At 37.7% G+C, this 288,358-nt stretch overlaps 1 protein-coding gene, 2 long non-coding RNA genes and 2 pseudogenes across 3 annotated transcripts; 2 read left to right on the plus strand and 3 right to left on the minus strand.

Annotated features, from left to right (window-relative positions):
* The first annotated feature begins 41,815 nt into the window (after positions 1 to 41,815).
* Positions 41,816 to 88,337, plus strand: LOC110568569 (uncharacterized). Its single transcript, XR_002478814.2, has 3 exons — positions 41,816 to 41,955; positions 83,257 to 83,385; positions 88,251 to 88,337. It is a non-coding gene; the product is annotated as an uncharacterized LOC110568569 (long non-coding RNA).
* A 1,544-nt stretch (positions 88,338 to 89,881) lies between these two features.
* On the plus strand, positions 89,882 to 165,505 carry LOC135275094 (uncharacterized). The gene is made up of 4 exons (XR_010342798.1): positions 89,882 to 89,960; positions 90,841 to 90,947; positions 146,888 to 147,021; positions 165,112 to 165,505. It is a non-coding gene; the product is annotated as an uncharacterized LOC135275094 (long non-coding RNA).
* LOC105723131 (tropomyosin beta chain-like) lies at positions 144,079 to 144,960 on the minus strand (annotated as a pseudogene).
* A 3,712-nt stretch (positions 165,506 to 169,217) lies between the features above and the next one.
* Positions 169,218 to 169,334, minus strand: LOC135275135 (5S ribosomal RNA; annotated as a pseudogene).
* Positions 169,335 to 223,938: 54,604 nt separating this feature from the next.
* Positions 223,939 to 224,369, minus strand: LOC105723158 (large ribosomal subunit protein eL28-like). Its single transcript, XM_064376363.1, has one exon. It carries the CDS (start codon positions 224,347 to 224,349, stop codon positions 223,939 to 223,941), a length of 411 nt encoding a protein of 136 aa, XP_064232433.1. The 5' UTR covers positions 224,350 to 224,369.
* Between the last annotated feature and the right edge of the window lie 63,989 nt (positions 224,370 to 288,358).

Genomic DNA, 288,358 nt, shown 5'->3' on the forward strand with positions numbered 1-288,358 from the left:
ACTGGCGAATCTAACAATTATGTGTCTTGGGGTTGCTCTACTTGAGGAATATCTTTGTGGTGTTCTCTGTATTACCTGGAGTTGAGTATTGTCCTGCCTTACTAGATTAGGAAAGTTTTCCTGAATAATATCCTGAAGAATATTTTCCAGTTTAGATTCATTCTCTTCATGACATTCAGGTACACCTACCAAATGTAAATTAGGTCTTTTCACATAGTCCCATATTTCTTGGAGACTTTGCTCATTCCTTTTTACTCTTTCTTCTCTAATCTTGTCTTCTCGTTTCATTTCATTAAGTTGGTCTTTGACCTCTGATATCCTTTCTTCTGCTTGATCAATTTGACTGTTAAAACCTCTGCATACTTCATGGAGTTCTCGTATTGTATTCTTCAGTTCCATTAATTCACTTATATTCCTCTCTAAATTGTCTATTCTCGTTAGGATTTCATCAAACCTTTTTTCAAGGTTCTTAGTTTCTTTGCATTGGGCTAGAACATGTTCTTTTAACTCACAGAAGTTTCTTATTATCCACCTTCTGAAGCCTAATTCTGTTATTGGAACCCACTCATTCTCTATCAGGCCTTGTTTCCTTGTTGATGAGGAACTGTGATCCCCTGTAGAGGGAGAGGCATTCTGATTTTGGGTAATCTCAGCCTTTTTATGCTGGTTTCTTCCCATCATTGTAAATTTATCCACCTGTCATCTTTGTAATTACCGACTTTCAAATTAGGTCTCTGAGTGGACGTCCAACTTGTTGATTCCCAGCACCAGAATCTGAGCAACCCACTGCGCCAGCTAAAACCGCGGCTTTAAGGTTCATGGTGCTTTTCTGCCTGGGAATCTCTGGTCTGGCTTCCCTCTTGAGTCCCTTTTTCAATCAGCTGAATGGGTGACTCTGCCTTCCTGGAGCCCCAAACATCGACCAAAAGGGGACCCAGTCCCATTTACTCTGCACTGAGAACTGCCGCACCTGGGTGCCGGCAAAACTGCTGAGCTGGCCACAAGAGTCGCGCTGGCAACCCATACGGCTCCTCCGCTGGGAATCTCCTGGTCCGTGAGCAAAAAAATTTGTCTGAAAGTGTGGCGTCCTCTCGTTCTCTGCGCTTTCACTGGGAGCTACAGTCCTGAGCTGCTAGTAATCGGCCATCTTGGATTTCTCACCAAGACTTGTTATTGTCTGTCTTTGTGATCTTTGCCATCTTCATGCATGTGAAGTGATAACTCATTAGGATTTCTTCCTATAAAATGAAGTTATACATTATTAGTAACTTTTCATGTGTTTGTTGACCATTTGTGTGTATTATTTGGAGAAATGTCTATTCAATTATTTTGCTCTTTTTAAAAATTTTTCATTTGAGATAGAGTCTCGCTCTGTTGCTCAGGCTGGAGTACAATGGCGTGATCTTGGCTTACTGCAACCTCCACCTTCCCAGTTCAAGTGATTCTTCTGCCTCAGCATCCCAAGTAGCTGGGAGGCACATGCCATCACACCCAGCTAATTTTTGTATTTTTAGTGGAGACTGGGTTTCACCATACTGGCTAGACTGGTCTCAAACTCCTGATCTTGTGATCCACCGGCCTCTGCCTCCCAAAGTGTTGGCATTATAGGCATGAGCCACCAAGCCCAGCTTCTTTCGCTCTTTTTTCTGCAACAGAGCTTTGCTTTGTTGCCCAGGCTGGAGTGCAGTGGTGCAATCATGGCTTACTTCAGTTTTGACCTCTCTGGTTCAAATGGTCCTCCCCGCTCAGCCTCCCAAGTAGTTAGGAATACAGGTATGTGCCACTGTGCCTGGCTAATTTTAAACTATTTTGTAGAGATGGAATCTTACCCTGTTACCATTGCTCATTTTTTAATTGAATTGTTTTCTTTATGTTGTTGAGTTGTAAGAGTTCTTTATATATTTTGGATACCAGATCCTTCACAGATATATGATTTAAAAATATATTCTCACATTCTGTAGGTTGTCTTTTCACTTTCTTGATAACATTCTTTGATGCTCAAAAGTTTTAAATTATAATGAAGCCTAATTTATCTGTTTATTTTCTTTTGTTGCTTGTGTTTTTGGTGTCACAGCTCAGAATCTATTGTCTAATCTAAGCATAAAGATTTATATCTGCTTTCTTGTGTTTTACAATTTTAACTTTTATATTTAGGACTTTGATACAGTTTGAGTTAATTTTTGCATGTGGATATACAGTTGTTTCAGTATTATTTGTTGAAAAGACAATTCTTTTCCCATTGAATTATCTTGGCATGCTTGTTGAAAATAAATAAATTTCTGAGCTCTAAATTCTATTCCATTGATATATATCCCTATCTTTATGATAGCACATAGAATCTTGCTTAGTGTAGCTTTTTTTCCCCTAGGATTAGCTTATCAATATCTGCAAAAAAAGGCAGCTGAGATTGTGATAGGAGTTGCATTGAATTCCATGCTTTACTTTTAGGAAAAACACGATTTCCATTTTGACCAGAAAGTCTATAATTTTCAAGATGTTAACTCTCTTGGTAATAGGCATTATTGTAAACTGTATTAAATAAGCTCAGATTAAAATAAATATTTTGTCTCTCTTTTGTAGAACATATAACATTGATAACTTTAAATTTATTTGGGTGCGATAAATATTTGTGTAATTTTGTGAAGACGGGAACTACGTCTAGTGCTGATTACTGTGTACCCAGGCTAAGCTTAGCAGCCTCTACATAGAGTATGCTCAAAGAATTTTCAAGAAATGGGCACATCTTCTCTAACAGGCCCGGGAACAGGAGCAGAAGCGTATGTGTTCTGACGCTGTCCAAGGTACTAGAATATATATTTTTAAAAAAACCAAACAACTTAGCTTGACCAGACACAAAAGTGCGCACGGTTTATGATTTCATTTACACGAACTGTTTGAAACTCTGGGGGTGAGAATATGGAGTGACTGTGATTGGCATGAGGTTTCTTTTTAGGTTGATAGAAATATTCTAAAATTAGATTGTGGTGATGATTGTTCTCTGTAATTGTACTATAATTCATTCAATGGTACACTTACAAACAAATTTTATGGTATGTAAATTTTAACACAATAAAGCTGCCTAAAAAAGAACTCCAGCTTGAAACTGAGGCCTTAACCAATTTTAATTGTTATTGAGGAAAACGATACAGACAAGGCAGGTCAAAGGGGGTGATACTTCACTGGCAAAAGAAAAAAAAATGTGGAAGTGGGATGATTGAAAGGAATAGTGGAGCTGTACAAAGCAGTTGGAACTAAAGCTCACAAAAAAAGGTGATGAGGGATCAAGGGCCAAGATTCCTGTAGGGAATAGGTCTATAAAAAGGCTTGGAATACAACGTAGAGAAAGGACACTAGGTTGAAGGGAGACTTGGGACTGGAAGCTTAACCCCTCCACCTAGTTCTTGACAGTGAAGAAATGAAGAAGGTCATGGTCTTGCTTTCCAGTGGTACTAGGGAGACCATATTTGAAATGTTCCAGGGCAGGCTGGTCACCCTGGTGTGAAAAGACTATAGCAACTGCCAGAGAAACGTGACAGTGCGAAAACCTTCATTAGGAGTCATCACTTCGCCATTCACCCTTGTCAGCCCAGCTGCTGGGATGGCTCAGAAGGAAATGAAATGATCTATAGTGGCCCCTGACAGGGTACAAAGGAAAAAGTAAATGTTCAACAAATGGCTGCAGGTCATGTTGGCCAGGCTCTCTGACTCCCAATCCTGCTTTTCAACTTTATGTTGGAAAGTGTGCATCCCTCAGAGTCTCTAAGTCTAAATCACTTGCACAGCCTGAGCAACATAGGAAGACCATGTCTTTACAAATAATTTAAAATTAGCCAGAAGTGGTGGCTCGCATCTGTGGTCCCAGCTACTAGGAGGGCTGAGATAGGAGGATTGCCTGAATGGGGGAGATGGAGACTGCAGTGAGCCGTGATTGTGCCACTGCACTCCAGCCTGTGCAACAGAGTGAGACCTTGCTTCAACGAATAAATAAATAAATAAAAGCAAAATAAATCACAAGTGAGGGGCTTCTGCTTTGCTACTTTTATTCACTTGAAGCTAAAATGGGCTTGGCCTTCAAATGTGGTTTTGTTTATTAAAATGTCAACTCTCCCAGCATTCTTTAACATGAGTGATTGCCAGGAACTACACTAAGATCTTGCCAAGCTTTCTCACACCCACTTAAAGAGTAAGGGACTGTTAGCCCCACTTTACAGATGAAGATCTAATCTCAAACATGGATTAACTTGCTGAGATCATGCTAGTGATAAGTGGCAGAGTTAGGGGCTTCAACTTGGGTGTGTCTGATGCGAAAGCCCCTTTTCTAGGACACTCTCCTATCTTCTCTTTCCAAATATCTGCCTATGCTGTGAATCCTTACACAGAAAAGCAGACCAGCAATTTTGCCTTCTGCCTACCAGTTGAGCAGTAGGGAGTGCCACTTGCTTTTGTGGCAAGGGCTGGCACAGTGCTGGGAGTTGGGGCTGGGCCTTGTCATAGCAGCCTGCAGCCCTCAGATGCTCTGGGTCCAGCTGGTCAGCACCAGCCAGTCAGACAGCATTTTCTAACACTGACTGCAGCTGTGTAGACCTGGCAGCCATGTCAGGCTCCCAAAATAAAAGCTTAAGGGTCTTTTATTTTGTTACCAACTGGCCTGGTTTTGATACTTACTGGGAACAACTACGCATTCAAGTGCTGGGTTATATGAGCTCAAGTTACCCACTGTGCTTTCAGATGACCACTTAAACAATCGCATGCATGAAATTTAAATCTAGCACTTGCACCCCAATTCAAACTGGAATGTTACGTTAAAAACCTATGGGCTTTGTTCAATCTTGGAGAGACTTTAATTCCCAAGAGAAAAAAAAAGTCGTATTGCACGTCAATCCTCCCTAGTGTGAGGGTAAGGATTAAGGATTATCATTTCCACTTTACAGTTAAGTTGGATCAGAGGGGGTTTCTATCTTGAGTGTGCCTGGCACCTTGTTTTACATCTGTGTATACTCTGCTTAAAATCATTGTATATTGGTTGACTCACCCTATAGTCAGGAAATGGGAAAAGGAAATAAAAGTAGGATTTATGTAGTTTTAGGTGTACCATTGTTCCAGTTTTCTCTGGTTCACCATCCTGGAAAACTTTTCCTTTCTTTCTTCCTTTTTTTTTTTTTTGAGACAGAATCTCACTCTGTCGCCAGGCTGGAGTGTAGTGGTGTGATCCCGGCTCACTACAACCTCCGCCTCCTGGGTTCAAGTGATTCTCCTGCCTTAGCCTCCCGAGTAGCTGGGACTACAAGTGGGCACCACCATGCCCACCTAATTTTTGTATTTTTAGTAGAGATGGGGTTTCACCATGTTAGCCACGATGGTCTTGATCTGTTGATCTTGTGATCTGCCTGCCTCGGCCTCCCAAAGTGCTGGGAATACAGCTGTGAGCCACTGCACCCAGTCAAAGTTTTCCTTTCTACTCTCTGTCCAAGTGTTGAATTCCTCCTATCCTGTGGGAGGATGACTACTCAGAAATGGCCTCTAGTTATCTCGGACTTGAATGGTGCAGAGGTACCAACTGATGGTGTGAAGCCTACAAATGAAATATGAGAAGCAACAGGTCTCCCCCCTCCAGTCTCCCGTGCAGCAATCCTGCAGGAAGGCAGTGAGATGGGAAGCCAGGTATGGGCCCTGTGACAGGGAAGTGACCAATGTCATCATTTGGTCAGAGTTGCACCTCCTTGCCATTCAGCTATTTTAATGACATTTTCCCCACTTGATTTCTTCTCCTTTCTGTAAGATAATTAAGTGTGGCAAAAAACCCAGAGACCTGAATCTGATTTGAGCAGAGGTCTTATTATAAGTGATATTTGTGTTCTGTATTCTTTTTGTTTTTATTTTGTGTTTAATTTATGTTTACAGTCAATACAATAAGTCATCTGTAATTTATCATTACAGTCAATGATATTTGTGTTCTTTAAAGTGAAAGTTTTTTTCATATATTGTAAATATTTTATATTTATGAAATCCACATTTTTTTAGTCCTAACCTTTCAAGCCTTTTTGGGAAAACAGCTGCACTATTGTTTTAGACCACATGAGGGCAATGGTGTCACGTGTAAAAGATGCCCGCCTACTGCTTTCTGAACAGATGGCACATTTGTTAGACTTCATTGGATGTATTTTTCCTTTATTGAAGCACAGGGGAATTTCGCATTTGCAGGTAGAATGGGGAAAGACAGTTAAAATTTTATACCGTATTTTTATCTCTTTGTTTATGCTGATAAAGGTAGCAAAGACAGTTGATTTATCCTCTTTTTTGCTGTTTTGAGGGATTGGTGTGCTAACAAGCTGAGGTGAGGTTCCCTTACCACAGTGACCCTGGCAGAAGATGCTCTGTGGATTTTGCATTTCATTGGAAATGTCACAAAGATAATACATAAACCCTCTTTACCCCCCGACCCCTCGATATGATTCTAATCCTGTTGTTTCTATTGGATAATCTTGGTGATTAATGTTTCTCCATGCCTATTAAGTAGGGAGACTACAGCCAGCTTTCTCTGAGAATAGAACTGTGTGACATGATCACAGAAACTCTGAAGTGTCCCTTTCATAGATGGGCTTAGTCCCGCTGGGTTCCTAATGTCCCCCAGTCTCTGGGTTCTGGAGATCTTCACTCAGAGATAACCAGCTGACTCTTCCTAAGGTAGAATAATGCAGAGGTTACACCCAAAGTTAGACACAACTAGCATCTTTTCTATGGGAATATTTGGTTTGTCGTGTTATATTGGCATTTCCATTTTTAAAAAATTAGTTTTCAACACTTAAATGCAAAGAATTCTCATTAAAGATCTAGGTTTCTTGCTTTTCTTGAAACATCGGACAGCATGGTATTTCTAGCCTGAACAGCTCCTGGTGATAATCGGCAGAGCCACCTTCTTTGTGGCTCTATCCAGTCACTGAACACACAGATTGTCCCTTTTGTCTCCCCGACACTAAGGGAGTTGCCCTTTGTAATCACGTTTGTACTGTTTTCATTACAATAAAAAGGAAAATGAGAATTTAATGCCCTTCTCAAAGGGAGAAAAAAAGGAGGGAGGTATAGTAGGAGAGCCACATGTCTCAAGAAAAAATGATCCTAAATGTGGACCTGCCTGCTGCAGCACTTAGAGGAATTGCCTGGCCTTGCTGGCATTCGATTTTCAGCACCTGGGAGAGCTCCGTCTTTAAAAGTGCGCCGGCCTGGGGTTGTCCTTGGCTAAACCCCAAGGACACTTGAGAGTCCGGTGATCTTTTATCCTGATGGTTAAATGGGAACAACCTCATTTGCCCTTATAACAGCCTGTGAGGTAGTCACTGCCCTATATGAGTACACTGCCTAGCACCATGCAGGGCACGCATCCAGAGGCCGACCACACCCTAACTTCTTACCTTTATTTTGGAAGCAGTGGGTTTTAAGGATGGTGCTCCTCGGAGCCTCCTAACCATCACTCTTTTGGCAAGTTGTAGATACATTGCCTACTGAGCTGGGACAAAGAAAGAGTTAAAGAAGGAGAGCGGTAGGGGAAAACCCTTTGGATCGTGGGCTCTGACCCAGACGCGTCTCCATGCCTGCTCTGCAGCCTCACGATGGCAGCTGAGCTGCGCGTAGCTGGAGGAGGCTGCAGGAACAGACAGGAAATCCATTCTTGTTCTGCAGATACGTCGGCAAAACGCCCAAAGCAAACAGCAGAGGAAGTTTGCTTTAGTGGAGACAAACTCACAACTTTGCTCTTTCAAAGCCTCTGTTTACAAGTCAAAGCCGAGGCTCAGTCGGGCTTTCTTCCCACACTCACCTCCAGAGGTGCCGCCTGCGGGCCTTTCGCTACCAAAGACCCGCAGTGCCGCGGCTGGTAGGGGAAAAGCCGGTGGCTGCGGCTCTGATGCAGAATCGCTTCTTTAGCCGCTGAGGAGCCAGGGCTGCTCACTGCAGGCCTCCTGAGGTTTAAATTTGGGAGATTAGAGAGATGGGGCGGGGGGAAAGTGGACGGGAAGCCCTTAGAGCTAGTGAGCCCTAGAGTTGAGCATCATGCACAGAGTGAGGTGACTCAAAAAGGAAATTGGCAGGTGCTGGCCTTGGGTGATTTCCCAGTGCCCAAAAGTGCTAAACCACGCTGCTCAAAGAATAGAAGTCACCAACATATCTTTGAGTGGTTCTGTCACCTGCACTGTGTCCAATGTTATACTTGAATTGGGTGTATCTGTTAGCTTAAAATAAAATAACTACTATAATAGCTAGTGTCTGGAATAAAATTACGTTACCCCAAGGTGAATTTTGGTGAATTTTTCAAAACACTAGCACAGATCTTATGTAACTTTATATTCCAATAAAATCTTTCCTGTGGGGGAAGTGAGTAAAGATGGTGCTTTCAGCTGATTAATGGGAGAACAGGCCCAGTGGTACCAGGCAGGGCCATGGAGATTGCGTGAGTGGCTGACTCTCTTGCACTGAGGAGCTGAAAGCAAAAATATCTCAGATAAGATAGAACACTGTGGTCAAAGCCAACGGTTCTGGGGGCAGCTGCATTTGCTTTTGAATCCTGGCTGTGATACTTTCTAGCTGGGGATCTTGGGCAAGTCACATACTCTCTTTAAAACTTAGTTTTCGCCGAGCTCGCGCCATTGCACTACAGCCTGGGCAACAAGAGCGAACCTCTGTCTAAAAAAATAAAATAAAATAAAATAAAATAAAATGTGAATAAAAAAACAAAAACAAAAACTTAGTTTTCCACTACTGGAAAGGGGATGGAGAGAGAGGTTAAGCACTTCCTCAAGGTTACACGGGGCAAATGACAATGCTGACATTCAAACAGAAATGTCTGATTTCAAAGCCTGTACTTTCCACTGCATACACTTCCATTGATTGAAAACCAGAGCCCACCTCCCCAACTCGTGCAGCCCACCCTCCTTAAGATTTAATCTCAATGCAGATCTCGAGCTCTTAGATCTAGGGCATTCCATCTTTGCTGCATGTATTACAATTGCTCAGTTCAGGAATCTCCCCTCTTTCTGTCTATTCAGGCTTTCCAATTCCTTTGTAATATGGCTCTATGTTTTTCCAACCGAATCTTCACCTCTTTTCAACCATAATTCCTGGTTAATCTTTGCTCCTTTTCATGCCTTTTTCTCAGGCCATCCACATCTTCTGCAATACCCTTCTTTTTTTCTGCCAAAGTTGGTGTGGTTCTCTGCTCCTGCATTTCTTTAAACTATTTGTTTCTAGAGTGTGCCCTGTGGAGTTCAGTGGTCAAATAAGCTTGGAAGAATGATTGTTTTTTTAAATGGAGTTTTATGCTAATGTGTATTATAAATTCCTCAAAAGATGTGATTGTATGCAGGATTTCTCAAACAATTTAAACCTAGGAATTTAAAACTCACTCTTCCTCCCTCCCTCCTCTATTCTTTCTTCCTCCCTTCCTCCTTCTCTTTCTTCCTCCTCCTATCCTTTTTTCTTTTACTTTAAAATATTTCATGGGGCTACAGTGTCATACTACACATTTTGGAGGCTACAGCTCTGACTATTATAGTTAAGGTTACTGAATTCCTAAGTAATGAACCCAAGGCCAGACTCAAGGACTAAATCTATTCCTAGGCAGGGTATGATGAGGACATCAATTAGCCCTGATGATACTCTGCTGAAAATTCATATTTTGCATCTAGAACTGTGCTCTTTCCCGCTTGCCTAGTAACCAAACTAGGATCATGGCCTGTCTTATAAGCCATTCCAGTAAGTACATTCCCGCTTTGGGCTCCTATACATTTTCCTAATTCCTCTGGCCTGATTTGTCATTTCAAGGTCTGGCTTCCTACCCAGACCCCAGACTGGACTCTGTATTGCTAGTTTCCCTTCATGACATGGCTTACATTGCCACCTGTGTCAATTTGCCTTTCCTGGTGGCCTGTCTCAGTATCCCAGTCTTCATTATTGGCACTACGTCTTTCCGATCCATCCTAACTCTTTGTCAAGTGTTTGGTATGTCTTAGTTGTTGAAGAGTTTAGGCTCTTGGGCCAAACAGTTCCAATTCTAGTTCCACCACCTGATAATTGTAAACTCTTGTGTAAGTTACTTAACTTTGGACCTCAACTTTCTCATCTGTTAACAGGGGTAACTTCCCTCATATGGTACTTACAAGGATTAAATGATGAAGTACATATGATTTGCTTCTAATATCATGTGGCACAGAACAAGAGAGTAATAACCATCTGTTGTTATATTACCCAAGTCTCAAAGGCTTCTTTGATCAATGTAGCCAACACTGGGCCCTCTGGTATCTAAATATTTTGTAGTTGGTATCTCATGCTTAGCACTCAATGCTGCATGTGACTTAGTTACAGTGCTCCAACATAGATTTGGACTTTTTTTTTTCAAAATTATGGATAATTTCATACATATTCATTAGTAAAGAGAATAGTAGCATGGATCCTCCTGCACTTGTCACTGAATTGAGATTTTTGTGATAGTTCTTTCTTACTTTGCTCTATTGTTAAATGTATTATTGGTTCATACACTTGTGACAGGGAATTGGCCCTCACTGAGCATGAGCTACCCACCTGTGTGTCTTCATATAAAGAAGTATCTGCTCAGCCTCTCTTGCAACATGGGACCACCACAAAGTCTCTGTTTTTTTTTCCTAAGGAAAGGGGAGATGGAAAGATAGCACCCTTCCATATGGCTCCTGGAGAATCCAACTCACTTTCCAAAACTTTATTCTCCTGTCTCCCCTTGTCAGTTCTTCAAGGCTTGAATTGTGTTCAATTCATTTTTATATCCCCAGCCCCTAACAGAGCTTGGTGCGAAATAATCTTTGAATGATTGTCTTTCCATTTTTGCTAAAGTTTTATTAGGACTGCTTTCTAGTATCAGATTTGAATCCCAGTTCTAGACCTAGAGGCTTAAGGCTGCAGACTAAAGAAGACAGATCTCAAAGCTAAATCTCTCTCTTCTTCTCTCCTTTTTTTGTACGGGGTGATTGACATCTGAGGACACAGAATATTGACTTCTTTTAAGATGTTGAAAAAAATAAAAACTATGTGCAGGAGGAAACATGATCCTACATTTATTTATGAGGCATCAGACAACGTCTCAGGAAACAGATGTTTTGCGCTGTAATTCCTCTTGATGGCACTAGAGCCTTAAATATCATTGTATTTAGGTCTTTCACATTCTAAATCCTATTATCTAGGTTAGCTCATCTGTATTCAAAAGATCAATGTTGCATTATTACAAAGATCCTTTCAAGTGTAAAAAGGATGGCACTTCATTACAGAAAGTAAAAGAAACTAATCAAACTTTCTTGGTGAAATCATTGACTTTTTTAAGTAAAGGGCAAATTTAAGAATTTGAAAGTCCGAGATGCGAGAGAACCCAGTGGTTTAGGCTCACTCTGGCATGTGTCTGGTTGTAGCATGTGGGTCTTGGATAACCCAAAGAAGAAAGAAGATTTCTTACAAAGAGTATCAATGCTCCCAGCTTCTCATTTCTTCTGTCACTGCTTGGTTGTATATCTTGGAAAAAAAAATGTGCTTCTGGTGGGAAGACTCAAAGAGACCATCCGTGCAGTGTGGTATACAGGCGATATTTGTATTGATCTGGTTAATAGAAATTGTTAAGAAACATTGGTAAACGTTATTTATTCAGTGTATTAACTATTCTTTCAATAGGCAGTTCTTGTTTCTTTTCATTGCAGGTGGCATTTTCTGGATTGTGTATTCACATACAGGATGTTTACTGGCTTTTGGGATTGGTGCCAGTGGAAGGGAGGGGAAGAAAAGAGGATGGGGTAGAGGGAGAAGTGGAGTATGGTGCATGCTGAAGGATATATATACACAAGGATAAGGAACTCTGAAGCTGGAAGCTGGAATGGCCTTTCAGAACTGTCTTCCCTGAGGAGCAGTGAGCCTGACTGTCATTGTGTTATAAGTGAACCACCTTGGGAAAGGAGTTTGACCTTAACAAGGCATTGCTCTTGGTTGGGGCAATCCCCAAAGGAAGATGGTAGCTAAGGACTATTTGCTGGCAGCACTCCTAGCAGCCTGGGTAAAATTCCTTTTATTTCTCAAAGAAGAATCCGGGAAGCACATCACAGTCTCTACTACTCTTAATATCGTTAAAGAAAATACTCTTTGACCACCTTCAATGTAATAGGACTGTGGTAGGTACTGGGGCTTATTATGGTGAATAACAAATAGTCCTTGCCTTCAAGGTATTTGTTATCAGCCTCTCTTGCTAAGATTTGTTGATTATTGTGATATTCCAGGCACAGTTCCAAAGAGTCTACTTGTATGAACTGTTTTAATCCACTAAGCCATATGAGATACTTAGAGCGCTTATCCTCATTTTATAGATGGAGAAACTGAGGCACATGGTGGAGAAGGTTTGGGAAGGCTCTTTTCAGAGTCCTGATCGCCTGCTTCTATATTACTTCCCAAATGTTGCCACTTCTGTTAGATCAAAACCATTCTTTGTATTCTGGTCGCTTGTATCTGAGTTAACTATAACGTTTGCTTATTGACATATATTTAGCATTGCTATAATGGTAAAGCTGCCCTGTCCAATAATAGTAGCCACTAGTCACATAAATCTATAGAGCACTGAAAATACAAACAGTCCAAACTGAGATGTGCTCTTAAGTGTAAAACACACACAGGATTTCAAAGATGTAAGGAATGTAAAACATCTCATGAATTTTTTTTACATTGATTGCATGTTGAAATAATATTTTGGATATACTGAGTTAAAAGTATATTTTAAAAATTAATTTTAACCTGTTTTTATGTTATCACTTGGAAATTTAAAATTACGTATGTGGCTTGCATTTTATTTCTATTGAACAACAGTGCTTGAATACCTGAGATTTTTCCAAATGGGATGTATTTTGCTCTTAAATGCAGAGAAAGTCCTTATTTACTTTGGTATTGGGATCAGGTTCTTTTGGTATGCTTCATTTAATTTGTATTTATTAATAAGGATTCTATCCATCGGATAGCCACTACTTGCTGGTTGTTTAGTGATTGCTGAAAACTAGTTAGAGGCAGGCTGAGTGAGATGAATTAAAGTTCTATTGTTGTAGGGGAAAAAGGTCATCAACTTGAGATTAATCAACAGATTTCAAATCACCAGGAAGGGATATTTTACCTTCAGCTTTACAGTTGCAGCATGTAAATTGCTGTTTAAAGGAGAGGCTGTAAAATCAATCCAGCCTTTCTCCTTTCAGAAATTAAAAGCAATTTATTTTTGTTTTTGGAAAATCCTGGAAAGCCGTGTACATCCAACTCCTTCTCCCTGACACCACCTGTGTTGCCTGTTTTTTAGGCCTTTGAATAGGGAGATGAGAAATTCGGTGGTTTTTGGGTCTTACAAGATTTGGAGGAAACCCCTGTGGTCCCTGTTGGGGAGCCCATCTGTCCCCACCTGATACATTTTACTTCAAATGACTCAGAAACTCCAAAGCTAAACTTGGCCAAAGTAGTACATGTCATGTGGACTCCACCCAAAGCCATATAAATCATCCCCGGATCACACCAAACTTGGCCTTCAAACTGGGCACAGATTTTCCAGTCTGGTCCTGGAGTTTGCCAGAAGGCAGGAGGACCACAGGGATGTGTGGGATGTATCTGGCTTTTATCCCAACTTCTGTGGTTAGTGAAGCTTGTCTGATCTGGGATTGGGTATAAACACAGCCATGTACTTGAAAGACACCAAACCACCTTGAAAGGTCATTTCATGCAAAGCCCTGCAGAAAACACCTCTATACATAGCTGTGTAAGCAACTACTCAAGATCAAGAGATCGTCTGTAAATATATATCTCTATATCTCTATATCTCTATATATCTATATATCTCAGGCATCCGAACTGATTGCCACCTTAGTACTTTTTAATATCAGTATTTTGATGATAAACCCAAGCTGAATGAACTTTCACTTCTTTTTGAATAGATACATAGAAGCTGCCTTATTAGATAAACTGACTCTTGAATACAACACTATTATGTTTTGTTTATCTGTTAAAGTTTTTTTTTGTTGTTGTTTTTAATGGAGAAGGACAATAATGATTAACTTTATCACATCTTGTTCTCCTTGGGTCAGTGCAATTTATTTTCCAGTTTTCATGGCAGCACACTTTGCTATATGGTATTTGTCTGATTTTGAAGTAACCTGTGGGAAGAAGACTGGGAAGGGTTGTTGGCATTTTTTTCTTCTCAAGCTGTCCCTGGACCTCTTCCCCCCTCCCTCTACCAAACAAACTGCCACTTCTACATGAGAGGAACATCACTCTCAATCTATCCTCCTTTCTGCTCTTCATAACACCACAAATTAGTAATTCATCTGAAAATCAAATAAAAGCATTTATGGAAACCAAAGAACAGAGCTTTCCAGGAGCTTCTTAAAATCAAAATCACTGCTTTGAGTAAGAAGCATTCTTCAGTCTGCCCGAGCAGCAAGGCAGCTGAGTAGGGGTTCAGGATTTATTGGCTGTGCCTTTGGGATGGTTACTTACCCTCTCTGTGTCTTCACCTGTGAAAAAGGAATAAGACCTTATGTCATAGGGCTCTTTGTGGCATTGACGAGAGAATACTGTGGAATGATGAGCACAGTTTTTGGACTGTAGTGACTTATCAAACGTGAGAAAGTAGGTGGCAGGGTGGTAGTGAAGGGTCATCTCTACCAGTCTTTTTTTTTTTACTGGGTTGAATGAATTTAATTGAATCTTAACTTTTAAAAATTGATGTATAATAGTTGTACATATTTTAGAGGTACATGTGATAATTTGATGCCTGATAACAATGTGCAATGATTTAATCAGGGTCTTTGAGATATCTAGCACCTCAAACATTTATCTTTACTTCCTTTAGTCTTATAGCTTTTCCACAGAGTTATTTGTTTAAGGCCAAGATCCGTGGTTCATGCCTGTAATCCCAGCACTTTCAGAGGCTGAGGCAGGTGGATCACCTGAGGTCAGGAGTTGAAGACCAGCCTGGCCAACATGGCAAAATCCTGCCTTTACTGAAAATACAAAAATTAACTGGGCATGGTAGCGGGTGCCTATAATCCCAGCTACTTGGGAGGCTGGGGCACGAGAATTGCTTGAACCTGGGGAGGTGGAGGTTGCAGTGAGCCAAGATGGCACCACTTCACTCCAGCCTGAGTGAAAGAGCGAAACTCCGTCTCAAAAAAAAAAAGTTCTTTGTTTAAGTACTCAAAGGAGTTCCTAATAGCATTTGTGCAATCTGCTTCCATGAACATCTTAAAAAGAGAGTCCACATATAATTTCGTAAGAAACAGATTTTGTTTGTGCAGAGTGGTAGTTGGAGTCAAGACCATGAATTTGATTTCCTCGAGTCAGTATTTTCTCCCAATAGAAATTGAGATGAGCTAGGCAGCTTTTAGCTCTTAGGCAGATGTTAACTGTCCATAAGTTAATTGCCACCTTTCAAACACATGGTAGGACCACAGCAACCTAGCCGCAGCTTCTAGTCTCCTATCACTTCATAGGCTCATTTTTAAAACCCAGCCTGACAAGACATCCCATGTGCCACTTGAAAATGACCAGAGGAAACTGTCCCTTATTTCATGAAGATGCTGTTTCCCATTTTGTATCACAGTGATTGTTGGGGCATTCTTGTTTACTAGGAATCTGACGTTGCTGACTTCACTGTTAACATCTGGTCTTGGTTCTAGATCTGTCCTTTGAAGAATGAAGCTGTTCTCTCTCCCACATGCCAGTGTTTCAAATATTTGAGGATGGTTATTATCCTTTTCTGAAGTTTTCCATTCTCCAGGCTCAATATATGTTGTTCCTTCAACCATTCCTATGTGGCAGGAGAACAGCCTGTGAAGCGGAAACCTCATGTTTCAGTTATCTACTGTTGTGTAACAAACCAAATGGCCAAAACCGCTTACTATATTAATGATTATTATGTATGGCATGATAGTATAGAAAATAGTCATGATGCTATTATGTCTCATGAATCTGCAGGTTGACTGAACTCACTGGGTGGTTCTTGCTTGGATCTCTAATGTGCTTATGTCCTGATTGTGAGTGGAACTGGCTGACTTGGGCTGGTTCTCCAAAATGGCTTTCATCACTCAGATGACTGGTGTCTGGTCTGGGGTGATTTGAATAGCTACAGCCTGTCCAGGCATGGTGGCTCACGGCTGTAATTTCAGCACTTTGGGAGGCTGAGGTGGATGGATCACCTGAGGTTAGGAGTTCAAGACCAGACTAACTAATATGGTGAAACCTCATCTCTACTAAAAATACACAAATTAGCCAGGTGTAATGGCATGTGCCTGCAGTTCCAGCTACTCAGGAGGCTGAGACAGGAGAATTGCTTGAACCCAGGAGCAGAGGTTGCAGTGAGCGATCACACCACCGCACTCCAGCCTGGGTGACAGAGCAAGACTCCATATGAAAAGAAAAAAAAAAAAAAAAAAAGGATAACTATAGCCTGAGACAGGCTGGGCATCTACCATTCCACAAGGGCTCTGCATGTGGCTAGCTTAGCTTTTTCACAGCACTCTGACCTCTGGATGGATCTCGGTACTCCAAGATTAAAATTGTGAAGGTCACCAGTACCTTAAAGTCTGGGCTCAGAAACTGTCACAGAGCCAGCTATAACCTATTGATCAGACTAGTCACAGAGCCCAGTCAGATGCAAAGGGAAGGGATATAGGTTGTTGGATATTTTTTTTAAAAAAATTTAAATAGGGCTTTGCTTTGTCACCCAGGCTGGAGTGCAGTGGAGTGAACGGAGCTCACTGTAGCTTCATGCTTGAGCTAAGTTATCCTTCTGCCTTACCCTCCCAAGTAGCTGCGATTATAGGTACAAGCCACCATGCCTGGTTAATTTTTTCTGTTTTCTTTCTTTCTTTCTTTTCTTTTTTTTTTTTTGTGTACACACAATCTCACTTTGCAGCATAGGTTGGTCTCGAACTCCTGGGCTAAGCGATCCTTCTGTCTTGGCCTCCGAAAGTCCTGGGATTATATAGGCATGAGCCAGCCTGCCAGGCCTGTTTTTTCTTTCTTTTTTTTTTCCCAATTAGCCTACATCACGCCTTGAGGATACAGGTTTGATGCTAGAAGCATCAGGACAATTTACGGCCATCTGCCTCTCCACTATGGGCTCTGCTGATGCTAATATCTAAAGTCACCTCTTAAAAACATGGCTAAAAGTGTCCAAAACAGGAAACAGGACATAACAGCCTACCAGGCTATTAGAGAGGCCAGGAGATTTCCTTTTTCTTCTGGTGGTTGTTACTGCAGTTTATAATCTCCTAATAGCTTTTCTAATAGCTGTCATCCACCGTGGGCCCCTCATAATCCACTGGACTCTTCACATCTTTATTTCATCAACTGTTATTAGGCTGCTGTTTCATAGTTGTAAAAATTCATTTTTGAATAGAATTTGATTTTTGTTAATAGAGTTTTCATCCTGTTGTTTTAAGCTGGTTATTGTTTTAATAGCAGTTACCTTTAGGATGTTTGAAAAGTGTATACGTAGCTCAGATGGAGTTTGTGGCTTTGTTTGCTCCTGTTGTTTCACTGCAGCAAGAATAAACTTCCAAAAACTCAAATCTGGTTGTTGACCTCTGCATCAAACCCTTCAGAGGTCCACGGTGACATGTCCTCAGCAAAAACTCTGACTTTTATGCATGAACTCTAGCCTCCTGATGTACTGCCATTTTCACTTTTTATTGTGGAGGGAGCACCAACATGATTCCTTTTATAATTTTCAAATCGTTGATGTAATGGAACACAATAAAAAATTAATCTTATATCTAGCAACCTTTCTAATTCTTTTTATTTGTTCTAGTAGTTTTTCCACAAAATAGTCTGGATTGTTTATGGGCAGAGTGCCATTGCCCATGAGTAATAAGTTATTTTGTTTCCTATCTAACAGTTTTGCATTTTATTTTTCATTGAGTTGTCTGCCCTTGAGTTCAATATTGAATAGAAGTAGTGGTTGAACAACCTTGGCTTGTTTCTAGTTTGAAAGGAAACACTTCTGACTTTTCATCATTAAGTATTCTGTTTGTTGTAGGTTTTTGTTTGAAGATACTATTTATCAGCTTAAAGCAGTATCTTTCTTTTTCCAAATTTGTTACTTTAGTTTTAATGCCTGAGCGGATATTGAATTTTAGAAGGTGTTTCTTTTTCTGAATTAATGGAAGATTATAATTCTTTTCTTTCTTTTAATTGATAATTGGTAAATTACAATAATACATTTATATAGTTAAATCCACTCTTTATTCCTTTTTATTCCTGAGTAGTATTCTATTTATAGATTTAACACAATTTGTTTATCCATTTATTTGTTCATGGACATTTGAGTTGTTTGCAGTTTTTGGCTATTAAAAACAAACTGTGGGAATATTTATGTCCACATCTTTCTATAGACATATATTTTCATTTTTTTGGGTGAATGCTGAGGAATAGAATGTCTGGATCATATTGCAGGTGCATGTTTAATGTGTTAAGAAAAACTGCCAAACTATTTTCTCAAGTAGTTGTACTATTTCATGTTTCTATCATAATATGTGAGAATTCCAGTTGCTCCACATCCTTGTCTTTAATTGGTATGATTATCTTGTAAATTTTAGCCATTCTTTTGTGTAATGATATCTCATTATACTAATTCACATTTTACTAATGACATGCTGTTTTCCATTTTTTCATGTGTTTATCAGCTATTTGCATATCTTCTTTTGTAAAATGTTTTTTCAAAGCTTCTGCTCATTTTAAACATTGGATTCTTTCTCTTCTTTTTTTTTCCCTTAAAATAATTTTCTTGAGACCATCCATCTTGCTCAGAAGGTTGTTTGTCTTCTTATTATCAAGTTGTAGCATTCTTCATATACATTCTGGCTACAGGCTGCAAGACCTTTGTCTGATTAATGTTTTTGGAAATTTTTAACTAGTCTGTGACTTGCTTTTTTGTTTTTAAAAATAGTGTCCTTGCCGGGCGCGGTGATTCTTGTAATCCCAGTATTTTGGGAGGCCGAAGTGGGCCAATCATGATGCCAAGAGATTGAGACACTTCTGGCCAACATGGTGAAACCCAGTCTCTATTAAAAAGACAAAAATCAGCTGGGTGTGATGGTGTGTGCCTGTATTCCTAACTACTTGGGAGGCTGAGGCAGGAGAATTGCTTGAACCCAGGATGCGGGGGTTACAGTGAGCTGAGATCTCGCCACTGCACTCCAGTGTGGGCAACAGAGCAAGACTGTCTAAAAAAAAAAAAAGTGTCCTTTAAAACCAAAATTGTTCAATTTTGAAGTTCAACTTATCTTTTTTTTTTTCTTTTATGCCTGTGTCTTCTGTGTCTTACCTATCTAAAAACTTTGATCTATTCCAAGATTGCTAAGATTTTCTCCTGTTTTCTTCTAGAAGTTTTATAATGTAGACCTATGATCCATTGTGTATGGTATGAGACAGCAGGTTAATGTTGTTGGATTTATTTTTTCAATTCTTTGTAAAAAATTATTTTATACCTATGCTCAGATGAATTGGTTTTTTTTCTTTCTCATACATTATTTCCTTCTTGGGTAAGGTTGTTGTAGCCTAATAAAATGAACTGGATAGCTTGCTGCCTTTTTCAATTCTCTGAAATAGTTTGCATGAGATTATTTATTCCATAACATTTAGAAAAATTGATCCTTTAAACAGCTTTGGCCTGGTGATTCTGTGTGTATATATAATAATTGATTTAATATTTTAGATGCTCTAATTCTGTTTATATTTTCTGTATCTTCTTGAGTCATTTTCAAGATGTAGTTTCACAGGAAATTGCTCATTTATATCTGTCTTAAAAATTATTAACATAAAGGCAATCTGGTTTAGATTTCTTTTTATTAATATGATTGCTACCAATTGAGAGCTATTGGAGAGTTGTGATCAAACCTGATTTTTCACTATAGTTTCTGGACAAACACCAAAACTGAGGCATCAGATAAATTGGTGAAACTGGAATTCAGTCCAACAGCACATCTGATTTGCTCTGCCTGAAAATCTGTGCAGTCACTTCTTACTGTCGCCTCTGCTATTCTATGACTGTAGTAAAGGCATCGTCATCTCTTGTCTGGATTTCTGCCACAGTCTCAGGGTTTCCCTGTTATCATTCTTGCTTACTCTTACCCACCAATTTTCATTTATTTTTCACAAAACTCTCAGAAAAATCATTTAAAAACTTCAAATAGATCATGTCACTCCCCTTGCTCAAAACTTTTTAATGGTTTTTCATTATACTTAGGATAAATTGCAAATGGAGTAGGAAGGTACAATTGACCAAAGGTGTCTTCTGAATCGCAAAGCTTTCTGTTGAGTATACAGAAACTAATTCTTCCAACATCCTCCATAGGTACCAAAGGTTCCTCCTCTGTACTGTAACTCCAGTCCACACCCCAATCCCTCCAGTATGTTGGCTGAGAGCTATAGAATTTTGGTGAAGATCTTTCTCCTCCTTGATAGAGATGTTTTCCTTCAATGGAATTAGTACCACGTGCCAGGACCTCTCAGGGCCTCAATGCTAGAGCCCTTCCTATCGTGGTTAATTCATTAGTTCAAAGTGATACCACAATGCCCTTGATCACATAACTACAAATATATCCAAGTGACTAGAGGACTATATTTTCATTTGGTAATCTCTTTTTCTTTTCTAGTTATTTGAAAGATTAAATTGGTTATTTCATAGGCATTTTTAGAGGGCCAGTTCTATAAGTATTTATGTCTATTCATAATTATTTATTTTGCCTGATTTCACAAAGGATTTGAGGCAATTTATAAGATTGCTTACTATAACATGAAAATATGCAAAAATATATCAAGACTATAGAAGAGGTAAATTATACTTGGAGATAAATGCGGTTAGCTCCAACACAATTACTCAGGTTGAAAGAACTTTTGGTTTCTGAGCTTCCTAGCAAGCATATTCAAAGAGGAAGCAATGTCAGTTAAATTATTTGCACAAATAAACAAACATAGCAGTTCCTTGGGAGAGGGAAATCTTTTGTTGGTACCTAGCATATCTTTTCTTAATTGAATGATTTCCCCTCCCCGTTATGAAGAGGGTAGGATGATACCAAAGCATCCTCAAGCAAAAGAAGGGCTTCCTGTTAGGGGTTTTCCCTGCTGGTGGCATTGCTTAATAACAGCAACTCAGTGAAATGACTTTGAGGTAACCCAGGCAAAATGTTGCTTTCTGATGGTCCAGCTTAGTTCCAGGATATAATTTAGAATGTCCAGCATAAACTTTGATTTACAGAAGGATGACATGATTCTTTATAGATAATGGTGAATTCCTAAACTCTATCATACACCTACTACCTTGAATAGCTGGGGATGAGGTCCATGAGCTGTGTTTTTTTTTTGTTTCTTTGTTTGTTTGTTTTTTTTCTGAGACAGAGTCTCAGTCTGTTGCCCAGGCTGGAGTGCAGTGGCATTATCTTGGCTCACTGCGACTTCCGTCACCTGGAATCAAGCAATTCTTCTGTCTTAGTTTCTCAAGTAGCTGGGACTACAGGCACGTACCACCACACCTGGCAAATTTTTGTATTTTTAATAGAGGTGAGGTTTCACCATATTGGTCAGGCTGGTCTCGAACTCCTGACCTCAGGTGATCTACCCGCCTCAGCCTCCCAAATCCCTCAGCTGAGATTATAGGTGTGAGCCACCACACCTAGCCATGAGCTGTGGTTTTTACATTTTCTTACTTTTAACATATTTCTTGAGGTATAATTTATATACCATTCAATAATCCATTGAAAGTGTACGTTTCAATGTTATTTTTGTTTTTTAGTAATTTGTATAGTTGTCCCATTTTCACTATAATCTAGGGAAAACTGCATTTTTGAAATTTTTATTTTAGGTTCAAGGATATATGTGCAGGTTTGTTATATAGATAAACTGCATGCCATGAGGGTTTGGTTCACAGATTATTTTGTCACCCAGGTAATAAGCATAGTAACCCGATAGGTAGTTTTTGATCCTTTCCCTCCTTCCACCCTCCTCTCTCAAGTAAGCCCTGGTATCTGTTTTTACCCTTTGTGTCCATGTGTTCTTGTGTCTAGCTACCACTTACAAGTGAGAACATGTGGTATTTGGTTTTCTGTTCCTGTATTAGTTCGCTTAGGATAATGCCGTCTAGCTCCATCTATGTTGCTGCAGTGGTCAAAGTATCATTCTTTTTTATGGTTGCATAGTATTCTATGGTGTATATGTCCCACCTTTACTTTATCCAATCTACCATTGATGGGCATTTAGGTTGAATCCATGTATTTGCTATTGTGAATAGTGCCACAATGAACGTGCGTGTGTATGTGTCTTTATGGTAAAACAATTTTTTAATTTTTTTTATTTTTTCTGGCCCTGATGTCTGTGGGGAGCAGAAAAATTTATATTCCTTTGGGCACATGCCCAATAATGAGATTGCTGGGTAGAATGATAATTCTGTTTTAAGTTTTTTTTGATGAATTGCCATACCGCTTTTGACGATGGCTAAACTAAATCCCACCCCATCAACAGTGTATAAGAATTCCCTTTCTTCTGCAACCTTGCCAGCATCTGTTGCTTTTTGACCTTTTAATAGCAGTCATTGTGACCATTGTGAGTAGTATCTTGTTGTGGTTTTGATTTGTATTTCTCAAATGATTAGTGATGTTGGACTTTTTTTTATATGAAAGCTGCATTTTTAACAGGGGACTTTCGATGGAGTGAGCTGGGCTTTCAAGTTGAGAAACCTGGCTTGAAGGGATCAGATGAATTACATGAACCTCATACATTTTGGTTTGAGCTTTAGCACTAGTAAGTGGGTCTTTGGGCAGTAGAAAGTTCACTCATTTTAGAAAACCTTGGCGATGATATATTTAACAGTGTTGCCTTCAGTATCCTCAGGTGATAGTAAGAGTCAATGGTGCATGAAAATTTACCTTGATTGAGGGACAGATTTGAACTCTTCTCTCTGGGTCACTGGCTAAGACTGAGTCCTTCAGCTAGTTCATGAGTCTTGGCAATTCTCCAGCAGCCATGTCGCAAAACAGGTTTCTTGTGTTTTACTTATAGGCACAATAGCTAGTTGTTTTAAAACTGAGGAATTATGCTCCCGACAAAGCTCTGATTATCATTACTGAAAATGGAGGACCTTATTTCAGTACCAAAAATAGATGTCTTTTATTTCTAGGCAGAAAATAGAAATTTTGGATGCATTTAAAAAGGGTGCATGTTAGGGAGAGGATGTGTGTGTAATAAAATGTTAAGGAATGTGCATCAGCAATACAAGGATTCAGGAAATATGAGGCATTAGAAATGGCAAGGTATACTTACACAGGGTCTTCTCCAGTATTTCTCAAAATATGTAAATCAGCATGTTCCTAGATATAAACTAAAGAATGGGTTTTGTGATTAAATAAGTCACAAACCCCTGAAAGGGTCATCCACCTTATATCTGCAGGATGTTTGAGGGCTATTGTATGTTATGAATCTCTACTGGGATCGTGGATTTTACAATGAAATTTACATTTTTCTGTAGAATATATTTGCAGGACCGTTGGTCTATTATTACTCTTCAGTCTCAATATACAATTTATCTTATTTTAATGGCATAATATTGAGAAAGTTATAACTCAGAAAGATAAGTAGTTGCAAATGGTGACAGTGTTTAGAAACATACTGTTTTTCTATGTTAAGATACTTATCAAACTCAGCAAAGAGGAACAGTGTGACATTTTTGTTTAAATTGTCTATTTTTTAATCACTGCTGGATAAGACCTATACGCTTTTAGTTTTATTTTGTTATTTTATTTTATTTTTGAGACAGGATTTTGCTCTGTTGTCCAGGCTGGAGTGCAGTGGCTCAACCTCTGCTCACTGTAATCTCTACCTCCCAGGCTTAAGCCTCAGCCTTCCAAGTAGCTAGGTCTATGGGTGTGCACCACCACACCAGCCTAACTTTTTGTAGAGATGGGGCTTCACCATGTTGTGCAGTCCAGTTGCAAACTCCTGAGTTCAAGCGATCCTCTTGTCTCAACCTTCCAAAGTGCTGGGATTATAGACGTGAGCCACCATGCCTGGCCTGGACCTATGTGCTTCTCAACCAGTGCTACCCAAAGTATGATCTGTGCACCAGCACTATTTGTATTGGTCTAGGTTAAGAAAAGAACAGAAATTGAGAATTAGTATTTAGAAACTTTTACAGTAATTTATTAGTGCTGATCAGAGGACTCTTCTTGTTCATCAGTATCTGGTCGGGTTGGGTGATGTCAATCCATATGGTGAGTTATATGTAGTTCAGCCACTTACCGTCATCACCTCCAAGAGAACAGAAGTTAGTTAATAAACAAACAAAAGCAGACTTTTTTCTTTTCTCTTTTTTTGTGTGTGACCACAGATCATTTGAGAAACATAACATTGAAGGACAATTAAGCTGTTGGTTATGTGTAATTATATAATCTTTTACTCTCCACATAAATATATATACACACACATATTTGCATATATATGTATGTATATATTTCCTTTAAATATATATGTATATACGTATATTTAAATAAATATATATAAATACATATGTGTGTATATATATATTTAAAGGAAAAGATCATGTTGTTGCTATGTCTATGACATTGCAACTCGTATACCTCTGAAAAGGTTTCTATACAACTCTTTGAAACTTGTTGATTTCCTAGAATCTTCCACCATACAAAACCTAGTTTTTGATTCCAGAGACAGACAGCTTCTTTTTTGCTGGGGATATTCTTATCCTAGATATCAGAGACACCATGAAGATTGGTCTACCTGCACTCAATTAGCTATTCATCTTCTCACCATGATTTAATATGGTCCATTGGCATCTTCTTGATTTATAAATTCTGTGAAAATAGAGCTCAAGCCCCTCGTTTCCATAGAAATTCTGGAGCAGCTATGACCTACAGATTTTAGATTTTAGTGCTTTTCTTTTTCTTTCTCTTTCTGGCTGACACTTTCAGAACTAGCACTGTAATGATTCCTAGTAAGAGCTCAGTACATGTTAAAAAAATTACTAAAATTATTCTCTGGTTCCTGTATGAGAAGAAAGACAATGCAAGCATTTTTATAAGGAGAATGGTGACACTGACTCCTTATCTGGTTATTTTAGAGGACCATCATAAATGATAATCACTTAGAAACTATTTGATGGCTCGGATATGATTATTAAAAATATTATACCTGAATGCTTTTGCATTTTGCCTTATGGGCTGATGCATTTTTTAATTTTAAGAAAACAAGAATCAAAACAGCATGGTACTGGTACCAAAACAGAGATGTAGACCAACGCTATCCCCATCAAGCTACCAATGACTTTCTTCACAGAACTGGAAAAAACCACCTTAAACTTCATATGGAACCAAAAGAGAGCCCACATAGCTAAGTCAATTCTAAGCAAAAAGAACAAAGTGGGAGGCATCACACTACCAGATATCAAACTATACTACAAGGCTACAGTAATCAAAACAGCATGGTACTGGTACCAAAACAGAGATATAGACCAATGGAACAGAACAGAGGACTCGGAGTCAACACAACATATCTACAACCATCTGATCTTTGACAAACCTGACAAAAACAAGCAATGGGGAAAGGATTCCCTGTTTAATAAATGGTGTTGGGAAAACTGGCTAGTCACATGCAGAAAGTAGAAACTGGACCCCTTCCTGACAACTTACACTGAAATTAACTCCAGATGGATTAAAGACTTAAACATGACCTAACACCATAAAAACCCTAGAAGAAAATCTAGGCAAAACCATTCAGGACATAGGCATAGGCAAGGACTTCGTGACCAAAACACCAAAAGCATTGGCAACAAAAGCTAAAATAGACAAATGGGACCTAATCAAACTCCACAGCTTCTGCACAGCAAAAGAAAGTCATTAGAGTGAATCAGCGACCAACAGAATGGGAAAAAGTTTTTGCAGTCTACCCATCTGACAAAGTGCTGATATCCAGAATCTACAAAGAACTAAAACAGATTTACAAGAAAAAAACAAACAAGCCCATTCAAAAATGGGTGAAGGATATGAACAGACACTTTACAAAAGAAGACATACATGAGGCCAACAAACATATGAAAAAATGCTCATCATCACTGGTCATTAGAGAAATGCAAATCAAAACTACATTGTGATACCATCTCATGCCAGTTAGAATGGCAATCATTAAAAAATCTAGAGACAACAGATGCTGGAGAGGATGTGGAGAAATAGGAACAGTTTTGCACTGTTGGTGACAGTGTAAATTAGTTCAACCATTGTGGAAGACAGTGTGGTGATTCCTCAAGGACCTAGAAATAGAAATTCCATTTGACCCAGCAATCCCATTACTGGGTATATATCCAAAGGATTATAAATCATTCTACTCTAAGGACACATGCACATGAATGTTCACTGTAGCACAGTTTACAACAGCAAAGACCTGGAACCAACCCAACTATGATAGACTGGACAGGGAAAATGTGGCACATATACACCATGGAATATTATGCAGCCATCAAAAACGATGAGTTCGTGTCCTTTGTAGGAACATGGATGAAACTGGAAACCATCATTCTCAGCAAACTGACACAAGAACAGAAAATCAAACACCACATGTTCTCACTCATAGGTGGGTGTCGAACAATGAGAACACATGGACACAGGGAGGGGAGCATCACACACTGGGGTCTGTCGGGGGGAAATAGGGGAGGGACAGTGGGGGGTGGAGAGTTGGGGAGAGATAGCATGAGGAAAAATGCCAGATATAGGTGATGGGGAGGAAGGCAGCAAATCACACTGCCACGTGTGTACCTATGCAACAATCTTGCATGTTCTTCACACGTACCCCCAAACCTAAAATGCAATAGAACAATAAAATAAAATAAAAAAGAAAAGAAAACAAGAACCTTTTACCTTCTTGATTTTCCTCTTTCTTTTACTCAGAAGCATCCTTTTTCCAACCATTTATGTGACTGATATCAAACCTTATGCCTTGTCTTCTAATTTTACTTTATTTCTTAATGATATAGTTTGATCTTTCCATGTACATACAACATAAGTCCATCTCATTCTTAGACGGCAATTGAGTTTTCTGTTGAATGGGTGTATAGTTATGGTTTCTGTCACCCTTGAGTTGGGGGACACTTAGGTTTACTGACTGACCTGATCATCACTATATAGACGAGTCAAGTTGTAGAATATTAATGTAGAAAAAATGTTTTGCATTCATGCAAATTGCCATGTGCTAAAAGGACTAAAGTAAACCCGTGTGGCCCTAGAGGAAAAAAAAAAGGCAGCATTTTCAAAGGCGTTTGAACAACAACACTAAAATAAATTAATTAACTTCCCTTTAAACAAATTCTTTTAAGTTTTCATGGCAATTTGTGCTTGTGAAAAATTCTTGGCGTGTCTTCTACAGGGAAGACACTCTCTGCAAACCCTAAAGATAGGAGGAAAAAGAGATAACTCCAAGTAGAAAGGGAAGGCTCTGTTAACACTGGACAGAGCAGAAAAATATTTCAGTTGCATGATTTTCTGCTAAAAGGCCCCTTGAAGCAATCTGAAACTCTGTAATGTTAATTTCACAGTAAATTTTTTCTTGTAGAATATTAAAGTATAGTCTGGATGTGAGACAGTGTCTAGTTGGTTTCCAGTCACATTGCAGGTGCTCAAATATTTGTGGAATGAATGTGGCTGTGGGATGAATGGACATGGCTGAGGACTCACGGTGAGTTCACCACTGCTTGGACCATCAGCTCCAAAGAATGATCAGCAGCATACTGAGTCTTCCTAAAGGGCTGAAAAGTCACCCAAAAATTCAAATAAATCTCAAGATCTGGAGATGGAAAACAGAAAAAGTTCTTTGACCAGGCTCCAATGTGTTACCAGCCTCACAGAAATTAGGGGAGGTTTCTGCTGTGGAAGAGTCTTTCTATGAAGCACATATGGACAGAACATAAGACTCTTACAAAGTTGAAGGATGATTATTAAAAACAAATGATACTCTTATAAATCATGTCAATCCTTTATAGAGATAATTTAAAAGATTGCTGTGTTATTTATTTATTGATATGAGGTCTTGCTGTATCACCCAGGCTAGAGTGCAATGGTGCGATCACGGCTCACTGCAGCCTCAATCCCCCCAGGCTTAAGCAATCCTTTCACCTTAGCCTCCCAAATAGCTGGAAACACAGGCAGGCACCACCACACCCAGCTAATTTTTAAATTTTTTATAGAGGTGGGATCTCACTATGTTGTCCAGGCTGGTCTTGAACTCCTAGGCTTAAGCAATCCTCCTACCTTGGCCTCCCAAAGTACTGCGATTACAGGTGTGAGCCACCATGCCCATCTGCCATATGTTTTTAATTGGAGATATTACTTTTAAAGAAATCTGTGGCCATAGAATAGGGCTTCAAATGTAGACATACACAGAGAAGAAAACCACAGACCTATAAACTCTAAAAAAATTTGACTCTACCTCTTTCAAACTGATGTGGAAAGCTATAATTTGGTGTTGTGTGACAGATGATGATTTCCCAGAAACTGAATTTATAGGCTTTGGAATAAAGTAATGTGATGCAATGGACCAAGCATTAGATGATCTAGGGTCTCATTCTTGTTTTTGTTCTTTAATGACTTTTGTCATTTTTCCCTAGTGGCTATTTAGACTTTAATGGTGTTCTCACCTGAGTTGAAAATTGGGAAGGCTGAATTTTTCTTTACTGGACTGGAAAAGAAGCACACAAAATGAAACAAAAACAACCCGCCCCCCGCCCCGCCGGCAACACCACCACCAGAAAACAATGATAACTGAACCAACATGGAGAATAAATCAAAGTAACTTATCAAGAAACTTATCCTGACTAGGCTTTATCATCAGAAAGTTTGGAATAAAAATACCAATCCTGCTTGTTTTGTAAGGTTGTTGTAAGGATGAAATGAAACAATGAATATAAAAACATTTTATAAACTGCTGTTATACAACTATAAAGTCTCATTACTTGCTGAGGATTACAATGTTCTCTAACTTCACCGTGTGGAGAAGAATCATTTGTGGTGCTTGCTAAGAATGCAGTGTGGAGAACTTCTATTTCCAGCAATCCATAGGCAACACAGCCAGAAAAGCTCCCCCACTATACAACTCCTAGAAATGCTGGATAAAGTAGAGCCAACATCGTTATAAATACGTAACTGAGCTTGTGATCAAGAAAGGAAAATTCCTAGGGTCAGAGACTGGAATGAGGAGCAGCCACTTGGAAGCATAATTGGGTGCTAAAACCACGCTATCCTGAGGGGCAATAACCTAGAGTCCTGCATCTCAGGATAGAGGAGGACAGAAAAGTCTGAGACTCACTCACAGTGCGGAATGGAAATTGTGACCTTCCACTCCCCACCGGGAGTGCTTTTTTTCCTCACGAAAAAGTCAAGCTAAAAGTAAAAATCTACCACTGGCAAGAGGAAGTGACAAAGAGATAACCTTCTTGGCCTGAGTTCCAAGTAGGGGTGGGAAAGCACTCTTCCCTCTGGATTATTCCATAGACTTGCCCTTCTGAGTCTTCACACCACTTGCGTGATCCACAAAAACCTAAACTCTGAAACTAACTCTCAGTTCTTGGGTTGGTGAAATTAAGGCAAGGACGGTAGAAACCAGAGCATTTTTCCTTGCAGGGATGCTGCCTCTCTGCCCAGGTGTCTCTGGGTTCCAGATATCAAGCCCAGTCTAATATTAGCTCCAGTTCCCAAAGCTGCAAGATCCAGCAGAAATATAAACTTTCAAGGACTTCAGCCATTGGATCTAAGATACAGACTGTTAGCATGTTTAAAATGTTTGGAAAGTGCAGATTCCTGGGTCCCACCTTAGTCTTAACAAATCAATAACTGGGGTAGGTGCAGGAATCTGCAATGAAAATAAGCATCCCAAAAAAGTAAGATGCAGAGAGCTCTCTCAGAAGACCCACTGGAGAATACAGCTTTGCAAATTTCCCAGCATGTATTCAATCATCTACTTGAAATACTAAAGTTATTCATAACTGGTTCCACCTCTCCATCAAGGGGTTAAACAGATACCAATTGGTGACAAATTTCCTTTTCTCCCTAGTGGCTATTTAGACTTTCATGGTTTTCTCACCTGAGTAGAAAATTGGGAAGCCTGAATTTTTCTCTACTAGACTGAAAAACAAGCACGCAAAACGAAACAAAACAACCCCCCGACACCACCACCAGAAAACAGTGATAACTGAACCAACATGGAGAATAAATTGAAGTGACATCCTTTCCCCGCCTTCTGCCATCTGCTTCTCTGGCCTCCCTAGTGCATTGCTGCTGAATCTGGCTAGACTGGAGCTTCCCCCTCGTCTTGTTATGACTTATGGAGGTTAAAATGGTGCATAATGGGCCATTGAGGCAGATGGTAGATTTCTTTACTGTTTATGTTCTTTCCATATTGAAAGCTTGTAGTTGCTCCAGATGCATTTTGCCCCTCAGAGGAGGGGTGCAGAAGGGATCGAGGAAGGGTTAGATGAAGGTCTCAAGAGAACAGCCACTAGGAAATTTTAGTCCCGGTTTTCCGTCTTCTCGTTATTTGTTGCCTTTTTATCTATTGAACTCAAGATGAGAGGGGTATGCTTTTGAAAGATCTATGCAGGGAAGAGTTGTTTTTCCTATCTTTGAGCTGTTCAGCCATCTGTCCCAATTTCTTCCTGGTTTCCTGTTATTTTCATTTTGCCTTTTATAAAGATTAACATGCGGTGCAACCACATATTCTATTAAGCTTGTCTCCTCTCTACTTTATCTCATTAACTGCTTGATCACTGTGAATAAAAATAATCTTCCATTAAGTCACAACTTCAAACGTCTCTGAGACTTTAGATCAAGCAAACCTTCAACAGCTTAAAAAAATTGCTTTAAATCCAAGAGGTTCACTTCAAAGGAAAACCTATGGGTGTTCTCAGCCCAACTGACAGGTAAATAGTCATTTGTAACTAAAGACATGCAAGTGAGAAAACAGGGCTTACTCTGGAGTTTGTAGTTTCTGTTAACTTCTTCTCTGGTTGGGGCGACTTAGAGCTGACGCTAGGGTGGAGTTGGCTTGATCACGCAATGCCCTACGCATGGAGTTGGGGCAGTATCACTAGGCGAATCTGCAGTTTCCTGTTCTAGTCACCGTTTACTTTTCTATTTACAAAGTTAATTTTAAAAAGAAAAAAAAATGGGGGGAGATGTGTAGAATATCACCCCAACCACAGATAGCCACTGTTAACATTTTGTTAATACCCCTTAGGTTCTTAAGTTTGTGTGTGTGTGTGTGTGTGTGTGTGTAAAACACATATTCATACATTTATAAAAGTAGCATACAGTTCATATGCTTCTGTAGTCATCTTTATACTTTCTTTGTCAACATATATGGGTGGTCAATAGCTTTTGTGTGTGTTGATCCCTTTACCTAGGCTGCCCTTCTTTTACTCTTAGGAGGTATTTTCTCATCTCCCTGACTTGTCTGTTTCCCATTGGAATCTCTCATTGCTTAGTGGATTTCTCCTTCTGGGCACTAGTAACAGTTGTTAACTTTTTATTTCTGTGATTTTTGATTGTTTTTCTCTGGAGACTATCCTGTGAGCTACATACTGAGGATAGGGACTAAGTATTCCCAAGGCCTAGCACGGTGCCTGACACACAGTAGGTTAAACTTTGGTTTGGATGACTGAATAAGTTTTCAGAGCTATAACTTATTCCTTCACATGCATAAAAGTTTGCTTGTCCAGCTATACTTTAACTTTGAGGTTGCTTATTGGCTGTTATAAATGGGATAATAAGAAACTTTATATGAAACAGTCTTGCCTACATCCTTAGTTATTTAGAAAAATTTCTAGGAGTTGAATTCATAGACTACAGGGTAGAAAACACTTTAATTCATATATATATATATATATATATATATATATATATATATATATATATAGTTAAGTTGTCTCCCACAAAGGTACTAATTATTAATAGTCTCCAATAGTAGATGAGAGTGCATGTTTCCCTGCATCATTGCCAAAATTGTCATACTTTAAAACTTTTTGGCTAATTCATATGTTTTTCTTTCTGCAAACTGGCTACTCCTCATTGTTATTTATTTATTTTTACCTGGACATCTATCTTTTTGTATTTATAACAAATATGCAAATTAAGATTTTTGGTCATGTAACATGTATTTCCAGTCTGTTCACTGACTTAAAATCTTTTTTATGTATTAATTGATATATGGATATATGAGTGTGTAATTGCACAGATGCAAAACCCTCCATCTCTTTCCTTTATTGTTTTTTGTCTTTTATATCTACACGGCTTTTTCCACAGTAAGATTAAAGAAATAATAGCTCAGAAAAAAATCTAAGAGTGAGTATATAGGTAGAAAAGTATATAGAGTATATAGGTATATAGGTAGAAAAGACTGGATTAATCTATAAATGATGCTGGTGAATTGGTTAATTTTACAGAGGGAAAAAAGTTATTCTCATCTAACACCTTACATCAAAATATGTTCCAGATGGGTTAAAAACAAATTTTAAAAAGTGTAAGAGAATGGAAAGAAAATATTGATGGATATAGTTTCACTTATCTTTCTTTACTGAATACTCAAATTTGAGAGTCTAAGAATTACTTTTTTTTTAACTTTTAGAGGCAAGGTCTTGCTTTGTCACCCAGGCTGGAGCGCAGTAGCACTTTCATAGCTTACTACAGTCTGGAACTCCTAGGTTCCAGCGCTTGGGATTATAGGCACAAGCTACTGTGTCTGGCAAGAACTACTTTAGATTGAAAAAAAATTCTTATTCTTAAAATTCTTGGTAGACCCAGGCGTGGTGGCTCACAGCTGTAATCCCAATACTTTAGGAGGCCAAGATGGACAGATTGCTTGGGCCCAGGAGTTTGAGACCAGCCTGGGCAACATGGTGAAACTCCATCTCTATTAAAAATACAAAAATTATCTGGGCCTGGAGGTGGGCACCTGTAATCCCAGCCACTTGGGAGGCTGAGGCAGGAGAATTGCTTGAGCCCAAGAGGTGGAGGTTGCAGTGTGCCAGGATCACTTCACTACATGCCAGCCTGGGCAACAGAGCAAGACTCTGTCTCAAAAAAAAAAAAAAAAGTTTTGTTAGAAATTTTGATCAGAAACTATCCAAGTATTTTCTTGTTGAGAGGAGATTTTAATTCCTTCTAAATTTTAACTCCCTCCCTAAATTCAGAGGAATTTCAAGTATCTGTTTCTGAACTCCATAATGTTGCTTCCCCTACTCTAATTAAGCCAGGGCAAATAAGTAGTATGGTGAAAGGAAACAGACACAACAAGACTTGGGAGTTGGAAGACATAGTGTCTAGTCCAGGCTTTATTTCATTACTCATCACATATTTTTAGTTAGGTCATCTTGGGAAGACTTTCTCTTACGTATTTTCCTTATCTGTAAAGTGGACTAACAAAAATTTCTGCACGGTCTACTTCACAGAATTGTTGGAAGACCAAATCGGATAGTTTAAATACCTTGTATTCATTACTGAAGAGTAGTGTGTTCATAAGAATAGCACTATCTTCTCTATATTGTGCTATTTATGTTCCTGTCTATCTCTCCTACAGAACCATTTTTTAAGAGCAGTTTTGCTCTCTTCTGTACTATAAAAATGCTTAGCATAAAGGCTTTGTTGAGTAGATTATATTTTGCAATGATTAAGAGCTTTGAGTCTGAAGTCCTAATGAGTTTTTTTGAACCCAGATCCTGTCATTTGTGGTTGTGTGACCTTGCGAAAATTGTTTAAGTTTCAGTTTTCCCATCTTTGAAAAGAGGAAATAATAGGATCTAACTGGGTAAGTCAGGAAGCTTGGGTCATGTGAATAATTCATATCAAGGTTGTGAAAATAGAAAAGATAATGCAGTAATGTATCTATATCTGTATCTACAATCTGTATAAAACACACTCTGCTGGAGTGCTTGATGAAAGTATGACCCAGGGACTCAAATTATGATCTTGTTCTCCCCTTTTGATTTGCTTTTCTCTTAGTCTCTATTTCGCAAACAGGATTTGTCCACTTAGTAAAGAAGATGATATTTCAGCCTTGCTTGACATATCAAGTTCTCTAACTCAGGATTTAAACAATCTACCAATTTAAAAAAATTGTGATGAACTAGTCTACTTGATTCTACTTGGTCATATTCTCACCCAGGATCACGCACATGGTCTGATGAATGGGGTACTTTTCTTATTTAGACCTGGTCTTCTTGCCTACTCTACTGTTCATGGCCATGGGGTACTAGAATTGGCGGTCCCACACTATCATATCATTAGAGAATGGGAGGAGAAGTCTTTCAATGGGATGTGGTGGTACTATAGGCTGTGTTAACAGATAAAAACAGCCAGTCTACTACTTTCCTTATAAGACTGTCATGAGAATTCAAGATAGACCTTTTTTGTATCCTGGTCTGGAATATAGCAAGTTCTTACAAATATGGTTATTTATTGGAAGGATGTTTATATCTAGGCATCTCTCAGAAAGTAGTCACTTTGTGAATTGTTTAAGCCTCTGAATGAGTTTATACTAAACATGTAAGAATGAGTTCTAGGAAGTCATACAGTAAGAGACAAAAGGCAAGGGAGCCATCCTTACTCTTCGTAGGAATTAGGCTAGAAAAGAGAACTGGAGGTTAGGAAAAAAAGTCTATTTTTTTCAACGTGGGATTCCTCATCATAAGTGCTCATTTTTGATGGCAGTCATGGGAGTATCTAGTCTTGGGTCTCTGCTGTCATTCCTGACCTCACTTCAGAGTCAGAAGGTCGGCCTGAAACAGGATTAAAGTGACAGAAGACACTGGTTCCTCTCTATGTTCTTTTCTCTCTGTTGGTCAGGCTGAGACCCATAGATTTTTGTCCTTTTGTCTCTCCAGGCTTGGATTTATCTTAGTTTTGACTTTTTCTTTTAGTGTGACTCAGATCATGTTAAGATGGAGCCCAACGTTGATACTTAATGAGAAATGGAATTTACTTCAGCCTCTTTGTATGTGGTACATTTTTTAGACTAAAACAAACAAATAAATAAGCAAAAAAAAAAAAAAAAGAAAGAAGAAAACCAGGTTGAACCTTTGACTTGGAACCATGGAAACACTCCTGTTTAAGCACCGTCAACTTCAAGTTGAGATTTCCAACTGGCATCCATCATCACAGCAAACAGGCAGACCTATTGAAATAAACCCAATTACATTTTTCTTAAAGACAGACATCAGGAGACATAACAAATCATGTGCAACAGGATATATTTTTGTGATAATTTTCCTTAATTATAAACAACATTTTGATATACTTGTCTCTAAAGCATCTATGAGAAAGAGTTCAAGTGAATAAATAGTTTCTGCATTTTATGATGTGATTTTAATTCCTTCACCTTGGCTGCTTAAGGATGACGGCTTAATCTGATATTACTGAAAATAAGAAATATGTATATTTCCATGATCACTGAAAGTTCAAATTGGATTGTAAACTCAGATAGAACTGACCTGAGGCTTATCAGAGCTGGAGCAAACGAAGTGCATGAGAACAGAGAAGATTTAATCAGAAAGAAAATTCTGCTTGAGAAACAGTCTTTGCCCCACCAACAGACACTTGAGTTTAGGAGGAAGGAGGACAGGAGATGAGAAACAGAAATAAGGACCATTTCAAATGTTATCTAAAAAATAGCACTCCCTCCACAACTTGTCTTTCTAGTTAGGTTCAATAAAAAGTAATCCTGAACATTCCTTGGACGTCTCCTGTTTATGTTCTTGAGGCAGGTGGACTAATGGAGACATCCCCCCACTGGATAATAGTGCCCAACAATAACATTGCATGCTTTATTTGCTATGCTTTTTGCAGCTGACTTGCTTTCCCCTGGCTCTGTAACTTAGCTTCTTTATTTATAGATGCAATTTTTATCTCCTCTTTTCCTAATTGGGATGTTTGGAGGACTGAGGGAACAGTTATGAAAACAACTCTATAGGGCAAATAACCAAGCCTGTGGTAGTGCAGTGCCATCCTGAACTTACAACCCATTTTGGAGTCGACGTGCTACTGGGGCCAAAGGACATGCCCATCACCCGGTTCTGATACTATTCAGGGCAGACAGATGTGGGTACAGAAGCTGTTGCTATTGGAGGATTTTTCTGCTCAAGCAGAATGATGCGCTGTAGCTAAAACTTTAATTTTAGCAAGAAAGATGATGGTTACTGCTCTAATGCCTCTGATTAAGGTCAGCAGCAACACTGCTTGGGAACAATTAAGATTGCTTTAAAAAATCTATTTTTTTTTCCTATCGTGAAAGTTGGGGGATACCAGAAGGAAATGTGTTACTCTGCACAGATTATATCAGGTATCTATTGCGGGGTGGCATACCATCCTAAAACATAGTGGCTGAAAACAACAACCACTTATTTACTCACAGTTCTGCAATTTGGGCAGGGCTCACCTGGGAGGCTCATCTCTGCTCCATGTGATGTTGGCTGGATGCACATATGTGTTTGTGGTCAGCTGGCTGGTTCTGGTAGCCTCAGAAATTGGGCTGTCAGCCAGGGTAGCTTGGTTTTCCTCCTCACGGTTCCCCAGCAGGATAGCCTGGGCTTCTTACATTGCAGCTCTCCAGCTATGTAAAACTCAGCCCCCTTGCCTTGACCATTTTGTGAACTTCCGGAAGATGTGTCACAAATGTTCTCAGATGTTAAAACTGTGCTGCTCTGCCTGCTGATGCAATTTCTGCCTGCCCCTGCCTGTCTCCCAGCATGGCAGAGTTGCCATTGCAGCTGTCTCTTGCTGCAACGGAGCATTGGACCCACGTGTTCCCAAAGTGGTGTGACTGTCTGGGGCAAGGTGGGAGCACTGCTACTCTCTCCCTCTCTCCTTTGGGCTGTGCTGTATTGGAGGGGACCCCGGGACTGCTTGTATCCTCATTTTGTTTATCTTTCTCTACCCTTCATTATTCTTCATCCGTTTCAGACCTGAGTCCAGCTGAGGCTTGGCTGGAATTGAATGGATTTGACAGAAGGCACCATACTGAACTTAGTCCAATGACATTTTATTCAATTGAGCCTGTCATGCCACATTCTCTCTGTTTTTAGGGTGGATTCTCCTAAGAATCCTGATTTGCTAGACAGGCCTAGATACAGTTGATCCTCATTTAGCTCTTCAGCCAGGACCCCTCTTTCACTCTCATCCCTTTCTTAAACTAGCATCATTATTGACCAAAGTTTCTCTCATTTCAGAAGTGAAGAAACTGAGTTAAGGAAATGGAAAATTGAACTTCTTGATTTAGGCAGTGGCTGCAGGTGAGTGAGATTCCAGGACTCTATTTAGTCCATCCCTCACTTGGCTAATCCTCCTTATCCTAAGGAATCAAAGATATCCTGTGGGGGTAGCAACGAGAGACTCCATATGGTGTTCTGCTCTTTCTCACCCTTTTTAATTTGGCTCATTGTTCAATCTTAATTTGCAATTGTCACAGCTGCGATTACATTTCTGATGTTCCACCAACTCCAAAAACCCTTAAATCTGAACCCTTGGTGGTTTTAATCTTATTTTTGTTGAGAAAGGTCATGTTGTCACAATGGATAAAGCTAGCGCTTCAGCAAGGGAAAACATTTTTTTGGGGGGAAGATATAATTCTAGTTTAGTATTAAGCCTTAGAATGGGCTGCAACTGTGGAACCTCAAGTGCAAGGGAGTTGACAACTCAGCCATAATCAAGCTAACTGAATTGGACAGAGCAATGTGAGACATAATTAGCAATTCCGTTCAGCGAGCTGTCTCCTGAAAAACTTAAAATACCTTCCCTGCCTCATGCATATTCAGTACCTCATTTGCTATTGTTTTTACCCAACAGGTTGAAATTCAAAAGGGAAAAATTTTGAGTTGTCTGTCTCACTTTCATCCTCTGCATTCTCCTCTCTTTTCAGCAACCCCCTCCCACAAGCCAGTCCCATTTCAATACAACAGGTCACCCCAGTGCCAACTGCATATTGACAGATACAAAATATTCTGAGCAGTGTTTTTTCTCTTGTTTGTACCTTTGTCAACCCCTCTACTCATTTAGATAAACAGAGCAGGTATGTTTGTCCTGGGGAATCATGGCCACTTGATTGTGTGAAGGCCCAGTGCTAGAGTCAGGAATCCTTTTCTTCATAGGATTGCTGGGTCATGAGTAGGTTTGTGATGAACTGGAGATTGATTGGTGATCCCAGGCTTTTCCTCCTGATCTCTGTTCACCTCGATGGGTTCGCTTTCACTCTTCCTGATGTTCCAGGCAAGTTGGGTGTTTGTCTGTAGATGTGCAGTGAAATCTCAGAGGCAATGAGAGGGGAGGAAGATAAAATCAAATACATTACCATGTGTTCATTGCATCCCCTGGTTAGCTGAGCCTAGCAGTTTCTACGTTAGAAGTCTGTCTGCTTGGTACCCAAAATGTGTCGGGTGTAAGCACTCTGGAAGGACTCTCCAGGAATTACTAGTTGTTTGGAGAGGCAGTGCAGTACAGTGAAAGGCAAGAGTGAGTTGGAACTGGTGTCAAATCCTAGTTTTGTGCTTATTAGCTGTGGGATAACTGTCTTAGACCACTTGAGTTGCTATAATAAATTACTACAGACTGGGTGGCTTAAACAAAAGAAATTTATTTCTCACAGTTCTAGAGGCTGGCAAGTTCCAGATCAAGGTGCAGGCAGATCTAGTGTCTCATGACGGCCCGCTTCCTGGTTTGCAGATGGTCATCTTTTCACTGTGTCCTCATGTGGCAGAGAGCAGAGAGAGGGAGCAAGCTTTGGTGTTTCTTCTTCTAAGGGCAATAATCCCATTCATGAAGTTTCTACCCTCATGACCTAATTATCTTCCAAAGTCTCCACCTCTTAATACTATCACATTGAAGGGTAAGTGTTCAACATAGGAATTTTAAGGAGACACAAACATTTAGTCTGTAATATTGACCAAATAAAACTTTACCTCCCCAATCTTCAGTGCTTCATTGGTAAAATGAAAATAATAACACTGCCATGTGTAGATATCACTGAGGCTTAAATAAGATAACATGTAGGAAAAACCTAGCAGAGTGGCTGGCACATCATTGGGGTTCTACCATCGTGTTCTTCCTTTTTAAAATTCCTCAGCTTCCTCATCTTAGTCTTCCTTTCCTTTTTGTTTCTTTTTAAAATTATATTTTACAATATTATTTTAGGAAATATAAAATATGGTGAAATTTCAATAGAATTATTCAGTACTTTCAATCTCTTTTCCTGCAAACTTCCTTTTCAAAAGACACATTTTAGCAATTAGTAAATGCTGATTTAAGTTGTATCATCTTTTCCCTTTGTGATTAATGTCTGCCAGAGGTGACTGACCAAAGGCATAAAGTTAAGTCAAATGAGAAATTAAATATTTTTTCTCATCTTAAATTCCTGGAAGCATCACCATATTTCCTCACTTCAAAATAGCCTCCCTCAGATTTTAGCTTTTCCATTTAGGGAGCATTAGAATAAGAAAAAAAAATATGTTAAAATTTTCAGTTTGCTGACTTAACTTGGAGGCCAAAGGTTTGATTTTTGCATGTTTTTAAAAAGTGGAAAGTAAGATGTTAAGACATATTAAGACTTGTAAATATTTTAGAGGAGGCATATACTCTAAATGAATTCCTGTATCAAATATGATGATAGTTGTGCTAAAGACTTTGAAGAGGAAATAAAAGAAGGAGAAGGTTCTCCAGTGTTACACATTAGAGGAGGAGAGTTGGGAACTTGATCCTTTTCAACGTTAAATTTGATATAGTAGGTTGATATCTGAATGAGTTCACAAGATAATAAATGAATGCAAGGACTGAATTAAGTAGAAGAATTCCACCCCCGACTCCCTCCTGAAAGCCAATAGATCTTATTATATGTATCATATCACTTGGCAGGTTATTTAGCACTTCATTGATTACCATCACATGCTGTGCTCTAATTGTTTCCCAAGTAAAAGCCTTGCTTCTTTCAAAATATTGTAAAATACTTGAAAGGAAAGGTTATATCACATACTTATTTTATGTGGCTTCCTACAGGTCCTAGCCTGTCCTACACATCAATTAAGCAAAAAAGAAATTCTTGCAAATTGGAGACAAAATGAGAAAAAAATGAATCTATGAAACTTCCTTCTATTTGCAATATCCATTCATTTTTATGAATGAGCCAAGACTGTGACCCTCTATGCTCACAAATAGAAAGGGATGTACAGGAGGTTAGAAGAGATAAAGGCCAGAAGAAAACCCTTTCAAATGAATATATTGAACTCCATCAATGGAAAGACGTGGAGTATGGGGTGATGATGGAGAGATAGGGAAAGATAGAAGAGGTGGTTGCTCAGCTTCCATGGAGAGAGTTAAGACCATAATCAAGTTCCAAACAGTTTTTGTTTCCTAAGGGTGGGGAACAGGATAGGGGATATTCTAGCAGTCATGACTCCCTTGACGGGACAACCTTAGTTAGGTCTTCTAGATACCCTCCTGTGTCTCTCATGCAGGAGCTTGACCAGCAATTTCTAGTGGAGAATTGGAGAAGCCAGTACTGTGATGAATGGGACAAAATAGCATCTGAATGTTTGAAGCTTAGGACTTGCACACCATTAGCAGTGAAAGACACCATCCTTTGCCTCCTTCAGCAAAAATTCCTAGAGTTTTGAAAGTAATTAATCTGGTGTTTTTACTTTAACCCCAGTAGAAGCCTAAATCCTGAAAAATCTCTGCAAAAAATCTATTTTGTTGACAGGTTATTGTGTAGGGTATAACCTCCCACAAAAATCTTGTCTAAATCCACCAGAATGGCCACAATGAATGATACTGTATCAAAGTCGTGGCTGTATTTGCTGCATTGCCTTCGATTTTTTTTGCTTCTTTCTCTCTCACACTTTTTTTTTTAAGCAGCGAGTCTATTGAGAAATCTTATTAAAAATCACAAACTGAACAGCATGCTTTTTTTTTTTTTTTTTTTTTTGGCAAGCCAGAAACAGATTTTAAATGACAAAAAAAACTCCTTTAATCTTTTTGTAACATCTTGACAGTTGTGCCAGAAGATGTCTGCTTCTGCCTTCAAAATATAATTGCTTTTGGTCTGAAATAATTCATTTCCCACTCTTTTTCCTCTTCTAGAAAACCTTGCCCTTTCAGCTGGATATTTTTCCTTAATTTTGTGGCTACTTTTTTTGGAGGGCAATGGGAAGGGTAAGGGAGCCAGGAGGCTAAGGAGACCAGAATAAATGTCATAACATACACATCTTGTGAAGGTATAATGTAGAATAAAGAGAGGATCCGTGAGCCAAGGAATGAAAAACGAACACATTTTATTATAAAAATGAAGTTAACCATCACAGTTTTTGAATATCTAGTGTCATCAAAGGTATTTGACCTTTTACCTTTTAACATCCATCAGAGCATGTTTCTATTTGTTCTGTTTTCAATAACTCAAGTGCTCAAGATAGTTGAAACCTGTTTTTAGAAGCTAGTATCTTAAAGATCTCAAATCTTGCATGTTTTCCAAAGAATTATTTTAAAAACATTGGAATAAAAGCATCATCAAATTTCCATAAAATCTGCATTTGTGGATTCTTTAGCACAGAACACTTCTGATCTATAGTATACTCTTTATGGGAACTAGAAATAGGTGATCTCAGCAACAGGGAGAACTCTGATTTGCTGTGAGAACCCACAACTGCCAAGTAGCATGGTACATCCTTCTAACCTCTAGGCTCAAGTCTTGAATCACGAAGAATAGAAAAAGAAAGATATGGCAGGAAAAAGAGGATGTGAAAGAGAGACAGGTTGATCATTGTGCAATGCATGATGTACAGATCATATGGGCTTCTTGTTGTGCAGTGTACATATTCTCCACCTATTTCTGTAATTTTCCCAAACCAGCTGTGTGAAGGTAAGTGTAGTGAACTTTTTTATGACTCAGTTTTATGCATGCTTCTGGTTTGTTTGCATCCATCATCATTAGAACCCAGAAGAGAACCATGACAATGCGCATTGTTGGTGGTGGTGGTCGGATAGGGGGTTGGAGGGGGATGATGGAAATTGCTGGATGTGAATACAGATTTGTCTGGTAGAACAACTTCTTTGCTTTTTTAATTGCTTGGGAAAATAGGAAACACATGAATAAAAGAGGAAAAAGGGAGTCTCAGGCCTCTGTTGCAGTACTTGCTGGAAACTGAATTAGGCACACTGTTTGTGATCTACTTTCCAACAAGTACTAAACAGAGGTTTGAGATTCCTGCTTTCCCTGGATGCTACTTAGTTATTGAGGCCCAGAATGGAAATGGTGCATTTCTAAGGTGCATTTGGAGAAGCAAGGTTTCTTCTTTTTCAGGGGAAGAGAGGATGAGAATTACCATGCATTGAGTACTTACTATGAGCCAGGCATCGTGCTTGAGGCTCCCCATAGCATGTGGCTGGGCCTCTGTCCCATTCCTCAGGAAGGCGCAGTCGGGAGAATCAATTATCTTAAGGGCAAATCCAGAGTTTATGTTAAATATTTTTATGATGTCTTAGGAGTTTCCCAATGGATGAGAACAAAAATTCAACCTTTGCTAGCTGGGTCTCAGACCGAGAAGTAAAACAATTTTTTTCCCCTTAGGTTTTCTTCCCTTAGGTCACATCCATGATAGGTACCTCAACCATTACTCATTGCCTGGGGGTAGACCTTTTGTTTCTGTCTCCTCGATTCAGGACCTGAGATGTCTTTTTCATTTCTCCTAAGTTGTTATTTAATGTTATCTGTCCTTGGAATATGGGGTCTGTTTAGTCTTCATAGTCCCATTTCCAGGACTCTTACTACACTATGTTATTTCTTTTTCTTTTATTTTAATTGAGACAAGGTCTTGCTCTGTTACCCATGCTCTAGTGCAGTGGTGCGATCTCGGCTCACTGCAGCCTCAACCTCCTGGGCTCAAGCCATCCTCCCAGTGTTATTTCTAATTCCATTCTTCCTTCTTAGGAGCATATCTCAGATCTATTCTAGCCTTCAAGGATTCAAACAGTTTTGTGAAAAACTAATGATCTTTTATTATTATCATTATTAAGAGGTCCGGTGTTCCTGGGGGATCAGTTACCTCTTAACATCAGAGAGGAAATCTTATTTTGTCCTTATAATAGCTTTGTGGCTAGGCACAGCGGCTCATGCATATAATCCCAGCACTTTGGAAGGCCAAGAGGGGAGGATTGCTTGAGGCCAGGATAACAGTGAGAGTCTGGGTAACATAGTGAGACATTGTACTACAAAAACAACATAGTGAGACCCTGTCTCTACAAAAATAAAAAATAGCTGGGCATACTGGGGCAGGCCTATAGTCCTAGCCACCCAGATGGCTGAGGTGGGAGGATCATTTGGGCCCAGAAGTTTGAGGTGGAAGTGAGCTTTGATAGTGCCACTGCATTCCATCCTGAATAACAGAGCAAGACACTGTCACACACACGCACAAAGAGCTTTGCAAGGTAGGTAATACCATCTTTATTTTTACAAATGAGGAAACTAAGATTTAGAGAGCTAGATAACTTGCTTATATCACATCATTATTAAATGGCAGAGCCAGAAGTTAAATGCTGATATGTTTAAGTCTGATAGCTATGTCTATGCTTCTGCTACACAAGATCTCTTAAAGACTAACATTTTATTGAATGCCTACTAATGGGTCCAGTACTATGCCAAGAATTCTGTGCTTAGAAATTCTAAAAGGGAGTTGGCATAAAAATTGAAGATGATTGACTTTCTAAAATACTGTGATGAGAGACATTCTGTGGTCCTATCATCTACGTAGACTCAAGGGGGAAGGATGTTAGGATTGATTACTAATGTCTGTCATGGGAATACAATAGGGTGGTTTTGCCAAAAAATAGTTAACTATGACTTACAGAGTTACACAATAACAGATGCAGAATGATATGGTATTTAAAAGCTAGATTTTGGATGTCTACAGACCTGATTCAAGTCCTGAATCCACAGTATACTTAACTGTGATGTCTTGAGGAAATTATTCAAGCTGAGTCTCTGTTATTTCATTCCATAAATGAGGATGATAATAGTATCTACTTCACAGTTATAGTGAAACTTAAATGAGACGATGCACTTAAAAGCACATAATACAATGCTTGGCATATTGGGTCTTTAGGAAATGTTACCTATTAGAAATAAAAGTAATGAGAATGGAAGTTTACCTTGATAGACCATTTACTATTTTTTATTTTTCTCTCTCTAATCTTAGAGTGGTTAACTCTCTAAGAATATCTAGTTGACATATTATTCACAGTGACATAAAAGAGTAATTATTTTCTCATTTGTTTCCCTGACAAGTTTCTCATCACTTCCTTAAGATTAGAAGTTCTAATTTGGCTAATTGATTCAGTTAATAATGAGCACCAAATTCTAAATAAAATATTGGTAAGAAGGGTTCTATGAAACCACTGATAAAGGTGTGATGCATTAAAAACATCAGAATGAATGTAATAATTTTAAGGGGCTGTGGTAGGATGCAGGAGTAGAGAAAATCCTAATGTCTGTGTTTTGAATAAAGGTGATATTTCTTTTGCAGACCACAATTTCTCTGTCTATGTGCAGTGTTGTGAGATAAGTGGAATATGAAGGGGATTGAGGAGGGGTTGAATCTGAGAAATGTAGCCACAAACCACTGTTTTTTGTCCCAGTTCCATTAGCACCATACAGTCAAGTGCTCTGGTACCGTGAGTGTACTTCGGCAGCTTGTAATTGCCCTGTGCTTCAGTCAAGAGATGGGTAATTGCTCCTATGGGCCGTGGATTTCCTGCTAGCAGCATCTGATTGAAACAAGCCATTTATTGTGGTTAAAAACCCCAGACTTGCTGCAGTGTTTACAGATAAACCTTCTGTGCGACAGTCATTTACTCTACCCAGCCATCCATATATTAAAAATATTACACACTACCCACCTCCTTTTTTTTTGAAGACAGATCAACTGTTCTTTTCAGTTTGATTAAATTTCAGTATGTAGTGTTGATGTGCCAACTCTTTTATCTTGTAGCTTATGCTTTAAGTAAAGTTGCATTTCTTTGGACTTAAGTTCTATTCTATTTTGGGGGCAGGTGTTAATAGCCACATTCCACACTACTGTAGTTCTAGTCAGTTACTTTTGCAAGGTTGCCTTTTCTTTTTTCTGTTCCCCCAGTAAGCCAAATACAGATATTATAATACTTATATGTCTGTTGATGCCCTCATGACTTGGAATGTAGCAAAGGTAAGCCATTTATTCCTAAGCAATTATGAGCCTTTAGGTTTCTGGTAAGATAAAAGAGAACAGTGTGTTTTCTGATTTTAATGACACCTGTAATTATAAAAGAGTAATTTTATGCAATGTATATAATCTATGATCCTCCATAATAACACAAGGTAGATGACACTCTGTCCATATTCAGTTTTTATCGAGGTTCCTATTCCTCCAGCCCTACATTTCCATTAAAATGAAGTTTCAGGGGCTGAATGAGCAGTTTGGCATCTACATATGATTCAAACCAAGCTGATCTTGTGATTTGATTTAATTTAATTTAATTTCTCTATTTTTGAATAGTAACATTAATAACCATCTTTCACTTGCTTCATTTATTCTTGTGTCAAGAACAAAGGAATGATTAGTGATAAACTGGTTAGGGATAGATGTTTAGGGATAAAGTGGGAATTCCCTGGACTTGGAAAATCAGAAACTTGGTCATTTCCTACCACATCCCCCTTTTAAACTTCCCTGCCAAACCTGTACACTTGGTTGGAGTTCATGAGTTATTTATGTTCTTTCTATAAGAACGAGTAGGGTTGTCTGGTAATCTTAACGTTTCCATGCAAGTTCTATAGGTTGATTGGTAGGAAAAATGGCTAATTCATTTTTTTAACTGGATAACTGTGAAGGATTTCTATCATGATGGTCAGACCTAGTCAAATAAACAAAAAAGATGAGGATAATCTTTAGTGTTTTCTTTAGCACTCTATGCTCTGTTTGCAGCCTTACCTTCCTTAAATATGTGGAGCTGGTCAGCTCATTTGTAATGCAGTGTCAAAGAATATATTAATTAGGATTCACAGGGCTCTATTCAAGCTTGGGTTCCTCAGACAATGATTACTAATTTACTCTCCATATTCTGAGGTTGAAATTAATGGTTTGAGCAAAAGCAATATACAGCAGTTGAATTAAAGCAAAAAACACTTGTCCATAGCACACAAATCAATAAATGTCATCCCCTGGTAGATGGACGATGAGCTGTGCATGTCTGGCTAATCGAGCATGGGCACAGGACAAGAAAATAAAAGCTCAACCCCTGTGGTGGTGCAGGTGTATGCAGCATTTTAGCAAATCCAAATTTCGCATAAAGATTTGTCAAGTAAGAATTAAATTTACAAAAGTAATTATTCATAAATTAACACTTTCTTATAGGCTCAGGTACTTGGCTTATATATTTACTTTACCTTGTGAGGTAGATATATTCTCACCTTACCTAACGATGAAGATGCAAAGGCATTCGAAGGTTAAATAACTTGATCTAGGTCATAGAGTTTGAAAGAGGAACAGCTGGGATTCTAACTCAGAGAAGCCTGACTTCCAAATCTATGTGCTTTTCACTGTTTCATTTGGTTCTTTGATTTTTCTTATGATTTCCCTGAATAGTAAATCTCCTTAGTGCAGTTAAATATGATCTGATTGATTGGTATTTGGTTTTTGCTTGACTTTTAAAGAACTCCTTCAATTATTGATTCATTCGGCTAATATTTATTTTCGCATCTCCCGTGTGTCAGACATTGGTAGCCACGGAGAATACAAAGATGAATGCGATGTGGTTTCCGTTCTTTAGAAGCTTTCAGAGAGCATCTTTTTATGCAAAAAATATTTATGATTGAGTATGAGAGCCATATTAGAAGTATGTCCAAGTTTCAGGAGTGGGACAAACTGTAAGAAAGCATTTTGAGGGAGGAAATTGTATTTGGCAAAGGAGTCTCACAAAAAAAAGGAGTTCTAACTGGGGTCTTAAAAGACAATGATGATGATAATAATGATAATGAAATAATAGCTACTAGTTTCTAAACACTTAGACTATTCCAAAAAGCTGATTAATGTCAGGATGGTCTCGATCTTTTGACCTTGTGATCCACCCGCCTCGGCCTCCCAAAGTGCTGGGATTAGGTGTTATTTCTTTTCACATTTCAGTGATGAGAAAACAGAAGTTCACGGAAGTTAAGTAACTAACTAGTAGATGATGGAACCAGAATACAAAGTCAAGTAGCTGGTTTCAAAAAGTCAGCCCCATTTCGTGGATCTGTTTTACTGAAGCAGTAGTGAGTAAGGGTTTGCCTAGAAGATTGTGGACTTGGGAAGAAGTGGCAATTGAGGACTGCAGACGGGTTTGATTGGCCAAGTGACCAGCATGTGCAAAGACAGGGAGAAGAGAAACAATGTGGTATAAATTGTGGACTTCTACGTTGCATCGTCTGGCTGAATTGTACCTTATATGTTGATTGTTAAGGAAGAAAGCCCTGAGGCTGTGTTCGGATCAAGGACTCATTTGGACATGAGAAGGAGTTTGGACTTGGTGTCACTGGAGGACTGTAAGCAGGGGAATGAAACGATCCCATTAGTTTTCATCAGTGAGGTGTGTGCAGGTAATTAGAAGACATTCTAGGTTTCAAGAATATAAGTTAAAGCCCTGAAAAATGTTATTAAGCAGCAATTTGATAACCTTAAATTTTAATCACCACAATTTTTTTCTAGTCAGAGGACTTCTAACATAGAGGTTGGGTAAGTCCTTAAAAGTGAAATCTGCAAATGTCATGCTCATTTATCTGGGTTGCATATAGAACTGAAAGAAACTTGATCACTCTTTTTTTTGTTGTTGTTGTTTTGAGACAGAGTCTTGCTCTGTCCCCCAGGCTGGAGTGTAGTGTTGTGATCTCGGCTTACTTCAACCTTCACCTCCCAGGTTCAAACGATTCTTTTGCCTCAGTCACCTGAGTAGCTGGGACCACAGGTGTGCACCACCACGCCCAGCTAATTTTTTGTATTTTTAGTAGAGACGAGGTTTTGTCATGTTGGCCAGGTTGGTCTGGAACTCCTGGCCTCAAGTGATCTGCCTGCCTCAGTCCCCCAAAGTACTGGGACCACAGGCATGAGCCATTGCACCCGGCCTTGATCACTCTTTATGTCACCTGAGAGAGAGATTCATTTTGGAACAGTGCTTTGGATCAAATTGCTTTCTCCCCAAGGAGGGTCTCATATGGAGGAATTGTGAATTACAGATTTAGGTCTTTCTCCCTGCCCCATCTCCCCCACCTCAGCAGAATGCATTCTAACATTTTATAGGGTATAATCCAAACCCCAGGCTTCCAACCCATAAAGTGGAACCCATCTTGGGGAAGGAGATCTGTGGTTGAAAGGGCCACTGGGTTACTGATCTTGATTGCTGTCTTTCTTAATATGGCAGCTATCAGACGGAATGCACCACCTCAAGATTTAAAGCCAGCAGCAGTCTTAATATCTCCTGTTGTTTTCCTCTTTAGATTGGCTCAAGTATTGCCTGGCACTGGCAGCTGTTTTCCCTGACTTTCTCTGCTGTTATGTGATGACCTTTTCTTTGTTTATTGTTGTATTTGAACTTTCTGGGAGTTTATATAATTGATGGGCTTGTGTACCACAGTATGTCTGGAAATCTACTAGTGAAATATTACAATGTCTGACCGCATGTTTTTCCCTTTTCTTCCATCCTGACCCTCACCTCTGATGTCAGATAGTCAACATTCCAACTAGTGAGCTGATATGGTAATAGAGAATCTTCCTTATCTTGTAAGCAAAAGTTTGGGTCTATCAGTCACCCAGGGTCAGCCTACATTAGAAATGTCAACTTTTTTATTTTTTTTGGAGACGGAGCCTTGCTCTGTCACCCAGGCTAGAGTGCAGTGGTGCAATCCTGGCTCACTTCAACCTCTGCCTCCCAGGTTCAAGCGATTCTCCTGCCTCAGCGTCCCATGTAACTGGGATTACAGGCGCCCGCCACCGCACCTAATTTTTGTATTTCTTAGTAGAAATGGGGTTTCACCATCTTGGCCAGGCTGGTCTCTCACTCCTGACCTCGTGATCCACGCACCTTGGCCTCCCAAAGTGCTGGGACTGCAGGCATGAGCCACCGCGCCCGGTCAGATATTTCAACTTTTTATTGACAGTTTCTTGAGCTTTGATATAATACCCAAGTTGTAGGTTTTGATATATTTCTGAACAGAGATCCATCTCTACTTACCTCACCTCAGCTTGATGGGGGTGTTGCAAAACACAAATCATGACATTGTTCATTACCTAAGAAAAATATGCAGTAAATGATTGTCAATATAGGTTTGCTAACTAATCATGTCATGTTTTTGTCTGATTTAACAAAGAGTTAGAAAAAGACACAGGAAGTAAAAAAAAGCAAGTTGCAAAACAGAATGTATAGGATCCCAGTTTTGAACTAAATTATATATGATACCAGTTTAAAACAATATGGAGGAAAAACATCAGAAAGTTAGTAGTGATACACTTTCGGCCGGGACTTTTTATGTCATTTATTTCTGTATTAGTCAGTGTGTGGTTTCTTATATTTAGAAAAGTTTTAAAACACAAACATTGTTTAAGCACTGGCATAACTCAAAAGTCTCTCGTGTAACAAGGTAGAACAATTAGCAAATACATAAAATATGTTATATGTTTCAACTAAAGAAGTTAGTTGTTCAGTTGACATGGTTAAGCCTTAAGTTTCCTAGTTGCCATTTTAAATTGAACTGTGCTTGGGTTTTGTGGGAATGATTGAGTTTCTGATATTTTGACAGTAAGGAATCAGGCTTGGTAAGTTATTACTTTCGTTTTTTTAGAGTCTGTGATCAAGGCAAGGTTTAAAAACACTTCTGCTAGCTTTGGCAATTGATATGCAAATAGATGTATTTGCATATAGCTCTCTCATGTTTGGTGCTAGCCATGGTCTTCAATATATATAAGTTGAAATATTTACATATCTTAGTACCTTCTCTGTCAGTCAGTCCTGACCAACATCCATTAGGAGCAAAGGGTATGCCAAACGTCACGATGGGTGTTCAGAATAAGAAATACATGATGCCTGTCCTCAGGAGGCTCATGGTTGCTTTGAAAAGGAATTCAGTGTAAATACTGAATTTCAACACATCGGCTTAGATGTGTTTTCATTTATAGAGGGAGATGGATTCTAAAATTGTTATGCTTCACCATCCCTTCTGATCGGTGTTCTAAAACAAGGCATCACTGCCAGGCGATGTGATTGAATATTTTCTCAGTGGGATATAGTTAATCATCAAACATCTAGTTTGGTGTTGATTTAGCAACAATTCTTCATGAGTGTTCACAGTTGGGATTTTCCTTAAGTTACTTAGGGTAGATTTGGAAACCTGCAGGTGAGAGCTGAAGTGTCTGGTTTGGCTCAAGGTCCTGATGCGAGGAGGAATTTTTAGAGTCTTTTCAGGATCCTGTAAAGTTTCTCCAGTGTCCCCTGCTCATGGAATAATGCTATAAAAGAGGTGCTTAGAAGAGAATAAAACTAACTACTAAGTAATGGAGTTGGCAACAGAATATTTAAATCCAGAGGGGATTCATCAAGATTGATCAGGCACTCAGATTGTCTGGGTTGGGTCTTTGTGATCAGGGAAAACCAGCAGGGGGTGGGGTGCAGGAAGACATGATACTCAGGATTCCCTCTTATTTCTGTTAGCAAATATGTCTGTTAGAAGATATTGTGTCTTGATATGCAAGATATCAAAACACAAAAATTCAAAAAACCCCAAAACAAATGCATTGAGAGAAATTTATGCCAGAAAACTTTCAAAGATAGAGAAAAAAATGCTATCCCTTTTATATCATTATTTGAGAGAAGGTATTCTGATTTTTGAATGAATTTAATATTTTTTCATAATATTTGTGTTTATATATGGATTTGATCTATCTACCTATGTTTGTACGTATGTGTCTATCCATCCATCCATCCATCCAGATTTGACCTACATACATACATGAATTCATTCCAGTCATTTTCCGAGCCTAATTTCCTCTTTTATAAAATGAGGACACTGATGCCTTCCTGGCATGTGACCGACACTAAGATCAGTTTGTAGAGCTAAATTTAAAGTGCTTGGCACAGTTCTTAGCAAAAAGTAAGGCATTCAACAAATGTTACACCCCTTCCTCACCTTTATGTTGGGATATGAAGATGAGTGAGACATAGTGTCTGCCTTTGAGGACCTTCTTTCTGGTTTATTAGGAAAGAAAACCAGGTTAATAAATAAATCCCATGAGACCTCCTATGCAACGTGTTTTGGGCCTGAGAAGGCAATGACTAAGGATCTCCCTGTTCTCACCCCACCAGAACTGTCCAAGTCAGCCACGTTATTTGCATAGGATGCAACTGAATGTCTACCCCAAAGCCTTGAGGTCACTGGCAACCTACAAGAAAATGTTGTAATGGTGAAAGTGCTTAATGTGTACATTGAGTAGAGAGTAACTTTTAGCAGAGAGCCTGGATTAGTTTGCTAGGGCTGCCATAACAAAGTACTGCAAATGGGGTGGCTTAAACAACAGAAGTTTCTTGCCTCGCAGTTCTGGAAGCTCAAACTCTGAGGTCAAGGTGTAGACGGGGTTGGTTTCTTCTGAGGGCCGTGAATCTGATCCACGCCACTTTCCTAGATTCTAGTGGTTTGCTGTAATCTTTTGTGTTTCTTGGCTTCTGCCGTATCACCGCCTTCATCTTCACATGCTGTTCTCTTGTGTGTATATCTGTGTCTGAATGTCCCCTTCTTATATGGACACTAGTCATTTCAGATTTAGGAGCCCACCATACTCCACTGTGACCTCATCTTAACTAAGTACATCTGGATTGACTCTCTTTCCAAATAAAGTCAAGTTCTATGCTACTGAAGCTTAGGACTTCTACATACGAATTTTTGGGAACATAATTCAACCCACGATAGCACCCTTTTTGATATAAAAAGTGTTTCTGTATGTTTTTAAGGTACAAGGAGGAACAATGAATTAGCATGTATCTCAAATGCCATTGGTATTGGAAAGGCAGATATTTTATCTGGATGAACACAACAGAAGAGAACAGATACTGGAAGAGAAAGAAAGGAGCTAGCCCTCTTTGGAAGGCTAATAGATGCTTTCTATTGTCTAAACACTATTAAGTTCTTTGTCCAAGTTATTTAATTAAAATAATTTAGTTCTCATTAAGACATACTTATAGGGACATTTCCACTTTGTAGATGTAGCAACTGAGGCTCACAGGCATGGAAATAACTACCCAGAGTTTGGAGCCACAAAGGGGTAGAGCTGAGATTTGAAAAGTAATTCAATGGGTGCCAGAAAACATGTTTTTCCCTTCTAACATGATGTCATTCCAAGAAAAAAAAAACTGTGATGTTAAATGAAATATTCTGGAAGTCAAAGACCTAGAACATTGTTCTATAAAGAGTGGCTCTTGTCAAGTGGAGTAGCCTTATCAGTCAAGGTATTAGTCATATTTTAAAACTTTATAATGGAAACAGATACCCCAATATTCTTTCATTCTTGCAAAGATCCTATTATAGGCAAACATAAAAACCATCAATCTAAACCTCAGTTCAAAAAATTTACAATTTTCTACATTTTCTTACCCCACTCATCAGCTTGTTCACCACTGTAGGAAAAACTGAATCCACAATTGGATCATAAGAAGAGCCTCTTCTGTTGGTTCATGTGGAAACTTTGGGCACTTAAAATCTGACTTTCTTCTGTTTAGCATTCAACATATTCCATCCTCCCCAGTGGCCCCCACCCCCCACCACCATTTCCCTTTCTTCTTCTCTATTCTTGTCCTACCACATCCGTGTCATGGAAATGGCTACTGAAATAAATTAGTTTAATTTGTGAAATCACATTATGGTTCTCTCTGCTCATGCCAGTTTGCCCAGATTAGCCCAAGCAGATGGCTCCGGAGTTTCATCACTGGTGAGAAAAGGGGCCTTTTCCAGAGATGAAATACAAGTGTGGGAGAAGTGCTGTGGATGCCAAAAAGCTGTGTGCTTGAGTTTTTGGGCTAGCAAAAGCAGAGCCTCACATCAGGTCGACTCTGCCTTCCGAAGAGAGGGCTCTTGGAGAGCTAGAAGCAGCTGGTTCTGGAGAAAAGATGGCTTGAAAAGAATCAGAGGCATTATGAGTCTTAAATTATTTAAGTTCCTCCTGTGGCAGCGAACTGTAATTGCTTCCTATTTCTGTAAATATTAGCAGCTGTGAGCCTTTCAAGTAAGAAGCTAAAACAGCACTCAGTGTATCATACTTAACTCCGGAATATTGTTAAATATCTGACCTTGGGCTGTCAAAGCGCACTCATTACCCACACTAGCCTTTCTGCTGCGGAGTTGTTGACACTCTGAACTGGTGCTTTATTTTCAGCCTTGTCTGTAATAGCCTCAATGGATGGAGAATCGGCAAAAGGAATCACAAGCCACCAAGTAGCAATGTCTTGATCCATTTCCTCAGAGGAGGTTGCTTTGGCGCCTGCTGCCTTTTAGTTGTTTTCACACCTGTGACTCCACCTACAGCTGTCATGACAGATCCTTCATCAAACAGCAAAAACTTGAAATCAGCTGCTACTCTCCCAAACTACTTCATATGCCAGCTCTTACCTCTTTATTCTCCGTTGATCTCTCTGCCTTATGTTCCATGCTATAGTCATACTAATATTTTTTTCAGCCTTTAGACCCATCATATTCTCCCTTGTCTCTTGCAGTTGGTACATGCTGAGCCCTCTATTTGGAACACCCCCTCTCATCCCATTGCACCTCTGTGCTAGCGTCTACTTATTTTTACTGATGACACCTGCTTTTATTAATAGACGCCTTCCCTGACCATCCACATCTTGACTAGTTATGTCTTATTTATTTCCCCATAAGAACACATATCATACTAGATTGTAAAAACTCATTTTGTGGTCTTTGTCTAGTGAGCTCCCTGAGGGTAAATGTCAGTCCTATTTGTGTTTTAGTGGTAGGGTCTGCATGGAGGCTGGCACATAGCAAGTACTTCATAAATATTTGTTACATTGAATTCTTACTTCTATGTCTAGCATTGTTGAGGCCCATTACCAGAGGGCTTATCTTAGTCTTGAGGAAGAGAGCTGCCAAGCAATCAGTGTATGTGGCAGAATCTCATAGATGTCTTGAAATAGCCAGTTCCTCTTATTCCTGAAGAGAGGGCTCTCAGAGAGCTAGAAGCAGTTGGTTTCTAGTTAATACATTTGTTTGGACTAGAATGTGCCCAGCTCAGTAGGTAAATCATGAATGGCCTAAGTCAATTATCAAAATCCCATTTTTTTTTTGCCATTGATTGGTTCAGCAGTGGGCATGTGACCAAGTTCTGGCCAATGAGACATAAAGGGAAGTATGTTGAAGATTCCAGGAAAGATACTGCGTTTTGTTAATAGAGTATTGTGAGAAGGAAGCCATTTCTATCCTTGCCCATTCCTTTCTACTTATGTGCTTCCATAGAAGATAAAAAGAGGTGCTATAAACAGTTAGCAACCATGAGGAAATAGACCCAAAATGAAAGCAGCACATGAGAATGGGCAAGTGGAAAGATAGAAGGTTCTTAGGTCCTTGATGTTGCCGATTCGCCATAACCAACCTTGGGACAATTTACTTCTGGATGTTTATAAAGCAAACGATAAATCAGCATCTAGTTTTAGTTAATTTTTGTTACCTACAGCTAAAATTATTGTAACTGATATAGACACCTGGAAAAGGAAGGTGGGTGCATGGATTTTGGGGCTCGTTTAAAAAAAAACTGAAGAGACTATGTGACATAATGAGAGAAGATAGCCTAGAAAATGTACTGGATTTGAGACTGAGACATCTTAGTTCTATCCACAACTGTCCTGAATCTTTTTTGTGTGATCTTGGACAAGCCGTTCTTCTGTCTTATTCTGTAGTCAGGCAATAATTTATTCAACAGGCAACAAAAAATGCATTTGATTGCCAACTGTGTGTTATGCACTATATTAAGTGTTTGTTTAGGAACACAAGGTTAAACTAGATAATGATCTCTAAGTTCCTTTATTTATAAAACTGATTCATCTTTTATTTTTATGTCTTTGAAAAGAGTTTTAGAAACTGTGAGTCCATAAAAATCCTGTACAACTTCCCCAGAAAATCTGCCTTGATTCCAAGCATGTTTACCATTGGCCTTTCATCCAAATTTTTTGCAGATCCTGTCTGATAGAACTTAAAAAAACCTCACAAACCCACCAGCATCTGTCTCTGGCAAGCATGCTCATGAGTCACATCTCCTCTGCAAAGAAAAGTCTCATGAAACTAACTGATTAAAAGGAGAACATAAAGAGGGAGTAGTCTGTTGAAATTATTTTAGGTTTAGCCTCCTAATTTCCATTCCACATGCACTTATTTATTCAGTCACCAGGTCTTGGCATTTGCAATATATTTAGGTGACCCTCCCCTGGCTCCCCTCCCTAGTTTTCTGGTAGGGAATAAAGGTTATGGTGTTGCCATTAGCAGCATTAGAGCCACAGCTGAATACACTCAGTGGTGATTTCTCACTGGTTCATCATCATCCCTCCTTGATTGGAACAGTGCTTTTGATTCGAACTCCCACAATGCTGCAAGTTGTTTATTGGTAGTAACCCCTGTTCTTGGTGGTGGTGGTGCTGCTGCTGCCACGCTGTTAGATGGGGAATCATTCTTGTTAGTTGGGGGCACTGGGCAAAGGCTGGGCTACAGATACTCGTCATTCCAAATGAGATAGAGGATGGTGAAGAGCTGACCAGTAGCAGCTGCGGGTTGTAAGTTTTAGGATATTGTCTTGGCTGCCAAGTGTAAGCAGTCTAAACTTACACAGTGGTTCATGGCGTGTGGACTCAACAACTTCTGTGTTGTTGCTCTTCTATTCTTAGCATTTGACTTCTTTCTCTGGGTCTATGATGGCTGCTTTAGTTCCCATCACTGAATCTGAAGTTCAACAAGTGGGAAGAAAGAAAGAATAATAGGATTGCATGTGTCTTGTTTTCTGGATGTGACCAGAAAGTTGCACAAGTAACTTCTGCTCACAGCCTTCATTGGCTAGCACCTGGTCATATAGCCACATTTAGCTTTAAGGAAGGTTAGAAAATGCTATCTTTAACTAGGCAGACATGCACACAGATACAACTTCTATTATAGTAGAAAAATTAAAATGAGGTAGAACACTAGGAATCTCAGGCACAGTTGTCCTCAAGGGATGGTAACAGGAGTAGCTACTTGGTGAGTTTCAGCATCTATGCAGCTGTGAATTCTCTCTCCCTTTTTTTTTTTTTTTTTGAGACAGGGCCTTATTCTGTCCTCTGTCGCCCAGACTGGAGTGTAGTGGTGTGATCTCGGCTCCCCACAACCTCCACCTACCAGGCTCAAGAGATTCTCCTGCCTCAGCCTCCTGAGTAGGACTGGAATTACAGGTGTTCACCACTACCACCTGGCTAATTTGTGTATTTTTAGTAGAGATAGGGTTTTTCCATGTTGGTCAGACTGGTCTCGAACTCCTGAACTCAAATGATCCACCTGCCTCAGCCTCTGAAAGTGCTGGGATTACAGGCACGAGCCAACACGCCTGGCCACAGCTCTGGATTCTTTATGAAATAATTTTCGCTTGAGCAACACTCATAGTTTCCCTCTTGTATTCTCTCATTTGTGTCTTGTTTCTTCTCCCAACTACTTTCCACTTTCTGGGAGTGGAAAAACCTGTTCTATAACAGGATCCTCTGGTACTGGGATTAGGTCAGTGGCACTTTTTGTGATTTAAATAATATTTTCACATTTGCTTCTATTTTTACAGACTGGAGAAGCAGATTGACACTTAAACATATACTTCAAAGTAGAGTTTTGCCCCATCCTTTCCCCCAGTGTGGTAGCAGAGCCCTTTGCCTCTAAAGGGGAGAGCAGAAACCCAATCCCAGCTGGGATGCATAAAAGAGAGACATTTAGAGAGGCAGCTTTTTTTGCCTGGTGAGGGTATGCTCTCTAGAGATGCATGTACCTTTTTAAGGAAAGCCAACCAAGCAGCTTTTGGTCTCTGTTTAAAAGTGTAAAAGACAGCAGCAGGTAACTTGCTCATTGCACATTCTCCAGACATTTCCAAGCTCTCCCAGTGCTAAGGAGAAATGACATATTATCTGTTTCTTGACAACTGATCTAGGAATATTCCTCCAAAGAACAATTCTTGATTTATACTTTATTTCATCCTTTTAAGAGATACACTACTAGGGAATTTAAAAGTTGTAATGTTTCATAGTTGAGGGATTTAGGTTCTATATGTCCATTATTTGGCTGTGAATTGGTGACATTTGCTCATTCCCCAATGAAACTCCAATATGTCCTTATAAAGCTCTATGAACAGAGAGATCTATGCTCTGGTTTCTACAGTGAATGAAGGGGAATTTTTAGCAGTCATCCTACAGTGTTCCATATATAACTAATAGTTTAGAAAGTTAACTGTTTACTGTGGTGACTTATGGTTGTTTAGAAAAAGGAGGCCATTGGTGGAACTTTATTTTCTTATTGCATGGTAAAATTCATAAGGCCTTTCCTAATAGAAACAAGAGGAGAATCAGGGCTAAGGTGGTGTTAGGTGGGAAATGAGCAGCGGAGAACACCTGGGCCCCATTCCCTTACGGTGCTCTCTTCTTTTTGGTCTTAAGCTGCTCGGGAAATGTGACTTTGGTCCCGTATGTCAGCGTCCTCTATTCTACAGATGCACCAGGCTCTTAATCTCTACATCCTTTGCTGTGTGGATAAAGCTTGGGTCCTATATTTCACATCTTCAGAGGCCAGTTCTTCAGTAGGCAAAAGGCTAACCCATCTAATCCGTTTACTTTAAGAAGATTGAATGATGGGAACACCAGGCATTTAGGTAGGTGAGTAGAGGAGATATTTTAGGGCAGATTTAGTTTTCTGTTTGTGTTTCTGTTTTTTACATTCCTTAGAAGCCCTTCCCTTCCTGATTTCAGTTCTATGGACTCTCAGGAAAAAAATAACTCAAAGATTAAATATTTTCTTATAAATGTGGAACCAAAAGAATGTTGAAGGGCAGATTCTTGAGGGTGAGAAAGAAAATTGGAAAATGAAAAGAAAGCAGCAAATTAAGTGGGTTGGAATAATCTGTGCTTTTTTTTGTATTTCTACTTTTTGTCTGGTTTTATAAGAATCTATATGTCTATTTCCTTCCTTCCTTCCTTCCCTCCTTTATTTTCTTCCTCCCTTCCTTCCCTCCCTCCCTCCCTTCCTTCCTTCCTTCCTTTTCTTCCTTTCTTTGTATCTAGAGGGAGGATTCTCCAAACATGGATAGTGTCAAAAACTTGCTTTACTTTTTAAGTCTTTACTTTAGCCATGCTTTATTATTTGAGTGAAGATATGGGCAGCCGGTGGAGGGAGAGATTTGATTGCTAAAATGGGGTTGATGCCAGCTGCACATTTGTTGATGCATTTTTTTCTTGTATGGTTAGTGATCTTTGTAGAATTAGAGCATTTTTGCAACAGAAATCTGAAGACCACCTTGTTCCACTGCTTTATTTTACATATGATGGAAACTTTGAGGTCCAGACAAAAGTGACTTGCATAAAGCCTTACAAATAAATTGCTGTTTTTTATTTTGGAAAGTAAACTGTTTATTGAAAAATTATGTACATTCAGAAAAGCGCAAAAAACTTTCCAAAGTGACTAGATCAGTGTAACTAGCTTCTAGACCAAGACCTGGAACATTACCAAGCACCCCAGAAATCTCCCTCATGTTCACCTGTCACCATCCAGCTCTCCAGTCCCAAAGGTAACCACTATTCTACTTAAAACACAGCATAATTTCTCCCTTTTTGGTGAAATTTATGCAAATGAAATCACATAGAATCTGCTCTTTTTTATGTGGCCTCTTTCACTTAATACAATGTTTATAAAATTAATCCATGTGCTTAATAGTCTGTCCATTTGCATCACAGTGTTTTATTCTCATGTGTGAATGTAACACTAGTTACTTTCCTGTTGGTTTGTTTTAATGACTGGAGATTCCTAGTGCTCATTTTTATGTTTATGCTAATTATCTCACTTCAGGACAGGAGTATTTTTTCTAAATCAAACTACAAGGCCATTGTTTGAGGTTGAATCCTTAAGTACAACAACCAGGAAACAAGAGTATATATCGCCACTGATTATCAGCTATAGCAACTCCTTTTTTCTTTGGTCCTACTTTCTCTGACTATCGAGAGACTAGTTGAACAAGAGTCAGATAACATTCCCCCTCTTCCTTTTTCTTCTTCATTATGGACTTTTGCTATGAAGAATGGATTTACAATTTGGGTTTTGAATGATTCCTGCTTAAGTGGTTCATCTGGAGCAGTGACTTTCCTTGTTCATTCTTTCCAGATCCTCTGGGAGAATCCAGATGGTTCTTACATTTTTAGTGAATGAACACTTGCCATCTTGCATAATCTAATTGTCTAAAACTGCCCACATGCTTACCATCTGAAGTGGTGCTGTCTGCCAAAGGTGTCAGGTTATCTTTCAGATGACTTTAAAAAGAAGGCATTTTAGCCCAAAATCATGGCATCAAAACGCATCTCTCCTGGGTGGCTAACATTGACAGTTTTTAAACCCCTTTATTAAAAATACAATTCGTCAGTCCGAAAAAGAGAATCTAATTATTTAACTGTCAGCAGTTTTCCCCATGGAAAATAAACTTTAAGTGTTTACATGCAACTTAGCTAGATTTTAACCAATTTACTTATTTAACCAAGTATTAACAAAAATCCATATCATACCTTGTAAGTTCTTCTAAACTCTTTTTATTTCCATCGATTTTGATTAACCAGGTAATTGGCAGTTGATGAATAGGCACAATTCTGATGAGCTGGTTTGGCTGAACCTTCCATGTGACAGAGCTCCGGGAAGAGGGAAGCCAGAGGTTTGCTGACACTCCAATCTATCTTCGATGAATGCAAGCTGGCTAATAAATATTTAATGGGCAGTTGTTTGCAGTTTAATAGAATTAGATAATTCTATTAGAATCCTGTTTGGAGACCTACAGGTGTCATATATCACAGTTGAAGACATGGTTAATAATTTAAGCTAAGTGACTAGTAATTAGAGAGACAGTCAGATTAAGCAGGAACTTTTGGTTTTAAGCCACTTGGGAATTGATGTGTGTGTGTGTGTGTGTGTGTGTGTGTGTGTGTGTGTGTGTGCGCGCGCGCGCGTGTGTGAAACAGTGTGTGTCTGTGAGAGCAAAAGAGAGCAAGACAGTGTGAGTGAGAGCAAGAGTGAGTGAGCGAGAAAGAGAAACTAGATAGGATTTTAGCCTACAAACCACTACCCGGATTAGCTAATGCAGCAAGTCTGGGCCAAGCCTTAAACGTGATAACAAAGCATGAGACCCCTGGGGTTTATTTAATATCTCATCCTTTCAGTTAATGAGATGGAAAATAGTTCACTGTTTATCTACAGTACATTGAGCAGATGTTGCCAATTCCATTTTATGGAATGTAATCTTGGTGGGATTTTCTTCTGCCCATTACCTTTTCCTGGCTTCGATCTCTCCCACACTCTTCTTGTTTTAGGGGTGCAGATACCCTCTTGGCCATGGACTAGAGGGAAAAAGTTCCAAGGAATGACTTAATGTCCTTTTCAAGTTCTAAATAGTCACTTCTAATAGGGTGAAGCTGGTTGGTCGACAAAGATTTGAAAACAGCTTAAAAAATGTGAAGACTGTTGACTCTCAGGACTCCTCTCAAATTACTGTTTATGTAACTCTTCCAGCCTGAAATTTTATCCCATTGGTTTCATTTGCGTCTTTTATATTTCAGTATTCTACAAATATATAATATTATAATTAGAGGATTGTGTCTAAGGAACCTAGTATGAGTCTCATTTTGGTAAACCATTTCAGTTATCCAGAACCATTAGGCAATTTGTATTTTTCTAAATTGTGATATCAGGAGAAAACGGCTAATGTACAAGTAATAAGATAGAGATATAGTTTAAGGAAAGAAATAAGCCAGTTTAGGAAATGGCCTCTGGATTTGATAGGACTTACCTTTGCCTATAGCAGAAAGCTGGAGTTATCATGGGCATAAATATATAAAGCCTTGTTTTTTTATCAGGCAAAAACGTCTAGGCATATGGGGACATGTGGTATTTGATATTAGATCAGTGGTGAAAGGATGACAGGGTCAACGTCTCTGTGATTCTCTTGACTTCTTTTCTTTATGTCTTACAACAGCTGCTGCTATTCCAACCATTATGTTTGCATTCCAGGAAGGAACTTGCAGAAAGAGACAATGTTTCCCAGAAATCCTCCAGAGACATTGCTTATTTCTCATTGACCCTTACTTGCAAGGGTCTCAGAAAACTCCATTTTTATCTATCTAGCCTCTATAAGAGAGGAAGGAAAGGGAAAGAAAACTGGAATAAGTGTTGTGTGAGCCAACCTACAATATTTGCCATATTCTTTAAGGAAAGTTTCTTATTTTGTAGTGAGTATTGACTTAAGTCTCTCTTACCAGAATGTAAGCCCTTTGTGATTTCTTTAGGCTCAGTATTCTAAATGGCAAATAGAATCTTGCACTGTGGCATATAGAAGTACTTGATAAATTATGCTACAGGCTTAAAGGAGGCCATAGAAAAGGGAAGAATTACTCAGAGAGGAGGAAGTCAGAGGCAAATGTTATATATAAACACACTGTACACATAAACACACACATATATTGACAATCAAATCATAAACAAACTTCAGCAATCAAATCTCTCCCTCCACACCCTGCCCTTATCTTTACTTAAACAGTAAAGCAGTTTTTTGATATATATGTGTATGTATGTATATGTGACTGGTATTATTCTATCTTGTGACTGGTGTTATTCGCTCTTGCCTTCAGCAGATTTGTAGGAAATAGAGAAATTTCCAGAAATGCTTGTGGCCATCATAACAGCCTAGACAATAACAATTTAAGGTCTGCTGTATGATTTGTTCTTTTTGGGTTTTTTGAATAGTACAAAGAAAGGTCAGATTCACCTAATGTTTATTGAGATCATCATGCTAAGCACATGTACAAAACATTAACACAGCACTCAAAATAATTCTGTGTGAGGGTGGTCATGTTCTCTAAATAGCATCACCCTTAGCATGTTTTTCTTGTCTCTCACATCTACTTACCAAATCATTCTGGCTCTACCTTTGAAATACATCTGAGTCTGATCACTTTCTATTTCCACCACTAGTACCTTAGCCTAAATCATTGTCATTATTTGCATAGACTGCTTCTAGTGCCTACCAACTGATCTTTTTGCTTTCCTTCTGCACCTGCCCGCCTACCAAGTTCATAATCATTTTCCTACAGAGAAGACAGAGTGAAAAGTGTGATGCGGTTAGTATATGAACATATTTTATGGCTCCTGGCATCAAATGTATGTGGATAGTGAAGGAGGAAGAAGGTTTGGAAGAAAAGTACCGATTGTGACAGCCCTCCGGGAGAACATGGTCATATGGGGGCAGGGGTTCACATGGTGTTCCTAAAGATCTTAGAGAAACCTAGTAGTCACAGGACAAAGAAAACACCACAGGCCCCCCAGCCCCATAAAGGAAAAAAAGCATGGAGGGAGATTGAAAAGGACTGGAGAATTTAGCCAGCAGCCAGCCGGCTCCTTTGCAAGTTGTACACACTCCTCAATACAATGTGTTGACTTTGTACAAGGAGGCTGAGGTGCTGCTATCCATTCAGAAGACGCCGGTGTGCAATGAAAGCAGAACAGCAGGAGCTGTATAGTGGAGAGGACTCTTTTGATTTGTTGCTCCTTTTGTTGCATTCCTTTTGAGTTTTCTTGGTTCTGTGGTTTGGACCTCCACAGACCTAGAAAAGTTCAGAAACTTGAAAGGGAAAAAAGCCTTTCCTCCCCAGGGCTGGCTCCTCCACTTTCATCTGTGTCAGGTGTTCACGCCTCACAAAGATGGTGCTAAATGGAACTCTCTGCAACCTCTGGGTAGCTGGGAGTCCTTCTGAGATGTTATGTTCTGGGAATAATGGAGTCTTGTTACTACAGGCTGTTAACATACACCCTTCCATTGTTGAGAACAACATCCAGGCAGCCACAAAGCACATGGCTTCCAGTAGAATCCTAGGCTCGAGGATCTCTTGGGGAGTTTGGTTCTGTGAAAGGAACATAGAAACCCCAGGCCCTTACTTCTAAGAGCTGTTTTTCTCTTTTTTCCCCGAGTAAGTTGTTTAATTTTATCTTTATGTTTGGCAACACAAAGAATTTAAAGTAGTTGGTTGTAACAAATCACCAAGTACAAGCAATTTCAGGGAATTTGTTTGTAATATGGTTCTGTTATGTTCTTTGAGGAATGATAAATATCTATAGCTACACAATAGGTTAGATATCTTGCTTTCTGGAATTTTCTATGATATCATTTTACCTTGACTCTCACAGAGAATAAATATAGGGAATATGCCACTATCCCCTGTTTATGTAGGCACTGCTCTTCAATCTTGACATTCTTTTCTGCTAAGCTCTGATGTGGCTTCCAAAATATTGTCAAGAAGGGTTCTAGGGAGTCACTCGATTGAGATTTGTGCTTCAATTAAAAGATTGTCTAGGGGCAAAAAGTTCCCTTTATGTGATTCTAAGATCATATTAGCAAAGACTTCTCTTAAAGGACACTCATTTGCTTACTTCCAGGATAAGAAAAGCAAATATGAAGTTTCATAAAAAGTTTTAAGTAGGCATGGGATAAGAGGGCTGGTGAATTTGGAAGAGAGAGATGTGTTTAATTTATATTAGGTGTTTTGTCTGCCAGCCTGATTATATAAAAAGGCTTCTTTAGCAAATCAGTTATAGTTAGAATGACAGGGTACAATGGTAATAGTTGAGACAAGCTTCATTAGGCGTTTGTGAGTGTGGCTTTTTTCTTCTCAAAGGTCTGCCTGGGTCACTGGAATAACTGTGAATTTGGGTCAAGGACCTGAGTAAGGCGGGGAAGGCTCATTTATCATCAGAGAAGGGCGAGACAACTGTCATCACTCCATTTGACTCCAGCTGTGAAGTGAACAGCTTATTTTGTTTTGGTGATGATTTGAGAGACTCATCAATAAAATCATCAATACTCTTTTCAGTCCTGCAATCTGTCTGCCTGTCAGTGTGTGTGTGTGTGTGTGTACATGTACATACGTGTGCTCGTTTCAAGGAAAAAGGGAGAAAGCAGGAAGCAGCTTTACCTTTACATATATATTTACATATGATTTCCCATTCTTCGTTCATCTGTGGTAGGGATGAATCTCAGAATCTCCAGCTGGTCCATCATTGTCCCTAACTGTTAGCATATTGAGCTTGTTTTGCAGTTTTATTGCTCAAATGTGCTGTGGTTGCCTACTGTGCTACTCATATAACCAAGCCCAGAGGATTCTTTGGAGGAAAGAGTGATTAACTGGAATAAATGGACTGAGTAGGCTGTCATCAATCTCTTTCCTTTATTTTCAAGAGCTCATTTCTTGAAACTTAATCATTTTGAAGACTCTAAGGTCCTTGTAATGATTTCCTGGGTACTTACTAAGCTAATATGCACTTAGCACTTAACGATGTGTGAGGCACTGTGCTAAGCTTCTCTCTTTCATGGATTCATTTCATCCCCACAACTACATAGTGGGGTAGGTTCTATTATTGTTTCTTATATTAGTTAATGTACACTTAGTGTTTTAACAAATAGACCCAAAATAAAGAATGGCCCAGGTACTGCAGAATTTTCTTCCTTGCTCATGTAACAGCTCTGTGTAGGTGAAAAGCTTAGAGGGGTGAGCCGCATCCACACAATTATTCAGGAACCTGGACTGATGGAGGCTTTGACATCTTCAACACATAGTTTTTTAGATGATCTTGAGGGATTATCTCCATTCCAACCATCAAGATGAAAAGAATATAGAGAGAGTACTATCCGGGAGGTTTTTATGCGGCAGATCTGGAAGTTGCGGTCATCGATTTTGTTCACATTTGTCATATTACTGCCACGAATGGTAAGAGGAACTGGGAAATGTAGTCCCTGGCTGGCCAATGACTCCCCTGAGACAATTCTACACTATGGGGAAAGTCTTACAGGTTTTTTGTGATCTGCTAGCCATCTTTGCCCTAGTTTGTCCTTCTGGCTACCAAATTGCTAAGAGCACTTTTCTTATTATATTTTTTTCTAAGAAAGGCGATCTAGATTTCCATTAGTTATCACATCCAGGTCAAGGTTCTCTGGCTAATGCACTACCTTTTATCAAGTGTGAAAAGATGTGATTCCTTGTGTCTTGCAACATATGACCCGAAAGCTGAGTTATTTTCCTTCCTCTCACTATACACACAATAAACAATGACATTATGACAACACACATAGAAGCGCCATCCTGGAAAATGAAAGCATGGGAAACTCACAGCTATCATTGATCCCTAACAATGATGAATCATTTCTGGCTTAGTATATGGTGAACTTTTCAAAAAAGGTCTTATGGGCATTCGAATAGAATGCATCTTCTCTGTTTGATACATACATAGACACACATACCTATATGTATAAAAGACATACTTTGTATATTGAATCTATTTGTATATAAAATTTAATTGTATCTCTTTAAATGTAATATTTACACTTCATATATGAAGAGAGAATATATAATAATGAATGTATAATAGTAAATGTATCTTATTATTCAAATTATATGTTTAATCTTTTAAAAGTTTAAAAAATTTAAAAATTTTTTGTAGTGATGGGGTCTTACTCTGTTGCCCAAGCTGGTCTCAAACTCCTGGGCTCATATGATTCTCCTGCCTTGGCTTCCCAAACTGTTGGGATACAGATGTGAGTCATGATGCTCACTTTTTCATAGATTTTAAACCTTTTTCTCACCTGAAATAGTCTTTAAAAATACATATATATAACTTAACATAGTAATAAAGTAAACATCAATACAATCATCATGTAGATCAAGAAATAACATTCTCAGCAAGGTGGAAATCCCCCGGCCCCATTACTTCCTTATGACAACTTGTTCTATTACTGCTTAAAGTAACTATTGTCTTGACTTAATGGAATTCAAATCTCAATTTTTCTATGTAGTTTTACTACCTAAGCCTGCATTCTTAATATATATACTTTAAATCTGTCTGTTTTTGAATTGTATACAAATGGACTCATACCGTGTGCACTTTTGGTGCCTTTTTTCATTATACACTGTAGTGTTTGTTGACTAGTACTATAGTTGACTTATTTTCATTTATGATTTGGAAGTGATTATCTCTTATTCCAGCTGGTTGCATTTTTAAGCCTTACGTTTTTAGGAAATATATTTGATCCTATGGTCTGCTGCTTTGCCAAAAATTAATCAACAATGATTATGCTGTATTAACTATAAGACATTTTGATTTTTTCACTTACCTCTGCTTTTTTCTTTTAGTTTTAGAGTCATAACTTTAGATGATCTTGAAGGATCATCTCTACTTCAACTAACTGTCAAGGTGAAAAAAATATATAGATTGAGTACTATCTGGGAGGTTTTTGTGTGACAGGCCTGGAAGTTGCAGTCATTGATTTTGTTCACATTTGTCACATTGGCTGCCATGAATGGTAAGGGTAACTGGGAAATGTAGTCCCTGGCTGGTCAGCAACTTCCCTGAGACAACTCGACACTATGGGGAAAGTCTAACAGGTTTTTGGTGAACTTGCATACAATAAAATACATAAATTTTAAGTGCATAGCTCAGCAAATTCTTCCTAATGTATGTTCCTGTGTAACCACCATCAGAAACAAGTTTATAGAACTTCCTAGCACTCCAAAAGGCTTTCTCATGACCTTCCCAGTCAATAGCCACCTTCCACAGATATTTACTATTCTGATTTCTATTATTGTAAATGAACTTTCCCTGTTCTTGAACCTTATGCAAGTGAAATCACACAGTACATTCTTTTTGTGTTTGTCTTTTGCTCGTCAATATGTTTTGGATGTAACAGGAATTTTTTTATTGCTGTGCAATTTTTCATTGTATGCATATATCACAACTGGTTTACTCAATCCGTTTTATAATGAATAAAACTGCCATGAGCAGTCTTGAACATGTCTTTTTGTGGATATACAGACTTATTTATCTTGGAAATATGCAGAAACATGGATTTCCTGGCTAACAGGGCAGCTGTATATTGAACTTTATCAAAAACTGTCAAATTGTTTTGAAAAGTGCTTGTAACAATTCACACTCCCAGTGGCAATGTCTATGAATTCCAGTTGCTTTATTCATATCACCACCACCAAGTAGTATTTTCAGTCTTTTAAAAATTTGAATCAGGGGTGACTAAGTTTTCTGTAACTGGACAGATAGTAAATATTTTAGGTTTCATGGACCATAAGAGCTCTGCTGCAACTACTTAACTCTGCCATTGTAGTACAAAAAGCAGCTTCTGACAATACACAAAAAAGTGTGTACAGTTGTGTTTGCCCACCACTTTCTAAAATGTCTATTCCATTACTTCTGTATTATAGCCCATGGATAAAGAATAGGGAAAGTAGATTGTTCTTCTTTTCTTTAAAAGCATGGACCACAAATTACAAATACTACTTCAATCTACATCCCATTGGTGAAAATTTTGTCACATGGCCAATTTGCAAGAGAGGATGGGAAATTTTTTTTTTCCTATGTCCTCTAAAGCTCTCAGCTAAAACTGAGAGCTTTAGAGGACATAGGAGATGGGATCAGCTAAAACTCTCAGGGGTTCTATTAAAAAAAGAAAGAGAATGGGTATTTGTGGGGCAACTAGCTGTTCTTTCCACAGCAACTAGCTGTCCTTTCCACAGCAGGCCTTGTCTTGTGGTAAATTTCTTCAAGTGAAGGAAAACTAATTTTTATTTCTTTCATTATATTCCTTCTGTATGCTTTTCATCCATTTCTTCTGGAACTCATGGTAGACAGATACTGGTATTCAATGATCTCTCTTTCATGACTATTGCCACTTCTCTTATAATTTCTAACTCTTTGTCCATTTGATAGATTTCCAACTTGTTAACTTTGTTTTAGTTGATGTCTATTTTGGTATTCAGTTGATTTATTTGTTGGGTTTTTTTTTTTTTCGAGACAGAATCTCACTCTATCACTCAGGTTGGAGTGAAGTGGTGCAATCTCGACTCACTGCAACCTCTGCCGCCCACATTCAAGTGACTCTCCTGCCACTGTGCCCAGCTAATTTTTTGTATGTTTATTAGAGACGAGGTTTCATCATCTTGGCTAGGCTGGTCTTGAACTCCTGACCTCGTGATCTACCCACCTCAGCCTCCCAAAGTGCTGGGATTATAGGTGTGAACCACCATGCCCAGCTTTAGTTTTTGCTCTTTTAAAAAATCCTAGCAATTGTATTTAAAATTTTCAGGTTCTAGTTACTGCTTTTCCCAGTGTCTACTGTTTTGTAGCCGTAATGTCTGTCAAGTATTTAAATTTCCATTCAATATTGTTCATCAGCTCTGTTTACAGGCATTGAATATTTTATTTTTGGCCTAAGATCTCTTTAATATTGTTAAGTTTTTCTCACAAGTTATGTTATTTGGGGGCTTTTGCTTATATTTGTAAATCTGCATCTAGAATAAGTCCTAGTACTTGAAAAGGATTTCTTGAGCATGAGTGATTGTTGATGATTTTTAGATAGATAATTCAGTTATGATTATAAGATCTCTGGCTCCATACCTATGCAGGGCAGAGGAATAGAGAAACATTTAGTTGTGTAGCTTTTTCTTTAGATGCATGAGTGACTTGACTGTGGGATGCTAGGAGTTTCATGCAACATACTCAGTGTTCCAAAGCTCACTTGAGTTGTCTTTTGGGGGCATATCTTCCAGTTTATTTGGTGGTGTATTTGAAGCTTGTCCTTCAAAATTTATTGAAGCCAGTTTGAAAGCAAGGACCAGTACAGTTGTTCTCCAGCCCCTTTAATGAATTTTCTCACTGATGATCACTCAATCAGGGGTCTCTTCCAGGGCTTGTCCACTCTTCCTGATTTTCTTATTTGGAGATTATTCTGACGTTTTGTAGGTCTTCTCCTTCGACTACATGAAGTTGTATGTTCCTTAGTTCTTTAGGAGTTCACTGTCAATCTTTTATTTTCTTTTGAGACAGTCTTGTGCTGTTGCCCAGGTTGAAGTGCAGTGGTGCAATCTTAGCTCACTGCAACCTCCTCCTCCCGGATTCAAGGGATTCTCATGCCTCAGCTCCCCAAGTATCTGGGACTAACAGGCGTGCACCACCACATCAGCTTTTTGTTTTGTTTTGTTTTTTTGTAATTTTAGTAAAGACAGGGTTTTGGCATGTTGACCAGGCTGGTCTTGAACTCCTGGCCTCAAGTGATCCACCTTCCTCAGCCTCCCAAACTGCTGGGATTGCAGGTGTGAACCACCATGCCCAGCCCACTGTCAATCTTATGTCATGTATTTCTTATCTTCCAGGAGTTTCTTAATGATTGGGTTGGCTAATGCATCCCCAGTGTCAGCCATCATGAAGCAGATTTACCTCTATTGGTTGAATTTTGTGTCAGGGCTGTTGGTGAATGAGCCAAGAATCTCAACAGGGTCCTTGGAACAGACCAAAACTTTGAAAGCAATGTCCTTTTTACGTTTCAACAACTTGTTTAAAAACCTTCTAGCAAAATGTTTCATTTTGTTGGAACCTTTCAGAAGGATAGTTTGCTGGTAAACTTGGGAGGTATATATCTAGAATCTGGTATAGGAGGCACCATGGGACTGCCAAGGGAGCCAGTTTCATGCCAGCTAATGCCTGGAGTAACAGAATCAAATAACTAAGTGGGAGATGGAGGGGATTTTGCATTTGAATTTAGTGTGTTGTGGTTTTGTTTGCTTTTATTTAAAATTAAACCCATCAACTTATTTTTAAATTGACTTTGGCATTTTAAAAATATGTAAAGGAACAAAGTTGGGAATCTAACTATCATTTGGATTCATTAAGAATTACTCTGTTAAAACTATTACTTCATTTGAAGTTTTTAAAATTAGGTTTATTGTTAAAAGCATGTTTGTTTTTCTTATTACAAAAATAATATATGCCCATTGTAAAAATGTTCGGAAAATGCAGATAAATAAAAATAATTTAGTCCTCTATCCAGAGATAACTACTGTTAACTTGAAATATATATATATATTTTAGCCCCCTGTCTCCCACGTGTGAATTAGGCTTAATAGAAATTGGGTAACTTGCTGTCATGTGGTAAATGGTGAAGCCATGCCATAAACCAAGGCACACTTACTCCAGAATCTTTGCTTTTAAACACTGCAATGTATACTTGGCCTTATGGATCAATTCCTGGCCCTAGGAAGTCCTGGAAGATGTAGGATTATAGCAGTTGGTAGCCATCAGCAAGAAGCTGAGTGAGGAGGTTGATTACCGTGAAGCATTCTGTTAGATCCCAAGGGGAGTGTTGCTGTTTGGGGGGTTTGTTTCTCTTAGTTTCCCCAAAGGCCTGCTCTTGTTGATGACTCATATCTTATTGGCTCTGAAATTCTACTCTCTTCCAGGTATCCTACAGAGTGGATTCATTATGTTTAGTTGTTTTTTTTTTTAATAGAAACTCTGCACTGTTGAACTCCATAGCAAAACAGAAAAACTCACATGGATTCTAATCTTGTAATTACCAATTTGGGTGCAGTTTTCTCCTTGAGATTGGGCAAAGGTAGAGGAGGCACGGTGCATGCCACAACTTTCTTTATTATCCTTGAATTTACTCATCTTTTTGGCAGGCTCATAGAAGTTAGCAAGGATCCAGAGAACTGGGTAGCCATAGCATCTCTCTAAGACTTGCTTCAGGCAGTGCATTTCAGCAAGGAACAGACCATGGAGGATCACAGGGATCTGAATTTGCAGGTGATGGTCCAAATTCTTGGCTCCAAATATAAAATACTGACTTCCCAACTCCTCTACCCAGGGCTTTCTTGCTCTGAGGCCAGGCTGGCACTGTTTGCATAAAGCACTGTTCCATTTGAAAACAGCTGTGCCTAGAAGCAGATGAGAGTTGACAAAGTAGGGATCATAAGTCAGCAGAACTGTGCTACAAAGGCATTTTCTGTTGCTGCTTTTGGTGGTTGCTGACTAGGAAATCAGACACTCCATAATCAACAGAACTTTACATGGTGCATTTTAGAAGCTAAAAATCTAAGATAAGAGATCCTTAATGGTTTACTCCCCTGGACAAAAGCTGCAGCTCGTAGATTCTGTGTTTTCTGGCACTAATGTTATGATCTCACTGAAATGAACATTATCAGAACTCCTTTTAAGTAGTCTTTTTGAAGTTTGCTAACTTATGGTTATAAGACGTGGCTTTTCCCTCCCCGATGAACGTTACATGGTATCATCTTTCCTACTTGACTGGCATAAGCTTTCTTAACCTGCTGTCCTTAAGATAAATCTTGGTGGGGAACTTATTTATACTCAGCTACAAAAGAGACACTATCATTTTGATGTGTTCGGAACTGAGGAATGATAGTTCCTATCACTGGGATGGAGAACACTCTCCTGCCTTCTTTACTGTAGTTCTTGTAAATGATGTATTTTGGGGGGTTTCATTTTAGTTTATTTATACATTGATGAGTCTGGTCTTTTTCTCACAACAAAGTCCAGCCATCCCTGGATGCCTCATCACTCTGAAGTGTGGTATAACAGAATTTGAATAAGAAATGTAAGGCAAACAAGAGTTTGTGATTTTATTAGAAACACTAGGAAGGAATTCTTTTTCTTTTTCTTTTTTTTTTAGACTGAGTCTCATTCTGTCGCCCAGGCTGGAGTGGAGTGGCACAATCTTGGCTCACTGCAACCTCCGTTTCTCAGGTTAAAGCAATTCTCCTGCCTCAACCTCCTGAGTAGCTGGGATTACAGGTGCCTGCTGCCATGCTGGGCTAATTTTTGTGTTTTTAGTAGAGACAGTGTTTCACCATGTTGGCCAGGCTGGTCTGAACTTCTGACCGCAAGTAATCCTCCCACCTCAGCCTCCCATAGTGCTGGGATTACAGATGTGAACCACTGCGCCCAGCCTGTATAAGGCATTCTTAATACATCTCTTTTTGTCATATGCCATCTGATGATTATCTTTGACTGTCATCTATACTCCTCTTCCACAGCTAACAGTCATGAGTTATGGCCCTGAGTTTGGCCTGAGCAAGAACCAGTTCTTAATGCTGTTGGCAAAGCTGCTTTTGGACTCACATCATCATGCAAGTTTCTGAGACAGAGTCAGATACTATAACCAGCCTATTATTGCACTGGGCATAAAGCTTGGAAGCAGAGGCACCAAAAGTGAAGACAAATCAATAGTTTCTTATTCTTTAATAGTAAAGCAATTGTATCCTATTTCTGGTCCTAATAGTACACTTGGAGGTATCTTTATTGTCTGGTCAGATCTCCTCCAGTATCCTCCCTACTCCCCAAAACAAACTCAGCATGACAACCATATGAAATTACTAACTATGAAGATGCAGGAGGATGTGCGTTAGTCACTGAATGACCTTGTTGGTATTTGTGTTTTGAGCTTCAATAGCCCAGATGATGTTTCATCCAGATGCTAACATCCAGACGCCCTGCCAATTGATGTACTTGTTTAAGTCAAGCCACATGATCCTATCTATTCCTTTGCCATTTTATTTGCTGGGGTGATTTAAAATGAAATGTCCTCCCTTGTCTGAACTTGCACTATCAAAGTTCTTTATCTATCAATAGCAACAGAAAATGCAACGAACAAAACTATTTCTTTTGGATCTATTCTTGTATGTCTCATATTCTCAATGTCATTTTGTACTACCCTCCCACACCTAAGTGGTCATCTGGCCTTCCCTAATACAGTTCTTTGATTTCATTGAGAACAGCCGTTTGTCAGATTTAGGTGGCATATGTGCTAATCATGGTTTAATTGGTCTCTCCTGTTCTGTGATGGTACAGGTGTGATGCAAATAAAACCTATATGCGCTATGGAGGTGATTGGAATTACGGTCAACTGACAGGAGGCATCAACCTCTCGGTGCTTGAATAGCCAGTTTATTGGATCAGACAGGACAATTACCACAAATGGCCTGTCAGAATGGTTAGAGCTCCCTACAGGCTTTGAGGCAGGTGTTTGTGCCTTCAGTTTAATCTCTTCCTTTCTAGTTCCAGGCTACATGCAGCCCTTGGCACCAGCAGAAGCATTAATACAGAAATGTGGGTCACCTGCAAGCCCAGACCAGTGGATCTGGACTCACTGCTAAATGAGGCATTCGCTCCCTGTGATGCAAGCTGGATTTCTCCAGAGAAAAGCTAGTCTGACCTGCAATCCTTTATGGATCATCTGAGTGTTTGATTTAGTAGAATTACGGATATTTAGCATGCTTTTTCCTCAGTTCTGGTGGACCCTCTAGAGACTACAACGTTCATATCTCTCATTTTATGATTGAGGATTTGGAGTTTCAGAGAGGTTAAACAAGTGCCCACGGCTCAGCCAGTCAGTGGTAGAGTCAGGGTGAGGTTTCAGGTCTATGGACAGTGCTGATCACTAGACCCGCAGCTGCCATCTGAGTGTCCTTTCCTGACACTTGACTGTTTCTGTTTATGGAAGGTACTGAAGCCCTAACAGCTTCTAGAGATTGGATAAGCAAAGCATATACCTCTATGAAGAAAAGCTACAGGCAACTGTTCTCTTCTTTAACTTCTCTCTTTTCTTCGGCATGATTTTTTGTATCTCACTATAATCAAAATTGTAGTTGTTCTATGGTGGTGCTTCTTCTGAGGGTTAAAATTGTTTGAAATCTGTGACAATTCTGTTATATAGCTAGGTTCTATTTAATATATTATGGTTGGTTATCAAAGTTTGATTACATGGAAGATGTGTGATAGACATATCCCTACTTTAGAGGTGCAGCAACTGGGCTTCAGAAATGTTTGATAACTTTCCTAAGGTCACCTGGGCAGTAAGGCTGGAGCTGGGAGTTGAATTTGAGACTTGTTTCCCTTAAACCTGTGTTGTTGACCTCATGGTACACAGTTCCTCAGAACAAAGAGCCCTTCCATACTCATTAGCTTACTTCTGTGAGTAAATGCAGCCTTGGGAGAATTTGTTTCACAAGGTTGAGGCATTTCTCAAAACTCCTCTTTGGGGATCAGGATTTGGAGGGTAATTTTCCTCTTCTCAGATTATGCTTATTTAGAAAATTGTTTCAATGATCAAACTTGTATCAAACTTAGGGTTCAGGATATGGGCCCAGGCAGTGGTCAGGGTGATGGTGCTGCCTTTCTGAGAAACCTTTGTCAAGGAAGCCACTGCTAAGTGTATTAGACGTCAGTTCATTCTTCTCTGAAAGTAACTTAGTTTATTCTTCTTTGGCTAAAAACGTGGTCCTGTGTTTTCATGTATTTATCACATTCCTTATAGAAATATAGGCCTTGCTACTTAGGTCATTTCTATCAAAACTCAAAAATTTCTAGACTAGTAAAAATTTGAGCTTTGCTGTTTTGTAGACAGTTATAAAGCTGTTAACTTTCTAGATGATACCTTTTTAATTTGTGGATTTTTCTCAGAAAACCCTGCGACTTGGAAAGCCACTCTTTTTTTTGTTTAAATTAATATTAACAGTTCGTTACACATCTTTTACCCCCTTCATATCCCTTGTGAGTGTGTACAATTCATCCAGTTTCTCTTATTCTCATTACAAAGGACAAAAGTAATAAAGGCAGTAGAATGGCTTGTTAAGAAAAGCCAAGTTCTGGGAGAAATTGGCAGGCACCACTCAGTTATTGGTTTAGGAGAAACGCTTCTAAATCCTTGCTTGGATGGCAGGACTGAATGTGAAATTTGGGCGGCATTGTGATCCAGATGGTTTTCTTGTTCCCTTGTAAGTCTGCATTTTCCTTTTTTTCGAGGATAAAGACAGAAAAATCAAAGATAGCAAAACTCAGTTTTTAGTTAGCTTCGTGTTGAGCAATTAATCTAGTCAACCCATGTTTTGCATGTACTCCTTTTCATAATTACCAGTTAGCATATTTGAGTATACAAATAAGCACTGTCACCTAGATAAAAACATGACCAGTTTCAAAGCCTGGGGACAGGCACAAAGAATCATTGCCCTACATAGAGGTGTGGTGTGCAAGGTTGAAGACGACCTTGACCACCTTGTCTTTTCTGCCAGCAAGTTATTCAGTGCCTATGTGCGTACTTCCCGTGTCTTCCCGGGCCATTTATTTTTCTTTATTTCTCTCTGTTTCTTCTTCAGCATTTATCTATCTTTCAGCTACTATCATAACTTGAAAGTGTTTTTAGTAGCATCATTAGGAGGATGAACAGAGGGTTCAGACACACCCAAAATTTGCCTGTACCCTTTGATAGAAAAGCTTTGGATTTTTAGTTTGAATGGGAGTTTAGTTTGAATTTTTAGTTCGAAGTTTTTTGGAGTTTAGTTTGAATTTTAGTGTGAATTGGGGTTTAGCTTGAATTTTTAGCTTGAAGTTTTTTGGAGTATTATTTGAATTTTAGTTTGAAGTGGAGCTTAGTTTGTTTGAGTTGGATACAAAACAGGATAAAGGAGGATGAGAGACAAACGTGATAAAGATATTGTTTTGTCTTTCTTGCCGTGTACAATGAAATGAGTTTCAGTTCATTGGTTAATAGGGTGATGGCCAGAATTTGCGGGGTTGAAAAATTTTCAAGTAGGAGGATTCAGGGACTCCCTGCCTTAGCAGTGGTGCTTCAGTGTTCAGGTGTCAGAGTATACACAGAATTGAAGAAGGAGAGTTATTTACACACTGTTCAGCACCTCTGGAATTGGCATCTTGAAGAATTATCTGGAGACCATGCTCTTGCCTAGATGCTGGCATTCACAGGATGGAGGTGATCAGCAGTTGTTGGAGGGAGGCTGACAATATCTGTGGAGGCACTTGGAGCAGGAGAGAGGGACCATGTCAGTTTTATGTGAGGGTTATAGCTGACACATTAGTTCATGGGCATGTGTGAGGCGTCCCCCTGGGAATGATAGTGACTAAGGAATATTTTAAGTACCTCTTAGAATCAATGACATTCAGGAATCAAGCAATTTTTTATTCATACGAGGGAAGAGTTTATTTGTTAAGTCTGGTGAGTGTGCAAAACTGTGAAGGTCTGAAATGTTATCCTAGTTGCAAGCTAACAAGTCAGCCTGCTACTGTGTCACGGATGCTGGCAGAAGACATGAGACTCCTGGTCAGAGACAAGAACTTTATTATGCATAGCTGTGAGGCAGCATGAGCTTCATGTTTGAATGTGTTCTTCCTGTCCCCCATGTTCCATAGGATTATACAGAGGAGGATCTTGCTGAATACTGGACATACAGTGGGTTTGTGTCCCCATAGGAGAACCCATGCCTAGGAAACCCTAAAGTTTTAAAAGGGTTGTTAGCAAACCTAACCAACGTTTGCCTTCAAGGGAGGTGCAATCTTTCTTAAACTGGTCAGGAAACAAATCTGCCCTTTTCTGCAGAAGAAGACACTACCCCTATCTTCCAAGGCTGTTGGACATTCAAACATCTTTGATGAGATAGTCTAGAAAAAAACTCTCAATGCCTCTGCTCAGAAGATTTGCAAAAATGTGAGAGACTCATGAAGAGTTGTCCCCCAACAGTATATCCCAAAGACTCATCTTTTTATAATTATTATAGATGGATCAGCCTGGAGTCATTGTAGTGATACCAGTAGAGGTAAAATAGGAGGAGTATTTTGAGGGTGTGAGGGTCTTTTTATATTTACTGAGTTATACCCACTGAGGCTTTTCCTACTCTGGTTTATAAATTGAATATATTTTTCAGGGTGTTTTCTCTTCTTTCTTGTTATTTGGACTCATCTGGCACAAATGCTTAGGATAGGCCTACAACTCTAATAGGTTTTGGCTTTGGTATGCAAAGGAAAGGCTTCAGACTAAACATTTCAGTGTCCATTAAAGAGTAGTGACAGAGACCAGAAGGTATCGTATCATATCCTGTCATTGTGTAATGTGCTAGATTGCTTCAGCAGATTAACTAGAGAATAAGGAAAAATCTGCGTGAAAGTGAGTGAGTATATGTGAAGTATGTGTGCGTGTGTGTGTGTGTGTGAGAGAGAGAGAGAGAGAGACAGGTAGACAGACAGACAGACAGATCAATAGCCTTCTTTCAAGACCTGCAAATGATAATCCAAGCTTTTTTGATGATAATGATATGTGATAAACATGAAATTACCTTCAGATACACCACTTCTTAATTCAGATGTTGCTTAACTCAAAGGCTCAGTATTACAAAGTCCCGAAGATTTTGTAAGTAGGAGGAGAAAACTAAATCATTTTAACTAAGTATTTAAAAAGAAAGTGAAAAGAGGAAAATAATGTTTTACAGGTAGAGCGTCTTAGGCCTTTTCATAGATAATCTGTTTGGGATTCTTTCACTAGGGTGGAATAAATGTATTATAAGAGAGGCTCTATCGAGCACAGTGTGATGGTCGCTTAGTGTGACTGTGGCTGTGTTTCACATATCACTGTACCCAGTCAATACTCTATTATTGCAACTTAAGTGGTTTACTACAGTATTCCACGCACTGGGAATTAGAAGCTGTGTTCCCTAATTTCCTAAGCAACAATGGTATAAGCAGTGTGCATTTTTTATTATAAAACCTAACAATTGCCTCCTCAGAGCTGATGGTTTTTTATATACTATTGATACCCAGGAGATCTAGTCATGAATCAGAGTGAAATTAAATATGAAATTTACTAAATTTTGGCAGAATTAGATTTTCTTTGGAAAGGTTGAAGTATTTCTTGAAATCAAACTTCGGTTTTCTTTCAGTGCTTTTATTTCTATTTTATTTAAATGGGTGTGTTGTTTCCTGATTAAAATTGATTCAGAATAATTATAACAACAATAGTTCATAGCATGGGCCTGGGTAGCATCCTCTATAGCTCCTGGAGGCTGTCTCCATCCAGTCTTTCTGTCATCAGTTTTTCAATGTGAACCATTTTTGAGATGCAGAAGGAGTTACGGTTATGAACTACATGACAAAGACTGTCATGTGAGACATCATTTCTCCTTTCAAATGACTGCTGTTTTCACAGATCAGGGGCTCTGTGTTCAAGGACAGAATTCACTTGGTGAATTGCCTATCTACTGATTTTACTGCAAATAGAAGGTAAGAAAGGCCAATAGTTTCTCTGATGAGTAGACGTAATTAAGGGTTGCTAGTGTCCAGGTAGCAAAAGACCCAGCCCCAACTAAAGGCAGAATTAAAGCTGCCCTGCGTTGACAGGAACTGGAAGTTCAAAGTCAGCACAGTCAAACTTACATTCTTATCTCTTTTAGGAGGTTTCTTGGCTTCTCCCTTTTTGCTTGTCTCTGCACATTTACTTCATTTTTCTTTCTGCATGTGGGCTTTATCTGCTTTTTTTTTTTTTTTTTTTTTTTTTTTTTGCAGATAGTCTCACTCTGTCGCCCAGGCTGGAGTGCAGTGGTGCAATCTTGGTTCACTGTAACCTCCGCCTCCTGGGTTCAAGCAATTCTCTGCCTCAGCCTCCGGAGTAGCTGGGATTACAGGTGCATGCCACCATGCCAGTTAATTTTTGTATTTTTAGTAGAGATGGGGTTTCACTATCTTGGTCAGACTGGTCTTGAAGTTCTGACCTCATGATCCACCTGCCTCGGCCTCTCAAAGTGCTGGGATTACATGCATGAGCCACCATGCCCAGCTTTTTCTGTTTCTTTATACATGACAGATTATGGTAGCACCACAGGATCCATCCCAGGTTGCGTATTTTCAATCCCACTTACTGGTTCCACTCACCAGACCAGAGTCAACCTGGAGACCTTCAGGAGTGGGGCCACATTTAAATTAATAGGGAGTGAAGGAGATGGGTGCTGTGGCTTGTGCTTGTAATCCCAGAATTTTGGGAGGCTGAGACGGGCAGATCACTTGAGATCAGTGTAAGGCTGGTGCCTCCTTGGGAGCCGAATGGACACGCCCTTCTCTCTCTGTGCCTAAAAACTACGTCATCATTCTGAGCCCATTGCTCAGCATTTGCCCTCTCCACGCAGGCTCCCACTTGCCCATTTCCGCATTCCAATCTCAGCCCAGCGCCCGCCAGAAATTTTGAAAAGGCCTGCCAAGAACCTGCCCTATCGTAGCTCCCCTGTATGTCCTCGGCCAGCCCCTCGTCCGTGCTCACTCCCTTCATACCCAATGGAAATGCCCCTGCTTTGTTCACCTCGCCCGTCCCCAGTCTTTTAATACCCAATAGAACTACCTTGTCTTTGTTTCCCCCATAGTCAATCAGCTACTTCTACTCCCTATAAAACCCCACGCCCCAAGAAGAGAAGCGCGACTTCTCCGGCCCCTCCTGTCGGACCGTAGAACCTCGCCCAGGAGCTGATTAAATTTCTTTATTCCAATAACTGGCCTCAGTTGCCTCATTTAAATCTCAGTTGCTTCATTCAAACCTTACAATCAGGAGTTCGAGACCAGCTTGGCCAACATGGTGAAACTCCGTCTTTACAAAAATTAGCCTGTAATCCCAGCTACTTGGGAGGCTGAGGCAGGAGAATTGCTTGAACCCAGGAGGTGGAGGTTGCAGTGAGCTGAGATTGTGCCATTGTATTTCAGCTTGGGTGACGGAGCCAGACTCCATCTCAAAAAAAAAGGGAGGAGTAAAGTGACAGTGACAATAGGTGGGGTGTGTTTCTTGCTTAAAAGTATTGAAATTAACCTATATTTATGACAAAACCAATTACGGACATAGTCTGTAGACCAAATATACTCTGGAGGTTCCCTGTTTAAAATATCTCAGCAAGTTTTTCTTAGACTGCTCTTCAAATTTAGGGGACACCTGCCTGCGTCCACAGGACTAGAATTGGGATGATGCAGGGGAAGCTCTTGTCTCAGGTACAACATGAATATTTTAATAATTTAGATAAATAACGCTTCTATGTAATATTAAAAAAAATCAAACTAGTGCAAAAATTCCATGAAGAAAAAAATAGAAAATTTTAAAGAAGACAGGATTATTATCACTGATTTTCCTTTTCCTTCAGGCTCCAATATGGCTTAACACAACATGTGTGGCCAGGTGTTGACTTACAGGCCAGTCAGTTGAGGGCAAGGGAGTGAGTTCCATCAATAACCTGAGGGGTCTGTTCTCAGCCGTAGGGACATGGGTCAGGCAGGCACACCTCAAAAAATATCTGCTAAAGAATGTGTGTTGGAGCATTATACTTTATTCTGAAATATGGCTCTTGGATTAGTCAGTTCAGGTTGCCATAACAAAATACTATAGAATGGGTAGCTTAAACAATAGAAATGTATTTTCTCACAGTTTTGGAGGCTGGAAGTCTGAGATCGGGGTGCCAGCATGGTTAAGTTCTAGTGTAGGCTTTCTTCCTAGCTTCTAGATGGCCGGATTCTCACTGCATGCTCACATGACCTTTCGTCCACGCATGGAGAGAAAGAAATAGAGAAAGAGGGAGGGAGGGAGAGCAGGAGAGAGAGGGAGAGAGATGGGAGGAGAGAGAAAGGGAGAGTGAGAGCGTGAGCAATGAGACAGCAAGCTTTCTGGTGTCTCTTCTTATAAGGACACACATCCCATCATGACGGCTCTACTGTCACGAAGTCATTTAACCCTAATTACCTCCCAAGCGCCTCATCTCCAAATACGGTCACAATCACCGTGAGGTTAGGGCTTCAATATGTGCATTTGTTGGGGGAGTGGGAAACAGACATCAGTCCATAATAGCCCCCAAAGATGAGAAACACACCTCAAACATTTTTAACTCTTCTTTAATCGTCTTTCTTGGATTACTCATGTGTAAATGTTTATTTTCTTTGTTTAAATTTAGTTATCTTTTGACAGTGTTGTCAAAATATAAGCCCAATAAATTAAGTTTAGATTTTGTCATTGACTTCTTATTTCAAGTAAGTTGCCACAAGAGTAGCTTTTTGTAAAGCTGAATTAATCATCAGTGGAGTGATGATTTAACTCCAAGATTTAACTAGAAAATGAGGCTTGGGTGCTTAACCATTTCCAAAACCCCCAGGACTTGACCAATGATTACTCTTCCGATCCATAAGAAGACAGAGCATTTAGCATATGGTTTTTTTTTTCTCCTCTAGAATCAATCAGAATGTGTCACTTTGTAGCTTACTATGGTCAATCAAAATGTTGTGCCTAGTCCTTCTAAATGTAAATCTCCTAAAGACATTTTTCAGAAAAGACTGTCAAATTATTAAGTGATTGGAATGTTGGTAGAGAAAATAAATTCTTTTAGACATTTTATAGGTCCTGAAAATTAGGAAATGCTTTTATATTTTTTGAATCTCCTCAAGGGCTGTTTTGGTTCTGATTTCAAACACCATATTGGAAAACATTTTAACTGTGAATTTAATTCTGAAAACACTTTGAGCCCTGACAATATCTGTCCTGGGCAGCTTTGTATCAAGCTGGCAAAACAGATCCTGAAAAAATAGGGGAGTATTTTTGTTTTCAGAATGCTTTATATGCAATTCCCCAGAAACAGCTCAAAAAGATAGATACTCTTTTCTAAAAGGTTGCTGGTTTAGCACTTCCCAACTTATAAAGGTTGGAATTTCCCACTGGCTCAGCGGAGAGATTTGTATCAGTTATTTTAGATTCACTTAATAGCACATTTGTGTTTGAGATGAAGTGTGAGTCCCACCAGACAAAGTAAGATTGTTCTTAAAAATTGGCCTCCTTCTCCCTCCCCCCATGTATACTCAGATCTGAAGTTGCGTCTTCTAAATGGTATTCCACAGCTAGATATGACATCCCATCTTAAAACAGCAGCTGTACCTGCTGTTTCTCTTTGTAGAGAACATGGCTGGATGTACAGCGCGCAGATTTGTGAAGGCTGGAGTTTTTCAGTTCCTTAAGTGAAGCCCTCACTGCGGTTTCCCCCCACCTTCATGCCCATGTGTTAGTGTAAATCGGAGCGAGGGCAAAGAAGGCTGGGTGTTACATGGAAAAGTACTGTGAAGGCTTATACAAACACAGCTAGTGACACTTGCCTTACCACCAGTGATTTCAGGGAATTCAGTGCATTTTATGTTCATTTTTGCAGGGACATTTATTATCCTCAATCTTGTTTTGTTCTTCCCTACTAAGCTTCCGTGCTCCTTAAAGGCAGGGCTTCCTTGCAACCTTGTATCCTTCACCACCCCTGGTATTGTATGTGAGGGTCACTTAGAAGTGTGCCGAATGCTTGAAGATGCTGTGTGTGTTTGAATTAATCAAAAGTTCATTAAGGGGGAAAGGGGAGAATATTTCTTATTGAGTGTTTATGCCAAGCATTTGACATAAATGCATTTTTCCTGTGAATCTTCACAAAAGTTTTATGAGAAAGACAAAATTATTCCTATTTTGCCAAAAATTGAGAAACTGAGGCTTTAAATAGTAAATTGCTCTGCATCAGTAGAGTCAGCTGGACCCAGGGTTCTAAACAAGTCTATCTGGTCTGAAGTTGATGTCATCAGGCTGGGCTGCATCTGTAATTAGAGCCAAGGTCCCAGATTCAGATGCTTGTGGGGTGCAGAATACAGGGAAGGAGCCGTAGGAGCGCTGGGGTAAAGGAGAAGCCCTGCCTGCAGAGCTTGTCCAAAGTGGGCAGACTGTTAGTTTCAGTCAACTTTACAACATTAAAAAGAGAGAGAGAGAGACCATACATTTGCATTTTTTAGGGATTTTCAGAGTCTTCCAATTTTTATATTTTAGCAACAAATTTGATAATAATGCCTGTAAAAGTTAAAAACAGTTCAGTGGGCCAGATTGCGGCTGCAATCTGAAATGTTTTAGCTGATATATTAAAGAAAAGTTTTAAAGAATTACAATTGTTTCCCTCAAGTAGGCATAATCATCCCTTGATATCTGAGGGGGACTGGTCCATGGATGCTCAAGGCCATTTTATAAAATGCCATAATATTTGTATATAACCTATGTATATTCTTGCATATACTCTAGATTACTTAAAATACCTACTATAATGTAAATGATATGAGGTAGTGGTTATACTGTATTGTTTTGTTTTTTCTTTTCCATATCCCTGAGAAACAGATGTTTTAAAATTTGTATTCTTCTTTTTTTTTTTTTAGGACGTTTCATCCATGGCTGGTTGAATCTGAATCTGCAGATGAGGAACCCATGAATACAGAGGGCTGACTGTATTGTAACCCTGCCTGATATAAAGTGCTACCTGTCCCAGGAGAACTTGAGAACTAACTGTAATTACTAGTTTGCTGTTTTATCAGTATATGAAATGTTTATGAATAATACTTTTATAAGAAGCACTTTCCTATCTACTCGATGTGGAATGAGGACAGTGAATGCCCCTGTTTACTTGTTTTGCTTACCCTACTTGATGTGACGTTCTGACTTGGACTTTCATGAAAACAGCAGTCATTTATAAAGCAGTAAATGGTTGCTGCATCCTGAACTGTATACAGATTTCTAAGTGTTTCATACAAATATATGCACTCTTGCAGTGATAGTGACAGGAGGCAGCCAAATGCCTAGGCAGATAGGGGCGGGTCCCCAGTGAAACCCCACCTCCAAGCCAAAGAGAGTTTAAAGCCTGAAAGCCAAGCTACAAGTTAAATCCTATAACCAGATTGAGAACTTGTCTTCCTGTTAGGTGTGCTTTCCTCTGATTGGTCCCTACTTTTCACCTGTTCTACATAAACGTACCCTTTCCTAATTATTTTTCTACACTGTCATGCCCACCTTTGAGTGGTGTCTTTAACCTTTTTTATATAATCATAACCAGATCAGCATACACTCCCCATTCTGAATCCCTAAAAGGCCCCAGACCCAGCCACATGGGAGAACTTTCCTGCCTTCAGGTAGGGGAATCAACCCCATATCCCCTCTGCTGAAAGCCATTTTCATTGTTCAATAAAATTCTTCTTTGCCTTCCTCACCCTTCAATGTCCAGCATATCCTCATTCTTCTTGGGCATGGTATAAGAGTTCAGGAACTGCTAAATATGGGTAAAAGCTTTATAACACAAGCAAGCTGGGCATGCCAGTGTGGCTGAGTGAGGCCTGGGTGGGGCATCACCAGCCGGGGTTCCCCAGCTTGCAAAGTGACTGAGAAGAAAAATCCTACATCAACAGGACATTATGAATGACATGCATATGTAACCACATGTAGTTTTGGCATTAATTACTAGTTGCTCTATGAGATGCTGATGATGCCCCTTGTCAGAGGCAGACAGGGTGGTTAGTGTCTTGTTCTCGATCTTGGCCCTTTTTATCTATTGTTATCCTGGCTCGGGTCATCAGCTTGTATTGTCATCCTCTTCATTGTCCCAGAGTGTGCCAGTCTCTCTTTTGACATATGTGTTGATATGATAATCACAGCAAAGTGTGTCTCTCAGCTCAATTTCCTGACATTTGCATCTGCACAGAGTTCAATTGAATTACTATTGCTTTAGCAATTTCTGTTCCTAACAGCTATTTCAGGAAGCAATGTAGTGAGGTGATGCCCTTCACTGTCAATGTTTGAATTCCTGTGAATATCCCCATTCAGTACTCCCTTGGTAAGATGACTTTGATGAGTCTCTGTAATTTCTATGTAGAAAAAAGAATGTCTTCTAAGATGTTGCTAAGGTTCAAATGTCTGTTCTTCAATGATTGTCCCCTGCATTTCATTGTAAATAGGTCCACTTCCCTACTGCAAGAATATTTCCTGTCCCTGGATTTTTCAGATTTCTTTGCCTTTTTAAAGTGGTATCTTGTCCTTTCTTCTACTTTTGCCCTGTTTCCTCTCTTTTTTTCTCCCTATTTTGTCCTCCCAGAGAGAGCACTTTTAATTATTTTTAACTTATAATTGAGAATTTACCATAATATCTCTAAATAACATGCTTTTATTGCTACTTCTTGATTTTTCAATTACAGATGTTGTTTCTGAAACTTCAAATGTGGAAGGTAAAGATTTAGCTCCATTTCTCTCCTGATTCCTGCATAAAATGACCACCTTCCCATTTCCCATTTTTTTCTCATAGAATTGGTTGAAATTTGTTAGATTGGTATTCTTACATTCAGTGTCTGTATTGTTACGGCTTCATAAGCACTACAAACAATCAAGTCAAGACATACGCTATAATTACTTTCCTTTACTTGGACTCTTCTTCCCCCAACTTGGGGTTAATAATTATCATGTTTTTCCTGTTGCTTTAGGTTTTTTTTGTACTTACTTAGTTGAACCTGATAAAGAATGAAAAGAAATGAACAAAGCCTCCAAGAAATATGGGACTATGTGAAAAGACCAAATCTATGTTTGATTGGTTTGCCTGAAAGTGACGAGGAGAATGGAACCAAGTTGGAAAACACTCTTCAGGATATTATCCAGGAGAACTTCCCCAACCTAGCAAGTCAGGCCAACATTTAAATTCATAAAATACAGAGAACACCACAAAGATCCTCTTCGAGAAGAGCAACCCAAAGACACATATCCATTCAATTGTTAATGGAAATTTATGTTATTTACAATTTCTGGCTATTATGAATAATAGTAAATGCTAGTATAAACATTCATATACAAGGTTTTGTGGGTTTTGTGTGAATATACATTTTTCATTTCTCTTGGGTAGGAGTGGAATTGGTAGGTTGTATGTAATTCTATGTTTAACTTTTTTTTTTTTGAGACAGGGACTCACTCTGTTGGCTACACTGGAGTGCAGTGGTGTGATCATAGCTCATTGCAACCTCCAACTCCTGGGCTCAAGCAAGCCTCCTGCCTAGGCTTCCCATAATGTTGGGATTACAGGTGTAATCCCAGAGCCATGGTATCCTGCCATTGTTTAACTTTTTGAGGAGCTACCAAACTGTTTTCCAAAGCACCTGCACACATTTAAAATCCCACAAAAACGTTGAGGGTTCTCATTTCTTCAGATCTTTGTCAACATTTGTTATTGTCTATTTTTTTTCATCAAAGTCACCCTATTGGATATAAAGTGGTATCTCATTGTAGTTTTGATTTTCATCTCCCTGATGACTAACAATGTTGAGCATCTTTTTATGTGCTTATTGGTCATCTGTATATCTTCTTCAGATAAATTTCTAATCTATCTTTACACATTTTAAAATTGGATTGCCATTATTGAGTCGTAAAAGTTCTTTATGTATTCTATATAGAAATCCCTTATTAGGTTTATTATTTGCAAATATTTTCTCATTCCATGTGTTGTCTTTTTACTTTCCTAATGATGTTCTTTGAAGCACAAAATATTTTCTGATGAAATCTAATTCATATATTTTTCTTTTGTTACTTGTCATTTGTGTCACATCTAAGTAACCATTGTCATTTTCATTTAATCCTACATATTCATCTAAGTGTTTTATAGTTTTAGTTCTTACATTTAGGTTGTTGATCAATTTTGAATTAATTTTTATACATGGCATCAAGTAGAGGTCCAACTTCATTCTTTTGCATATAGATATCCAGTTATTCCAGCATCATTTGTGGAGAAATCTGTTCTTTCCTAAATAATTACCTTGGCATCTTTGCAGAAAATCAATTGATCATATACGTAGGGGCTAATTTCTACATTGTCAATTCTATTTCACTGACCTATATGTTTAACTATTTTGAGAACCTCCAGATAAACCTGGGTTTCAATACCAGAGTAGCTAGCAACCATGCCCCAATGGGAAATGAAGGGGAACTAGACATGGGTGTATGCAGTATGACTTTCACAGAATACTTTTTTACCTGGCAGGTGGTTTAATGCCTAGTTGCACAAGTCATGACCATAAGGTTTCTCATATGGAAAATTTATTTATATTGGCAGATGCCCTGTGGCTCTTGTCTGATCCATATCCACTTTATACCTTCCTTACCATTGCTCTGGCCCTGGGAGCCTGACCTTGTGTTTTGCTGAGGGTCCCAGAGAAAAGCTGGCTCAGGGTAGCCTGTATAGCTCTTCAAATGGAAGGTGCAAATTCAATGCACTACCACAATATGAAATAAGTTCAAATATTTTTACTTACAGATACTGGGCAGGGAGAGTGTAATGAGTCAGAAGGGTAGTCCTTCATTCTGGGTCATACAAGGCGGGAATGAAGAGGCGGACAGAAAAAGAAAGAGAGAGAGCATAGCAAATAGAGTTTGTGGGAAAATGCCTGAATGATCCCTTTAAAGGAAGTTGGGGGAAAACAGAGAGCCCTGTTAGCTAGGCAGGAGAGATGCCTGTAAGTTCTTGTGTCTGGGCACCTACTTGATCCATTTGGGTGTGGTATTTTACTTCTAATGTCTAGATGAAATCAAAATGGAAATTAAAAAATTATTTGAGGCCAAGTGCAGTGGCTCGCACCTGTGATTCTAGCATTTTGGGAGGCTGAGGCAGGTGGATCACTAGGTCAGGAGATCAAGACCATCTTGGTCAACATGGTGAAACCCCGTCTCTACTAAAAATACAAAAATTAGCTGGGTGTGGTGGTGCACACCTGTAGTCCCAGCTACTCAGGAAGCTGAGGCAGGAACCTGAACCTGGGAGGCAGAGGTTGCAGTGAGCTGAAATTGCACCACTGAACTCCAGCCTGGCGACAGAGCGAGAATCCATCTAAAAAAAAAATTATTTGGAATGAATGATAATAGTGACATAACTTATCAAAACCTCTGGGATACAGCAGAAATGGTGCTAAGAGGAAAGTTCATAGCATTAAATGTCTGTATCCAAACACACTTTATAATCAGCTTTTTGTATTTTCTAAAAAAGAGTGCTTAGGAATTGATAGGGAGTGTGTTGAGCCTATAGATAAATTCAGTGAGTTGCCATCTAACAATATTTAGTCTTTGAATTGATGAACATGGGATATCTTTCAATTTAATTTGGTATTGTTTAATTTATTTCAACAACATATCATAGTTTTCCACATACAAATGTTACAATTCTTTTTTATTTTTAATTTTTTTTGAGGCAGGGTTTCATTCTGTCACCCAAACTGTACAGTGGCATGATCGTGATTCACTGCAAGCTCAACCTCCTTGGCTCAAGTGATCCTCCCACCTCAATCCCCTGAATAGCTGGGACTACAGGCAGAAGTCACCATGACTGGCTAATTTTTGTATTTTTTTTTTTTTGTAGAGACGTGGTATCGCCATCTTGCCCAGGCTGGTCTTGAATTCCTGAGCTCAAGTGATCATCCCTCCTTGACCTCCCAAAATGTTGAGATTACAGGTGTGAGCCACCATACTGGGCCTATAATTCTTTTGTTAATTTTATTCCTAGATATTTTATTCCTTATGATGCTATTGTAAATGGAATTGTTTTCTTAATTTCATTTTTAGAATATTTATTGCTGGGGTATATAAATACAATTGACTTTTGTGTATTGATCTGGTATCTTGTAACCCTGCTGAGCTCATTTATTAGATTTAATAGTTTTTAGTGGATTTGTTAGGATTTTCTGTATATACGAGAATATTTCATCTGAGAATGGACAAATCTCATTGTCCTTATGAGAATTGGATGTTTTCCTTGAATAATGACTTCTTGGATTGCTTTATGCCATTGGTTAATTTCGGATTTATGAATAAGTTGATTTTGACAATTTTTGCTGGTGTTTCTATTGCTTTTAAGAAGGACTAAATTTTCAAATGTCATTTCTCCACCATGCCAGAAGTGCTCTTGGGAATTCCTTGAAATCTAGTTTTCATTCTTTCTTTTGACCATATTTATTCTCTGAGTGTTACTTTTTGGAAAAATAAGTTTCTGTTCTTGTTTTCCATACCAAGAAGCCAGGATATTTTATTTCTCTGTGGATATTAAAAACTAAAATATTTTTTCCCCTATAGTCTCCATTTCCTCTTATTTGCTTCGGCTTCTTTTTTTTGCCTGTGTTAGAATTTTATTCATACAAAATGCCATCCATAGTAGCAACCATTTATTGAAGAGTTACTATATGCCTCCTCACTTACTCTTCTCAGTGCCTTATACATATTAACTTACTTCATCGTCACATTAACTCTTGGAGGCCAGTGCTATAATTTCACCAATTTTTTTGATAATAGAGCTGAGACATAAGAAATAACTTGTCTAAAGTTATATGGCATTAAATTGCAGAGTTGAAATTCAGGTCCAGCCTGACACCTACATCCTCTTTATCAGATTTCAGCTCATCTTTGGGTTATCTGCTTACATTTACCAGTGGAATTCAAATACTTTGAGCGTCTGGGTGGGCCTCATTGACAGTTGGGTGTCTGGTACAATCTGTAGGGTAAGTTGGGTGCTTCTTGACTTTTTTTATTGCTAATTTGGAATTAAGCTTATTCTTATCTGCTAGTCAATTATCACTTGTCTATCAGCTCTCCATCCTCCAAAATTTTATGTTCTCTTTTTCTTGCATTTGTGAATTTATGCCTTGGGGAAGAAAGGTTTACTATCACTTTAGTAGGCCTTTGGAAAGAATTAGAATTATATGCATGTTTTCAATACATTTTTAATTATTTTAAGCACACTTTTTAATTATTTTAAACATACTTAAAAAATAATCTCTGGCTGTTTTGTTATCTGAAGTTCTTGGGGGTCTATCCTTCTGTGTTTTTAATCTGCTGATTTATCATGAATACTAGATTTTCCTTTTGAGTTCTATAATTTTATCTTGCATGAGCGTCCTCAGTGGGGCTTTATCCATGGGATTCCTGTGTGGTTTGGGCTGAATTTTTCCTCCACCTAGATAAGTTTTTCATTTTCTTTTGCCAGGTGCTCCAGGACCACATTTTATGTTAATTTCTTGCCTCAGGAATATAGGACTTTGCAAGGACAGAATACAATAAAACCTAAAGTCATGAGAAGGTAGGCTTCTGACTAAAAATTTTCAAGGGAGGTTTTTTTGTCACTACTCATACCTGGAATGTGAAACCAGACCGGTCTCCTTTTTACCTCCCTGTTCCAGTGGGCACCTGAAAAACAATTTCACTGAGAATGCAGCCCTCTCAGGGGCCTGAATTAAGGATGAGAGTCTGATTTTCAAATCTCTGTTGCCCCTAGGTTGAAAGTCTTATCTCCTATGTGTGCAGCTATTAAAAGAGAAGCCCCTGGGCTGACTAAGACCAGATGAACCCCTTTCCCAGGCATGAAAGCAGTCGTTCGGAGTCCCTTCCATATTCATTTTTAACCCCTAGCGATCTTCACTACTTTGTTGTGAGCTCAGCTATATGTTTAAAATAATCCTTGTGATATTTTAAACAGAGTATCTGTGTGTTTTATAACAAGATAATTTTTTATATTATCTGATTTATTTGCTTGACGTCCTAAAATTAACCTTTTTTGAATTATTTTGTGTATGCTCAATGGATCTTATCCTTACATTGGAAGTATCTATAATTTTTCTTTTATAGCTGCTCAATCAAATAATGTATTTTTAAGGCAGTCTAATAGGATTTAGAACCAGGTCAATTGAGGTCAATAAAGGTTGTAATAGTTTCTTTGCATTCTGTGCTGGCTAGCCTAACTGGAACATGACATTTTGTTCTGGATACTACACTTTCCAGAATATTAACAGGCATTTGGTATGTTATGACAGAGAGTTAGGGTGGTGAAGCATCAGGATATTATGTCAGTTGAAGAATGGTTTAAAACACTGAGAAATTTATCTTGGAGAAGGAAAAAACTTAAGAGGATGTGGTAAATTCTTTCATGGAGCACCAATTAGATTTATTCTTTGTGTCTTTAGAAGGCTTCACAACAGATGCAAGTTACAGAAGATCATCTTTGGGATTGATAGCAGGAAAACCTTCTAAATAGAGGCATCTGCACATGAAAAGATAGCCCACCTTACAGGTAGGTGATGACTTTGTCCTTTCCCCATCATCTGCAGGAGTCAAACATACAGATACTATCTTATCTATAGTAGTTAAGATCACAGACTTTGGAATTAGAATTCTTGGGTTTGAATCCTAGCTTTACAAGGTACTAGTTTTGTAACCATGGGAAGTTATTTCTCTCTGATCCTCTGTTTGTCTATATGCAAAATGATGTACTCACAGTACCAATGTCATAGGGTCATTGTAAAATTAAAATGGGGTAATACACATAAAGCTGTTAGAATATTGTATGGCACATGGTAAGCCCTGAAAAAGTGTTTACCAATATTATTATCATTATCACTTGTCAAGGATGTGAAAGAATGCCTAGAATCAAAGTCTCACACAACAATGAAGTTGTGATTGATTGCATGAGCTTCCCTACAGCTGCTGCAACAAATGATCACGAACTCGGTGGCTTAAACAACAGCAATGTATTCTTTCACAGTTCTGGAAGCTACAAGTCTTATATGAGTTTTGAAGGGTCAAAATCAATGTATCAGTAGGGCCGTGTTTCCTCTGGAGGCTCTGGGAGAATCTGTTCCTTGCCTTTTTCAGCTTTTGATGGCTGCCAGCATTCCTTGCCTCATGGCCACATTAATCTCTACCTCTATGTCCCATTGCCTTCTCTTCTGTCTGGAGTCAAATCTCCCTCTACCCCCTCTTAAAAGGGTACTTGTGATTGGATTTAAGACCCACATGAATAATTCAGGATAACCTCTCCATCTCAAGATTTTTTAATGTTATGATAGTCACAATGTCTTTTTTTCCATATGAAGTAACTTTCACAGGTTGCACGGATTCGAATATGAATTTCTTCTGAGGTTTATTTTTCAGCCTACCACAATGACCCTTATGAACATCAAACTAATATATTCTCTATTCTAAGAACACCTCTGCAACATCTTGAGCAAGTTTCACAGCCTCCCCTTGAGTAGTACCAGTGTTGGGAAACTAATAGATCATGCTATAATAACCTTTACAATCTTTTCCTATTCTCAAGAATCTACAGTTTTGGAATTATTGTTTTAAATTTCTTTTGCAGTCTGGTTTATATTTGCTTAAATTCCAATTGTATAATCTATCTCTATATTAAAAAATGTGCTAAACTCAGGCAAATTTATCCCAATTCATGCCTGAATAGTGATTGAGGTTTTTATAGTGACCTATTACATTTAAAATAAGAGAGGTATATTAATCAACATTTTATATTCATAAGTGCCAAAAAATAAGTGACTTAAGAATTAATGGAAATTTATTGGTTCACATAACAAAGAAGTCTGGGAACAATTATAGCTTCAGCTGGATCCTGGTACTTAAACAGCAGCTTGGTTGTCCCAGGCTTGGTCTCTCCATCTCTAAGTGCTGGTTATTTTTGATTGATTTTATTCAGCTAGCTAATACTAAGATGGCAAAGTGATCACTGGCAAATCCAGGCAACCATGCTATCTTCTAAGAACCTCAATGGAAAGAGCTCAGTCTTTTCAGTGACCTTTAGAATTTGCATTCATTGGGCTGACCAAGTCATAAAGTCAACTCTGGATAGAGCCAGCTCCATCTAAACTGCAGGGACATAGGGTAAGGAGGAACAATTCTCTTTTTTAAAAAAGATTAAGAAGCTGTTATTAGAAGGAAGGAAAATATTTGCTGGTCAGGCCACAATAACAGATGTGATATGCAAAACACGGCATGTGATATACAAAACATCACATATGCTATATATTATCATAGTTTCAAATCTAAGTTTTGCCTGAGGCTTATGGAGTCAATCCCATTGCTCTAGTCATGTGTCAGGCTCTGTGTACATTTGTGTTTGTTTGTATTGTAGATAAAATTTACCAGATGGGAAAAATCCATCAGTGCTGCCTAGCCAGTAAGCTGGCCTGGTGAAAGTGATCAGAGGATGTGGGTAAATTTATCTTTGAACAAATGAATTAAATATGCACAGTAAATGGTTTAATATGCAGCAAGAGAGTGCTGCCTAATTGTTGGGGAAGAAAGCAGAGCCAGCAGAGCTGCAAGCCTCACACGGTCATTCCTACAGTCAGGTCTGAGAGGTGGCCATAGCCAGGAGGCTAGCAGAGTGCTTTGCAGCACAGCACTCGCCCAAGTGTGCAATATGTTAACTACAGCTGGGTCTGGCATAATCATCCCTGACTAATGGGTGGAGAGAGGAGGGGGTGCAAAGTGCTGAATAAATAAATTACTTAATTACATATTATCGGAGAGAAGAACAGATGGTCAGCTTAGCCCATCTCCCAATGCCTTCGGCTTCTGAATGGAGAGTGGATCCTCAGAGACTGGAGCAGGTTGGGCTCTTGATTCTGTTTATCTTCTGGTCCTACTTGAGGCCCATGATCTTCAGAAACAAACAGGCCTCATTTCCCCAAGGCTGGAAGGCACTGGGTGCTCTAGTGCCTACTCTAAGCTGAATTAGGACAGGCCTAAGTTGGTCAGCATTTTCCACTTTGTTTAATTATGGCACCAGATGGAGGTGGAAATGGATTTGGTTTCCTGTAAAATGGTTGAAAAGTGGTTTTCAGATGAGAATCTAATCAAATGTGAAAGGGGTAGTTGAGCATTTACTTAATGTGCTCAGGAGCATCTCCTATCACTGTAGCCCGTATGCTTGTTTTCCTCTGCTTTGGATGTCCCCATAGAGAGTCCACTTCTTTTTCTGAGTGTTGGTTGCTGTGGTGTTACAGGGAAGGGTAGCTGGGGTTGTGTTCTGGGAGTGTCCTGTTTTCAAATGCTTCAGTTTGCCATGATAGGGTCTGCAGAGCAGTGACTCCCAAATGCTCGTCCAGGGATGCTTGCCAGGTTGGCTGGATCAGAATCACCTAGGTTGTTTGTTAAAGTTACATATTCCTTAGCTCCAAGCATAGGGATTCTGATTCATTAGGTCTTGGGTAGGGTCTGGAAATCTATTTTTCTAAAAGCTCCATAAATGATTATAAAGCAAGTTTGGACATAACTGTGTTTCAGCTGGGGAACGGGACACAGATGGTATACCAAAAAGGGTTATGAAATAGATTTTAACAATGGCCTGTTTACAAAGATGTGGGCAAGTTTAAGGGAAAATCTTCAGGGATGATGAGGTTCCTGGGGCCAGCAATGGTGGAAAACAGGTACAAGGGGAGGGAGTGGCTACAAGAACCTGCTGAGACATGTAGGTGTTAAGAGAGGACCCCTGGACAGGAACTGTGGATAGCCACTGTCATCCTGTGGTCCAGCAGGGAGGAAAATGAGAACAAATGCCCCAATCTGTCTCTCTTTTGACTTTTTATCTCTTCTTGGTGCTTTTCAGTGGCCAAATCCAAAGAGCCAGGGAGCCCAGTTGATGTAGTCCATAAAGGTCAGACTCCTGAGACAGAAAGCAGGATGGAGAAGGTTGGAGGGTGGACCTAGAAGGGCAAATAGAGAATATCTAGCATACAGAGCATAGATAACATGTTGTAGTTATACATTTGTGTGCCAATTTGTGGATGACAAATCTACCAATATGTTTTGTTCTATAGACATGCTTCTTTTCTTGGTGAAAATTGCCTCCACAGTTTCATCACAGAGACTGTAAACTCTTAAAGAGCAAGGGTGACATCTGATAGAATTACCTTCCTGTGTTGTGCCTACAGTTCAGCCAGTTCGTATGCTGCTTCTGGCAAGGACTGTAAGGAGAATATTTTGGAAAATCATAATTGTCTGCCTGGCTGTCAACTTTAAATTTAGTGACATATCAGTAGGATATTCTATTCTTTCTTACTATGTAATTATGGATCTATCATTCTACATCTTTGATTTACTTATTTATACTTTCCAGGGAGCTTTTTATATTTGTAACCAATATGGTCTTCATGTTGGTTATTCTCAACATATTTCCTTGAGAAACCACATGTATATACATCCTTAAAGAAACTACATTGAAAGACAATCCAAGATGGCTGAATAGGAACAGCTCTGGAGTGCAGTTCCTAGTGAGAACACAGAGGGTGAGTGATCACTGCATTTCCAAATGAGTTTTTACTGCCCACAGACCAGGAGATTCCCAGGTGGAAAAGCACCATGAGTCTCCAGCATGGCTGTTTCACCTGGCACAGCAGGTCTCAGCACAAAAACTCACACAAATCTGGGTGGCCGTTTGAACTGGCGCCTGGAATGCCCGGAGACAGACTCGCCCATTCAACTGAAAAAAAGGGGGCTGAAACAGGGAGCCAGGTGATCTGGCTCGGCGGGTCCCACCACCACAATCTGAAACGCCCTGGATTGAGAGTTTCACAGGAAGCACAGCTGGACCCGAGAGAGTCCAGCTCTGCGGGGGGAGGGGCGTCTGCCATTACCTAGGCAGTCCACGACTACTGAGGCAGTCCACCACTACTGAGGCAGTCCGCCATCTGAGGCAGTCCGCCATCTGAGGCAGTCTGCCATTACCGAGACAGTCCACCATTACAGAGACAGTCTGCCATTACCGAGGCAGACTGCCATTACCGAGGCAGTTCCAACTACAACTCTATAAACAAATATGCAAGGAAGTTCACACAGCAGCTGGGCAGAGCCCATGGCAGCTCAGCAATGACTCTGCTGGCAAACTGTGACTAGGCTACCTCCTCACTAGGCAGGCATCTCTGAAAAAAGGTAGCAGCATGTCAGCAACTTATAAATAAAGCCCTAACTTCCCAGGACAGAGCACCTGGGAGAAAAGGTGGTTATGAGTTCTGCTGTAGCAGACTTAAACCTAGCTGCCCAGCAACTCTGAACAGAACAACAGCGCTCACAGCTCAGCCCTTGAGCTCCTATAAGGGACAGACTGTCTCCTCAAGTCACTCCCTGACCCCCATATATCCAAAGAGACACCTCATAAAGGAGAACTCAGGCTGACATCTGGCGGGTATCCTTCTGGGGCAAAGATAACAGAATAAAAAACTGGCAGCAACTCTTACTGTTCTGTAGCCACTGCAGGTGATCGCCCAGCAAGCAGGGTCTGGAGTGGACCTCCAGCAGTCCTACAGCAGAGGGGCCTGACTGTTAGAAGGAAAATTAAAAAACAGAAAGAAATAACTTCATAATCAACAAAAAGGATGTCCACTCAGAGACCCCATGTGAAAGTCACCAACTACAAAGACCACAGGTAGATAAATCCACAAAGATGGGAAGAAACCAGCACAAAAAGGATGAAAACACCCAAAACCAGAACACTTCTCCTCCTCCAAGGGATCACAACTCCTCACCAGCAAGGGAACAAAGCTGGATGGATAATGAGTCTGATGAATTGATAAAAACAGGCTTCAGAAAGTGGGTAATAACAACCTTCTCTGAGCTAAAAGAACATGTTCTAACCCAATGCAAAGAAACTAAGAACCTTGAAAAAAGGCTTGATGAAATGCTAATGAGAATAAATAGCTTAGAGAAGAATATAAATTAATTGATGGAGCTGAAAAATACATCACGAGAACTTTACAGAAAATTAGTAAGGATATCCAGGACTTGAACTCAGATCTGGAACAAGCAAACCTAATAGACATTTACAGAACTCTCCACCCCAAATCCACAGAATATACATTCTTCTCAGCACCACATCACACCTACTCTAAAGTTGACCACATCATAGGAAGCAAATCACTCCTCAGCAAATGTAAAAGAATGGAAATCATAACAAACAGTCTCTCAGACCACAGTGCAATCAAATTAGAACTCAGGATTAAGAAGCTAACTCAGAACCACAAAACTTCATGGAAACAGAACAACTGACTCTTGAATGTTGACTGGATAAACAATGAAATGAAGGCAGAAATAAAGATGTTCTTCGAAACCAGTGAGAATGAAGATACAACGTACCAGAATCTCTGGGACACATTTAAAGCAGTGTCTGGAGGAAAATTTATAGCAATAAATGCCGACATGAGAAGCAAGGAAAGATCTAAAATTGACACCCTACCATCAAAATTGAAAGAGCTAGAGGGCCAGGATAAAAAACACTCAAAAGCTAGCAGAAGAGAAGAAATAACTAGATCAGAGCAGAACTGAAGGAGATAGAGACACAAAAAAACCCTTAAAAAATTAATAAATCCAGGAGCTGGTTTTGTGAAAAGATCAACAAAATAGACCACTAGCCAGATTAATATAAAAGAAAAGAGAGAATAATCAAATAGATGCAGTAAAAAATGATTCCACAGAAATACAAACTACCATCAGAGATTACTACAAACAACTCTATGCACATAAACCAGTAAACCTGGAAGAAATGGATAAATTCCTGGAAACTTGCACCCTCCTAAGCCTAAACCAAGATGAAGTCAAAACCCTGAATAGAACAATAACAAGGGCTGAAGTTGAGGCAGCAATTAATAGCCTACCAAACAAAAAAAGCCCAGGTCCAGATGGGTTCGCAGCTGAATTCTACCAGACATGCAAAGAGGAGCTGGTACCACTCTTTCTGAAACTATTCCAAACAATCCAAAAAGAGGGAGTCCTTCCCAAATCATTTTATGAGACCAGCATCATCCTGATACCAAAACCTGGCAGAGACTCAACAAGAAAAGAAAACTTCAGGCCAATATCCATAATGAACATAGATGCAAAAATCTTCAGTAGAATACTGGCAAACCAATTGCAACAGAACATCAAGAAGCTTATCCATCATGATCAAGTAGGCTTCATACCAGGCATGCAAGGCTGGTTCAACATACACAAGTCTATAAATATAATCCACCACATAAACAGAACCAAAGACAAAATCCACATTATTCTATCAATAGATGCAGAGAAGTTCTTCAACAAAATTCAACAGGCTTTTATGCTAAAAACCCTCAATTAACTAGGTGTCGATGGAACATATCTCAAAATAATAAATGCTATTTACAACAAACCCACAGCCAATATCATACTGAATGGGCAAAAATTGGAAGCATTCCCTTTGAAATCTGGCACTAGACAAGGATGCCCTCTCTCACCACTCCTATTCAATATAGTATTGGAAGTTCTAGCAAGAGCAATTAGGCAAGAAAAAGAAATAAAGAGTATTCAATTAGGAAAGGAGGAAGTCAAATTGTCTCTAGATGCAGATGACATGATTGTATATTTAGAAGACCCCATTGTCTCAGCCCCAAATCTCCTGAAACCAATAAGCAACTTCATCAAAGTCTCAGGATAGAAAATCAATGTACAGAAATCACGAGCATTCCTATACACCAATAACAGACTTAGAGCCAAATCAAGAACGAACTGCCATTCACAATTGCTACAAAGAGAATAAAATACTTAGGAATACAATTAACAAAGGATGTAAAGGACCTCTTCAAGGAGAACTGCAATCCACTGCTCAAGGAAATAAGAGAGGACACAAACAGATGGAAAAACATTCCATGCTCATGGTTAGGAAGAATCAATATTGTGAAAATGGCCATACTGCCCAAAGTAATTTATGGAATCGATGCTATCTCCATCAAGCTACCTATGACCCTCTTCACAGAACTGGAAGAAACCACCTTAAACTTCATATGGAACCAAAAGAGAGCTCGCATAGTCAAGTCAATCCTAAGCAAAAAGAACAAACCTGGAGGTATCATGCTATCTGACTTCAAACTACACTGCAAGGCTACACTAATCAAAACAGCATGGTGCTGGTATCAAAACAGAGATAAAGACCGATGGAACAGAACAGAGGCCTTGGAGGCCATGCCACACATCTACAACCATGTGATCCTTGACAAACCTGACGAAAACAAGCAATGGGGAAAGGATTCCCTGTTTAATAAATAATGTTGGGAAAACTGGCTAGCCATGTGCAGAAAACAGAAACTGGACCCCTTCCTGACACCTTACACTAAAATTAACTCCAGATGGATTAAAAACTGAAACATAAGACCTAACACCATAAAAACCCTAGAAGAAAACCTAGGCAAAGCCATTCAGGACATAGGCATAGGCAAGGACTTCATGACTAAAACACCAAAAGCATTGGCAACAAAAGCCAAAATAGACAAATGGGATCTAATTAAACTCCAGAGCTTCTGCACAGGAAATGAAACAATCATTAGGGTGAACCGGCAACCAATAGAATGGGAAAAAATTTTTGCAATCTACCCATCTGACAAAGGGCTAATATCCAGAATCTACAAAGAACTAAAAAGATTTACAAGAAAAAAACAAACAAATCCATTCAAAAGTGGGCAAAGGATATGAACAGACACTTTTCAAAAGAAGACATATATGATGCCAACAAACATATGAAAAAATGCTCATCATCACTGGTCATTAGAGAAATGCAAATCAAAACCACATTGAAATACCATCTCACACCAGTTAGAATGACGATCATTAAAAAATCTGGAGACAACAGATGCTGGAGAGGATGTGGAGAAATAGGAATGCTTTTACACTGCTGGGGGAGTGTAAATTAGTTCAACCATTGTGGAAGACAGTGTGGTGATTCCTCAAGGATCTAGATATAGAAATTCCATTTGACCCAGCAATCCAATTACTAGGTATATATCCAAAGGATTATAAATCGTTCTATTATAAAGAGACATGCACACATATGTTCATTGAGGCACTGTTTACAATAGCAAAGACCTGTAACCAACCCAAATGCCCATTGATGATAGACTGGACAAGGAAAATGTGGTACATATACATGACGGAATACTATGCAGCCATAAAAACCGATGAGTCCGTGTCCTTTGTAGGGACATGGATGAATCTGGAAACCATCATTCTCAGCAAACGGACATAAGAACAGAAAATCAAGCACTGCAATGTTCTCACTCATAGGAAGGTGTTGAACAATGAGAACACATGGACACAGGGAGGGGAGCAGCACACACTGGGGTCTGTTAGTGGGGACTAGGGGAGGGACAGTGGGGGATGGGGAGTTGGGGAGGGATAACATGGGGACAAATGCCAGATATAGGTGACTGAAATGGAGGCAGAAGCTAAATTGCCATGTAGGTACCTATGCAACAATCCTGCATGTTCTGCACATGTACCCCAGAACCTAAAATGCAATTAAAAAAAAAAAAACCAGAAACCACATTGTTTTTACTTCCTGAAAGATTACATTCAGTTGTGTTCCTTTGTTTTGGTTTTATTTTATGTATTTTTTTCATTGTATTTAAAGCACACTTTTAATGACCAATTGTAATTGTGACTCCACATCAGAAGGTTTGGATTAATTTTGATTTTAGTATGCTGTGCATGAAGATTTGAGCACATCTTAAAATATGGCACTGAGATACCATTACAGAAATTATCCATGGAATCCCTGAAGATAATTATCTGTGGCTTCCTTATTAAGATTCTAGTTGTTTCTCCCAGTGAAGAAGTTATTGGTGTTTAGAGTCCCTCTTCATGCTAGACACTAACAGGTCAAAGAGAGTCTCCTATATCAGCTATTCACCAGGCAACCCCTTGTGCTTGGTAGGGAGGCCCAAATCTTGGGTTTCATATGAGGCAGCCTGCAGTAACGGTTAAGAGCAGGGACCCTGCAGAAGCACGAGCAGGGACCCTGCAGAAGCACCACCAGGGGTATTGTGGAATGTGAAATACAAAATGGTGTCACTCTGGTTCAGAGTTCTGAAACTGAGTTGGGAAGCCAGACTAAGAAGGACCATGTGCATAGCTTGGAACCTTGACAAAAAACCCCAGGAACTTGCCTTGATCCTTTTGATGGGGCCAAATTGCCCTGATCATAACATCCTGAAAAATCAGCTGAATTTAACCAGCATTGAACAGCTCCTGAACAGCAACAACTAATGAACTATGGACTCGGGAACTAATCCAGCCACCTCCACCAGTGATCATTCTTACAAAGTAACTTGTGTGAGCACACGTAGCTTCCTTTAAAAAAAAAAAAATCCCTGCTTCCCTCCCTCTCTTTAGCTTCTAGATAAAACAGGATCTCCCACATTGCAATTCCTAAGACCCCCCAGTAAATGCCTTATCTTACTGAACTGTAGTCTGGTTTTTCACTTCTTCTTGGCTGACAGTCTGAATTCTCACTCCACCACTACTGATAGTGTGGCTTTTGGCATGCTATTTAACTTCTTGGTGCTTCAGTTTTTACTTATACAAAATGGGGCAGAATTATAGTTCTATCTCATCAACATGTTGTGAAGTGCAAATAAGAATGCAAGTAGGGGCCAGGTGCAGTGGCTCACGTTTGTAATCCCAGCACTTTGGAAGACCAAGGAGGGCAGATGCTTGAGCCTAGGAGTTTGAGATGAGCCTGGGCAACATGGTGAAACCCCGTCTCTATGGAAAGATATAAACATTACCTGGATGTGGTGGCGTGCGCCTGTATTCCCACCTACTTGGGAGGCTGAGGTGGGAGGATTACTTGAATCTGGGAGGTCAAGTCTGTGGTGAGCTTTGATCCCACCACTGCAGTTCACTCCAGCTTAAGTGACAGAGTGAGACCCTGTCTCAAAAAAAAAAAAAAAAAAGAACACAAACAAAGCACATGGTGTCTGGAGAGTGAGCTACTGTTACTCACTGTTGTAATTCATAAGTGTTCTAAAAGCTAAGGAAATTGTGATTTGGGTAAGGTCATGACAAATTGGAAAGCAAAAAGTGGTTACACTTAAATTTTCCTTCAAGTTTTCCTTTCCACTTTGAATAAGGCCCCCATATTTTTATAGAAAGAAACTACATTGTAGTGATCTACAGATCATTGGCAGAGTTCCATAGGAGCTGATGTTTGTTTCTGAGGCTCTTTTCTCACTCCTTTCTAGTTTCTATGATGCAGTAGAGCAGAGCTGTGACCAAAGCTTCCTCTTCGTTCAGTCCACTGGCTTTGAATCTCTACTCCTCCATTTCCTAGCTCCTTAATTTTGGGCAAAGCATTTTTGCCTCTTTGTGCTTCAGTTTCCTTATATGAAAAGTGGAGATAAAAGTGGAACCTACTTCATGGGATTGTTGTGCAAATTAAACGTGTGTGTTTATATGTGCATAAAATTGTTAGAGTAGTTCTGGCAGGAGGCTAAGAGGTCTGTGCATGTTAACTTAACTTACTCTCTGCTTCAAATTGCTCATGGTTTGTTACCCATCCCTTCATTCTGCACTCACAAAAATACCTTGAGAATCTTTTGTTCAAACATTCTCCCTTTTACAAAATGTCCAAGCTCCTCAGGATTCTGACACTTCCAGTTCTGCTTTAGAATTAACAAGTCTTGTCTGCCCCATTCCTCATTTGTTCTTTCCCGATGCACCTTCATCTTAGTAAGTAACATCATATTTCATCCAGGTGCTTTTACTTCTCTCTTTACCACATTGGATTCATCAGCAAGTCAGTTTTATTCCACATCTAAAATATTTCCCAAGTTCTTCCACGTCTTTCTGCCTCACTGCCACCATCTTAATCCCAGCCACCTTCTTTCACCTGGGACTAAAATAGTTCTTTCTTGCATCAGGGCCTTTGCATCTTTTCTGTTCTTTGGCTGGAATGCTACTTCCTTATCACTTTTCGAAGATGTATCTTCTTCACCATTTATATCTCAGCTCAAAAACACCCTAAAATATCTCCTCAGAGGTCTTGATTATCCACTCTGTGTGTGATAGCCACCCCGACCCCAAACCAATGCACTGACATGTTTATTTCCCTTAAGGCGTTTTCAAACTTTTGAAAGTATTTTATTTTATTCTTTATGTTTTTGTCTTTCTATTGTGAATAGTGCTGCAATGAATGCATGCGTGCATGTATCCTTATAATAGAATGATTTATATTCCTTTGGGTATATACCCAGTAATGGAATTGCTGGGTCAAATGGTATTTCTGGTTCTATGTCTTTGAAGAATCCCCACAAGGTCTTCCACAATGGTTGAACTAATTTATACTCCCACCAACAGAATAAAAGCATTCTTATTTCTCCACAACTTTGCCAGCATTTATTGCTTCTTGAGTTTTTAATAATTGCCATCTGACTGTCATAAGATGGTATCTCATTGTGGTTTTGATTTGCATTTGTATTCATGCAATTCATGCAATCTGTAATGATTAGTGATGTCGAGCCTCTTTTCATATGTTTGTTGGACGCATGAATGTCTTTTTTTGAGAAGTGTCTGTTTATGTCCTTTGCCTACTTTTTAATGGCTTTTTTTTCTTATAAATTTAAGTTCCTTGTAGATTCTGGACATTAGAGCTTAGACTTTTGTTGGATAGATTGCAGCAATTTTCTCCTATTCTGTAGGTTGTGTGTTCACTCTCATAATAGCTTTTTGTTGTTGTTGTTGCAATTGCTTTTGATGTTTTTGTCACAAAATCTTTGCGTGTTCCTATGTCCTGAATGGTATTGCCTAGATTTTCTCTTAAGGTTTTTATAGTTTTGGGTTTTACATTCAAGTCTTTAATCCATCTTTAATTAATTTTTGTATCCAGTTTCAATTTTCTGCAAATAGCTAACCAGTTCTCCCAGCACCATTTATTAAATAAAGAATCTTTTCCCCATTGCTTGTTTTCATCAGATTTGTTGAAGATCAGATAGTTGAAAGTAATGGCAAAAGCTGCAATTACTTTTGCACCAACATAATAGATGTGCGGCAGAATCTGACTACTTCTTACCACCTATGCTGCAGTACTCTGGTTCCAGTCACCATCATCTCACCATTGGATTAATGGAGTTACCTCCTAACTGCTCTGCTTGCTTTTCCCCTTCTCCCATCTCTTCCTCACAGTGTAGCCAGTGAAAACCCTATAAAAGGTCAAATCATGTTGCTCCTTTGTTCAGAATTCTCCAATGGCTCACATCTGAGAGTAAAAGTTAAACCACTATCAAAGCTTATCAAGCTAAGCATTATCTTTTCCTCTGCCCTCTCTCTCTCCTTAACTCCTTATAGTCTCCCCTTCTCTCCTTATATTCCAGCTATGGCCCATTTCTACCTCCCAGCCTTTGCACATGCCACCTAGTATGCTCCTCCCTGTTATATGCCTGGAGTACTCTGGTATATCATTCAGATCTTTGCCAAAACATAACCCTAATAAAGAAAATGTGGTGTATATGCACAATGGAATACTATTTGGTCATAAAAGAGAATGAAATCCTGTTATTTGCAACAACACAGATAAAACTAGAGGTCATTATGTTAAGTGAAATAGGTCAGCACAGAAAAGACAAATATTGCACATTCTCATTCATATGTGGGAGCTAAAAAAATTGATCTCATGAAGGTAGAAAGTGGAATGATAGTTCCCAGAGGCTGGGAAGGGTGTGTGCGGAGGTCAGATGAAAGAGATAGATTAATGGGTACAAACATACAGTTAGACAGAAGAAATAGGATCTAATGTTCAATTGCAGAGTAGGGTGACTATAGTTCAGAACACTGTATTTTATATTTCAAAATAGCTAGAAGAGAGGACTTACGTTCTCAACACATAGAAATTGTGGTAATTGATATTCTAAACACTTTGACTTGATCATTGCACATCCTATGCATGTAACAAATTATTACATGTACCCCATAACTATGTATAAATATGTATCAATAAAACAAAACAAAAAGTAAATCTAAAATATGATTCTATAAGACAGATGATATATATACATATGTAATATATATTCAGTATTCCTCATCACTCCTTTTTACTGCATCCTGTTATTATTTTTCACTGCACATATCCCCATCTGACATATTTATCTACTTCTCTCTTACTCACAAGAATGAAAGCTTGTCAAAGGCTGAGGCTGTTTAGTTCATTGCTATATCTCTGTCACCTATCTTGCTAACTGGCACATAGAAGTGCTCATTAAATATTGGTTGAAGGAATGAATGAATTAATGAGTGAATCAAGTGTTCTTAAGAGGCATATTGTCTACTGTTTCACAAAAATACCTAGAATTTTTCCACCTAAAGTAATATTTTAGTAGGTACTTATTTGGTACTTTGCTAAGTAGTTTTTTCAACCTTATCGCCAATGAGGGATTTTTTTGATTCACAGCTATGGAATGGGGTATACATATCGCATACATAGAGATACATGTACATATACATACATACATATATATGTAAATGTGCATGCACATGTATGTTTGAACATTGTGCATTTGGATAAACATGTTTGTATGTGTATATATGTATGTATGAATGTGTGTGCATAAATTTTTTTGGCTCAAGAAAAAGATGGCTTCTTACTTAATGTCTCACTGAAAAATCTCCGTCGTCTGCCCTAGGAAGTGGTGCCAGGAATAGGACATGGAAGGAGATAGTAGAGACCTATACACCAATGAAGAAACCTGACCATAGATGGTTTGGGAAATTATTAAGGGGTTGCACAGTATTTCTCATGGTCCTTATGAAAACATTGAGTTACTAAATGACAGTGGAATATATTACAACAAACATAGTGACCTTTAGTGGGAGTTTAGTTCTCCCTACCTTGGAAAAGAGCAGCTCTAATAAACTGAGGTGGTCAACATTTATGGTATGCCTGTCTCTCTCTTCCAGGACCCTTTGAAATATATACATTTTTCAAATTTAGTTTTGTCTGAAAAATCTGCATCCAATTTGAATGAAATTGAATATGTTTCAGGGCACAAGCAGCATGTCTTCCATCTGAAGCAAAATAGAGATGAATTTCAATTAGATGTTCCCATTATAATTTGTCTCCACCTGTAGTTTTCATCAAAATTGCTAGGAAGTGTGATATAATGTATGATCGGGATTTGCCCACTGGCAGCAGTGTCCCATTATCTTAGTAAAAAAGCACAAAATAATTAGTCTGATGCATATAGATAGCGGCTTCTTACAGCGAGTGACTTTAATTGTGGTGAGTAATATATATAGAGTTTGAAATCTTATATATTTCCCTCCCAAGAAGACACCAGTTACTAATTCAGTTGACAAAGTAACAATGTTTCAGAAGATTTAATGCAAACTACACATCCTAGTCAATAACCACTGTAAAATGTCCATTTTATGGCCTTATTTTTGCCTAAGCTTAATTTATGGTAATTTGGTGGTTGCATATAGCCTATAAGTATGCTGTTGGCTTGAGAGTTAGTACTTGGGTGTTGCATAAATCATGGCTGAATGCTTTGGCTTCATCTAATGCTCTTCTTTCTCCTACAATTGGAATTATTTTCATCTTGTCATTTCCCCAGCTTTTTCCTGTTTGCAATTCAAGGGACTCTGAGAGTTTAGTATTTAGGAGATCTTCATAACATGGCATCTTCACAGTGCTAGGGAGAGTGATCCTGGGTTTCAGAGGGAGGGAATTCAAATATTTTCTATGGGATAGAGATGTAACAGTATTTATGTTGCACCAGCCCATGGTAAGTGCTTTAAAAAAATAAATCCACTTTTCCTATCTTCTTTTCTGTCTTTAAATTCCATGTTAATATAAAATACGATGTTTAAAAGTATATAATCTGATCATTTCTTTTCAGGAGAGGTTTACAGTAGTTATGTTTTGATTAAATTTGAAATGTAGGACAAATAAACCAGCATGTTCCAAGCCCACATATAATCTATCTGGGGAACTAAATAATATGAATTAATTAACTGTAGCACGGGATTCATTTTAAGTGACTGGTCTTCAAATAACTATACTGGATGCTTGAGAAATAATGAAATCATTGCCTACCTTCCACTATTCTTTGATTTTGAATGTTTAGTAGTAATTAGTGATTTTCAGAACTGATTACAATTTCTAAATAAATAAAAATCACATGTCCAATTGTGGGCAATATTGTTCTAAATGTGAGAAAACATATTTTAAAATTTAGACTTTTCTCCTAAATTCCCCAAGTCACAATATAAATGTTGCTATTTATTTGTTGTTAGAAATCACTTGTACTTTTCTGATTTAATTATACAACTGTCTTCCTTTACTTATTTGTAATTATAATGCTAACATGTGTGTATAAATTATACAATACTTTTATGTGCATTATCACGTTTAGTCCATATATCAATCTCATGTCATAAAATTTATAATCCACTTAAATTAATTCAAATACAGAAACAAGCAAATTTAAACTTAAAATATTTAAAATTTTATTATAACATTTTTCTAATCATAAAATAACAAATGTTTATTGTAGAAAAGCTGAAAAGTGCCAAAAGTACACAGATACTGTTAATAAGAACGTACTAAAAATGGGAAAAAAAGACACAAATTACCAATATCAGGAATAAATAAATGGATATCACTACAGATCTTGCAGACATTAAAAAGATAATAAAGAAATTTGGGCTGGGCGCAGTGGCTTACACCTGTAATCCCGGCACTTTGGGAGACCGAGGAGGGTGGATCATAAGGTCAGGAGATCGAGACAATCTTGGCCAACACAGTGAAACCTTGTCTCTACCAAAAATACAAAAATTGGCTGGGTATGCTGGTTGGCACCTGTAATCCCAGCTACTTGGGAGAATGAGGCCCAAGAATTGCTTGAACCCAGGAGGTAGAGGTTACAGTGAGCCGAGACTGAGCCGCCGCACTTCATCCTGGTGACAGAGTGAGACTCAAAAGAAAAAAAGAAATTCAGCAAACCACTCTCGGCATGTAAATCCAGTAACAGATAAAATGTGCTAATCTCTTGAAGAACACAAATTAACAAAACTCACTGAAGATGAAATAGGTAACTGAAATAGCCCTATTGTCATTAAAAAATAAATTTACAGTTAAAAACCTTACGTAAAAGAAATCTGCAGGTCCAGGAGGTTTTACTGGTGAATTCTTCCAAGCATTTAAAGAAGAATAAACACAAATTCTACACAATTTCATTAAGAAAATAAATGAGGAAGGAATACTTCCCAATTCATTTTATGAAGCCAGAATTTTTCTGATATTAAAAACCAGACAGGCCAGGCCTGGTGGCTCAGGCCTGTAATCCTAGCACTTTGGAAGGCTGAGGTGGGCAGATTGCTTGAGCTTGGGAGTTCGAGACGAGCCTGGGCAATATGGTGAAACCCTGTTTCTACAAAAAATATGAACATTAACTGGGTGTGATGGCACATACCTGTAGTCCCAACTACTTGGGAGGCTGAGGTGGGAGAATTGCTTGAGTCCAGGAGGTTGAGGCTGCAGTGAGCCATGATCATGCCACTGTACTTCAGCCTGGATGACAGAGTGATACCCTTTCTCAAACAAACAAAAAAACCAAAGGCATTACAAGCAAAGAAAACTAGAAAACAATAGAACATCAATGCAAAAATACTTCATAAAATTTTATCAAATTGAATCTATAATGTATACAAAGAATAATATAATATGACCATGAAAAATTTATCCTGGGGATGAGACCAGTTTAATATTTAAAAATAAATCAAGATAATCCACTGAATAAATAATTTAAAACTCACATGGTCATTCAAATGATGCAACAAAAGTATTCACATTTCCTGGATTTAACATCCATTTATGATAATAACTCTCAAAAAAACTAAGAATAGAAGAGAATTTCCTTAGGCTAATAAAAATTATCCCTTTAAAAAATCCTGTATCACAAATTATATTTGTTATCACATGACTTTGTTCCCCCTAAAAATTAGGAACAGGGAAAGGATGTCCTACCTCGTCACTCTAGTTCAATATTGTATTAGAAGGCCTAGCCAGTCTCAGAGGCAATAAAAAGAAATAAAAGACATGAATTAAAAAGAAGAAACAAAACTATCCCTATTTGCAGACATGACTATTTACATAGAAAATCCAAATTCCAAGGCATTTACAAACAACAACAACTCAAACCAAGCAGAAACTCCTAAAACTTATAAGTGAGTTTTCCAAGGTCACAGAATACTAGTTCAATACACAAAAATCAAAATCAATTACATTTCTTAATAGTAGCAACATACAATTGGAAAACAAAGATATATATATATATATATATGGATATCTATATATACATCTATCTATTTATATATACCACTGAAAATACCTTCCAAAGTGAAATACTTAGGGAGAAGCTAATAGGATTTGTTCAGAAACTGCGTGCTGAAAGCATAATGTTGCTGAAAAAAGTCTAAGACTGCTTAAGTAAATGGAGAGGCATACAGTATTCATAGATGAGAAGACTCAATATAGTAAATATTTAAATTCTGTCCAAATTTATCTCCAGATTTGAAACAATTCCAATAAAAAATCTCAGCAGGAAGGATTTTTATAAATTTACATAGCTGATCCTAAAATTTATACAGAAAGGCAAAGAAGCTAAAATAGCTGAAGTAATTTTGAGAATGAAAAATAAAGTTAAAGAAATCAAACTAATTTTAAAACGTACTATAAAGCTACAGTAATCAAGACAGTGTGGTATTGCCAAAGGGACAAACATGTAGATCAATATAACAGAAATAGAGCCCAGAAATAGACAAACACAAATATAATTATTTAATTTGCACTTAAATGATTTTATTTATGTTAAAAATAAACTTTTTAAAGAACAATTTTAGATTTACAGAAAAGCTAAGAAGCAAATGGAATAATTCTCATTATACCTTGTACCCAATTTCTATTATTAACACAGTAATATTATGCACATATTACAATTAATAGTATTAATATTAGTATTAACTAACATCCATTCTTTTTTCCGATTTTTTTTTTAAAGCATTTTCCTAATGTTCTTTTTCTGTTCTAGAATTCCATGTAGGATACATTACATTTAGTTATCATGTCTCCTTAGGCTTCTCTTTGCTGTGACAGTTTCTCAAACTTGCCTTGTTTGTGATGACCTTGAGTTTTAAGAGTACTAGTTGTATATTTTGTAGGATTTTTGTGATATTTTATTATTAGATCAAATTATGGTTTCCTTAAAGGAAGACTATAGAGGTAACATGTCATTTTTATCACATCAAGGGCACATACTATCAACATGTCTTATCGCTGTTGGTGACTTTGATTACCTGCCTGTACTAGTGTTTGTCAGGCTTCTCCACTGTAAAGTGATGCATTTTTCCCCCTTCCCACACTTGGCTCTTTGGAGAAAAGTCATTATGCACAGTCTACACTAAAGGAATGAGGAGTTAAACTCCCGTTTTTTAAAGGTGAACTGTGTAAAAAATATAATTTGAAATTTTTCCTCATAAAAGATTTTCTCTTATCCTCATTTATTTATTTATTAACTAATTGATTTCTGTAAGTATGGGCCCATAGATATTTATTTTATAATTTAGGTTATATTCCAATTTTTTTTTTCTCAAATTGTTCTAACTTTGGACACTGGGGGTGCTTTTAATCGTCTCCTGTTTCTCTTTCATATACTCTCCTCATTTATATCAGCAGATTTTACTTTCTGGCAATAGAAGATACTGTAGGTCTATATTGTATATTTCCTCGTTCAGTCCTAGAATCACCCATTTCTCCAAGGATCTCTGAGTTTTTATCCTGGAGATGGTATTGGAAGCCAAGACCTGAGCATTAGGTATGGTCATTGCTACTGCTTCTAGGCCCTCTTAACTGATGGATCAAGAAAATATATGTGTATATGGTAAACTGTGTGTGTGAATATACATATATATCTATAAATGTTTCCACTCACAAGCATATGTACCTATGTTAAGCTAAATATGATTGACACTGAGGTCTCCAACTCTAATTCTGTTACCATGTGGATCCCTCTAGCTCCTTCCCTAGTTTATCTATAAACTCCCACTCCAACAGTAAGCAATGTGGCTCTGATCACATACCCTCAATTTTCTTGTTTAATTTCAGTATGTGTAGCTGAATTGTTAGCCTAAATTCATGCGGCAAATAACTTTATTGATTAGATCATAGGGCTATATATAATTTCATTTACCTTTAATTTTACCGCCTGCAGTAATTTCCCAAAGTTACTCAGGTTAGCACATTTCCCCACACCCCTTCAGAGAGGTTGTTTCACATGTCTGTAGTACAATTAGACTCCTTTGTTACATTCTGCATGCCATTCAGGAATCCTATGACCTACCAAATAAACTTTTAATACCTGTACATATAACTACACTGTAAAGTGCTGTAAAATTCACGGGTTTTGATATATATGTAGTGTTCTGTATCAACAATTATGTATCATACAGAATAGTTTTACCACCCTAAAAGATATGCTGTGAAAAACAAGTCAACCCCTCTTTGCTGAACCCCTGGTAACCACTGATTACTGTAGTTTTGCCTTTTACAGAATGCCATATGATTAGAATCAGACCAACATTTTTAGATTGACTTCTTTTACTTAGAAATATTCATTTAAGATTTATCATATTGTTTCATTGCTTGATAGATCATTTCTTTTCATTGGTAAATAATATTCCATTGTATGGGTGCCATTTGGTTTGTATAAAGATGCATAAGTAACTCAGTTGAGAAAGTATAGCCATTTCAACAGTGTTGGAACTATCAGATATTCATTTGTAAAAAAATGAACCCCTATGAATGATGTATGAATGAATCATAGATCTAATTTCACAATTTTACAATTAAGTCTATGATTTATATATATGAGGATGATATTCAGGTTCATCTATGATTAATTCAGAATTAATCATAGATCCCATTGTAAAATTATAAAACTTTTAGAAGAAAACCTTCACAACCGGGGGTTAAACAGAGTTCTTAGATGGAAAACATGGTCCATTAAAGAAGCTGATAAATAAGACTTCACCAAAATTAAAACGTTTGCCTCACAGTAGACACTGTTTAAAGAATGAAAAGATAAACTACAGACTGGTAGTATATATTTGCAAACCAGATGTCCAACAAAGGACTTGTATCCAAAATATATAAAGAACTCAAAACTCAACAGTAGAGAAAACAAACTAATTATCAAAGTGGCAGACATTTGACAGATATTTCTGCAGAATATATACAACTGGTGCAAGAAAAGATGTTCAGCAACATTAACCAAGAGGGAAATGCAAATATACGATCTGGGGCCAGGTATGGTGGCTCATGTCTGTAATGCTAGCACTTTGGGAGGTGGAGGCAGGAGGATCACTTGAGCCCAGGAGTTTGAGGCCAGCCTGGGTAACATAGAGAGACCCTGTCTCTATTTAAAAAAAACTTAAAAATATGAACTGGCCCCTCAGTACTTTTCTGAATTCCTTTCTTATAATCCCCTGACTTCTTCACATCAGCCACACACATATCTTTGAGGTTTCTGGAATATAACAGATACAATCTTGACCTCTACCTGAAATGTATTTCCCCCAAATATTTACATAGCCAGCTCTCTCACATCTTTCAGATTTTACTCAAATGTCACTTTCCTAACGAGGCCCACTATCTCCATCTGTTTAGATTACAGTCTCCTAGCCCTGTACTCACAATGCCTCTTACCAATTTCTTTTTCATAACATTTATCATTTCCTAACAAATTACTTAATGTATTAATCATATTTACTTCTTGTTGGTATCTTTACCTATTAATATCTAAATTTTGTGGAAGCAGAGGTCTTAGGTCTTTTTAAATGGTGGATCCCAGCATCTGATGTATAGTAGATGATCCATAAATATTTACTGCCTGTATGAAAAAAATAATGTTGCCCACCATTTAACAGAATTTTAATATTGTGATGTCTGAATATCAAATATTTATCTTTTTTATGTGCTTTAAGTTCTTGTTAATTTAGTAGTTAGTTGTAGAGGTAGTTTATCTATAAATACGATTACATTTTCCTGTATCTGTATTAGAACAACATAATTTTGGCACAGAATCTCTAGTTAAAAGACTTAATTGCTCCTCTTTCTCTATGTTGTTTTATATTTCTATCTTTCTTTCTCCTCCTCCTTCTTGTTACATTTCATGGGAATTTATAATTGAGCTAGATTAGTGACACTCTTCTTTTTCTTCAAGTATAAATAAATTTTTTTTTTCTTTAAAGCTCAGGAGTTTAAGTTAGTCTTATTAAAGTCTCATGAAAATTGTTTATTTTTAGAAGGAGGAGATGATGTTGTAATAGACAAGGCTTTGGCTTTTTATGCCACTGAAAATATGGAATTGGATTGTGCATGGTGGTTTTTACCTGTAATCCCAGCTACTCAGGAGGCCTAGGCAGGAGGATCGCTTGAGGCCAGGAGTTGGAGAACAGCTTGGATAACAAAGCAAGACTCCATCTCTAAAAAAATAAAAAACAAAAAATTAGTTGGGCATGGTGGCATGTGCCTGTAGTCCCAAAGTAGTTGGGAGGCTGAACTGGGAGAATTCCTCAAATCCAAGAGTTTGAGGATGCAGTGAACTATGATCTCACTATTTCACTATAGTCTAGGTGACAGGGCAAGACTGATTCTGGAATTGGGATAAAGGAGTACAAGCAGGACCTACCAAAAGTAAGCAGGTAAATGTTCACTTTCACTGAACAAATTGGATAAGATTACATAATCAGGAGTTTGGCCAGTTTCATTTTTACCTTGCTGCTTAAGTTCAAAATTGAGGTTTTTGGATATACCTTCAATGAGAAGAAAAAAAAAACAGAAAAAAAGTCTTCAGTTTTGCAAAGTGTTACTCAAAACATGTATTATGGATGCCTCAGCTCTTAGTTCAGTTCTTGGCTCAAACTCATGTTTGAAAATATGGATGTTGTTATTTCTGCTATGTAAAATGAATTGAGTGGCATAGACTTTAAAAGCAGTCTTTATATTGAGAGCCTTTTACATTTAAATGGTTATTTATTCTTTGACAAATATGCTCAGAAAGCAGTGGAATGATCATTAGCTTTGGAACCACAAAGTGCTGGGATTCAAATAGTGAGAAAAGAAAGCACAATCCTTGGCTTCCCAGGGAATACAGCCTAGTGAAGGGAGATAGGTATTTAAAATGATCATGGTGACATGTAATTACAAACTACAGAGACTTCAAAGTTAAAGTAGAAAGAGCGATATAGTAGACTAGAAAGTGGTGGAATAGTCTGGGGAGCACTGGGCAAGTACCCCCAAATAGTGTTATTTGAGTTGGGCTCTGAAGGGTGATAGTTTAGTTACTGAAGTGAGATGAGATTAAGAAGAATCTCCCATTGGAGAAAACAGTATTTAAAAAACACCCTAAGGTGGATTGTAGTATATTGGGCAGAAAGAAAAAAGAAACCAATAGGACTCTAAGTGTAGCGAGCAAATGAAAGAGTGTTGCTAGGTATGAGGTAGGCAAAGGTTAGATTGGGCGTTGTCTTAAGTGTGCCAAAGGGAATCTCGATATCTCTAATGGATAATTTCTAACAGCTTTGAAAAGCCAGAGAAAGGTTTTAGACAAAACTCAGTTGCTCAGAGTTTGGTTTCAAAAATGTCACTCCACATACCCAAATGTGGAAAATCAATTAGAGGAAGAGGAACTGAAAAATAAACAGGCCAGTTAGGAGGCTACTTTATACTAGTAATAATCAGGCAAGAGATGGTTGTGACTAAGGTGGTTTGGACTGGATGAGTTAGGAGGCAATTGTGATAATCCATGCAAGAGATGAGGGTGGCTTAATCTAGAACAGTGGTAGAGGAGATGGAGAAAAATGAATGCGTTGTTCATAGCTGCCTCTTTTCTACGTCATATGGACCCATATAGGTCATCTGTGTAATCAATGCAATGTATTAGCTGCCTAATGCCAACTGATACGAAGTTTGCAAGCAAGGCTATGGTCTAATGGATCCCAATTTAGAGATCGAGTAATATTGCAGTTCTTTAAAGGACTGAGATTTCCAACAGGCTCTTCCTGTACTTTTAAGTGCAGGAATCATGCTTTTGGGAATGATGGTGCAGATAATCACTCAAAGCTCCAAGCAAACACCAGAAGAGGAGGACCCTTGGGTCAGCTGCTGCAATTCCTGGCAGTTAGCCTAGCAGCAGGAGGTGGGGAGGTGACAGACAGGCCAGGCAGATGTTCTGTTGAGCTATTCCATCTGGATGGGGGCTTTTAGTTCCACGACTCCTTCCCACTCATACAGGAAGTAAGTGCCAATGATGCAACTTCATTAGGAAGAACAGGACCTTGGGTAGAAGAAAAGCACTTGCCAATTACCAAACACTCAGGGTCAATGGGAACCCAAATACTGCACTGACAGCATTGTGGGAGACTGATGAGGCCTCTTCCACAAGTGTTCCTCCGAAAGAGGACTTGTTGACAGTATTAAGGGAAACCATCCAATCCCAGCCTGTTTTGATACAGGGATAAAGTGTGTTAATAGTAGCCTCCTCATTGAATAGCCTGTGCCAGGCTTTTCATGATTTGCCTCCAGTCCTTTCCTCTTACTTCTTAGATCTCATTTCCCTCTGCCCTCCCACATCAGCCACAGCAACTCCTCATGGTATCTTGAAGACTCCAGGCGTGTTGCTAGCCCATGCACTCTGAATTATCTGTCTAGAATTTTCTTGTTCCAGATATGTGCATGTTTGCTCTGTTACTTTAATAATTCTCCATTCAAGTTAATGTCCCAAATGAGGCCTTCCTTGATCACCTTTCTCCTCAATAGCACTTGTTCCTCTCTGGCCTTTTACTCAGTTTTCTCTCGTTGCAGGATTCTCTGCACTGCTGAACGATAAAGTGCATATGTGTTGGTTTATCTGTTTGCCTCCACAGTAATAATGCAGGCTCTATGATGTGGAGATTTTGTTAGTTTTCCTCACTGTGCCATCCTCAGCTTCTAGAACAGTTTGCACAGAGTAGGCCCTCAAGAAGTATAAGAGTGACTGATCAAATGGATCTCATTTAATATTCAAAGCACAACCTGATAAGTATTATTGCTATCCAATTTGACACAGGAGGAAATGAGATTAAACATTTTATGCAAAATCAAACCCATATTGATTTCAGAGTCTAATCTTTTTACTTAGGCTATTCTGTCCCATTTTAATCTTTGATTTTCTCTGTATTATATAAACTGAAGAGAAAAACCAGAAAAGTACTACTTACCCTGGTTATCAAAACTGTCCTTTGCCAAGCCCATGGACATAATACAAAGATAGAACAATGGTGTGGCTATTGGATAGGTACAAGAAAACCTTTTTGATATTGAAGGTAGAAACAGATGGGAAAATATTCTCTGAGCACCTATGATCAAGATTGCCTCTACTTCAATATAAGAGAGAATTTATATAGGTATATGTCTCGAAGCAGCAACTTGGCATGATGCTTTCCCTGAGGAGCAGACAATGACCTTTTTTGGACAAAAGACAAATGACAGAAACTGAAGACAAATGTCTAGGAGATTCTCAACCTCTTTCCAAGAAGGAAAACTAACCTCCTAGTCTCTTGAATGTGAAGCTCCAAAATCCCATTACTTTCTTTAGCATTTTGTGCAGCCAGAGGCAGAGAGTGGCGGTACCGATAAGGATTTAATGACTTGAGGTGCTATTTGTGTAAATAACTGTGAGAAATCCCAAAGCTTAAAAGTGGTAATGACCATAAACTCCAGCTCCCTAAAGCCAGGTGGGCAGTGTAATCTGTTCATGCATAACCTAGTCTACCGTATGTTAAATGCATTTGTTGGGTGGCCATTATATTAAATTTACTTCCCTATTTCTCAGTTCTGGGTTTGCTTGTACGGAAAACCAGATGCTTTCCCTACAAAAAGATCTAAACTGCTGACTCTGGGAATTTTTATTGTGAGTATGTCCTTGAGTGGTTATTTTTTTGTATTACTACTTGCAGAAATATTTCTTTCTTAACAAGCACATTGGCAAATGATATGCATTTCAAATGATTTTGCCAGGATAAAAAATTAGAACTGTAGGTGTGGTAAACAATGTATCAAACATAAAATCAGGACTTAGTGATAGAACTCGGATAAATCAGAATGCTGGAAGACTAGAGTATTACACATAACAATTTTTTTGTATATTAGCTGAGGGTTAGACATTCTCTTCCTTTTTTTTTTCCAACTCTGAAAGTCTTTAATAATGTCTAAGTTAACTCTCCTGCCATTGAAAACAATATATTAAACCTAATAAAATCAACTTTGAATTAAAAATCTTAAAGTGTATCAAGTAAATATTTATAATTTATCAATTTTCATTGATTATAGTAGATAGAAAATTGGCCTAAATGTTGCTTGATTATGAACCTGGAATTTAAAAAATTTTTCCTTTACAAATTTTAGCCAAGTGGGGAAATCCTAGTTAGATGAAAGTGATGTCAATTTGAATTTCAAAGCTCTACTGCATTTTTGTATTTTCTCCATAAAATACTGATATTTCTCAGTTCCCTTCTTTTCTTTTTAAATATCAATTTAATATCTTCACAGTCTGATACTCCCTTTATTATAGTGTCATTAAACTTCTAAGAATATACTAAAACTTCAATTTTATTTGTTCTTAGATTAGCTTACTTGATTTAAGCAACTTTAAAATAATAATTGCATTTGGACTTTCCTCTTCTTTTTGAATATGATAAAGAAAAATAATAAAAGATGGGTTGAGAACAAAAATAAATGAAATATGTAGTTTACCAAACTTGAATTTATGTATTTGTTGGCTCACATACACATTTCATCCAAAATATATGTTATCTAAATAAAACAAATAACATTTTACATAATTTATTATCATGACTTTAATGTACATTACTATATTAGTTTTATTTAACAAATCTTTATGTAGAGCTCACCATGTTCCAGGCATTATTCTAAGAGCTTGATAGGTATTAAGTCTCTTCATTAATCATCATAACCACCCCTCTGGGGTAGAAACTATTATCCCCAATTTGCACATTAGGAAAAGAGACATGAGAAGTTACATGATTTTTCCACTGTTTTACTACTAACAGATAAAAGAGCTATAATTTGAAACCTCCAGAATATGTGTTTTTAACTACTGTGCTATGCTGTCAGTCTTGGTTACTTAAAAGATGAAAGTGTTGAAAATGTCAACTTTCAGTGTCCATCATTATTTGGGACTGTTAATATCTAGAAAGAGATGAATTTTATGACCTACCTCTTTTACCTCAGGAATATACAATGAATATTTTATGAGTATATACATTTATGCATGTTATATATAGGCACATACTACAATAAGAATAGTTATGACTACATTATAGTTCTGGCATTTCCTTACAATTTGTCCTCTCCAAGGATTTAGAAATTTCTGGAGAATTCTACAAGAGGCTAGTGAAAATGTCTGAGTGCAGATCAATTTGTAACTCCTATTTCTTTGGCCCTCCTTCACCTTTTGGGGCTGATTATCTCTTTGTATTCCATGCTTTTCTACATTCAATATGAAACCACAGTGTACTCATGATTAACTTACATTGTGGATAATTTATTACAGCCAAGAATTATCAGTTAGCCTACACTCAAAATTCTCTCCATGAAATAATATCAGAAGAGCTGGAATTTTTATTATTACTTAGATGTGAATACACATGTAACTTTCTCATATGGTTTGACTCTGTGTTCCCACCCAAATCTTACCTTGTAGCTCCCATAATTACCATGTGTTATGGGAGGGACGCAGTGGGAAATGACTGAATCGTGGCGGTGGGTCTTTCCTGTGCTGTTCTCATGACAGTGAATGGGAAGATCTGATAGTTTTATAAACAGGAGTTTCTCCGCATAAGCTCTCTTTGTGCCTGCTGCCATCCATGTAAAATGTGACTTGTTCCTCCTTGCCTTCTGCCATGATTGTGTGGCCTCCCCAGCCATGTGGAACTGTAAGTCCAATAAACCTCTTTCTTTTGTAAATTGCCCAATCTTGGGTATGTCTTTATAAGCGGCATGAAAATGGACTACTCTACTTTCTTTGTTTTCCAAAACTAATTTTATATTGCTCCCCTGTTTTTGTTTTACCTATTTCTTCTAGTGAAAGGAAAAAGAAGTAAAACTTTCTAATCATGTTTAAACTCTAGTTTAAAATTATCTCTTGTAGATACAAATAAAGTCAGTTCAGAGTTGACACTCGCTTTCAAGGATGTTTTGTTCTGGATGATTCCCATGGCATGTGAATTGCTGATTTGGATCCCGGGTATGCCAGCAGCTGCTGCAGATCACTGCAGACCCTGTTCTTGTCTCTGGTTGTGAGGTCCTTACTCTCTGAGGTCTCCTTGTCCTAAGCCCTGGTCTTGTCCTGCTCCTATTAGCGCCTATCACAGAATGTTGTAGTAAAAGTTTTCAAAAGTAAAAATATGTAACTGATGTGCCTTAACCAAGATTAAAATGCAGCTTATTTGGGGGAGAAGAACCCTTCAATCAAATCAGTGTGGTGGAAAGGGGTCAGAATACTGAGAGGAGAAGATTTTTGGGGGGAGACTTTCTTTAGATAATGTTATGCTAAATCTGTGAACCAGGGTTCTCCAGAGAAACAGGACCAATAGGATCTATGGGTGTATAAAGATATTTATTTTTAAAAATTGGCTCATGTGACTATGGATAGTGAAGTGAGTACAAACTCTGGTGGGGGAGGCCAGCAAGCTGGAGACTAAGGAAGGAGTTGTAGTTCAATTCCAAAATCAATTCCTGGAAAACCAGGAAGAGCCAGTGTTGCAGATGAGGCCCAAGTCAGTCTTCTGGAGAATTTCCTCTTTAGGGAGGTCAGACATTTGTTCTCTTCAGGCCTTCAGCTAACTGGATGCGGCCCATCCGCATTATGAAGGGCAATCTGCTTTACTTAAGGTCTACTGATTTAAATGTTATTCTCATTCAAAAAAACACCTTTACAGAAACATCCAGAAGAATATTTGACCAAATAAGTGGGTACCATGGCAAGTACCAGCATAAGCTCTCGCCTTGTTTACTTGACATCCATATGCATCTTATTAAATCATACGTAGCCCCCAAGGACAACAACAAGATCATACGTCCACCTGACATTGTACAACTATCCCGTGTACAACAAAAATACACTAACCATTTCCCCATAAGATGATGCAAAGTCCTTTAATGGTGTTTATTCTTCTTGATATTCCATAACTTGAATACTATGATGTAAAGTTAACAATAATTACATTCTATGATATAAAGTCAATATGTCTATGTTACGTGATAAGGGGATAAGAAAGGGAAGAGATACACATGCACATACGCATATTTATAACAAATTAAGGAAAACGTATTCATGACATTATGATAATTACAGGTAATTTGTAATTATCTGTAACTGGTCCTGTGGCTGTAGCAGGTATTTATTACTACCTTCTTCCTTGGCTTATTCGGTATTCTCTTTGCCCTCAGCAAGTATCTTAGCTGGTCATACTTCTTTACCTGGTTGGGTGTTCTAAATCTTAATTCTTGAAGGGTCTGGGCCATTAGTAGTCCTGGCTGGATTGAGTTGTTACAGTTTTCCATTGGTATAATTCAGGATGAGGTAACACCAACAGGCGCTCTGAGAGATCACGTGTATTCTAGATATATTCTTCTTTCTTACCTGCATTGTAGAGGGGCAGTCCAATTTCTCCCTAGTCCTCCATGCCCTTTGGGTGGGAAATTCTCAACTCCTAGTTTTAGGCCTAGTTAAGAGTTGGGGCTTGCATGGAACTTCTAGGAGAGCTTACAGCTGGTACCACTGTGAATAGTGGGGCTTCACTTATGTCAGAGAGAGTTAAAGAAACCTGAGTAAAGATGAAGAGAGTTGCTAGAAAACTGCATTTAGGAAGCAACTACATGTCCACTAATAGCCAAGCGGATAATACATATTTTCCATGGACCGAATGTGGACCATATTGAGGTTAGACTTGTTCCTGAGCTATTTTAGGTTCTACTTAAGAGAAAGTGAAGAAGAGCTTCCAGTAGTGACAGTCTGTGTAGAGTGGGCCATCGGAGAACCAAGTAGAGGAAGTCTTGTCCATGTCATTGGAGGTGTTCCCTGGCAAGCTCAGAGAGAAAGGAAGTTCTGAAATCCTCACAAAGCACCCAGGTGAAATATCTGCCAGGCCCAGAGAGCATGGTGTTGCTCTGTCACTTTCATGCCAAGTGGGGTGTGATGCCACGCTGAACACTTGGGCTTCTCTGAAATGCTCCCAGCCTCTTGGATACACTCAGGAAAATGGGGTGCCCACTCACAATGGCCTCAGATTCCCATAAAACAATCTCTGTGCCTTTTTCTCACCCGGAGGTAGTGGATTGCCACAATGCTTCCATCCCGATCTTTTTTTTTCTTTTATTCCATCATTTCTTCCCAGTGCTAGAAAGGTTCTCTACTTCATCCTTCTCTCTAGCAGAACCTTTTGCCTTATGTTCTGGCTGATTATTTTTCTACTCCTTCTTAGTGACATAATCCTAATGTAAGAAAGGATGCAGGGGACTACTGCATATTTAGCAAAAACAAAAAACAAACACTTTGGGAGTAAACTTTTGACTGTTTCTTCAAAAAAGCTTCTCTCCTTTGTGTTGCTAGTATCAGTGGAATTTTATGGGCTTGCCTTGCTTAAGGTAGGGATGTTTGGGTAGAATCCCCATTGCATTAAGAACCTTAACACACGGTTGCTTTTTGCATTACATAATTTATCTTTCTTTGTCCAGTTATGGATCTCTTTTCTTCCTTTTTCTTTTCTCTATTTAATAATCATAAGGTTATTTTTCCAGCCTGGGTTAGAGAAGAATTATAATAACCTTATTTCAATGCTTTACTCTCTTTCTTATAAGTTGTTTTTAGAAGCCAGGATCAATCATTAGATTCAAAAGAATGGATAAGTTGGACAATATATTAAATTCTTTGGGAAGATGCATGCAAGAGATAAAATTCTAGATTTTTCCTAGACAAAAAAAAGATAATTTAATATTCAATCACAGTGATAGCTAATAACTTTAGCATTTGGTCTCAATAGATAGTGATTTTTTTCTAGTGGGGGGTGAATAGAGGTGTATTTTCAGTAGAGATTTTAATTGTGTAATTTGACTTCTAAAAAATAGGATGCTAGAAGGAATGTCTGCATATGCATTTTCATTAAACATTCTTTTTAATCAGATATAGTTAAAGATTCTTGTTTGGGTTAAGTCAGATTTGTCAGCTCTTCAATCAGTTTGTAGTACATTGTAAAAGAATATACTCAAAACAGAGCTAAGCTGTCAAGCTGTGACAACTTGGAATGAGGAAGATTTTCAAAAATTATGAGTGAGATATTTTAAATGTCTCCTTGACATCCACAGCACTATTCAAAATACTTCATCAGAGGCATGCACTTTCAAAATGTACTTGAAAATTAATGTAAGGAGTGTAATTTGTCAGTCTTTGTCTTAGCAAACGCAGCACTGACAGTCATAGAGCATTCGCGGTAATATAGCTCGGATTCTCCCCACCTGGTGCTGCCAGGCTGTGGGAGAGATGAAGTGACCTCTTCAAGGGGCAGCAAGAAGGGCCTTAAGCAAGGCAGAAACATAAGAGGCTTGATTCCAAGTCCTGTTGATACCTGTTTGAGCTGATGGCAAATGGCCCACTCCATTTGTCCTTTGCCAAGAGGATTGTGTGATTTAGTGATTCCTCGAAGGAGTCATTTCATCCTTAGCTGTATGTTGAGGACATGAGCTATTTGTCCTGACCTCAACTCATAATAGGGAAGGCTGTGGCAAAGAGACAAAGCCTTGAGTATTTATTTTAAATAAGTCCCTTAAGGGGTGAAGGAATATCTCAGGCTGAGGGCAGTCCTAAGTTAGCATCCTCTAAATTCAAGGTAACCTTTCTAACACCTGACCTGGAAGAAACCTTCAGGGATACCACTTAACTGGAGAAGGGCCACGAATGAATCATATTGAGCCATGAACTTTCACATTTCTTTTCATTGCTTCTCCTTGCCCGGTAAATGCATGTGTTGTGTGCTTGTCTGCAACCAACGTTTACGAAATCAAAGTAGGAAAGGTCCCCAATGCTGGATATTGAAGTGAGAGATGTAAAATTGATTTTAAGGTAGTTCTGCCTTTCATGTGCATAGATTTTCTAATGTTTTAAGTTGCATCTAAGGGAAATTCAAAGTAGGGACTCATGACAGTGACAAAGACCCCAGAAGTCATGAAGGCTGGAAACCGGGTTCTAAGAACCAAAAGAAACTCAGGCAGCTACTGTGTATCAGACCATGGTGGCTTCTTTTCTGTACATGTGTCTGCCTTTCTCTCTGTCTACAGAGGAAGGAGAGGTTTCAAGGAGATAAGAATGGCCGTCATCTTAGATGCTGCAGTAGAATCATGCTAGAATAATGGGTTTTGTGGAAACAGCCTTTGGGCTGAGTGATGAGAATTAACTCAAGGAGGGATGTTTCAGTGGGGTGGGGAGGCAACAAACCATGCAGGAGTGAGTTGAGAAGTACAAGATGTAAGGACATGATGGTGAGATAGCGTTTTGATGATTTATTTTTTATTTTTATTATTTTATTTTATTTTAAGTTTTGGGGTACATGTGCAGGATTGTTACATAGGTATACATCTTACAGAATTGTTACATAGGTATACACATACCATGGTGGTTTGTTGCCTCCATCCTCCCGTCACCTGCATTAGGTATTTCTCCTAATGTTATCCCTCCCCAATCTCCCCACCTGCTTTTTGATAATTCATATATATAGTTCCCTAACTAACCGATTAGGAAAAAGGGCCTTAGAAAGGAGACAGAGGTCAAAGGATACAAAACAGCAGACATGTAGGATGAACAAATGTAGAGATCTAATGTACAATAATGAGGACTAAAGCTCAAAATTGTATCATCCTAGGGATTTTTGTTATGTAAGTAGATTTCAGCCACTGTTGTCATACACACAAAAAGAACTATGGGAGATGGTAGATATGTTAATCTGCTTTACCACTGTAACCATATATATTTTTTTGAGACGGAGTCTCACTCTGTCACCCAGGCTACAGAGCAGTGATGCGATTTTGGCTCACTGCAACCTCTACTTCCTGGGTTCAAGAGATTCTCCTACCTCAGCCTCGTGAGCAGCTAGGATTACACACTCAACTAATTATTGTATTTTTACTTGAGACAGGGTTTCACCATGTTGGTCAGGCTGGTCTCGAACTCCTGAACTTGTGATCCGCCCGCCTTGGCCTCCCAAAGTGCTAGGATTACAGGCATGAACCACTGCGCCTGGCCACCATTTTACTATCTATAAGTATCCCATAATACCATGTTATAAACCACAAATAGACACAATCAAATTTATCTAAACAAATAAAGGAAAGATTTGATACTTTGCCTGAGATTGTACATCTAGTGAGCAGGGCAGACGTAGGATTCAAACATATGATTGTCTTCCCTAAGGGACAGGGGTCTTAGCTGTGATTATTTTTTCCATCAATTTCATCAGGGCTGTGAAAATATGGTCACTTACAGACTTGAGAGCCTTCTTGGTCCCGGAGTATGCTAAGTTACACAAGTAATATATAGTCGAGGTAGCTTCCATGGTTTGCTTAGTCTCACAGAAAAATAACACAGTACAGGGAAGGAGTTTTAATTCTTAATCCAGTTATTTAGCTGGACTCACCATAGACATAATTGTCTCATTTGCCCTAGCCCTTCCATATCCCTTGAAGTAAGTATACTATTTGAGTGGCCTACTTTTTCTTATCAGGGAAGGTATAATGATAGAGTATTTTGCTATTTGACTTGTACATTCTATCTGTAGCTTCTAGAATAAAAGAATAATAGAGACAATTAGTTCTGTTAAATGCATCTTGGAGCCACATGTTAGCTTATCTATGGATTTTCTCCTTAGATGTTTAAATATTCCCCCTGCAATTTAGGTTTCATCAAACAAAGGAGATCTGATTTAAGATAATTCTCTTGGTAAGAAAGCAATTGCTGCTGCAATCTGCCATTCACCCAGAGCCATTGATCCCAGAATAAACATTCATTTATCAGAGAATTCAAAATAAAACACAACATATGCTGTCGTTTATAGCAAATTGATGAGCAGAATTTTGCATTCTTCCTAGGTTCTCCTATCTAAGCATTATTTCGTTTACTTTGGTGAAAATTACTTTAAAATATTAGTTTCATCTCCTTTTACTATTTTTCTTAATTCAAACTACAAGCTGGTTAACATTGTATAAAGTTAATATATTATCTTAACCTCATTGTACAGTTTTGTTTATCTAAAATAGTCTTTTCAAAATATTAATAGATGTTTTAAAATGGTCTCTTTTATAAACCACTCCATCCTTTGAAGCCATTCATTCTGCACTGTGTTAGTTAGGTGCTTGGGAGGAATTCAGGCATTTGGATTGTGACTTTGGCCTTGTGTGGTGACCTTCTTGCAGCAACCATATAATCATCTTCTGAAAGCTATAGTTCAGGTATAAAAGGGTTGTGGCCATGAAGAAATGCTTTTCATTAGAGTTGTCATTGAATTTTTCAATCTGCATGTAGCAAGTAAAATGACCATGAGATGATAATTAAGTGGTCTCTTTATTATTTCAGAGAGGAAAAAAGTTCACAATTCTGGTGATTGCAAAGCCTCTGAATTGGAGATAAAAAAAATACAACATAAAACACTTGTGTGAGCATAGATTCTCTCCTTTCATTTTTTAAATGTAGATGATATTTTTTCTTGAATAATGACTGTCTTGTAGGACAAGAGGCTCTTGACTGAAGGTTGGCATTAAAATACTTGCTGTCTAACAGCAGTATAAGCAGATTGTACAAAGGAGACTACTGTTTAATCACTGAAGTTCAAAACCAAGGTTTCTCTACAAGGGGTGTTTGGAGCCTCTAAAAAAATGCAACAGATGGATACCTCAAATTTAAATTCTTTTGATAATGATTAAGGATTTTCTGCTTAAAAATGATGAAAATAAACTTTCACTGACAGTCTTTGAAGATGACAGGAAAAGATCTATCAGAAAATTATAAATTTTTTGTGGGATTCATTTTAAAGTAAGTGGTTGTTGCTTTTCTTCACTATGTGATGTGACTTTTCTGCATTCTGATGTATGTTTTCACTCGCGCTCACATAAAACTCAGAATGAAGCTGTGGTTATACATATGAGTGTGTGCACTATTTCTTATTCTTTACTACATTGAAAACCTGATTTTTTTTTATATCTCTGGTGAAAAAACATTAGAGATGGTCCCAACAGAACTGTTAAATAATTTGTCTTTCCTCTCTCAGTTGTTGGATAGAATATCACCATCTGAAGCAAACAAAACTGCCAAATGACCCACAAGACACCGTGGTTATGCTCATATATCTGTCTGCTAGTTTTCTCAACTGTAATCTAGATGAGATTATGTAAAATTTCATAAACATCTATTATGAGCATTTTAAAAAATTCCTAATAAATTCTTAAGTTGCTTTCTTCATGTCATTGAGGAGTTGTTTTGAAAACTTCTTTCCACTGCAGTCGGTCCTTGAAGCATTTCCAGGGAGTTGCCACCCAGGGTTTTAATACCAGAGAAAGACTCTCTTGAACACATTCACCTTTGATTATGCTTAATGTGTTTATTAACAAGAAGTACATTATGTCTTCTTATAAAATTTGTCATTTTGGTTGTATACCAATGCTTTGCTAATTTGGTAACCACATATCTAATAAATTAATTCTGTATCTTTATTGAATCTCAATAAGTACACTGTGTAAAGTGCTTGGTTAGTATCTGCAGAATACCTTTTTATATTATAAACTATCAATAATTATTGATTGGACTAGAGAAGGCTGTGAAATTCTAGAGGGGTAAATTTGTACTAAGTATAAATGAAACATCACATAGAATCATGGAAAATTCTTTAAGCTCCAGAAGGGCTTTAAAAAAAAAATCACCAGTGTATTTCGTAGTTTGGATGGCATACTGAATATGAATGAAAAAAATCGATATTGAATGCATTTTATTTAAATTAAAAAATATACATCATATCCAAATGCAATAGCTCAATGGTTGCACGAGAACAATCTAAAAGTTGTTAATTCCACAGCATGAGGCCTTATATATGCAAAATGAGATGAAATCTACTATGTGCCAGTGCTCCAGATTGCTGGCTGCCTTTGCCTTATGATATATGCGAAAGCTCAGTAAAATGTGCTATGTGAGAAAAGAAGTGAGTTTATATTATTAGTTCTAGTAGAACAAACTGCACTACTCTGTTTATAAAAAACTTTCGAAGTCCATTGTTTCCTTTTCTCCTATTTTTATTTTAGATTGTAAATTCCTCCCAGAATTTAGTGCAGTTTTAAAAAAATCATTACCTTTAAGGAAGTAGTCATAAATCTACATATATTAGCCTTCTTAAAGCTGTATTTGCATAACTGATTTGAATGTAACATTTGTTATAAGCTTAAGTCTTGATGCTATTATCCCATGGCAGTTAATTTCAACCACTGTGAAATGTCAAGGGTGACCTGTTTCTAGTGACTCTCATTCTTTTCCCTTGCCAAAGCAGAAGGCACAGGATAAGCACCTAGATTCTAGAAAGTAGAGGAACAGGCACTTGATACCCCTGATGATTGATTAATCCCCTTCTTCCCCAAATTGAATCAAAGGCATCCACAGCTGTTGGGTGGTCCTACTCTTTATTCCCTTTGATACTTCCTATTGGCTGCTACTAGAGTTAAATCCTAAAAAAGACATTTAATAATGGACTTCCACTGCCCTCAAACCTTTCAAGTGTCTTTCCTGGATGGTACCTTGAAATCCTACCCGTTCTTTAATTCACCTCTAATCTCACTATCCAAGTTGGAATTAATTATTCTTTCCTTCATATTTTTATAACACTTGGCTTTTCTATGTTATAAGGACAACCTCAGATTAGTTACTATACATGTATTTTTTTTTAATTGATGCTCACTTATGACACTAGAGTGAGGGATTAAGTGAGCAGGAATTTTTTAAATTTTGTTCACTATGATATCCCGAGTGTCTAGCACAGTATTTCCATACCTAATAGGTGCTTAATAAGTATTTGTAGAATGGTTGAATAAATCCAATGGACGTTCAAGGCTTTTTTCTTGCAGTAAGCTCTAAGGAATATCATTGTCTTGTTCACCTCAATATTCCCAGTATAGAGGGCACTTAGCACCTTGCAGAAACAAGAGACTTTATAACCATTTGTTTCATAAATAGATGGTTGGCTGAATGAATGAATAAAGTAGTTTTCTTCAAAGCCCAAGATGCTTCTGAAAGGGAATTGATCTTTGAAAGATATAATTCTGAGTATTTAAAGAATTTTTTTCATAAATTAAGTAATTAAAGTAGTAATTATACCCACAGTAATAAATAAATAGCTGAAAACAAGAAAAAACAAAATGTTATATCACTTAAAGTATTCCCACAGGAACAGACACTTTTCAAAAGAAGACTATATGCAGCCAACAATTATATGAAGAAAAGCTCAACATCACTAATCATTAGAGAAATGCATACCAAAACCACAATGTGATACTCTATCAGTCGGAATGGCTATTATTAAAAAGTCAAAAAACAACAGAAGCTGGCAAGGTTGTGGAGGGAAAGAAATAATGCTTTTTACACTGTTGATGGGAGTGTAAATTAGTTCACCTATTGTGAAAGACAGTGTGGCAACTCATCAGAGACCTCAAGACAGAAATACCATTCGACCCACCAATCCCATTACTAGGTATATACCCAAATGAATATAAATCTTTCTTTTGTAAAGATGCATGCATGCATATATTCATTGCAGCACTATTCACAATTGCAAAGACATAGAATCAGTCTAAATGCCCATCAATGATAGACTGGATAAAGAAAATGTGATATATCTATATCTATATATATATATATCTCTATCTGTGTGTGTGTGTGTGTGTGTGTATATCTATCTATCTATATATATATAGATAGATATATATATACCATAGAATGCTATGCAGCCATAAAAAGAGTGAGATAATGTCCTTTGCAGGGACATGGATGGAGCTAGAGGCGTTTATCCTCAGCAAACTAATACAGGAACAGAAAACCAAATAGTGCATATTTTCACATATAAGTGGGAGCTAAATGATGAGAACACATGGACACATAGAGAGAAACAACACTCATTGGGGCCAAAGGGTAGAGTGAGAGGAGGGAGAGGATCAGGAAAAATAATAAATGGATACTAGGCTTAATGCTTGGGTGATGAAATAATCTGTACCACAAACCCCCATGACACAAGTTTGTCTCTGTAACAAACCTGCACATGTATCCCTGAACTTAAAAGTTAAAAACTGCTCCTAGTTTTTGGGTGATGCTATCCTAGACACTGGAGGTTTACGTTTTTAGTTTTTATTCATTAACTATTTGGAGAGGTCTTTCCCAGCCACCCTATCCACAGCCTCTCATCAGAATGTACTTCTTTAACTGTTTTATTTTGCTTCTTAACATTTATCCTTACTTCACATAATATTATATTAGCATATTGTTTTTACACAGTAAAATTCCTGCAGTTCTCCTGCTGGAATGTAACCTCCATGAGGGCAGAGAGGTCTTGTTTCTTGCCTGCAGAATTGTATTAATACCTGGTATGTAGCAGGTACTCAAACATTTTTTTTTTAGTAAATGAAAATATTTTCTTTAAAAGCAAATTGTATCTCAATATTGCCTCCTGCAGTCCTGTGGCTCTACTGTTTGACCATGGGAATATATGTTATCCCTCCTTATTTATTATCCCCATTTAAAAAATAAAAGTCATGTCCTTTTTGGAGATTGAGTGTCATGTTTATTCTATGGTTGAAGATTCCTTGGTTAAGGATGTATTCATGAGAAGTAATCAGTACAAATGACAATATTTATGTTAAGCCCTTTTTTCTATGAAATTATTCTTTAGAAATTTCGCTATCTCTAATCTTTCCAATCTGCCATAAGATTGTCTGTGAAATTGCTACAAGATTTGCCAGTGGTCTCAGGGTATAAGGGCTGCAGCATGAAAATGACACTACAGTATTTTTAAAAAGTGCATCAGAATTAATTCATTGTTGTTTGTCTTCTGATCTAAAAGCAGTTTAAATTCATACCGGCCTCTGCTGTGTGTGGGAAAGATCCACAGATAATTTGTGCTTTTAATGATAGAGGTTCTCACAATTCTCTACATGAATGTCCTGACAGGGAAGACAAAATTGCCTTTTTGCCACTTAGAAATGCAGGACAAAGCAGCTGACAAATGTCATCTGGAATTTTATATCATACAAACATATGTTCCCTATGTCAGCAAGGGTATGCCTATATGATTTTAGCTGTTTCCGTCTAATTTCTCTAGAAATAATGGGTTAGTTCACACAAGACAGTCTTGAGATTATTGATATAATCACAAATTGAAATGGGACCCTGAGCTCTCTGTTCACAGAGAAGCTTGCCTGGCTTTCTCTGTATTTGAAGTGATTAACGATGGTGCAGCATTGTGGGAAAATGGTATGTCTATAATTATATGAAACCACAGGAGGGAGAAACACTTTCTGAACCTGGTCTTTGAAGCCACCCAAGTTATTTGAGTCTAAGCCATTAGGGGGAAAAACAGGAAGAAAAAAGCAAGAAAACTATAAAAAAATCAGAATATGTAGTAGTGACGCCGGTCTAGGGAGAGACTGTGTGAGACAGAAACAAAACGGTTGGGGACATGAAAAGGTAACAGACAACAGGAGATATTGGTTTAGCAGTTAACAAGAGACTATGCAAAGCCAGAGCCCTCATTCTGTTTGCTGACTGGCATCACCCTGTCATCCTTATCACTCTGCCCTCCTTTCTAACCTGTAACATGGAGACAGTATTTCTCACCATCTTTTGTGGGACACAATGACACAGACAGACTGCTGAAAATAGAAAATATGATGTCGATATTATAAACAATGGTGTAGAAGAGGTTGATCCCTATTGCATCCTCTCTTTCTTGTATTTAACGTGTAAGCCTTCTCAAAATTTAGAAACATTTAGGACTTATGTGCATTTCAGAATCGCCTTTAAGGTGCAAGGGGTGTCTGGGACTCTGTTTTCTCCCGAGCAGTGTCAGTGCCCTTCTCTCAGGAGATGGATTGTATTCTCTGGCTGCCTGGGGGCAGAGTTGGGTCGATACACAGCAGCCTGGCCAGAGGATGCGAGTTTAAACTGGCAGCTTATTTCCATTTCTGACCACTTGGTGCCACTCTAGCTTTAGAAACTGCTCAGCTACAACTAAACCCTGGGATAAAGCTTCCTTCTAGTTGGCTTCTGTGGTTTCAAAGACAGTCATTGTTTTGAAGAAGGTCATTTGGAGAGTTCGGTGGCTGATGTGATTAGAATGTGTACAGCAAGTCGCATTCCAGGTGCTTTCTATGCTAACACTTAGGTGTTATTACCAGCATTAATTATCCAAGGGACATGTAACAAACACAGGTGGGCCCTTGTTGGTTCATTTAAAAGGCAAGGCTCTGCAGAATGCAAACCTCCAGGTAGCCACCCTGGCCTTTAATTTGGAGTTTAATTTAGGGGTAGCTGGAGCACACCAGACCTAGTCTATTCAAAGCTTGGATGTTATAAAAAGAAAATTATTTCAATATTAGTTCCTCTCCAATATATGCCACACACACACACACCCCTGGAGTAAAAACAATCAGCAAGAACTTGAAAATGTTGTTGTTGAATATGCTTCCTTGTATGTGATAGTTTTAGTTTTTTCTCTACCCTCATCCTCTTTACTTGCATAACTTTTTATTCATTAATAAAAATGACATTTTTCTTCGCAGAAAAAACCATCTATCAAATGAGTTAAGTACCCCAGGTTGCAAAACACATCACCCAGGATGACACATCTTCATCTTGTTCCCTACCTTCCTTTTTCTTCTGGGAACAAAAGGGATTTGAGGAAGACATTTGTATGTTTTTTTTTCCCCCCAGCATCAAGATGACTTTCTAAAATGGAGGACATTTCAGTATTTAGCTGAAGGTCCTTGTGTTCTGTTTTAATGGGAGCCCAGGAGGGGGTTTGCCCACTTTTAAAGATGCTAGTGAGAGCCGTGCTTTTCTGACTCATTAATTTGGAAAGGCAAGAGGAGGCTGCCATTAAGAAATGTCTTTGCAATTAATTGCATGTAAAACTAAGTTTTTTTCTGACACATTTATAGAAATTGCTTTACCTTATTTATGCTGATACACTTCTGCTGGCCTTAGCGTGAGTGGAATTGGCCCTAGGCAAAATTGAGATGCTGGCAAAATCTGTTTCCGAGCCCCTTCTAATTTTGTTGCTCACCTTTTCCTTCTCTGAATCTAAACCTTCTTTTTTATTTTCCCTTAAATCGTATTAGTTTTGAGTTCAATTGCCTCTGGCATTCCACTTACCAACCGTGGGCTGTCCTTGGGTTTGGGGGTCGGCAAGCTCTGGTAAGACCCTGACTCTGCCATTTTCTTGCTGTGTAAGTTTAGGGAAATTATTTAATTTTCCTGTTTTGAATAACCAGTGAAACACGGTATGTGAAGCTTGATGTCTGGCATCAGAAGAATGGAACACAAAAAGTGTTTGTTAAAAATGAAAATTTCTAAATCTTATTCTAGACAACTGACTCAGAATTTTAAGGGAAAGACTCAGGAATCTGCACTTTTAAAAGTGCTTTAAGAAATTCTTAACACTTACCTAAGTCTGAGAACTCCTGGCTTAAGAAATAAATCTTCCAAGGGGCAGCTGTCTTTCTAAAAGAATCAGGAAAAACAGCATTACCAAAAGGAGGGGATGAGCAATGGGGGGACTTAGATATCATAGTTTTTTGTTTGTTTGTTTGTTTGTTTTCTGTAGGGAAGAGATTTTTGGGCAAAACAGGATGTGGTTTGATCAGATCTGAATCTGATCTAGAATCTCATCTAGACAGGAAACGTTGGGCATTTGATTTAGTATGCTGTTTAGGCAAAGTACACGGCACTTCCTTGCTAAAGAGGAGATGCTAAATCCATTGATATTATTACTTTAATGTCATTTTTTCCAACTTTTAAAAAGTTGTATTCTGTATCCATATATACATAAACAAGGCAATCATTCTCCTCTTTTGCTGATTAGTAGACTCCGGCTGGATTGTAAGCTCCGTGAGGGTGGAGGCCATGATTTTGCAGTCCTTTGGGATTTCAGGTTCTAGCACAGCACAAGCATGTGTGGCAGGTGTCTGGTCAATGAATACCTGAGATGAGTAGAAAAATTTTCTTAATCTCTAACACGTACTGTTCAATTTTCCCTTTTCCTTGTTCTGTTCACTTTTGCGTATAGACTTAAGTCTGAGCAGATTCAGATTCAGTGAGTAATAGAACTGTTTCAGGGGAGGTTGATACTCTGGAGGAAGCTAGGTTGCATTTATTGAAAATCAGAGATGGCTGGATTTATGAAAGGCAGATTTTGAGGGAAATTAATTTAGTATTGGCTTGAGCCTGGGCCATCTTTCTAGTTCAGATCATCTAGGAGATTAAAGATCTGCTAACCCAATACCAGTCTGATTTGCAGAGCTTATTGATCATTTGGAAAATTGAGTGATGGAGGGCAAGTTACTCTCTCCCAGGCTTTGATGTTGACCCAGACACTTCGTGCCTAGTGAGAAGATTTTAAGGAGGAACAATAGCGAGGATTGTTTTGAACATGGCTAATATTTCCCTGCGGCAGTAACAACTGTCTAACTCTTCTCAGAATTCAATGTACATAGGTGAAATGCAGATTCTTGGGAGCCCTATTTTAGATCAAACCCAAATATTGCAAACCGTAGACCTGGAGGAGAGCAGAAGAGAAGCCCAAGAGATTTAATTGGACTTAGTATGAAAGAGGCTTTTCGTGGGGTCCAGATCATCCCGTCTCCCACTCTATTCGCCTCATCATGGGCACTAAAGGGAGCGCTATCTGTCATGTGTAGTTTATTCACTGCTCTCTACATGGGAAGTTCTGGCATAGGAGTTAGGAGTATATTTGTTCTATATATCACACAGCCTGTGACTGAAGGCCTCAGCTTTGTCACTGGTTTTTTTTTTTTTTTTTTTGAGACAGAGGCTGATTCTGTTGCCCAGCCTGGAGTGTAGGGGCACGATCTCGGCTCACTGCAACCTCCACCTCCCAGGTTCAAACCATTCTTCTGCCTCAGCCTCTGGAGTATCTGGGATTACAGGTGCCTGCCACCATGCCTGGCTAATTTTTTTTTTTTTTTTGTATTTTTAGTAGAGATGGGGTTTCACCATGTTGACCAGGCTGGTCTCAAACTGATCTCTAGTGAACCCTGCCTTGGCCCTCCAAAGTGCTGGAATTATAGGCATGAGTCACCGTGCCCAGCCTGGTTCTATAACCAAGAACTGCACAACTTTTTGAATCTCATCTGTTTTACCTGTAAAATGGTTAAAGCAACAAACTTCTCTCACATGCTCTGGCTATCCCGGTGCCCGTTTTTTAATTGGGTTACAAGAAGAGTTTTATAGATTTTTGTTGTTGACTTTGAACTCTTAATATTAGATAGGTTAGAAGCTCAACATACTCTTTTATTTTGAATAGTTTAGAGCAGTGATTCTCAAGATGTGGTTCCTGAGCTAGTAGTGTCAGAATCCCTGGGGAACTTGTTAGAAATGTACATTCTGAGACCCCACCCCAGACCTGTTGGATAAGATGTTGGTGTGGAGCACAGCAAGCTGTGTTGTAATAAAGCCATCCAGACTGTTCTAATGCTGCTCTCATTTGAGAATGACTGAACTTTAGGGAAATATTCCTCATTGGATTAAAATTTTAATGAACACCAATTTGGCTGAATGGATAATCCTTCATACAGTGGAATTTAAGGAGAACAGATAAAAGCCAGTCAGGGACTGTGTGTGGTAAGAGGAGACTAAGACAGTATCTTGGATCAGCTTCATCACAGTTACCTTAATTGTTTTGGCTAGAGCTGACCTTATGGTTACATTAGAGAAGTTATTTAAGCTCTGAGTTTTGTGGTCCTTGCTTGTAAATTTGGGGGAATAACAGGAGTCCTACTTCACTTGGCTGCTGTGGGGTTAAATGAGGATGCAATAAAGTGCCTTGTGCAGTCTGGTGTGCCAGGTGTTGGGTGCATGGTCCTTTATGTATCCTCACTGAGTGATGTGTGATTCCACTGGACTACAAGCCCAAAGAGGGGCAAGGCCTGCATCTCTTTTGCTCATTGTTACAGCTGTGGGAGCTAAGATAGTTCCTGATCCAGAAATTGTTCAATAAATGTGGGTTGTATGAACAAATGAATGAATGAAAAAAGTAAATGGATGTATGACTACCAGCAGTTTTGTATATTGGCTGATACAGTATATGTATGATGAAAAGTTTGTTTTTTGAGGCAAAGTTTTAACCCATAATAAAAAAATGTGAAGGACATACAAGTACTTCCATATCATTAAATATAAGGGAATAGAGTTCTTACACTAAAAGATAACAGTGAAATTAAATTAGTATGGGTGTTACTGATTCTGTGTAAGGGATTACATGAACATTTTCAAAATTTCAAGTTATGAAATACTGCAGAGATCTACCGCTGAAAATATTTAGACATACTGAAATTTAGGATAGATCAGCTTTACAAACACATTTTTTCCTTTGGTTTCCTTGTGAATCATTTGTTTTTGGCCCTCAGCAAATAAGGGTTGCCAAGAAAAAAGAAAGTCTCCATTTACTTTAATTCATTCCTTTCCTCCTTTTCTTCTTTGCCTTAATTTTCAAAACCATTTTTTTTTTTTTCTTATTTGGGTTCCAACTATATGCCAGCTATGTTAAACACCCTATAGGTTTTACTGTTTTCTAAATTGATTTTTTACCAACCATGTTATAACCACTCCATTTTACAGATGAAAGACTGTGACTCTGAAATATAAGTAAAGTAAACAAAACAGGACTGGAACTTATGTCTGATTTCTCATCCACTCCATGAGAGCATCTCATCTCATGTTCTTTCCACTATACCACCTGAAACAGAGAAATATCTTCATTGCTTTTTAGCTAGATGTGGTTACCTATTACTTCCATACTTGGAAGGGTAAATGGGCTAACCAATTCTTAGAAGACTTGCAGGTGAAAAGGAATGGAGTGAGAATAGCCAGACCATGAGCCACAGGAGGAAGGAGGATAGCCTTTCTTTTTGTCTAAGAAGTGGATGTTCAAATATTAAAATGGAAAAAACTTAAAAGGGCAAGGCTTTGATGACCTTGGATTTGGGTCAAGGAACACTCTTGATCCTCTTTACTGTTTACTCACCACACCTTGGTTGCTCCTATTTTAAGTTCTATGTTTTGAACTTACTTTTTCACGGCCCTTTGACACTGGTTGCCTGTGCTCGCTCCTGCTTCCTCTTCACTCATGGAAACATGAAGCTTCTGTCAATGTATGCCTGACCAGTCTAGGCAGAATGATCTCTCCTCTGCATTCGTGACTCTGTCTGATGTTCATTTGGCACTCAATTACATATTGCATTTTGGTAACAATAAATTAGCTAAATAGGAACCATTTAATATTGAATAAGTAGTGTATTGTTTTCCAGACACAATTGTATTATAAAGTTTCATAAAAATAGACAGCACTTAATGATATGAATGAAATAACTAACTTTTGTTAAAAAAAGCAGTGTGTCATTTCATCTATTCCTGAGATGAATTTGTGTTGATATAGCTGGAAAATGTAGTCCAAAAGAAAAAATAAAAATCAACATAATTCCAGCATCCAAAGATAACTACTCTTAAATTTTAAATAGATTGAGGACAGAGATCTTTGTTTTTTTTTGAGGCAGAGTCTTGCTCTGCTGCCGAGGCTGGAGTGCAGTGGCCCAATCTCAGCTCACTACAACCTCCGCCTCCTGGGTTAAAGCAATTCTCCTGCCTCAGCCTCCCAAGTAGCTGCGATGACAGGCACCTGTCACCACACCCAGCTAATTTTTGTATTTTTAGTAGAGACAGCATTTCACCATGTTGGCCAGGCTGGTCTTGAACTCCTGACCTTATGATCCACCCAACTTGGCCTCCCAAAGTGCTGGAATTACAGGCATGAGCCACTGTACCTGGCCAGACAGAGACCATTATTTATAAATGTGAAATGTTTAACCAGGTTCTAGTCACATAATGAGTACTCATGGTATTCATATAAATTTCATTAAAAAAATTTATTTCAATAGCTTTTGGGGTACAGTGGTATTTTTTTGTTACATGGATAAATTATATAGTGGTGAATTCTGAGATTTTAGTGCACCTGTCACTCGAGTAGTGTACATTGTACCTAATGTGTAGTTTTTTTTTATCCCTATCCTCCTCCTTCCTTCACCCTTCTGAGTCTCTAAAGTCCATTTTACCACCCTATGTCTTTTCATACACATAACTCAGCTCCCTCTTATGAGTGAGAAGACATGGTTTTTGGTTTTTCATTCTTGAGCTACTTCACTTAGCATACTGACCTCCAGCTCTGTCCAAGTTGCTGCAAAAGATATTTCATTCTCAAGGTACATACATTAAATAATCCAGCATGTTCCACAAAACATAGCTGATTAAACAAGGGAGCTTAATATTTTCTTGAAGTGACTGTTGACTTTAGCTCCTTCTTTTATTTACACACAGCTGACTGTCCACCATGACTTCTACCCGATGATGTCAGACTGTTGTTATGTAGGAATTCTAGTCATAGGAAACATCACACTTCCCTTGGCCAACACTTTACTTTCTGTTTTAAGAAACCAGAAAGGCTAAGTTCTAATGTTTTCTTAAGTAATACTTCTAGGCCCTAACAAGTTGCATTTTTAGAAAAATCTTACTCAACTTAACTCTCCGTGGTTCTATAATGCCATCTATAGAAATATATCTTGAAATAGCTGTGCCTCTTTGTCTCTGAAAGATTGCTCTTTCCTTGGTCCATGAAGATTTATAATTATGTTGATTTAAAAATACTCTCCAGCTTTGACCATATTTCCCTCTCTTGTTGAATTCTTCATCTTTTATGATGAAAAGATACATGCTTTTTTCTGGACCCTTCTCTTTTGTTCTCACCCTTTCTTCAAAGTGGGATGCTTTGCCAATAGCTTTACTGGTAGTACTATAAAAAGTCATGGCAGAGAGCCTAAGGCTTTGGATTTTCAAGTCCTCACTTCATCACTCTTTAGCACTGTGATCCTGGGCGAGTTACTTAGCTGCCTCAGTTTTCACATATGGACAATGCAACAATAATATTAACTACCTCAAGAAATATCTTGACATTTATAAAAGACATTATGTGATAAGAAGCTTAGCATACTGCCTGATTGGCACCTCAACATAAGAAGAGCTATCTTTTCCCCAAAATATCATCCTCCAGAAGATGGGGTGGCTTTTACTAAAAGTTATTATGGAATCTCTCATAAGAGATAAAATAGCACATAAAACCACATAAACCCTAATGACCTCAGTGAATATGAGTTTTCCATATCTAAAGAGATCATCTGCCATGATAGGTTCAGGAAAGAAGCCCCCCAAAAGTAAGAAATAATTAGTAAATGTTCCTGGAGATTTCACCTTATTACTTCAAGTATTGCATGTCACTGTAAACAAAATCTTTAAAGAGCCTTTAAAAAGAAAAATTCTGTGTGTTTGGGTTGTGGAGATTAGTATGTACTTCTATAGGATGAAGAGAAGAGTAAATGCCCCTATGTAATGCTGACAAGTACTTGAGGCAGGAGGCAATATTGCTACCAGTTGCATCACACACAATTTCAAACAACTTAGATATAAGAAGAATATGAGTGCTAGAAGACTGTTCAACAACTCAAAATGTGGATCCAGAGATGATCATGACATGATGATGAAGACACATGTGAAGAATTCCTAGAAAATTATTCCAAGTATTGTGAGAGTGGTAAAAATAATATGTCTGAACTATGTCTAAATTAATGTACTTCATACAAGATGTGATTTTAAATACACTCACATATAGAAATGTACAAAAAATGAATCTTAAAGGAAAATATTTAACTTTTTGTCTTTAAGTAAAAATTAATATACTGAAATTAACTAAAAAACGTTTTGGGAATCTTTTTATTGAGATAATGGAGGACTCATATTCTGGGCCACCGTCTGTTCTGGCATATATGGTAAAGAGTACTAAAACATTAGCCGCAATCATAAGAGTAACATTTCAGAAAAGATCAGGTCCCTTTAAAAAGTAATCAGTCTGATATTCTGAACTGGCATATGCATATCTTTTGTCTCCATGAAGACTCCTTTTTTTTTTGAGACGGAGTTTCACTCTTGTTACCCAGGCTGGAGTGCAATGGCGCGATCTCGGCTCACCGCAACCTCCGCTTCCTGGGTTCAGGCAATTCTCCTGCCTCAGCCTCCTGAGTAGCTGGGATTACAGGCACGCGCCACCATGCCCAGCTAATTTTTTGTATTTTTAATAGAGACGAGGTTTCACCATGTTGACCAGGATGGTCTCGATCTCTTGACCTCATGATCCACCCGCCTCGGCCTCCCAAAGTGATGGGATTACAGGTGTGAGCCACCACGCCCGGCCAAAGACTCTTTTTTTAAAAAAATTCAACATTATCTCATTCTGTTGATCTCTTAAGCTATCAAATTATGCTTCCTGGATTACCATTTTTTCTCCTATCTCAACCCACCAACTTTGCACACGTCCTCTAACCATATATGCATATTTTTTCATCTATAAAAATAAATCACTCTATAATTTATGTTGGTTTATTTCATGGTGGAGTATTATTGATAACATTTCTGCTTAGTGTATTCTATGTGCCAGTCACTGTTTAAAGAACCTTATGATCATCCTATTTAATCCTCACAACTATATTTTCAGACAGGCACTACTGTTATCCCATTTGAAAGAAGAATAACTGAGGCACAAAGAAGTAAAGCAATTTTCTCTTGGCCACATAGCCAATAAGCAGTAGAGCCAGTATTTGAATTTAGAGTCTGACTTCAAAATCTCAGGCCTTAGCTACAATCCTATACCTCTCCACTGGCTAGGCAGTCTTGTTTATGTTTATTTAACAAGAAGACAACTTTTTAATTACAAAATAGCACAACCTAAATGTTAAAAAGCAATAATAAAATCACTGAATTTTAAAAACCTCGAACAATGGTAAAATACAAGTTGAGAATGAAAGTCCCTCCTCCACCTACCAATTTACCCAGAGATGACAATTATTAAGTTTGTTTTTAGCCAGGGACGGTGGTATGCATCTACAGTCTCAGCTACTCAGGAGGCTCAGGAAGATCACTTGAGCTCAGGAGTTTGAAATCAGCCTGGGCAACACAGGGAGATCCTGTCTTAATTAAAAAATAAGTTTGTTGCATATTATTTCTAATTATATAGATGTAGATATGAAATATATATTAACATCACAGTAAACATTTTTCTGTAACTCATGACTGATTCGTTCATATGTTATGCATGTCTTTCCATGAAAGGATGAGTGGTTCTGCCTTAATTTATTGGTTCCATAGTATAGATGAAGCATCATTTCTTTAGTCATTCCACTATTCATGGCCATTTAGATTATATTCATGGGAATATAGGAAACTATATGGAAATGAATATCCTAGACTTTATCATCTCTATGAATGTCAATTTCATTTTTCTCCAGTTCAGACTTAATCTTGATATTGCTCTTGCTGCCTCTCTTTCTCTAACATCCACATATAATCCACCAGCATATCCCACTGATTCTATTTTTAAATATATGCAGACATTGGTCATTTTGGCCATTTCTCATCACCTCTTCTCACTATCATCCAATCCATTACCTCTTATCTGAACTATCGTCATTACCCTGGATCTTGTTTTTCTACTTTCAAATAGCAGCCAAGAGTGATCTCTTAAAACTCAATTAGATAAAAATCGCTATGTTCAAAGACTCTCCATCTAAGTTACTAATGGTCAAAGTGCATGCCATGGTCTTTAAGGCCCTCCCTGAGCCAGCATCCTACTACTTTTCCAAACTTGACCTCTATTGCTCTCCCCTGTATTCACGTTACACTAGCCACATTAAAATCTCTGCTATTCCTTAAATATAATAAGCATAATTTCTCCTTAAGGTCTTTGCATTTGCTGTTCCCATTGCCTACAATCCTTTGAGCCACCCTTCCCCCATATTTGCTTAACTGACTTTTTCGTTTCTTTTTTAGGTCTCTGTTCAAATGCTATCACATCTTATTTGTTGAATAAGTGTTGAGTGAATCTTTACCCAATTGAATAAATATTTCTGGAGAATAAATTTCTAGAAGTGAAATTGCTTACTTATTTTTCCTTTTGAAATCCTTTGTGATTCCTGTCCTCCATCTTATATCCTTGCCTATTTTATTTTAGTATTCTCATGCCCTTCTTCAGAATGCTTCTGTGTTCTTGTCTGCTGCTTCTACTGTGGAAGGCTGGCTGGCTTTCTCTCTCTCCTGGGAGCTCTGGAAGAGAAGGAGACACTAGCAGCTGGTCTGATTCTCGTGGGCCACTTCACAAGGCTGTGATTTCAAGAGTGACCTTGGGGTGTGACTGAGTTGTCATTAAACCATTTATTAGATGAAAGAAAGAGTCCCCTCTTCACTCTTCAGTCACACTTATTTCTTTCCAAATATCTGGCACCGTGTTGTAAACACTCAACACTGTAAAGAAAAGATTTAAAAAAAAATCTGTCTTATCATATTGATTTAAAGTATTGAGGATGTATATTGAAATCAGAATAAATCAGAGAAATCCTGGGGTTTTGGTCATAAAATTTTTGTCCATATGTATCTTTAAAATATTATGAAGTTTCTGTTCAACCTTACCACATTCCATTTGAGAAAATCATATGATTATTGTTAATGACAAAGCAATTTATGATTTCCATTATCTCCTGGATAACTAGGATAAGAATGTAATTAGAATAAAAAATTATGGAATTTTGAACTAGGAGAGCTCATTTGTTTATTTTCCTAATTTTCTACAAAAAGGGAAACAGCTTACTATACAGGTTGGGTGACTCATTCAAGGTTGCACAACTAGTTAATGGTACAGGTGGGTCCTCTGACTCTCAAAAGAGTGCTCAGTAGCATCCATGGAACAGTGTCTATGAACCAAATTTTCTGCTAAGTGAAGTTCTATCTGCTAGATAATTCCTGTTCCTTCCAATTGTCCTGACACCCTGCAGTTTAGTTAGATTATGTGATTTGGCCTCATATTTCTTCTGGAGTTAGCTGGATAAGGATCACCCTATTAGGGTGCTTAATTTTGTGCTAATGATCATTCTTTCTGTCTGAAGTCTTCAGGTTACAGTTTTTTCAAAGAAACTCTGTGCTGCTTGTCCTTTTCCGCTTGCTGCGTGATGTGCACATCAGTGCCTCCTGCAGCCTTCCACTTGTTAATTGCCTCTCCTTCCTAATGAAGCCTGTATCAGTTCCAGTGCTAATTGAACTTCGTCCTTCATTCAGACTGTGTTATTAAACAAATAGTCACAGTGTTTGGTCTCACTTTAATAGGAGCATTGATGTTTGCTTAACATCAAAAACTTATTAGTAATCCATTGAAAAGGCAATTAATGGAGGACATGTGAGTAAGGAAATTGAACTAGTCTGCACCACAGGACAAAAAATGGCAAAGACACTCTGGTTTTCTTAGGTTTAACTGTCTGTATCCTGGTAGTTGCAAATTGATTGTTAAATTCTTGAGTCTTAACCCAAATCAATGAATTTATCATTTATGTGAAGTAGCATCTATGTGTCTAATATCAAAGTGAAGGACAAGCTGGTTTATCTGTCTCTGAAGTTTTCATTCTCCCTCTCTCTTTATAACATTTTACCCAAGGTTTTTAGCAGGACTTACCTTTGTGGTTACAGAAAACATTAACAGGTGAAAAGAAGGTAATGCGCCACTTGCAGTCTTTCCACCTACAGCTAACCACTGATAAGCTTTGGTGTGTATTCTTTGTTCTTTGGTGCTGCATTCTAACACACACACAGAGGAACAAAATTGGATTACATACCATATTGACCTGTTGTTTATTTTTTAATTGGTCATATGTCCTAAGTATCTTTCCTGGACAATAAATAGAGACCTATGTCATCATAGTCAATGGCTTTGATATAATCTCTTGGTTGGATAGGCTGTAATTTATTTCATCATATTGTTACAGGTTTAGAAACAAGCGTCTCTTATTTAATTGTTTACATAGCCTTAGGTTGACTTTATTATTTAAATGAGTAATAGCAATACTAGAAAAAGAAAGTTGATAGACTACTCTGTTGTAAAATAATTGTCCCCTCTTGTACGAGAATATGCAATGTTTGGTGTTATCAGGGTACACATTTATAGGCTATGTAACAACTTTTCTGAGCATCAACTTTTCTTTTTACTTGAAATTTCACCAAAAAACTATTAAGAAATAACAAGAGGCTAATCAAGAACTGTTTTTAGGACAATTGCTTAAGGTTCGGATTTTTCTCTACCTATATCCTCCTGAGGATAAATGATACCTGGGTTCAAAGGAGAAACAAACTCTAAAAGTATGAATCTAATCGCATTTGGCAGTGGAGTAAAGCATGGAAGATCAAATTTTCTTTACAATCCACGTTAAATAGATATGAAAGGAGAAGAAGCAATAATGGGGTCACTCCATTTGTTCCACGGACCTGAGATATAACGTGAAACTTCCATCTGTGTTAATGAGTCATGCATGTCTGGGTCCCCAGGCAATATTTAGTAAATGAATAGTGTTACTGCCTGGCAGGGACCCTTTTAGAAAGTGCTGTTGTTGAGAGAACCTAAATATATACATATATATTATATATATATATGCATGTATGTATTCTGGTTTAGCTAGGATTATGATGCATAAAATGTTGGTAATAGGTTTAAAAGATTAGCATAGACCAGCTTTCCATGAGATTGTTCTTTATATAAAAAAGTTAAATGCTATTTCTAATGTCATCATAAAAGTCAGGCTGGAGGATTATCGATTTTTTGGAGGCTTTTACTAGATAGCTTGGTAATTGACTCTCTCAAGTTTTAACACTTGGCCCTGGGTTTGCTGTTTACCTTGCTCAAGCAATTTGGTGTAATTAATTTTTATAGCTGTATTTGCTTTTAGGGTTTATACTTTGGTGGAAAGAGATCTCTAGTCAAAACCTCACAGAATTACTTTTTTTCCTTTGAATTAAAACATACAATTGTTTTAAATAAGAGTCTCACCTATAAAATTAATAGACGGTAGAATGGAAAATCTTTTAACATCTTTACAACTAACTCACACAGACATATCTGTAGATAGGATAGAAAAGAAACAAAATTGAACACAGTTAATGTGTTAGTAGAACTGATCCATATTTTTAGTAAAGAATAAGTAAAAATAAGGGAAAAGAAAGCATGGGGTGAAGGTTTTTGTGTGTGTGTTTGTGTGTGTGTGTGTGTGTGTGTGTGTGTGTGTGTTGCTGGTAACGTCAGTTTTATTCGGTTGGGGCGGTGACTATAGCTTGGCTGGGGGCGGGGCCGGCCCTCATAGGTTTGTTGGGTTCCCTCAGGGTCTGGTCCAAGGTCTGCTGAATCTCCACGTTCTCCTCCTTGGCACTGGCCAGCGTCTCTTCCAGGTCATTGGTGGTCTTCTCCAACTTTGCCACAGACTTTTCGACAAACTCTGCTCTGGTCTCAGCCTCCTTCAACTTCTCCTCCAGCAGTTTTATTTCTCCACATTTATCTTCTTTTGTGGAATACTCCTTCTTGAGGCCATCAGGGACTTGAGGGTCTGGTCCATGGTTTGAAGTTTCTCCTCCAGCTGTCTGACTCGGTTCTCCGCCCCCTCAGCTTTCTCTTCTGAGTGCTCCAGGTCTGCTTCCAGGATCGGCAGCTTCCTGGCCACCTCCTTGTATCTCTGGTCTGAATTCTCAGCGATGCACGTGGCCTCCTTCAACTGAACCTCCTGCCGCTCCATCTTCTCCTACTCCTTCACTGCCGGGTTTTTGTGACCTTTATTCCTCTCTGGCTCTCATTGGCTGCCTTCTCAGTCTCTTCTAGCTTGCTCGGGGCTGTGGCCAGGCGCTCCTGGGCCCCGGCTGGCTTCTCCTCTACCTGTTGAGAGCGGCAGTTTAGGGAGGCCACATGCACCTCAGCATCGTTGACCTGCTCGGCCCACTGCAGTTTCTCCTGGGCCTCCTTCATGGATTCAGAATACTCTTCTACCTCATCCTCATCCCCTTCAGCTTCCTCTGCTTCTCCTCCAGCTGCTTGCAGTGGTCCTCAGCTCGCTTCTTGTTGGCTTTGGTCTGCTCGGGGAGGTCGATGGCGTTCTTCTTGCCCAGCTTTAGCGTCTGCATCTTCCTGATGGCATCCATGGCCTGCAGGCAGGCGGTGAGGATTGGGCGGATCGGGTGGGCTGTGCGGACTTAGCGCTCGGGTGGCGCTCGGGGAGCCCTGATCGGGACCCAGATTTTTCTAATGCTTGTAAAGAAAACTTTTGAGTTGATGCTCATCTGTTGAAAGATTTGGCTTTAAAAACAGTCGTTGATCATGCTGACCCTTAATTGGTCAGAAATCACACATAATCCATAGACTTCAAAGAAAAAAGGAAAAACAAAACAATGGGTGAAGGTTATAAAAAGTAAGGTCTCCAGCCTTGGAGAAGCATTCTCCCTCTTTTTCGTCTTCCTTTTTTTTTTTTCTTATCCACTAACTTGTTGGTAGTTGGCCTTTTGGGGTGTGTTTTTCACTACGTGATACAGGAACCCTCAATATCTCTCAGATTAATCAATCTCTCAGGTTGACACCCTATTCTTTGTAATCTGATGAGACACAACTTTTTTTTCCTTTTTTAAAAAATTATGTAATGCAAAACAGACACAACATTTTAAAAAGGAAATAGTTTTGATCAGATGACTCTTTTGTGTTGTTAAAATTTTTTAAAAAACATTTAAAAATTGATATTTAATGTGATACAAGCTGATTGCACAAAGTTAGAAATACAAAGTAAAAAGAGGAAAATAAGGAAAATTGATAATTTCTCCATTCAGAGATATGTATCATGGTGTTAAATCGTTTTATTTCATTCATTCCAGTCTTTTTTTTTCTTCAACATGGGTACATGTTTTTATATATTTTTACTGGTATAATAGAATAATGTGATAAACCTTCATGTATTCACATTTTGTGTACAGTTCTATTTCCTTAGGATTAATTTAAACCTTAAGTTTTAATACTCTGAATGCTTAGAGTTACTGTGGGGCTTTGGGCTGGAGAGAGGGATTGGTGGTACTGAAGCCGTTGATTACCGGAGAAAAAGAACCATGCTCTTGAAATATTCCCTTCACCTCCACTTATAGTAATCCCTCCTGGCATTGTAGAAATAGCATGGAATTGTCTCTACCTAGATTATAATTCTGAGGACTCTGGGTTGATATTTACAGTATATGAGAAGAAAAAGTTAGAAAAGGTTTTTATGCATATAAGTCACTCCTAAAAAGCTGTGTAGAGAAATCAAAGCTTATTTGAGATTATTATGTGCTTTAAATATTCTGATCTATAAGTTCAATTTTTTTCCCATTGGGGAAAATATAAATCAGAGTATCTTGAGTATTCTTTCCTTAAAGGAGAACATGGGTTCAATAACAGAGACTCACAAATGGAGGAATAAAAGAAATATGAAGTTTTGCTTTTGTAGACATACTGAAGTGGAAAATAGAAAAGCTGAAATCAACAATAACAACAACAAAAGCGCCACATCCATTTGAACTAAAATACATGTATATATAACACAACTTTCCAAGCATAAAACGAAAACTCTCACCAAGGGAATGAAAAAAATAGCTTTTGAAAAACTGCTGAAATAGGCCTGTTGTTGAAATAGTTTTATTTCCCCTTTAGAAGATCTATTTACTACAATTCTGGGAGTGAGAGGGATGATTTTGAATAAAGAATAAAGCCATTTAAGATGTTGTGCAGAGTACCAGAATTTATGAAGACTAGTTTGAATTAAAACTAAATGTCACCAGCAAATAGGAGCCAACAGAAATGTACATTTCATTTATTGTATTGGGAGCAGGGGAGGGCAGCAGGGATGAGCTTACACTTAACAGGACTCTCTTTTATATGGCACTAAATTTTATGTGGAGAACTTAGATCTTACAAAAGCATGTGTTTCTCTCAAATCTTCTTAGCTGTTCAGATTAATTCATTAATTGGCAGGAGTTGAAATCATATCTCCTACTTGGGTATAGTACAAGAGTGAAAAAATCAAATGTTTAATGCATTTATTTATTCATTCAGCAAATTTGTATTCGGCGGCTGCTGTTTGCTGGGTGTCATTCCTGCCACAGTGAGGACACTGGCAAACCGAAGAGACAGGTCCTTGTCTTTGGGACCCCTAGAGTCGAGGACAGGTAATACATAGGAAGAAACAGGTGAGTTCTCTGTCAACAATTAAAATGGAGTGATTGGGAGATGCTGGGGGAACACTTCAGATTGGATGGTCAGAGAAGGCCACTGTGGTCACACCTGAGGGCTCTCCAAGATGATTCCAGAAGCTCACCCCTTTCTCTTTTTAATTTAGCATATCTGTCTTTCCTCCTTGTGTGGCCTTTACATTCCTGTAAAGGACTTACTATTATTATTTGCTTTGACAGAGGAACTGTAAAACTGAAATAAAGATGCAGTTTTTAAAAAGTGCCTGAAATGCATTTTTAATAAATCAGAGGCTCAGGTGCCCCATCCTTTTTTCAACTCCAAGAAAATCATAAATTATTTTATTAGAGGGAATTACTGCAGCTCTGGATCTTAGTGATGGCTGAACAGGAGGTTTTTTCCTTTTCTAAACATCAAGTAGCTGCCAGTTTTAATTTTCTTTCGGAATTTACACATTAAAAACATTGTTTTAGCTGTTCAACAAAACTGTCTCTTATATCCAAGGGACGGTGCCAGAGTTTGAAATGTGCATCTTGGTTTGATTTCCTCCCCTTCAGCTTGATCCATGAGTAAAAGTCAGCGTTGCTTTTTATGACTGGAGGGCTAGTATTCGGTATTAATAACTATGGAAAAAATTAAATTCCAATTTTACTCTTTAATATCTGCATGCCTAGAAGTTTTATATTCAGGTGTCTGAGAGTGGGTCGACCACATTGCTGGCGTCTTTACTTGATGGTGCTGTGAGATTCTTTCGCACAGATGATTAATGCAATAACTCTGGCACTTGGGATTTCAAGGACCAGTACAATGGCAAAAAAGAATTAACAATATTTATTCAGTGTATGCTATATGTCAGACACTGGTCTAGGATATGGAGAAATCGTGGTGAAAAACAACAACAAAAAGAAATTGGCAAAAATGATTGCCCTCTTATAGAGTATATTCAAATAAGGGGGGGATGAAGTAAATGTATAAACAAGTAATGCCGCATGGTGATAAGTACTCAGAAGAAAGATTGCAGAGAAGGGATAAAGGGACAATCAGCGTGGAAATGAGGCCTGCAATTTTAGACAGGAGAAAGATAAGCTTGGGAAGTTCTTCCTAAGTTGGTCACTTGTAAGGATAGATGGGAAGGAGGCCAGGCAGCAAGCCAATGTGAATATCTAGGGAAATTAGAAATAGCAAGTGTAAAGTCCCTGAGGCAAATACATGCCTAATTCTGTCTAGGGCCAGTAGCGGGGCCAGTGTGGCTAGAGTGTGGGGAGAGGAAGGAGGAGTTGTAGGAGATGAGCTCAGAGATGAAGGGTCAGATCATGTAGGTTCTTAGCCCTTAGGAAGACTCTTTGGCTTTTGGTCAGAGTGAATGAAAAATGATTTCAGGATTGTGAGCACTAGAATGTCATGATTTGACTTCCTACAAATACACTAAAAGAGAGGAAAGGAAGAAGTAGAGAGACCAATTAGGAGACTATTTCAGTAATCCAGGCAAGAGGAGATGGTGGGCTGGACCAGAATAGCAGCAGTAAAGGTGGTAAGAAGTCTGCTTTTGGATACATTTAGAAAATAAAGCCAACAGATTTTACTGTCAGTTTGGATGAAGGATGTAAGATAAAGAGAAAGGTTAACAATGAGTCCAAGATTTTAGGCTGGAGCAAACGGAAGGATAGAGTTGTTATTTACAGAGAACAAGAGGACTGGGGGCTCTTTTTGGGGAAAGATCAGGAGTCTGATTTTGGACATATTGAATTTGAAGTGCTCATTATTGTGAAAATGGAGACGATAAGCAGGATACTGGGAATGAGTGGTTGAGATTGGAGGTGTACATTTGGGAGAAGTCAGCACTAGTGTGCATTCTCTTTACTGATGTGCATACTGGCTTCTGTGTTGTTCTGTCTGTGACTTGCATAAAAATAGTCTTTGTGGCAGCCTCAAGTTGTAACCCAGTTCCATGCCAGGTATCTCTAATTGTATCTCTGCCTTACTTCTGGATTGGAGATGATTTTATTTATTTTTGTCAGTATTCATTTTCCACTCTGTTCATTCACAACCATGAAGCTACTTATTATTACTATTTCTTGAGGAGTGTGAGTGAAGGCTAAAGGGTCTGATACTGATTTATCAGACACAGCAGAACCAGCCCTTTTTGATACTCCTTCGAAAGGAGGCTCTTTTTGAGAAAGTTTTTGTTACCTTTCCAATTAATCCACCTTAGAGTCGATTATAATTTTAAGCTTCATGATGCAATAATCTATAGCGGTTATATAGTGCTATTATCTCTTTCCAAGTACTTTATGAACATTTGTTAATTGCTTGCTGCATTACCCCACAAGGCAGGTAAAGTCCCATTTGTATTCATTGTAAGAGTTTCCCGACAGTGGGGTTTGAGCCGTGAAGTGACTGCCCATCAAACACCTGGCCAGTTAGGGATAGAGGGATCAATAAGCAAGTAATGATGATGGCTTCATTTTCATTAGTTAATATTATTTTAGTACCTCCAGCATTGCCTCATAAAAGTCAGAACCCCAGATGAAAATGGTGTTTTCTTTCCCTAGATACTGTAGCTGACGCGATCAACTTGAACAGATGGGAGATATTAAGCACCAAGAGGGTGAATGAGGAGGTGGGCCCAAACTGCCTTCAACACTTTTCATTATGAAAACAGAGAATTGTTACCCCAGAGAACTTTAAAGCAGTACTTAGTAATCTGGTAGAGTGAGAGTAGAAGCATTTGGCTGACTGGCTAATTACAAAGGCAACTTCATTTTTGCTTACAGTGTTAGAGATCTCAGGCAAAAAATGTCTTTCATTTCTTAAAATTCACTCATTGACTGATTGGTTGATACCTACTATATGATAGGCTCTTTATAGGCTCAAAGGGAGATAGCGATATATAAAACAGACTAACATCTCTTCCCTCATGGAAATTTCTAGGGGGGGAATAATGATAATTAACATTTCAGTATTTACCATGTGCCAGACACTTTTCTATCACTACATTTAACAAATCATTTGATTATGATGAGTCGTATCATTACCAATATTTTACAGAGAAGAAAACTGAGATATAGAGAGAATAAATTACTTGCTCAAATGCATAGTTAATACATTATGGGGCTTTAGGCCAAAGAGAACCACTATACTTTAGTTTTATTTTCTGCATGAAGTATTGTAGTTGAAGGAGATGATTGGTTTGAAGAATTCACATTAGCTGCTTAGGACAATGATAAATTTCAACATATTGATCTTAAATTCTTAGGATGCAAGGTGCATGAATGCAGAATTATGTCACAGGTCAGAGGAAAAATCATGGTCTTCCATTGTTTTTCTCCAAGTTTTTGCTTTGAGCAAGTAGAACTTGGGTATTCCATTCTTAGATCTTGCTTTTCTGTTCATCTATATTTAATGAAGACTGCTGGCTCTTTCAGATAGGTCTTATGTCTAGGATATTTGGAAATGATAGTTCAGGGCTGGCCTTGAGTAAAATGGTAAAATATGTTGAGTTCGGAATCTTAGAGGCTCTCAATTTCTCATCATTTTCCCACCCTCTTTTTATTCACTCACTTATACAACACCTTTTATTTTCCTTTGTACAAATGAAATGAATAAAAATAGCTTAAATTTAATTCTCTCCCTAGTCAATAACTTTTATAGATTTTATAGATTTACTTTTCATGGAGAAATTTCATGCAAGCATTAGAGCCAGACAAATCTTGGGAGGACTTCTCAAAATGCCTTTTAGTGTTGGTGAAGAATGACACAGGGAAAAGGGTAGGAACTTTCAGGTTGGATAGATTTGGATTTTACTTCTGACCCAATCCTTTACAAACTGTGGGGCACTGAAAAGAATATTAAAATCACTGGAGTCTCATTTTCCTCATCTAACTAGGATTACATAATTTCTAAAATATGTGAATTGAGCGTCTCTGTGCCTAGTACCTGATAGGTGCTTAATAAATAGTTGCTGTTTGTTAATGTTCATTCAACAGATGTTTGAATTCTTGTTATATATGGGCTAGGTTCTGGGGAGAGAAATTATGGTTAATGCAAATACCATGAGTGCTAATGAAAAAGACAACAAAAATGGTGTTCATTCTGAACCTCAAACAATAGAATATGTGTCTCCTCTTCCATCTCTTCTCCCCTTTTTTTCCTTTGCATTGATGTGAACAGGAATCATTAAAACACTTTTCTTAGTGTCTTTTATAATCTCCTGTTTTAGTAAGAACTGACTCTACTGATCATCTTGTCCTTTGTCCGTTCTAAGCTTCAGGAATTGGCCATGAATGTTGCACCTTCTGTTCTAGTGGGCTCATCATTACTGCTTCCACTGGCTCTGTTCTCTTGTAAGATATGGAACCTGGGCATTCTGCGTGAAGTTCCTACATTACTAATGTCTGTGCTGCACTGCCTCCCTGAAATAGTGATGGTCTGAATTAGGGTTTGGGTATAAATCAGAGGAGTGGATTCTAAATCTAAGCATAAATGGGAAGCAAAGGAGAGGAAGCTGTTTTTTCAGAGTTCAAACCTGCAAGAATGGCAGTACCATTAACCAAAACCATGAACACCTCCAATGTGTGAGGGAAAGGGTGATAGGCCATGAAAGAGACTAGAATTTGGAAGGAAGGTCTGGTCTGAGAAGAGAGATGAGGTATGTATCCTGGAGACTTCTACATAGTGATGATATTTAATTTCATGAGGCTGAATTAACATACCAAGAATACTAAAGGGGTAGATAGAGAAATAGAAAGAGTAGAGAGGAGGATCAGGGTACTGCTGTGGGGAAACTCACATTTAGTGAAGGAGCAGCAAGAGGACCTAAGTTAGATCATACACCTAGGAAAATAATGGTCCCATGGGAAAAAGGAGTTCTGGAAGATAAGTTGACAAGACTATGAATGGTTACATAGGGAATTAAAAGAATGAGAATGGAAAAATAGCTCTAGAATCTTTTGGTGAGGGAGCCATTAGGAATCTTCAAAGAAAGAGATGGGCATGGTAGTTTGAACAGATTACTGTGGAATAAGAGTGAGTGAGCAATCTAGGGGAAAGAGCAAGTATGAGCTACTCTTTTAAGATCTCCAATGGCGGAGAAAGAGAGGGAGGCAGAGACACAGAAAGCCAAAGAAGACTTGAGAGTGATGGGACCTCAGGGTAGGTAGATTAGGAGACAACTTTAGGTGGAGGAGAAGGTTCCAGTAGAGAGACATAGAGTAAACACAACCTTAAGTCTCTTCTTAGGGAAGAGTGGGGCTGGGTGTGGTGGCTCACACCTATAATCCCAGCACTTTGGGAGGCCAAGGCGGCTGGATCATTTGAGGTCAGGAGTTTGACACCAGCTTGACCAACATGGTGAAATGCTGTCTCTACTAAAAATACAAAAATTAGCCAAGTGTGGTGGTGTGCACCAGTAGTCCCAGATACTCGGGAGACTCAGACAGGAGAATCACTTCAACCCAGGAGGCAGAGGTTGCAGTGAGCCAAAGTGGAGGTCACACCACTGCACTCCAACTGGGTGAAAGAGTGAAACTCTATCTCAAAAAAAAAAGGAAAAAAAAAAGAGAGAGAAGAAGGGAAGAGTGGTAGTTCTTAGTTTTAGAACTAGTGGTGGAAAGAAAATAGATTTTATATATAGGGTACTCTATTGAGGAGGATGAAGTAATGGTAGAATTTAAGGAGAGAGTAAAAACTTAATATAGGCATTTTGTTATTTTTATAGTTGTTTTGGTTAGTTTTATTTTTGAACAATAATTATTCCACATGAGGAGAATAGTAGATATTTATATTGGAACACATCACCACTGTTTCACAGTTTTCATCAGTAATGCTTGTAGGTATATATGTACTTTAACATTAAACTTTTACCAGTTTAATTAATAACAGGACTATGAATATAGAAATTTGTGACTTGACTTTTGAATTTTTCATTATTATCACCTTGAGTATATACAATTGCTTTTCTGTTTTCCATTTCTATTTACACATTCATTTTAATCGTATTTTATGGTAAAAAATGATGTAGGTTTTAAGAATTGAAATTATTTAAGGGATCATGCACTCTAACTCATAGATTAATTTCAACTTATTGGCAGCCAATAGTTTTGTGTCACTTGTGTTTTATTGAAGACATGACCTTCCTTAGAATGATGTAATAATCCTATTTCCACAGCTCTGTCTCTAGAGAGACAGGTAGATAGCTGAGATTTTGGACAGCCTGGTTATTATTTATAGCTTCAGTATATTCTCATGTCACAGGGTATGCTAATAACTGTCTCATGCAGTTCTTAAAGCAAATATGAGAAATTATACTTTTTAAATCCTTTGAATAGTTAAAATATACAATGATGCATATTAAATTTAGTTACAGGCCTTGGAGAAACCCATTGGCTTACTTGGATGATCACCATTTTACAAGTTTTGAATTCTGTTAATTATAAGATGTAATACATTAATTTAAAAATAGACTTTAGGCTGGTCATGATAGCTCACGCCTGTAATCTCAGCACTTTGGGAGGTCGAGGAGGGCGGATCACTTGAAGTCAGGAGTTCAAGACCAACCTGGCCAACATGGCGAAACCCGTCTCTACTAAAAAATACAAAAATTAGCCAGGCATGGTGGTGCACACCTGTAATCCCAGCTACTTAGAAAACTGAGGCAGGAGAATGGCTTGGACCCAGGAGGCAAAGGTTGCAGTGAACTGAGATCACACCACTGCACTCCAGCCTGGGCAACAGAGTGAGACTCTGTCTCAAAACAAACAAACAAAAAAACAAAAAGAGAATGATTTTAATGTTAATAATTTCATATCCAATGTTTTTACTTAAGCACTAAACATAAGTTTAACATTCTGTGTTTACCATGTTACCCACTTCCAAGATAGATGATAAATAGTGTTAGTTTCAAAGACAAGTGTTTACAAATACCTACTATATTCCTATCATTTTATGCAGTATTTGGTGGTGTGGAATCTTATTTGAAAATAAAATTAAATATAAAATTGTCCTTTTTAAGACTGAATAAAGATGGCCCACTAGATGTAGCCAGGAGAAGCATCTGCCATTGAGGGAGCAGAGCATCAGGAAGACTACACACTCGAGTCATAGCATGCTCAAATCTAACAGCATTGCCTGTTGGAATAACAAAAGTATAGGAAGGTTGCTTTGACAGCTCACTATAGCAATAGAACCCAGGTGCTTTATGTCTTTTTCCCTCCTCCATCCTCTCTGTAATTCCCCTGTTCCCTGTCTAGGTTTCTTACCTCCTGGTCACAAAATGGCTGCCAAATGTCCATAAACTTAAGTCCTAATGTGAGTGAACATGATCAAGGTAGGAAGCAGAAGATATGTCAGGATTACAAAAGGGACAGATTTTAGGTTGCTTTATCTTTTTGTGAGGCACAAAAAAATCTCAGGAAAACTCCACCAGGTTTATTTTATTAAAAAAAATCAGTTTCATTGAGGTATAATTTATAGTAACATTCACCAAGGTTAAGGATGCAAATTAAGTTTTCACCAATGTATACAGTCATGCATCCCATACCACAATGATCCAGAAAGTCAAGATGTTCCCAGATAGAGTACAATTTCTTTAACTAGCCATCTTAAAAATTCTTCTCTCTGTAATGGTATTTTCATAGAGCTAATCCTCGGATCTTAATGAAAGCTGACATTTCAATAATGGCTAACCTTTATTAAGTACTTTCTGTGTGCTACTCACTACATTAAATTGTTTGCCATACTTTACCTCCTTTAGTATTTTTAAAGTTTGATCATGTTAAGACTTGATATTTATTGATATATAACAGTTGCACATATTTTTGAGGTATGTGTGATATTTTGATATATGTTTATAATATGTAATGATTATATCGGGGTAATTAACATATCCATGACCTGAAACCTGTATCTTTTATTTGTTCTGGGAACATTCATTCTTTTCTTCTAGCTATTTTGAAATATACAATAAATTATTATTAATTATAATCTCCCTAATATTAAATATTAGAACTTATTCCTTCTATCTAACGGTATTTTTGTATCCATTAACAAACTTCTCTTCATTCCCCGCTCCTCCTTCCCTTCCCAGCCTTTGGTAACCATCAGTCCACTCTTTTTTTAATTTCTAAAACAACAGGGTAGGATAAGTTTTATTAACAGAGCCGGCACTAGTATATATAGTGCCTTTGTGTGAAATAGCAAAAGGTAGCCCCTCTGGTTGGATGCAGGAGACAAGGCCATCTAAGAAGACCAGGGATGGAGTTTGGCTTTCTCTTTCCTCCTAACCTAGACATCTTTGTGGTGTACATAAAATTTTGGATGAGAAAGCCTACTCAACTGTTCCTATTTTACAATACAACCACTTCAGCTTTAGAGGTGTGAATCAGCGCATTCTAGGTTATGCAGTATGGGGCATATCTTGGCTTTTCATGATAGGATTTTATTCACTGGTATCATTGTTAAGTCTATGGAGAAATGTCCTTAGCTAAACAATTCCTTGAATTTCTTTTTAAGATTTTGCCTCCGTCTTATTCACTATTTACCAACTCTCATATATTTATTCAGGCTTATCTCTTTCCTCATTGATTTAATAGCATGAAATCATTTTCTCAGTTATGACACTATTAACCATTATTGCAATTACTATTTGTTCATAGAACCTCATATAATTTTATCTTTTTAGTGGAAATTAGCTATAGCTGATAATTATTACAATAATTTTAAATTGACTAGCTACTAGCATTTCATATAAATTTGTTTGCATTGAGACACAAGAAAAGCTTATATGTATGAAGTTTCCTATTTTTTGATAACATTATTATTGCTAAAAAACATGTATTTTTTTTGAATATACATGTGTTTTCTTTTATTAGTCATAGATGGTTATTAGGTTCTAATGATATTGCTTGATGATGCCATAACATAAAATGAAAAATCTGGTCAAACATTATATGTCCGGAACAATTTTTATATAATTTTATGATTTTAAAGCTGTCATGGAAAATCCCAGGGGAAATATCTTTGGGAATTGCAAAACAATTGTGTTTGAAATGAATTGTTTAGAGTTTGTTAGTCTATACTGGATTTTTGAATAAAAATTGTAAATGGAATTTTCTTCTTCTTCTTGAGGTTGAGAGAAAGTAAATTAAAATCAGAAATTCATTTCTTGCTATTTAAGTCCCTGGTTTACCCATCTTGCTTTCTGAAACATAAGTATAATTAGATCTCTTGCATAATTTACTCACTATTCTATAAAAAGCAGTGTATAGATTAGTGAGAAACTAGAAATGATGGAAGAAAAGACTCCCAATTAGAAAATGATTGATTAATTTGTTGCAGTTGATAAAATATTATTGTCTATTTTCAGATTCTAGGACTATAAAGCAAATAACTTAACCTGAGCATCTATTGCAAGTTAAAAACAATAAAAAACAAAAAGACTATCAATTCTTTTGAGGCACACTCCTTTTTGGAGTAAACCTACTTATTTTTTTTTTCTGTTTTGTGTTTGTTTCCCAGCGACAATATTTCTCCTTGAGATATCACAGGAGATCTCTTAAGCAAAAAAAAAAAAATTTTTTTTACTACACTTTTGTGTTTGGGACCGCACATTACTTTGGAGCTGTAGATCTCAAACTGTGGCTCTTCTTTCAGCTCTCAGTAGCATTAGCATCACCTAGGATCTTGTTAGAGATGCTAGTCCTAGGGTCCCCATCCCAGAGCTGTTGGCAGAAACTGAGATAGGCCCAGGGATCTGCGTTTCAATAAATCCTTCCAGGGGATGATGATGCATGCAAAGGTTTGAGAACTACTGTTCTGAAGAAACTTAATATACCCAAATTAACTATGTTGCTATTAATTATTTGCAATATTTTAGTGTTGGGTAGAATTGCTAAGTCACAGGATATGAACATATTCAACTTTACCAGGTAATGCTAAATAGTTTTAAAAATATTTGTTCCAATTTAGAGTTCTACCAGTAGTAAATAAAAGTCTTACTGTCTTACACCTAACTTTGTCAGACATTCAAGTTTTTACAAATCTGGTGGGTGTGAAATGGTATCAAGTTATGGTTTCAATTTGAATATACTTAACAGCCTTTAGCATCTTTTCATGTATTTATATGTTTGTTGGTCAGTTACATTTATTTACACTTAGGTGAATTGCTTATTTTTATCTTATCATTTCTCAGTTGGGTTTTCTTTTTTGATTCATTGGAGTTTTAAGAATATTCTGGATACTAATGCTTTGTCATTTTGTGTTTCAAATATCTTTTCTGTGGTTATGATTTTTACTGTCACTTTTCCTGTTGTATCACAGAGGAAAAGAAGCTCACAATTTTAATGTAGTGAAATATATTTGTCTTAATTTATAATTTTTGTTTCTATAATTCATTTAAAAAATTACTCTTTATGCAGAAAGCAGAGAACTAGTCTCTGTTTTTTTTTTTTCTAAAAGATCTTTAAGGTTTTGTCTTTAACATTTAAGTTTTATTATACATAAGTATTATATATGTACCTATATGAAAATTATATATGCACATATTTTACTGAGGTTTAATTCATATATAATAATATATACCCATTTAACGTGTATAGTTTGAGTTTTGACAAATGTACACTCGTAACCACTACCACAAGCGAGATGTCAAATATTTGCATCACCTTGAAAAGCTCCCTTTACAGTCAGTTGCTCCCAAGTCACCTGGCCCTAACCAACCCCTTAACTGTAGAATAACTAGAGATTAGTTTTGTCTTTTCTAAGAATTTCATATAAATGGAACCTTACAGTAAGTATAGTTTTGCATCTGGCTTCTTTCACTCAGCATAATATAATTGAGATTTATTCATGTTGTTGCATGTAGCAGTAGTTGTTTTCTTCTTATTTTCTATTTGCCGAGCCTCATTCTATTGTGGGATAGTCCACAATTTGTGCATCTATTTACTTGTTAATAAACTGTTTCCAGTGCTTTTTAAACTATTTCAAAAAAAGTTGTCATGAACATTTGTATTCAAGTTGTTGTATGGACAGATGTTTATCTATCTTGGAAAAATAGGAATAATAAGTTAATATTTAACTTTATAAAAAACTACCAAAGTGTTTCAAAAGTAGTTGTCCTATTTTGTATTGCCACTAGTCATGTGTGAAAATTCTAGTTTCTTCATGTTCTCTCCTGCACTTGATATTAGTAGTCATTAATTTTAGGCATTTGAATGTGTGTTTAGTAATATCTCGTTGTGGTTTCTGTTTGCATGAAATTGATTTTTGTGATGTATGGGAGGAATTCAATTTGAGTCTTTTTTTTTCATCTGATCAACCAGTACCATTGAGTGTGTAACACATAATTTCCTCATCGATATGCAATGATAGTTCTATCATATCCTGAGATGATTCTAAAACTATGTAAAAACTGCTATGAAAATGGGCACTCTCCTTTTTTTAGAGCTTGGAGTAAAATGTAAAAGTTTAACAGGCATATTTAATTTCCTGCTTTGAGTTAATCAATATTTTAATAAGCTTCCTTTAGAAATTAGAATGCTTGTCAGTGAAGTCATCGCTTATTCAACCCGAACTTATTCTCTTCTTGTTCCGTGTCTTATCTATTTTTTCTCTTTTAAGAAATTCTTAGCTTTAAGGTTTAAGATGTGTTTTTTAAAAATCCTATATTTTATCTATAATTTTCAGTGATCTATACTTGATCTGTACTTCAGATATCTGGTTAGCAATATTGCTGGCAGTGAAAGTTCTCTTCATTTTACTTTTAAGATTTATTCTTCCTCTGAGTGAAAGAGAGGTAGGTATCAAAGAGAGAGAATTTGAAAAACACATAAAAGTATGAAGGTGAAAATTGAAAATCACATATAATCTTTCCTCCCAGACATAATCATAATCTGCATTTTTTGTTTCCATTTGTTTATCAAAATTATACATGTAAATGTTAAAGAAAAAATAATTTGGAACCATTTAGTGTTGAAAGTTAGTCTTTAGTACTTTCTCCTTCTCAGTCCTATTCTTTAGTGTGTGGTTTAACATTCTTTAAGTATGTGGTTCATTCTAGAACCATTATTAACTTTTGTGTTTGACTCTCCTGTTAAATTGTAAAATTAAAACCTAATAAAAAGTATTAACAGTATTGTGACTATATTTGGAAATTTTAATATAAATAAAATTATTTTAAGACCTAGGGCCAATAAGGAAATATATGTAGCTACAGTCACAATTGAGAAAATATGTTGTAAAATACATCAAGATTGCAATATTATTTGAGCTGAGAACTATGTTTGGTCTATTTCTGAGTCAAGGATGTTAAATTATGCTAATGTTTAATTTTATATCACAAATTTTGTAGAAACCTTATAGTGCAGTAAATAGTGTAAATTGAATTAATTTGTTTTTATGTTTCCATGACAAAATTTATACTTTCATCTTCAAAGTAGATGCTTCAAATTTATTTTCTAATATTTAAATTCCCTAGTTAAGAGTGGAGACAAGAAGATTTAAAATGTCTAATCTCTTAGGGTTTAAAAATACAAGCAATTATTGTGTGTGTTGGATTTATTACTTTTGTAGATTAAAATCAATGGGATTTTTGCAATTAATAACAAAATTGCATATAATGGTCTTATGGTATTAATAGTCTTAGTAAGCCATCTGTAGCAGTTTTCAATTCTCAACATAATTGCATAGAGTAGTTTATGTTTTCCAAGGAAAATTCTCTAGACAAACTATGCCTCATTTTACTTCTATTTTAAGCTAATCCCCTGACTGAATCTTAGATCTATGAGTTATTCTTCTTTGGAGATTTGGGAGTTTGCAGAAGTATGGGGATAATAAAATCATGATTTGATAAGTTGCATACTGTTCAGGGATGGCAGGTTCTTACTACACCAATATCAGTGTTTTATTGTTTCTGTATGTGTGTGGGTGGGGTAGGGGAAAGGTAAAAATAACTTTCTGTCCTTTCATTTGGGTGTGCAAGTTTATCATTTGGACTTAAGAATGTGTCATATATCTAGAAATCAGTTGGGTGAAATGGAATCTGTCAAATGTATGGGGATCACTCCACCAGCGTAGAGACCCCTTCGTGTCTCTGCCATTATGGAGTTAGAGCCCGGACATATTCTCCCCCTGCTGAGGGTAGTCAGGCTGAGGAAAAAAGAAGGAAGTGATAGAGGCCTGAGTTTGCAGAAGCCTATTCTTGATCCACTGAGCTAATGGCATGTCTGGGTGAGGCCTGCGTGATCATTTACGAGACTATTGTCTCTCTTGAAGTTCCCGTTCTGGGCTGGTTTTATGACTCTGTTTACCTGCATTCACTAAATTCTGTGATCGCTCCCATGTTACTAGAAAATTGCTACCCCTCAAATTATCGCTTGCCTTGATGTTACTTACTGTAACTGTAGTTATTGATAAGAGGATAAGAATCTTTATAGGATAAGAATCTTTTGTTTGTTTTGGGTTCAGCGACCTTTAGATAAACCTGTATGCTACCCTCTCCCCTGCTTACTTTGTAATTTTCTGTTCCCTCCTGATAAAACTTTTGTAATGGGACCTATGTCAGTCACTGTATGAAAAAACATATATAAACTCTTGTGCACGAGAATAAACTGCGGTCTTGGGCGTGGCCCGACAGCCCTCCAGACCTCATTCTTTTCTGTCATTCTTTTCTTCCACGCATTCTCTCTTCCAGGTATTGGGACCCTCTTGCTGGTCAAGAGACCCCCGGCAGACGTGCCGATCTCATGGACCACAACAAAATGACATTTAGTTATGTGACACAGATGGTCATTTCTCTCCTAACATGTCAATGTGTGCCTAAGAATGAAACCCAAAGACCCTTTTGTTTTTCCTAGTGTGAACTTCAGATACAAGAGTTGTTCTTACTCAATTCATGGTAATCTCATTGCTATGTTTTGGTTGTTTGACCCTCCAAATCTCATGTTGAAACTTAATCCCTAATGTCAGAGGTGGGGCCTAATGGGAGGTGATTGGGTCATGGGTGCAGAATCCTCATGAGAGTCTTGGTGCCATCTTCGCTGTAATGAGTTCTTGCTCTATAAGCTGGTTGTTTAAAAGAGCCTGGCACCTCCCTCCTCTCTCTTACTTCCTCTTTCACCAAGTGATTTCTGCACAGACCTGCTCCCTTTCAGTTTCCCTAGGAGTGGAAAAGCTGGATGCTTCCACTAGATGCCTAGTTTTCCAGCCAGCAGAATTGTGACTGTTTTTCTTTATAAATTACCAAAATATACAGTTTTTCTTTATAAATTACCCAGTCTCAGGTATTTCTTTATAGCAACACAAACTGAATTAAGACTCTTATCATTGCTTTACCTTTTATCTTCTATGTTTTTTTCTTTTAACTTCTACCATGATTCTACCCTATGTATAAGCATCCTCTTCATTGAATTTAACATATAACATACCAGCCTTTTGTTCATATGTTCATTTAGGTTTATGTCTGTAACGAACATGCTGCTTTATTTTGGGGTGTTTTCAGTTTACATAAATGATGTTATGCTCCAAAATATGCTCCTAATATTTTCTCTCAGCATTAAAATATTTTATTATTAAATATTATTTGTTATTTTATGTTTCCATTATATGTATTTATTACATTTTACTTACCCATTTATTTAGTGATCGAAACCTTATAGGCCTCCAGCATCTTGATATGAGAAAAAACACTTTAACTATTATCTTCACATGTGGCTCGCTCTTTAAGGACAATTGTTGGGTGCTGGGATATTCTTACACTCAATATTTTTCCACCAGTAGTTCATGAGGCTTTCAGTAGTTGATGCTATCTGACCTTTTAAATTTTGCCATTCTAATGTATGTAAAGTGGCATCTCCTTTTAATTTGCATTTTTCTGATTACTAATAAGATTAAACATCATATTCTTATAAACCACTTAAGGTTTTCATTTTTGTAAATTGCCTATTCATAACCTTACTCATTTTACATATAGATTTCCATTTTTTTCTTGTAGATTTATGAGAATTCCTTTTACATTTTTGTACATATTCCCTTGACTGTGTCTTCCCTCAGTCTGTCATTCATATTTTGTTTATGACATGCTTCACTGAACATGAATCTTTCATGAAATTTGATTGCAGTAAAATTAATTTTTCCCTTTATAGTATCTATTTTGACTATTTTAAAAACTGATTTCCTAATCTACCCCCAAGGTCTCAAATATATTCTTTTATACTTTTCTCTTTAGCTTTATAGTTTTGAGTATCCTGTGTTTTTCTCCTTCCATAGAGAATTTACTCCATAATGCATCCTATTCCTACTGATCTATGATGCCTCTTTATTACAAAACTATATGTTTTTTTACTGGCTTAATAGTCTATTATTGTACCAATTAGTACCTATCTATTGATCCATCTCTATCTATTTATTTATCTACCCATCTATCTAAATTATCAACTGTCTTTGTTTGGCTTCATAATATCTGCTGAAGCAAGTTATTCATTTTCTAAACTGTCCTGCTGACTTATTCTATTCTTAAAATTGTGGTAAAAGCCTATCAAATTGCAAATTTTACTAAATCTTTTTGAAATGACATGATATAAATAGAGTAGTCTGGGTGACAATTGATGTCTTTTAACTATTTAATGGTTGCATCCTTGAACATAGTATAACTTTCTACTCAGTTTTAAAAATCTTCAATAGAGTTATTATTTTTTCCTGCACATGTTAGGAAGACATTTTATTTATTTTATAAATTTTATTTTAAGTTCAGGGGTACATGTGCAGGTTTGTTATATAGGTACACTTGTGTCATGGGGTTTGTTGTATATCATCACCCAGGTGTTAAGCCTAGCACCCATTAATTATTTTTCCTGATCCTCTTCCTTCTCCCACCCTCCACCTTCCTACAGGCCCCAGTGTGTGTTGTTTCTCTCTATGTGTCCATGTTTACTCATCATTAAGCTCCCATTTATAAGTGAGAACATGTGGCATTTGGTGTTCTGTTCCTGCATTAGTTTGCTGAGGATAATGGTTCCATCCATGTCCATGCAAGGACATGAACTCATTCTTTTTTATGACTGCATGGTATGCTGTGTTGTATATGTATCACATTTCTTTACTCAGTCTACCACAGATGGGCATTTAGGTTGATTCCATATCTTTGCTCTTGTGAATAGTGCTGCAATGAACATACACATGCATGTGTCATTGTAATAGAATGATGTATATTCTGTTGTGTATATACACCATAGTGGGATTGGTAGGTCAAATGGTAACTCTGTTTTTAAGTATTTGAGGAATCACTACACTGAAGAAAGCACTTTATTTAGGGTGATTCCTAGATATTCCTTTGATATTTTGCTGCAGCGGTGACTAGTATTTTGTTTTCTATTGTATAATTTAGTTAGTTGTATTGGTAAAGATGTATCTATGGATATTTTTGTGAATACTTTACTTATAAGCTTTTATAAACTTATTAGTAAAAGTATTAACTTTCTTCAATGTTCTATGTAAGAAATAATATAATCTAAAAATTACAATTTCCCCTTCTTCAAAATCTTAATACTTCTAACCTATTTTCTTCATTTTGTGGCATTAATCAAGTCTTCTAATACTACACTGAGTAGTGGCAGTATTTCTGATGTTGTGCTATTGAGTATGTATTTGCTATAGAATTTTGGGTAGATATTTATCAAGTCAGGGCAGCCTTCTTTTGTTTCAGGGAGTTTTTTGTTGTTGTTGTTTTGTTTCTTCTTCTTCTTTGTTTCAGTTTCTTTAATCCTGAAAGGTATTGATATTTTTCAGATGCCTCCCTGCATCCATTGGAATGATCATGTATTTTTCCACTTTAGACTATTAATATGGGGCATTATGGTGATTAGGTTTTCTGATGTTATAGTTGCTACATTGCTGGGATAAAACCTGTTTGACTGTGATGCAGACATTTTAACATAGCATTAGAACAGTAAGTGTATATATCTTATTTAGGATTTTGGGATTTATGTTCATGTATCGAAGTGATCCTATAACATCATTTTCTTATATCCAGATTTGGCTTGAGGTTAATATTTAGCTTTTTGATATAATCAGGAAGCTTATACTTTTTCTACTTTCTAGAGTTTTTTGAATAAGACAAAGATTATCATTGCTTTCATAGCATCTGATAACGAGCCTAGGGTTGATTCATAGGGAAGTTATTGACAGCTTTATATCTATCACAATGTGATAGACACACACTATGGTAAATACTTAACAACCACTTTTCCAGGGTGTGTGTTGAAGGTGGGGAGTAGGGGAAAAGTCCTGATTTAAGTGTTTTCCAGTTTTTGTAGTGTAAATATTGCTACTACACCCTATTTCAAGCTATCAATGTGAAGTCATTGAATGTGAAGTCACAGAGATATGTACAGTCAACTCCTGTGACCTGGCACAGGTGGGATCCAGTCAACTACCTGTCTGTCAACACAAGGTCTATGACAACCTCTAGAGAGGAATGGCAGCTCCTTCACTTTCACCTTCCTCATCTTAAGCACATTCCTTTTCTGGCCAGGTCTAACTCAGAAGAGGATTCTAGGAATCTTATTTTTGGTTTAACAAGTTATTTTCAGCTTCATGGAGAACAAACTGCCATTATTAGTATTTTTAATTTATTTTGTGGTTATTGCCCCTTCAACTTTACTATTTGGACATTTTACATGTTTTCAAACATGTATTCTTTTCATCTGGTTTCAAATTTGCTGGCATATAGTTTTCCAAAGCATTTTAATATTTTTAATATTTATTATAATATTTATTACCCACCTTAATTATAATGTATACATTTTTCATTCTTTTTCTTGATATGTCTTGCCAAAAGTTTGCTGTTGTATTAAAATGCTTTTTTAAAATCATCTCTATTTTACTAATTTCTGTCCTTACCTTTATTTTCCTTCTTTTCTTTCATTTCCGTTACATTTTTCTTGTTTTGATTTTTGCTCCTTTAACCAGTTTATAATATCCTTTTTTGTTCACTATGATGTTTTTCTCCCAAAAGTTTGTGTTATCTGATATAAATTTGTTTTCCTGACTTTATTTAGCATTACAGTCACTTGGTATATCTGATTTATTTCTTTTCACAGGATTCAGGACCACTACCCAAAATATGGCACCTTTTCCTTTGTGGAAATAACAGAAGCAGAAAGATTATTCTCATTTTCCTCTGGCCTTTTTCCCTGAAGCAGAACATAAAGAAGGATCTGACCTTCCTCTGAAGGAAAACTTCATTCCAGATGTACCCTCCCTATATCCAAAGAACATCTTTATCTTTAGAGATACAGAAATGTCAAGAAGAATCCGAACAACAGGCCTTGCCAGATCCCCCAGATTATTAATACTTGGACCATACTTTTTTGTTCTCCAATCATACTTTTGCATGATGTCCGTAAAATACACATTTTTTTCCTATTCCTTTGGGTATTTATTCCCAAAAGCTTCTGTGTCATGTAAAACTTACATTAAATAAATTTGTATGCTTTTTGCTTGTATGCTTTTCCCTCATGTCTTTTGTTATAAGGGTTTCAGCCATGCTCCTGGCAATGGGTGATAAAAGAAATCTTTTCTTCCTTTATTTTATTTTTATAAGCATTCATTTACATTTATTATCAGTTTCAGGAAGTCTGGATTTATTTCTACAATTTTGTTTGACAATTAAATCTGTCATCTGTTCAAACATTATAAGGATTTGAAGACCCTTCAACATATACTGCTTACTCCCAACTAAGATATTCGTTATCAAATACTTTACTTCTATTTTGTTTTTCTTACCATGCAAATTAGATGACTTCATAATCATCATCATTATATCCTAGAGTACATTTTTATCCACAGTTACCATTTCTTTTTGTTCAATATTCCTTCTTCCATTTTAGGCCTTTCTTCAGCAATTATTTCCCAACTTCCTGATGTACCTTTTTTCAAATAACTTTAATGAGTATATGTTTGTTGTAAAGTTTTTGTCTAAATAATGTTTATTTGCCTTTTCTTCTTGAAAGTTAGTTTTGTTAAATTTACAATTATGGACTAATAGTTATTTTTTTCTAAAAACTTTGTGAAGATTTTATTACTCTGATTTCTGGCTTTCCTTGTTACTGGAGTGAAGTTGGCCACAGCTTTGTCTTTTCCCTTTAGCTGCTTTTAAGATTTTCTCTATGTGTTTGTTACACTTCGGTTGTGATTACTATGTGTCTTTTTGATGTTTATTTTTATTCATGCTTTAGATTTATGGTTTCCCAAGGCAAAGTGTTATTGTCCTAAAGCAGTCTTAAATGTTTAAATGTTCCTAAGTATTTTTTTCCCATCATTTCTGGAACTCCAAAGTGTATTAAGTCTTTTTATACCTTAACTCCTTTATTCTTTTTTTCTTATTGTGTTTCTTTTCAACTCCTGTACTGAATTCTGGGTTATTTCTTTAGATCTTTCTTTTAGTTAATTAATCATCTCTTCAGAGGTACCTAAACTGTTTAACCCATTCAATATATATTTAATTTTATCTGTTGTATTTTCTAGTTCTAAAACTTCTCTTTAATGCTTTTGTAAATGTTACTGACAATTTCGAATAGTTGCTTCCCCCACCCTTTCATGTTTTCCATTTCTTTTTTCAATTCCTTAAACATGTTAAATATTTTTTCTTAATTTGTATTCTAAATCTTTTAATTACAGTCTTTGCATCCTTCAAAGATAGACTTTCATTTAAACTTCATATAATTATGTCAGTTTGTAACTTATTATTTCTATTTCTAGATAAGGAAAACTAAAGCTAGGAATGCTAGATAATTTACCCATGTAAAAAATTTAATAAATATGTGGGTTAGTATTTTAACTCTGATTTGCTTGACCTTGGAAATGCTTTTGGTGTGATCATACTTGAGTCTTCCAGTTATTATTGACTGAGCAACTAATATATATACCAGTAGGTCTCATACTAGACTCTGAGTGTATTGAGTGTGGGAATAATTGTATATTTAATACTATATCCCATGCATTTATTAAAAAGCATAGAGAATTGGAGACACTTAATATTTACAATGTAACATAGCCAATCATTGTCATAGAATCTTGTTTCTGGATCCCCTATTATTACAGATTGAGTACATTTGTAGGATCAGTTAATATTTGGCTCATTAACTGCAGAGTGCCTCTGTAGTAGGATGTGAAGGCTAATCCTATGCACAATTATGGAATATCTTTGGTGTCTTCATTCATATTTAGTTCCATCCTACTACTTTTAGGTTGTGGTGTTGGTTGTGTCTTTCTTTACCTTTGTTTATTTGGATTTTTGTGGTAGTTTATTCACTAATGCTAATCTCTTTCATTTTGTTCCAGTCCATCCTGGACGTGATTGCAGCATTATTCTCTCTAAAGTGTAGCTTTTATTGTAAAGTTCCTTGACTCAAAAACTTTCAGTATTATCCCTCTATTGCTTATATTACACTGTCTAAAATCTTGCCATTGGTATTCATACCAGTCTTTAGTATGGTTCCAATTTTCTATTTCAAGCTTAATTCTCTCTACCCCCTGCATAATGACAAAAGCTAACACTTATTATGCACTTTCCCTTAGAAGACTGGTATGCATCATGTCACTTAATATTTGCAACGAATCTAGAGATATGTACAATTATCCTTGTTTTGCACATAAGGACCCTAAGGCTTAGAGAGTTTGCACAAGTTCACACAACTAATAAGTGGTCAAAATGAAATTTGAATCCAGACAGTCTTATTCCAGAGCTGATGCTATAAATTACCCACTGAACATTGCTTACTTACATCCCATTCCCTATCCTGAAACCAAAAGGGATAATTCATTGTGTCTCAAACTTACATTACACTTTTTTTGCTTATATTTTATCTTTTGCAATGCTGCATGAGTCACATGACAAAACCTGACACACACCCAGTTTAAATTTTATTTTTTATTTCTTACAAATCTTCCCTCATTTTTCAACTCTTAAAATATTACATATTCCTCTTGCTGTCACAGAAACATTTATTTCAGTGATCTTTCCATATGCCTTGCCTCCCTGGTTATGGCTCAGGGATCAGTGTTTTGAGGGTAGATGATGACTTTAGTTCTCTTTCAGCAGTTAGCATGATGGATATATTACTCCATTTTTGCTTTGCTATAAAGATACTACCTGAGACTGAGTAATTTATAAAGAAAGCAGTTTAATTGACTCACAGTTCTGCATGGCTGGGAAGGCCTCAGGAAACTTACAATCATAGCATAAGGCAAAGGGTTAGCAGGCAACTTCTTCAAAATAAGCAGGAGAGATAGAGAGGATGCAGGAAAAACTGCCACTTTTAAATGATCAGATCTCATGAGAACTCTCTATCATAAAAACAGCATAGGGGAAAGTGCCTCCATGATCCAATCACCTCCCACCAGGCCTTCCCTCCCATGTGGGGATTACATATCAGAGAAGAGATTTGGGTGGGACACAGAGCCAAACCTTATCACTGGGGATTTGAATTAGCAGAAAGAAGTTGGGACGCTGTTTTTGCCTTTTGCCACTTCGTAGGTAGATGATTTTGAGAAAGCTGCTGTGAACACCAAGTTTCTGTTGCAGGATTTGTCCTTAGTTCAGCTAAAGATGAGGTTCCTGTCTGGCCCATGGCCACAAAAATTTAGGCTCTCAGAGACTTAAAGGGTGAGTAAAGCAGGGTTTTATTGGGTGAAAGGGGAAAACGGGAACAAAGAGTGCCTCTGCAAGAGTGCTTCCCGCCCGGCAGTTTGAATCCCAGGTTCCACACAGGAAGAGGCGGGGCCAGGGCACGAACTTCCCGAGGCTCCACCTCAGTGGCTCCACCTCAGTGCGCAGGGCGGTTGCAATTTCTCCAGGGACCCCCTCCCACCTGGCTAATTTCCTCACCGATGAAATGAAGAGGCTGAGCTACCTCACAGGGCTGTAATGAGAGAGCAACAGAGTAATGCAGGTAAGTGGTGTGTACCCAGTGCTACCTTCTGTCCTAGTCCCACTTAGTTCAAGCGCAGGCCCTTGTTTATATTGGGCATGCAGTAAACAAGTTGTAAGAGTGAATGAATCTCCATTGAGTCTCATTGAAAAACTCCATGCGTGTGTTCTGCTACTGCAATTTTTACATGGGATTTTCCTGATGTTTGCCCCGCCTCTCAAATAAAAACTGCCAACTCTGTGGCACATTTTTCTTTCTATATATATTTTTAAAAAAGCCTACAGCACCCTGTATTCCCAGGCGGTCTCCCATCCAAGTACTAACCAGGCCCAACCCCTTAGCTTCCAAGATCAGACGAGATGGGGCGTGTTCAGGGTGGTTTGGCCATAGACTGTGTGGAACATTTTTAAGGCTACCGTACATTTTCTAGGTGATAGTGACTCTAATTGGTTCAAGAGATAAACTAATCCTTTCTCTTGAATTAGTTGTCTAATGATTCTTTCTCTGAGGGCAAGTAAGACTTAATCCATTTCGATGCAGAGACTCAAGTTCTCTGTCAGTTTAAAGGAGTTTAATTTGGATACACTGTATTGACTTTTTTAAAGGAGCCTTTAAAATGCTTATTTTTCTCATACAACTAATACTATTTCTGTTTTTATTCTTGTCCCAATGAGCAAATGGCATAGAGTTTGTTGTTTGGATAACTGGAGAATTGGGAATAGAATTCATCGTTACTGAGATCACTTTCAGCTTAACAGATGAGAAGTGAAAACCTCTCGCATTTGTAAATACCATGTAAAGTGACTGCGATCAACAGGTCACAATGGGTCCTGCCACAACTATATGAAATTCTCTCTTTCCATTCTGTATCACTATCTATCTTCCTTCTGAGCGAGATATAGGAAACTTCTCTTGGAGCTGTCAGCTTTTGAGTCAAATTTAGAGTTCTATGTGATATTTTTCTCATTTTTCCAACTCTAGTTTCATGGAGAAGATGAGAAACAGTTTTTTTGGAGTCCACGTCTGGTCTCCAAAACAATGTTTTAATAAGGTAATAGATAGTCTATAAAGACTTAGTTTTATTTACATATTAGTTTTCTGATACTCTTTATTTATTTGACTCTGTTTTAACTGTAAGAACAGCTCTTATGAATACTTTGAAGAAAGAACATGAAATGTCCTTTTGGGTACTTTGTTTTAGCTGCAAAGTGCCTACTCTCTCTGCAAATGTAATCAAGTAAAGCAATCTTTCACACAAAGCAAAACAAAGCTGTTGCTGTAATTAGTATGAAGACACCAAACAAAACAAGGCTAATCACTGGAGGAGAAGACACAGAATGAATTTTGTAAGAAATAGGCCATCTTCCTCACTAGGCAGAGGGGTGTGTGTGTGTGTGTATGTGTGTGTGTGTGTGCTGTTCCCACCACTCTGGAGAATAGAAACTTTGATGACATTAACAGAGCTTATTAATTATCATTGTAACTAACTCCATCCACCTAATTAAATCATCAGCTACAATTGGTAACAGGGGAGTGTAATTTAAATGGAACTATTCTGACAAAGTAGTTTGCACTACATTCCTAAATATTTAATACTCCCCATGGCTGGATTAACTGGAATGTTTAAGGAGCTATTTAGCCAGATCTTTCAGAGGTGATGAACAGACATGTTCTATGCTTTAAGAAAAAGACTAATTAATTATAAACTTCTACTTAAAATCTTCTGTCATTGGGCATAATGTAGACTGAGAAATTATAATTTTCACGGTAAAAGCAGAGTAGAATATATACGTAGTGCCTAAGCGCACACACCCATACACACGCACTTGCATTAAAACATGCCAAAAACTAAGTAAGAGACATAAATAGTGTATCATTCAGGAAGTCTGTTTACTGAGCATCTACTATGTAACAATACTACAATAGAAGGTGTAGATTTGGTTAACAAAATGAAAAAAATCTCTGGTATTACATTGGGGGACATGGATATTAAACAAATAATTACAAGTGTAATAAGTGCTGCAAAGAAGAAAAGGGAACTGACAAAATCTTTAACACAGCACTGCTATCCATTCTAGGTCCTCACTGGAGAAAGAGCCGTGTAGAATAATGCCCACCTTCCAAAAACCTGCGTCAATTTTTCTAATCAGTCCATTTGCTAAGTGATTGGATACAATCTTAGCAAATTTTTTTTGTTTGTTTTTATCCCTTCAGAGAAGCTTAGATTATATTTCCTCTATGGGCTTGTGAAAAACAAAAGTATTGCTATCTTGGGGCACTCAGACCAGAAAAAGGTTTGCAGATTTGCCGCACCTGCTGCCTGCAGTCTCCTTATTTGTTATTGGGATCAGGTTTATAGTTTCTGCAGACCGGGAAGCTCCCACCTCAGATAGACCCTGTTTTCTCATTTATGGTATTTCCATTTCTTCTCTGGTTGCAAGCTGGGGCAAAGGAGTTGATTCGGGCAGCTTTTAGGCTCCAGATGGCAGGAAAAGCCTGGTAGTCCTTGTAAGAAAAACAGAGAATGGGAAGTTAACATTTCCTAACACTAAAGACCCCTTGTCTTTTGTTAAGGAAAGTACCTACTATGTGTCTGCATTATGAACCGGCTGTTTTTTTTTTGCTGATTCCTACTAAGGTCAAAGAAAAATTGGCTATACCGCTGTGGTCCTTCCTAGGATGGCTTTTGTGTATGTATGGCTAAGAATTTGAAATAGGTCTTGTGAATTACTTCAGATGGAAAAGAAAGTGTCAGGCATGTGAAAAGAGGGGAGCATTTTTCTGGCAGAACAGCATGTTTAAAATTCTTAGTAAGTGTCATCCTTAAAGATTGGAGAGATGTCCAAAATGGTTAGCAAGGAGAAAGAGTTGTTTGAGATGAGACTGGGGAAATAAGAAGGATAAGCTTTATTTTTTCTTTAGACTGCATAGAGATTATGGATTTGTGGTTGTCAAAAATATCATCCCTGTTGGATTTTTAAAAGTAAACTTGTACTTTTTTGTTTGTTTTTGAGATGGAGTCTTGTTCTGTTGCCCAGGCTGGAGTGCAGTGGGGTGATATTGGCTCACTGCAACCTCTGCTGCCCAGGTTCAAGCAATTCTCTTATTACAGCCTCCTGAGTAGCTGGGACTACATGCTACTATGCCTGGCTAATTTTTATATTTTTAGTAGAGACAGGGTTTCACCATATTGGTCAGGCTGGTCTCAAACTCCGGACCTCGGGTGATTCACCCGCCTCAGCCTCCCAAAGTGCTGGGATTACAGGTGTGAGCCACTGTGCCCAGCCAGCTTGCACATTTTAAAATAGTTTTAGATTCACAGGAAAGTTGCAAGATAGTAGAGAGTTCTGCCCCACACCCAGATTCCCCTACTATTAATATACTACATTAGAATGGTTCATTTTTCACAATTAATGAACCAATATTGATACATTATTGTTAATTAAATACATACTTTGTATTTTTTTCATTTTTACCTAATGTCTTTTTTTTTTTTTTCTGTTCCAGGAGCCCACCTGGATGGCACATTATGTTTGGTTGTCATATCTCTTTGTGCTCCTGTCCATTCTGGCAGTCTCCTTGTTTTTGATGACTTTGAGAGTTTTGAGGAGTACTGATCAGGTATTTTATAGATTGTCTCTCAGTTGGGATTTGTGTGATGTTTGTCTCATGACTGGACTAGGGTTATGAGTTTTGGGGAGGAAGAGTAGTAAAGAGGCAAACTGCCATTCTCATTACATTAAACAAAGGGGACATTCTATCAATAGGACTCATGTATGTTGATTTTAACTGAACATCTGGCTGAAATTGTGTTTGTTAGATTTCTCTACGGTAAAGCTCCTCTGTTTTGGTCCCTTTCCAAACTATACCCTTTGGAATGAAGTCACTTTGAGCAGCCTATACGTAAGAAGTGGAAATTATGTTCCACTTTTTTGAGGGCGAAGTGTCTATTTAAATTATTTGTAATTTGTTGCATAGAAGATTTGTCTCTTCTGTCCTTTTTTTTTTTCTTTCAACTGTATTTTCTTGCTCAGATTGTTCCAACTTTGGCCGTTGGGAGCTCTTTCCGTTGGCTTCTGTTTCTCCTTGGTGTTACCACTGTTTGTGTGTTCATTTTATTTTATTTTTTGTTTTGTTTTGTTTTTAGCACTTCTTCACCTCCTGGCACTGTAGAGTAATCAGGCTCATCTTGTATCTTCCCTACCCCAGCCCTAGAATCTGTAATTTCTAAGAGGAGCTCTGGCTTCTCTTAATGAAAAATGATGTTAGAAACAAAGATCAGGGCTTTAGATTTGCTCATTGCTACTGGGGTGTCATTGCTTCTAGGCCTTCTCAGCAGATAGAGTAAGAAAATACATGTGTGTGTGGTAGTGATGTATATACACACATCTGTAAATGTTTCTACATGTGTCCGTCTGCATCAACATCATGCTAAACACGGTTAATACTGATGCCTCTAACTCAAATCCATTACTCTATGATTGTTCTAGTCTCTCCTCCATGTTTGAAATCTCTCACTCCAACAGTGAGAAACCTGGCTCCCACCATCTGCTGTCCATTTACTTAATTGTGCAATTCCAGTGTACATACAGAGTGGTTTCAGAATCATCCCTGCTTTTCTTTCCCTCCTGTTTTCTGATCTAGAAGGCATGCATTTGACAGTGGTCTGAGTTCAATCTCCAAATGCCTGCCTCCCTTCTTTCCATCTGTCTGTCTGTCCATATATCTATCCATCCTTTTTTTATTTATCCAGTGAATACACATTTTTAGAGCTAAGTGATCACATTGACTTTTAGAATCGGGTTATCGGTGGTAGATTTGGGTGGATGAACAAGTACTATTTATTATAACAGACTCTCTTAACTAAATTCTATTAACCAGTATGCCATATTAACCCATGTTTTCCATTCCCCTTGCAAAATGCACTGTTGGTTGCTTTTGGCAGATTGAAGCCTTTCAGTGAGCCAGCTACTCTTTATCACACTCATGTTTATCTGTTCCCAACACGTGAGATTTGCACAAAATGAGATGGTTGTATTTATTTCTAAACCTTTTTGACATTTTTTTCATTTTATTTTGGTTATGTGATTTAATTAAATATTACACAAACTAATGAAATTAACCAGTAAAAATTAAGAACTATGTTGAATACTTGGGAAATGCTCAAAGCAGAGTAAAGATGGCTGTTGATTTGGGGTGGGAAAGATAATTGTAAAAAATTGAAATTTTTTTTTAACCCAGAAGGGCTGTGTGCCAATAATGCTTCCCAAGTGTATTTAAGTTCTCATACAACTTTAAAGAAATAAGTGAAGGAAAATTATGGTAATGTGCTAAGGAAGCCATTTATTAAGGGGAGAGAATGTGCAACTTTTATTGGTGGTAGACTCACATCAAAGAAAGGGACTTGGACTTTTACCAAAGACTCACAATTTGTGTACATTTAAAAATTAACAGCCAGGCCAGGCACGGTGGCTGAAGCCTGTAATCCCAGCACTTTGGGAGGCTGAGGTGGGTGTATCACCTGAGGTCAGGGATTTGAGACCAGCTTGGCCAATGCAGCGAAACTCTGTCTCTACTAAAAATACAAAAATATCTGGGAGTGGTGGTGAGAGCCTGTAATCCCAGCTATTCAGGATTCAAGGAGAATCACTTGAACCCAGGAGGCTGAGGTTGCAGTGAGCCGAGATTGCGCCGGTGTGTTACAGAGTGAGACTGTCTCAAAAATAAAATAAATAACAACCAAGTGCAATGGCTGTAATCCCAGCACTTTGGAAGGTCAAGGTGGGTGAATCATTTGATGTTAGGAGTTCAAGACAAACCTGGTCAACATGGTGAATTTAATTTAATGAGTTAATATTTATCAGGAAAACACCTACTGATAGATAGGCTGGCACAAAGGTATAGATAGATATTGCTGCAGTGTATCAGATCATCATCCTCACAGGCTAGAATGTGGCTGCCTGGTTTTACTAAAAATATAAAAAAACTGGCTGAATATGGTGGCAGATGCCTGTACTCAGGAGGCTGAGGCAGAAGAACCACTTGAACCTGGGAGGTGGAGGTTGCAGTGAGCCAAGATCACACTACTGCACTCTGGCCTGGGTGACAGAGCAAGACTGTCTCAAAAACAAACAAACAAAATATTAACATAAAAAAACTCCCCACTTTGAACTGGGAACAGTGGCACCTGCCTGAAGCTGAGGCAGGAGGATCACTTGAGCCCAGGTGTTCCAGGCTCTAGTGTGCCAGGATCGTGCCTATGAATTGTCACTGCACTCCAGTCTGGGCAACATAGAGAGATCATGTTTCTAAAAAACAAAAAGCAAACAACAACAACAACAACAACAACAACAGAGCTCTCTCACTTTGATTTTTCTGTGATAAATCATTTATCTTATCTGTATTTGGAAAAGTGGGTTTCTACTGCATTTCCATTCTTGATATATTATGACTTTAACAGACTTTTATAGCTTAGTTTGGAAAACTAGTCATGACTAAAAGTGTTCAGAGTTCTAAACAACAGTGGTAAACATTTAAGTTAGCACTTTTGTAGCTTGTACTGGACATCTTACACCTGCCCCTTCCAATCCATTTTCTTCTTCTTATTATTATTGCTTTTTTTTTCCTTCCAATCCACTTTCTACTTTTCTCTCCTCTTGGTGGCCAGGAAGCTGGCCAGCAAAGGTTATGTCAATGGTGACCCCTTGCCTTCTGGCTTCTAGCTGGATTAGCCTAATGTTGTGTCCCTCTAGGAGACTGAGGGGCTGACAAAAAGTGAGGTGTGAAGAGTGGTTCATCTAATTTTCTTATTGCAAGGCCACCTTTAGCTAAGTATGTCTCTCCAAAAAAATCATTCTCTCAAGGCAGATTCCTTTACGTGAAGTGCTCCACTGCTTTTAGATTCAGATTACTGCACTACCCCTTTTTCATCTCTATACTCACGTTCTGTGGATCAGCCCTTCATGGAGAAATACTCTTCCAATTATTCTGAACACATCCACAATACATACACTATAGTCTGTCTGAAATATAATCTAATGAAAGATAACTTGGTTGGAGGGTGGGGGGTTGAAAGAACTAGGTATTTTTGTCCAAATGACGTCATTACTTAGAGGGTGACCCCAGATAAATTACTTAACTTTTTTGAATCTTAGTTTCTTCCTATATGAATTCACTAGCTTACCAAATGATTTTAGAGAAGCGTTCTTGTACATGTGAAAGAGAATATACAACTATCCCCCTCTGAGTTCTATATTCAGATTGGGAAGTAAAAGGGAACTAGGGTTTGTTGAGCACACACCAGGCATCATGTCAGTCATTCTCGCAACAGACTCACAACTACTCCATGATATATGGTGTTATTCCCATTTCACCAATCATGAAACTGAGGCCAAGAGCTCCTAGGTTGGTTACACAATTAAACTGTGAGTTTCTTTATCAGATCAATTGCTAGTTATATCCCCAGTATCCAGCATGTTTAGCAGAGGTACGTGCTTATGAACGTTTGCTGGGAGAATGGATATGGGAGGAAAGAAAAGGAGGCAGGATTTGGATCCAATTCTGAATGATTCCAAAATCCATCCTAGTGTGGTTAACAAAACGTAATTCCTAATATTAAATAGATGAAACAATACTCTTTTCAATTTTGTTGTGGACTAAATTGTGATCTCTTCTTGGGTGTTTACTATTAGAACTGTTTGACTTAGATTTGTTGAGTTAATACTTGATACACGGGATGACACAAAGGTGTAGATAGATATTGCTGCAGTGTATCAGATCATAATCCTCCCAAGCTAGAATGCTGTTGCCTGTAAAGCACAGAGAATATTGGTGGACCTACTTAGCTATCTTGACTGATAAAAACCTTATATAGTAGGCATATCCCAATTTTCCTTGTAGAGTTATTGACCTATTTTATTTAAGACATTTGTGTCTTTTTTGGTAAGGGCTGAGGTTGGGAAGTAGGTATGACGTTATTATATCTTATGTGAAATAATGTTTTCATTTGTCATATATTTAACCCATTTGTATTTCAGAAGCATTTTTGCTTTAGCATTTTGGAATTTAAATAAATTTGGTACCTTGCACATGTCATGGATTTTATAAATTTTGGTAAGGGACCTTTACTGCCTTCCAAAGCAAGTCAAGTTTTACAGGTTGTCCTCTCATGACAATCTCTTCATCTGCCTAGATGATCACGATATGGAGAAGGAAGCTGAAGATCAGATTGTTTTCTGCCAATGGCACTTCAAGTGGATAGCCTCTGTGATTTGGCTGTTGTTGCTTTTGTAAACACATGGAACTATTATCGTGTAAAAGTTTGTCATTTTCTCTTAGATATTTATGCACATACAAATATACATATATATGCACATATGTGTACACAAGTATGTTGTGTATGTGTGTATTTCTTTCTGTTATTTTTTCAACTTTTATTTTTGATTCAGATGGTACATGTGCAGGTTTGTTACATGGGTATATTGCATGATGGTAGGGTTTGGGATTCAAATGATTCTGTCACCAGATATTAAACATAGTCCCCAAGAGGTTTTCAACTCTTCCCCAGCTCCCTTCCACCTTCTTCTATCAGTCTCCAGTCTATTGATGCCATCTTTTTTTTTAAATTATTTTTCTTGAGGCCGGGTCTTTCTTTGTTACCCAGGTGGGACTACAGTGGTGTGATCACAGCTCATTGCAGCCTCTACCTTCTGTGCTCAAGCAATTCTCCCACCATGGCTTCCCAAAGTGCTGGGTTATGGGTGTGTGCCACCATGCTCAGTGTATTGATGCCATCTTTATGTCCATGAGTACCCAATGCTTAGCTCCCACTTATAAGTGAGAACATGCAGTATTTGTTTTTCTGTTTCTGTGTTTATTCTCTTAGGATAATGGCTTCCAGCTGAATCCATGTTGCAGCAAAGGATATTAGTTTGTTCTTTTTTATGGTTGCATATTTCATGGTGTATATGTACCACATTTTCTTTATCCAATCCACCATTGATGAGCACCTAGTTTGATTCCATGTTTTTGCTATTATGAATAGTGCTGTGATGAACACACGAGTACTTGTGTCTTTTTGGTCTAGTGATCTATTTTCCCTTGGATATATACACAGTAATGGAATTGATGGGTTGAATGGTTGTTCTAAGTTCTCAGAGAAATCACCAAACCGCTCTCCACTGTGGCTGAACTATTTACATTCCTACCAACAGTGTATAAGTGTTGCCTTTTCTCTGCAACCTTGTCAGCATCTTCTGCTGTTTTTTTATTTTTATTTTTTGACAGAATCTCACTCTCTCACCAAGGTTGGAGATCAGTGGTGCAATCTCAGCTCACTGTAACCTTTGTCTCCAGAGTGCAAGTGATTCTCATGTCTCAGCCTCCGAGGTAGCTGGGATTACAGGTGTGTGCTACTATGCCTGGCTAATTTTGTATTTGTAGTAGAGACAGGGTTTCACCATGTTGACCAGGCTGATCTTGAACTACTGGCCTCAAGTGATCCCCCTGTCTCGAGCACCCAAAGTCTTGAGATTACAGGCAAGAGCCACCATGCCCAGCCTGTTTTTTCACTCTTTAGTAATAGCCATTCTAACTGGTATAAGACGGTATCTCATTGTGGTTTTGATTTGCATTTCTCTAATGATTAGTAATATTGATTGAGCATTTTCTTCATATGATCATTGGCCACTTGTACATTTTTTTTTGTAAAGGGTCTGTTTGTGTCCTTTGCCCACTTTTTGATAGTTATTTATTTTTTGTTTGTTGTATTAAGTTTTTTATACATTCTAGATGTTAGACTTTTGTCAGATGCATAGTTTGCAAATAGTTTCTTCCATTCTGTAGGCTGTCTCATTGCTCTGTTGATAGTTTCTTTTGCTGTGCAGAAGCTTAGTTTAATTCTGTCCTTCTAGGATTCTTATAATTGAGGTTTTACATTTAAGTCTTTAAATGTGCTTGTGGTTTCCCTTGGTATTATATTATCCACTGCTATTTGTTATTTAAATTCTGTGGTTAGAATTCACTGTGTTTCTGAAATTGTGTACTAATACACATTCTTGAGTTACAGTCTACCATCTTGAGAAACATAGTGGCCATTTGACCTCTGGGCAGTAGTCTAGGAACAAAAATGTTCAGTCTTCTTATTATGTAATTTAAAAATTTGTAACTGTAAACTTTTCTTCATGGGGATTGTTGGATTCGTTTTTTCTTTTTATACCTAAGTCTTAGTTTCCTTCTAAAAATTGGAGGAAATACTGCTACCTACCTCACAGGGTTGTTGTGAAGATTAAATGTGCTAATGTGTGTAATGTAATGAGCCTGATGTGTGGCATTTAGTAAGTCATAAGTAAATGCCATCCACTAAAGCCATTAGTACTCTCAGAATTAGGTAATATGCTATAGCAAACCTCACACTCATTTTAATTTGCCAATGTGAGCATTTGTGTTTGTCTACCTTAAATTTTTTTTCCCTGAACAATACCTAGCCCTGGACCTCAGCATCAGGTAATAAGTAGCAAGCTCTGAAAGGTCCATTAATTTTTAGAGGCCACTAATGCATCATTTAGTAAACTGGCTCACTGAACTCTCTGAATGATATCCTAGAAGAGTTAACAGTTTTCCAAGAGGGAAAAGTAGTTTAATCCCTTCTCACTAGTATTTTCAGACTCATTAAACTCTAAGTAATGGTAAGGTTTCCATGACAGCTTGAGCAATACACTGTATTTTTTATTGTTTTTCCAAAGGGCCTGTTATGGCTGTATCATTGAGTTGCTTGTTCTTTGGTTTCCATTAAAGAGAGTAATTCCAGTAAAGGTTAAAAAAGGGCCTCTCTCTCAGTCTCATATAAGAGCCTTTCTATTAGCTGACTCAATATTTACTGATTATGAAAAAGTCAACTATCAAAAAAATTTAATAAAAGTTAAATAAAAACATTTAATAAAGTGAAAAGCATAGCATCTGTCAAAGGCTTAAAGGGCATTGTGGTCTTATTTATTTATTTTGCTGTCAGTGTATACAGCTAAAAAAAGAACTGATTATCACAGTAACTTCTGGATTGTGATTGGGAAAGAGAAGAAAGGAAAGAGAAGAGGATTATTCTTCAGCTGAAACAAATTTTTAGGGTAACTATTCTGCTATATTGCTGGAAATGAAATTTATGAACTCAAAAAAGAAAGTTGCTTTTTAATTAGTAACTTTTGAAGATTCAAATATGAGCTGTAGTATATTTGCCTGTTTATTGGAATGAGTGATGGGTTATTTCTTTCTTACTTCATCTCACTTCACCTGTGAAATAGTAAAAGATTATTTTCACAAATCCACAGCCCCTTAAAAAGAGGGCTGTGTAGATTGCATCTATTGAAAGCTTAGCATTCAGCATTTCACCTTGGCTTCATGTGTCTTGGTCACTGATTTTTACCTAAGTGGACAATTGCCTGTCAAGTTTTGTTCCCTTGCTGGCAAAACTGGACAGAGAATGAGTTTGATGGATGGACAGAAGTAGGCTTCAGAAGATGGGTAATAAACTCTTGCGAGTTAAAGGAGCATGTTCTAACCCAGTGCAAGGAAGCTAAGAATATTGGTAAAAGGTTAGAGGAATTGCTAACTAGACTAACAAGTTTAGAGAAGAACTTAAATGACCTGATGGAGCTGAAAAACACAGCATGAGAATTTTATGAAGCATACACAACTGTCAATAGCCAAATCGATCAAGCAGAAGAAAGGATATCAGAGATTAAAGATCGACATAATGAAATAAAGTGTGAAGGCAAGATTAGACATAAAAGAATGAAAAAGAATGAACAAAGCCTTCAGGAAATATGGGACTGTGTGAAAAGACCAAACCTGTGTTTGATTGGTGTAACTGAAAGTGATGGGGAGAACAGAGCCAAGTTGGAAAACATACTTCAGGATATCATCCAGGAGAACTTCCCCAATGTAATTAGACAGGCCAACATTCAAATTCAGAAAATACAGAGGACACCACAAAGATACTCCTTGAGAAGAGCAACCCCAAGACATATAATCATCAGATTCACCAAGGTTGAAATGAAGGAAAAAATGTTAAGGGCAGCCAGAGAGAAAGGTCGGGTTACCTACAAAGGGAAGCCCAGCAGACTAACAGCAGATCTCTCTGCAGAAACCCTACAAGTCAGAAGAGAGTGGGGGCCAATATTCAACATTCTTAAAAGAATTTTCAACCCAGAATTTCATATCCAGCCAAACTAAGCTTCATAAACGAAGGAGAAATAAAGTCCTTTATGAAAAAGCAAATACTGAGGGATTTTGTTACCACCAGTCCTGCCTTACAAGAGGTCCTGAAGGAAGCACTAAATATGGAAAGGACAAACCAATACCAGCCACTGCAAAATCAAACCAAAATGTAAAGATCATCAACACTATGAAACAGCATCAAATAATGGACACAATAACCAGCTAGCATCATAATGGCAGGATCAAATTCACACATAACAATATTAACCTTAAATATAAATGTGTTAAATGCCCCAATTAAAAGGCACAGACTGGCAAATTGGATAAAGAGTCAAGACCCATCAGTGTGTTGTATTCAGGAGACCCATCTTATGTGCAAAGACGCACATAGACTCAAAATAAAGGTATGGAGGAAGATTTACCAAGCAAATGGAAAGCAAAAAAAGCAGGGGTTGTAATCCTAGTTTCTGATAAAATAGACTTTAAACCAACAAAGATAAAAAAGACAAAGAAGGATATTACATAATGGTAAAGGGATCAGTGCAAGAAGAAGAGCTAACTATCCTAAATATATGTGTACCCAATACAGGAGCACCCAGATTCATAAAGCAAGTTCTTAGAGACATACAAAGAGACAGACTCCCACACAATTATAGTGGGAGACTTTAGCACCCCACTATATATTAGACAGATCAACAAGGCAGAAATTAACACCAGTATTCAGGACTTGAGCTCAGCTCTGGACTAAGCAGACTTAATAGACACCTACAGAATTCTCCACCCAAAATCAATAGAATATACATTCTTCTCAGCACCACATAGCACTTATTCTAAAATCAGCTACATAATTGGAAGTAAAACACTCCTCAGCAAATGCAAAAGAATGGAAATCATAACAGTCTCTCAGACCACAGTGCAATCAAATTAGAAGTCAGGATTAAGAAAGTCACTCAAAACCACACAACTACATGGAAACTGAACAATTTGCTCCTGAATGACTGCTGGGTAAATAACAAAATTAAGACAGAAATAAATAAGTTATTTGAAACCAATGAGAACAAAGACACAATGTACCAGCATTTCTGGGACACAGCAAAAGCAGCGTTTAGAGGGAGATTTTTAGCACTAAATGTCCACAGGAGAAAGCAGGAAAGATCTGACATTGAAACCCTAACATCACAATTAAAAGAACTAGAGAAGCAAGAGCAAACAAATTCAAAAGCTAGCAGAAACAAGAAATAACTAAGATCAGAGCAGAATTGAATGAGATAGAGACAGAAAAAAACCCTTCAAAAAATCAGTGAATCCAGAAGCTGTTTTTTTTGAAAAGATTTACAAAATAGACCACTAGCCAGACTAATAAAGAAGAAAAGATAGAAGAATTAAATGGACACAAGAAAAAATGATAAAGGGGATAGGACCACTGATTTCACAGAAATACAAACTACCATCAGAGAATACTATAAACACCTCTAGGCAAGTAAACTAGAAAATCTAAAAGAAATGAATATATTTCTGGTCACATACACCCTCCCAAGACTAAACCAGGAAGAAGTCAAATCTCTGAATAGACCAATAACAAGTTCTGAAATTGACACAGTAATTAATAGCCTACCAGCCAAAAAAAGCCCAGTACCAGATGGATTCACCGCCAAATTCTACCAGAGGTACAAACAGGAGCTGGTACCATTCCTTTTGAAACTATTCAAAACAATAGAAAAAGAGGGGCTCCTCCCTAACTCATTTTATGAGGCCAGCATCATTCTGATAACAAAACCTGGCAGAGACACAACAACAACAACAAAGTTGAGGCCAATATCCTTGCTGAACATTGATGCAAAAATCCTCAATAAAATGCTGGCAAACTGAATCCCGCAGCACATTAAAAAGCTTATCCACCATGATCAAGTCGGTTTCATTCTTGGGATGCAAGTCTGGTTCAACATATGCAAATCAGTAAACATAATCCATCATGTAAACAGAAGCAATGACAAAAACCACATGATTATCAAAATAGATGTAGAAAAAGTCTTCAATAGAATTCACCCCTTCATGCTAAAAACACTCAATAAACTAGGTATTGATGGAATATACCTCAAAATAATAAGAGCTATTTATGACAAACCCACAGCAAATATACTGAATAGGCAAAAGCTGAAAGCATTCTCTTTGAAAACTGGCACAAGAGGATGTATAGAAATAGGAATGCTTTTACACTGTTGGTGGGAGTATAAATTAGTTCAACCATTGTGGAAGACAGTGTGGCAATTCCTCAAGGATCTAGAACTAGAAATACCATTTGACATGGCTATCCCATTACTGAGTATATACTAAATGGATTATAAATCATTCTATGAAGACACATGCACATGTATGTTTATTGCAGAACTATTCACAATAGCAAAGACTTGGAACCAACCCAAATGCCCATCAGTGTTAGACTGGATAAAGAAAATGTGGCACATATATACCATGGAATACTACGCAGCCATAAGATAGAATGAATTCGTGTCCTTTTCAGGGACATGAATGAAGCTGAAAGCCATCATTCTCAGCAAACTAACCCAGGAACAGAAAACCAAATGCTGCATGTTCTCACTCATAAGTGGGAGTTGAACAATGAGAACACATGGACACAGGGAGGGGAACATCATACACCAGGGCCTGTTGGAGGGTGGGAGGCTAGTGAAGGGATAGCAGGGGGTTGAGGGACAGGGGAGGGATAGCATTAGGAGAAATACCTAATGTAGATGACAAGTTGATGGGTGCAGTAAACCACCATGGCACGTGTATACTTATGTAACAAATGTGTGCATTTGGCACATGTACCCCAGAACTTAAAGCATCATAAACAATAAATATTATTAAAATAAATAAATAATTTTTAAAAAACCTTGAAGATTAATATGATTCATCTAGTTGCACCCTGGTTGGGAGAGGGACTTACTTTGGGGCTTACTAGATTAAAACCTCAGGACTTATGAATTGTATCAGAGGAGGCTAGTCTTCAGTGCTGATTATAATTTTAATTTAGAGCAAAACTTGCTAACTGTTGGAGGACCCAACCCCTTGAAGACTGCTGCAAGGGAGAATATTGTGACATGTCTGCAGAAGGTTCTACCCAAGGTCCTACTTTATTTTATTCTGGTCTTTTCTAGTTACACCTGATCTCGGTAAGGTTTCTTTTTCTTTGCTCTTGGCCAGACTGCCATGCTCTACATCATTAACCCTAAACTCTGGGGAACTGATCCCCTGACAGCATCTTTGATATTAGATTAGATCCCTTCCAGGCTGCATTTAATTGACTGAGTTCCTAGGGGGAATAACTGCTCCTGTTCCCTGTCTCTATTTTACCTGGCCACTTTTCTTCAGTAGCTGGCTTGCAAATTCACTGTGTCTCCATAAAGAAAGAAGTGCGTCAGATAAAACAAATGCTTATGATTCTGAATCCCTTTGTTTTTCATTCTAATAACATCACTACAGTAACACCTGTCAATGAGCACCTTTGTTCTTTCTGAATCCTCTTCCTCCAAGTAATAATAAAGTGGCCACTTTCCTCTTATGTCCTTCACATTGCACCTTATGTATTTTTTTGAAAGTGAAAGACAAAAGAATACCGGTAATTAAAATACCAGTTCTTTTTCCTTGGCTCTAATGTCTTTACTTCTGTTTTTAAACTTTTAAATCATTTTTTAAATGATTTTATATTCTGAATATTTTTGTTGATCTTTCTTTTTGTTGCAAAGATTAAAAAAAGCACCTTGTTTTCCCCCAGATATAGAAGATATGCTCAATGTGAAAACTTCAAACATAGAAATATTTAATATGGAGAGTGAAAGATAACCATAATAATAATCTTTTTCTTCCCCCTGCGGACAAAGCTAATCTTTATTTTTTTGGTGGGTAGTCCTTCTGATTTTTCTATGTATATAATGTCAATTTTTAATGGTAATATTGTTCTTCAACAATTAAAAAATAAGCTTGATAGGTAGTTGTTAAAATTCATTCCTATTCCTTCCCTAAGACATATCCAGAGGCCCTTAAGCCAACCTGTGAGTTCACAATCATTAATTTATAATTGGTTGAAATGTTAAAATTTGATTTGGTCAAGTCGCTGAAATCCCTCCTCCTAAGTTCCTTCCATTGCTGCAGTGGAGCTCTGAGATGTTGCCTGTGTTCTCTGATGTCACAAGCTGCTAATCCCAGCTTCTTTGTTTCTTGCCTGTGGCCTTAGTTCTTGATGTGTCTTCTCTTGAAATGATAGCTCAGGGCTAAGATCACACAGACATGTTGAGTTTGGGCTTTGCTATGTACCACCTGTGCTATGTACTACATGTCCTCATCTTCAAAATGGGAAGAATGCTGATTACTGTGGTTGCTAATTCCTGAATTTCCTTTTCTGTCTGAATAATCATAATTAAGTGATTATGAGAGACCCACTTGCAAAGCACTAGTTCCCTTTCTCCTTCAGGAAAATACAGGGCTCTGAGATATAGGTAAACCAGGCAATTGATAGGTGCACCTCCCAGCTCCGTGCAAATTGTGCCTCACCCAGAGCCAAACTTTTAGTTTCCATTGGCCCCATGCTCTGTGCTATGAAAACTTTAATCTTTAAAGTTTAATTTTTTTCTCCTGATATAAGGAAATAAATTAGTCATACTTCATGCCCAGGGCTTTAAAATATTTTTAAACATTTTTCTTTATCATTAAATTGATAAAAGTTGCATATATTTATTGTGTACAAGTTTTGAAATATGTAAACATTATAGAATGGCTAATTGCACTCAAGCTAATTAGCATATGTGTTACTTCACATACTGATCACTTTTTTTGTGGTGGGAACACAAAATCTACTCTCATAGCAATTTTCAGATTTACAAGAAATATATTGCTATTAACTATAGTCAGAATGTTGTACAATAGATCTGTTGAATTTATTTCTTCCATCTTACTGAAATTTTCTTTCATTTGACTAACATTTCACCTTCCTATCCCCTAGCCCCCATCTTAGCCTTTGGTAATCACTTTCTACTCTCTGCTTCTATTTGTTTAACTTTTTTCAATTTCATATGTAAGATCGATCCTATGGAATTTGTCTTTCTGTGCCTGGATTATTTCACTTAACATAATGTCCTCTAGGTTCATCGATATTGTTGCAAATGACAGGATTTTCTTCTTTATAAAGTCTGAGTAGTATTTCATTGTGTGTATACAACACATTTCCTTTATCCATTCATCCACTGAGAGCCAAGATATGGAATCAACCTAAGTGTCTATTGTCAATAATGCTTCAATAAATAGGAAGTGCAGATACCGCTTCAAAATACTGATTTCATTTCCTTTGGATATATACCCAGTAGTGGGATAGCTGGATCATTTAGTGGTTCTATTTTTAGTTTTTTGAGGAACCACCATACTCTTTTCCATAATGGCTGTACTAATTTACATTCCCACCAACAGTGCAAAGGTTCTCTTTTCTCCACATCCTAACACTTGTTGTCTTTTGCCTTTTTGTTAATGACCATTCTACTAGGTGTTACATGATATTTCATTGTAGTTTTAATTTGCATTTCTCTGATGATTAATGATGTTGATACCATTTACATGTCTTTTTCTGAGAATTATCTATTGACCCTCTGTTCATTTTTTAGCTGGATTATTTGTTTTCTTATTATGGAGTTGTACGAATTTCTTATGTATTTTTGGTATTAACCCTTTATTAGATACCTTTTTTGCAAATATTTTCTCCCATTCTTTAGGTTGTCTCTTTACTCTGTTGTTTGTTTCCTTGGCTGTGTAAAGGCATTTTAGTTTGATGTAACCCCAAATGTTTATTTTTTTTTGTTTGCACTTTGAGGTTCATATCCAAAAAAGTATTTGTCCAGATCAGTATCATGAAGCTTTTATTCTGTGTCCCTTTTTAGTTGTTTTATAGTTTTAGTTATTACATTTAAGTCTTTAATTCAATTAAGTTGGTTTTTGTATATAGCATGAGATAAGTATATATTTCATTTTTCTGCATGGGAGTATCCAGTTGTTCCAAGACCATTTATTGAAGATACTGCCCTTTCCCAAAGGTCCAGTGTATGTGTCCTTGACACTTTTGTCAAAAACCAACTGGTCATAAATATGTGGATTTGTTTCTGAGCTCTCTGTTCTGTTCCATCGATCAATGCATCTTTTTTATGCCAATACCATGCTGTCTTGATTTCTATAGATGTATAGTATATTTTGAACTCAGGTAGTGTCATACCTATAGTTTTGTTCTTTTTGTTCAAGATTGCTTTGGCTATTTGGTTTTTTTTGTAGTTTCTTACAAATTTCAGAATTTTTTTTTCTATTTCTGTGAAGAATGTCATTGGAATTTTGATAGGGATTTTTTTGAATCTGTAGATCAATTTGGGTAATTATGACATTTTAACAAATAATTCTTTCAAACCATGACCATGAAAAATCTTTCCATTTATCTGTATCTTCTCTGATTTATTTCATCAGGTTTTAGTGTACTGTTTTCATTGTACAGATCTCTCGCCTCCTTGGTTATATTTGTTCCTAAGCATTTTTTTATAGCTATTGTAAATGAGGTTGTTTTCTTGATTTATTTTTTGGGTTGCTTATTACTAGTATATAGAAATGCCTCTGAATTTTGATATTGATTTTTATATCCTGAAACTTTGTTGACTTCTTTTATTAGTTCTTACAGTTTTTTTGGTAGAGTATTTAGGGTTTTCTATATATAAGATCATGTTGTCTACAAACAAGGACAATTTAACATCTTTCTTTCCAATTTGGATGTCTTTTATCTCTTTCTCTTGTCTAATTGCTCTGGCTAGGACTTCTAGTACTATGGACATCCTCGTCTTGTTCCTAATCTTAGGGATCCACTACTTTTGATAGTGACTTGGCAAGTATGACAATGAATTAAAAAAGATTTTTGTACCAGCCTACCAAATACTGCCAGAGTAATGCTCTCATGTATTAACTTTGTTAGCTGAATCTCCAAATAAGATAAAGTAGTTGAGCCAATTATAACAGCTTCTATCTTTCCTCTTGGGTCTTAGGATAAAATAATCCCTTGAAAAATCTTTCCTGCCCTTCTTTCTGAAATGTTATCCTTAGAGGAGAGGTGCCAGGGAGAAGCTGGTTTGCTCAGGTGGACAGAAGTTGGGAGAAACCCTTTAAACTCTGAGCTCTAGTTTGGAATCTGGAGATGTAAAAGTTTTATTACATCTGTAACTGAACAGCTTAGTGGCTTAGCCTTGAACTACATTTTAAAACTTTATTTTTCTTTCCCCTCTCCTTCTCCCCACTGCTCAGGCCCTAGATATAACTTTGAGACAAACTGCATATGTGTTGCCTTTCATCTTGAAATACAGCCTCAGAATGTTCTGTGAACCTCCACTCTCTTCCTTTTCCCATTCTATACTCCCATGCCTTATGCACATTTATTTACCTAGACGCTTGTTAAGCGCACACCATACTCACTTATCTGGTTGTATATTTCCTTAGAAGCTTCAGGGGTCAGATCGTGATAGGGACCAGACACTTCTCTCCAACAAAAGATTACTTCAAGGCTGGAACCCACTCCCAGCTAAACAGTGACTAGAAGATTGACTGTATTAATTTATAACCTGGTAGGATCCACGATGGCATCCTCCCCTTCACCACATGGACCAATAGTTCAATATGAGCCATTGGAGCAAGTCATGCCATCTGATACCTCCTAGCCCCCTTGCCTCTTCTGCATTCCAAACCCTTTCTTTAAAAACCCCTATACTCCCTCCACAAACTGAAGAATGAAACTACTTTCTACTCTTCCCTTTGCTAACACCAATAATAAAGAAATCTCACTCTTTAAAATCAAAACTCACTATTATTTTAACTTCTTTCTACAAGCAGCCAGCAGCCAGACCCTTTTGCCAGTTACATACACCTCCACTACATCAAGACAAAACTCCAAGACCGTACTCAAATCTTTTAACTCCTCCTAGGATGTCCCCATCTAGAAATATTTTCTAGCTATTTCTAGAAAAATCATAACATCAGGCCAAAGGCAAGCTACACCCATCCCAAAGCATCACATGCCCAATTCTTAAAACTGATAATGGAAGAATATAAAGTTGAAGGAGACCTAGAGATTGGTGACATTACTATGTTTTCTTTTTTTTTGTTTTAATGCACCAAGTAAATGAGATATCTCTTTTGTGTCCAGTTTAGAAGCTGCTTAATTTGCTTGAGCCATATGGGTGAGGTAGGAAAAGTTAATGGAAGTGGGAAATGATTGCAGTGAGCCTGCTTGATCCATTCTGCAACACCAGCAGCACCTGGTACCTGTAAGCATTTGGGAAATGATGCTTCTCTTCATGCCGGATGGTCCTGGCACCTTTCAGGGGCATCTTGCTGCCTTATTCATTTCTTTTCCTAACCCCCAAATGATTCTTGTCATTCCTCCAAAACTAAAGTTATCACTTTGTTGTCATCTCTCTTGTCTTTATCTGTTGTGACCTGGTTATTCCTGAAGCCAATGATGTTGAGTCCCCTGAAGAGGGGATAAGAGGAATGTTCTGTTCACAAATATTAATAGTTTTTAATTAGCCTCCTCAATGGGTACCCTTTATGTTACAACTTTTTATTTTCTTTTCTAATTTTTTAATTATCTCTAACCTTGAAAAAGTCAGGAATGATTCTTCTAGGGGCTCTGTTGGAGAGTACCTCAAATAGCATCACCCAATTTCATCTTTAAAATTCATTTTCCATTTACACTAATCAGTCTTGAGATTGGATTAAATTAAATACCTTCAGTCCTTTTCTACTTTTGGTCGACTGTGACTTATTCACATATATTTATTTCATGTCTATTATATGCCAAGCATTCATTTCATATTGAGAAAAAAAAAACCTTTCCAGTCCTAATTAGGTACTTATAATAGTAGGGGAAATAGATAGGATGATCAGAGGAGGTGATATTTACCACCAACTTGAATGGAATGAAGGGTCACTCCGTATGAAAGCCCTGTGTAAAGTTTCAGGAAGGAAACAAAGAACAAGGCTAAGCCAGGAATGAGCCTACTGTGTTCACACCACAGCCTAGGAGGCCAGGGAGGCTGGATTGAGTGAGAGGAGAGCATGGTGCCAGAAGAGTCTGGAGTGGTAGCCACAGATTGTATAGGACTCTGTAGGCCATGGCCAGGAGTTTGTATCTTAAACCTATTAAGCACCATTCCCACTTATTTAAGAATTTCTATTCCAAAGTTGTCAGCAGAATTTACCTCGTTATCTTTTCTCCCTGGAGATCCATCAGGGTTTCTCATATGATGCCATATCTCACTGATTGTAAGATGAAATATTTTTCATTTTTATATCTCTAAATTTGGGATATGAGCTGCAATTGAGAATGCCTTGGCATAGTGTCGTAGTTTGACCTCACTTGTCTTTCTTAGCAGTAAAGAAAATAATGGGCACCTTATAACTGATGTCTTAATTTGGGTGAAATTTTGGACTCCAAATGGTTCACAATTGACATCTCTCACATCTCTTCTGCTACATGGTGACTTGGTAGAATAGAACCACTGTCAGAAGCTGGTAAACATTAAGGTAATTTCTATAATAATTAATGCCTCCCAACTATTTAGACTCAGGAATCAGTCCTACTTCTAATTATGAATTTTCAAGGTAATACTGATGAGAAACAGGGATGGAATGACAGCTCTGGGACTGTGGTGTTTATATATATATATATATATATATGTTTTTATGTGTGCTTTTTTTTTTTTTTGAGATGGAGTTTCACTCTGTCATCCAGGATGGAGTGCAATGGCATGATCTCAGCTCCCTGCAGCCTCTGTGTCACGGGTTCAAGCAATTCTCCTTCCTCAGCCTCCCTAGTAGCTGGGACTACAGGCATGCACCACCATGTCTGGCTAATTTTTGTATTTTTAGTAGAGATGGGGTTTCACCATGTTGGCCAGGATGATCTTGATCTCCTGACCTTGTGATCCACCTGCCTCAGGCTCCCAAAGTGCTGGGATTACAGGTGTAAGCCACCGTGCCGGTCTATGTATATGTTTTTGTCCATGGCTCCAGGATTTAAACTTCCATAGTCCTTGTTTTAATGTTACATTGGTAAGGCCTCAGGGAACAGAATCTCACTCCTATCCTCCTTTCACCTGCCCCAAGGCAGGACTCCCATCTTCTCCCACCCCACTGCCTCTCTGATTGCGGGTTTTAAGACTCTTCTCAGAGAAGGTCCCACCTCTGGAAAGGAGAAAAAAATGCTGGCATCATGAATTTTCCATAAAAATTCAAGAGGGTTATTATGGAGAGCTTAGAGAGCTTCTGGGTAGCTGAACACGTGAAGGTTCCTGGAGGGTAGTCACACAGGGAAGACATGGGAGCTTCCAGCTCTTTCCCCCATAGCTCTTTCCCCCATACTTCACCCTACACATCTCTTTATCTGTATCCTCTGTAATATCCTTAAGTCAGTAAACATAAATGTCTCTCTGAGTTCTATGAGCCCGCAAAGTAACCCAACCCAAAGGGAGTTGTGGGAACCTCAACTTGAAGCAGTTGGTCAGAAGTTCTGGAAGCCTGGACTTGTGACTATTGTCTGGGGGTGTGAGAGGCAATCTCCCCAAGAAGCCCCCAGTATGTGGAATCTGACACTCTCTTCAGGTAGATGGTGTTGGAATTAAATTGGAGGACAACCAGCTGGTGTCTGCTTCTTGGTGTGTGGAAGAAAAAGGCTCAAACATTTGGTCAAAGAAGTCTTCTGTGTTGATGATTGTTGCTGTGGTAGTGTTAGAGTAGAGGAAAAATGTGGTTTGAGATTTTTTTTCCTACACAGAACATAATTTGTTTGTGTACAGAGCTAACTGGGCCACAAAGGAAATGAATATACTACCCTGACCTTATTATTAGTCTTCACTAACCAACTAAGCTAAACAGATAATGAAACATCTGTGGATATGGCACATTTTTTAGTTTTTTACAACTTTTGTGATGCCTGTCTTCTCTCCCGAGGTCTTAAGACCTTGCACAGGTGTGTCTACCTTTTGAATGAACCTATGGAGTTCCCATGTTAAAATGATTGTTTGCTTTCTTCCTATAGTGCAGATGCAGAGCTCTTTGAGGACCGGAACTGTGCCATCCATTTCTTTATTTTTAGTGCCTACTAGAAATGCCTTACTCATGGTGGACATTCAATAAAAATTGATTAAGTAAATGTCAAGAGTTACAGTTCATCACCTCAAGTAGCTTATGTTTCAAAGAAAAGCTTTCTCTTAACATATTGAAAACTTGCACAGATTCTTCACTTACTAGGACCAAAGATGTATTTTCTACGACTCAGACATAAAAATCAAGTGGCTGTCTTGATGATTTTTATAACTGATTTCATCTTGTTCTTGGACTCTCATTTCAGCAGGCAACAGAAAATATTTAAACTTTATGTTTAAAGTTAATTCAAACTCTTCAGGTATAAAACAATTTTTGGATAACTATTCAATTCAAAGTTTGGCAACTTGTCAGGCTTATGTTTCTCTTCTTGGGCAGCTTTCCTTCTTTCTTCCACGATGACATCATGTGGAGAGCGACCTTTGTTCAAATGACATACTATTTCCTGGCTGGCTCCAATGAAATGTTAGTTCATCAATTCACCAGGTGTTCTTGGCAAGTGATACTAAGACATGGCATGTTCCACCCAATCTTTGGGGGATTATATATTGGTCCCAAGCTGCCAGTGTGTGAGAAAACCCAGGCCCAGCAGAGAGTCCATGCCTATGTATTCCAGCTGACACTAGCCTCAGCTAAGATGTCTGGTACAAAGCCCACATTGACTGTGAGGCATCTGAGTGAGTGAGCCTCCTGATGCTTCTAGACTTCAGCTCTCAAGTCTTCCAGCAGAGGTTCCAGACAGCAGGGAGCAGAAACAAGCCATTCTTTCTGTGCCCTGTTCAGATTTCTGAGCCATAGAATCCATGAACATAATGAGTGACTGTTATATGCCACTAAATTTTGAAATAGTTTGTTATTCAACCTTTTCTCCCTCCTTTCTCTGCCTCCTCTTCTTTCCTTCAAAAAAATTACTTTAAAGACTTGGAATATTTGGAGGGCAGTCTTAAAAATAGGACCATTTCTTCAAAACCATACTAATTAGTATTTTAATCATGGGGTACTTTGAAAATGTGTTAGAGAAAAGCATTCATTTTTTTAAAAAAGGACTTTTGTTGGAGCCAAATTATATAAAAAAGATTTTTTTTATAAAACTCAGGACCATTCCACCATCTTCACCTCAGGCCAAAAGCTATTTTCATTAGAGAAAAAAATGTTTTTCATTTCCTCAAATGGTAATATGTGCACCCAAGTAAGTACAAAGTTGAAAGTCAAAAGTTGTGATACAGCTGGCTGCATTACTTGATCTCTATCTGAATGTTAGTGGCATGATTATTGGAGTTCGCTGTCACAGCAGGGTGGGGAGACGACGTGGCAGCATCAAAAGGAAATTACATTTGCTAAAAAATATGGGTGAAAATGTCTCCAGCAATTACCATAGGTCATCTCTGCTGCACACAGCAAATGGCAGAGAAAAAGGGCTTCCTGTGGGAGGAGCAGAAAGGAGGGTTAGAACGGTGCTGTTGTGATGTGTGGAATCAAAAGGGACTCCCCATCATGCAGGCTTGCAGCAAACAGCAATATTAGTATAATGGGCTGTAATAAATTACTAGTAGTTTTTAAGATTTCTTTTTTGTTCTTTCAGGTCAGCAAAAATGCCATCATCTTTCCTTGCTTTGTGTTGTCTGAACTACCCTTTTAGATTCAGATGACTCCCATTCTATTCCAGCTGGCTGCCTTTAGATTTTTAAATTAGCACTCAATATATTTTAATTCAATTTGGGAACTAATGGATGCCTGAACTTATTTAGCCCATCCATTCAAGCATCTTGAAGTGCAATTTTGATGGAGGCAATTTTTCCAATTACAATTTTAATTCTTCATTTTTCTTTTTATCTCTCAAAAATTAAACTTGGCTTCATTGATGACTGGAAAACTCTAGGTAAGCAGTCTAGGGAAGCAAAATATAAATGGCTCATCCAATTTTCTTTTTCCCAGTATGGCAGAAAAGATAAATATTAAATAATGTTGAACATTTGTAGATTATAACAGCCTTGTGTACAACTCACCTTATTTTTAACCGGATTTTATCGGTAGTCTGGGGATCAAATTGTGTTTTCTCTAACCAGAAAAACTACAACAACGACAACAACAAGAACACAGAAAATAAAGACCTAACTTGTCGTGGTTAACCTATCAGACAGGTATTTCTCTTGTTACCTTGCTCCCAACGGTTTTTTAAAAGGGTTCATATAGTTGCATTTAAGGACAAACTCAGTACTTTCCACTTCAATAAGCTAAATATATATTCCCTATGTCATTTTGCTTTGCTGTTTGAAAGACTGTTCCTTCACAGTGGAAGAGAGATGCTTGATGCCAAAACAGACATCAAGATATCACTCTCTCCACAATGAGAAGGAAGGGTTATTTCCGTTACCAAATGTCTGGACAGCCTTTCCATTAAAGCCATGGGTAATCACCTAGAGTAGGTAGCAGTAGCTCTTTCTTGGTCATCTCAGCAGACTTTCTCATTTCTCTTTTCTTGAAAATGCACTAAGGACCCTGAGTACAGGAATGGCCAGAGTTGGGGTAAGGTCTTTGTTCTATTACCCATCTCTCTACAAATAGAAATAGGTCCTAAGCCTGGGCTTATGACCTATGCAAAGACCAAAAGACCCCTTAAGCGATGTCACTTATAGACATTGAGAGAAAGAGGCTTGTACTTTCTGATAAGAGTATTTGTTTTGGCCAAGGTTCCTATGTTTCCTGTCATTCTGACTAACCAATTTCAGTTAGAGGACATGACGCATAAATGCAAGGAGAAACAGCATTGCAGTGATGAAAGATGGATGCAAGGAGAGCATTTGCGTACTAACAGCATGAAGTCACTCATTCTCCTCTAGGTCCTAGATTTTTGCAGCCTCCCAATCAAATCTGTAACCTACTCCAGTATTCCACTACATTACCAAGACATTTCTGTTTAGTAAAGTTTAGGTTGAGTTGGATTTCTATGACTTGTGATTAAGTCATGTTACATAGGACTGCACAGGTAGGACAATGTGTATAGATGAGTATTTCCTTTTTCCATTGTAAGAGATACATGGGGCTGGCCACCCTATTACCTTTTTTCAGTACCTTCTCCTCTTTCTCTAAATTAATTCATGGAGATATTTATTAACAACCTACTATGTATTGACTATTGAGGTTGCAAAGATCAATAAGAAATGAGTTCTATTTCCAGGAAGACTTTCTGGGACATTTAGATAACCACATAATAAGTCACATTTCCCAAAATATTTGGAAAAACACAAGTTATTTTGTGAAGAAAAGGATTCCCGGTTTCAAAAATTTTATGATTGTATAAAATTGGTAAAAATGCATCAAACCATAATCCCCTTTAGGTTTGATAGTGCATATTAGCATATTAAAATATGCAGAAATGCTACATATATAGCCAAATATTTCACAATTTATTGAAAATGAAAACTGTTGTTCCCTGTATGACCTATTGACAATCCATGAAACTAGTGCTCTTATTTGAATAAAGTTAGACAACTGTGAAAGAATAGAAATGAGACAAATAGGTCACTTTTGGAGGGGATAGAAGTGACTTCACAGAGGAGGTAAGAATTTGAATTGAACTGAACATTAATGAGTGAGTTTATCAGCTGATGAGAGAGAAAGGTATTCCAGAAAAAGTAACAATATAAAAAGGCAGAGATATGAGCATACAACTAAGGTTTTTCTGGGCATATTTAGCATTCTATGGGACTAGAAAAGGTAGCAAAAAGAAGAAGACTATAGAGATTTGTTTTAAAAGGCCAAGATGGAGAGATATGAAGAGTCAGGATAAGACATTTGGGTTTCCCGTTATAGTGAGAACCACTAAATATTGCTTTCTCCTGTAAGGTAATATATTTTATTTCAATTACAATGTGGCACTTAATATTTTGGAAACAAATATTTTAAAACATTTATCTAAGGTCTCTCTTCCTAACTGAAGCCTGAAAAATTTTGCTGATTGGAAGAATAAACAATCTAAAATGGAGGCGTTTCATTTAGAATGAGTTTTGTTTTCTTTGACCGCCCCCCCCCGAAAGTTTCTTTCCTCTGACAGTCTCTCTTATTTACATAGTGCCTGACTTTAAATTGGAACATACTCGATGATAAACAATATCTTTGAGTGTTAGCCATAAGGTTATTTGCATTTTAGTAAGCTCAATTGTTTATCAAAAATATTTGAAGTCTCCCTCCATTCTATTTTATCTGTTTACATTCCTCTAAATCTGATTTAGAGCTCTTTTTCCTAACTTCTCTTCCAGAAACTTTAACCTTCTCATTCATTTTATATGCATTTTCTGAGTACTTAATGTCTGCTAGAATCTCTGCTAGACACTGGAAATCTACTACACTGCCAGAGCGGCAGGTTTCAGTGAGCTTTGAGTCTAGTGGAGACACAGAGATGCAAACAAAAATTCCAGTACGATGTCTTGATTAGGGTAAATGCAAGATGCTGGAGGCGTACGCAGGTGGAATACCTGTTAAGTGTATGTGTGGGGTCTATCTATCTGTCTGTCTTGTGAAGGATCAGAGAGTCCTTTCCAGAGGAGATGATATCTAAAGCTAAACAGGAATAATCCAGACATAAAAAAATGAGTGAGGGTAAGGTCATTCTGGGCAGAGAGAATACAGCTTGCCAGAGACAGGAGACCTTAGTGTTCAGTCTGGCCTTGCATATGAAGATGAATGGTAGGAGATGAAGCTGCAGAGACAGGCGGGGAACGAAGAACTCTTGTATCATTTAATGTAATTTTGATTTTTTCTGACATCTGTGGGGCATCATCAAAGTGGTTTAAGCAGTAAAGGTGATTTAATTTTGTTTGCATTTTGAAAACGCTAATCAAAGTTCAGTATGGGAGCAGCAAGGCTGGAGGCTGCAGAGGCCGCTGAAATTGTCAACGCTAGAGATGTTGGTGACCAGAACAAGGGAGGAGCAATGGTGATGGACAGAATGAGTTGGGGAGAGAAGGAGGAGGGGGAGAAGATGGGATTTGCTGATTGATTGGATATGGATATGAAGGGAAGGGAGAAGAGTTTTGAATGAATTTTCCACCCTATAAACTTCTGTAACTATTGAGTTTATCAAGTGTCAGCCAACTTAAAATATTCTGTCTCATGTAGTTATTCACCTTCCCTTCTCATTTGCTTCTTCCCCCATCTAATCATAAGCCTCACAAGGAACAGGGACATGTTTGTGTTATATGCAGCACATGGAAAGCATAAAGTAAGTGCTAAAAAGAAAAACAGTGAATCCTTTTATTTTTCCCCTGAAAAAAAGAGTCACATTCTGCGTTCTTCATTTTTTGTTAGAGAAAAAGCAGTAAATGCTATTTGCCACACTGAGTTTTGGAAAGTTTTTCTTTTTCTTTTTTAACTGAAATACAAACTAATAGCATCTAACCAGATTCTTAAATGCCTCTATTATTTTATCTGGATGTCTTAAAAGCAATTTTGGTTGTTCCATTTTCTCTTCCAGTTGCCCTTTAATGTCAGCTTAAAAATGCTTTTTCCCTTCTCTCACTAATTCTGGTCATGATATCTTTAGCAAACTTATCATGGTAGGCACATTTTATAGTTCTAGGTCAACCCTGTCCTGTGGGAGCAAACTAAGTGTGGAGTGTCTAATCCGGGCCGTCTAAGATATAACAAGGGAAGGGAAGATTGCTGCTGCTCTATCAAAACACTCCACCCCCAGTTCCACTGAGTATTGTAGATTCTTCATTAATCAGAACAGGAGGTCCTGGAGACCTCCCTGCTGGCTGCTCCCAAAGTCTGTGCCCTGCTCAGAAAGTCTGGGTGAGCAGAGAGTCTGGGGGGGCAGGCAGAGGTAAGAAAGAAAGACCTTCCATTTGTTTGTGCCTGCTATGGGGCCAGTAACTATGCCAACAAGCTAGTGGGGTAGATATTTATTCCCACTTTACAGATGGGCAGACTAATGCATACAAATTTAATTAATGGGCTCAAACCTATACACAGATCAAGAGAAACAAGTGGAATGAACACTTGACAGCAAAGCTTTGGTCTATCCATCACCACTTAAAGCTTTTATTCTTTGTGGTTGACTGGAGATAAAAACATGATGCAGATATTTGTAGCACTAAGCATGTGTGAGGAACACTAGCGTAAAGAGGGGAACCCAGGAGAAGCCTGGGTTGTGTTTTAATGCTGTTGTGGGCATTTAGAAACCTTAGTTCTGGTTCTGGTTCTGTTCCTTTTAAAGTCTCTGGTTTTGAGAAATTTATTAAATCAACTTGGTCTTTAGTCAGGGCTGCTGTGTCTGGTTGTACAGTTGGTGCACTGCACAAAAGCACTAGGCTAAGAGAAACTAGCCTGAAACAAGGCTGCATTTGCCCAGAGGAGCCACGTAGGCTGATGTTGGCTTTGACTTTAGTTTTCATATTTTCAGACTAGGTAAAGTCCTCCATGAGGAAGAGTATTATTATTATTATTCAAATAAGTGGAAAAACCAGTCCTATTCTGTATAACATTTTATAATGAACAGTCTTACCAATTTTTTGGACCAATGTCATTTGTGAAGAAGTATCTCTTAAGATATTACAACATTAGGAATGAGAACTACATCTTTGAAGTTTATAGAATGAAGCTTTCATTCCTGGCTCTAACACTTGCTAATTTTGTGAATTCCTATACTGCAAAATGGAGATAATGAGAATGCCTTCCTCACAGGATTGTGAAATTTCTGTGAATTAATACAAGTAAAGTTTTTAGTTGTAATAATTTTTAGTTGTATCAAAAACCTGACTCACATTTATTGAGTACTTATTACTGTGACTGTTATTTCCATTCATATCTTTGTATCTCCCCTCTGAAAGCTCTGGAGGTTCCCTCAAAAACAGTAAATAAGTTGTCAGTTTTGACTTTTCATCCTTGAAAATGGTAGCTGATTTCTCTGTAATACATTTTCTGTTAGCAGTAATTTTTTTTTAATCATCCACTTCAAATTGACTTAAAACAACATCTCACGCCAGTTAGAATGGCAATCATTAAAAAATCTGGAGACAACAGATGGTGGAAAGATGTGGAGAAATAGGAATGCTTTTACACTGTTGGTGGGAGTGTAAATTAGTTCAACCATTAGGGAAGACAGTGTGGCAATTCTTCAAGGATCTAGAAATAGAAATTCTGTTTGATCCAGTAATCCCATTACTGGGTATATACCCAAAGAATTATAAATTGTTCTATTATAAAGACACATGCACACGTATGTTTGTTGTGGTGATGTTTATGATAGCAAAGACCTGGAACCAACCCAAATGCCCATCAATGATAGACTGGACAAAGAAAGTGTGCCACATATACACCATGGAATACTATGCAGCCATAAAAAAAATGACGAGTTTGTGTCCTTTGTAGAGACATGGATGAATTTAGAAACCATCATTCTCAGCAAACTGACACAAGAACAGAAAACTAAACACCACAAGTTTTCACTCATAGGCGAATGATGAACAGTGAGAACACGTGGGCACAGGGAAGGGAACAACACTCACTGGGGCAGGTGGGGAGGTGGAGGGAAGGGGAGGGGAGGGGAGGGACAGCAGGGTGCAGGGAGGATGGGGAGGGATAACACCATTGGGAGAAATGCCTGATGTAGGCGATGGGGCGGGGTGGGGTGGGGATTGAGACAGCAAACTACCATGGCATGTATGTACCTATGTAACAATCCTGCAGGATGCAGAATGTGCACATGTACCCCAGAGCACAAAGTACAATTAAAAAAAAGAAAAAGAAAAAAAAAATAGCAACAACTGGGATTCACACTGCAAGCAGCTAGATCCAGAGGTTCAAATAATTATTTGATCCAGAGGTTCAACTAATGCCAGGGGATGGAGGACTTTCTTTCTATCAGCTTCATGAGTAAATAAAGTAGTTACTCAATAGGCTGAGCAGCTCCTTGCTTATCCCTTACTTTTATTCAGGTCCAGCAGAAACCTTTTTCCTCTGTCCAAGGAATCTAATAAAAGTCCCTGAATGTAGTCTGTTTGCCTTTTTGGAACGTGTGTTTATCCCTGAACCAGATACTCTGGTCACAGCAGAGATGCTCTAATTGGCCAGGTTTGGGGCATCTGCCTGTTCTTGGGACTGGAGGAAGGTATGGGGTCAAATGATATTTAATATGGGGACAAACAGCTTGTTCCTCAAAGGAAGTTTAGGGTGCTGTTGCCAGAAGAAGAGAGAAAGTATATTGGGAAGGCAAAAAATGACAGATGTCTACTACATTCCTCTTGCCCTTTTATGCTGCTATTGTCTTTTGAAATCTACATTTAAAAATAGATCATCTTACAATAATATTCCTTTAAGCTATATGGAAAAACTGTTTAACACTGCCACTCAGACCATATACATAAAGTAGTAGAGAAAACTGTGGTTTGGGATTTTTCTTACTGCACATCTGCCTCAAATGAGTTGCAAAACCATTGAGAAGCATTCCTCTTTACATTGAGAAGGCTGTGCTATGTCTTTAAGTGTGCTTTCAGCTCTAATGTTTTGTGATGGTTGTGAAATCATGCCCATTATTGGCAATCACTGGTAACTTCTGTTTTTGTTTTTTTTTTTCCATCTCAAAGTGGAGAATGGTGCATATATCCCTTGCAAACTTTGGAATATCATAAAGACTATACCCTGTCACTTTTAAAAAGCAGACAAAGAGCACTAATACAAGATACCAGTTTCTCTCTAGATTGCCCTAGAGTAATACCTCCAGATTCTGAACAGAAAAGGTTATGTTAGGAGAAAGGTACATTTAGATCTTTTACTTCTGTCTTTCCCCTCCAGCACATTTGCCTCCACAAGGAAGGAATCATAGATAGGAGTTAATATGTGACTGGGACAGAGGTGGCCCCCAGGGTGCCCTTGAGAGTTATATACTGGAAATGGCAGAGCTTCTTACCCTGGTTTCCTGAATGACTGAAATGCAGGGCAGGTGAGCCCCACATTGGGGCTTAGACGGGAAAAGTTCTTAGCTTTGCTCAGGAAAGAATTGGAAAGCAAGCAGTGGTAGAAGAAAACGACTTTCTTGAGGCAGCTCCATGGCTGCATCTGCAGAGCAGGGCTACCGCCTAAGCAGCATGTGGAGAGCAGCTCAGGGGCAGTTCTGCAGTCATGTTTATACCCACTTTTGATTATATGCAAATTAAAGAATGGAATATGTAGAAATTTCTAGAAAAAGTGTATTTCTGGGACATTGGGCCATTGCCATGGAAAAGGGCAACGACTTCTGGGTATTGCCATAGAAACGGTAAACTGTCATGGCACTAGGGGGCAAGTCTTATGGAGAGGTGCTTTTGCCTCTTGCCTATTTTTGCTGGTCCTCAGTCTGGTCTGAGTCAGAGCTCTACATCCAGAGTCTGCTTCCTCCTTCAACTGTAGGCAGCAGGCCCTTCCTCACCTCCCCTGCATCCTCCGTTCCCACTCACGTCAACTGATTTGGGACTACCGTGAATTGTTATGTGAGCAAGAAACAGTCTTCTGTGTGTTTATCCACTGTGCATTTGGTTTAATTTCCTACTGCAGCCCAATATAGCCTAATGCAATGTATTATGAATTTTGGAAGGGGATAATACTGGTTAGAAATCTGAGACTGCTGTACAAGTTTGGCCACAGTGTGTTGATTTTCTTTTGATTGAATTGGTTGCCAATTGATTTTATTTAATATCCAGATTTCCAGCTTCCTTTAAAAAGTTAGAACTTGGCAAATCTTTGGCAAAATTAGAAGAATCGGCAATATTGAGATTTTATTCCTCATGAAGGCAATTTTCTGGAGCTTGGTAGCAGTTCTGTGGATGGGGCCCATGTTTTCAAGTTGTCCACAGTTCCCATCATTGCCTCTAACACTCCTGGATGTTTCTGGCTTCACTCACTTACTTTTCTGACCTCTGTAGGTGTTTTAGTTTATATCCCTCATCAAAGGGCAAACCACCAAGTGCTCAGAGGCAGCTGATGGAACAGCAGCTACCATAAGTACAAAAGTTCGGGAACTTACCTAGCTCAGGAATAAATTTGCGACTGCAGTATTTGAAAAGTTCCATATGTAAAATATGGTGCTAAGGAAAGTTTTAGTACTTAGAAGAAATGACATTTAAAAATTTGGCGTGAGTCCTTTTCCAGAACTTACTGTGTCAGAAAATGGGACGCACATGTGATTGTTTAAAAGTTTAACAAGCTAAATCTGAGTTTGCTTCACACTGCAGGCAGGACAGAAGTCTGGGTGTGTGGGGGGTCTTTATTGAGAGGGAATTTCCATCAGTGTGATTACTCAGGAAGGACAAGTGCCAAGCAGCATCCGCTAACTTCTGTGTTTTCCTGTGTGAAGGAAAATAATACTCTTTCCTGCTGATCTTGGTGTGCTGAGCTTCAGTTCTTCTTAATTTAAATTCCCTTACCTGTTTGGAGAAAACACTGGAAAACAATCATTTGCCATCAAGGACATGAAGATGATAGGGAAGCCTAGAAGGAGAATGATCCCTTGGGTGCACCACCTTCCTACCCAATTACCTGCAAGAAGCATTGACTTTTTCTCAAGCTGGGGAATCATCTAAATAGTAGTGGTCATGAGGTGTTATTCAGAAGAGGCAGACAAGAAAATAGCCCTGTGTGTGTTGTATCATGTTTTAGATAGAGCATCCTGGGCAGAAAGCTTTTCTAAAGCCGGAGAGCACTCAGAATTCCACCTGCCCCCAGCCTCTCTCTCACCTGTCTTCTTGTGTGGACCTCTTCTCAGCACAACTCTGAATTCTGGTCTTTCTGGTTTGGCTGTGGGGCTGTTCCCTTGTGCTGTACCGCCAAGTCTCTTGCCAAACCTGCGGTGTTGGCATTCCTACTGCAGGTCGTGCTTACGTGTGCTTCTCACTTATTACATCTCTTAAATTCAATTAGTGCCCTCATGCTGTGGGAGGCCAGGGCACTCTCAGAGAGCAGGGAAACAACACCAACAAAACCCAGAGCTTTTCTGTGGTCCTTTTTAGGTGTTTTCATGAAGCCCTTACCTCATCACAAGTTAAATTCAGTCCACGGCAAGGATCACAAATCAGCAGTTGTTGGAATGTATTATGAAGAAATAAACATTTATCAAATTGTTTTTCGAGGAGGTGAATAATTTAGCAAAAGAAAAAAATTACCACCACTGTCACCACAAAATTGTGCTGCTGACTGACAATTTACTTTATTCCCCTGAGAGGTGAGGAGCTGGTGCATGCTGAGTGCATATTGATCAGCTGGATGTGGAGAAATGGAATTTTTACATTCTTGGGTTACTAACTTGTTGCCAATTAGGAACCAAAAGACATTTAAATGCCCCCATAGTATTAATAAAGACCCCAGGGTTTGCTGCTGACTAAGGTTGCCGGTTTGTTATTGCCAAGTTATTGCTTAATTATGAGTTATCGCAGCAGTACTGGAGAGAAGCCTTCTTTCTTGGTCTATCTATGTAAAGCTGGATTTCTTCCTAGAGAATATTTTTGTGAACATCTATTGATTTTATCTTTACTAGTATGTATTAAGTACTAAAATTGTGTTAGGTACTATACCATCTTTTCTATATAACTGATCTAATTTATTCCTAACAACCCTGTGTGATAGGGCCTATTATTTTAATTTTACCCACAGGGATATGAATGCTCAGAGAGGTATATTCACTTTCCCCAAGGTCACACAGCTTGTGAGTTTCAAAGCAATGTGTCCAGTTCAGTTTAATTCTAAAGGCTTTGCTCATAAACGCAACTGTATCGTATATTATTTCAGATATGAGCTCCTTGTGACTGACTTCAAGTCATCCTTCATCAATGTTCATGATTTTGGGAGTCCATGATGGTATCTTTTTTTTTTTTTTTTCCCAACAAATGGGGTAATAGGAGTTTTTCTAAGCTGAAAATTGACACTCTCTGGAAACTCACATAGGGAGTCCTTCACCTGTGAACAGAACCGGGGATGCTTGTTTGGCATTTCATCCAGCTTACTGGTCACATATTAAGCACCTACTGTGTGTTCATAGGTGAGGAGGAAGACAAAACAGAGCAGTGAGAGAGTATTTGTGGGCACTGGATTGGATTGGATGGCAGTGAGAGACTATGGGCAACAGAATCCACTGCACTGTGTTGAAGTTGGAATGCAGGATTGGTTCTGTAGTAGTCTGTTCTTACATTGCTATAAAGAAATACCTAAGAATGGGTAATTTATAAAGAAAAGAGATTTAATTGGCCTATAGCTCTGCACCCTGTACAGGAAGCATGATGCTGGCATCTGCTTGGCTTCTGGGGATGCCTCGGGAAACTTAACAATCATGGTGGAAAATGAAGGAGGAGCAGGAATGTCACTTGGCCAGAGCAAGGAATGTCACAAGAGCAAGAGAGAGAGGTGCCACACTTTAAACAGCCAGATCTCCTGTGAAGTCACTCACTATTGCAAGGGTAGCACCAAGGGGATGGCGCTAAACCATTCATGAGAAATGTACTCCCCTGATCCAATCACCTTCCACCAGTTCCCAATTCCTATACTGGGGAGTACAACTCAATGCAAGATTCGGGTGGGGATGCACATCCAAACTATATCAGGTTGGGGGTGGGTAAAAAAAAAACTATATCAGGTTCTTTATTAGAAATCTAACTTTTGGTAAGTATGTCAAGCTTCAGCCTAAGTTCCCTGAATTGATAAAGTTGATGGTACTTCATGTGTAGGATATTTGTCTCTTTGCTCTCAGAGTCACTCTTAACCCTTCCTCAGCTCTGAATCACAGTGGGGTCTGATACCTGCAATCTCCCTTCTTAGTTGGAGTATCCTAGGTTTGGCCCACAGAAGGCACTGGCGGGAGAGTAAAAGTGAAGAAAGGGAGGAATGAGAGTATTTCTTTCTCTGTGGGCTCTGTGCAGCCCCTCTGGCAGTAGCTGCCTCTCCTCCACTGTTCCAGCTCCCACAGGACAAGCTGAGTACTGCTTCAGCTTCCATCACAGGTGGCTCTGGTGACATGCCCTCTCCCTGGTTTCTCCAGCCCTGAGCTAAGAGCTTTTATTCTGAATAGCTTTGCCATTCTTGTTAGGCTTCTCAACTCTCCCATACCCTGTGTATTGGATTTCATACATTCAGTTTCTTTTGTTTGAAATATCTAGAGTGGTTTCTGTTTTTCTAATTGGAGTTCGACTGATAAATGTTCTTTTCAGGTGTGCTAGGATTAAGTGGAGAAATGCATTTACAGCACCTAGCATAGAAGAGGTGCCCAGTAAGCCTCAAAATGCTTCAGGATACAGGGATAGTGAGGAAGATAAAAATCTAAAGAATAATGATAAAGTAGATTGTAACTGAGGTAGTAGACAGTGCTTCAGGTGGGAGTCTGAACCCTCGTGTTTAATTTCTGGCTCTGAGTTTAGCCATCTATGAGAAATTAAGTGAATACCTTAAGTGCAGATGGACTCAGTTTACTTACCTATTAAATAAGACATTTGGAAAATGAAGTCTTTCTCAGCTTCAAAGAGACACACATTAATTTGGTTTGGGATAAATGGTGGTGCTCAGGAAGAACTTCATTAAGAGGAAAAATTTGGCTGAGACTTGAGAAATGATTTATCCCAGAGGCTATAAATGTCACAGCCAGACTGGACAGCTGGTCAGGGTATGAACATTCTAGTTAAGGGCACATGAAAAGATTATGTCAGGAAGCCAGACAGCTCTATACAAGGCCCAAGGATAACCAAGTCTGTTGAGGATGTTTAGGAGTCTTCAATCAGGATTAAAGGAATATGATTTGATGACATTCCCAAATTCCTCCCACTCCTTATTTTGTCTTCCTCTTGCCACAAACTCTAATCTTAGAAATCCTGCTGAGAAATAACAATGAAGACTTCTAGGAAGTTGTGATATTCTATTTCTTTGTGAGGAATTTTGCCCTGTACTTCTGCCTCTTACCGGATAATTTGGGATCCAAACGACTTCTCGAGAGATCATCCTTTGTATCTTGAAACAAACAGGGGTATTAGTGGAGTATCTGCTTCTCAGACTTTTAGATAGTTTTTGAAACCTGATGGTAACCTATGATACAGCCTCTGCAGAAACTCCAGAACCTTTCTTTTCCTAGGTAAGTAAAGAACTGTAAGTAGATAAGTCAGGATTCCTGGGACAAGAACCTTGCTACCGTGTTGTGATTTATTTTAATGTCCTGAGATATATTTCAGTAAAGCCCTCCAAACAACTCGTTAGTTGGAGATTGGTCTAGGAAAGTTTGGAAAACTCTCCCTTTAGAATTTTGGATGCATTAAACATTTTGGCATTTTCAGTGGCTGGAGGCTAAGAAAATATTTATTGGGCGAAGAACATCTTTTCATCTGGGAGTGAAACCTGTCCGTTTTTTGTAGTTAGTGTTTTCCCCTGCCGGCTTTCTCACATGATGCTAATGAGGAAGTAGTTAAATTGGAGTCAGTGGGACTGAAGGAACGGGAATATACGTTTACAAAGATCTGTTGCACTTTTCTATCCGAGTGTCTACTGCCAGATAACTTGGCAGGCACCAGAAACAGTTACTGCAGGACTAGAAAGTTACATGAATACCAGAGGGAAAAAACTGATTTGCTCACTAGGAGGCTCTATTAAGTGAACATCTGTTAACTGTAAAAATCCCATGCACCAAATGGGAAAATATAATGAAATTCAGAGCTTTCGAGCAAATTAAAATCATAAAATACCAGTGGGCAGGAATTGCTGTGTGTTTCACTATTCTGAAATTTACATGGAAACTTGGAGCGAGGCAAAACAAAGCAAAAACACTTAACGCTTATTTACTGTAGGTGTGGAATAGATCTATCCTGTGCTTTGGAAGAAAGCTAGGAGTTGGGGGAAAATGTGCTCCATTAGGAAGTTCATGTGTAAAACTCCCCAGCTGATAAATATTGACACAATGAAAGATTGTGACTCTGCAGTAGGAGGCTGTAGTCAGAATAAGGAATGTCTGGGACTTGGCTCTATCCTTTGAAGAGTTGGGGACTGTTACAGATTTGTGCTGTCCAGATGCTTCTGAATTCCTAAAGGAGGGAAGGGAGAAGCAGAGAATGTGTGATTTTTCCATATGGTATGTGCCTGAGAAAAATGCCTTAGCAATGTGGCGTGTGGAGGGAATTGTATTTAAAATGCTCATCCCATTTGGTGCATTGAATACAAAGGACAATGCCAGATTGGGATTTGTGCATGCTCACAGTTGTGGAAATTCCATTAGCTGTTTCTTGGTTGTTTTGAATTGTAACCATCCTAGACTGGGCAACAAGAGGAAAACACAGGTTAACTAGGAAGAACAGATCTATGTCGAAGATAAGGTGAGGTCAGTTTAATTTCAATACTACATAAATCCCTGTGGCTCCGTGGGCATTTGTTATATTAATGGCTTTGAACATTTTAGCAGTGGCATTAGAGTTATTTAATCTTGTGATTATCTGCACTGATTTCCTATGGGAGCAAAGGAGGGGTGGGGAGTTAACAAGGGAATGTGAAGCATAATGAAGGGGTCAAAGGTACCTAGCACACGAGAAAAATTTTGATTATTGTCAGGTGCATATAAATGGAAGGGGCTTCTGGAAAGATGTGCTCTGCCCCATGTTTTGCTGAGCTTTAATTGGAGACCTAGCTTCCCTAATTGTGTGGTGAGGTCCAGCTGCTGTAGTTAAGAGGGAAGCTGTATATCGGGGGCAGAGGGTAAAGCTTTTAAATAAGGCTTCTTTCCCAAATGCCTAAGCAAGAAATTGGAACAGAAATATACTGTAGAGCTAAAAAGTCTTAAAGTGCCTCTTAAATCTTTACTACAATTACCATAATGTAGAATAATAGAGCCGATACTATTTTTAAAAGCTTTTGAAGGTTGCAAGTAGCAGCCATAAATTGTGGGTTGCAGAAAATCTGTAACTGTAGTTTTTCAGAGGCTTTTTATTTTAATGAAAGAGAAAAGGTTTTAATAAAACCAGAGAGAACTAATAGGGGACATTATGAGGTAATGGGAATGTCTCCTTAGCTCTAGAAGTGCAGAGGAGTCTAAATGATTGGTCAGTGTGTACTTATTAAAAAAAGAATCAGACTCTCCTTCCTGGCCACATTTGGGGACATTCAGGTAAGTTTGATTTATTAAGTCAACAGCATGAAGGTAGCCAAGCATGACAGAGACAGCAAAAAATAATCTGACACTGGCCAAGATGTAAATTGTTTGGAAAAATGAAATAGATATTCTGGCTTCCTTGGTGAAAAACAACAAAAAGAAAATGCCATTAGGATGTCCTTGATGTAAAGAGAAACTCAGTATCAATGACCCGATTGCTCTGGTGAAAATTGTTACCATGTCTATTGAGATTTGTTTTGGGTGGAGTTCTGAAAGTGAAATGTCCTAGTTCGGAAGGGATGCTTACAGATGCCTTCCCTCCGCCACCTCTCCATCCTCCTCCCCTGCACGTTCTTTCAAACAGAAGAAAAGTAAATCTCTTTTCAGCGTCTACAATTAGATACTAATCAAGGACACCTTTCCCATTCCCAGTTGAGACCAGTAATTAATCCATCTTGCATCCACAAAAAGTCAATAATAATTTGATAGTTGAGCGGAACGTTGTTATTAACAGCAAGTGGGTCTGGTAGGAAAGTTTGGCAGATAGAGTCCCAACTGGTTTCAACTACAAAACACTTCTCAGCTCTACTGGCTGTGGTGACGACCAGGTGAATAATTGAGAGACAGAATCGCAGGTTGTGTGAGAAGGATTTTTTCTTTATGTCCTCCTTTCCTTCTTTCACTCCCTTCTTCCCCACATGTTGAGCAAAAGCTTTTCGAAGGCGAGGACTGTCACTGTGTCAGGGAGGAAATGCATACAGGCAGTTAGAGTGTAATGTGAAACAGCAATGATAGCGGGGATGGGGCACAATGGTGGGTGCACACCTCCCCACAGCACTGGGGAGGGAGGAAGAAGGTAATTTGCCTGAAAATGTGACTTCTAAAAGGAACTTTGATGGATGAGTTGGACGGGGATGAAAGGGAGGTGGGAGAGAGGAGTGAGGAAGGAACAAAGAGAGAAGACTAAGACATTGCATATGTGCCCGATGCTCATGATGTTTTAATAAACATTTACTGGAAAAAATTTATGAATATCTGGCCAGTTGTTGGCTTTTCATTAGTAATCATTGTAATTATAAGGCTCTGATTCCATCTAGTCAATTTCTGCCTTGTTTTTAGTGACAATGCCAAAGTATGTGTATGTCTATGTATTTTTACTCACATGATTCTTTGTCCACGTATTTTTTACCAGCCGTTTTCCAAGACAATGCCAATGCTGTCTTCTCAGAGTTTTTACTCTGTGATCTGTGGGATGTAAATATTCTTTACTCTTCCATGACAGACTTTTGTATCACTTATGCCTCCATTTCTCCTATGATGTTATCGCAGTTATTTATGAATTTCTCTTTTTCCTTATGTGCTATATAATTGAAAATGGGAGGAAGAGGAATAAGGATATAAAAGTGCATGTTGTGTGATCCCAACAAGTTTTTTAATGTATTGTACTATTTTCATATACATATAAATGAGAGGAAGAGAAGGTAGAGGCAGAAACAAGCAAGCATGTAAAAATGTTAGCTGGAATTATTTCTAAGCAATAGAATTATGAGTAATTTTAACTTCATGAAAATTCTCTTTAAGTTTTCCACGTGATTTATGACTATAATCAAAAAAAAAAATAAATTATTTAAAATACGGACCAAAACAAATGTAACCAAAATCAAACTTATAAAGTAGAATGTTAAGTTTGCCCTTTACTTTGGAGTTCATGAATAAAGTGATAATTTAAAAATAGTCACAATACCCATACATCTGCTATGATATCTTCCTGAGGCACATTTAGTACTTTCCTTCTTTGCTTTCTGAAAGCACATGGTATATAACTCTTTTTCTAGTGCTTATCTATTCTATTATTCTGTCATTTTTAAGTGCCTCTCACTCTTCTCTTGCCTAAATGTAAAATCTTAGAGATATCTTATTCTCCTTTGTAACTCAGCACTGACAGCAGCAGTATCAACGACGAGATGATCGGAGGACTTCCTAATGTGCTGTCAAAAAAAAAAAATAGCATAAAATTAAAAGAAGCTGGAGAAAACAGGATTAAAACAGAGATTCTCTTTACATAAGGAAAAGGAGAGATTCATAAATAACTGCAATAACATCATAGGAGAAATGGAGGCATATGTGGTACAAAAGCCTGTCATGGAAGAGTAAGGAATATTTACATCCCACAGATCACAGAGGAAAAACTCTGAGAAGACAGCATTGGGTTTTTTTTCGCAACTGATTTTTCTCCTAGTTTTGGGTAACATCATTGCTGGGGCAGAATGAGCTGCTTATTTTATTTTATTTTCAATAGGGATATAAGCTCTATGAAGATAGGGCCTTGTCTGTCTTACTCCCTGCTAAATCCCAGCTCCTGGAATAGGGATTAACTAAGTTTATCTGCCCTGTCAGTGACTAAGCTGGAGCTGAAAATCCAGATAGGGTTCCGTGGATGGGTAAAACCTGAGATGTGCATATATTAAACAAGGACTATCAGTACTCATTCTGGTCTGAGAAAATCTCTCTTATTTCGTAGCCCTTTAATTTTGCTCTCTCCCTACCTTTCCATGCCACCATTATCTCTTCTATGATCTACCATTTATAGAAAAAACTCTAGATGTGCCTCTTTTGTTTTTTGTCCTAGAAATTAAGTTGAAGAAACAAACAACAGTTTGGCCATTAGCTTGTTACTCCGGGAGGGTGAGGAAATATAGAAAGAACAAATCAAATGAACATTTGTAGAAATTTATCTGACCTATACACAGATACATATGTCTGGTTCTATAGTATAGAGTCCTAGAAATGCCAAATTGCTAGCTGGTATATAGAGAATATTTGGGTTGAACATTAGCCAGATTTTCCAGATAAGAAGTAAAATGGAGAGCTCTACGGCACAGTGACGGTTCATTTTAGTTCCCTCCTTAAGTCTATAATCATTCAACAGCAAGTGCTCTGTCAGCATCTAAAAACCCTAGGTGTTGCCCCATTATCTAATCCAAAGTTGCACTTGCTTGTTGAGTTCCAGTAGCATCCAGTCTTCAACAATCCTCTGATCAGTACATGGTTGGAGGAGTAGTTCAAAAGACATGACATGAAAAGCAGAAAAAAGGAATCCATTGTGCATTTACTAGACTAATCCATTTCATCCCTCTTAATAATTTCTGGTTTCTATTCCAAAGCAATATCTTAATGAGTGCATTAGATTTAGGTGCAGAGGCACTTTGCCATTTATAGACATCCAACACATCATAAGCAGGAGAAAAATGAAACCCAAGACCAAAACAATAAAAAAAAGTTAGCACTGTGTTTTCCTTCCATAACACTAAAATTATATTTATTGTGGGTTTCAGTGTAGAATAACATTTGATCACTGGTCAAGCATATGTTTTCTTTCTTTTACATCTTTCCCAATTTTAATAATTTAATATTTAATTATAAAAATGTACTATGACATTACTTAAAGTTTCACTGAAGTGGTGAACCTTTAAAATTATAACTGATTAATATGTATTAAGCATATTAATATGGACTAAATGTGTCTCCCCAATATTTATATGCTGAAACCCTGACCCCTTTTAGATGAGGTCATGTATTTGTACATTTTCATGCTGCTGATAAAGACATACCTGAGACTGGAAAGAAAAAGAGGTTTAATTGGACTTACAGTTCCACATGGCTGAGGAGACCTCAGAATCATGGCAGGAAGTGAACAGCACTTCTTACATTGTGGTGGCAAGAGAAAATGAGGAAGAAGCACAAGCAGAAACCTCAGATAAACCCATCAGATCTCATGAGACTTATTCACTATCATGGGAACAGTATGGGTGAAACTGCTCCAATCATTCAAATTATCATCCATTGGATCCCTCCCACAACACATGGGAATTATGGGAGTACAATTCAGGATGAGATTTGAGTGAGGACACAGAGCCAAACCATATCATTCCACCCTTGGCCCCTCCAAACCTCATGTCCTCACATTTTGAAATAAATCATGCCTTCCCAACAGTCCCCCAAAGTCTTAACTCATTTCAGCATTAACCCAAAAGTCCCCAGTCCAAGGTCTCATCTGAAACAAGGCAAGTCCCTTTTGCCTATGAGCCTGTAAAATCAAAAGCAAGCTAGTTACTTCCTAGACATAATGAGGGTCCAGGTATTGGATAAATACACCCATTCCAAATGGGAGAAATTGGCCAAAGCAAAGGGGTTACAGGCCCCATGCAAGTCCAAAATCCAGTGGAGCAGTCAAATTTTAAAGCTCCAAAATGATTTTCTTTGACTTCACGTCTCACATCTAGGTCACGCTGATGCAAGAGGTAGGTTCCCATAGTCTTGGCTTTGCAGGATAAAGCCCCCACCCCTGGCTGCTTTCATAGGCTGGCACTGAGTGCCTGCAGCTTTTCCAGGTAAGTGGTGCAAGCTGTCAGTGGATCTATATTCTGGGGCCTAGAGGACAGTGGCCCTCTTCTCACAGCTCCACTAGGCAGTGCCCCGATAGGGTCTCTGTGTGGGGACTCCAATGCCACATTTCCTTCTGCACTGCCCTAGCAGAGGTTCTCCATAAGGGCCCCACTCCTGCAGTAAACTTTTGCCTGGGCATCCAGGCCTTTCCATACATCATCTGAAATCTAGGTGGAGGTTCCCAACCTCAGTTCTTGACTTCTGTGAACCTGCAGGCTCAACACCACATGGAAGCTGCCAAGGCTTGGGGCTTCCACTCTCTGAAGCCACAGCCCAAGCTGTTCATTGGCCCCTTTCAGCCATGGTTGGGGCAGCTGGGACACAGGTCACCAAGTCCCTAGGCTGCACACAGCATGGGGACCTTGCGTCCAGCCTATAAAACCAATTTTTCCTTCTGGGCCTCCAGGTATGTGATGGGAGAGGCTGCTGTGAAGGTCTCTGACATGGCCTGGAGACATTTTCCCCAAGGTCTTAGGGATTAACATTAGGCTTCTTGCTACTTATGCAAATTTTTGTAGCTGGCTTGAATTTCTCCTCAAAAAATGGGTGTTTCTTTTCCACTGCCTTGTCAGACTGCAAATTTTCTGAACTTTTATGTTCTGTTTCCCTTTTAAAATGAAATGCTTTTAACAGCACCCAAGTCACTTTTTGAATATTTGGCTGCTTAGAAATTTCTTCTGCCAGATACCCTAAATCACTTCTGTCGAGTTCAAAGTTCCACAAACCTTTAGGGCAGCAGCAAAATGCTGCCAATCTCTTTGCTAAAACATAACAAGAGTCACCTTTGATCCAGTTTCCAAAAAGTTCCTCATCTCCATCTGAGACCACCTCAGCCTGGACCTTATTGTTCATATTACTATTAGCATTTTTGTCAAAGTCATTCAACAAATCTCTAGGAAGTTCCAAACCTTCCCACATTTTCCTTTTTCTCAGCCCCCCCAAACTGTTTCAACCTCTGCCTGTTACCCAGTTCCAAAGTTGCTTCCACATTTTGGGGTGTCTTTTCAGCAATGCTACACTCTACTGATAAAAAATTACTCTTTTAGTCCATTTTCACACTGCTGATAAAGACATACCGAGACTGGGAAGAAAAAGAGGTTTAATTGGACTTACAGTTCCACATGGCTGAGGAGACCTCAGAATCATGGCAGTAGGTGAAAGGCACTCTTACATGGTGGCAGCAAGAGAAAATGAGGAAGAAACAAAAGTGGAAACCCCTGATAAACCCATCAGATCTTGTGAGACTTATTTACTATGACAAGAACAGTATGGAGGAAACTGCCCCCATGATTCAAATTATCTCCCTCCGGGTCCCTCCCATGACTCATGACAACTATGGGAGTACAATTCAAGATGAGGTTTGGGTGGGAACATAGAGCCAAACTGTATCAGGTAATGAGGGTGCTGTCCTCATAATGGGATTAGTGTCTTTAGAAAAAGGGAAAGAGACTAGAGCTTCCTCTCTCTCTGCCTCGGGAAGATAGAATGAGATGATAGCATCTACATAACGGAAAGAACACCCTCATTCTCGACACCAGATCTGTTACCTCCTTGATTTTGGACTTCTCAGCTTCCAAAACTATGAGAAATAAACATTGGTTGCTCAAGTCATCCAGTCTGTAGTCTTTTGTTAGAGTAGCCCAATCTAAGACATGTAGACATGTATAACATATAGCTAGATGGTTTTACATATTAGTTTTAGCATGCTGCCTATGTCTGTCCGTTTTTTCTCGTTTCTTCTCTGATTCTAAAATTGTTAAATCCAATCTTTAATATCCTAAGCTTTAAAACTCTGAGTCATATTCAATTTTTCACTCTTCTCCCTAACTGCCATGCATTGTATTTCTTCCATAATGTCTACATTAATTTTCTTTTGCTACTGTAACAAATTACTGTAAACCTGGTGGCTTGATACAGTGCAAACTTATTGTCCTATAGTTGTGTAATCAAGGTGTTGCCAGGGCTGCATTTCTTCTTGAGGCTCTGAAAGAATTCATTTCCTTGCATGTTTTCTCTCCTAGAAGTTACCTGCATTCCTTGGCTCACGGCCCCCTTCCATCTTCAAAGCCAGCAATGCAAGATTGAATCTTTTTCACTTTGCATCACTCTACCACAGACCCTTCTGCCTTCCTCTTCCACATTTAAGGAGCCCTGTCATTACACTGAGCCCATCAAGATAATCCAGGTTAATGTTTTAATTTTAATGTCATCTTATAATAGCAACCTTAATTTCATCTGCAACACTGTCTCTTCACAGATTCCAGGATTTAGGACATGGATGTCTTTTGGGGACCATTATTCTGCCTACCACAATACCTGTCATATGTATTTCCTCTTTTATTATAACTATGTGATTCTTTTATTTCAGACCCACTTAGTAAGATCATCACAGTAACCTTTTTTGTTTTTTTTAGTAGAGACGGGGTTTCACCTTGTTGACCAGGATGGTCTCAATCTCTTGACCTCGTGATCCACCCGCCTCGGCCTCCCAAAGTGCTGGGATTATAGGCCACAGTAACTTTTGACTTTCTTCTCTGTCTTTAGTTTATTATCTCTCTAACCATTCTAATCTCTGGTGGCTAACTCTATAAAGGCAAGTATAGATTGTTAAATCTCTTCTCAAAAAACTTCATTAGGAGCTTCTTCAGAATGGCAGTGCTCACCAAGCTCTTTTAATGGTGCAACCCATCAGTACAAATTTGTATGTGCACTAATATGTTTTTATTTAGTTATTTATGTTCATATACCATTGTACTAATATATTTTAAACTTATAAACCTACATAAAACAAATTGAAACAGATGTGCAAAAGATGAAGCAAACAAGATATTAAGAGATTAAAAACATGTATTTATAATTCAATTAATATTTTCCATGATAGTATGATGAGGTTACACATAATTATAAAAATCCTAGCTTAATATTTTGATTTAATAAATTGAATATTTTGGAGTTAAGTCCAAATTATTTTGATCCTTGCTGTGTTATAATTTTAGAAGTTCCCTCAGAAAATACATATGAGAGTATATATTGTTATTGCAAAAAATCACAACACTCAATTTTGTATGTTTTGCCAGTTATGTGAAAATTTTTTCTTTTTCGGCTGAAATTTGACACCAAAATTTCTGCCTTCTTTAACATTAATTAGGTTTTCTTGAAAATTAATTATTCAAGTGTTAAATGTTAGTAAACAACTTCAAACTATCTGAAACTCTTCATTTAGAAGAGTTCTGTAGACTAGAAAAATTCATTTCTAAATTGAAGCGTGGTGACCTATTTTTTGAATATATGATATACTTAAGTCATTTTTAGTAACAATTTTTAAAAAAAATGGTAGAAGCTTTCCAAACATTGATATTCTAGATGTTCTCTCCATAGCTTTTTTCTATCCCAAAAGCTCACTTTTCCTTTCTTCCTTCCTTCCTTCCTTCCTTCCTTCTTTCCTTTCTCTTTTTTAGGTATAAAACTGTTTACATTTACCAGGAAGGGGCAGATAAGGCATATGTGAGAATAATCTGTTGTTATCATAGAAAATACCCACAAATTTTAAATATTTTTTCTATAAAAGAAAAACACATAACTCATTTTTAATTTCATAACTGTATAACTCCTTTAGGTATGCTCCCTTAAGATAAAACAAACATCTGGGTAATGCATAAGATGTTCTTGATAAGTCTTCATCTTATTAAAAATATACGATAACTCTACTAATTAACATTACCCACATCAATAACATCTCAAGGTGGCTACATAAGTGCCGGAAGTCATTTTCAGCAACATGGATGAAACCAGATGTTATTAGGTTAAGAGAAATAATCCAGGCACAGAAGGACAAATATTGCATTTTCTCACTCATATGTAGGAGCTGAAAGGATTGATCTCATGAGGTAGGGAGTAGAATGATAATTACCAGAGTCCGGGAAGTGCTGGCGGTGAGGGGGTTGAAGGGAGGCTGGTTAATGGGTACAAACATTCAGTTAGATAGAAGGAATTAGCTCTGGTGTTCGATAGCACAGTAAGATGACTAGAATTAACAATATATTACATATTTCAAAATAGACAGAAGATGTGAAACATTTAAAACACAAAGAAGTGGCAAATGTTCAAGATGATAGATGTCTTAAATACCCTGATTTGATCCTTACACATGTATGCATGTATCAAAATATCACATGTACCTCCAAAATATGTACTAATATTTTGTATCAATGAAAAAAATTGTAACTAGATGATTTTTAATGTGTTCTTCCTATGTCAATAGATTGATTATTTTTTAACCCCCAAGTTTTGGAACTGTGTGCTAGCATATAAAACCCGGGCTGTTGTTTAGAATTCAAATCTCATTTCAGTTTGATGGCTCACCTGTGATTTTTCTATCCTGTACATTTTCTTGTGTTATTCACTCTACATAGACTACCATTGTCTTCTTTCTTTAATTTTACTTTATCTGGTTCTCAAAATTTCATGCATCTTTTAAGCCACAGGACCTGACTTACTGCAATTGCACAGCAAATGCTGGCTGAATGAAAGCCATTCTGTTCATCTTTTAGTGTATATTTCCTCATTTGTAATTACATAGCCATTTGTTTGCTGACCTGCTTGTTTGTCTCTCTGACAAAAATTCACAAAGATACATAGGGACTGTGGCAGCTTTACTTACCATTGAATAAATATTTGCACCTTAGTCAGTTACTTGTACAAAGTAGGTGCTTTATAACTACATAGCAGTGAACAAAGGGTTATATAATTATGAAGCCTTCACTGATATTTCATACCAACTATCCATAATTAATATTTTCTTTTTCTGTTTTTTTTAGGATTTGTACTTTGTATAAACTAGTTACTTGGTAGCTATTGAGTTAGAAAAAGATGCAATAGGTGACTCAGGCTTTTTTATTGTTTGCTTTTTGTTTTGTGGTTAGATCCAACCCAGCAGTAAAGGTACAAGTGGAGTGTTGATTGCTAGAGTGTTGTATAGTTGAGATGGAAAGTTATTTGGAAGGGTGCCTGATGCTAAGTATCAAACCTTTAGTTGTTCACTTACCGAAGTCATGTCTGTATATGCTATTTCACAGCATTGTGAAAATTGCTCATGACTGTACCCAGTAGAATGATATTCAACCTGAGCTCAATTGCAGCAGTTTAAAAACAAGCTCCAGAGCCCAATATCACAATGGTTTTCTTCCTTTTTGATCTTACCTCATTAGGGGGGCAGGGTAAGAATGGTATAATGTGCTGAAATCTGTCAATACTTTGTGTTTCTCACTCATTAAAACCTTCAGATCTGCTTTCCTAGTGGCTCCATTTACCAGGGAGGGCGAAGAGAAAAACAATAAACAGGTGTTCTTGACTTGAAAAACAGCAATTTCAAACAACTCACAAGGGGAGAAGTCGGAAATTTTCAGATTTGGAAGTTGTCACAGGGAGATAAATTTGGGTTACATATTCATCTCTTGTAAGCACACTTTCTTTAACATAAATTTGTGCAGTGCATGAGACACCTGATTTCTCTGCGGGCAGACGTGCTTCATGGAACAATTGTGCTGCATATAGATAGGAAATATTTTCCCAGTCTTCTTCCAAATGCACAAGTATGAGCTGAAGGAGTAGTATGCTGAACTGCTAATATGGAATGCCAGCTTCCCCTAGGAAGAAAAATATCTACAGGAAAAAAATATGGTAAATAATGAGAATAATTGATGGGAAGTGCCTGAATTTTGAGTAGTCTAAATCAACTTTAAATGTTTCTATAATACCATAAGATTATTTGTCAGATAAACAGTCATGTGCATTAAGTATCTTATGCAAAAGGACTGGGCAGTACTGTGTTCTTCTCTGAAGCAGCATCTATCTGAGGTAAGGAGAAAGTTCAAAGAGCTATTTTTTATAAAAATTTTTCTCAAAATGTGGTCCACAGGGCAGTAACATTAGCATCACTTAATAGCTTGTTAGAAATGCATATCCTAGGGATGAAGCTGACTTGATAATGATGAATAAGCTTTTTAATGTGATGTCGGATTTGGTTTGCCAGAATTTTTTTGAAGATTTTTGCATCAATGTTCATCATGGATATTGGCCTGAAATTTCTTTTTTAGTTGTATCTCTGCCAGGTTTTGGTATCAGGATGATGCTGGTCTCATAAAATGAGTTAGGGAGGATTCCTTCTTTTTGTATTGTTTGGAATAGTTTCAGAAGGATTGGTACCAGCTCCTCTTTGTACCTCTGGTAGAATTCAGCTATGAACCTGTCTGGTCCTGGACTTCTTTTGGTTGGTACTCTATTAATTGGTGTCTCAACTTCAGCCCTTGTTATTGATCTAGTCAGGGTTCAACTTCTTCTTGGTTTAGTCTTGGGAGGGTGTAAGTGTCCAGGAATTTATCCATTTCATCTAGATTTACTGAATGTGAAAAAATTTTTGCAATCTACCCATCTGACAAAGGGTTAATATCCAGAATCTACAAAGAACTTAAACAAATTTACAAAAAAAAAAACCCCAAAACCAAAAAGCCCCACCAAAAAGTGGGCAAAGGATATGAACAGACACTTTTCAAAAAAAGACATTTATGCAGCCAACAAATATATGAAAAAATGCTCATCATCACTGGTCATTAGAGAAATGCAAATCAAAACCACATTGAGATACCATCTCATGCCAGTTAGAATGGTGATCATTAAATTATCTGGAGACAACAGATGCTGGAGAGGATGTGGAGAAATAGGAACACTTTTACACTGTTGGTAGGAGTATAACTTAGTTCGACTATTGTGGAAGACAGATTATAAATATACCCAAAGGATTATAAATCATTCTGTTATAAAGACATATGCACATGTATGTTCATTGCAGCACTGTTTACAATAGCAAAGACTTGGAACCAACTCAAATGCCCATCAAGGATAGACTGGATGAAGAAAATGTGGCACGTATATACCATGGAATACTATGCAGCCATTAAAAGGAGTTCCTGTCCTTTGCAGGGCCATGGATGAAGCCGGAAACTATCATTCTCAGCAAATTGACACAAGAACAGAAAATCAAATACCACATGTTCTCACTCATAAGTGGGTGTTGAACAATGAGAACACATGGACACAGGGAGGGGAACATCACACACCAGGACCTGTTGGGAGGTGGGGGAGCTAGGGGAGGGATAGCAGGGGGTGGGGGATTTGGGGAAGGATAACATTAGGAGAAATACCTAATGTAGATGACAGGGGGATGGATGCAGAAAACCACGGTGGCATGTGTATACCTATTTAACAATCCTACAGGATCTGCACATGTACCCCAGAACTTAAAGTATAATAATAAAAAATGCATATCCTTGGGCTCCACCCCAGAAATACTGAATCAGAATCTCTGAGAGTGGGGTCCAGCAATCGATGGTTTTACAGGTGTTCCAGATGATTCTGATATATGCTAAAGTGGGAAAAACATAGTTCTACAGAAATTCATTTCATTACTTCATTCAATAAATATTTACTGAGTATTTAATAAGTTCTAGGCATTGATAATACAGCAATATAAACAAACACCCAAACTGTTGCTCTCTTACAACTTACATTCTCATGGACAATGTGGAAAAGTCAAAGGAAACAAGAAATTAATTAGTTGGAATGTAGCATTTTTGGCCCTGCAAGATGCTGTTTTTAGTGACCACAAAGTTAGAGGCAGGCCCTTGTCAAAGATTCAAGGTAAGCCTTTGGAACTGAACCCGATTTATTTCATTTGAAAATGCAAATTACGTTCCTTGTCATGGACATCTCTCCTGGCACTATTTTCAACATTTCTACTTGATACTCAGGATCCATGGTTTACACAAATGGATAGCTGATCTACATATATATGTTTTCCAAAACAATTTGTTGATCATCTTTCTGTGATTGACACTGTAGAAGAGGCATTGGAAATGCACTAATCGACATGATCTTTGGTATCTGGGCTGTTATTCTGGGAAGGAATAGCATTGAACCACATGATATCAAGGACATAAAACTAACAGTCAACAATAGATGGCTTATATTATTAAATAAGTATAAATAAACATTTTTATCATAAAGTATTGGAGGAAGAGTGGGTCCTGAATATTGGGTATAAGGTAGGCTGGAATCAATAGGAAATAACCATCTTTCTTGTAGCTAGTCATTTATTCAAATGCCATTTTTTCCAACTTTGAAAATATTTATAGTAAAATATGCAAATAAGTCAGAACACAAGTACAGTAAACACCATATAATTTTTCTTTTCTTTTTTTTTTTTTTTTGTAGAAAGTGATTTATTTAGAGAGAGAGAGAAACAGGAGAAGGAGAGAGAAAGAAACAGCTAACTCTCACACTGAGTGAGAGAATCCAGAAAGATGGAATGCAGGAGAGGAAAGCAGCTTCCACACTGAGTGGAAGGGAATAGAGAGAGTTGGAGTTTAGGAGGAGAAGAGAGGCTTCCACGAAGGGAGTGTTTGTGGAAGGGGAAATTTTTCTTTTTCTCTCTTTAAACACACACACACACACACACACACGTACACGTTATTTTCCAGTCTACTTGAAAGCCTAGGTTGCAGATGTTAATAATTCAGCATAGATCTCTTAAGATTAAGGACATTTGTCTAAATTACCACAATGCCATTATGATTTCTAACAAAATAACAGTAATTCCAGAAACCATATAATATCCAAATCCTCCTTAAATACCTGCATTTTTCTTAAGAATGTGTTTTTCCCTCCCTATGATTATCCAGTCAAGGATTCATACCAATCATTTTACTTTTCTGTTTCCCTGGTTTCTTTTAATTTAGAATAATTCTTCTACTTTGTTTTCTCTATGATGTTGACTTTTTAAATATTTCAGGTCAGTTATCATGTAGGATCACTCACATTCTTCATTTGTCTGATTATTTCCTTTTGGTGTCATTTAATGTGTACCTCTATGCCTTCAATTTACTGTACACTGGAATGTAGGTATAGAGGCTTGATTGGATTTCATTCAATAAATGTTTGACTACCTATAATGTGACAGATACAGTGTGGTAAGCAAAATGGATAAAGCTTTACTCTGATGAAGTTCAAACAGTATTGGGAAAAACTTTAAATATACGTATTATAAACCTATAGAAAGACAAATTCTCCTATGGTAAGTGCTGTAATTAAAATTAAAAAAGATGATGTGACAGTGAGTTAGTGACAGTTAATGGTATAGGAGGTGACCAAGCAAGACCTTATTGTGGAAGTGATATTTGAGCTTTGACCTGGATGAAAATGGCAGGAATTGGGTGTTGAGGATGAAGAAAATCAATTTGCTAAACCCATTGACTAATGTAAACACTTCTTAGAAATTGTTGAATTTCATGAGTTTTTGAATGAAAGAAGGGAGAGCTTGGGAAGTACTAACTTAGGAATTTTAGGAGAATCATCATGTGAGCCAATAGACAGGGGTTGGTTGGAACAGTTTTGACCAATCAGGTAAGAATTCCAGTGAGTTGTGAAGCCCTTCCCTTTGGTTAGTAGCTGCATACATATCCATCTACATATAAAATACACATCTAATAGAGGGGATCTGGTCCATGAGTAATTTCTAAGCCAGCGTTTGACATATCCCACAGGAGAGGTTTTTGACCTGTCAGAAAGATCTGGGTGGGTACAGTGACATTAACACAATGGACAAAAAGGATAAATTTTTTTTAAAAAGTAACCAAGGGGTATAGTTAAAAATTTACCCAGTATAATTGATCAGTTTTATCCACATAAATTGTTAAAATACCATACAAACTTTTTTGGGAGTTGCCTGCCAAAATATCCAATCTCACACTGTGGGAAGTTGGGGAAGTAGAATTAACCTCAATTCTTCTGCCATATTTATCATCTTTGTTATCTCTTCAAAATGCATGGCTTCCTATTATTCAGGTCTATTTTTATGAACTGCAGAAATTCACTTTGGATGCGTGCATGGATGTGATGTTCTTAAGCACATGCAAATAAAAGTCAGTAGGGACATGTGTTGCGAACAGAGAGGGGAACTGAAGAAGATTCCTTTTAAGAGAATTTTCATTTGGTTCCTTGGCAGAAAAACAATAAAAAACTAGATATTCGAGGGCACCTGTATGCTATAATAGTGTGGTAGATAACTGTGACAGATGAAATACCCACCTACACACATAGTACACATCTAATAGGAGGTATCTGGTCCATGGGTAATTTCTCAGCCTGCATTTGACATAGCCCTTGGGAGAGGTTTTAAACACCTGTCAGAAAGATCAAAGGAAATGCTGTTTCTGGAAGTAGATGGTGAGGAAGCCGACTGAATTCTGGCTATTGAGAAGAGCATCTTCAGGGAGAGAAATACACTGGAGCACCTGACGTTCCTGATAACTGTTTTCCATAACTGCTCTTCACATTAGGCCTCAGTCTGCCCATCTGTGAAACCCATCTCTGAAATGCGTTTTGTGAAAATGCTTGTCATATTGGTATGTCAAGAAAAACAACTAAAAAAAAAGACATTTATCAGTTATGTAGTATTTCTAGGGATTGGTAATCAATTCTTATGGTTCTGTGCAGGTTGGGTTCTGTTTTTCATTTACGTGTTTCATGGGAAAATGGTGTGTGTGTGTGTGTGTGTGTGTGTGTGTGTGTGTATGCATGCACGTTGCTTGCTCAAGAGAAGTAAAAGGATAAATAAATTTTTCCATTATAGTACAAAGAATTTTCAGGAAAATTAGTAGTTAACTTGTATACTTTCAAAAGACTATGGTATAGAGCAATGTTGTCTATCAGAACTTTCTGAGATCAGAGAAATGCTAACTCTGCGTTATTCAACACGATAGCCACTGGCCATGTGTGGCTATGAAGCTCATGGAATGTAGCTGGCATGAATGAGGAAGTGGGTTTAATTTAATTTAATTTAGTTTAATTTAATCTTAATTTAAAATTAGCCACATGTGGCTGGTGGTTACCATTTTGGGTAGAGCAGGTTTAAAAAGATGTTGAAAAATTCTTTCTTTCTTTCTTTCTTTCTTTCTTTCTCTCTCTCTCTCTCTCTCTTTCTTTCTTTTTTTGGTGAGGAGGCCAGCCGACTCTTTATTGCTTTGGGAGCAGGGGGCTCAGGAGCTCTTGGTGGCGCAGGTCCGCTTCCTCTTCACCATCACAGGCTTCTGGCTGCGCAAGATGGCACTGGCCCTGCGGACAGCTGCCATGCGCAGGTCGGGCCGGTACTTGTTTTTGCATATCATGTGTCTGATGCTGCTGAGCGTGGCGCGAGCATTCTTGTTGATGGTGGTCCGCACGTAGGAGGTGGCAGGCTTCCGCTGGCCGGATCTCCGCTTCATGACCACCACACCTTTGCTGTCAGCTGCCAGCTCCACGCCCACAGTCTTGCGGTGAATCAGCCCGTTGTAGCGGAAGGAGTTGCGGGCCTTCAAGTTACTGGGCTCGGTGCTGTAGGTCTGCTTGTTCCCCTTGATCAGGAAACTGGAGCAGTTCCGCACGACCATCCATTGCAGATGCACAGACATGGCGGCGGCTCCTCTCGCGGCGGCGACCTGAGGTGGAAAGAGCGAAAAATACTTTTTAAAAAAGGTCAATATCTAGTTATACACTCTACACATTAGGTTATTATAGCCTTAGAGTCTGATTACTAGTATATTTTTATTATTTTCATGCCTGAATTACATTCTCAAAGGTAATCAATGTATGCCATGGTGCTTATATTTACGGGTGCTCATGTCTTCTCCTTCATTGTCTTGTAGTATTTGCAATGTTATCTGCCTCTCCTTTAGTATGGCACATTAGCCACCTTAATGCTGTAGCATCGTGAGTTTCTTCCTTATTCTCTCCTCGGTCTTTTCCCCTTCTTTCCTGTTTCCTTCAATATGTGGATATTCACTACAACTCAGACTTACTCTTTTGGATTCAGCACAAAGCTCTGACTCACGTGTTCTGTGAGAAAATATGTCTATTTCTGATCTTTCAGTGGTCTGCCTTAGCATCTCACACTTTCTTCTCAAAATTTCCGATTTGATGCTTAAAAATCTAGGTTTAAAATTAAAATCTAACTCATGATTTCTCTCATGGATATTGGCCTGAAGTTTTCTTTTCTTGTTGAGTCTCTGCCGGGTTTTGGTATCAGGATGATGCTGGTCTCATAAAATGATTTGGGAAGGATTCCCTCTTTTCGGTTTGTTGGAATAGTTTCAGAAAGAGTGGTACCAGCTCCTCTTTGTATGTCTGGTAGAATTCAGCTGTGAACCCATCTGGACCTGGGCTTTTTTTTTGTTTGATAGGCTATTAATTGCTGCCTCAACTTCAGCCCTTGTTATTGGTCTATTCAGGGTTTCAACTTCTTCCTGGTTGAGGCCTGGGAGGGTGTAAGTGTCCAGGAATTTATCCATTTCTTCCAGGCTTACTGGTTTATGTGCATAGAGTTCTTTGTAGTAATCTCTGATGATGGTTTGTATTTCTGTGGAATCTGTGGTGATATCCCCTGTATCAATTTTTATTGCATCTATTTGATTCTTCTCTCTTTTTTATTAATCTGGCTAGTGGTTGATTTTGTTGATTGTTTCAAAAAAACACCTACTGGATTTATTGACTTTTTGAAGGGTTTTTTTGTGTCTCTTCTTCAGTTCTGCTTTGATCTTATTTAGTTCTTGTCTTCTGCTAGCTTTTGAGTGTTTTTGATCTTACTCCTCTAGCTCTTTCAATTTTGACTATAGGGTGTCGATTTTAGATCTCTCCTTGCTTCTCATGTGGGCATTTATTGCCATAAATTTTCCTCTAGACTCTGCTTTAAATGTGTCCCGGAGATTCTGGTATATTGCGTCTTCATTCTCATTGGTTTTGAAGAACATCTCTTATTTCTACTTTCATTTCATTATTTATCCTGACAACATTCAAGAGCCAGTTGTTCAGTTCCATGAAGTTTTGTGGTTCTGAGTTAGTTTCTGAATGCTGAGTTCTAATTTGATTGCACTGTGGTCTGAGAGACTGTTTGTTATGATTTCCATTCTTTTGCATTTGCTGAGGAGTGATTTACTTCCAATTATGTGGTCAATTTTAGAGTAGTGCTGATGAATGTATATTCTATGAATTTGGGGTGGAGAGTTCTGTAAATGTCTATTAGGTTTGCTTGGTCCAGATCTGAGTTCAAGTCCTGGATATCTTTGTTAATTTTCTGTCTCACTGATCTGTCTAATATTGACAGTGGAGTGTTAAAGTCTCCCACTATTATTGTGTGGGAGTCTAAGTCTCTTTGTAGGTCATTAAGAACTGGCTTTATGTATCTGGGTGCTCCTGTATTGGGTGCGTATATATTTAGGATCATTAGCTCTTCTTGTTGCATTGATCCTTTACCATTATGCAATGCCCTTTTTTGTCTCTTTTGATCTCTGTTGGTTTAAAGTCTATTTTATCAGAGACTGGATTGCAACTCCTGCTTTTTTTGCTCTCCATTTGCTTGGTAAATCTTCCTCCATCCCTTTACTTTGAGCCTATGTATATCCTTGCATGTGAGATGGGTTTCCTGGATACAGTACACCAATGGGTTTTGTCTTTTTATCCAATTTGCCAGTCTGTGTCTTTTGATTGGGGTATTTAGCCGATTCCATTTACATTTAAGGCTAATATTGTTATGTGTGAAGTTGATCCTGCCATTTTGATGCTAGCTAGTTGTTTTGCCCATTAGTTGATGCAGTTTCTTCATTGTGTCGATGCTCTTTACCATTTGTTATGTTTTTGGAGTGGCTGGTACTGGTTGTTCCTTTCTATGTTTAGTGCCTCTTTCAGGAGCACTTGTAAAGCAGGTCTGGTGGTGATGAAATCTCTGAGCAATTGCTTGTTTGTAAAGGATTTTATTTCTCCTTTGCTTAGTTTGGCTGGATATGAAATTCTAGGTTCAAAGTTCTTTTCTTTAAGGATGTTGAATATTGGACCCCACTCTCTTCGGGCTTGTAGGATTTCTGCTGAGAGATCTGCTGTGAGTCTGGTGGGCTTCCCTTTGTGGGTAACCCGACCTTTCTCTCTGGCTGCCCTTAGCATTTTTTCCTTCATTTCAACCCTGGTGAATCTGATGATTATGTGCCTTGGGGTTGCTCTTCCTGAGGAATATCTTTGTGGTGTTCTCTGTATTTCTTGGACTTAAATATTGGCCTGCCTTGATAGGTTGGGGAAGTTCTCCTGGATAATATCCTGAAGAGTGTTTTCCAGCTTGGATTCATTCTCTCTGTCACATTCAGGTACAACTATCAAATGTAGATTAGGTCTTTTCACATAATCCCATAGTTCTTGGATGCTTTGTTCATTTCATTTTACCCTTTTTTCTCTAATCTTGCGTTCTCATTTTATTTCATTGAGTTGATCTTCAATCTCTGCTATCCTTTCTTCTACTTGGTCGATTTGGTTATTGAAACTTATGTACGTTTCGCGAAGTTCTTGCGTTGTGTTTTTCAGCTCCATCAGGTCATTTATATTCCTCTCTAAGCTGTTTATTCTCATTAGCATTTCATCAAACCTTTTTTCAAGGTTCTTAATTTCTTTGCATTGGGTTAGAACATGTTGTTTTAGCTCAGATAAGATTGTTATTACCCACCTCCTGAAGCCTGTTTCTGTCAATTCATCAGACTCATTCTCCATCCAGCCTTGTTCCCTTGCTGGTGAGGAGTTGTGATCCCTTGGAGGAGGAGAGGTGTTCTGGTTTTGGGTGTTTTCATCCTTTTTGCACTGGTTTCTTCCCATCTTTGTGGATTTATCTACCTGTGGTCTTTGTAGTTGGTGACTTTCACATGGGGTCTCTGAGTGGATGTCCTTTTTGTTGATGATGAAGTTATTTCTTTCTGTGTTTTAGTTTTCCTTCTAACCGTCAGGCCCCTCTGCTGTAGGACTGCTGGAGGTGTACTCCAGACCCTGCTTGCCTGGGAATCACCTGCAGGGGCTGTAGAACAGTAAGGGTTGCTCCCAGTTTCTTCTTCTGTTATCTTTGTCCTGGAAGGATACCTGCCAGATGTCAGCCTGAGCTCTGCTTTAGGAGGTGTCTCTTTGGATATACGGGGTCAGGGAGCTACTTGAGGAGCCAGTCTGTCCCTTATAGGAGCTCAAGTGCTGAGCTGTGAGCTGCATTGTTCCATTTAGTGTTGCTGGGCAGGTACGTTTAAGTCTGCTACAGTGGAACTCATAATTGCCTTTTTTTCCCAGGTGCTCTGTCCTGGGAAGGTGGGGCTTTATTTATAAGTTCCTGTCATGCTCCTGACTTTTTTCAGAGATGCTCTGCCAAGCAAGGAGGTAGCCTAGTCACAGTTTACCAGCAGAGGCATTGCTGAGCTGCCGTGGGCTCTGCCCAGCTGCTGTGTGAACATCTCTGCAGTTTGGTTTATAGGGGTATAGTTAGAACTGCCTGGGTAATGATGATGTGCCTCAGTAATGGCGGACTGTCTCTGTAATGGCGGACTGCCTTGGTAATGGTGGATTGCCTTGGTAATGGTGGATTGCCTCAGTAATGGCGGACTGCCTTGGTATAGTGGCAGACTGCCTCAGTAATGTTGGATGCCCTTCCCCCACAGAGCTGGACTGTCCAGGGTCCAGCTGTGTTTGCTGTGAAACTCTGAATCCAGAGCATTTCAGATTGCTGGTCTTTGTAGGGGTGGGACCGGCTGAGCCAGATCACCTGGCTCCCTGTTTCAGCCCCCCTTTTTTCAGTTGAATGGGTGGCTCTGTCTCCCAGGCATTCTAGTCCCCAGTTGAAACGGTGCCCGGATTTGTGTGACTGTTTGTGTGGAGACTCGCTGCACTGGCTGAAACAGCTGTGCTGGAGACTCATGGCGCTTTTTTGCCTGGGAATCTCCTGGTCTGTGGGCAGTAAAAATTCGTTTGGAAATGCGGTGATCACTCATCCTCTGCGTTTTCACTGCGAACTGCAATCCAGAGCTGTTCCTATTTGGCCATCTTTGATCGTCCTTCTACTTTTAGTTCTTTAAGGAAACTTCATACTGTTTTTCATAGTGGTTGTATTAGTTTACATTCCCACCAGCAGTGTAAAAGTAGTTCCTTTTTACCACATCTATGTTAGCATCTATTATTTCTTGATTTTTTTTTTTGATTATAGTCTTTTTTGCAGAAGTGAGGTAATATTGTATGGTGGTTTTGACGTGCATTTCCCTGATAATGATGTTGAGCGTTTTTTCATATGTTTGTTGGCCATTTATATATTGTCTTTTGAAAATTGTCTTTTCCTGTCCTTAGCCCCAGTAAAAATTCCACTTTTTTGATGGTATTTTTTTTTTCTTGCTGATTGGTTTGAGTTCTTTGTTGATTCTGGTTATTAGTCCTTTGTTGGATGTATAGATTGCTAAGATTTTCTCCCACTCTGTGTGTTGTGTGTTTACTCGCTGATTATGTTTTTGCTGGGCAGAAGCTTTTTAGTTTAATTAAGTCTCATCTATTTATCTTTGCTTTTGTTGTTTTTGCTTTTGGGTTCTTGGTCATGAAGTATTTGCCTAAGCCAATGTCTAGAGGGTTTTTTTAATGTTCTCTTCTAAAGTTTTTATGGTTTCAGGTCTTAGATCTAAGTCTTTGATCCATTTAGTTGATTTTTGTATAAGGTGAAGGATGAGGATCTAGTTTCATACTGAATGCCAATTTTAAACATGTGAATTAAATTACTTATATTATTTAAAGTATGATAAGTATTACAAAATGTTAGATGCTTATGCTTCAGATCCCCTCAAAACAAAATACTCAATAAATCTAAAAAATGCAGAACATAAGTTGGAATTGTAACTACAAACAATGAAATTTGTGAAATATATGCTAATAATAAGAAGCCAAGAATAAAATAATCATAAGGTTGTGTAAATGGATGTTGACATTTTTAAAAAGTGCATCTTTTATTAATATAGTTAAACATATGAAGCCCTAATTGGAAGAAGCCGACCTTTAAATAGAGTAATTTTTAAAAGTAAGTATAAATATGCACTTGACATCTGAGCAAAAAGAGTGAAAATTATTCTGATTCTCTTTCTGTATAAACTTATTTCTCTTTGCTTTTGTTTTAATTTTTTAAAAGCAGTTTATTAAGGTATACTTGTCCATAAAATAAACTATACGTTTTCAGTGTAAAATTTGATATATTTTGACATATGTATGGACCAGTGAAGCTATTACCACAATCAAGATAATGAAAATTTCTATCACTCTCAAAAATTTCCTCATTTTTTTTGTAATTCTTTCCAACACCCCTCCTCATTTCCGCTGTCAAAGGCAGTCGCTCATCTCTTTTCTGTCATTTTATATTTCTATGTTTTGTAACTTTATGTAAATGGAATAATACACTTTCTTGTCTGGCTGCTGTCACTTAGTACCATTGTTTTGAAATTCATCCTTATTATAGCATATAACATTAGTTCACTACTTTTCATTGCTGAGCAGTATTCCATTGTGTGTGTATACCACAGTTTTTCTGTTTACTAGTTGCTGGATATTTGTGTTGTTTCCAGTTTGGGGCTATTAAAAATGCATGTACATATGCTTTAGTCTATTGTAGACAAATACCTAGGACTGGAAGGACTAGGTTGTATAATAAGATGTTGGAAAGTCATTTTTCAAAGTTGTTGTGTTATTTTACATTTCCAGTCACAGTAGATGAAAATCCCAGTTGTTACACATTCATGTCTACAGTTGGTATTATGACCCTTAAAATTTGGGCTGTTCTAATGTGTATATAGACACATTGCATTATGATTTTAATTCATGGTTTCCCAATGACTAACAGTGTTGAGCAACTTTTTATGTGTTTTTCAGCCAATTAAGTGTTTTTGTGACTATGTGTTCAAATATATTGTCTTTTTTTTGTTGTTTTTCTTCTTATTATTGAATTGTAAGTGATATACTCTGGCTACAAGTCCTTTGTCTGATATGTTTTGTTACTGTTTTCTCTGAGTTTGTCACTTGCCTCATTTTTTAATGTTTGAAAAGAAGAACAATTAAATATGATGTCTAATTTATTTTTTAAATTCTTAAAATTTTAAAAATTATAAAATATATTCTATAAAAAAAAAAACAAAAAACTTTGCCTCCCTCAAAGTTACAAAGATTTTCTTGTTTTCCTTTTAGAAGTTTTGTGGTTTCAGATATTGCATTTAGGCTTATTTTCCATTTGGTACAGATTTCATATATGGTATAAAGTATGATTTACAGTTCATTTTATTGGCATAGGTGTTTTAGCATCATTTGTGAAAAAGATGGAACTTTTCTCCACTGAATTACCTTCATGATTTTGATGCCTTAAACACTCGCTAATCTACTTTCTGTCTCTGTAGACTTGCCTGTTCTGGTTATTTCATATAGATAGAATAATAAAATACGTGATATTTTGTGACTGGCTCATTTCACTTAGAATACTGTTTTCATGTTGTAGCATATATGAGTGCTTTATTCATTTATATGGTTGAAAAATATTTTGTTGTATGGATCTGCTATGTTTTATTTAACTGTTCATCATTTGATGAGTATTTGGGTTGTTTTCATTTTTTTACTATTATGAGTAATGCTGCTTATGGACCTTTATGTCATATGTTTTTATTTCTTTTGAGTATTTACCTAAGAGTAGAATTGCTGGGTTATATTTTAACTCTGTTTCACTTTTTGGGAAACAAAGTTTTCTCTAGTGGCCACACCATTTTCCATTCCCACAAGTGATGTATAATGGTTCCAATTCACCAACATTTGTTATTTATTGTCTGTTATAAGTAGGTGTAAAGTGTTATCTCACTGTAGTTTTGATTTGCATTTCCCTAGTGGTTCATGGCGTCTAGCATCTTTGGATATATATATTGGCCATTTGTATATCATTTTTAAATAGATGGCGATTCAAATTGTTTGCATATTTTTACATTGGGTTTTAGTCTTTTTATTGTTGCAATATAAAAATTCTTTATATATTCTAACGCAAGTCCCTTATTAGATCCATAATAGTCAAATATTTTATCCAGTTGTGTGGGTTGTCTTTTCACATTTTCATGGTTTTATTTCTGCTGTTATTTTAAAGATTGTTTTAGGATTTATGGCATATGTTTTTGATTTATCACAGTCTACCTTCAAGTGATAGTGTATTATTTCACATATTGTATAGAAACCCAGGAAATTTATAATAGGGAAATTTCATTTTCTTACTCCTGACCTTTATAATATTGTCATACTTCTAAGTATGCTATGAATCCCATATTACATTGATAATTATTTTTGTTTAAGCAATCAATTATCTTTTATGTAGATTTCAGTAATAATAAGAAATTGTATTTTTGTTGATAGTCAAAATGTATGGTGTTTTTAATTCTATAGATCAATATTTTTATCTGGTAGCACTTACCAATATTTCTAGCTGAATAATTTTTTTCAACATTTCTTCTAGTTCAAATTTACTGATGATTAATTATTTCAACTACTGTATGTCTGAGAACATCTTTATTTTAATGTTATTTCTGGAAGGTATTTTTGCTGGGTATATAATTCTAGATAATGAGTTTTAGTTTTTCCTTACTTCAGTAAAGTTTTTACTTCACTGTTTTCTTGCTTATGTTGATTGTTTCTGATGAGCAATCTGCTGTTATTCTTACTTCTGTTCCTTTATACATAAAATGTCTTTTTTCTCTAATTGCTATTACGATTTTCTCTCTATCATGATTTTAAAAATATTTATTATTGTGTTCCTTAATGTAGTTTTAAAAATATTTTTTAGACTTGGTGCTTGTTGAGCTTCTTGGAGCTGAGGGATTATATATTTTTTTTGTTTTTTTGTTTTTTTTGTTTTGTTTTGAGATGGGGTCTCACTCTGTCACCCAAGCTGGAGTACAGTGGCACAATCATGGCTCACTGTGGCCTTGACCTCTCCAGGCTCAGGTGTTCCTCCCACCTTAGCCTCCTGAGTAGCTGGGACTACAGGCATGTGGCACCACACCTGCCTAATTTCTTGTATTTTTGTAGAGATGGGGTTTCTCCATATTGCTGAGGCTGGTGTTGGATTCCAGGCTCAAGTGATCCACCCACCTTGGCCTTCCAAAGTGCTGGGATAACAGGCATGAGCCACCAGCCCAGTTTATATTTTATCATTAAATTTTAGAATAGTTTTGTTTATTATTGGTTCAAATATTTTTTTTTCCTCCCTGTTTTGGGGACTCCAGTTACTTTTATGCTTAAAGTTATTCCATGACTCACTGATGCTCTGTTCTTTTTTTTTTTTAAATTAAGTTCTGGGGTACATGTGCAGAACGTGCAGGCTTGTTACATAGGTATATACGTGCCATGGTGGTTTGCTGCATGCATCACACCATCATCTACATTAGGTATTTCTCCTAATGCTATCCCTCCCCAATCCCCCCACCCCTACTATCCCTCCTCTATTCCTCTACCCCCGATAGGCCATGGTGTGTGATGTTTGCCTCCCTGTGTCCATGTGTTCTCATTGTTCAACACCCACTTATGAGTGAGAACATGTGCTGTTTGGTTTCCTGTTCTTGTGTCAGTTTGCTGAGAATGATGGTTTCTAGCTTTATCCAAGTCCCTGCAAAGGACATAAACTCATCCTTCTTTATGGCTGCATAGTATTCCATGGTGTATATGTGCCACATTTTCTTTATCCAGTCTATGGATGGGCATTTGGGTTGGTTCCAAGTCTTTGCTATTGTAAACAGTGCCGCAATGAACGTTATGTGTCTATGTGTCTTTATAATAGATTGATTTATAATCCTTTGGGTATATACCCAGTAATGGGATTGCTGGGTCAAATGGTATTTCTATTTCTAGATCCTTAAGGAATTGCCACACTGTCTTCCACAAAGGTTGAACTAACTTATACTCCCACCAACAGTGTAAAAGTGTTCCTATTTCTCCACATCTTCTCCAGCATCTATTGTCTCCTGATTTTTTAATGATCACCTTTCTAATTGGTGTGAAATGGTATCTCAATGTGGTTTTGATTTGCATTTCTCTAATGACCAGTGATGATGAGTTTTTTTTCATATGTTTATTGGCTGCATAAATGTCTTCTTTTGAGAAGTGTCTGTTCATATCCTTTGCCCACCTTTTGATTTTTTTTTTAAATTTGTTTCTTTGTAGATTCTGGATATTAGCCCTTTGTCAGATCTGTAGATTGCAAACATTGTTTCACATTCTGTTGGTTGCTAATTCACTCTAATGATAATTTCTTTTGCTGTTCAGAAGCTCTGAAGTTTTGTTAGATCCCATTTGTCTATTTTGGCTTTTGTTGCCATTGCTTTTGGTATTTTAGTCATGAAGGCCTTGCCCATGCCTGTGTCCTGAATGGTACTGGCTAGGTGTTCTTCTAGGGTTTTTATGGTGTTAGGTCTTATGTTTAAATCTCTAATCCATCTGGAGTTATTTTTTTATAAGATGTAAGGGAGGGAACCAGTTTCAGCTTTCTGCACATGGCTAGCCAGTTTTCCCAACAACATTTATTAAATAGGGAATCCTTTCCCCATTGCTTGTTTTGGTCAGGTTTGTCAAAGATCAGATGGTTGTAGATGTGCGGCATTATTTCTGAGGTCTCTGCTTTGTTCCATTGTTCTGTATCTTTGTTTTGATACCAGTATCATGCTGTTTTGATTACGTAGCTTTGTAGTATAGCTTGAAGTCAGGTAGCGTGATGCCTCCTGCTTTGATTTTTTTGCTTGGGATTGTCTTGGCAATGCAGGCTCTTTTTTGTTTCTATATGAAGTTTAAGGTGGTTTTTTCCAATTCTGTGAAGAAAGTCATCGGTAGCTTGATGGGGATAGCATTGAATCTATAAATTACTTTGGGCAATGTGGCCATTTTCATGATATTGATTCTTCCTAACCGTGAGCATGGAATGGTTTTCCATCTATTTGTGTCATCTCTTATTTCCTTGAGCAGTGGTTTGTAGTTCTTCTTGAAGGGTCCTTCACATCCCTTTTAGTTGTATTGCTAGGTACTTTATTCTCTTTGTAGCAATTGTGAATGGGAGTTCATTCATGATTTGCCTCTGTCAATTACTAGTGTATAGGAATGCTTGTGATTTTTGCACATTGATTTTCTATTTTGAGACTTTGCTGAAGTTGCATAAGGAGATTTTTGGGCTGAGACGATGGTGTCTTCTAAATCTACAATTATGTCATCTGCAAATAGAGACAATTTGACTTCCTCTTTTTTTAATTGAATACCTATATTTCTTTGTCTTGCCTGATTGCCCTGGCCAGAACTTCCAATACTGTATTGAATAGGAGTGGTGAGAGAGGGCATCCTTGTCTAGTGCCAGTTTTCAAAGGGAATGTTTCCAGTTTTTGCCCATTCAGTTTGATATTGGCTGTGGGTTTGTCATAAATATCTCTTATTATTTTGAGATACATTCCATCGATACCCAGTTTGTTAAGAGTTTTTAGCATAAAGTGCTGTTAAATTTTGTTGAAGGCCTTCTCTGCATCTATTGAGATAATCGTGGTTTTTCCTTTGGTTCTGTTTATGTGATGGAGTACATTTATAGATATGCAGATGTTGAACCGGCCTTGCTTTCCAGGGATGAAGCTGACTTCATCGTGATGGATAAGCTTTTTGACATGCTGTTGGATTTGGTTTGCCAGTATTTTATTGAGTATTTTTGCATCAATTCTTATATTATTATTTGTTTCTTTCCTTATGTTTCATTTCAGTTAGATTATAATGATATGTGTCAATTTCAGTATTTTCTTCTGTAATATGTTTTCTGCTCTTAACATATAATATTTATTTAAATATTCTTGCTTGTATTCTAACATCCATGTCAATTTTGGTTGTTTTTGTATATCTGCTAATTTTTAATAAAATGGCAGACATTATGAATTTTATCTTACTAGGGGCTGGATATTTTTGTATTTCTACAAATGTTATTAAGTTTTCTTTCTGGGATGTAATTAAATTATTGGAAAACAGGTTGATCCTTTTGTGCCTTTCTTTAAAGACATTGTTGAGAGCGAGGCAATGTTAATCTAAGACTAATTACTCTAATTACTCTCTACTAGTCAGTCTACGTATTTCTGATCACTCTATCTGGTTTCCCATAATTATGATGCTTTTAAGTCAGGCTGGTGAGAGTATGCATCATTCCTGGTCCTATGTGATGACTGAACACCTTTTGCCTTTGTATTGTTCTTTTTCCTTGGCCTCAGGTAGTTTCCTCATGTACATGTGATGATCAACACTCTGCTGAATATTTGAGAACCGTCCGCATATCTTTGGAGTTTGCAATTTGTGCAGCTTTTTCTTCCTTGGTACTGTGACATTCAAGTTCTACTTTTCTGGACCCCTTGGAAGCTTAGCATCATCTTCTTATCTTAAAGAGTGGGATAAGAGTGGGGCTTCTCTGAGCAGTGGCCTGGAAATTCTTTCAAGGCTGTACATTGGGAAGGTTGTAGGACTCACTTTGTATTCTCTCTCAGAGATTATTGTTCTTTGTTTTCAGATGTCCAGTGCCTTGAAAATCATTTCATATTTTGTCCATCAATTTGGCTAATTTAGGCAGCAGGGCAAATCTAGTCCCTGTTACTATGGAGGCTGTAAAAGGCAGAAGTTTAAAAATGAGCTCCCAACATTCATCACCCTAATTCCCAAGACCATAAATATGATAGGATATTAAGCATGTGAATATGTTGCATTACATTTGAAAAGCAATTTTTGCTAATGTAATTAAAGTTACCAATCAACTGATTTGAAGATGGGGAGATTATCCTAGATTATTCAAATAGACTTAATTAATCCCATGAATCCTTGAAAGGCAATAGTTTTTGCTAAACAACAGCAGAAGATGATGTTCCAGCTGTGAGAGATTCTAGGCATAGGTAGGATTTGTTGTATCATTTAAACTCATCTTCTAAAATATCTGAGAAGGAATGCTGGTGGCCTATAATAACAGAAGGAAGCTCCCAGTTGACATTCAGCAAGGAAATAGGGTCGACCCACCTAAAGCCACAATGAAGTGGATTCTGCCAATACTCTGAATACGCTTGGAAGTGACTCTTCCCCAATGTTTCCACACAAGAGCTCAGTCCAGCTGACGTCTTCATTTTGGTATAATGAAATCCGCTGCTGAGTTCTCAGCTGACCTACACAACTGTAGTATGACAAATGGATCTTGTTTTAAACGATTAAGTTGATGGTTATTTGTACACAGCAGTATAATGCTAGCACAGAAACACACAGTCTTTACATTTTCCCTGATACCAAAAGGTCTGGCTACTTTGTACAGCTCTATGTATTAGCTCAGACTTGTGGTACATACTTCTCTAGCCTACTGCTAGTATAATCCTTCTGCTTTACTGGGATTCCCGCCCCCCCCCTTTTTTTTTTTCATTTTCCTGGTGGTCACTTTTTACTTCTAGCTCAGCGTTGCTACTCTGGGCTTCTCCATCATTTATCCTGGTAATGAGAGGTGTCCTCTATTTAGCTGCCGTTCTTTCTCTCTCTCTCTCTTTTTTTTTTTTTGAGACAGTCTCACTATATTGCCCAGGCTGGAGTGCAGTGGTGCAATCTCAGCTCACTGTAACCTCTGCCCCTTGGGTTCAAGCAATTCTCTTGCCTCTGCCTCCCACGTAGCTGGGATTACAGGTATGCGCCACCATGCCCAGCTAAATTTCATATTTTTAGTAGAGAGGGGGTTTCACCATGTTGGCCAGGCTGGTCTGGAACTCCTGACCTCAGGTGATCCTCCTGCTTTGGCCTCCCAAAGCGTTGGGAGTATAGGTGTGAGCCACCATGCCTGGCCTTGTTCTCTCTTGTATTATTTGCTACATTCAGGTTTAGTAGCCTCTGTCTGTATTCCCATAAGACTTACTTAAAAGGCTGCCTGAAGGAAACAGGAATGTAGAAAATGAGTAAAATGTAACTGCGCTTCAAGTTCATAGGCTGTGCTCATTACAGGAGATCCCTCAACTTGCACCGTTAATCTGTGTTGTCCCATCCTAGCCTGCTACCTTGATGATAGCGCTCACTCTCTTGATCATCCTACTGTCACATTTCCAATGCTGATATTTATTAAATACTATTTAATGCCTTTGTTAGGCTTAATTCATCTTCTCTTTGAATTATGGACTAAAATTTTTGAACTGTAAGATACATTTTTAAAAATGCCTCTAATACCTAAGTACCATTACCATGGCTTAAAACGTCAATTTGTTTTAATGTTTTACTTTGACCTTTTGGTACTTTTACAGCTCATCGCATATTGAAAATGGGAAATAATTTTAATTAAATGCATCTTTTGGTTTCCTTAAGAAATACTACTATGACTTTGCATTTATTAATGTTTTAAAATCCCTGAAATATGTTTATTCTATTTGCCTAATTTGTCTGTATTTGCCAAATAAAAGTCTCTTATGAAAAACTAAATAATGTATTAAGTATCAAACATTAGGTTGTACCAAATTCCTTTTTACTGAACTAGACTTCTTAATTTATACTCTGAGTGATATGGCTTTAATTATTGCGTACAATAAAATGTGATGATTATAATTTAGGCTAATTTTGCTAATTATTCTAAATATTCAGATAGCAGGAATTGCATGGTAACAGCAACAGAAAGTTTTGAGAGTAGATCATTGTTCACCAATATAGGAGAAGTTCTGTAGGCTGATATCATAGAATGTACAGCTGGATAAAATGGTAGTAGAAAAGGTCTTCACCTAAATAGAAACTGTAGCCATGGCATATAGAGTTGATAATCTTATTACTTTCCATTATTATAAGTCTTCGGGTATCTGAAAAAGTCTATGGAAAATCCAGATTTTACCACCTGTTATTTCTGATGGTCAGGATCGATTACTAGTGATTTTTATCTTTTTCTTTTATTGCTTTGCTGTATTTGTCTACAATGCACATTTAGTTTTTTATGTAGGTCTTTGAAAACGTTAATTTCAAAACCTCTTTGGCATACCATCGTCTTTTTTTCTAAATTTGTGATTGATAAATTAGGATCATTCAAGTGACTTCGTAGACTTTTGTAATAGAAATTTTTAAATGCAACTATTTTATTAATCAAAGGATTATTTAATGGAGGTTAGCATATGGTCAGAGTGAGGGAAATAGATAGAAATGTAAACATGGAATACTGTGAAAATTACTAGCTATGGCATTCCTGTCTTTGCCATCACCAAGAGTTACTGCATAGGGCACTTTGGATTGCCGTATCTCTCAAGGGAATTAGTTTCTATAGGGCTAATCAAGGGCTTCGTGACAGTAGTTTATTTTGCCATCAGCAAGATAAGTATCTCACTCAGCATTCTAGACCCCATAGAATTCTTAGAGCCATTTCAGAAGGCTGACTATATTGACATCTGATGACTTGGTAATTACAATGTTAGCATGAGAAGTACTGTTCAAGGTGATTGGTATTTCTTACGCATTCTAAATATCAGGAATACCAGGATTACCGGGGCTGATCCAGAGCTTCTGTCAAATTCTCCAGACTGCTGACGTCTGACCATTGATCAGTAGCTTCACATTTACGTTTTCACTGTATCCCAAACTTTAAAAATCCTGAAACTGGAGAGGTAGCCTAGGATTTGAGGAAAAGGCTTACTACATCTTATTTCTAAGTCTGAAAGTTGAGTGCTTTAAAAATTATTGCTGTATGAAAGAAAATTGTCAGTTTTTCTGATTCTATGGTCTTTGTCCCCAAGAAAACTGAATAAAGAAAGGCTCTTGTTAAATTTATACATAGGTATATTTCTTTCCTTTTTTTCCTATAAACATTGGGAGTGACTAACTGGAGATTTCCATCATATTCTACAAAGTCAAAAATGTAAAGGATGGCTGATTACTTATTAGCTTGGAATATAATTATCTCATGGAATGGAGAATTCCTTGGGCAATTGGCAACATTGAGATGAATGACTTCATGATGTATACTAATTGTAATTTACAATCATGCTTTTTAATGCTGTCATATACATCTCACGTATTAGAGTCACAACAGATTTGTTTATGAAAATAAAAGGCAATATTAATGAAAATTGATTTCATTAATATTGTCTTAGGGGTAGAAACTAAGGTCAGTGAATAAAAGTTAAGGAACAGAAGGAAGAATTTACCAGAAAATGGGTTTATCTTAAAAAATGGAGTGAGCTTTACTATAGGTGGTGAATTCCCTCTTTCTGAACAGGACAGTTAGTATTGGGACAGGTAGCCTCTGATGTTACTTCTTTACTGAATTTTTGCTATATGTTAACATTGTAGACAAACTCAAAGTCCTTTCAGTACAGATAAACCCAGTTTCAGACAAATGGAGAGTAGAGCCTATGGCAAATTGAAGAGAATGCCTGCTCTGCCTAAAGTAATTCAAATTCACATAATAAATAAACTGCACTGTGCTGGCAAAATAGAATTTGTTATCTGATCCACAGATCACAAATGTGGATTTGAACCATCAGATGTACCACCAATTGGTGGTATATACCATTGGTGGTATATCTACCACCAATCAGATTTACAGTGGTAGGCATATTCATATGCAAGATTTTTATCTTATTATTAAAATCTATATTATTATGATTTTACCCATAAAGAATATGAGATAAAGGAAACCGAGTAATTTGTCTAAGATCAAACAGCTATTCAGTGGAAGAGCTAGGATCAAACTCCAAGTACACCATATCGTTTAATCTTCCTCATAACACAGACATTGAGAAGTTAAATCACTTATCTAATATACCCAACCTGTTTTTTAAAAGCTCCAAACTGGTATATTGACCACTTTATTCCAAGTCACTTTGAGTTCTTTCATTGACATCTGCTGGTGCTTATGCCATTTTATAGATGACATCATGGGTCCTTGAGAAGGGTAATCCACATTCAATTTCAGGCATGGTGCCATAAGGAAAATGAGAGAGGGATACACAGACAGAGTCACACCTTTATTTAAACAAAATAATTGATCACAAATAAGACATGGTGAGTGTAGTGAAATGAAATAATGCCTCCCTTCCAAACTTATGTCCACCTAGAACCTCAGAATGTGATTTGATTTGGAAATAGGGTATTTGTGAATGGAATTAATTAAAGTTCTAGAAATGAAATCATCCCAGAATTTAGCTGGGCCCTAAGTTCATGTCTTGTGTCCTTTTAATGGAAGAAACAGAGAGGTCAATGAACAAAGAAGAGCTAGCAACACAGAGAAGACAGCCATATCAAGATAGAGGCAGATATTGGAGTCAAATGTTGCCACAGGCAAGTAACGCCAAGGATTGCCAGAAACCACTAGAATCTAGGATAGAGGCATGGGACAGATTTTTCCTTTAAGTCTCCAGAAGGAACCAACCCTGTTGACACCTTGATTTCAGGCTTTTAGCCTTCCTAACTATGAAACAATACATTTCTGTTGTTTTAAGCCACACCATTTTTGATACTTTGTAATAGAGTCCTCAGCAAACTAATATGGTCAGAAATTCCAAAAATTTACCCACCCTTCAGCCACATCTTCCCTCCCACCCACTCATATACATATATGCTTTCTAGCTTTGTGCCCTTGAAAATGTCACCAGTAGAAGTCTATTAAAGCATATTCTTAATAGACTTTTATCAAAATAAAAATATGTTACCTGGGAAGAATAGCACATTGAGCTATTAAGTATTAACATAACAGCAGAGTTCTTTGAAAAATGATGATTGTTTCTAAAATCCCACTATAGAAGCTCTTATGCTGATTCAGACAGTATTTTAACTGGATTTGAGTGAGACTATTTGATGGTAAAAGTCAAGTGCTTCTGGCTATTAGTTTCTGAGAGTTGCAATTATTATAAATCATGAATATGTCTTTAAAGCATAATTTATATCATATTAATGTACTAAAACTCATAGTGATATAGAATATATGATTATAGTTTGCAGCTCAAGGAAAGTATTTTTAAAGTAGTAGATTTAAATTTAGTATTAAACTTGTTCTCTATTATTCAAGTATAGTAGGACTACAAATTCAGCTGGTAGCTGAAAATCTGAGAAGATAACGAAGCCTATATTTCTTACCACTTTAGGTTACTTGGAAGGGTAAATATTTTAATGGGTACGTTTTCTATGTACTTTATCTTCAGATGCTGTGTGCGGCTTTATTAAGCATAAAGAAATGAACCCAGACTAAATTTATGACAAGTCCTTTTATTCATAATAGAATAAAGTATAATTTTTTACTTCCTCTGCATAAAATGCACATACATCTCCCATTTAAATTTGAATTATTTTTCTCATTTTCTTAGAGATGATGATTTCTTAAGAATTCTAGCAAAACTTCTGAAGTGCTATTTAAAGAAAAACCAGGGACCAATAATGAATTTAGATATTATTACATTCTTTTAAGCTTGTCTTTACAAACCATTCTTTTGTCCTATCAGCAGAATGCTCTGTAATTTTTGGCAAAGTCTTGTCTTGCCATCATTGGCTTCTGTACATACTGCTGTGTCATTGTAGATCGTCATTTCTCAGACTTGTTCTTTTAACATTTGTGCTGGGTAATTATTTGGGGGAGGTGGGCTGTTCTGTGCTTTGCAGCATATCTAGTTTTACTCAGTAGATGTCAGTAGCATCTCCTAGTTGTGATAACAACAACAAAAAGTCTCCAGACTTTGCCAAACATCCATTGGGGTGAAAAATCACCCCTGGTTGAGAAGCACTGAAATGTACATGCTTTTTCTTCTTGATATTAAATCTGTTAAAGGACTTCCTGAGGATTTTGGGATTGTTGCATTCTTTGATTTCCCCTGTATCACTGACATTACAACTGCTAAAGTTTTATAATTAATTTCAAAGCCTTTTACAGAACTTTAAAATTTGAGATTCAGAAAGCTTTGACTTACTTTACCCAGCAAGAGAATTATAAAAATTAGCCTAGACTCTAATACTCTTTACATTTTATAATCTTTGTTTACCTTCCTCTGATTTAGGATTCTCTAATGTTATTTTGCATTTTATTTTTTCCTTATTCTTCCATCTAAAAATCAACTCTTCACATTATTTCCTCCTTCATTGTCTGGAGTTCCAATCTCTGTACTCTACTCCATGGATATTTCTAGTTCTGTGCAGTAGAAAAATTTGCACCATGCATTGTTTATTTTTCTTTCCATTTAATCATTTTATTCATCCAGCAAGTACTTATTGAGTGTTTTTCTAGAGTCAGATCCTGTGCAAGATTATGGGCATACAATAATAAATAAGACTGTAGGTATTGAGTCAAAGGGATGTTTTGACATGAACAAATTAAGAATATTTTTGTAGAGTATTGACCAGACTTCTCTTGGCGTAATCTTCCATGCATCTCTCATCAGCTGAAATCTGGCTATGTAGCCATTAGCAGATCTGGCATTTTTCTTCTTTCTGGTTCTCTAGTTTTATTTGCCTAGCACTTTAATTGTGTTTATCATATGGCCTGTGGAAGCCTCTCCCTCCACCCCCAATGAACATCCAGCTATAATCCTTTTCCCACCTCTTCAGAGGATCCGCATATTGTTCCCTTCTAAAAAGCACAGTTTTATTTTTGTCTATTCTTTTACTTAACGATCTGGTCTGCTGAGGATTTGCTGGGTCCATGGCTGACAATAATAAAATTGTTGAGTGAGTCACTTGACCTCTTTACCAAATTAATTATCAGTATTCTGGGTTGTTACCATTCTTTCCAAAATCCTAAGGTCTTACCCATGAAGGTATATTTGGTGTGCCCCTGGGTTTACCCAACTCCCATCCCCTGAGACCTATTTTTTAGGGTTAAAAGACTTCTCTTTCAAAATGCCTGGTAGAGAACAATGATGGACAATAGAAAGATTATGTGAGCCCCATATGTACTTTAAAAATATCTAGTTGCCCTATAACAAAGATAAAAAGAAATGGTTGAAATTAATTTTAACCATATATTTTGCTTAATGCTATATATCCTATTACCATTTCAGCAAACAATATAAAAATCATTAATGAGATATTTTGCATTCTTAGTGATGTACTAGGTGAAATCCAGTGTTTATTTTATACTTACAGCACATCTCAATTTGGACTAATCATATTGCGAATATTTAATAGTCCCATGTGGCTAGCAGATATCCTATAGGATGGCAAAGGTATAGAGTATTAATTTGATAGGCCCACCATACCCAAGGTACAGAATGTCCCAGCGAAAGGGTTATGGTGACTTCAAGACTGATATATCTTCCCAGTATAGAGATTTTTAATCTTTAAAATTTTTCATTTTGTAATTGAAAAATCTATTTGAGTTTGCTTTCTATGGAAATGAAAGGGTTATTCCTGTTGGATTCTTCACTGCCATGAAGGTAATAGTTTGGGGTTTACGCCATTATGTCCCTATAAAGCGTGCTGTACATCTCCTAACAAGACTGCCATTCATTTTTTCAATAAATCCTGCACAAGAGTATTAGGGTCTGTGAACTGACAATTGATTTACTGCCTGGAAAATTATTCTTTATTGATTTATGTTACATGGAGGTGACTGCAAATCTATAGTGTCTCTAATCAGAGAGAAAATACTAAAGTTGGCGTCATTCTTACTTAGACAGGCAATTCCAAGTAGGAGAATTGGTTTAGCACCCAAAGGTGACATCTACATATTATTCAATTATGAATTCCAGTAATCCATAAATTATAATAGATAAAGCAAGTGAGAGCAGGATAACTGATTTTTTTTTTAAAGTGACTTTTGTGCAAACAAGTACTTTAAATGTCAACCTAGCATTCTCCTTTGGTGTGGAATTGGACACCTCGACTTGATTTTTTCCTGAAAATTCTCCATCATATCTGGCTGGTTATTTATACATCGAAAATGCAAAAGTGTTTCTAAGTGAGTAAAACCTTTTAAATAGAAAGTGCCGTAAGTTATTAATCAGGTTAGGGAAAGTTTCTAAATACTATGTTAAAATGATTTACTAATTTCTGTGAGCTACTTCAGGAAGTTCTCTAAAATTGGGAAGGGTCTGAGTGAGATCACCTGCTGTCTTCCCTGCCTTTGCAGACTTCCTTTTCCAGCATATTCTAATCAAGAGATTTCTGTCCAGAAAATAACCTGAATTTAATTGAAATGCAAAGAGAGGAAGCATAGCAGCATGTAGATCACTGCTTGGGCAGAAGGCAGTGGAAGCTGTAGGATTTAAATATATATATATTTGATTTGGTTTTGTGTCAAGTAATTTCACTGAAAGAAAACTTGGATATAGTTTGTTACCTTGATCTGTTTTGAACTAAGTGCATTTTAAATGATAAAAGCTATCGTTTGGGGCAGTCACAGGCTTATTTTGGGACCTGGTGTGACATGCAAATATATATATACATACACACAGACACATACATATACACACACACATATATAGAAATCCTACAGCTTCCGTTATTTAACAATTAATATTCCAGTTAATTTAACAATATCCAGCTGTAGGATTTTGGGAGGCTCTACAACCTCTCTGCATGCCCACCATGTATATGTTTAAATGTCCAATTCCCCGGGGAGAGGGTCTATATAACAGATTGTCAAATTTATCCATGACCTCAAAAACATCTCAGATATACACTGTGTGTTCATATTTGAATCCATAGCACCAAGCGCAGTGGTTAACAAATAGCAAGTTTTAGTAAATATTTGTTGGATAAATGAATGCTCTCAACTTGTGTCAGCATGATAAGTGGGTTTCCTAGAATACTCGTTTGTCCAAAAAATATTTTTCACTTTGCCTACTTTCTTACAATCCACACAAAATGTAACCATTGTTCAATCAATGGTATAACTATGTGTATTTACAGGCAAGCAAAAATTGCCATTTGGAGCTCAGGATTTTGATCTGATTGTCCCAGGTGGCATTTTCCATTTCCTCTAGCCTTCCTTCCTACTACTCTGATTTTTTTGTTTTTGTCTCGGCTCCCAAAGCTCTTTCTCTTCTTTTGGTGTGCCTCCAAAATAGGAGAAAAAGTAGAAGCTTGGAAAGGAGTTTTCTACTATAAAAAGTTAATGATGAAAGGTATCATTGTGACATCCATTCAAAGACACTTTTTGTTTGATTCAATGAGAAATTAAAATCCATGTGTTTATTTAAAAGTCACACATTGATTGTGGGCTTGGACCTGGTGAAATACATGGAGAACTTGTGTTTATAGAGCTCACAGTTTAATGTGGAAATAGCTAAATACATATTTTTAGTGAATGGTGCAGCAGTTTGGTTTTGTATCAAGTAATTTCACCATAAGGAAACTTGGATGCAGTTTGTTACCTTGATCTCTTTTGAACCAAGTGCATTTTAAATGATAAAAGCTTTCTTTTGGCAGTTATAAACTTATTGCAGGGCCTAGAGTGACATGCAAAGTCCTAGGGAGCAGGAACTTTGCAGTTGAGTTTATTCTTGTTTGGTGGGTCCTGCTTTGAGGCTCAGGGCAGTGGGTTAAGTTTGTGTGTGTGTGTGTGTGTGTGTGTGTGTGTGTGTGAGTGAACAAAGCCAGGCTACTCCTCTCTCCCTTTATTTTCCTGCCTTCCAACCTAAGACAGCAATAACAAAAGCATTCCTATAAAAATGTCTAATTCTATATTTCTTTATAAGGAAGCACACATCTAGAGTTTATATTTACCATACAGTGCACCATTAGGTTTAGTATTTTTCCTCATTCGATTACTTTTTGTTAAAAAAAAAAATTCAAACAACAGAGATACTGGGTCTTTAAAAACTGAAAACTGGATTTTTTTTTTTTTAGTCATTATAGACAAGCAGTTTAATGAAAATGCTACTGAGATGCTTTTTCCTCTATGAAAACTAGTAAATCAATTACAAAAGCAATTTCCTTACACAGTATGATTTTATTGTGTTTGACCAGGGCATTTGATAAGTTTTAGTTCTTGCTGAGAGCAAAGAGTAAATTTTATTTCAAGCTTTTCTTTCATGCAAACAGTGAGAGGAACCCTACAAGGACAGCTGGACGCAGCCTTACGTTGGTTATATGTGCACAGAGGATGAGGGAATCCATGGGCTGGCCCAACTCCTTCGACGTCTACACTGAGAAAAGCAAGAGAGATACTTTTCCTAATAAAAATGGGTAAAGTGATGGCAAATTCTCATTTCTGGGCTTATTTAATACAGAAGCAAGTGTTATGGTATTCTTTCTTTCTTATTTGAGAGGTTGTTCCCCGTTATACAAACAAATGTCCAAACTCTAATCAAGGAAAACAATGTATGAGAATACAAAAAAAAAAAAAAATCTAGGTTTTATGTGTGAACATATTGGAGTGGAGGATTAGCAGCTATGAATTTCATTTCTGCTTCTGAGAGTGATATACAGATCGTCTTTGGGCCTAGTGTATTTCATGTCACCCAACAATGACTGAGGCAGTGCAGCATAGTGGTTAAGAGCATGCCTTAGTCATTGGTGGGTGACATGAAATATGCTGGGGACAAAGAGAGTTGGGTATGTAAGTCACATGAATCCTAGGACAGTACTAGGCACACAGAAAATTGCCAGAATTTTTCTGCTTTTATATCTTTAGGCCCAAGGACAATCTGTATATCACACTCAGTGTCTCTGTTTCCCAGCTCTAAATTGCTGATTATGATAGTATCTATGCCATTCTATCTCATATAGTTGTAATAAGAGTGAAATGAGTTAATGGGTGTGCTCAACCCACGTTACCCACAGAAAGTGCTGGAATGAATGAGACATGCTATTTTATAAGGGGAATATAGACAAACGAGGTATAATAATTTTCTTAATGACTTCTCCCATTCATTTTCCTCCTATGCTCCATCAGAGAGTGCTCCCTTTTCCCTGCTCCAACAGTACCATGTGTGTACCTTATCACATATTAATTACATGAAATTCAAGGCCAGGCACAATGGCTCATGCCTGTAATTCTAGCACTTTGGGAGGCCAAGGCAGCAAGTGGCTTGGCCACTTGTGGTCCTCAAGTGGCTCTCTAACCCCCCATGTATCCTAACTGGGAGACATGTATCTCATATAGGAGAGCTCTGGCTGACATCTGGCAGGTACCATTTGGGGACGAAGCTACCACAGGAAGGAACAGGCAGCAATCTTTGCTGTTCTGCAGTCCCTGCAGGTGAATCCAAGGCAAGCAGGGTCTGGAGTGGACCTCCAGCAAACTCCAGCAGAACTGCATCAGAGGGGCCTGACTGTTAGAAGGAAAACTAATAAACAGAAAGAAATAGCTTCAACATAAACAGAAAGGATGTCCACTCAGAAACCCCACCCAAAAGTCACCAACTTCAAAGACCAAAGGTAGATAAATCCATGAAGATGGGAAGGAAGCAGCGCAAAAGGGCTGAAATCACCAAAAGCCAGAATGCCTCTTCTCCGCCAAGGGACCACAACCCCTCACCAGCAAGGGAACGAAACTGGGTGGAGAATGAGTGTGATGAATTGACAGAAGCAGGATTCAGAAGGTAGGTGATAACAAACTTCTCCGAGCTAAAGGAGCATGTTCTAACCCAATGCAAGGAAAGTAAGAACCTTGATAAAAGGTTAGACAAAATGCTAATGAGAATAACCAGAGTGGGAAGAACATAAATGACATGATGGAGCTGAAAAGCATAGCACGAGGACTTCGTGAAGCATATACAAATTTCAATAGCTGAATCGATCAAGCAGAAGAAAGGATATCAGAGATTCAAGGAAGTGAGAAGGCAAGATTAGAGATAAAAGAGTAAAAAGAAATGAATAAAGCCTCCAAGAAATATGGGATTATGTGAAAAGACCAAATCAATGTTTTATTGGTGTACCTGAAAGTGATGGGGAGAATGAAACCAAATTGGAAAACACTCTTCAGGATATTATCCAGGAGAACTTCCCCAACCTATCAAGGCAGACCAACATTCAAATACAGGAAATACAGAGAATACCACAAAGGTATTCCTTGAGAAGAGCAACCCCAAGACATGTGATTGTCAGATTCACCAGAGTTGAAATGAAGGAAAAAAAGCCAGAGAGAAAGGTCAGGTTACTGACAAAGGGAAGCCCATCAGACTCACAGTGGATCTCTCAGCAGAAACTCTACAAGCCAGAAGAGAGTGGGGGCCAATATTCAACATGCTAAAAGAAAATTCAACCCAGAATTTCATATCCAACCAAACTAAGCTTCATAAGTGAAGGAGAAATAAAATCCTTTATGGACAAGCAACTTCTTAGAGATTTCATCACCACGAGGCCTGCCCTACAAGAGCTGAAGGAAGCACTAGACATGGAAAGGAACAACCAATACTAGCCACTGCAAAACATACCAAACTGTAAAGACCATTGACACTATGAAGAAACTGCATCAACTAACGGGCAAAACAACCAGCTAGCATCAAAATGGCAGGATCAAATTCACACATAACAATATTAACCTTAAATGTAAATGGGCTAAATACCCCAATCAAAAGACATAGACTGGCAAATTAGATAAAAAGTCAAGACCCATTGGTGTGCTATATTCAGGAAACCCATCTCGTGTCCAAAGACACACATAGGCTCAAAATAAAGGGATGAAGGAAGATTTACCAAGCAAATGGAGGGCAATAAAAGCAGGAGTTGCAATCCTAGTCTCTGATAAAACAGACTTTAAACCAACAAGATCAAAAGAGACAAGGGATTACATAATAATAAAGGGATTAATGCAACAAGAAGAGCTAACTATCCTAAATATGCACCCAATACAGGAGCACCCAGATACATAAAGCAAGTTTTTAGAGACCTACAAAGAGACTTAGACTCCCACACAATAGTAGTGGGAGACTTTAACACCCCACTGTCAATACTAGACAGATCAACAAGACAGAAAATTAACAAGGATATCCAGGACTTGAACTCAGATCTGGACCTAGCAGACCTAATAGACATCTACAGAACCCTCCACCCCAAAACTACAGAATATACATTCTTCTCAGCACCACATCATACTTACTGTAAGATTGACCACATAATTGAAAGTAAAACACTCCTCAGCAAGTGCAAAAGAATGGGAATCATAACAAACAGTCTCTCAGACCACAGTGCAATACAATTAGAGCTGAGGATTAAGAAATTCACTCAAAACTGTACAACTACATGGAAACTAAATAACCTGCTCCCGAATGACTACTGGATAAATAATGAATTGAAGGCAGAAATAAAGATATTCTTTGAAACCAATGAGAATGAAGACACAACATACCAGAATCTCTGGGACACATTTAAAGCAATGTCTAGAGGGGAATTTATAGCACTAAGTGCCCACCAGAGAAGTGAGGAAAGATCTAAAATTGACACCCTAACATCATGATTAAAAGAACTAGAGGAACAAGATCAAACAAACTCAAAAGCCAGCAGAAGGCAAGAAATAACTAAGATTAAAGCAGAACTGAAGGAGATAGAGACACAAAAAATCCTTCAAAATGTCAATAAATCCAGGAGCTGTTTTTTTGAAAAGATTAAAAAAAAAAAAGATAGACTGCTAGCCAGACTAATAAAAAAGAAGAGAGAAGATTCAAATAGATGGAATAAAAAAATGATAAAGGGGATATTACCACTGAGCTCACAGAAATACAAACTACCATCAGAGATTACTACAAACACCTCTATGCAAATAAACCAGTAAATCTAGAAGAAATGGATAAATTCCTGCACACGTACATCCTCACAAGACTAAACCAGGAAGAAGTTGAATTCCTGAATAGATCAATAACAAGGTCTGAAGTTGAGACAGCAATTAATAGCCTATTAACCAATAAAAGTCTGGGACCAGAGGGGTTCACAGCCGAATTCTACCACAGGTACAAAGAGGAGCTGGTACCATTCCTTCTGGAACTATTCCAAACAATACAAAAAAGAGGGAATCCTCCCTAATTCATTTTATGAGACCAACATCATCCAAATACCAAAAACTTGGCAGAGTTGCAACTAAAAAAAAAAAAATTTCAGGCCAATATCCATGATGAACGTTGATGTGAAAATCTTCAACAAAGTACTGGCAAACTGAATCCAAGAGCACATCAAAAAAGCGTATCCATCACAATGAAGTCCGTTTCATCCCTGGGATGCAAGGCTGGTTCAACATCCACAAGTCTTTAAATGTAATCCATCACATAAACAGAACCAATGACAAAAACCACATGATTATCTCAATACATGCAGAGAAGGCCTTCAACAAAATCCAACAGCTCTTTATGCCAAAAACTCTCAATAAGCTAGGTATTGATGGAACCTATCTCAAAATAATAAGAGCTATTTATGACAAACCCACACCCAATATATTACTGAATGGGCAAAAACTGGAAGCATCCCTTTGAAAACTGGCACAAGACAAGGATGCCCTCTCTCACCACTCCTACATAGTATTGCAAGTTCTGGCTAGGGCCATCAGGCAAGAGAAGGAAATAAAGGGTATTTGAACAGGAAGAGAGGATGTCAAATTGTCCTTGTTTGCAGATAACATGATTGTATATTTAGAAAACCCCATTGTCTCAGCTCAAAATCTCCTTAAGCTGATAAGCAACTTCAGCAAAGTCTCAGGATATAAAATCAATGTGCAAAAATTACAGGCATTCCTATACACCAATAATAGACAGCCAAATCATGAGTGAACTCTCATTCATAATTGCTACAAAGAGAATAAAATACCTAGATATACAACTAACAAGGGATATGAAGGAGCTCTTCAAGGTGAATTATAAACCACTGCTCAAGGAATTAAGAGAGGACACAAATAGTTAGACAAACATTCCATTCTCATGGTTAGGAAGAATCAATATCCTTGAAAATGGCCATACTGCCTAAGATAATTTATAGATTCAATGCTATCCCCATCAAGCTACTGATGACTTTCTTCACAGAATTGAAAAAAGCCAACTTAAACTTCATATGGAACCAAAAAAGAGCCTGCATAGCCAAGACAATCCTAAGGAAAAAAAGAAAACCACAAAACAAACAACCATAAAAGCAAAAACAAAGCTGGAGGCATTGAACTACCTGACTTCAAACTGTATTACAAGGCTACTGTAATAAAAACAGCATGGTACTGGTATCAAAACAAAGATGTAGACCAATGGAACAGAACAGAACCCTCAGAAAGAACCTCACACAACTCCAACCATCTGATCATTGACAAACCTGAGAAAAACAAGCAAGGAGGAAAGGATTCCCTATTTAATAAATGTTGTTAGGAAAACTGGCTAGCCATATACAGTATGCTGAAACTGGGTCCCTTCCTTACACTTTATACAAAAATTAACTCTGGATGGATTAAAGATTTAAACATTAGGCCTAACACCATAGAAACTCTAGAAGAAAACCTAGGCAATACCATTCAGGACATAGGCATGGGCAAAGACTTCATGACTAAAGCCCCAAAAGCAATGGCAACAAAAGCCAAAATAGACAAATGGGGTTTAGTTAAACTTAGGAACTTCTGCATAGCAAAAGAAACTATCAATAGAGTGAACCAGCAACCAACAGAATGGGAAAAATTTTTTGCAATCTACAGATCTGACAAAGGGCTAATATCCAGAATCTACAGAGAACTTAAACAAATTTACAAGAAAAAAACAACCCCATCAAAAAGTGGGCAAAGGATATGAACAGACACTTTTCAGAAGAAGACATTTATGCAGCCAACAAACTACGAAAAAAAGTTCATCATCACTAGTCATTAGAGAAATGCAGATAAAAACCACATTGAGATACCACCTCACTCCAGTTAGAATATTGATCATTAAAAAATCAGGTCTTGATGGTCTTGGCTGGGAGAATTCTCTGAATTACCAGCAGATTCCTGTTCTCTTCCTTTACTTTCTCCCAAACATACAGAGTCTCTCTTTCTCTTTTTTCTGAGCCACCTAAAGCTGGAGGTGGAGTGACACAGGTACCCCTTTGGCCACCACCACTATGACTGTGCTGGTTCAAACCTAAAGCCAGCACAGTACTGGGTCTTGCCTAAGGCCTGCTGTAATCTCTCTGGCTACTGCCTATGTTCAAGGCTCTAGGCCTCTAATCAGCAGTGGGCAAAGCCAGTCATGCCTGCACTTGCCTTTAGTGAAGTCCCCTCAGCACTGGTTGAGTCCAGAAGTGTTGTCCAGGAGTCAGGAACAAGAGTCAAAAGCCTTAGAAGTCTACCTGGTATTCTATTGTGTCATGGCTGAGCTGGTACTCTATCCATAAGATGAAGTCCTTCCTACTCTTCCCTCCCCTTTCCAAAGACTGAGGAGCCTCACCCCCATAGCTACTACCACCCCTGGCCACAAGGAGTACTGCCAGATCACCACTGATATTTTCTTAAGGTACAGGGTCTCTTAAGTCAGCTTGTGGTGAATGCTGCCTGGCCTGGACTAACCCTTCAGGGCAGTGGGCTTCCCTCTGGCCCAGGCCAGTAAATGCCATCCAGTAATCAAGTCCTGGAATTGGGGACACCAAGAGCCCACATGGTGCTCTGCCTACTTACGGCAGTGTTGGTGCCTGAAGCCAGCAAGTCTTAGAGGCTCAGCAAAGCCCTTGATACAGTACCTAGGTATCACTGCTGGTTATTCAGGGCCCAAAGGCTCGTCAGTTAGCAGGTGATAAATGCTGGCAGGATTGGGTCCTTTTCTTCAAATTAGTGGGTTCCCTTCTGGCCCAGAGTGTGTCTATACATGTGGTCTGGAAACAAGGGCCTGGAATGGGAACCTCATGACACCGACTGGTGCCTTATCCTACTGTGGCTGGGCTGGTATCCAAGATGCAAGACACAGTCCTCCCGCTCTTCCCTGTCTTCTCCACAAGCTGAAAAAAGGGGTCTCTTTTGGAGCTGTAATGCTGTGCACTCTGGGGTTAGGAGAGGGGTGATGCCGGCACTCCCTTGGCTGCCTGACCTGGTGTCTCAATATGTTACGTGCCCCCTTTCCCCAGTCCACTGTCTCTAGGCCTAGTTCAGCACTAGGACTTACCTAAGATTTGCAGTCCTTATGGCCTAGGCTTCCTTTTGAGTTTACTAAGAGACCCAGAGCTCTTGTTCCCTTAGTGGCAAGGTTTTCAGGCACTCAAATTCAGACCGCTATCTAGGGCTGGTTTAAATGCTCCCTCTGTGGGCAGGTGTCAGCTAGTTTGGTCTGCTTTTCCTTTAGGCTCTAACAGAATAGCACTGAGTCCAGTGCATCACAATTGTGTGTTCTCCCTCCTCCAGTGTCCAGAGATGCTCTCTGAACCATGCTCCTGCTGTCAGGGGTGGAGGAGGGGTGGTATCAGCGATTCAAGACTGGTCTTTCTACCTCTTCAGTGCCTCTTTCAGTGATGTGGTACTATGAGTGCTCACCTGTTTTTGGTTCTTATGTAGGTGTTTTTTCTGTGTAGATAATTGTTAACTTGGTGTCCTTGTTGGTGGAGTGATCAATGGAGCTTTCCAGTCTGCCATCTTTTTCCATGTCTTATCTAAAATTCCTGGATATTCCTTGTATCAGTAAAACTTACAATAAACTTTTGTGTGTATATATGCACATAGTTTCCCAGCGAACTGGCTGTTGAGCATTTATTAGAACAGCACTGATCACATACATCTCACACAGTTCTCTCACACTGTTTTCCTTGTTGCCTTCATCCCTGGCCCCGTGTAACTGACATCTTGTCACTGTAGATTATTTTTGCCTGTTCTACAATATTATATATATTATTATATATATTTCAATATATTAGTTTATATAAATGTAAACATACCCTTTTACATATTGCTTTTTTTTACTCAATATAATGTTTTAAAGATTCGTCTGTGTTGCTACAACTGTCAGATATAACTGTAGTTTGTTTTATTTTCTGATCGCTACTGTATGTAGGTAGTATGATTGCTTTTTCTTTCACCTGTTGAAGGACTTTTTTTTCTTCTTCAGTTTTTGGCTATTATAAATAAAGCTGCTGTAAGTTTTTGTACACAAGTTATTTCAGGGACTGACATTTATCATTTCTTTTGGAGGAAATACCTAAGACTAGAATTGTTAGATCATACGGAACATATGTTTTATGTTCTAAGAAGCTGCTAAACTTTCCCCCAGTCTTGTCTGAGAATTCCAGCTACTCCACATCCTCACCAATACTGCATTGTCCTCATCTTCCTATTTTTAAACACTATGTGTAGGTATTTCATTGTGGTGTATAGATATTTCATTGTGGTTTAAATTGGCATACCATTTTTGAAGAAGTGAAAAATTATAGTAAAATATCTAGAATCTGGAAATGAAGGTCAAGAGAGGGGTGTTTAAAGAAACAGAGATGTGTACAGTGTTATGTGATGCTAAGAGAATAAAAAAGGTGAGAACAGGAAAGTGTCCACTGGATTCAGTAGCAGAAAAGTCATTTTTACTTTGGTAGGAGTGATGATGGAGAAAAAATTGAAATCATTCAGTGCAAACTCCAACTATTTTCCACCCTTAAGCCTAGAATTCAATACTATTCCTGTCACGAAGGGTCCCAGAATATTATATGAATTATCTTTTCTTGTGGCTCAAACCTCACAATTGAACAAGGAAGAATCTCTCTCCTCAAGTAGAATCTTAGGATGGCACTGACCCTTCTCTTGCTAGGACATTTGATGTACAGATGGACCTAGGAATAAGCTATTCTTATTTATTAACTTCCAGACTGGAAAATCCTTTTTGAAATGAATTACTAGAGAGTAAATAAAACTTAATCTCATTCCCAATGTCCTTTTACATGGTGATTTTTTTTTTTGTCCCAAAAGGGGATGATAAATCATCTGAATTGTCCCCTGATGTATTCAGTGTCTACAGCATAGGTTTTATTAAATCAGTGATTATATAGGTAAATGAGTGAAAGAATAAATAAATAAAAGAGTGAATGAGATATATCATATAAAGTAGATTCTTGGTTAAAATCCTCTGTTAACAATTTTTATTCCTTTTTTTCTGTAAGTACTGAAGACTATACTAAAAGCAGCAGGTATGTGGTAGTTGCTGACAAGAAGACTTGGAAGCTTAGGGAGTTGGCACTCTAGATTCTAGTTCTGATTCAAGTCTTTGAATACAAGAAAGAAGAAAGTCATCTCTTCCAAAGTAGCTAAGAAAATGTTCAACATCCTAAAAGTAGCAATAAAAAAAATCTCATTATGGGCCGAATGTGGTGGCTCACGCCTGTAATCCCAGCACTTTAGGAGGCCGAGGTGGTTGAATCACCTGAGGTCAGGAATCCAAGATAAGCCTGTCCAACATGGCAAAACACTGTCTCTACTAAAGATACAAAACTTAGCTAGGCGTGGTGGCAGGCTTTTGTAATCCCCGCTACTCAGGAGGCTGAGCAGAATTGCTTGAACCTGGGAGGTGGAGGATGCAGTGAGCTGAGATGGTGCCACTGCACTCCAGCCTGGGTGACAAGAGCAAAACTCCATCTCAAAAAAAAAAAATTATGAATTCCAAAGTGGATCCTGAAGTCTAGAAACAACACTGTGTTTTGTACACCCCTCTATTGTGCTGTGTTCCCCAAAGTGTTATGTTACTTGCTTGCATGTTCACCTCCTATTCAAGACTCTGAGTTCCTCCAGGGCAGAGATAACATCTTATTCATCTTTGCATCCTCTGTAGAACATAACATATAATAGGTGCTTGATAACTTTTTGTTGAAAGAATGAAACAGTACAGGGAGGTGATAAATTGGGGACAAGGTTTAAAATACAGAAATAAAATGGAAAGTTGGCTTGAGAATTGACTGAATACTAATTGAGGAAAAGGCAGAAGACTTGAAGTTGCAGCTTCAGATTTTAGTTGAACTCTTCATTGTGCTTCAGTGAAAAACAAATGCTTAAAAATAGATGTGGCCAGATGTGGTGGCTCACATCTGTAATTCCAGCACTTTAGGAGGCTGAAGTGGGTGAATCACCTAAAGTCAGGAGTTCAAGACCAGCCTGGCTAAACCTCATCTCTACTAAAAATGCAAAATTAGCCTTGTGTGATGGCACATGCCTGTAGTCTCAGCTATTTGTGAGGCTGAGGCAGGTGAATCGCTTGGATCCAGGACACAGAGGTTGCAGTAGTGAGCCAAGATTGTGCCATTGCAACCCAGCCAGGGCAACAAGAGTGAAATTCCATCTCAAAAAAAAAAAAAAAAGATGGATGAAACTTGCTTGGTAATGATATTTGAGGCTTCTGGACAAAAGTGATATTCGATCCAGGGTTCTGTTGAAGATATGTGGTATCTGATTCTACAGAAAGACCAGGTCTCTCAATGCAAAGTTTTTCTTAAAGCAGGAGAAGGTAGTCAAGGGCTATAGGAAACTCTTAACAGAGCATAAAACCATTTTGCAGATCTAATGCAGAAAGCTAGGAGAGACAGCTGACATGTATCATAATGGAGCTCCAGTGCTCAGTTTGCTCCTGGCAGAGGCCTGCTTCTGGCTTCCCCCATACCTGTGGTCTTCTGTACACACTGACTTGGAGACCACCAGGAATAATCCCATCATGCCTTTTTTTTCCCATATACTTCGGCTTCTGCAAAAAGGCTAAGACTGCCCAGAACACCTCTCACAAACTGGAATTCATCTCCCTTTGGCTCTGTACATCCCCGTATGTGACTTCACCCCTCTTTGGCTCTGTTCTACTCTGCCTACAGTTGTGCTGTTTTCTTTATCATTGTCAGTTAGAGATTATTGTCTCTCTATTCCCCAAAAGTTTCCATTCTTAAAACTTAAAGGTCAGACTGGGTGTAGTGGCTCACGCCTTAATCCCAGAACTTTAGGAGGCCAAGGTGGGCAGATCACTTGAGGTCAGGAGTTCAAGAACAGCTTGGCCAACGTGGCAAAACCCTGTCTCTACTAAAAATATGAAAATTAGCTGGGCGCAGTGGCACACACCTGTAAACCCATCTACTTTGGAGCCTGAGGCAGGAGAGTCACTTGAGTCTGGGAGGTGGAGGTTGCAGTGATCTGGGATCATGCCACTGCGCTCCAGCCTGGCGACAGAGCGAGATCGTGTCTCAAGAAAATAAAGAAAAAATCCCATAAATAAAAAGTTTAAAGATCAGATTATACCTCCTATTATCCCTTTTTTGTTGCAATATTCTACAAACACATCTCTTCCTCATTTACTGAAGATCTTAGCTCCTAGCCTGCTGTTGTTTTCTCTCACAGTTTCCCATCATTTTATACCTTCTTTTCATTTTCAGTACTCCACCACTGTGACTTCAATTTACTCAACTCCTTCTCTTCCAAGGATCTTGTAATATACCTTAATGCAGCCATATATGTTCTTATTTGAACCCCAGAACTTGAGATTCTCAAAAATTACACTCCTGTAATTCTTATTTCAAGTGTTTCATGCTTCAACTATCCCTTCTTATCTATTAAGCTTACTCCCTCCAATCTAAACCAATAATTGTTTCACTCCATAGGTTTTACATAAAAGAAATCAACTTTCACTATCACTCTCTCCCCTTAGGCGCTGCTTAGCTTGAGTTCCTCTGGTGTGATTATGAAAAATCTCTGCTTAAAACTTGCACTGGAACTTTAGGGTTTGACCACTGCTTGATCCTAAGTCTGTTTCAATCTTGCACCTACGCAGAAAGACTGGATCACTCTTTACCCGTAAACCAGGTGGACTTTAAGTTACTTTATCCCATCTTATTTGGCTTAGCATCTGTTCTCTTTCTGTCTAAATGATCAGTTATGCTGAGATAAGGACTGATCTTTGGAAAGACTTTTATTATCTTTCTTTACAACTGAAAATAACTATTAGAATCTCATCCTATTTGAATAGAATTTTCTCCTTTTTACCCTATATCTAGCCTCAGACTTCACACTCAGAGAAACTCATTGCTTACTCCAGAGTGAATGATTTTTTTTTTTTTTTTTTTTGCCTGGCAAACTAATAAATTCAGCTTTGATATTTCTGGACTTTGGTTATTCTTTAAACGAGTCCAGTATTTTAGTCACTTCCCTGAATATACTCTTGACTGCATTCTCCTTTCTTCTTTTATCCCTTCATTGTATTTACACAGCAACATACAACCTTGGATGATCCAACTTTCTACTTACGCTGCTTCTGAACCTGAATAGTTGAACATGACTGGGAATAAACCAAGCTATGTTGAGTGGTCATGCTTGAAATTCATGGTGACTTTCTTCAAGAGGGCTCTTCTATTTTTGGGCAGTTATACCTTGTTTTCCTTGTCCATTCGTTCTACTCTCCTAAATAACTACTTTTTTTTTTTTAAATCTCCTTTACATCAGACTTTCAACATACACTTTTCACTTTTGTTCTCAGCTGATAACCTTGCTTTCTATTTCGCTGAGAAAATAGAAGCACTTAAAACTGCACGGTCTCACTCTGACATCTGCCAGTCTACTTGAAACTATACCCATGCAGTCTGCCTTTCTTGCGTTATTAAGAATGAAATCTCTGTGCTTTTCTCTAAGGCCAAAGTCAGCACTTGTGCTCCAGCAAATTTCCCATCTTTCTTCTTTTTTACTGATTTATTCTTATCAGCTTGCAAATATGCTGTAATTTCTCACATGGGAAAACATTTCCTAACTTCACATATTTCTGCCCTATTGTTCTGCCTTGCTTTGCAGCAAAACTCCTTGAAAGAGGTGTCTGTTTACTTGCTCTCATATTCTTCTGAACGTACTCAAGTAAAATTATTACTCCCACCACACTACTGAAGAGACTTCTCAAAATCACCAGTGACCTCCTTAATCCAATGTCAGCCTCTCAGTTCTCATCTTTCTTGATGTCAGATCGACATTGGGATTCTGGGATACTGTTTTCCTCTTAGGTAACTAGTCACTTCTTCATTTCCTTTGCCAGTGTTTTTTTATTTCCCCATCTTTGTTCTTGAATCTCTTCCTTTCTCTATTTACTCTTACACCAAAGTGATCTCATACAGACTTTTTTCTTAAGACTATTTGGAAACCCATGACTTCTAATTTTTTTTTTTTTTTTTTTCTGAGACAGAGTCTTGCTCTGTCACCCAGGCTGGAGTGCAGTGGTGTGATCTCGGCTTACTGCAACCTCCATCTCCCAGGTTCAAGCAATTCTCCTGCCTCAGCCTCCCGAGTAGCTGGGATTACAGGTGCATGCCGCCACACCCAGCTCATTTTTGTGTTTTTAGTAGAGACAGGGTTTCACCTTGTCGGTCAGGCTGGTCTTGAACTCCTGACCTTGTGATTCACCTGCTTCACCTTCCCAAAGTTCTGGGATTACAGGTGTGAGCCACTGAACCTGACCAACTTCTAAATTTTTATCTCCAGCTTGGGCCAATATAAACTCATATAACTGGCTGCTCTTAGTAATTACATTTAGATAACAAGTTGGCATCTCTAACTTAATGTGCCTACAATTTAGCTGCCAATTTTTCTGTCCTCCCTAACTTGTTTCTTTCCATCTTCTCCATCTCAGTGGGGATTAACTCCATCCTTAAATGATTTATGCCAAAATCTCAGATTTGTCCACAACTCTTGTCATTTTTGCCTATTCTATCTCCAATACATGAGAAAATCCATTTGGTGCTACCATATATATATACATATATATAAATTAATACATTAATTAGAGTTTATTTCTGGTTGTCAAAGATGGCCTCTCAAATATTTTTTTATCAGAGAGGCCATCTTTGACAACCAGAAATAAACTTCACCTAATATATATAATATATATTATAAAATATATATAAAATATATGTACAGAATTCTAATCATTACTAACTACCTCCATGACTATTTTCCTAATTCAACAACTATACTTTCTCACCTGAATTACTGCCATCACCTCCTAATTGTTCTTCCTACTATGTTGACATAATAACTTCCATTTCCAATTCAGCAGTCAAAATGATTCTTTTAAAACATGACAGATCACATCACCTTCCAATGGCCTCCAATGATGTGGCAATATCAGAGCAAAAGAAAGTGTTCTATTACATTGGCTTATAATACCTTTTAATATCTGGCTTTTGCAATCTCTTACTTATCCTGTCCTACAACTTTTCCCTATGCTTTCTAAACTTCAGCCATCCTGGCCTCCTAGCCCTTCCTCAAACATGCCAAGCACACTTCCACCTCATGGCCCAACCTCATGTATTCTTCCTTCTGCCTGAAACATTCATTCTCCAATAATCACATGGCTTGCTTTCTCGTATTTGTGCTCAAATATTTTTTATTAGAGAGGCCATCTTTGACAACTAGAAATAAACTTCATGTTTACCCCTACTGTTTTTCCTTTCTTTGTTATCTTGATTTATTTTTCTCATTCTTTTTACCATATTATATATTTATGTTTTTGTTTGTTTCCCATTTGTCTTCCAATTAATAAACTTGACATTGTAAAATCTAGGCCATTAGGGGCTTTGTGTTCTAGTGGCCAGCACAAAGCAAGTGTGTATTGGTAAATTAATAGGATATCACTTTTTATCTTGGTTTCCAGATTTGGGCTTACAAAATGCTATTCTTAGTTCATCATTGGGTTTAGTGATTTACCTTGCATGCCATTTCCCAATTTTTTCCCATTTTATTAAACAAATGAAAAAGCAAGAAAATAAGCATAGAGGCATATAGATAATCCTAATAATAAATTTTATTAGAGAGAGGTAAAAAATAAGAAATAGTCATGGAATGATAATGGCTTTTGGTGATGTTTCAAATTGCTGGAGGTTTGGCTAAGTTGGGGAGATCTGGACAGGCTGCTACAGATGTCTCCAGCACTGGAGCTGAAGGCTTGAGGAGCAGGCCAAGTTTGCATGAGTAAGTTGGAATTCATCCAGAGTCAACATTCTTTGCAGGCATTTTAATTGATTTAAATTGTTGCAATTAGCACTAAAAACCATTATTTATCTATTTCAGCATTTTAATCTGAGTGCCATGTACTCATTAAAATGCGCATTTTGTATAAAGCTCGATCAATCTGTCCCTTGGCCTGAAAATTTGGCACTGCAACCCCTGTGCCAAGGAAGTGTCCCTTTGTCTTGTGGCAGTTGGGGAGGTGGCAACCTCAGTCCAGATTACTGATAGTGATTGAAAACAATGCAATTCAACCTTCTTAACATGACCTTGACTAGGCTGCACAGGTCTCCCTGTGCCCTATAAATTACAGGTAATTACGCAGAAATAGGAGAGAGGCTCATTCTCTTGAGTCACCAGTGAAGTGCAACTGATTTCACTTAAGGCTGAGCAGCAGTAAAGTATATTAATATCAGCTTAATTTGTGGTAATTGAGGTAGCAATAAAGTATTACCCCTGGAATATTTTATTCCCATGATTATCTGAGTGTTTAAACTATGGGAGTGATTTTTTTTTGGTCATAGTATAAAATATCCCATTCTCTCCCATCAGGAACTTAGTGTAATTATTGTCTGGCAGACAACACTGTGTTCAGCCATTTCCCCTGTCCCTTGGATGCATTTTTATTAGCCGAACCATCAAGTAACCTTATTTATTATTCTAGATAGAAGCATTTTGATCTCATTAACATGGATAATTTTCTTCAAACTTATGTAGTCATACTGCAGCCAAAGCTCCCTTTATGACAATTAAGATATACTGTTTTTTTCATCGGGTGCCCTAATATACAATTAAGATACCATTCCAATCAGTAAATTTATTAGTATATTAACACACTAATTGGATTACAAACACATCCTCTTATTTCTGAAATGTTTATGATTTAATTGACTTGTTTAAACTAATTTTCATCTCCCTGTGCAATTACAGTTCGTTGTTAATTGAACTTATTTACACATGGAATACTGATACTGTATTCCCGTGTACCATGGAAATACATCTAAAGGTCTCATCAGAGGGCTAAATTTTTGGCTTTATTCTTTGGGCACCTGAAACTGCTACCAGAGATAATAATGATCATGTAATATTCATTTGCTGAAATGTGTATGAGTTAGTTACAGTAACTTCTAGAAGAAATAAGTATGATTTCATTAGTTTACAATTATTGACTTAATCATGCACACTATATGTGGAAGAACTATTACTTTGAAAACATTCTTTTTTTCCCTCTGTAATTCAGTTATGGGTCCATAACTGAGATGGCCAAGCCTAATGTCACAGAGATAATGGGATATGGTGACCTATTTTGGAACGCTGGCATTCTGTGCTGCTGTTTCCAAGTCTGGAATGCTCTCTGAATTAAAAATTTCAAAGAGAGTCAAAGAGACACGCATGCACATTTATGAAAAGTGATTCCAACTGCATTATAATGCCTAATGGTAATGGTTTACATTCATGGGGTAAAATTCATGGCTTGAGGTTGTATGTTGTTCTAGAGAAAGGTAGCTAAGATGTAAACAGAATTGCTTGCAGTAACTTTGAGGACTTTCAGCACTGTGGTTTTCCTCCTTGCAGCTTCAAATTTCTTCTTTTTCGTTATTTTTGTTGTGAAATATAACCCACATTCAGAGAAGCACATAAAACAAGATAAGTACCTTTGTGACCACTCCCTAGATCAGGAAATGGAATGTTACCTGCATATCTCAGCTTTCCTTTCTGTCTCCTCTCAGTGCCTGTTATTAAAGGTTACCACCATGCTGACTTTCATGGGAATTACTTTCCCTCTTTTCTTTATAATTGTATACCTAAGTCTGCATTCTTAAACACTATGGTATAGCTTTGTCTGGTTTTTAGCTTTATGTGGGCAGGTACACAGTATATATTCTTTTGTGTCAGGGTCTTTTACCTTAATATTGTTTGTGAGTCTGTGCTCAATATCCGAGTTGCCTGTAGCTGTAGTTTACTCATTTTTATTGCTGTGTAGTGTTGAATTGGATGAACATAACCAAATGTTGTATCCATTCCATTGTCGGTGAACATTCTGGTTGTTTCCAGATTGGAACTATGACATATAATGCTACTTTCGGGCATATACGCTGAAGTGAAATTGCTGTACAATTTAGCTTAGGATGAGTCCCATTATTTTACTTTCTTGGTCGCTTTTATTGTCAATCTTCTTTATACCTTGTGCAATGGTATTTAGTTCTGATTTTAATTAGCATTTTCCTGATGACTAATGACATCTAGAAACTTTATATTTATATTGGCTGTTTGGATAATCCTTTTTGTGCAGTGCCCACTAAAATCATCTGCCCATTTTTCTATTGAGTTTTTGTGAACTTTCTCTTACTGGCTTTTGGCAAATTTCATTTATTCTGGATATAGTCTTTTGTTATATGTGTTACAAATGTCTTTTCTTATTTTATGTCTTGCCTTTTACTTAAACATATCTTGTAATGAGCAGAAGCTTTGAGATTTTTCATTTTTTTTTGTTTGAAATCATGATGGTATTTGGCTATATTATTTTCTAAAAGTAAATTATATTGTTGTTTATATTTAAATATATAATTAACTTAGAATTAATCTTAGTTTATGGTGTGAGGTAGATGTCTTCTTTTTCTTGTATGGTGTGAATTTGGTGAGTTGTATGTTTCAAGAAATTTTTCCATTTTTTCTAAGTGTTTGAATTTGTTGGCATACGATGTTAATAATTGCTTTTTATCTTTTTATTATTAGTAAGACCTGTACTGGTCACTCTTTTGTGTTAATGATATTGGTGATTTGTATTGTTTCTTTTATTCATTAGTTCAGCAGTGTGTTTATTTGGTTTCATTGATCTTTACATAAAACAAACTTTGGCTTATTAATTTCCTGAATTGTTTTTCATTTTAAAATTTCATTTACTTTTGTTATTTTTTTTTCCATTCGTTTTGCTTCACATTTTGTTTAATTTTCCTTTTCAATGTTCTTAAGGTACAACCTTATATCAGCATTTAAAGCTGAGAGCTAACCATTTCCTCTAAGCACAACTTTGGCTGAATCTGCAGGTTTTGTTATGTTGTATTTTTATAATTATTTGGTGCATAATATTTTCTAATTTTCTTTGTGAGTTATTCTTTAACCCAGATTACTTAGAAGTATATGCTTTAATTTTAAAAAGATGGAGCTTTCTGAGATACCTTGTTATTGATTTTTAAGTTAATCTTATTGTGCTCAGAGAACACACTCTGTATTATTTTAAAAATAATAGACTTTGATTTTTGAGCAGTTTTAGGTTTAAAAAAAAATTAAACCAAGGATACAGAGAGCTCCTGTATTCTCCCTCAACCTCCCACACCTGCCTCTGTTTCCTCCAAGCCCACTGTCACTTACATGCAGTTTCCCCTGTGATTAACATTTTGTATTAGTGTGATACACTTGTTACAATTAATGAATCAATATTGATACATTATGGTTAACTGTAGCCTATTTACATTAAGATTCACTCTTTGTGTTGGATAGGGGTTCTAATAAACACATAATATTTAATATCAGTTTTCACCATTTCAGCTCTACAATGAGGAAGGGTCTTAACCCTGCATCCACTTTAGGTTGCTTTTCTGAGTAAAATCTCTTAGGGTTCTCTTTTTCTACATTTGGGTCAAGGCAGTGTTCTGGCCCAGGTCCCTAGGACCTGAACCTTAGTGATCTTGTGCTCCCGATGACAGGGGTCAATCCTGTCCTCCTAGTGGATGTTATGATCTTGGGAAGTAGCAAAAATACAAAGATACAAAATATGTATCTCCTCTGTACGTATTTTGGATCTGGGACTCTATGCCCTTAGAAGACAAATTATTTGAGTCAAGGGCATTTCAGTGGCAAAACAAGGAGGCTGGCTTGGCAGGTCTTCTTCCAGTTGGAACTTTGACCCTCTTACAAGGTAGTCTTTCAGATATGGTTTGCCAGATCTTTATGTCTCAATAGTCTTGAAGGTACAGATCATACCTCAGCAACTGGAGCCCTAGATTGCTCAATTTTCCATTTACAGTTGGGGAGCATGTATGGCCACTGTTTCTCTGGAGGTGTCTTGACTTGTTTTGGGAGCAGTGGACTCCATGAACTGTTAAACTGCACTGATTTGTCTTCACTGCCCTGGAAGGTATAGGGGCTGGGGTGTCCTGCCCAATACCAAGTAATGGTAAGGTGTTCACAGAATGCTGCTTATAGCCCTGCTTGGTTGTTCTGGACAAAATCCTTTATCTTCAACCACATCTGGATGTGTACCCTCTTTTTTGTCCATATCCATGTACCCCTGACCAACAAGTTGAAGGATAAAAACATGTCTAACCACCACATGACAGGTTGCAGCTTAACCCCAGAGAGAAACCAGCAAGTGATAAAAAGAAATACTCTTCATGGAGAACACAGTGTGAGGAGGAGGAGGGACAAACTCCTGCCTAATCCCTGCCTCCAGAAGAAGACTGTGATGGGTAGGCATGAGTCTCCCCAGCCTGCGCATGTCAGGGCAGAAGAGGCCACCCACAGGAACTCTGGAGATGAGCTCACTGGGACAGTTCCATAGAAAGGAAAGGGGCCAGGCTGAGTCAGCAGGAAGCTGGTCAGTGATGTGGGGCAGTGGAGGGGCTGCTGGTGAAGGGTGATTCCGTGGATCTGAGGTTGATGAGTGATTTTGGGTGACAGCATGGGGTCAGGTGAGGACATCTTTCCCTTGTCTCCCCTAGACCCTGAAGGACTCAGCAACTGGGACCCATTTCTCATGCTCTTCTCCTTAGACAAATTTCAGCCATCATTATTCTTGAATAATGCAACTTTCTGCCTGAAACTCACATGACTCTGTGTTTATTTTCTGTTGCTCTTCTTAGGAGAGTAAAAATCATTTTTTATTGTCCCTTTTTGGAAAACTCAAAGAAATGTTTTTTTGTGCATGATGTTCTATTGAGATTCTGGTCAGTGTTCCTCTGCCAAGGACAGGGGCGGAATATCTAGCCCACAGGAGTGTGTGTGCCCCGTCAGGGAGGACTCTGCTCCCTGAAGACAGAACTCAGATTTTAGCATCTGATCAGAGGCTTCCAGAGACTTGGCTTTGCTCTTTAGATCATTCCTGAAACAGGGACTAAGCTCAGAGACTCTTGATATATGACAGGGGATGATGAATAACTATTGTGTGACTTTGTGCCCCAGAATCCTACACTCTCTTAACAATCCATTCCAAGGACACGGAGTCACTGTGTTTGAAATTTTACTCTGGAGGCCTCTACCATCCCCAGATTAGTCGTGAGCTTAAATGGAAGCCTTCTGCTGTTCACTGTCTTTTCTTAAAGGAAAATGTCCTAATTTTTCCTGAGAGAATCCATCTCAGAAGTCTATTCAACAGAAGTGATTTAGGAAAGTGGGAGGAGGACCAGAGAACATGACAGTCCCTCTGTGTTCTGGAGGAGTCGTATCTGGGGTCTCTTACCTGATTTCTGTCTCTTTCCCAAATGAATTCATCTGGAGGAAGTACAGAAAAAGAAGAAAGAGTTATGCAGCACACAGTAACAATAAAAAAATTAAAATGGCCCATGGAGGGTGAGCTCAAGTTACAGCTGTCAGGAGGTAGGGATCCATCCCTGTCGTCCATGGTGCACTCTATTCTCAGGAAGCACTGGGCCCTGGACACTGAGGCTGTAAGCTCCTGCCCAGCAACATCACTAAGCCAGGGGACAGTCCTGAAGAACCATCAGGAGGGGAAAGTGAACCCATGGCTGTTTACCTTTGTACAGCTTTCTGTTTATTCAGTATGTCTCCAGATATGAACTCCATCCAACTGGACCCAGTGGCATTCTCTCCTTTGTAGTCACCAGTTCCAAGTTTTAAGAGTTTCCTGTTTTCCCAGGATTCTTGATTAATTTCCAGGGCCTCTCTGTCTTGTACTCCAGGTTCCCCACATAATCTGGCCTCTGTAAAGAAGTTTCAATGCCCTAAAAATCCCCTATACTCCGCTTATTCATTTCTCCCCTCCCAAAACCCCAAGTAACCACTGAACCTTAATTGTTTCTAAAAGTTTTGCCATTTTCTAAAACATATTGTTGGAATCATATGGTCTGTATCCTTTACAGAATGACTTCTTTCACTTAGGAAGATGCATTTAAGGTTCTTGCTGCCTCTCTCTGCTTATGCAGTACTCTACGTTTCAATGGATTACATTTCTCTGAGGTCCTCACACTCCCAACATAATTTTACCTGTAACTATACAGAGTGGTTCTACTCTCCCAAGTATCTATCTCAACCTGCACAGTTAAACCCATCTGGGTTTGGAGCCTGAGTGAGGCCTTCTGTTTAATAGTAGTTTGAGTTCTACAAAGCGACATGTTTACATTTTTTGATTTATGCCTGTGGTTACTTATCCTGGGAAGGATTTTCTGAATTTTTTTCCTTTTTCTTTCTTGCTTTTGTTTTTTTTTTTAAACCTTCTATTTCCTGTGTTCTCACCCAAACTACTTTTGGCCTCTCAAAAATTATCAAAAGGTTATATATATACATAAATTATACAAGGGTCCCTGGGTGTTCTTGAGAAATTAGTTTCAGAAACCCCTATATCAAAATCCTCAGATGCTCAAGTCTCTTCTAGAACATGGCACAGTATTTATTTATAACGTGTGTACATATCCAGTATACGTTAAATCAAGCTTTTCCAACTCGTGGCCCATGGGTCTCATGTGGCCCAGGAGGGCTTTGAATGTGGCAAATTCTAAATTTCTAAACTTTCTTAAACTATTACAGGCATTTTTTGCAATTAAAAAAAATTTTTTTTTTTAGCTCATTAGCTATGATTAGTGTTAGTAAATTTTATGTGTGGCCCAGGACAATTCTTCTAGTGTGGCCCAGGGAAGCCAATAGATTGGACACTCCTGCTTTAAATCATTTCCAGATTACTTACAATACCTAATACAATGTAACGCTATGTAAATAGCTGTTATACTAACTATATTATTTTATTACTCGTAACATTGTTTATTTTTGTATTGTATTGTTGTTTTTTGTTTTTTAAGAATATTTTTGTCTGCGGTTGATTAAATATGCAGATGCTAAATGTGAAGATAGGGCCAATCGTATGTCAGATTTATCTCCTACATTTGGCAGTATGTAACAGTGTGTAATACTATCTGCTTCATTACTGACAGTCTGTGACTATTTCAGTATTCTCTGAAACAATATATATTTTCTCTATCATTCTCCACTCCCTTCTGTCTTCACTGGGAGAGTCATTACTGTCCATGTTTATACTAACGCTTTAGTCAAGGCAGTCTCAGCTTTTTCTATTGTGTTCCTCAAATTTCTCTCATCTTGTTCCCAGTTCCCACTTCCGAAAACACTTTCACATTTTTAGGTATTTTAGGTATTTTTAATAGTATCACATCACTTCCAGGCGCCATTGTGTGCATTAATTTTCCCTTCGCTGTTCTAACAAATTAGAACAAACTTAGTGGCTTAAAAATGCATATGTATTGTAGTATGCTTCTGAAGGCCAAAAATCTTAAAAGGGTCTCACTTGGTGAAATTAAGGTGTTGACAGGGCTGCATTGTCTTCTAGAGTCTCTACGAGGGAACCTATCTCTTTGGCCTTTCCAGCTTCCTTAGGCTGTCCACCATCCTGGGCCTATGATCCCTTCCTTTCTAGCATCACATTTCTCTTACACTCAATATCCTGCCCCTGTCTTTCAATTACAAAGACTCTTGTTACATTGAGCCCATCCAGATAATCCAGGATAATCTCTCTTTCTCAGGGTCACTTGATTGGCAACCTTAATTCCACTTGCAACCTTGACATATAACACATTCCCGGGTTCCAGGGATTAGGAGGTAGACACATTTGGGGGTATACTATTCTGTCTACCACAATTGTCGTATGGGGAAAGAGTTAGAAAAATATCATGAATCACAAACGCATTCTGGTTTGTGAAATTTTTGTCATGAATAAATTTATATCCTTGAACTTATTTATATCTTGGTTGTCAAAGTAGAGAATTGACCTCAATATTGTAAAATATTGCAGACAAAAACTTTCACAGGAAAAAATTCATGGGAGAAAAAACTGAGTGTAAGTTCCTGGTCAAAATAGATCATTTCAAATCTGGAGTTGGCATAGTTTGTTTGGGAAGTTCCTTTTACCCTCAGGCAGATCATATGGCTTGAAACAAATCTGTTACACTGCAGACATATTTATCATTTTCACCACTTCATTCAATTTGCATTATAAGAAATTCATTTGGGAAGGCTAGAGAACACTTCTGAAATGCACACTGTTGATTAAACAGGGCAGGGTAGCTGTGGACCAGAATTGGTAAAGAGCTATAGAGAGAGAAAGCAGTGGGAATTGATGTGAGTAATGGTGTCTATCCAAGCCTTGAAAAATCCTCTTTAAATTACACTTGTGAGTGGATAGGAGAGCACATTCTCTTGAAGCCACCATCAATCCTCTGCAGAGGTTACAGTTCTCTTTAATATATCAGCAAGCTTCTCTTTCTTACAAACCCACTCTTCTGCTATCTAGAGATGAGAAGCCATCGTCTTCACAGTGACAGAAGAACATGAGGGCCATTGATTCAAGAGTGAAATCAAAGGACAGACTATTTAGTCTCAAATCCTCTGAACAATTAAGTTAACCACCTATGGTGAAGGTTTTCTCAATATAAGGTGTTTGAAATTTGGCTGAGTTGAAATTTTGACTGATTCTTTTTTAAGAAAGTGTAAGAGTCTGCTGATGAAGAACAAATTATTCATCTTTCTTTGATAATTCTTAGAGTACATTATGATGATTTTTAACTATTGCTTGAGAATTGTTTATACTAGAAACATTTACAAACTAGTTCTCTAGTAGAAGCAGTTTAACCTAGAAGTTAGGAGCACATAATTTAGATAATTCCGATTTGGAATTAAATCTCAGTTCTGCTACTAGGGAATTGTGTTGGGCTTATGCAAATTAACCAATTTCCTTATCTGGGAAATGGGAATAACCATATCTAACAGATTGAATGGTTATTAGCATTAAATGGGACATGTGTACAGAATATAGTGAAGTGCTTCTGTATAATATCCTGCTATCATCATAATAATCTTTCACGAGACTTCTTAATTTCTTTCAAGAGCCATGCAATTGATGTACCTCTGTTGGAAGCTGAGTGTAAAATATAGTGTGTTGGAGAATTATAAAAAAATTGGTAAGCACAGGCATGTAAATTTAAAATTTCCTAAAACACTTGGTATGCCAAATAAAATATGACTATGGAACAACCTTGACCTTCAGCTTACTGGCCTTCTCGGAGACCTTTTGCTCACCAATAATCACGCAATCCTGGAGCCTTTGGAGCTAGATACACCAGAATTTTAGGACCTGGTTCTGCCACTTCCCTGACTGTGTGAACCACTTGTAGTTTCAACTAACCTTAAGCTATAAAATAAGAACATTCATACCTACCTTACAAAGATGCTGTGATGATTAGAGATAATATCTTAAAATATGTAGGAAGAGCTTTGAAACATAATGTATAACGGGAATGTATTCTCTCAAAAAAAAAGACAGGGAACAGGTTTTCATCTTCCACCATATCCATTATAGTTATTTCAGCCTTTCTGGAACCACCCACCTCTGTCTCCTCCGTGGTGAAATAGTTCTTATTTTGCTCTCTTATTATATCACAAAGCCCCACATAATCAGCTGTATTCAGGTTTAATAGGGCATAAGGGAAAAGGAAAGAGATTCTGTTATCCAGCTACATAAATAGAAAACTGGTTCCTGCTATGCCAAGTAGAAAAGCTTTGGCACGTATGGTCTCAAAGTGACAACCGTACACATTATAGTCAGATTTTGTATAATAGTGTTGGTACTTTGATACAAATGCAATATATTTTGTGGTTACTTGTAGGACCATAAATATTGTCTATAACATGGTTTCTAGGGGAAATTACTCCAACCAAGTAGCTTATACATGAGATACAACATAATAGAGTGAAAATATAGGTTTGGGAGTTAGAGAGCCCTTCATTTAAATCCCAGGGTTGCCACTTACAAGCTGAGTCTCTTAATCTTTCTGTCCTTGAGTTTCTACATCTGCAAATAAGAATGGCATGCATACATCCCTCATGCGGTGTTTGGAAAAATAAATGAGACATTGTATGTCAAACATTGAGTAAGCATATAGTAAGACATCAGATATTAGCTGTTTAAAATTGCTATTGTCACTATAGGTTATGTTTAAAAACTCTTTTAAAGTGAGCCAATATTTCTATTTAGATTCTTGGAAATGAGAAGGCAATTGAAAAAGGCCATTTGAGATACAAAACATAATTTCCTAAATAAATATTTTATTTTGTATATTTATGCAGCAGTTAAGAACCCTGTCATAAAAGCATTTGGTGGTCTTAAACTTAATTATTGTTATTCCCAGCTTAACCCTGAATAAGGCTAAAAGCAGACACGAAGTAGAGAAATCAGAAATGAAAACCTGCTGATATTAGATTAGTGATAATTGTTTTCTTCTATTATAGTGAAGTTTACTTTAAGATAGAATATTTTGGATTCTAATATAATGTGGCCTTTTCCGAATACTTTAAATAAAATGTATGTAAGAAAATTTAATGCTTTCTAATATATTGTAATTGATTTCTTCTGTATCTTTACATGCACAGCCTCACTGTTGTGTTTTCCCAGCCTCTGTATCTTTTATTAAATAACATGAACATAATGTTAAATAAAAGAATAAGGGTGAAGATAACTCAGCAGTTTGTGTCTGTGGGATTTTCTATTACTTATCCTGGGAGGTACTAAACTATAGCTTCTGTTGATTCACAGCAGGAAATAAAAGTTAAAAAAAGTTGACTGTGTAATCCATCTTTCCATACACAAATTAAATGTCTCTCTCAGTGTTTATATAGTGCTTATTGCAGAATATAGAGGAATATGTCTTAACACATCATCTAAGCTATTTTTTACATGATATTTAGCAATATGTTAGACCTATTTTAGAGACTAAAAATAGTGCTAATACCCATATAATGAGCAGGGCACACCTGATTTTATTCTGAGGTGATTGAATAAACTATAATGTAAAGAACAAAGATACTATATAAATTGCATTAACTATATTTTCTTATTTTCTGTTTTAATGCTCTGGGATATGAGGGCCTCACTGGCTGGGGGAGAAACTCCCTCTCCCAGGGGTAGCTATTCCCTAGAGACTGCAAACACTTGCTGGTAAGCACAATTTTAGTGGGCGAACCAACAAATTCTGTGTTCCTTGGCTCCATTTATCAGCCTCCTGCAATTGGGGACACTATTCTTCTGTGCTAAATCACCCCAGAACCAAGTACCAGACAACTAGTGACCACTCCTGTATCCCAGGGCTTGAAAAAATTATTCACACTATTTGGTGACCTGCTCAGCTGCTTCCCCTGCCTTGCCCACTTCTTTTCCCAAAATCCACAATACAGGCTTTTACCTGCAGTTTCCTCCCTACTTTGCCTTCTGACTGATGCTGGTGCCTCTTCCGGTTCATGCTTTATCCTCTTGGGAACAGTTAGTAATAAATCATCTTTTCCATGGCGATCATCTCCTTATCTCTTGGCTTTACCATACCTAAATAAAATCAAAATCCTGGGTTCATTTAAAAATCATATATTCAGGATATTTTTATAATTAAGATTAGCTTTAGTATCTTAAGGATAATAGAAGAAACCTTTTTTTCCTTTCAAGGAATGGTTGGTATAGAAAATAGTAGAAAAAGAGTATTTTCCCCTTCATTTCATTCCTTATTTTTCCCCTCTCCCCACAGTTATTGTTTATATTTTTATGTTGGATGTGACTTGAAGCATGAGGACATAGCTTTGGTGAGGGAAAATAACCCTCAAAGGAGCCCAATCTCATGGGAGAACAGACAGGAACATCAGTGAGTTTAACCAAGTGTGCCAAGTTCAAGGATAGAGGCCCATCAAGTTTGGTGAAAAAAAGGAGAAAGGAATGATATACCAGGCTGAAAAGAATGGAGGCAGGGAACATTCCAAGGAAGATAGTTCAGTCAAGGTTTCCTTCTTCTTGTTTTAAAAGTCAGGCTTATTGAGGTAAAATTTACATACAATAAAATTTACCCTATGAAACTGTTCCGTTCCATGGCTTTGCCATTATACAGTTGAATAATTATTACAACAATCAAGATATAATATTTAAATCTCAACAGAATGTTATTTTGCCCTTTTGTAGTCAATCTTTTATTCTTACCCCCAATCCCTGGCAATCACTGGAATCACTGGTCTGTTTTCTTACCCAATAGCTTTGTCTTTTTTAGAATGTCAGATGAATGAATTCATACATTACATACTTTTTTGTTTCTGACTCCTTTCACTTAGCTTAATGCTTTTGAGATCAAACCTTTGTGTTGTATATACCAATAATTCATTCCTATTCATTGCTTAATAGTACTTCACTATATGTTTCTACCACAATATGTTTGTTGATCCACCAGCTGAAGGACATATGGATTGTTTCCAGTTTTCAGCAACTATAGAAAAGAGTAGCTCTAACCAATTATGTTCACATCTTTTTGTGGTTATATATTTTCACTTCTCTCGGGTAAATACCTGAGATTGGAATTGCTAGCTTATATGCTGGGTCAAACTGTTTTCTTAAGTAGTTGCACCATTTTGCATTCACAACAGCAATGGATGAGAATGTCGTTTCTTCAACCTCCTCACTAGCAGTTGGTATGGTGAATATTTATTCTTTATGTTGTTCCCGTTTTTAGATATTCTGCTGGTATGTAGTGATATCTCATTGTAGTTTTATTTTGTATTTACCTAACAACTAATGATTTTGAGTCATTTTCCATCTATATATATTCTTTGGCTGTCCAAATTCTTTGCCCATTTGTAAAATTTGGTTGTTTCTTTTATTATTGAATTGTAAGAGTTCTTTTTATATTCTGGATAAAGCCTTTTTTATCAGATATATGCTTTACAAATATTTTCTTCATTCTGTTTCTATGTCTTTCATCTTTTCTTTTACAGAACAGAAATTTTCAATTTTGATAATGTCTAATTTACCTGTTTTTAATTTTAAAGTCCATGCTTTTTGTGTGAAAGCTAAAAAATATTTGCCTAACCCATAGTCACCAAAATTTTCTCCTAAATTTTCTTCTGGAAGTTTTATAGTTCTAACTCTTGTGTTTAAGTCTATGATTCTTCCACTTTGGATTAATTTTTATATACAGTGTGAAATAAGACTGGAACTTCTGTTTAAAGACTATGTTTCCTTGATAACTGAGTGAAATCTTCAGTATTCCTAGCACACACACACACAAGGTAACTATGTGAGATGATGGATATGTTAGCTAGCTTGATTGTGGTAATCATTTCACAATGTCCGTATGTATGCCAAAACAGCACATAGCATATTTTGAATATATAAAATATTTCTCAATTATACCTCAATAAAACTGAAAAATAAAGACTATACATTTTCTATAGAATTTTCTTGACAATTTTGTTGGAAATCATTTGCATATGTGTGTGTTTTTCTCTATTCTGTTCCTCAGTTTAGTCTCCAGTAAGACACTGTTTTGATTACTATTGTTTGCTAGAATGTCTTGAAACCTATTCTTTTAAGTTCTTCAGCTTTGTTCTTTACTTTAAAAATTGTTTTAGATTTCAAAAATTCCTTTGCCTTTCCATATTAATTTTAGAATCAGCTCCTCAATTTCTACAAAGAATCTGCTGACATTCTGATTGAGATTGCAGTGACTCTATAGGCCCACTTTGAAGGTATTGACATCTTACCAATAATGAATTTTCTAATCCATGAACATGGCTTTTTAATGTATTTACTTAGGTGTTCTTTAATATTTGTCAGCAATACTTTGTAGATTTCAGTGTATAGTTCTCACACATATTCTGACTTATTCCTAAGTATTTCATGTTTTGATGCTATTGTAAATGGTATTATTTCTTCCAGTTTTCAACTGTTGGGCAAGTGTACCTATTAAGCTTTTGTGGGCACTCACTTTGACCTTGTAGTTTCTGTTAGGCAGAGAGATCAGGGTTTCATTTTGTCACATGATTAAATCTTAGAAACAAAGCAAAATAAGAAATGATATTCAGTTATGACCCGTTTTTATGCTTTTATTCTTTTTATTTATCTAGTAACAAACACCTCTCAAGAATAGCTAGGAATTGCTGACTCATATCTTCGTGTTGCCAGGAGAAGTATTTACTTTTCCCCTTAATTGATGTGCCAGACAGTTGTGCTGTGGTCAGGCTATGGCCTGTAAGACACGTGAATTGGGCAGATCACCAGCTGGAAAAGTCAGTGGTTAACATGTAGAATTATTGGTTAAATGTATGTGAAATACATGTAGGAAAGGGAAGATGAGAATATTGAAAGTGTTCTGAACGTTATTGATATAGTGATGTTGATATTTATTATATGGAAAAATATACAGGTATGTATTTTATTGTTTGGCTATTTATTTTTCCATGAGAATTGCAATATATTTAAATTTGAATGTAATGAACTAAAAAACTATAAGTGCATGCTTATAATAATTTAGTACTTTACTTCTGCTTTTCTAAAGCGTTGATGGAGAACATGTAGCTTACACAAAATATTTGTTTGCAATTACTGTGTGCCATGGTGACCACAGTGATATCAGTGATCACACAGAAACAAAAGACAAACATGCTGAGGAAGGATCAGCAACTACTTATAAGTTAATGGTAATATTAAGAATGTGCCTGATGACTGTGATTTAATTTGCAGCTGCAACTGATATTTTTACATATCACTTTGTGAAATATCATTTATCATTTGGATAAAATGACCATTTATGATGGCTTTAATTCACTTTTTAGTTCCAGATTTTCCTGTGCATGTATGAAAACTGAAGCAGTAACTGTGAATATATTTGCTGCATTCACAGAATATCACCAATTATTAAGTGATGCCAGGTTTATATTAATATGTTTGGATCCTTTAAACAGAAAACTAGTTAATTCCAATAATAGGTCCATCTTTTTTTCTATCCAGTTTACAAACTCAAAGTAAATGCTTTTGATGTTCATTCTGTCAAATGTGAAATATCTGATATTATGGTGGATGCTTATAAAATTTGGATAAAACGTTCAAGATTAAGAATAAAATAATTTGGTTTTGCTGCATTTCTACAAATTTGGGTTTTATTTGGTTTTGCTGGATTACCATGAATGGTGGAATGCAGCATCATAGGGAAACAATATAGTTACTAAATTAAGTGAACTTGGAGCAATGAGCTTGGTATTCATTGTGGTGAGCATATCATATATTATTGTTTCTATTCTATTAATGGTAATAGAAGCAATAGTAGTCAAAATTTCTACACTTTTAAATATATACATAGTTTACAGTAATTGAATATAAAATGTTTATATGGGAAACTTCTTTCAATAAGAGCAAAAATAGTTTTAGCTGACAGATACGCTTTTCATTTTTGCTGTCCACCATCAATCAGATATTAGAAATGTTGTAGGCTCTGAAGACTTTGGAAACAAATCTAAATTCCCTACCATGATATTGAGTTATTTTTGAAAATGAGTCATCTAAAATTTTTGTTACATTTTATTCAAAATCAGTAGGACACATTTAATCAATGCATTTATGAATGAATGGAGTACCAAAACACATTAGCTTTTAATGCTTTTAGCAAATTGCAAGTGTTCAAAACAAAACTTATGAAAAGGAAACTGTTGTAGTGCATCCCCACAAAAGCAGGGTAAGATTGGAACAAATTAAATATTATTTCTCAAATGGTTTATAATATTTAAATTCAAAGTTATATAACTGCACTTTAAAATATCTCAAATTAGACAAATCATGATGTTTCACACCTGCAATTCCAGCACTTTGGGAGGCTGAGGTAGGAAGATCGTTTGAATCCAGGAGTTTGAGATCAGCCTTGGCAGTATAGTGAAACCCCCGCCTCTACAAAAAATACAGAAAGAAAAAATTAGCTCATGTAGTGGTACATGCCTGTGGTCCCAGCTACTAAGGAGGTTGCGGCAGGAGGATCACTTGAGCCCATGTCAAAGTTGCAGTAAGCAGTGATGGGGCTACTGCACTCAGCCTGGGTGGCAGAATAAAATGCTGTCTCAAAAAACAAGACAAAACAAAACAAATCTCAAATTGTGGGAATTTTTTTTTGATGGAGCTCCTATTTTCAGTTGAATAAATTTACATCCAGTACTGAAAAAATTGAGTTTGAATAGTTTTGTGAGTTTTCAACATTTATATTTGGTGAAAGTTTTGTAAAAATTAGAGAAGACATTTGAAATTTTCTATTTTGTACAAATGGTGATAAAGAAGGGTACTTGGAATGGAGGCAAAAAGCTAGTCAGTAGTTATAAGTACATTGGGCTTAAGTATTTACAAAGCTTGACATGAAAACATTAGAAATGAGGATATTCTCCATTTCACAGAGTTTATTCTACTTACCTTGGAACTTGGAGTGTGATTTCTTATTTAAAAGCATTAAAATCTACAGAGAAGAGTCAGTTAAAATTTTTCACAATTTCATATGATATTCACTGTAAAATGCAAATTTGAAAAAATTAAAAGAATATTTATTACTTCTAATAAATTATATATTTATTATATAAATATTATATTTTAATATAATAAGATTTTACTATTGTAATCTTATTATATAAGATTATACTGAAAAAGTACACTGCAGAAAAAGACTCATGGCATGATATGAGAGATACATGAAGCATAAACAATTACTGTTTTTATGCTATTTTTAAATTTTCAGGTTATTAATACTAACAAATGTGCCTAAATAAAACATGTGTCTGTTTTTTATGTTTTTATTTTTAGAAGAAATTGTATTCATTTTCTCTAAGTAGTTTTTGAATTAACTATTTTACAGGTCTAAAAATATAATGAGACAAACTTGTTAGTCAACAAATATACATCTTTCAAAAAGTGTATTTTTAAAAATATTTAGCTTTGCTTTTGCTTCCCCAATTTTCTCAATTTGAATGATAAATTATATGGTCACCCAATCCATCAGTTTAATTCTCCAATAATTGCCATTAGCGAATTATATGAGCAAATTCTCTTCCCAAAGACCTATATCTATATTTAAGAAAGTAATTCAAGTGTAATTCTTCACTACAAGATTTCTCTTTTACTTAACTATTTTAGTACTCTCCGCTAGGAGGTTTATATTAATATAAGGTTAGAAAACTAATGCAGGAAAAGAAAACCAAATGCTGAATGTTCTCACTTACAAGTGGGAGCTAAATGATGAGAACACGAATACATAGAGGGGAGGAACACACACTGAGGCCTGTTGGAAGGTGGAGCATGGGAAGAGGGAGAGGATCAGAAAAAAACTACTAATGGGTTCTAGGCTTAAATGCCTGAGTGATGAAATAATCTGTACAACAAACCCTCATGACATAAGTTTACCTGTATAACAAACCTGTACATGTATAAAAGTTAAAAAAAAGACAAAAATATTAATATATCACATTTATATGATGAATATTCAAAGTATAGAATCTATGTAATGTATTAATCCTTGTCCATGCCCTTTCTATTCTATTTATTCCTGATTTCATTATGTTTATATCATTGTTATGATTATTTATCTTATGTTGTGCAGGGGTCGCCAAACTTTGGCCTGCATGCTGAATCTAGCCCCTTGCCTATTTTTGTAAAAAAAAAAAAAAAAAAAAAAAAAAAAATTTCTTTAGAGCACAGCCATGCCATTTATTTACATAGTGTTTGTGGTTACTTTCACAACAGTATTATTTTTAGCTGTGATAGAGTCCGATAGCCCATAAAGTCAAAATACTATCTGGATATTTACAGAAAATATTTGGCAAGTGTAATACAAGGAGAAAGGGTGCTAAAAATTATTCTAAGGAGACTTTAGTCAGTGGAAACACCTTCTATCTGCTAGAGCCAGAAGAGTCTGGGGCATGGTGTTGTAGAGTCATCATTTAGCTACATAGTATCACAAGCCAATAAGAACAAAGTCCATAGCTTTTCCCTCACTCTGGGTATTTCTCAACAGAAAGTAATAGGGGCTGGCTTCACCTCAGATTTAGAACAAATGATAATTGTGCATCAATTATTTTAAAAATCTAATGAATATTTGTGATTTATTTTAGTAAGTTAATATAAGATGTATATAATTAAGCACATTTTTATTTGACTTGAACACTGAATTTGTTTTGGCTTATGATCTGTTTTTATGATATTGGCAATTAACATCTGTTAAAAACAAAATAAGGCTGGGCGTGGTGGCTCACACCTGTAATTTCAGCACCTTGGGTGGCCGAGGTGGGAGGATCATTTGAGGTCAGGAGTTCATGACCAGCCTGACTAACATGGCAAAACCCTGTTTTCACTAAAAATATTTTTAAAAAATTAGCCAAGTGTGGTGGTGTGTGTCCCAGCTACTCAGGAGGCTAAGGCAGGAGAATCTCTTGAGCTTGGGAGGTGGAGGTTGTAGTGAGCCGAGATCACACCACTACAGTCTAGCTTGAGTGACAGAGTGAGACTCTGTCTTAAAAACAAACAAACAAACAACAACAACAAAACAAAATAAGATTCAGCAATGTCACTGAAGGAAGAAGCTTCCAAACATTATTTCAACACAACTTGTCCACATTCCTACCACATAGTCTCTCCATAAGTGCACACACACTTAATGCACATGCTGGGGACACACACGCTGCTGTAGACTGAATGTTTGTATGCTCTCAAAATTCATAAGTTGAAACTTTAATTCCCAATGTGATCTTATTTGGAGGTGGGGCATTTGTAAGGTAATTAGTTCATGAGGGTGGCACCCTCATGATGGAATTAGTGCCCTTATAAGAAGAGACAGGAGAGATATTTCTTTCCCCCCCACCTCTCCATGTGAGGATACAATGAGAAGATTGCTTTCAGCAAGCCAGTAAGAGTGCACTTGCTAAACACTGAATCTGCTAGCACCTTGATCTTGAATTTCTCAGCCTCCAGAACTGGGAGAAATAAATTTTTGTTTAAGCTACCCAGTCCATGGTACACACTTATACCAGTACATACACACTATTGTAATTATGAGAGCATGTAGGCATGTACTTATTGTCTATAACGTATTGTGTTGTACATATTATACTGCAAGCTATTTTGTTCAATTAATGTGATGAGTTTTTCATAAAAATAAATTCTATGGTCCTAATGTTTTTCCACTTTATGCATAAGCCACAGTTAACTTAATCTGTTTCCTAATTTGAGAAACTTTGATTCAATGTTTTACTATTATAAGCATGCTGCAATTACTGTCTTATATTTAATTCATTTCTTGTGTAATTTCTACAAGTGAAGTTTATGAAACAAAGAATATCCATACAGAATTAATTTATTTTTTATTGCTCAGTAGCATTCCATTGAGGCTAAACCACAATTTGCTTATTCATTATCTTGTTCATGGACATTTGGGTTGTTTTAGTGTTTGGCAATTGTGAATCAACTTAAACATTCTTGTAAACATTCTTGTGTAAATCTTTTGTAGCCATATGTTTTCATTTCTCTTGAGTAAATACATAAGAGCTGAAGTGCTGGGTTATAAGGTAGACTTATGTTTAATGTATCAAAAACTGTCAACAGTCCACCAGAATGGGTTGCATCATTTACATTCTCAGCAGCAAAGAAGAAGAATGCCAGTTTCCTCACCAAATTTTTTTTTTTAAGCTATATAGTGTTTGAAGTCATATCTGTTGTGCTTTTAATTTGCTTAGTCTTCGTGACTAATGATGTTGAGTATAATTCCTATTTTTCTTAGCTAATTTAATACTTTCTGTTGTCAAGTGTCTGTTTGAGTCTTGTATCCAATGTATGTATGTATGTATGTATGTATGTATGTATGTATTGAGATGAAGTTTTGCTCTTTTTTCCCAGGCTGGAGTGCAATGATAACGATGTCGGCTCACTGCAACCTCCGCCTCCCAGGTTCAAGCAATTCTACTGCCTCACCAACCCAAGTAGCTGAGATTACAGGCATGTGCCACCATACCTGGCTAATTTTTATATTTTTAGTAGAAACAGGTTTTCACCCTGTTGGTCAGGCTGGTCTTGGACTCCTGACCCCAGGTAATCCACCTGCCTTGGCCTCCCAAAGTGCTGGCATTTTAGGTGTGATGAGCCACTGTGCCTGGCCTGTATCCAATTTTTAAACTGGGAATTTGTGTGCAATTTTCTTGGCATTTTGTAGTAGTTCTTTATTCCAAATACAAGTTCTTTGTCATATATGTGCTGCAAATTTTTTTTCCACTTTCTGAATTATTTATTCATTTTCTTACTTTGTCTCTTCTTATGGACAGAAATTTTTAACTTTGTTGCAGTCAAATTCATCTTTTTTTTGTATTATTTGTGCTTTTGTGTTATTTCAGTCCTATCCCAATATCAAAGAAGTATTCTATTTTTTTTCCAGAAACTTTATGTTTCAAAATTTTACATTTTGGTTTTATGCATTATCAAATTTTTCTATATGGATGGATGTAGGTGTTGACCATAAAAATTTCTGTTCAGCTTCTTAGTTTCTTAGTCTCTCAGTCAGATTTATTGGCATTTGCCAATGGAAGTAATTGGTTAATTGGCACTGAATGTTGAACTCTGGGTAATAAATTTATGCAAATTTCTAGTTGTTCTCAGGAGAAAACTTTATCCAAAGCAAGGTTATTCAATAGAGCCACAGAAGTTATTCCTCTTGTTTTTAATATTTAAGTTTTTCCCATATACTCAAATATTATTCTCTATTTATGGATATCCAAGATGGCTTCACTGACTTATCTTGGTGAGAATAGCTAGATGGCTGGGCTTAGCTGGAGTACTTACAAGTGGTCCCTCAGCATTGAACAAAGCAGAAACTGCATGGAATTTCATGAGCTACTCTCAAAAGTCACTTAGCATCATGTCTGGTATATTTTATTGGTTTAAGTATTCACTAGCCTAACTCAGTTCCAGGGGAGAGTACATAGGCTCCACCTCTTAATGAGAGAAGTAGTAAAGATTTTGAATCTATGTTTAAAACTACTGCAGTCTGCCTTTGGGACACTTATATTTACATTTCTCTGACATGCGAAATATATTCACCCTCTTGTAATACTCAGCTCCTAGAAGCTTCATCCTATTATAGCATCAGGCTCAGGCAGGAGGTTTAGAATCTCATATGAAATCATGTCCAAGGGTAAGTAAAGCTCTTTGAGTTCATTTCCTTGGGCACAGTTCTATGTGTTTTGAAGAATTGTGAACTTCAGAAACAATGCCTTGCTCCCCCAAGGCACACACATGTATGACACTGTGATAGTACACACTAGACCCTTCTATACATAAAGGGGGTAAATGGGAGGCATGTGTCAGTCATAAAGCAATTCTTAAATTTAGCTCTGTGCGTATTGTCTTTCATGAACAAAACTTGGTCCTGCTCTCTGTCAATAATTCTCTGAAATTTTTGGCTCTGCCCTTTGAGCAATCCTTTCTTTTCCTAAAACATAGCCAATTTTGCAACTAAGTAACATTATCAGCCTGCTCTATGCCCATAGAAATTTGGGGTTCCCGAAGTCTGTACATTGTTTATTGTCCCTATCCATTTTAGTCAAAGTTGATATACTTTCTTTGAAAAGTTTTGAGATCTCTCATGTATCAATTTATAAATCAACTCCATTAGGCAAATGTATACACACGTGCTAAGATAAATCTGTATCTTGGCTCCCTTCTCTATGAGCCTGCTCTGGGAAGCACCTTTAGTTGTCTTAGAGGCACTACTGTCTAGCTAAGAGAATCTAAGGTACACTCTTAACATTCTTAGAAAGCTTTCCATATAAATTAAAATGTGTTTGAGGCACTGACTTAAATCTATGTGCCACTTATGAAAATATTATATAGGCAGAACTTGGATTCCTTGAGTCTGTGTTTCATTGCAGTGTTCTGAAGGTTATCTTTTTGAAAATATTGTCTTTCTTGGAAAGATAGTCCGGGCCTTTAACATTTCCTCCAGATTTTACTCAAACATTGAACAGTTTCCTTTTTTTGGCTCATTACACTCCCTTTTCATTTTATTATAGGTATCTAGAAGAGATCAGTTGGCATCTCCAACACTTCCCACAAAACCTCTTTAGCTAGATTATTTAACTTATTAGGTATATTTCCTATTTTCCCTGTTGTTTTAGGTGACAGTGTTGCCAAACTTTCTTGCAATACGTAACAAGGATCTATTTTTTTTCAGTTTCATATATTCCTTATGTTACATTCAGCCCTTAGATATCCATAGTCAGATTGAAGACTGTTATGCTTTCATCCATTGCTTGTTCCCATTATCTATGCACATGTTATACCTTTGGTTTTACCACTTCTGTTTTCAAATTCTGTTCCCGTTATCTATTGTTATATAACAAACTATCCCAAATGTAGTGGCCTAAAATATCAGTCATTCTAACATATCTCTCAATTTCCTGGGTGAAGCATTCAGACAGTTTGGCTGTGTGTTTCTTCTGTTCGAGATGGCTTTGAGGGAGATGACTTCATGACATTTTCCTGGCAAAGGTGCTGGGTGGGATCATTGGCTTCAGTCTTTTCCTGGCAAAGGTGCTGGATGGGATCATTGGCTTCAGTCACAAGTCTTGTGTCTTTACAGGGGTGGTTGAAGGCACAACTCAACTGCAAGTGTTGACCAGACATAGCTTCCTAAGCATGGCATTCTTAGGGTAGAAGGGTCCTTACATGAAGTCTCAGGGTTCTAGTAGTGAATGTCCCATTGAAGAAAGTAAAATGTATGGTCTTTGAGTCATTTTAAAAACCGTATGAGACACATTGAGTCACTTTTAAAGTACTGTATTGGTCAAAGCTGTTACAAGCCTGCTGTAATTAAAGATATCTCATAGAGTCCCATATATCAGTGGGAGGAGTGTTAAAGAATTTGCTTACCACATTTAAACCCTGTTCCATTAGGATCAATGCTGCTTTGTGTTGTTTGTTTGTTTGAGTTTACTTGCATCTCTGAATATGAGATCTGAGGCTGCAACCACTGGGAACTCCTTCAGTTGCTCCCAATTTTAGCATTTCTTTACATAATGGAAATTCCAGTCTCTATTTCTTCCTTCTATTATAGCGTATAAAATTGCCTCAAAATATTCAGCATTTGTATGGAAGTTATTTTGTAAAATTCCAGTAGTAATACAGATTTAGCTTTCTGCATTTCTTACTAATTTTGAGGAAATTTAAGATAAAAAGTGATGGAAGACTGTGTATGGTCTCATGTTTTCATCTGGAACCCAGAGTACAGGTGCAATTTATAACCCATGTTTAGAAATAAAGAAATAAATTAATTTTAAAGGACATGTTCAGTTTGAGGTCCTTGAGAGGTATTCATAGGAAGATATCTAATTGCTGTTTAGAGTCATGAATGTATTTTATTTTATTTATTTTTTAACAAATTGACACCAACTATTTATTGGCAAAGAAAAAGCATAATATTCTTTTTTATGCCAAAAATAGCAGTTTCTGTCATATGAATAAAAGGTAGAATATATACATAATGGGTGAGCATATCTAAATCCTTCCATATAAGGCCATTAAAAAATCCCAGTTAAAAAGATGAATTTTTCAATAGCCCATTAATCACAGAACAATTAAAGAACAATATAAAAATTAAATTTAACTACATATTGGAAGAATATTTCAATTTATTCAAACATCTAACAGACTTTAAAATCAATAAAGATAATTTTTGTTAACTAGCTTAAAAAACACTGTTAAACTCATGTACTATTGGTAAAAGAGTACCTGAAGAATTCTCATTTCAGTGTTTCCTTGCCAAAGAAGTGGAAATACATAGTCCAAAAGCTCTCTTTAAGAACGAACCACTGATGAAAACAATATATATATATTTTTAGCATATTCGTGTGATGTGTCCAGCTTTGCTCTTTTTGCTTAGGATTGTCTTAGCTTTACAGGCTCTTTTTTGGTTCCATATGAAATTTAAAGTAGTGTTTTCTAATTCTGTGAGGAAAGTCAAGGTAGCTTGATGGGAATAGCGTTGAATCTATAAATTACTTTGGGCAGTATGGCCATTTTCATGATATTGTTTTTCCTATCCATGAGAATGGAATATTATTCCTTTTGTGTCCTCTCTTATTTCCTTGAGGAGTGGTTTGTAGTTCTTCTTGAAGAAGTTCTTCACATCCCTTGTTAGTTGTATTCCTAGGAATTTTATTCTCTGTGTAGCAATTGTGAATGGGAGTCCAATCATGATTTGGTTCTCTGTTTGTCTATTATTGGTGTATGGGAATGCTTATGTTTTTTTGCGCTTTGATTTTGTATCCTGAGACTAGTGAAGTTGCTTATCAGCTGAAGAAGTTTTTGGGCTGAGATGATGGGGTTTTCTAAATATGCAATCATGTCATCTGCAAACAGAGATAATTTGACTTCCTTTTTTTCTATTTGAGTACGCTTTATTTCTTTCTTTTGCCTGATTGCCCTGGCAAGAACTTCTAATACTATGTTGAATAGGAGCGGTGAGAGAGGGCATCCTTGTCTTGGGCCAGTTTTCAAGGGAATGCTTCCAAATTTTGCCCAGTCAGTGTGATATTGGCTGTCAGTTTGTTATAAATAGCTCTTATTAGTTTGAGATATGTTCCATCAGTACCTACTTTATTGAGTGTTTTTAGCATGAAGCCATATTGAATTTTATTGAAGTCCTTTTCTGCATCTACTGAGATAATCATGTGGTTTTTATCATTGGTTCTGTTTATATGACGGGTTACGTTTATTGATTTGTGTATATTGAACCAACCTTGAATCCCAGGGATGAAGCCAACTTGGTCATGGTGGATAAACTTTTTAATGTGCCGCTGGATTTTATCTGCCAGTACTTTATTGAGGATTTTTGCATCATTGTTCATCATGGAAATTGGCCTGAAATTTTCTTTTTTGTTGTCACTCTGCCAGGTTTTGGTGTCACGATGATGCTGGCCTCACAAAATTAGTTAGGGAGGAGTCCCTTTTTTTCTACTGTTTGTAAAAGTTTTAGAAGGAATGGTACCACCTCCTCTTTGTACCTATGGTAGAATTTGGCTGTGAATCTGTCTTGGCCTAGGTCTTTTTGGTTAGTAGGTTATTAATTACTGCCTCAATATCAGAACTTGTTATTGGTCTATTCAGGGATTCAACTTCTTCCTGGTTTTGTCTTGGGAGGGTGTATATATCCAGGAATTTATCCATTTCTTCTATATTTCTAGTTTATTTTCATAGAGGTGTTTATAATATTCTCTGACAGTACTTTGTATTTCTGTGGGATCAGTGGTGAACCCCCTTTATCATTTTTTATTGTATCTATTTGATTCTTCTCTCTTCTGATTTCCATTCTTTTTGCATTTGCTGAGGAGTGTTTTACTTCCAATTGTGTGGTCAATTTTAGAATAAGTATGCTGTGGTGCTGAGAAGAATATATATTCTCTTGATTTGGTGTGGAGAGTTCTGTAGATGTCTATTAGGTCCACTTGATCCAGAGCTGAGTTCAAGTCCTGAATATCCTTGTTAGTTTTCTGTCTTGTTGATCTGTCTAACATTGACAGTGGGGTGTTAAAGTCTCCCACTATTATTGTGTGGGAGTCTAAGTCTCTTTGTAGGTATCTAAGAACATGCTTTATGAATCTCGGTGCTCCTGTTTTGGCTGCACATATATTTAGGATAGTTAGCTCTTCTTGCTGGACTGATCCCTGTACCATTATATAGCACCCTTCTTTGTCTTTATTGATCTTTGTTGGTTTAAAGTCTGTTTTATCAGAGACTGGGATTGCAACCCCTGCTTTTGTTTTTCTTTCCATTTGCTTGGTAACTCTTCCTCTATCCCTTTATTTTGAGCCTATGTGTGTCTTTACATGTGAGATGCATCTCCTGAATACAGCACACTGATGGGTCTTGACTCTATTCCATTTGCCAGTCACACTACCTGACTTCAAACTATACTACAAGGCACAGTAATGAGAATAGCATGATACTGATACAAAAACAGATATATAGAGCAATGGAACAGAACAGAGACCTCAGAAATAACACCACATATCTACAACCATCTGATTTTTGACAAACCTGACAAAAACAAGCAATGGGGAAAGGATTCTCTATTTAATAAGGTATTGGGAAAACTGGCTAGCCATATGTAGAAAACTGGAACTGGACCTCTTCCTTACACCTAATATAAAAATTAACTCAAGATGGGTTAAACATTTAAATGTAAGATCTAAAACCATTAAAAAAAAAACTAGAAGAAATCCTAGGCAATATCATTCAGGACATAGGCATCGGCAAAGCCTTAATGACTAAAACACAAAAAGCAATTGCAACAAAAGCCAAAATTGACAAATGGGATCTAATTACACTAAAGAGCTTCTGCACAGCAAAAGAAACTATCATCAGAGTGAACAGGCAACCTTTAGAATGGGAGATAATTTTTGCAATCTATCTATCAGACAAAGGGCTAATATCCAGAATCTAGAGGGAACTTAAACAAATTTACAAGAGAAAAACAACCCCATCAAAAAGTGGGTGAGGAATATGAACAGACACTTTTCAAAAGAATACATTTACATGGCCAACAAACATATGAGAAAAAGATTGTCATCACTGATCATTAGAGAGATGCAAGTCAAAACCACAATGAGATGCCATCTCTTGCTAGTTAAAATGGTGATCATTAAAAAGTCAGGAAACAGCAGATGCTGGAGAGGATGTGGAGAAATAGGATTGTTTT

This window comes from Aotus nancymaae, unplaced genomic scaffold (assembly GCF_030222135.1).
Source record: "Aotus nancymaae isolate 86718 unplaced genomic scaffold, 86718_ANA_hifiasm-v0.15.2.pri h1tg000015l_0, whole genome shotgun sequence".
Classification (NCBI taxonomy): Eukaryota; Metazoa; Chordata; class Mammalia; order Primates; family Aotidae; genus Aotus; species Aotus nancymaae.

Excerpts from the sequence above, each read along its gene's own strand:
- LOC105723158 (XM_064376363.1), bottom strand. The coding sequence starts at position 224,349 with ATGTCTGTGCATCTGCAATGGATGGTCGTGCGGAACTGCTCCAGTTTC.